The following is a 288358-nucleotide window of genomic DNA, read 5'->3' as shown; positions in this document are numbered from 1 at the left end:
AGAAATACTGTCATCCTGCACTAACCTGAGAACGGAGCACTCAGCAGCACTGCACTCCTGCTCCTCCCCCAGCCTGTCCTCCGAGCTGCTTCCTGTTCTAGCTCCCGGTCACTCCCCCTGTCACTGTCTTCAGCCTGCAGCTTCCACAATGCAGGCAGGGGTGAGGTGAAGACTCCGCAGCTGCTGCTGGTAAAGTCTCCCTGCCTGGAGGCTCTGTCTGCTGGGCGCCGTGGCAGCGCTGCCGCTGCTTACTGTGCACGCTAGTGCCAAGCTCCGCCCCCCATCGCGCCGGACTAGCGCATGCGCAGTCCGGATTTTGAAACTCGACTTTGAAATTCCGGGGGATCGGGAGGGCTTTGCGGGGGACCGGGGGACTGGGGCCTAAAGCGGGAGGCTCCCGCAAAATGCGGGAGCATCGGCAAGTATGTGTAACGGATTCTGCTGCGCTATATAAGACGCTGTAACGGGATCTGCTGCGCTATATAAGACGCTGTAACGGAATTTGCTGCGCTATATAAGACACTGTAACGGAATCTGCTGCGCTATATAAGACACTGTAACAGAATCTGCTGCACTATATAAGACACTGTAACGGAATCTGCTGCGCTATCTAAGACACTGTAACGAAATCTGCTGCGCTATATAAGACACTGTAACGGAATCTGCTGCGCTATATAAGACACTGTAACGGTATCTGCTGCGCTATATAAGTCACTGTAACGGAATCTGCTGCGCTATATAAGAAACTGTTAATAGATAAATAAATAAGCACCTGGCAGCGCTCAAAGACAGGCCCACAGCTTCTCATCCCAGAATTGCGCACTCCCCCTTCCCCCCTTCCCCCCCCCCCCCCCCCCCATAGCCATAGCACAGCCTTGACCCATCCACCCCGCTCCTGTTCCCTGTCTCAGCTAAGCACACATTGCACCAGGCTCTGACTGCCGGCACTGATAAGGGGCTGGGGGCCTGGACACTGGACAGATAACAGGCTCTGTAGTGTCAGTGTGGAAGGCAGGAAGTTACTGTACATCGCCAACACACATTATTATTCTGCAGCATGAGGATGATGAGGAAAGACACACTTGTGCAGTTCTCCTGAGTCCAGTGCTGATTATACTACACTACAATCCATTCTAAATGCTGCTTCTAGGCTGATCTTCCTTGCAAGATGCTCATCGTCTGCTGATCCGCTCTGCCAGTCCCTCCATTGGTTGCCTGTATATTACCGTATTCAATATAAAACACTTCTACTCGCACAAGCTATTACCCATACTGCACCAGTATATATCTCTGCACTTATCACAAAATATCTCCCACTCCGCTCTGCACAAGATCTGCGTCTCTCGGCGGCTGTCGGCACTGCGCATTTGTCTGTCGCCATCACTAATGATGTCATAGGGGTGACCCATGATCCACACTTCAGCCATATTGGGGAATATATCACAGATCAGGTAATCAGGATACGTGGTCAGACCGTGTCTAGAAGGCAGACTAAATATAGTTACCGTGGGCAACCACAGATGTGCGATCACCCAGAGGGTTTATAGGGACAGGAAACCACCAAGCTGGCGCACTCTTGCCCTCGCTGTCAATGCAAATTCCTCCATGCTGTTTGCATAGGAATCCATAATGGCAGCCATGTTTAATACACTATAAATATACATATAATATACGTGGTAAGGTCCGCATGGAATGGGCGTCAGACTGTATCCCACACAATACAAGCTGGATGTGGGCAGAATCCTACCGTAGCTTTAATCATTCAGAAAAACACAATAACAAAATGCTAAAAAATAAATAAAATCAAGTCATTTTTTGCAATCCAAAGTCTGAACCGCGGGAAGTTTGTAACAGGCTTGGCCATCAGCCATCGATGATTGATTCACCATCACCAATGTTTTATGACCGATTAGTTTTGCTATCGATAGGGGAGAATCGATAGTTTAGAGCAGAGAAGGGAAAGGGGGGACATGATAGAAACTTTTACATATAAGTAACAATCTTTATAACCAGAGGAGTAACTAAAGCACCGCAGCCCTGGCAGCAGCATGTGTGGGCACCGGGGGGCTGTGGTGCTATAGTTAGCCCCATCCCGTCCGCCCATCTGCCGCCCGCAGCCTTACCTGTCTTGCTGGTCCCGTCCCGGCTCCCTTGCTGGCTTCATTCTTCTGCTAGTGAGACGGACCACAATATAATGTCCGCCCCATATAGCAGACAGTTCTCTGAAACTGTCTGCTGTATGGGGGCGGACATTTTGGCGGCGGGGGGCGCCCCCCATTCACGGCGGGGGGGGCGCCCAATTCATAGTTACGCCACTGGTTATAACTAGAGATGTGCGGCGGGCACTTTTTCGGGTTTTGGTTTTGGTTTTGGATCTGGATCTCCCTTCGTGTTTTGGATCTGGATTGGTTTTGGCAAAACCACCCTTGCGGGTTTTGGTTTTGGTTTTGGATCTGGATCTTTTGGGAAAATTGCTAAAATTTGCTAAAATAATAGATTTCGGGCCTGTTTTTGCCCCTAAAGTGTTATTAAGCTCAATAACATTAGTTTCCACTCATTTCTAGTCAATTTTGATCACCTCACAGCTCACAAAATCATTTTCATTTAGTGTAGTAGGGCCAAAAGGTTATCCCGAGGTAGCTGGATGTCTAGGCTAGGCGACAGCAGTGGGCATCACATACAGGTGGACCTTACACTTCCAACCTGGCACATGTTGGAAGCAGAGCAGCACTGCAGGGGCAGACAGGGTGGCAGTTTAAATTGTCCTTGTAGCTGCGCTCCTCTGTTAGAACCTCCACACAAGTACCAAGAGCCCAATGTGGATTGATTTTGCAGTTTGGCATGTGCAGCCAAGGAACAGTGGGCGTTTGGTGCAGCATTGACCGTGTCTGCAAGTTCGTATCTGTTTGTATCAGTTTAATATTTAATAAGACCCCTATCTGGCGTGAGGTCAAGTGGTTTCTGGATGCTGGGAGCATTACCAGTTGCCTCCTTATCAAGCTAGATCAGAGTGGATAGGCATGCATTCCACCACTTCACCACTTGACGTGTGTTCCTCCCGAAGCCACGCGCTTGGTCTAGTACGCTGATCATCAGCAGCTGTTGGGCCTTCTTCTACCCAACCATCCATCAATCCATCCATCATATCCCAATGATATGACCAATTCATGTGTGTTCCTCCCAAAGCCAGGAACTCGGTCTAGGTATGGATAAGACCATGGATGTGCCTGAGGACATTTTTCATCCATTATGGATGAGGTGGAGAGCGAATCACCCATCTCCCTACCATTCATCCATCAGATGCCCAAAAAGTCTTTCTTGCTCCGAAGAGCCAAAAAAAGACGCAAAAAGACGAGGAAGAAAAAGATTGGCTGTGGCCCCCCCACCCAATAAATATATATATAATAATTAGAGGAATGGCGAAGACCACGGATGTCTCTGAGGACATATTGTCATCCATAATGGATGATGAACGAGAGCGAATCACCCATCTCCCCACCATTCATCCATCAGATGGCCAAATATTTACTCTTGCTCCGAAGAGCCAAAAGACACCAAAAGATGAGGTAGAAAAAGATTGGCTGGGGCCCTCCCACCCAGCCCGACATCCGGGACATTCCATCCAATAAATATATATGATAATTAGAGGAATGGCGAAGACCACGGATGTCTCTGCTCCAAAGAGCCAAAAGGCACCAAAAGACGAGGTAGGGCCCTACCACCCAGCCTGACATTTACATGTCCGATTGTACAAAACAGAAAGAAAAATGACCAAGCCATAGTAGAGAAATGCAACAGAAAAATCTACCAAATGATCAGTCTCCCAGGAAAAGGATCTGCAATGGAACCTCTGCAGAGAGTACAACTTACTCCACGCCCAAAAAGCAAAAGGTGATGAAGTCTTCAGAAAAGTCTTCCGAAAAGAAAAGTGAGGAAACCAGGGTGAAACGTCGATTAAGTGCAAAATCACCAACTGCTTTCCAACGTATCGACCAAAGTCCTGTAAAAAAGAGTCCTGCAAAAAATTCTGTACAAGAGTCCAACGAAAGACTCACCACAAAAGGAAAGCAAAGCACTTGTCAATTCAAGTCAAAAAAATAAAAGGCGAGAATATGTAAAAGATATATTTAGTATCTGTTTGTATCACTTTAAAATCTAATAAGACCCCTATCTGGCCTGATTTTCTGATTAATTATTAATTGATAATATAATAAACTGATTGGTGAACTCTGGGAACATTTCCAGTCGCCTCTTCATTTATCACCTAATTGGTGGAGGGAAGGGGGGTTGTTGCTTATTAATAAAGTTGTTGCTTATTAATACTCAGACTATTGGGAGGGAGCTCCCATTACAGAAAAATCACTTAAGTTATTGAGAACTGTTTGTAAGGTATGAATCGCTTGTCATCGCTTACTGTAGTGCAAGATGTGTTTTTTTTTTGCATTGGTCACAATGATCCTACTATTAGATAGTGATGTTTAGTGCTCCGCCTTTGCTTGCAGTAAATAAGTGAGCCCCTGGACAGTGGTCACTGCAGCCCCTGCGTGGGAGCACTGCAGCACCTAGTTAGTTAAATGACTCGAGTCTACAACACAGGGCAGTGAGGGCACAGGACAGGTCACGGAGCACAGCACAGGGCAGTGAGGGCACAGGGCAGGTCACGGAGCACAGCACAGGGCAGTGAGGGCACATGGCAGGTCACGGAGCACAGCACAGCAGGGAGCACATGGCACGGAGCACAGCACAGGGCACACGGAGCTTCCCAACCACCCTCTTCCCTCTCCAAGAGTGAAGATGGCGGGGCGCGAGTGCGTCTTTTATAAGATACCGCGAGAATCCGACAGCGCGATTATGACGTGTGGGCTCGTTATCGGATCCCCGTTATTCTGATCTGTCGGATCTCGGGTATCAGGACCCGCTCATCTCGAGTTAGTATCTGTTTGTATCAGTTTAAAATCTAATAAGACCCCTATCTGACCTGATTTTCTGATTAGTGATTAATTAATTATCAATTGCTATAATAAACTGATCGGTGAACTCTGGGAACATTTCCAGTCGCCTCTTCATTTATCACCTAATTGGTGGAGGGGAGGGGGGTAGTTGGTGGCAGATGAACAAATTCCTCCACCTCTCTAGGACCCCAGGTTTGGAGATCTAGTCCACCCTAGACTGTGGTGTTTGTGAGGTCAATGAGTCTGCGACATCTGTCACCCAATTTACCGCTAAGGTTAATTTGTTTGGTATGGCTGGCTAGAGCCAAAAAAAGATGAAAAAAGAAGAAGAAAAACATTTGCTGGGTCCCTCCGACCCAGCCATCCATCCGGGACATCCCATCCAAAAAGAAGTACGATAATAATAGTTAGGGTGAGTTCATGGATGTCCCCGATGACATCATTGAATCTATAATAGATGAGGTGGCGAGATAAATCACCCATCTCCCCACCATTCATCCATCAAAGATTTTAAAATTAATGACGCTCCAAAGAGCCCACAAAACGACGCAGAAAGAGGTGCAAGATGACATTGTCCTTGGGCCCTCCCACCCACCCTTATGTTGAATACAGGACATGCACAGTTTAACAAACCAATCATTTCAGCGACAGGGACTGCAGCGGGAGGGACTGTCAACTGTGGCTGAAATTATTGGTTTGTTTGGGCCCCCACGAAAAATAAAAGGCAATGGGCATTGCACAAACTGGCTTTACAAGAGGTCATCCTCAGCGTCAGATTCCTCAGCCTCATCCTCTTCTTGACACACAATTAATTCGTCGTCGCTGGAATCAACCAATACAGGAGGACTGTGTGCAGTAGGAGGACGTAAGTGTTGGCGAAGGAGGTCCAGTTCGTGGAATTTGAAATTCATTTTTATGAAGAGCATCTTCTCCACGTTTTGTGGAAGTAACCTCCTACGCCGATCGCTAACAAGGTTCCCAGCTGCGCTGAAGACTCTCTCAGAATAGACACTGGAGGGTGGACAACTTAAATAAAGCAAAGCCAGTTTGTGCAAAGGATGCCACATTGCCTTTTTTTCCTGCCAGTAATGGAATGGACAGTCTGACATACCTATATTGATGCTATCAGCAAAGTAGTCATCCACCATTCTTTCAATGGTGATAGCATCATAGTCTGTGGCAGTCGACGTGTCCATGATGCTAGGAAGCTCCTTCAGTCCGGACCAGATGTCAAATAGATTTCCGGACTGAATAGCAGTCGTTCTTTTAGGAAAATTGAGCTTTTTCCTCGCAACCCCTGTGGTAGAAATTGAAGGAGAAGTTGTGCGCCTGCCACGTTCCGCTTCAGCTGACAATTTTTGGACCAAGAGGTCTTTGCACCTCTGCAGATTTGTTCCCATTGGTAACAAAGACACGATGTAAGACTTAAACCTAGGATCCAGCATTGTCCCCAAAATGTAAAGATCTGATTGTAAGACATCCGCGACCCTTGGATCGTTGCAAAGGGAACTAATGGCGTGATCCACTAGCCCAACATATCTAGCAGAATCAGTGTGCTTCAACTCCTCCTTCAATTTCCCCAACTGCTTCTGCAAAAGACCTATCAAGGGAATGACCTGGCTCAAGCTGGCAGTGTCAGAACTAACTTCGCGTGTAGCAGCCTCAAAGGGCTGCAGGATCTTGCACACCACGGAAATTATTCTCCACTGAGCTTGACTCAGGTGCATTCCCGTTCCTCTCCCTATGTCATAGGTCGAGGTGTAGCTTTGGATGGCCTTTTGCTGCTCCTCCATCCGCTGAAGCATATAGAGGGTGGAATTCCACCTCGTGACTACCTCTTGCTTCAGCTGATGGCAGGGCAAATTTAGCTTTTCTTGCAAAGTCTTGCAATCTCCTGCACGCACTTGCAGAATGGCGAAAATGTCCACAAATTTTCCGAACAACGGACAACATCTCTTGAACACCCCTGTCCTTTCTCAAGAAATGGTGCACCACCAAATTTACTGTGTGAGCAAAACATGGGACATGTTGGAATTCGCCCACATGTAATGCACTCACAATATTGGTGGCATCGTCGGATACCACAAATCCCGAGGAGAGTCCAAGTGGGGTAAGCCATTGCGCAATGACTTCCCGTAGTTTTTCTAGGAGGTTTTCCGCTGTGTGCCTTTTACTGAAACCGGTGATACACAGAGTAGCCTGCCTCTGAATAACAATGGGAGATGATGTTGCTGCTGCTGCTGTTGGTGCTGCTGCTGAAGGCAATACATCCACCCAGTGAGCAGTCACAGACATGTAGTCTTTTGTTTGCCCTGTTCCGCTTGTCCACATATCTGTGGTTAAGTGGACAGTGGGTACAGAGGCATTTTTAAGGACAGTAACAACGCTTTGTTTAATGTCCGTGTACAGTCTGGGTATTGCCTTCCTGGAGAAGTGGAACCTAGATGGTATTTGGTAACGGGGACACAGGATCTCTAGCAACTGGGTAAAACCCACAGAATTAATTGCGGATACTGGACGCACGTCTAATACCAACATAGTTGTTATGACGTCAGTAATACGCTGTGCAACGGGGTGACTGCTGGCATACTTCATCCCCCTTGCAAGGGATTGACTTACAGTCAGTTGCTTGGCTAAGTGATCAGGACTAGCATTCCTGGTCCCCTTCCTGGAAGCAGCAGCACCGGCAGAAGCAGCAGAAGCAACAGGTGTACCTGATAAGGATGCTTCTGAGGAATCCAGGATAGAAGAGGATTCAGTCAAGATCATGACATTGGGTGCAGGACTACTTCCCAATCCCATAATCTCTGAGGATGTGGATGATGCAGTTGTTTGAGGAGATTGCAGGACCTTGGATTTAACAGAGAAAGGGGAGCAGGACGGTGACGGGCTGCTACATGTTTGTTCACAGTTTCTTTTGAAAAAAACTTCTGATGGATGCGCTGCAAATGACGTAACAGTGAGGAGGTCCCAAGGTGCTGCACGTCCTTACCTCTACTTACAATAGCTTTGCAAATGCTACACACGGCTTGACAGTTGTTGTCCGGATTTGGGTAGAAATAATTCCATACAAACGAGGTGGATTTTTTGGTCTTTTGCCCTGGCATGACAATGGGCTTTTCCACACCCCGGACAACAACTGTCTCCGTCGGTGCCTTAAAACAAACAACATCATCCCCAACATCGTCATCATCCGCATCCCTCTGTGTGCCAGCTTCACCAACAGAATCCACATCCTCATCCAATTCCTCAAAAGCATCCTCAATAACCGGGTCAAATTCTTGACTGGGGATGCTCTTGCACACACTTGCAGAGGGCATGCAAATGGTGGAATGAACCTCCTCTTCACAAACAGTATTTGAAAGGTCCGGCTCACATATGGCATCGGCGGACACACTTTGGGGGAAATTTACTAATATGGAAAACCTAAAAATTCGTATTCGTATTTTACCTACGACCGATTACGAATGTGTACGAATGGTATTGTTGTAGAAAAAGTCGTGTTCCGGGCTTTAATTTACTATGTAGTCGTAATTGAAAAATTCTTATTTTTCGATGTCGTAGCCATTCGTATTTTGTTTTACAAATGTTTCGTATTTTTGTAGAATCGTAAATTGAAATACAAATGTCCTAGGGAAGTTTGTTTAAAAACCAGGATATTTTACGAATTTTCGTGAAATGAAATACAAAAAATTGTATTTAATTCCACATGCATCACTATGAAAATGAAACCAGAATCGTGATTGGTGTATTTGTTTTACACTTGGGAGGTCTCTCACAGCCATATATAAGTCGTGGAGGCACCAAAACTTCAGTTTAATGTATAGCACACACTGTTTGCATTACAACACAATAGCACAGGTTAGGTCTGCAGAAACACTGCAAACCACAATACTCATCACTCTTTACAAGCGTTTGCCACCATTTCTGCCCTTGTAATTCCCAACCTTACTTTTCCAGATTTTTGTTCCCAACACTTACATCAGACATAACATCTGTAAGTGTGTACAGAACTATATATATATATATATATGCAGACAATAACATAATATCTGCTCATAACCTTCAATACGAATTAATGATTCTCCTCACCTAATTTGACACACCCTTGTTTGCACAGCTCATCAGTGCAGCAGCTGACATCATTTCTTCATTACTCTGAAAGTCCAGAAGGTTACTGCTTTTCATCCTGGTTTTAGCCATTTGCAATATTACAGTGTTGTAAACATTATACCCACTAACTGCAGTTTTTATTGATCATGTGACCTGCTAATTGAATGTGTATTAATGCTGTGCGTCACTGATCTTGTTTAGGAAATCACAGGTTCAATCACATACATGTATGTTTTACTGTGTGAGTGCTTCAGGTGGGCTTTAGCTGCTCAAGGGTTATTAGTGGACATACATTTATTCTGCTCTCAGCACACCAAAATTTCACAATCCACATTTTCAAACTCTTGTGCAGTGCAGGTGGGGCAGATGTAACATGGATATAAACAGTTTTATATATTTCTATGATTTTTAATTCCTGTGCAGCCTAAATAATGTACTTATTTGTAAAAACACAGCACTTTACATTTCTGCTTCCACACACCCAAGCCCAGGGCTGGCGCCACCACTAGGCAATGGTTGGAAGCAGGGCAGGAGGGAGGGCTCACTGCGCTGTGCGCAGTTCAGTCCCGATGCATGTTAACGACATTTTCCTCCACGCGTACAGCCGTTCAGCGTCTGAGGGTGAGCCAAGTGCTCAGCGCTGCCCGGCTGAGTGGCTGTACGCGGTGCGGGTGAAGGAAAATGTCAATTAACATGCATCGGGACTGAGCTCTCCCTCCCGCCCGCCCGCTGGACCGTCACCCGAGGTCCTCCTTAAGGGTGAGTGGTGTCCCCCCCCCCCAGGAGCAGCATGGCGGCCGTATTCCTCCCCCACCCCACCCCCCCGGAGAGCGGGTGAGCGCCGGGGCGCCCCCCCCCCCCCCCCGCCTGGGGCGCTCCGGCGCCTTGCACCGGCACTGCCCAAGCCAATTGTATCTGACTCTGCACATGTTACATCTGGCCCACCTGCACTGCACATGCTCTGACCCACGTTGTTGAAAACATTGAACTACCATCATAACAGAATAATAGGCATAGTGCAACGCTAACACAAAGTCAATTTGTACACTACAAATGTTACATGAACTCAGGCCACAGCACAGCATGTTTTCCTGCATGAGTGTGTGTTCTTCTCACACATGTGTATGGGGCTTGTTCTCCTGGGCTGGCTGGTACCAGGATGTCAGTTGCTGGCCATGTCTTTGATCAACTTAGCTGATGTATGAGTCACCATAACTGCTGGTTACAGCTGACTTTACAACAGTAACAGGTGTATTTGATCAGCTGTGTGTAGTGGTGCCTCGCTGACATCTGTCTTAGGGCCAGATGTACTAAGCTTGAAAAGTGATAAAATGGAGAGTGATAAACAACCAGCCAATCAGCTCTTGTCTGACAATTTTCAAACACAGCCTGTGACATGGAAGGTAGGAGCTGATTGGCAGGTTGTTTATCACTCTCCATTCTATCACTTTTGAAGCTTAGTGCATCACCTGCAGAGAGATATGGGGCAGATTTATTAAGCTTGGAGAAGAGATAAACTGGTGAAAAAGCGGAGAAAAGGTAAAAAGAGATAAAGCACCAGCCAATCAGCTGTGTTTGAAAAAAGACAGTTGGGAGCTGATTGGTCGGTGCTTTATCTCCTTTTACCTTTTCTCCGCTTTATCTCCAGTTTATCTCTTCTCCAAGCTTAATACATCTGCTTCTATAGAGGGAGACAGAGACAGATTATAATGTATTCATAATCACACAAAAAGCCAGAGAGATAAACACACATGTGTAATCAATTCCCTATGTATCGCATACAGCAGTTTATACAGTATTAGGGACTTACCCAGTAGCCAGCCCTCTGCCATTGATCCGGCTTCAAACTCATCAAAGAGGACTGACTGGCCGAGGATATAGGAGTCATGACATGAGCCTGGGTAGCCTGCAAACACACTCATGATCTTAAGATTGGCATCACAGACCACCTGCACGTCTGTACTTGTGCTTCCATGTCGGTTATAATAGGAACGGGCAGTATCCCGAGGTGGTCTCAGCGGAATGTGTGTGCAGTCAATAGCACCAAGCACATTTGGCATGCATGCAATGCGATCAGAGCCGGCCCTAGTCTAAATGACGCCCTAGGCAAGACTTTGGCTGGTGCCCCCTAGCACCGCCACTAGTTCCGCCTCTGACCCTGCTCCCCTTTCCCAGCACCATCAACCCTCATCATAGCAGTCATCATTTTGGTGCTCCTACCCGCAATCTTTAAATAAAAACAGTGCACACATTCGGTGCGCAGCCAAAACAGGGGTGTGTTCTTGCTGGGAAGGGGCATGGCCACACAATAGTACCCCCGATTCAAATTATGCCACACAGTAGTGCCACTTTATTCACATTATATCATGCGATGGTGTCCCTTATTCACGTTACATCACACAGTAGTACCACTTCACCTTATGTACATTACTCCTCACATTATTCACATTATACCCTTAGAAAAAATCCTGAGAAAATATTGTATTTTAAGCACCTCCATGGCTACACTGCAACCCAGCACAAAGCAGTGTGTGCTGGGCAGAGGAGAAGAGCTGCAGCTGCTGCTGTCACTTCAGGGGAGGGGGCCCGGGGCCTCCACTGGGCCCTTCCATCAGACTTTGGCCTGGGTAATTTGTACCCCCTACCCCTTTCTCTCGGCACCCTGATGCCCCTTACACATGATACACATTATTAATGTCCTTATAACCATAATGCCCCTTACACATTATGCCAACCTTTATTAATGGCCTTCATAAACATAATGACACACATAATGCCCATTACACATATGTTGCACATTATTAATGCTCTTATACACATGACACACATAATGCCTGTTGCACATACAGTATGTCGCACATTATTAATGCATTTATACATGACACACATAATGCCCCTTACACATATGCCGAACACTATTGCACAACCAACCCACGCCCAGACAGCACTCGCACAGCCGCTAACACTGTGACCTCTGCCTCTGCTTGGATACAGATGTTTCCTCATACATCTTGACTCAATAGGCCATGCAGCTCTTGGCCAGTTCTGCTAACGTTGGGGGCATTTTTTGCTGAAAATTCATCTTATTTGCATTGTTATGACCAGCACACACAAGGAGCTTCCAATGATTAAAATGATATGTGGCATGCCTATATTCGGTACTTGTGAGTTATCTGGGCTGCCGATTTTTTGATTGTATGCCTTAAGTTAAGGCATACAATCAGATGCGATGCGATGCGATATCGCATCGCATCGCATGCGATCATCGGATGCGATGACCCGATTTTTCCATAGGAATCAATGTTAAAATGGACTGAGTCCATTTTAACATGGAATTCAATGGGAAAAAGGGGTCCTTTTCATACCCCTACTATCCAAGTGGGCATGGAGTTGGATATAAACCGAAGCGAGCCCCGCGAGGGGACGGTATTCTGTGTCACCTCGCGGGGCTCGCTACGCTCGCCACGCTTCGGGCTCGGGCTACGCTCGCCACGCTTCGGGCTCGGTGGCTCGCTACGCTCGCCACAGGTTTATATCCAACTCCATGCCCACTTGGATAGTAGGGGTATGAAAAGGACCCCTTTTTCCCATTGAATTCCATGTTAAAATGGACTCAGTCCATTTTAACATTGATTCCTATGGAAAAATCGGGTCATCGCATCGCATCGCATCGCATCCGATGGTCGCATGCGATGCGATGCGATGTGCCCGATCCGACCCGATTTAGAAATCGGCAGCCCGGATAACTCACAAGTACCCTATATTCTGTGTGCGACTATGGCTGTACCTGCATACGGAATGCTATGTTACAGTGATTTCCATGAATACACTATTTCATATGCAGATACAGCCTCACTCACACACAGAATATAGGCATGCTGCATATCATTTTAATCAGTAGAAGCTGCTGATGCCCCTAGGCATTCCAAATGCCCTAGGCAATTGCCTAGTTTGCCTATGCCTAAGGCCGGCTCTGAATGCGATGGAATGCTACCCTAACATCATGCCACTCTGTCTCCTGGCTTGGGAAGCAGATTGAGGCATCTATATGTGGCTGAAGGGCTTCAAGCACCTGGGTCAGGTACCTGGACAGTGTGGGCTGAGATATGCCAATGCCTTGGCCAGTGACATGTTGAAAACTGCCAGACGCCAGAAAGTACAACACAGCCAGCAGTTTGTGTAGGCCTGAGACAGCGCATGAGTCGTCTTCTTCCTTGGCACTGCCAAGACATCAGGTCTCTCAAAGCCCACACTGAAGCACCCTGATATAGCATATAGTCTGCCATGCTAGAAGTCAGGAAGTGTTTGTAGGTAGTGATTTGGCTTTTATAAGGCACACATTTGGGATTACAATGGTCTGTGATGTATTGTTAAAATGATAACACATGTGTCCCATTGAAGCAGGCGAAAGACACTTCAAAATACACCTTGCAAAGGAAGGTGTATTTTTTTTCACGAGTTTGTTTACGAATCGTAGGTGTTTACGAATCCGATTTTAAGAATTCACGAATACGAATTTTTAGTAAATGGTGAAAATACGCCTAGCCAATGCAAAAATCAGGCGTATTCTATCGATGGTGTAGACTTTTCGTAAACATGCGTAATCGTATTTAAAAATACGAATACGATCTCAATTTGACATGTTTACGACAATACAAATTTCACGAATCTACGAATTTTGCACTTGATAAATGAACATTTCACGAATACGACAGAAATTCACGATTATTTCCCTACGAATACGACTTTTTTCTACTTTAAAATACGAATCCATATTAGTAAATTTCCCCCTTAGACTCTCCTCTGGGATTTGTGACATTTGTGAACTCGCCTTTGTCTTAAAAACTTTCCTTCTTTTTTTGTAGTAGCGGAAGGGCTACCATCATTCTTCTGAGACGCTGTACCATCAGTCAGAAACAAAGGCCAAGGCCGTAGCCTTTACTTCCCACTGCGTGTGGTGAATGGAATATTGGCAATTATATTTTTCTCCGCACGTGACTTAATTGTTTTTTTTATGGACCATTGTAAAATGAGATTTCTGCTTTGATTTTACATGGACTCTAGGCCTTTGACCATCGGCCTTGCCATCATGAATCTGACTGGTGGTAGCAGCTTCAGAAGTTCTATCAGGTTGCAGATCTCCCACTATTTCCTCCAAAAAAAATTTTTTATTAATATACTTTTATTTATTTTTCTTATTTTTTACACTGGACACAGCCTGTGACACTGGCCCTGGTCACTGGACACTGCCCCTTGTATTACTGCAGCCCCTGTACACAGTGTACTACTCAGCAGCACTGCAGCCCCTGCATGGGAGCACTGCAGCACCTTGTTAGTTAAATGAATCAAGTAGTCTACAACACAGGGCAGTGAGGGCACAGGACAGGTCACGGAGTACAGCACAGCACGGGACAGGTCACGGAGTACAGCACAGCACAGGGCAGGTCACGGAGTACAGCACAGCACAGGTCACGGAGTACAACACAGCACAGGGCAGGTCACTGAGTACAGCACAGCACAGGGCAGGTCACTGATTACAGCACAGCACAGGGCAGGTCACTGATTACAGCACAGCACAGGGCAGGTCACTGAGTACAGCACAGGGCAGGTCACTGAGTACAGCACAGGGCAGGTCACTGAGTAAAGCACAGCACAGGGCAGGTCACTGAGTACAGCACAGCACAGGGCAGGTCACTGAGTACAGCACAGCACAGGGCAGGTCACTGAGTACAGCACAGCACAGGACAGGTCACGGAGTACAACACAGCACAGGACAGGTCACGGAGTACAGCACAGGGCAGGTCACTGAGTACAGCACAGGGCAGGTCACTGAGTACAGCACAGCACAGGGCAGGTCACTGAGTACAGCACAGCACAGGGCAGGTCACTGAGTACAGAACAGCACAGGACAGGTCACGGAGTGCAGCACAGCACAGGGCAGGTCACTGAGTACAGCACAGCACAGGGCAGGTCACTAAGTACAGCACAGCACAGAACAGGTCACGGAGTACAGAACAGCACAGGGCAGGTCACTGAGTACAGCACAGCACAGGGCAGGTCACTGAGTACAGCACAGGACAGGTCACGGAGTACAGCACAGCACAGGACAGGTCACTGAGTACAGCACAGCACAGGTCACGGAGTACAACACAGCACAGGGCAGGTCACTGAGTACAGCACAGCACAGGGCAGGTCACTGAGTACAGCACAGCACAGGGCAGGTCACTGAGTACAGCACAGGGCAGGTCACTGAGTACAGCACAGCACAGGTCACGGAGTACGGCACAGGGCAGGGCAGGTCACGGAGTACAGCACAGGGCAGGTCACTGATTACAGCACAGCACAGGGCAGGTCACTGATTACAGCACAGCACAGGGCAGGTCACTGAGTACAGCACAGCACAGGTCACGGAGTACAGCACAGGGCAGGTCACGGAGTACAGCACGGCACAGGGCAGGTCACGGAGTACAGCACAGCACAGGGCAGGTCACTGAGTACAGCACAGGGCAGGTCACTGAGTACAGCACAGCACAGGGCAGGTCACTGAGTACAGCACAGCACAGGGAAGGTCACGGAGTACAGCACAGCACAGGGTAGGTCACGGAGTATAGCACAGCACAGGGCAGGTCACTGAGTACAGTACAGCACAAGGCAGTGAGGGGACAGGGCAGGTCACGGGCCACAAGAGAGCCCCTGGACAGTGGACACTGCAGCCCCTGCTTGGGAGCACTGCAGCCCTTAGTTAAATGGCTCAAGTCTACAACACAGGGCAGTGAGGGCACAGGACAGGTCACGGTCGGAGTACAGCACAGGTCACGGAGCAGGTCACAGGGTACAGCACAGCACAGGGCAGGTCACGGAGCACAGCACAGGGCAGTCAGAGCACAGGGCAGGTCACGGAGCACAGCACAGGGCAGTGAGGGCACAAGGCAGGTCACAGAGCACATGGTACGGAGCACATGGCACAGAGCACAGCACAGGGCACACAGAGCTTCGCAACCACCCTCTTCCCTCTCCAAGATTGGAGTGAAGATGGCGGGGCGCGCGTGCGTCTTTTATATGATCCCGCTTCCGCGAGAATCCGACAGCGCGATGATGACGTTCGGGCTCGTTAATGGTCCGGAAATTTGCGGGAACTCCCGAGCCGACTCGGATCTGACCCGGATCCCCGGTATTCGGATCTGTCGGATCTCGGGGATCCGGACCCGCTCATCTCTAGTTATAACAAGGTACAGGTGGGAGACATTCTTCACAGGAAGAGGAGCAACAGAACACGAGGACATGCACTGACACTGGAGGGAGGAAGGTACAAGTGGGAGACATTCTTCACAGGAAGAGGAGCAGCAGAACACGAGGACATGCACTGACACTAGGGGAAGGAAGGTACAGGTGGGAGACATTAGTCACAGGAAGAGGAGCAGCAGAACACGAGGACATGCACTGACACTAGAGGGAGGAAGGTACAGGTGGGAGACATTCTTCACAGGAAGAGGAGCAACAGAACACTAGGACATGCACTGACACTGGAGGGAGGAAGGTACAGGTGGGAGACATTCTTCACAGGAAGAGGAGCAGCAGAACACGAGGACATGCACTGACACTAGGGGGAGGAAGGTACAGGTGGGAGACATTCTTCACAGGAAGAGGAGCAGCAGAACACGAGGACATGCACTGACACTAGGGGGAGGAAGGTACAGGTGGGAGACATTAGTCACAGGAAGAGGAGCAGCAGAACACGAGGACATGCACTGACACTAGAGGGAGGAAGGTACAGGTGGGAGACATTCTTCAAAGGAAGATGAGCAGCAGAACACGAGGACATGCACTGACACTAGGGGGAGGAAGGTACAGGTGGGAGACATTAGTCACAGGAAGAGGAGCAGCAGAACACGAGGACATGCACTAACACTAGGGGGAGGAAGGTACAGGTGGGAGACATTAGTTACAGGAAGAGGAGCAGCAGAACACGAGGACATGCACTGACACTAGGGGGGGAAGGTACAGGTGGGAGACATTCTTCACAGGAAAAGGAGCAGCAGAAAATGAGGACATGCACTAACACTAGGGGGAGGAATGTACAGGTGGGAGACATTCTTCACAGGAAGAGGAGCAGCAGAACACAAGGACATGCACTGACACTAGAGGGAGGAAGGTACAGGTGGGAGACATTAGTCACAGGAAGAGGAGCAGCAGAACACGAGGACACGCACTGACACTAGGGGGAGGAAGGTACAGGTGGGAGACATTCTTCACAGGAAGAGGAGCAGCAGAACACGGGGACACGCACTGACACTAGGGGGAGGAAGGTACAGGTGGGAGACATTCTTCACAGGAAGAGGAGCAGCAGAACACGAGGACATGCACTGACACTAGATGGAGGAAGGTACAGGTGGGAGACATTCTTCAAAGGAAGAGGAGCAGCAGAACACGAGGACATCCACTGACACTAGGGGGAGGAAGGTACAGGTGGGAGACATTCTTCACAGGAAGAGGAGAAACAGAACACGAGGACATGCACTGAAACTAGAGGGAGGAAGGTACAGGTGGGAGACATTCTTCACAGGAAGAGGAGCAGCAGAACACGAGGACATGCACTGACACTAGAGGGAGGAAGATTCAGGTGGGAGACATTAGTCACAGGAAGAGGAGCAACAGAACACGAGGACACGCACTGACACTAGGGGGAGGAAGGCACAGGTGGGAGACATTCTTCACAGGAAGAGGAGCAGCAGAACACGAGGACACGCACTGACAGTAGGGGGAGGAAGGTACAGGTGGGAGACATTATTCACAGGAAGAGGAGCAGCAGAACACGAGGAAACGCACTGACACTAGGGGGGAGGAAGGTACAGGTGGGAGACATTCTTCACAGGAAGAGGAGCAGCAGAACACGAGGACGCGCACTGACACTAGGGGGAGGAAGGTACAGGTGGGAGACATTAGTCACAGGAAGAGGAGCAGCAGAACACGAGGACATGCACTGACACTAGAGGGAGGAAGGTACAGGTGGGAGACATTCTTCACAGGAAGAGGAGCAGCAGAACACGGGGACACGCACTGACACTAGAGGGAGGAAGGTACAGGTGGGAGACATTAGTCACAGGAAGAGGAGCAGCAGAACACGAGGACATGCACTGACACTAGAGGGAGGAAGGTACAGGTGGGAGAAATTCTTCACAGGAAGAGGAGCAGCAGAACACGAGGACATGCACTGACACTAGGGGGAGGAAGGTACAGGTGGGAGACAATAGTCACAGGAAGAGGAGCAACAGAACACGAGGACATGCACTGACACTAGAGGGAGGAAGGTACAGGTGGGAGACATTCTTCACAGGAAGAGGAGCAGCAGAACACGAGGACATGCACTGACACTAGGGGGAGGAAGGTACAGGTGGGAGACATTAGTCACAGGAAGAGGAGCAGCAGAACACGAGGACATGCACTGACACTAGAGGGAGGAAGGTACAGGTGGGAGACATTAGTCACAGGAAGAGGAGCAACAGAACACGAGGACACGCACTGACACTAGGGGGAGGAAGGTACAGGTGGGAGACATTCTTCACAGGAAGAGGAGCAGCAGAACACGAGGACATGCACTGACACTAGGGGGAGGAAGGTACAGGTGGATGACATTAGTCACAGGAAGAGGAGCAGCAGAACACGAGGAAACGCACTTACACTAGGGGGGAGGAAGGTACAGGTGGATGACATTAGTCACAGGAAGAGGAGCAGCAGAACACGAGGAAACGCACTTACACTAGGGGGGAGGAAGGTACAGGTGGGAGACATTCTTCACAGGAAGAGGAGCAACAGAACACGAGGACACGCACTGACACTAGGGGGAGGAAGGTACAGGTGGGAGACATTAGTCACAAAAAGAGGAGCAGCAGAACACGAGGACATGCACTGACACTAGAGGGAGGAAGGTACAGGTGGGAGACATTCTTCACAGGAAGAGGAGCAGCAGAACACGGGGACACGCACTGACACTAGAGGGAGGAAGGTACAGGTGGGAGACATTAGTCACAGGAAGAGGAGCAACAGAACACGAGGACATGCACTGAAACTAGAGGGAGGAAGGTACAGGTGGGAGACATTCTTCACAGGAAGAGGAGCAGCAGAACACGAGGACATGCACTGACACTAGAGGGAGGAAGATTCAGGTGGGAGACATTAGTCACAGGAAGAGGAGCAACAGAACACGAGGACACGCACTTACACTAGGGTGAGGAAGGTACAGTTGGGAGACATTCTTCACAGGAAGAGGAGCAGCAGAACACGAGGACACGCACTGACACTAGTGGGAGGAAGGTACAGGTGGGAGACATTAGTCACAGGAAGAGGAGCAGCAGAACACGAGGAAACGCACTGACACTAGGGGGGAGAAAGGTTCAGGTGGGAGACATTGTTCACAGGAAGAGGAGCAACAGAACACGAGGACACGCACTGACACTAGGGGGAGGAAGGTACAGGTGGGAGACATTAGTCACAGGAAGAGGAGCAGCAGAACACGAGGACATGCACTGACACTAGAGGGAGGAAGGTACAGGTGGGAGACATTCTTCACAGGAAAAGGAGCAGCAGAACACGAGGACACGCACTGACACTAGGGGGAGGAAGGTACAGGTGGGAGACATTAGTCACAGGAAGAGGAGCAGCAGAACACGAGGACATGCACTGACACTAGAGGGAGGAAGGTACAGGTGGGAGACATTAGTCACATTAAGATGAGCAGCAGAACACGAGGCCATGCACTGACATTGGGGGGAGGAAGGTACAGGTGGGAGACATTCTTCACAGGAAGAGGAGCAGCAGAACACGAGGACATGCACTGACACTAGGGGGAGGAAGGTACAGGTGGGAGACATTAGTCACAGGAAGAGGAGCAGCAGAACACGGGGACAGGCACTGACACTAGAGGGAGGAAGGTACAGGTGGGAGACATTAATCACAGGAAGAGGAGCAGCAGAACACGAGGACATGCACTGACACTAGAGGGAGGAAGGTACAGGTGGGAGACATTAGTCACAGGAAGAGGAGCAGCAGAACACGAGGACATGCACTGACACTAGAGGGAGGAAGGTACAGGTGGGAGACATTAGTCACAGGAAGAGGAGCAGCAGAACACGAGGACATGCACTGACACTGGGGGGAGGAAGGTACAGGTGGGAGACATTAGTCACAGGAAGAGGAGCAGCAGAACACGAGGACATGCACTGACACTGGGGGGAGGAAGGTACAGGTGGGAGACATTAGTCACAGGAAGAGGAGCAGCAGAACACGAGGACATGCACTGACACTGGGGGGAGGAAGGTACAGGTGGGAGACATTCTTCACAGGAAGAGGAGCAGCAGAACACGAGGACATGCACTGACACTAGAGGGAGGAAGGTACAGGTGGGAGACATTAGTCACAGGAAGAGGAGCAGCAGAACACGAGGACATGCACTGACACTAGAGGGAGGAAGGTACAGGTGGGAGACATTAGTCACAGGAAGAGGAGCAGCAGAAAACGAGGACATGCACTGACACTAGAGGGAGGAAGGTACAGGTGGGAGACATTAATTACAGGAAGAGGAGCAGCAGAACACGAGGAAACGCACTTACACTAGGGGGGAGGAAGGTACAGGTGGGAGACATTCTTCACAGGAAGAGGAGCAACAGAACATGAGGACACGCACTGACACTAGGGGGAGGAAGGTACAGGTGGGAGACATTAGTCACAGGAAGAGGAGCAGCAGAACACGAGGACATGCACTGACACTAGAGGGAGGAAGGTACAGGTGGGAGACATTCTTCACAGGAAGAGGAGCAGCAGAACACGGGGACACGCACTGACACTAGAGGGAGGAAGGTACAGGTGGGAGACATTAGTCACAGGAAGAGGAGCAACAGAACACGAGGACATGCACTGAAACTAGAGGGAGGAAGGTACAGGTGGGAGACATTCTTCACAGGAAGAGGAGCAGCAGAACACGAGGACATGCACTGACACTAGAGGGAGGAAGATTCAGGTGGGAGACATTAGTCACAGGAAGAGGAGCAACAGAACACAAGGACACGCACTGACACTAGGGGGAGGAAGGTACAGTTGGGAGACATTCTTCACAGGAAGAGGAGCAGCAGAACACGAGGACACGCACTGACACTAGTGGGAGGAAGGTACAGGTGGGAGACATTAGTCACAGGAAGAGGAGCAGCAGAACACGAGGAAACGCACTGACACTAGGGGGGAGAAAGGTTCAGGTGGGAGACATTCTTCACAGGAAGAGGAGCAACAGAACACGAGGACACGCACTGACACTAGGGGGAGGAAGCAGGGGCGGATCCAGGATAAAATGACAGGGGGGGCACCATGATAAAAAAGGGTTTGGGTGGGGAAGGGGCGGTGTTAGTGGTGCCAGTGTACATGCTAAGAGAGCGGCAGGAGATGGTGGGAATGGAATTAAAAATAGGCCCTGGCATTTAAAGTATGCAGGCCCACCAAGGCGACAAAAGTGAAGGATGTAGTTGTGCGAGCGCCAAAGGCGCGCTCCGGAAAAGGGTGTGTGGCCACTCAACAGGGGGCGTGTCAACACCATATACAACTTCTACACATTATGCAACAAAATACTAGACCCCATTATACTTGCCCCTTACACATGATGCCAAATGGAATGAGCCAAAATTGACATAATGGGGGACATTTACCAAAATGGATTCGTAGAAAAAAGGTGTATTCGTAGGGAGAAATACACCTTTTTTTTACGAATTTGTATTTTCGGGATTTACAATCCCAAAAATACAACAATTCGTAGTCCTAAAGATGGAACATTCGTATTTGTAGTTACAAATACGAATGTCTACACCATCGATAGAATACGACAGAAATCACCATTCAAAAGAATGGTGGTTTCTGATTTACTAAGCAGCCGTATGGATAATACGGCTGCTTAGTGGTGTAAAACACCCACGCAAATACGACAGGAAAATAGAACACCATTTTCATGTCGTATTTGCGTTTTTGCCTGCACGGATCAGTCAGATCCGTGCAGGCTTCGGTGTAAAAAAATAGAAAAAAAAAATAAATTAAAAAAAAAAAACGGCGTGGGGTCCCCCCCACAGCCGAAACCAGCACCAGGCTGACAGAGCCTGGAGCCGGTAATTAAAAATCAGGGAACCCGACAAATAGGGGTTCCCCGATTTTTAACAACCAGCCCCAGGCTCCTGCTCTGGGGCTGGTTCCCAAAATACGGGGGACAAAATGACTAGGGGTCTCCCGTATTTCAAGAACCAGCCCCAGGCAAAACCAGCCAGCGGGTAATGCCACAGCCGGGGGGAGACTTTTTATGCAAGTCCCCCCGGCCAAAGCATTAACCCTACCGACCAGTCAGCCTGGCCAGGGGCCCTGGGGGAGTGGGGACCCCCCCAATAAAGGGGTCCCCCCCCTCCAGGACTTACCTGACCAGGCTGAAGCCTGGTGCTGTCCTCGATGCCCCTGGGCGGTGGGCATCGAGCTGATGGTTTTGTGTAAAAAATAGAATAAAAACCATTGTTTTTTACTGTGGCACTACAAGTGCCAGCAAGCCTCCCCAGCAAGCTGGGACTTGGATAACCACAAGTCCCAGCCTGCTGGGCATTAAAGGGCCCGCTGGGTCTTGTAGTGCCACCGTAAAAAAAATAGTTAAATAAAACACACTGACACCCGTTTTAAATAAAAGTTTAATACACACATTACATACATACTGATACTTACCTTTCTTGATCCCGTAGGTAGCCCTGGTCCTGATGTCCTGTGTCGTCCTCCAGGTCCATGGCGGTGTCCGGGTCCGAAGAAATCCATGTTGGAGCTGTGGAAGGAAATCCTACTCACCTGCTCCTGCGCTGAAGAAGTCTTCTCTTGATCCGACGTAGTCCAGGTAATCTTCCTGCTGTCGCCGGTCCCCGCTGTCTCCGCTGTCCGTGCATCGCGCTGAGGAGAGATGCTGAAGTTTCATATTCGGCGCCTCTCCTCAGACTGAATTCTATTGGCCGCCTAGCAGGCCAATCAGGAGCCGACTTTCTCGGCTCCTGATTGGCCTGCTAGGCGGCCAATAGAATTCAGTCTGAGGAGAGGCGCCGAATATGAAACTTCAGCATCTCTCCTCAGCGCGATGCACGGACAGCGGAGACAGCGGGGACCGGCGACAGCAGGAAGATTACCTGGACTACGTCGGATCAAGAGAAGACTTCTTCAGCGCAGGAACAGGTGAGTAGGATTTCCTTCCACAGCTCCAACATGGATTTCTTCGGACCCGGACACCGCCATGGACCTGGAGGACGACACGGACCGTCGACATGGACCTGGAGGACGACGCAGACAGCCGACATGGACCTGGAGGACGACACAGGACATCAGGACCAGGGCTACCTACGGGATCAAGAAAGGTAAGTATCAGTATGTATGTAATGTGTGTATTAAACTTTTATTTAAAACGGGTGTCAGTGTGTTTTATTTAACTATTTTTTTTACGGTGGCACTACAAGACCCAGCGGGCCCTTTAATGCCCAGCAGGCTGGGACTTGTGGTTATCCAAGTCCCAGCTTGCTGGGGAGGCTTGCTGGCACTTGTAGTGCCACAGTAAAAAACAATGGTTTTTATTCTATTTTTTACACAAAACCATCAGCTCGATGCCCACCGCCCAGGGGCATCGAGGACAGCACCAGGCTTCAGCCTGGTCAGGTAAGTCCTGGAGGGGGGGACCCCTTTATTGGGGGGGTCCCCACTCCCCCAGGGCCCCTGGCCAGGCTGACTGGTCGGTAGGGTTAATGCTTTGGCCGGGGGGACTTGCATAAAAAGTCTCCCCCCGGCTGTGGCATTACCCGCTGGCTGGTTTTGCCTGGGGCTGGTTCTTGAAATACGGGGGACCCCTAGTCATTTTGTCCCCCGTATTTTGGGAACCAGCCCCAGAGCAGGAGCCTGGGGCTGGTTGTTAAAAATCGGGGAACCCCTATTTGTCGGGTTCCCTGATTTTTAATTACCGGCTCCAGGCTCTGTCAGCCTGGTGCTGGTTTCGGCTGTGGGGGGGACCCCACGCCGTTTTTTTTTTTAATTTATTTTTTTTTCTATTTTTTTTACACCATGCAGCCTGCACGGATCTGACTGATCCGTGCAGACTGCTAGAAATAATTCGTATTAGCAGCCGTATATACGGCCGCTAATACGAATCATTACACCATCGGAGGGTTACAAAGCAGTCGTATATGACTGCTTTGTAACTGATCCTCCGGAACACGACTTTGCATACGACTTAAACAGTCGTATGCAGTCGTAGGGAAAATACCAATACGAAAAACTAGGTTTTTCATATTGGTAAATTTCCCCCAATGCCACATGGATTGAGACAAAATTCAAATAATGCCACATTGATTGTGTCAAAATTCACATAATGCCACATGGATTGAGCCAAAATTTACATAATAACACACACGGATTAAGCCAAAATTCACATAATGCCAAATGGATTGTGTCAAAATTCACATAATGCCACACGGATTGAGCCAAATGCATAAAATGCCATACGGATTGAGCCAAAATTCACATAATGCCACATGGATTGAGCCAAAATTCACATAATGCCACACAGATTGAGCCAAAATTCACATAATGCCACATGGATTGGGAAAAAATTCACATAATGCCAAATGGATTGAGCCAAAATTCACATAATGCCACACAGATTGAGCCAAAATTCACATAATGCCACATGGATTGAGCCAAAATTCACATAATGCCACACGGATTGAGACAAAATTCACATAATGCCACACGGATTGAGCCAGAATTTACATAATGCCACACAGATTAAGCCAAAATTCACAATACACTTCATAAACAGGGACATTGTCTATCAAAGGCTCGCTTTAAACATTTACACCATAATGTCCATTACACGTTAAATTACACGCCATTATGTCCATTATGTGTTATGCCAAACACCATAATGCCTATTAAAAATTATGCTACATAAGTGCTGCTTCTCTACATGCTCATTGCCAAGGGTTCCATGCTCATTGCCAGAGGTTCCATGCTCGTTGCCATGTGGGATTACATGCTCATTGCCAAGGGGGAATACATGCTCGTGGTAAATGGGGGACAGCCGCCGCCAGGCAGAAGTGATAGCCACTGACAGTGGCAGAGCCTGGCTGTATTCAGAGCACTGCAGGTCCCGGCTATTTGAAATAATACCCCTTTCACACCAGAAAATGCATTCCCAGGTTGGCCCCTTTTACACCAGCCTAGTCCCTGCATTTTCTGGTGTGAGGGGGAGAGAAAACCACCCCTCCCCCCTTTAACCAGTTATCTCATTTAACCGGCTATATCTTCGGAACCAACTGACCCATTTACATGAGACAAGTATTATATTGAAGAACTTTTGAGTGGGCTTTGAATGATTTTGGTCCAGTGAAACTGAAACATTTGGTTCCAGAGTAATCTGTCCTCAAAGAACATGAACAGCCATGAAATTACATTTCAAAAATAAAAAAATCGGTTTACTTGCAATATCTCTGGAACCGATTGACCGATTTGGACCAGACTGGTATCATATTGAAAGCCCAGCGATTTGGAATTGAATGAAATCAACCACAAGCTTCTGTGATGCCAGGGCGGAAACTGGCAGTCGTCGGAATCGGGTGGGGGTCGGAATTGACGGGTCCCATATTATCCTATGGGGAAAAAATGTTACAGGTTTGCCAGGCGATATCTCCGGTTCCCGGGGGGCTAGAGACACGGGGCTGGGCTCGTTGGAAAGCCCTGGTCCTCAGCTACAAAATAAATGACAGGGGGGGCACGTGCCCGGGTGCCCCCCCCCCTGAATCCGCCACTGGGAGGAAGGTACAGGTGGGAGACATTAGTCACAGGAAGAGGAGCAGCAGAACACGAGGACATGCACTGACACTAGAGGGAGGAAGGTACAGGTGGGAGACATTCTTCACAGGAAAAGGAGCAGCAGAACACGAGGACACGCACTGACACTAGGGGGAGGAAGGTACAGGTGGGAGACATTAGTCACAGGAAGAGGAGCAGCAGAACACGAGGACATGCACTGACACTAGAGGGAGGAAGGTACAGGTGGGAGACATTAGTCACATTAAGATGAGCAGCAGAACACGAGGCCATGCACTGACACTGGGGGGAGGAAGGTACAGGTGGGAGACATTCTTCACAGGAAGAGGAGCAGCAGAACACGAGGACATGCACTGACACTAGGGGGAGGAAGGTACAGGTGGGAGACATTAGTCACAGGAAGAGGAGCAGCAGAACACGGGGACAGGCACTGACACTAGAGGGAGGAAGGTACAGGTGGGAGACATTAATCACAGGAAGAGGAGCAGCAGAACACGAGGACATGCACTGACACTGGGGGGAGGAAGGTACAGGTGGGAGACATTAGTCACAGGAAGAGGAGCAGCAGAACACGAGGACATGCACTGACACTGGGGGGAGGAAGGTACAGGTGGGAGACATTAGTCACAGGAAGAGGAGCAGCAGAACACGAGGACATGCACTGACACTGGGGGGATTAAGGTACAGGTGGGAGACATTCTTCACAGGAAGAGGAGCAGCAGAACACGAGGACATGCACTGACACTAGAGGGAGGAAGGTACAGGTGGGAGACATTAGTCACAGGAAGAGGAGCAGCAGAATACGAGGACATGCACTGACACTAGAGGGAGGAAGGTACAGGTGGGAGACATTAGTCACAGGAAGAGGAGCAGCAGAACACGAGGACATGCACTGACACTAGAGGGAGGAAGGTACAGGTGGGAGACATTAGTCACAGGAAGAGGAGCAGCAGAACACGAGGACATGCACTGACACTGGGGGGAGGAAGGTACAGGTGGGAGACATTAGTCACAGGAAGAGGAGCAGCAGAACACGAGGACATGCACTGACACTAGAGGGAGGAAGGTACAGGTGGGAGACATTAGTCACAGGAAGAGGAGCAGCAGAACACGAGGACATGCACTGACACTGGGGGGAGGAAGGTACAGGTGGGAGACATTAGTCACAGGAAGAGGAGCAGCAGAACATGAGGACATGCACTGACACTGGGGGGAGGAAGGTACAGGTGGGAGACATTCTTCACAGGAAGAGGAGCAGCAGAACACGAGGACATGCACTGACACTAGAGGGAGGAAGGTACAGGTGGGAGACATTAGTCACAGGAAGAGGAGCAGCAGAACACGAGGACATGCACTGACACTAGAGGGAGGAAGGTACAGGTGGGAGACATTAGTCACAGGAAGAGGAGCAGCAGAACACGAGGACATGCACTGACACTAGAGGGAGGAAGGTACAGGTGGGAGACATTAGTCACAGGAAGAGGAGCAGCAGAACACGAGGACATGCACTGACACTGGGGGGAGGAAGGTACAGGTGGGAGACATTAGTCACAGGAAGAGGAGCAGCAGAACACGAGGACACGCACTGACACTAGGGGGAGGAAGGCACAGGTGGGAGACATTCTTCACAGGAAGAGGAGCAGCAGAACACGAGGACACGCACTGACAGTAGGGGGAGGAAGGTACAGGTGGGAGACATTATTCACAGGAAGAGGAGCAGCAGAACATGAGGAAACGCACTGACACTAGGGGGGAGGAAGGTACAGGTGGGAGACATTCTTCACAGGAAGAGGAGCAGCAGAACACGAGGACGCGCACTGACACTAGGGGGAGGAAGGTACAGGTGGGAGACATTAGTCACAGGAAGAGGAGCAGCAGAACACGAGGACATGCACTGACACTAGAGGGAGGAAGGTACAGGTGGGAGACATTCTTCACAGGAAGAGGAGCAGCAGAACACGGGGACACGCACTGACACTAGAGGGAGGAAGGTACAGGTGGGAGACATTAGTCACAGGAAGAGGAGCAGCAGAACACGAGGACATGCACTGACACTAGAGGGAGGAAGGTACAGGTGTTAGAAATTCTTCACAAGAAGAGGAGCAGCAGAACACGAGGACATGCACTGACACTAGGGGGAGGAAGGTACAGGTGGGAGACAATAGTCACAGGAAGAGGAGCAACAGAACACGAGGACATGCACTGACACTAGAGGGAGGAAGGTACAGGTGGGAGACATTCTTCACAGGAAGAGGAGCAGCAGAACACGAGGACATGCACTGACACTAGTGGGAGGAAGGTACAGGTGGGAGACATTAGTCACAGGAAGAGGAGCAGCAGAACACGAGGACATGCACTGACACTAGAGGGAGGAAGGTACAGGTGGGAGACATTAGTCACAGGAAGAGGAGCAACAGAACACGAGGACACGCACTGACACTAGGGGGAGGAAGGTACAGGTGGGAGAAATTCTTCACAGGAAGAGGAGCAGCAGAACACGAGGACATGCACTGACACTAGGGGGAGGAAGGTACAGGTGGATGACATTAGTCACAGGAAGAGGAGCAGCAGAACACGAGGAAACGCACTTACACTAGGGGGGAGGAAGGTACAGGTGGGAGACATTCTTCACAGGAAGAGGAGCAACAGAACACGAGGACACGAACTGACACTAGGGGGAGGAAGGTACAGGTGGGAGACATTAGTCACAGGAAGAGGAGCAGCAGAAAACGAGGACATGCACTGACACTAGAGGGAGGAAGGTACAGGTGGGAGACATTCTTCACAGGAAGAGGAGCAGCAGAACACGGGGACACGCACTGACACTAGAGGGAGGAAGGTACAGGTGGGAGACATTAGTCACAGGAAGAGAAGCAACAGAACACGAGGACATGCACTGAAACTAGAGGGAGGAAGGTACAGGTGGGAGACATTCTTCACAGGAAGAGGAGCAGCAGAACACGAGGACATGCACTGACACTAGAGGGAGGAAGATTCAGGTGGGAGACATTAGTCACAGGAAGAGGAGCAACAGAACACGAGGACACGCACTGACACTAGGGGGAGGAAGGTACAGTTGGGAGACATTCTTCACAGGAAGAGGAGCAGCAGAACACGAGGACACGCACTGACACTAGTGGGAGGAAGGTACAGGTGGGAGACATTAGTCACAGGAAGAGGAGCAGCAGAACACGAGGAAACGCACTGACACTAGGGGGGAGAAAGGTTCAGGTGGGAGACATTCTTCACAGGAAGAGGAGCAACAGAACACGAGGACACGCACTGACACTAGGGGGAGGAAGGTACAGGTGGGAGACATTAGTCACAGGAAGAGGAGCAGCAGAACACGAGGACATGCACTGACACTAGAGGGAGGAAGGTACAGGTGGGAGACATTCTTCACAGGAAAAGGAGCAGCAGAACACGAGGACACGCACTGACACTAGGGGGAGGAAGGTACAGGTGGGAGACATTAGTCACAGGAAGAGGAGCAGCAGAACACGAGGACATGCACTGACACTAGAGGGAGGAAGGTACAGGTGGGAGACATTAGTCACATTAAGATGAGCAGCAGAACACGAGGCCATGCACTGACACTGGGGGGAGGAAGGTACAGGTGGGAGACATTCTTCACAGGAAGAGGAGCAGCAGAACACGAGGACATGCACTGACACTAGGGGGGGGAGGAAGGTACAGGTGGGAGACATTAGTCACAGGAAGAGGAGCAGCAGAACACGGGGACAGGCACTGACACTAGAGGGAGGAAGGTACAGGTGGGAGACATTAATCACAGGAAGAGGAGCAGCAGAACACGAGGACATGCACTGACACTGGGGGGAGGAAGGTACAGGTGGGAGACATTAGTCACAGGAAGAGGAGCAGCAGAACACGAGGACATGCACTGACACTGGGGGGAGGAAGGTACAGGTGGGAGACATTAGTCACAGGAAGAGGAGCAGCAGAACACGAGGACATGCACTGACACTGGGGGAGGAAGGTACAGGTGGGAGACATTCTTCACAGGAAGAGGAGCAGCAGAACACGAGGACATGCACTGACACTAGAGGGAGGAAGGTACAGGTGGGAGACATTAGTCACAGGAAGAGGAGCAGCAGAACACGAGGACATGCACTGACACTAGAGGGAGGAAGGTACAGGTGGGAGACATTAGTCACAGGAAGAGGAGCAGCAGAACACGAGGACATGCACTGACACTAGAGGGAGGAAGGTACAGGTGGGAGACATTAGTCACAGGAAGAGGAGCAGCAGAACACGAGGACATGCACTGACACTGGGGGGAGGAAGGTACAGGTGGGAGACATTAGTCACAGGAAGAGGAGCAGCAGAACACGAGGACATGCACTGACACTAGAGGGAGGAAGGTACAGGTGGGAGACATTAGTCACAGGAAGAGGAGCAGCAGAACACGAGGACATGCACTGACACTAGAGGGAGGAAGGTACAGGTGGGAGACATTAGTCACAGGAAGAGGAGCAGCAGAACACGAGGACATGCACTGACACTGGGGGGAGGAAGGTACAGGTGGGAGACATTAGTCACAGGAAGAGGAGCAGCAGAACACGAGGACATGCACTGACACTGGGGGGAGGAAGGTACAGGTGGGAGACATTAGTCACAGGAAGAGGAGCAGCAGAACATGAGGACATGCACTGACACTGGGGGGAGGAAGGTACAGGTGGGAGACATTCTTCACAGGAAGAGGAGCAGCAGAACACGAGGACATGCACTGACACTAGAGGGAGGAAGGTACAGGTGGGAGACATTAGTCACAGGAAGAGGAGCAGCAGAACACGAGGACATGCACTGACACTAGAGGGAGGAAGGTACAGGTAGGAGACATTAGTCGCAGGAAGAGGAGCAGCAGAACACGAGGACATGCACTGACTCTAGAGGGAGGAAGGTACAGGTGGGAGACATTAGTCACAGGAAGAGGAGCAGCAGAACACGAGGACATGCACTGACACTGGGGGGAGGAAGGTACAGGTGGGAGACATTAGTCACAGGAAGAGGAGCAGCAGAACACGAGGACACGCACTGACACTAGGGGGAGGAAGGCACAGGTGGGAGACATTCTTTACAGGAAGAGGAGCAGCAGAACACGAGGACACGCACTGACAGTAGGGGGAGGAAGGTACAGGTGGGAGACATTATTCACAGGAAGAGGAGCAGCAGAACACGAGGAAACGCACTGACACTAGGGGGGAGGAAGGTACAGGTGGGAGACATTCTTCACAGGAAGAGGAGCAGCAGAACACGAGGACGCGCACTGACACTAGGGGGAGGAAGGTACAGGTGGGAGACATTAGTCACAGGAAGAGGAGCAGCAGAACACGAGGACATGCACTGACACTAGAGGGAGGAAGGTACAGGTGGGAGACATTCTTCACAGGAAGAGGAGCAGCAGAACACGGGGACACGCACTGACACTAGAGGGAGGAAGGTACAGGTGGGAGACATTAGTCACAGGAAGAGGAGCAGCAGAACACGAGGACATGCACTGACACTAGAGAGAGGAAGGTACAGGTGGGAGAAATTCTTCACAGGAAGAGGAGCAGCAGAACACGAGGACATGCACTGACACTAGGGGGAGGAAGGTACAGGTGGGAGACAATAGTCACAGGAAGAGGAGCAACAGAACACGAGGACATGCACTGACACTAGAGGGAGGAAGGTACAGGTGGGAGACATTCTTCACAGGAAGAGGAGCAGCAGAACACGAGGACATGCACTGACACTAGGGGGAGGAAGGTACAGGTGGGAGACATTAGTCACAGGAAGAGGAGCAGCAGAACACGAGGACATGCACTGACACTAGAGGGAGGAAGGTACAGGTGGGAGACATTAGTCACAGGAAGAGGAGCAACAGAACACGAGGACACGCACTGACACTAGGGGGAGGAAGGGACAGGTGGGAGACATTCTTCACAGGAAGAGGAGCAGCAGAACACGCGGACATGCACTGACACTAGGGGGAGGAAGGTACAGGTGGATGACATTAGTCACAGGAAGAGGAGCAGCAGAACACGAGGAAACGCACTTACACTAGGGGGGAGGAAGGTACAGGTGGGAGACATTCTTCACAGGAAGAGGAGCAACAGAACACGAGGACACGCACTGACACTAGGGGGAGGAAGGTACAGGTGGGAGACATTAGTCACAGGAAGAGGAGCAGCAGAACACGAGGACATGCACTGACACTAGAGGGAGGAAGGTACAGGTGGGAGACATTCTTCACAGGAAGAGGAGCAGCAGAACACGGGGACACGCACTGACACTAGAGGGAGGAAGGTACAGGTGGGAGACATTAGTCACAGGAAGAGGAGCAACAGAACACGAGGACATGCACTGAAACTAGAGGGAGGAAGGTACAGGTGGGAGACATTCTTCACAGGAAGAGGAGCAGCAGAACACGAGGACATGCACTGACACTAGAGGGAGGAAGATTCAGGTGGGAGACATTAGTCACAGGAAGAGGAGCAACAGAACACGAGGACACGCACTGACACTAGGGGGAGGAAGGTACAGTTGGGAGACATTCTTCACAGGAAGAGGAGCAGCAGAACACGAGGACACGCACTGACACTAGTGGGAAGAAGGTACAGGTGGGAGACATTAATCACAGGAAGAGGAGCAGCAGAACACGAGGAAACGCACTGACACTAGGGGGGAGAAAGGTTCAGGTGGGAGACATTCTTCACAGGAAGAGGAGCAACAGAACACGAGGACACGCACTGACACTAGGGGGAGGAAGGTACAGGTGGGAGACATTAGTCACAGGAAGAGGAGCAGCAGAACACGAGGACATGCACTGACACTAGAGGGAGGAAGGTACAGGTGGGAGACATTCTTCACAGGAAAAGGAGCAGCAGAACACAAGGACACGCACTGACACTAGGGGGAGGAAGGTACAGGTGGGAGACATTAGTCACAGGAAGAGGAGCAGCAGAACACGAGGACATGCACTGACACTAGAGGGAGGAAGGTACAGGTGGGAGACATTAGTCACATTAAGATGAGCAGCAGAACACGAGGCCATGCACTGACACTGGGGGGAGGAAGGTACAGGTGGGAGACATTCTTCACAGGAAGAGGAGCAGCAGAACACGAGGACATGCACTGACACTAGGGGGAGGAAGGTACAGGTGGGAGACATTAGTCACAGGAAGAGGAGCAGCAGAACACGGGGACAGGCACTGACACTAGAGGGAGGAAGGTACAGGTGGGAGACATTAATCACAGGAAGAGGAGCAGCAGAACACGAGGACATGCACTGGCACTAGAGGGAGGAAGGTACAGGTGGGAGACATTAGTCACAGGAAGAGGAGCAGCAGAACACGAGGACATGCACTGACACTAGAGGGAGGAAGGTACAGGTGGGAGACATTAGTCACAGGAAGAGGAGCAGCAGAACCCGAGGACATGCACTGACACTGGGGGGAGGAAGGTACAGGTGGGAGACATTAGTCACAGGAAGAGGAGCAGCAGAACACGAGGACATGCACTGACACTGGGGGGAGGAAGGTACAGGTGGGAGACATTAGTCACAGGAAGAGGAGCAGCAGAACACGAGGACATGCACTGACACTGGGGGGAGGAAGGTACAGGTGGGAGACATTCTTCACAGGAAGAGGAGCAGCAGAACACGAGGACATGCACTGACACTAGAGGGAGGAAGGTACAGGTGGGAGACATTAGTCACAGGAAGAGGAGCAGCAGAACACGAGGACATGCACTGACACTAGAGGGAGGAAGGTACAGGTGGGAGACATTAGTCACAGGAAGAGGAGCAGCAGAACACGAGGACATGCACTGACACTAGAGGGAGGAAGGTACAGGTGGGAGACATTAGTCACAGGAAGAGGAGCAGCAGAACACGAGGACATGCACTGACACTGGGGGGAGGAAGGTACAGGTGGGAGACATTAGTCACAGGAAGAGGAGCAGCAGAACACGAGGACATGCACTGACACTAGAGGGAGGAAGGTACAGGTGGGAGACATTAGTCACAGGAAGAGGAGCAACAGAACACGAGGACACGCACTGACACTAGGGGGAGGAAGGTACAGGTGGGAGACATTCTTCACAGGAAGAGGAGCAGCAGAACACGAGGACATGCACTGACACTAGGGGGAGGAAGGTACAGGTGGATGACATTAGTCACAGGAAGAGGAGCAGCAGAACACGAGGAAACGCACTTACACTAGGGGGGAGGAAGGTACAGGTGGGAGACATTCTTCACAGGAAGAGGAGCAACAGAACACGAGGACATGCACTGACACTAGGGGGAGGAAGGTACAGGTGGGAGACATTAGTCACAGGAAGAGGAGCAGCAGAACACGAGGACATGCACTGACACTAGAGGGAGGAAGGTACAGGTGGGAGACATTCTTCACAGGAAGAGGAGCAGCAGAACACGGGGACACGCACTGACACTAGAGGGAGGAAGGTACAGGTGGGAGACATTAGTCACAGGAAGAGGAGCAACAGAACACGAGGACATGCACTGAAACTAGAGGGAGGAAGGTACAGGTGGGAGACATTCTTCACAGGAAGAGGAGCAGCAGAACACGAGGACATGCACTGACACTAGAGGGAGGAAGATTCAGGTGGGAGACATTAGTCACAGGAAGAGGAGCAACAGAACACGAGGACACGCACTGACACTAGGGGGAGGAAGGTACAGTTGGGAGACATTCTTCACAGGAAGAGGAGCAGCAGAACACGAGGACACGCACTGACACTAGTGGGAGGAAGGTACAGGTGGGAGACATTAGTCACAGGAAGAGGAGCAGCAGAACACGAGGAAACGCACTGACACTAGGGGGGAGAAAGGTTCAGGTGGGAGACATTCTTCACAGGAAGAGGAGCAACAGAACACGAGGACACGCACTGACACTAGGGGGAGGAAGGTACAGGTGGGAGACATTAGTCACAGGAAGAGGAGCAGCAGAACACGAGGACATGCACTGACACTAGAGGGAGGAAGGTACAGGTGGGAGACATTCTTCACAGGAAAAGGAGCAGCAGAACACGAGGACACGCACTGACACTAGGGGGAGGAAGGTACAGGTGGGAGACATTAGTCACAGGAAGAGGAGCAGCAGAACACGAGGACATGCACTGACACTAGAGGGAGGAAGGTACAGGTGGGAGACATTAGTCACATTAAGATGAGCAGCAGAACACGAGGCCATGCACTGACACTGGGGGGAGGAAGGTACAGGTGTGAGACATTCTTCACAGGAAGAGGAGCAGCAGAACACGAGGACATGCACTGACACTAGAGGGAGGAAGGTACAGGTGGGAGACATTCTTCACAGGAAAAGGAGCAGCAGAACACGAGGACATGCACTGACACTAGGGGGAGGAAGGTACAGGTGGGAGACATTAGTCACAGGAAGAGGAGCAGCAGAACACGGGGACAGGCACTGACACTAGAGGGAGGAAGGTACAGGTGGGAGACATTAATCACAGGAAGAGGAGCAGCAGAACACGAGGACATGCACTGACACTGGGGGGAGGAAGGTACAGGTGGGAGACATTAGTCACAGGAAGAGGAGCAGCAGAACACGAGGACATGCACTGACACTGGGGGGAGGAAGGTACAGGTGGGAGACATTAGTCACAGGAAGAGGAGCAGCAGAACACGAGGACATGCACTGACACTAGAGGGAGGAAGGTACAGGTGGGAGACATTAGTCACAGGAAGAGGAGCAGCAGAACACGAGGACATGCACTGACACTAGAGGGAGGAAGGTACAGGTGGGAGACATTAGTCACAGGAAGAGGAGCAGCAGAACACGAGGACATGCACTGACACTGGGGGGAGGAAGGTACAGGTGGGAGACATTAGTCACAGGAAGAGGAGCAGCAGAACACGAGGACATGCACTGACACTGGGGGGAGGAAGGTACAGGTGGGAGACATTAGTCACAGGAAGAGGAGCAGCAGAACACGAGGACATGCACTGACACTGGGGGGAGGAAGGTACAGGTGGGAGACATTCTTCACAGGAAGAGGAGCAGCAGAACACAAGGACATGCACTGACACTAGAGGGAGGAAGGTACAGGTGGGAGACATTAGTCACAGGAAGAGGAGCAGCAGAACACGAGGACATGCACTGACACTAGAGGGAGGAAGGTACAGGTGGGAGACATTAGTCACAGGAAGAGGAGCAGCATAACACGAGGACATGCACTAACACTAGAGGGAGGAAGGTACAGGTGGGAGACATTAGTCACAGGAAGAGGAGCAGCAGAACACGAGGACATGCACTGACACTGGGGGGAGGAAGGTACAGTTGGGAGACATTAGTCACAGGAAGAGGAGCAGCAGAACACGAGGACATGCACTGACACTGGGGGGAGGAAGGTACAGGTGGGAGACATTAGTCACAGGAAGAGGAGCAGCAGAACACGAGGACATGCACTGACACTGGGGGGAGGAAGGTACAGGTGGGAGACATTAGTCACAGGAAGAGGAGCAGCAGAACACGAGGACATGCACTGACACTAGGGGGAGGAAGGTACAGGTGGGAGACATTAGTCACAGGAAGAGGAGCAGCAGAACACGAGGACATGCACTGACACTAGGGGGAGGAAGGTACAGGTGGGAGACATAAGTCACAGGAAGAGGAGCAGCAGAACACGAGGACATGCACTGACACTAGGGGGAGGAAGGTACAGGTGGGAGACATTAGTCACAGGAAGAGGAGCAGCAGAACACGAGGACATGCACTGACACTAGAGGGAGGAAGGTAAAGGTGGGAGACATTAGTCACAGGAAGAGAAGCAGCAGAACACGAGGACACGCACGGACACTAGAGGGAGGAAGGTACAGGTGGGAGACATTAGTCACAGGAAGAGGAGCAGCAGAACACGAGGACATGCACTGACACTAGAGGGAGGAAGGTACAGGTGGGAGACATTCTTCACAGGAAAAGGAGCAGCAGAACACGAGGACACGCACTGACACTAGGGGGAGGAAGGTACAGGTGGGAGACATTAGTCACAGGAAGAGGAGCAGCAGAACACGAGGACATGCACTGACACTAGAGGGAGGAAGGTACAGGTGGGAGACATTAGTCACATTAAGATGAGCAGCAGAACACGAGGCCATGCACTGACACTGGGGGGAGGAAGGTACAGGTGTGAGACATTCTTCACAGGAAGAGGAGCAGCAGAACACGAGGACATGCACTGACACTAGAGGGAGGAAGGTACAGGTGGGAGACATTCTTCACAGGAAAAGGAGCAGCAGAACACGAGGACATGCACTGACACTAGAGGGAGGAAGGTACAGGTGGGAGACATTAGTCACAGGAAGAGGAGCAGCAGAACACGAGGACATGCACTGACACTAGGGGGAGGAAGGTACAGGTGGGAGACATTAGTCACAGGAAGAGGAGCAGCAGAACACGGGGAAAGGCACTGACACTAGAGGGAGGAAGGTACAGGTGGGAGACATTAATCACAGGAAGAGGAGCAGCAGAACACGAGGACATGCACTGACACTGGGGGGAGGAAGGTACAGGTGGGAGACATTAGTCACAGGAAGAGGAGCAGCAGAACACGAGGACATGCACTGACACTGGGGGGGAGGAAGGTACAGGTGGGAGACATTAGTCACAGGAAGAGGAGCAGCAGAACACGAGGACATGCATTGACACTGGGGGGAGGAAGGTACAGGTGGGAGACATTCTTCACAGGAAGAGGAGCAGCAGAACACGAGGACATGCACTGACACTAGAGGGAGGAAGGTACAGGTGGGAGACATTAGTCACAGGAAGAGGAGCAGCAGAACACGAGGACATGCACTGACACTAGAGGGAGGAAGGTACAGGTGGGAGACATTAGTCACAGGAAGAGGAGCAGCAGAACACGAGGACATGCACTGACACTAGGGGGAGGAAGGTACAGGTGGGAGACATTAGTCACAGGAAGAGGAGCAGCAGAACACGAGGACATGCACTGACACTGGGGGGAGGAAGGTACAGGTGGGAGACATTAGTCACAGGAAGAGGAGCAGCAGAACACGAGGACATGCACTGACACTAGAGGGAGGAAGGTACAGGTGGGAGACATTAGTCACAGGAAGAGGAGCAGCAGAACACGAGGACATGCACTGACACTAGAGGGAGGAAGGTACAGGTGGGAGACATTAGTCACAGGAAGAGGAGCAGCAGAACACGAGGACATGCACTGACACTGGGGGGAGGAAGGTACAGGTGGGAGACATTAGTCACAGGAAGAGGAGCAGCAGAACACGAGGACATGCACTGACACTGGGGGGAGGAAGGTACAGGTGGGAGACATTAGTCACAGGAAGAGGAGCAGCAGAACACGAGGACATGCACTGACACTGGGGGGAGGAAGGTACAGGTGGGAGACATTCTTCACAGAAAGAGGAGCAGCAGAACACGAGGACATGCACTGACACTAGAGGGAGGAAGGTACAGGTGGGAGACATTAGTCACAGGAAGAGGAGCAGCAGAACACGAGGACATGCACTGACACTAGAGGGAGGAAGGTACAGGTGGGAGACATTAGTCACAGGAAGAGGAGCAGCAGAACACGAGGACATGCACTGACACTAGAGGGAGGAAGGTACAGGTGGGAGACATTAGTCACAGGAAGAGGAGCAGCAGAACACGAGGACATGCACTGACACTGGGGGGAGGAAGGTACAGTTGGGAGACATTAGTCACAGGAAGAGGAGCAGCAGAACACGAGGACATGCACTGACACTGGGGGGAGGAAGGTACAGGTGGGAGACATTAGTCACAGGAAGAGGAGCAGCAGAACACGAGGACATGCACTGACACTGGGGGGAGGAAGGTACAGGTGGGAGACATTAGTCACAGGAAGAGGAGCAGCAGAACACGAGGACATGCACTGACACTAGGGGGAGGAAGGTACAGGTGGGAGACATTAGTCACAGGAAGAGGAGCAGCAGAACACGAGGACATGCACTGACACTAGGGGGAGGAAGGTACAGGTGGGAGACATTAGTCACAGGAAGAGGAGCAGCAGAACACGAGGACATGCACTGACACTAGGGAGAGGAAGGTACAGGTGGGAGACATTAGTCACAGGAAGAGGAGCAGCAGAACACGAGGACATGCACTGACACTAGAGGGAGGAAGGTAAAGGTGGGAGACATTAGTCACAGGAAGAGAAGCAGCAGAACACGAGGACACGCACGGACACTAGAGGGAGGAAGGTACAGGTGGGAGACATTAGTCACAGGAAGAGGAGCAGCAGAACACGAGGACATGCACTGACACTAGAGGGAGGAAGGTACAGGTGGGAGACATTAGTCACAGGAGGAGGAGCAGCAGAATACGAGGACATGCACTGACACTAGGGGGAGGGAGGTACAGGTGGGAGGCATTAGTCACAGGAAGAGGAGCAGCAGAACACGAGGACATGCACTGACACTAGAGGGAGGAAGGTACAGGTGGGAGACATTAGTCACAGGAAGAGGAGCAGCAGAACACGAGGACATGCACTAACACTAGAGGGAGGAAGGTACAGGTGGGAGACATTAGTCACAGGAAGAGGAGCAGCAGAACACGAGGACATGCACTGACACTAGAGGGAGGAAGGTACAGGTGGGAGACATTAGTCACAGGAAGAGGAGCAGCAGAACACGAGGACATGCACTGACACTAGAGGGAGGAAGGTACAGGTGGGAGACATTAGTCACAGGAAGAGGAGCAGCAGAACACGAGGACATGCACTGACACTGGGGGGAGAAAGGTACAGTTGGGAGACATTAGTCACAGGAAGAGGAGCAGCAGAACACGAGGACATGCACTGACACTGGGGGGAGGAAGGTACAGGTGGGAGACATTAGTCACAGGAAGAGGAGCAGCAGAACACGAGGACATGCACTGACACTGGGGGGAGGAAGGTACAGGTGGGAGACATTAGTCACAGGAAGAGGAGCAGCAGAACACGAGGACATGCACTGACACTAGGGGGAGGAAGGTACAGGTGGGAGACATTAGTCACAGGAAGAGGAGCAGCAGAACACGAGGACATGCACTGACACTAGGGGGAGGAAGGTACAGGTGGGAGACATTAGTCACAGGAAGAGGAGCAGCAGAACACGAGGACATGCACTGACACTAGGGGGAGGAAGGTACAGGTGGGAGACATTAGTCACAGGAAGAGGAGCAGCAGAACACGAGGACATGCACTGACACTAGAGGGAGGAAGGTAAAGGTGGGAGACATTAGTCACAGGAAGAGAAGCAGCAGAACACGAGGACACGCACGGACACTAGAGGGAGGAAGGTACAGGTGGGAGACATTAGTCACAGGAAGAGGAGCAGCAGAACACGAGGACACGCACTGACACTAGAGGGAGGAAGGTACAGGTGGGAGACATTAGTCACAGGAAGAGGAGCAGCAGAATACGAGGACATGCACTGACACTAGGGGGAGGGAGGTACAGGTGGGAGGCATTAGTCACAGGAAGAGGAGCAGCAGAACACGAGGACATGCACTGACACTAGAGGGAGGAAGGTACAGGTGGGAGACATTCGTCACAGGAAGAGGAGCAGCAGAACACGAGGACACGCACTGACACTAGGGGGAGGAAGGTACAGGTGAGAGACATTAGTCACAGGAAGAGAAGCAGCAGAACACGAGGACACGCACTGACACTAGAGGGAGGAAGGTACAGGTGGGAGACAGTCACAGGAAGAGGAGCAGCAGAACACGAGGACACGCACTGACACTAGGGGGAGGAAGGTACAGGTGGGAGACATTAGTCATAGGAAGAGGAGCAGCAGAACACGAGGACACGCACTGACACTAGGGGGAGGAAGGTACAGGTGGGAGACATTCTTCACAGGAAGAGGAGCAGCAGAACACGAGGACATGCACTGACACTAGAGGGAGGAAGGTACAGGTGGGAGACATTAGTCACAGGAAGAGGAGCAGCAGAACACGAGGACATGCACTGACACTAGAGGGAGGAAGGTACAGGTGGGAGACATTAGTCACAGGAAGAGGAGCAGTAGAACACGAGGACATGCACTGACACTAGAGGGAGGAAGGTACAGGTGGGAGACATTAGTCACAGGAAGAGGAGCAGCAGAACACGAGGACATACACTGACACTAGAGGGAGGAAGGTACAGGTGGGAGACATTAGTCACAGGAAGAGGAGCAGCAGAACACGAGGACATGCACTGACACTAGATGGAGGAAGGTACAGGTGGGAGACATTCTTCACAGGAAGAGGAGCAGCAGAACACGAGGACATGCACTGAAACTAGATGGAGGAAGGTACAGGTGGGAGACATTAGTCACAGGAAGAGGAGCAGCAGAACACGAGGACATGCACTGACACTAGGGGGAGGAAGGTACAGGTGAGAGACATTAGTCACAGGAAGAGGAGCAGCAGAACACGAGGACACGCACTGACACTAGAGGGAGGAAGGTACAGGTGGGAGACAGTCACAGGAAGAGGAGCAGCAGAACACGAGGACACGCACTGACACTAGGGGGAGGAAGGTACAGGTGGGAGACATTAGTCACAGGAAGAGGAGCAGCAGAACACGAGGACACGCACTGACACTAGGGGGAGGAAGGTACAGGTGGGAGACATTCTTCACAGGAAGAGGAGCAGCAGAACACGAGGACATGCACTGACACTAGAGGGAGGAAGGTACAGGTGGGAGACATTAGTCACAGGAAGAGGAGCAGCAGAACACGAGGACATGCACTGACACTAGGGGGAGGAAGGTACAGGTGGGAGACATTCTTCACAGGAAGAGGAGCAGCAGAACACGAGGACATGCACTGACACTAGAGGGAGGAAGGTACAGGTGGGAGACATTAGTCACAGGAAGAGGAGCAGCAGAACACGAGGACATGCACTGACACTAGAGGGAGGAAGGTACAGGTGGGAGACATTCGTCACAGGAAGAGGAGCAGCAGAACACGAGGACACGCACTGACACTAGGGGGAGGAAGGTATAGGTGGGAGACATTAGTCACAGGAAGAGGAGCAGCAGAACACGAGGACACGCACTGACACTAGGGGAGGAAGGTACAGGTGGGAGACATTAGTCACAGGAAGAGGAGCAGCAGAACACGAGGACACGCACTGACACTAGAGGGAGGATGGTACAGGTGGGAGACATTAGTCACAGGAAGAGGAGCAGCAGAACACGAGGACACGCACTGACACTAGGGGGAGGAAGGTACAGGTGGGAGACATTAGTCACAGGAAGAGGAGCAGCAGAACACGAGGACACACACTGACACTAGAGGGAGGAAGGTACAGGTGGGAGACATTAGTCACAGGAAGAGGAGCAGCAGAACACAAGGACATGCACTGACACTAGGGGGAGGAAGGTACAGGTGGGAGACATTAGTCACAGGAAGAGGAGCAGCAGAACACGAGGACATGCACTGACACTAGGGGGAGGAAGGTACAGGTGGGAGACATTAGTCACAGGAAGAGGAGCAGTAGAACACGAGGACACGCACTGACACTAGAGGGAGGAAGGTACAGGTGGGAGACAGTCACAGGAAGAGGAGCAGCAGAACACGAGGACATGCACTGACACTAGAGGTAGGAAGGTACAGGTGGGAGACATTAGTCACAGGAAGAGGAGCAGCAGAACACGAGGACATGCACTGACACTAGAGGGAGGAAGATTCAGGGGAAATGTGAGGAAGAATTACTTCACAGAAAGGGTAGTAGATAAGTGGAATAGCCTCCCATCAGAGGTGGTAGAGGCAAATACAGTAGTACAATGTAAACATGCTTGGGATAAGCATATTGATATCCTTACACAGAAATAAGGATCAGATATGGTTTGAGGTAACATGTTTTAAAAAAGGGGCAGACTAGATGGGCCAAGTGGTTCCTATCTGCTGTCACATTCTATGTTTCTATGTTTCATAACCAAATGGTTTCCCTCTATCGATGGCTCAGCATAACCAAAGTTTTTTTTTTTTACCCAAGGGTCCGGGACATGTCTTCATAACACATCCCCTCGCTTGGTTGTGAGGGAATATGGTGGCGCTGTGGCGTGGAGGGGAGCGTCACAGGGATTCTGTAAGTCAGATAGAATGACCCCTGTATCACATCGGCGTACCTGCAGTCAGTACATGGGGTGAGAGGCACATAAAGGCGTTCTACATGGTTGTCCTGATAGATGTGGGCAGAGCCGGGGGCTTCCTCAGGGTGATGGAGACATGTCCTGGGACTCCGGGGGTCCTGGCAGTGGGGACATTGTTTATGCTATCTCCCTTTGTTCCAATCACTTTGGAAGTACAGAGGAAGCAGCTAATTAGTGAATTAGTGTAATAGTGTGCACAGTAGACATGTAAATTGGACCATCACAAATCGTTATCTGTGAACAAAAATAAGTGTGACTAAAAGTTTGCGCCTAGCAGCTATGGTGGGGGGGGGGGGGGGTGAAACTCGGTAGGACTAATACCAATAGTCTTCAATCGTTAGCAGTAATACTGTTGTGAGTATTATTTATTTATTTATTTATTTGCAGTTTCTTATATAGCGCAGCAGATTCCGTTGCGCTTTACAATAGTAAACAGTGATAAAACAAACTGGGTAACAACAGACAGACATGGAGGTAGGAGGGCCCTGCTGCAAGCTTACAATCTATAGGGATATAGGAGGGAAACACAAGGACAGGCACCAGTAATAGCATAGCAGTCCCAACAAGTTACAAGTCCAGAAGGGAAGCTATATAATACATAAGTGCCTCAGAGGGTTATGCGTGTAGAACTTAAATATGATAGGCTTGCCTGAAGAGGTGAGTTTTCAGGGAACGCTTGAAAGTTTGGAGGCTAGCGGAGCTTCTATTTTTTACACTTTACATCAGCCCGATGCCCACAGCCCAGGGGCATCGGGGACAGCCCCGGACTTTCAGCATGGGCTGGTAAGTCCTGGAGGGGGGGACCCCTTCTTTGGGGGGGTCCCCACTTCCCCAGGACCCCTGCTGACCAGCCAGGGGGATAATGCTTTGGCCGCGGGACCTTATATAATAAGTGTCCCCCGGCTGTGGCATTACCCTGCTGGCTGGTTGGGTCTGGTGCTGGTTCTTAAAATACGGAGGACCCCATGTCATTTTGTCCCCCGTATTTTGGGAACCAGCGCCGGACCTTGAGCCTGGTGCTGGTTTCATTAAATCAAGGGGACCCCTATTTGTCGGGGACCCTGATTTTATGTCACCAGCACCGGCTCAATGAGCCCGGGGCTGGATATGCTCTGGCGGGGGACCCCGCGCTCGTTTTTTTTTTTTTATTTTAACTGTTTAATTTTTTTTTTACACCAGAACCCTGCACAGAACATTGCGATCTGTGCAGGGTTCAGGCTAATTCACCCATCAGAACCTGGTCTGATTTTTGGGCGAATTATAGACAAACTTTATACAAATTGCATACCATTAAATATGCGATTTGTATACTTTTTCATGTGAAAACATCTGGATGCGATGTGCTGCGAAAAGCAGCCATCACATTTCCAGTGTGTCCAACTTGTTGGCCAAAATCGCACTTTTTTCACATTTTCGCAGCTCATTAAATATGCGAAAATGCAAAAAAATGCGATTTCGGCCGTTTTTGCGAAAAAACTCGCAAAAGTCTAAACTTCTCATCCCATAGAATGTCACCCAATGTTTTTGAATTACGTTTGTATTTTGTGTTTTTGTGATTGTGTAATGTCCATTGTAGTGGGAGGGGGGTGGGTTCGTGCTAGGGAAGCCAATCCCGGAGCATTTTTTCAATCCCGGAATTCGGGATTGAAAAATGCCCAATCCTGGGATTCCCAGGATCCCGGGATTGGCTTCCCTAATTAAGAAACCGGCCCTGGCCACCTCGCATATTTACTTACATGTGCGGTGCGGCCGGGTGGGTGGTCGGTGGAGCTGGGAGGGTGTGCGGGCGATTGCTGATGCCGGGAGGCGGCCACTTCACGCCGCGAGCCGGCAGCAGGAGCCGGGCAAGGAGGTGTGCGGGCGGCCGGGCAGGCAGGCGGCCTATGACATCATCGTGCTGTGCGCCCAGGACGGGGCTGTGCAGCTGCTAGGCCTGCGCAGCGTGACCGCTAGCCTCATCACATTGCGCAGAGCCACAATGCCGGGACGGGAGTAGCCGGGCAGGGTCTAATCCCAAAATTGAAATTGAAATCCCAGCATTTTAGGGGCCAAATACCGGGATCCCGCCTATCCCGATCCCGGGATTGGCCACCCTAGTCAGCGCGTAACGGCGCTGCACAGAGCCCCAGGCTCCGTGCATCGCAGGGACAGGCTCCTTTAGGAGCGCTGTCCCTGCGCCCAGCCAGTTATACATTGTGGGGAAAAAGGTACCTGTTATCCGTTGGTGGTATAGTGGGCAGTGTTCTGTTCTTTGGTGCTGGGCTGGTGTCGGTGGACAGGCAGGTCAGAGGGGAGTGGGTGTTTGTTATCCGTGGCGGCCGGTGTTGTCAGGCATCGGCCATAGTACTATTGCGGCAGGAGGGGGTGGCAGGCAGAGGGCGCAGGCTAAAGGCGCTTGTGCGTGGATGAGCGCTGCGGGATGGCGGCAGGAGGAAGTAGGAGTCAGCGGGCGCACGGGTCTGCACTGTCTGTGTGGAGCGTGTGCTGGGGTGGCACAGGGAGGTCGCGTGAGACTTGGATAGTGCTGACTTAACAGTGTGTGGGCGCAGCGCGAGATCCCGCAAGACTGCGAGATTGGCCTGAACGCAGGAGCCGGGGCAGAGTGAGCGGTGATTATAGCTGTGCGTTATTGCAGGGGTGTATTATAGGTGGGCGTTATTGCGGGGGGTGTAGTGCAGGGACAATCTCTTATATATTTAGGGGTACTTGTGTAGCTTCACGGCGCTGCCGCGCGCACACTCTATCTCAGAAACTTGGCAGCTTGCCAGAAGCTCTGTCTGACTGTGCGTGTGCCGCTCTAGCTCTGTCTGACTGTGTGCGTGCCGCTCTAGCTCTGTCTGACTGTGCGCGTGCCGCTCTAGCTCTGTCTGACTGCGCGTGCCGCTCTAGCTCTGTCTGACTGTGCGCGTGCCGCTCTAGCTCTGTCTGACTGTGCTCGTGCCGCTCTAGCTCTGTCTGACTGTGCGCATGCCGCTCTAGCTCTGTCTGACTGTGCGCGTGCCGCTCTAGCTCTGTCTGACTGTGCTCGTGCCGCTCTAGCTCTGCCTGGCTGTGCGCGTGCCGCTCTAGCTCTGTCTGACTGCGCGCGTGCCTCTCTAGCTCTGTCTGACTGTGCGCGTGCCGCTCTAGCTCTGCCTGGCTGTGCGCGTGCCGCTCTAGCTCTGTCTGACTGTGCGCCTGCCGCTCTAGCTCTGTCTGACTGTGCGCGTGACGCTCTAGCTCTGTCTGACTGTGCGCGTGCCGCTCTAGCTCTGCCTGGCTGTGCGCGTGCCGCTCTAGCTCTGTCTGACTGTGCGCCTGCCGCTCTAGCTCTGTCTGACTGTGCGCGTGACGCTCTAGCTCTGTCTGGCTGTGCGCCTGCCGCTCTAGCTCTGTCTGACTGTGCGCGTGCCGCTCTAGCTCTGTCTGACTGTGCGCGTGCCGCTCTAGCTCTGTCTGGCTGCGCTCGTGCCGCTCTAGCTCTGTCTGACTGTGCGCGTGCCGCTCTAGCTCTGTCTGACTGTGCGCGTGCCGCTCTAGCTCTGTCTGACTGTGCGCGTGCCGCTCTAGCTGTAAGCTATGTATTGCGCAAAACCGTCTGAATCCAGACTGCCTGCAAGCCGCTAAGGTGGTGGGGCATCTAAATTTAGACGCTAAAGCGTCTGGATTTAGTTGGGTCTAGGGTTACACTATTAAAACCTGTCCACAATGACAGTAGTCGACGCAACAGCTTTCGACCTTGTAAATTCCACTATCCACGCCAACCCGAAGCGTGGCGAGCGCAGCGATATACGTCCTACGACTTTTTCATACTCCCACTATCCACGTCGGCGTGGAGCCCGAAGCGTGGCGAGCCCCGCGAGGGGACGCACATACCTTCACAGGTATCCGCGTCCGCTTGCCACGCTTCGGGCTCGGTGGCTCGCTGTGCTCGCCACACTTTATAAAATCAACACCACGCCGACGTGGATAGTGGGGGTATGAAAAGGTCGGTCGGACGTGTACCGCCGCTCGCCACGCTTGCCACGCTTCGGGTTGGCGTGGATAGTGCTGCTGTTTCAGGAACACATTCACACCTGCACATTCACACACCTGAGATAGTAATGACGACATTTTTTGTAACTATTAACTGGTTTTTAGTTAAATGTAGCCGAGAAAACTGAGGTAAAAATCATTCAAGAACAATAGATAATCAAAGTTATGAACAGTCAACTTTAGGGAAAAAGTCATGATTCAGAACAGGAACAGGAAGCTGCTGCGTCATCACCGCCACCACTTGCAGAGGAATCAGCTGCTGATGTGGATGCTGTCGGCTCTGCGTCGTCACCATCCTTCTCGACCAGGGGGAGCAGGGTCAGTGCATGCAGGATGCGCTTGAAGGGGTCCTGGGCTCCTAAACTCTGCCTCCACATAAACTCCTGGAGGTACGAGTCCAGGTGATGGCGCGCGGTCCCCCTTTGGCGCTTATTGCGCCACTTGCAACTGCCCCACAAACGTTCAATGTTCTGGGTGTGGACCCCAGTGTCAGGATCCACAAAGTTATATTTGTGATTCACCTTTCCGTGCTGGTACCCGGCCTGCTCCAGCTGCTGCGTGTTATAAGCCCTCCAGCAGTCGGTGAATATAGTGGTGCCCGGTTCCACGTGGGCCTCAAAGGCAGCCATTAGGGTGCTCGCATCCCGTCATGAAGCACTGGCCTGTCTCCCTCGAGATGCCCCCGAACACCCACTGCTGGGGCAGGAGCCGTCCCACATTGCTCTTCCTCTTAACGTAGAGGCTTTCATCTACCTCCACAATAGTACCTGGCCCTCCAATGCGCTGCTGAGGCTGCGCCAGCAGGTCCACCGTGCAGGCCTCCCTCATCAGGTTGTTATAGAGGACTGCTGTCTTCTGGGAGATGTTGAGCTGGCAGTCGCAGAATTTGATGCTGGTCAGCTCTTCCACCCAGCAGTACACGAAGCGGATCAGGGTCACAAAGCTGAGGTGAGACCCCCTGAACCACTGCGCTGACCTGACGCTCACCTTCTTCCGGCAGCTGCGGATTTGGCAGCGCCACATGCGCTCCTTCACGCTCAGCCTCATGGGGTGCCCATTGGGGCAGGTCTGGGTCTGCGGCAGGAACTGGAGCACGCTCCTTCCTCCAGCGACCGTCACTGCAGGAGAAAGCCGCTGGTCGCGGGAACATGTTCCTTCCTCCAGCGATCAGCGATCGTCACTATAGGAGAAAGCCACTGATCACAGGAGCACGATCCTCCCTCCAGCGACGAGCAATCGTCATGGCAGAAGAAAGCCGCTGGTCACGGGAGCACGCTCCTCCCTCCAGCCACCAGCGATTGTCACTGCAGGAGAAAGCCGCTGGTCGCTGGAGCACGCTCCTCCCTCCAGCGACCGTCACTGCAGGAGAAAGCCGATGGTCGCGGGAGCGAGCTCCTCCCTCCAGCGACTGTCACTGCAGGAGAAAGCCGCTGGTCGCTGGAGCACGCTCCTCCCTCCAGCGACTGTCACTGCAGGAGAAAGCCACCGGTCACAGGAGCAAGCTCCTCCCTCCAGTGACCAGTAATTGTCACTGCAGGAGAAAGCCGCTGGTCGCGTGAGCGCGATCCTCCCTCCAGTGACCAGCAATCATCACTGCAGGAGAAAGCCGCTGGTTGCGTGAGCACGCTCCTCCCTCCAGTGACCAGCGATCGTCACTGCAGGAGAAAGCCACTGGTCACGGGAGCACGCTTGTCCCTCCAGCGACCAGAGATCGCCACTGCAGGAGAAAGCCGCTGGTCGCTGGAGCACACTCCTCCCTCCAGCAACCATCACTGCAGGAGAAAGCTGCTGATCATGGTAGCTAGCTACTCCCTGCAGCCACCAGTAATCACCACTGCGGGAGAAAGCCACTGGTCACGGGAACATGCTCCTCCCTCCAGCATCCAGCAATGGTCACTGCAGGAGAAAGCTGATGGTCGTGGGAGCACGCTCCTCCCTCCAGCGAGCAGCAATCATCACTGCAGAAGAAAGCCGCTGGTCGTGGGAGCACGCTTGTCCCTCCAGCAACCAGCAATCGTCACTGCAGTAAAAAGCCGCTGGTGGCGGGAGCGAGCTCCTCCCTCCAGCCACCAGTGATCACCACTGTGGGAGAAAGCCGCTGGTCGCGGGAGCGTGCTCCTCCCTCCAGCCACCAGCGATCGTGACTGCAGGAGAAAGCCACTGGTCTCTGAAGCACGCTCCTACCTCCAGCAAGCGTCACTGCAGGAGAAAGCCGATGGTCGCGAGAGCAAGCTCCTCCCTCCAGCGACCATCGCTGTGTACAGGGTCACACTGAGCACCTTATACGGCTTAGCTGCTGCCTGCTGCTGACCTCCAGCGGTGTGGCTGTGCACAGGGTCACGCTGAGCACCTTATACGGCTTAGCTGCTGCCTGCTGCTGACCTCCGGCGGTGCGGCTGTAAACAGGGTCATGCTGAGCACCTTATACGGCTTAGCTGCAGCCCGGCTGCTGACCTCCGGCGGTGCGGCTGTGCACAGGGTCACGCTGAGCACCTTATACGGCTTAGCTGCTGCCTGCTGCTGACCTCCGGCGGTGCGCTGTAAACAGGGTCATGCTGAGCACCTTATACGGCTTAGCTGCAGCCCGGCTGCCTGCTGCTGACCTGCGGCGGTGCGGCTGTGTACAGGGTCACACTGAGCACCTTATACGGCTTAGCTGCTGCCCGGCTGCCTGCTGCTGACCTCACAGTATGGTGACAGCCCAGGGATGTGAACCACTGCTGCCCCACGTTGATACTTCCCGCAGCTTTGCATCTCCCATAGAAAGATACCCGGCGGTGCAGGGTGGATCGCTGCGGTTCCCCTTTTGGCACATTACAGTGATACTTAATATTTGTGGCTAAACCCCGAATAGTGGCATAAACTGTGTGATAAATGAGGCCCTGTACAGATTACACAGTGACACTGCATGGAGATGTCCATAATGGTCAGATCGTACATTAGCGCTGGTGATATCTGTGTATGTGTAATACTTCATCTGGATCTCTCACAATGTTATCTGTGACTGTGACATCAGAAGACCTTGGTGAATAATCCCCCACCCCTCCCCCAATGTTATTACACTATCCCCAGATTCCAGGCCCTGTAGCTGGCTGTAGATTTATGCCCCTGTCTCTGTACATCATGTACCCATCAGTGTGATAGGAGGACACTCAGCCCTCTGACACTGTGATAAGGAGCAGCCCAGGGTGTCCAACACCCCCCTCCTGTAACACACTGGTCACAGCTCAGTGATCTAACAACCCCCTGAGGTGCCGGCTCCTGACCAGCACAAGTGTATTAGGGCTGTCTGGGGCAGCTACAACCATGTTATCTGCCCATCACCACAGTCACAGCTGGATGGTTCCCTCAGGAGAGAGGTTCCCAAATACCTCAAACCTCCATATAACTGTCCTGGCTCAGCACAGATCTCATTGTATTTATTTACAGCGTCTTATATAGCACAGCAGATTCCGTTACAGCGTCTTATATAGCGCAGCAGATTCCGTTACAGCGTCTTATATAGCGCAGCAGATTCCGTTACAGCGGCTTATATAGCGCAGCAGATTCCGTTACAGGTTCTTATATAGCGCAGCAGATTCCGTTACAGGTTCTTATATAGCGCAGCAGATTCCGTTACAGGTTCTTCTATAGCGCAGCAGATTCCGTTACAGGTTCTTCTATAGCGCAGCAGATTCCGTTACAGTGTCTTATATAGCGCAGCAGATTCCGTTACAGTGTCTTATATAGCGCAGCAGATTCCGTTACAGGTTCTTCTATAGCGCAGCAGATTCCGTTACAGTGTCTTATATAGCGCAGCAGATTCCGTTACAGTGTCATATATAGTGCAGCAGATTCCGTTACAGCGTCTTATATAGCGCAGCAGATTCCGTTGCAGGTTCTTATATAGCGCAGCAGATTCAGTTACAGTGTCTTATATAGCGTGGCAGATTCCGTTACAGTGTCTTATATAGCGCAGCAAATTCCGTTACAGCGTCTTATATAGCACAGCAGATTCCGTTACAGTGTCTTATATACCGCAGCAGATTCCGTTACAGTGTCTTATGTAGTGCAGCAGATTCCGTTACAGTGTCTTATATAGCGCAGCAGATTCCGTTACAGGTTCTTATATAGAGCAGCAGATTCTGTTACAGCGTCTTATATAGCGCAGCAGATTCCGTTACAGTGTCTTATATAGCGCAGCAGATTCTGTTACAGTGTATTATATAGTGCAGCAGATTCCGTTACAGTGTCTTATATAGCGCAGCAGATTCCGTTACAGCGTCTTATATAGCGCAGCAGATTCCGGTACAGTGTCTTATATAGCGCAACAGATTCCGTTACAGTGTCTTATATAGCGCAGCAGATTCCGTTACAGCGTCTTATATAGCGCAGCAGATTCCATTACTGTGACTTATATAGCGCAGCAGATTCCGTTACAGTGTCTTATATAGCGCAGCAGATTCCATTACTGTGACTTATATAGTGCAGCAGATTCTGTTACAGTGTCTTATATAGCGCAGCAGATTCCGTTACAGTGTCTTATATAGCGCAGCAGATTCCGTTAAGTGTCTTATATAGCGCAGCAGATTCCGTTACTGTGACTTATATAGCACAGCAGATTACATTACAGCGTCTTATATAGCGCAGCAGATCCCGTTACAGTGTCTTATATAGTGCAGCAGATTCCGTTAAGTGTCTTATATAGCGCAGCAGATTCCGTTACTGTGACTTATATAGCGCAGCAGATTCCATTACAGCGTCTTATATAGCGCAGCAGATTCCGTTACAGTGTCTTACATAGCGCAGCAGATTCCGTTACAGCGTCTTATATAGCGCAGCAGATGCCGTTACAGCGTCTTATATAGCGCAGCAGATTCCGTTACAGCGTCATATATAGCGCAGAAGATTCCGTTACAGCGTCTTATATAGCGCAGCAGATTCCGTTACAGTGTCTTATATAGCGCAGCAGATTCCGTTACTGTGACTTATATAGCGCAGCAGATTCCGTTACAGTGTCTTATATAGCGCAGCAGATTCCGTTACAGTGTTTTATATAGCGCAGCAGATTCCGTTACAGTGTCTTATATAGCGCAGCAGATGCCGTTACAGTGTCTTATATAGCACAGCAGATTCCATTACAGTGTCTTATATAGCGCAGCAGATTCCATTACAGTGTCTTATATAGCGCAGCAGATTCCGTTACAGTGTCTTATATAGCGCAGCAGATTCCGTTACAGTGTCTTATATAGCGCAGCAGATTCCGTTACAGGTTCGTATATAGCGCAGCGGATTCCGTTACAGCGTCTTATATAGCGCAGCAGATTCAGTTACAGCATCTTATATAGCGCAGCAGATTCCGTTACAGCGTCTTATATAGCGCAGCAGATTACGTTACAGTTTTGTATACAGCGCAGCAGATTCCGTTACAGTGTCTTATATAGTGCGTCAGATTCCGTTACAGTGTCTTATATAGCGCAGCAGATTCCGTTACAGTGTCTTATATAGCGCATCAGATTCAGGTACAGTGTCTTATATAGCGCTGAAGATTCCGTTACAGTGTCTTATATAGCGCTGCAGATTCCGTTACAGTGTCTTATATAGCGCATCAGATTCAGTTACAGTGTCTTATATAGCGCAGCAGGTCCCGTTACAGTGTTTTATATAGCGCAGCAAATTCCCTTACAGTGTCTTATATAGCGCAGCAGATTCCATTACAGTGTCTTATATAGCGCAGCAGATTCCGTTACAGCGTCTTATATAGCGCAGCAGATTTAGTCACAGTTTCTTATATACAGTAGCTCAGCAGATTCCGTTACAGCGTCTTATATAGCGCAGCAGATTCTGTTACAGCGTCTTATATAGCGCAGCAGATTCCGGTACAGTGTCTTATATAGCGCAGCAGATTCCGTTACAGCGTCTTATATAACGCAGCAGATTCCGTTACAGTGTCTTATATAGCGCAGCAGATTCCCTTACAGCGTCTTATATAGCGCAGCAGATTCCGTTACAGCGTCTTATATAGCGCAGCAGATTTAGTCACAGTTTCTTATATACAGTAGCTCAGCAGATTCCGTTACAGCGTCTTATATAGCGCAGCAGATTCTGTTACAGCGTCTTATATAGTGCAGCAGATTCCGGTACAGTGTCTTATATAGCGCAGCAGATTCCGTTACAGCGTCTTATATAACGCAGCAGATTCCGTTACAGTGTCTTATATAGCGCAGCAGATTCCCTTACAGCGTCTTATATAGCGCAGCAGATTCCGTTACAGCGTCTTATATAGCGCAGCAGATTCCGTTACTGTGACTTATATAGCACAGCAGATTACATTACAGCGTCTTATATAGCGCAGCAGATCCCGTTACAGTGTCTTATATAGTGCAGCAGATTCCGTTAAGTGTCTTATATAGCGCAGCAGATTCCGTTACTGTGACTTATATAGCGCAGCAGATTCTGTTACAGCGTCTTATATAGCGCAGCAGATTCCGTTACAGTGTCTTACATAGCGCAGCAGATTCCGTTACAGCGTCTTATATAGCGCAGCAGATGCCGTTACAGCGTCTTATATAGCGCAGCAGATTCCGTTACAGCGTCATATATAGCGCAGAAGATTCCGTTACAGCGTCTTATATAGCGCAGCAGATTCCGTTACAGTGTCTTATATAGCGCAGCAGATTCCGTTACTGTGACTTATATAGCGCAGCAGATTCCGTTACAGTGTCTTATATAGCGCAGCAGATTCCGTTACAGGTTCGTATATAGCGCAGCGGATTCCGTTACAGCGTCTTATATAGCGCAGCATATTCAGTTACAGCGTCTTATATAGCGCAGCAGATTCCGTTACAGCGTCTTATATAGCGCAGCAGATTACGTTACAGTTTTTTATACAGCGCAGCAGATTCCGTTACAGTGTCTTATATAGTGCGTCAGATTCCGTTACAGTGTCTTATATAGCGCAGCAGATTCCGTTACAGTGTCTTATATAGCGCATCAGATTCAGGTACAGTGTCTTATATAGCGCTGCAGATTCCGTTACAGTGTCTTATATAGCGCTGCAGATTCCGTTACAGTGTCTTATATAGCGCATCAGATTCAGTTACAGTGTCTTATATAGCGCAGCAGGTCCCGTTACAGTGTTTTATATAGCGAAGCAAATTCCCTTACAGTGTCTTATATAGCGCAGCAGATTCCATTACAGTGTCTTATATAGCGCAGCAGATTCCGTTACAGCGTCTTATATAGCGCAGCAGATTTAGTCACAGTTTCTTATATACAGTAGCTCAGCAGATTCCATTACAGCGTCTTATATAGCGCAGCAGATTCTGTTACAGCGTCTTATATAGCGCAGCAGATTCCGGTACAGTGTCTTATATAGCGCAGCAGATTCTGTTACAGCGTCTTATATAACGCAGCAGATTCCGTTACAGTGTCTTATATAGCGCAGCAGATTCCGTTACAGCGTCTTATATAGCGCAGCAGATTCCGTTACAGCGTCTTATATAGTGCAGCAGATTCAGTTACAGTGTCTTATATAGCGCAGCAGGTCCCGTTACAGTGTTTTATATAGCGAAGCAAATTCCCTTACAGTGTCTTATATAGCGCAGCAGATTCCATTACAGTGTCTTATATAGCGCAGCAGATTCCGTTACAGCGTCTTATATAGCGCAGCAGATTTAGTCACAGTTTCTTATATACAGTAGCTCAGCAGATTCCATTACAGCGTCTTATATAGCACAGCAGATTCCATTACAGTGTCTTATATAGCGCAGCAGATTCCATTACAGTGTCTTATATAGCGCAGCAGATTCTGTTACAGTGTCTTATATAGCGCAGCAGATTCCGTTACAGTGTCTTATATAGCGCAGCAGATTCCGTTACAGGTTCGTATATAGCGCAGCGGATTCCGTTACAGCGTCTTATATAGCGCAGCAGATTCAGTTACAGCGTCTTATATAGCGCAGCAGATTCCGTTACAGCGTCTTATATAGCGCAGCAGATTACGTTACAGTTTTTTATACAGCGCAGCAGATTCCGTTACAGTGTCTTATATAGTGCGTCAGATTCCGTTACAGTGTCTTATATAGCGCAGCAGATTCCGTTACAGTGTCTTATATAGCGCATCAGATTCAGGTACAGTGTCTTATATAGCGCAGCAGATTCCGTTACAGCGTCTTACATAGCGCAGCAGATTCCGTTACAGTGTCTTATATAGCGATGCAGATTCCGGTACAGTGTCTTATATAGCGCAGCAGATTCCGTTACAGCGTCTTATATAGAGCAGCAGATTCCGTTACAGCGTCTTTTATAGCGCAGCAGATTCCATTACTGTGACTTATATAGCGCAGCAGATTCCGTTACAGTGTCTTATATAGCGCAGCAGATTCCATTACTGTGACTTATATAGTGCAGCAGATTCTGTTACAGTGTCTTATATAGCGCAGCAGATTCCGTTACAGTGTCTTATATAGCGCAGCAGATTCCGTTAAGTGTCTTATATAGCGCAGCAGATTCCGTTACTGTGACTTATATAGCACAGCAGATTACATTACAGCGTCTTATATAGCGCAGCAGATCCCGTTACAGTGTCTTATATAGTGCAGCAGATTCCGTTAAGTGTCTTATATAGCGCAGCAGATTCCGTTACTGTGACTTATATAGCGCAGCAGATTCCGTTACAGCGTCTTATATAGCGCAGCAGATTCCGTTACAGTGTCTTACATAGCGCAGCAGATTCCGTTACAGCGTCTTATATAGCGCAGCAGATGCCGTTACAGCGTCTTATATAGCGCAGCAGATTCCGTTACAGCGTCATATATAGCGCAGAAGATTCCGTTACAGCGTCTTATATAGCGCAGCAGATTCCGTTACAGTGTCTTATATAGCGCAGCAGATTCCGTTACTGTGACTTATATAGCGCAGCAGATTCCGTTACAGTGTCTTATATAGCGCAGCAGATTCCGTTACAGTGTTTTATATAGCGCAGCAGATTCCGTTACAGTGTCTTATATAGCGCAGCAGATGCCGTTACAGTGTCTTATATAGCACAGCAGATTCCATTACAGTGTCTTATATAGCGCAGCAGATTCCATTACAGTGTCTTATATAGCGCAGCAGATTCCGTTACAGTGTCTTATATAGCGCAGCAGATTCCGTTACAGTGTCTTATATAGCGCAGCAGATTCCGTTACAGGTTCGTATATAGCGCAGCGGATTCCGTTACAGCGTCTTATATAGCGCAGCAGATTCAGTTACAGCATCTTATATAGCGCAGCAGATTCCGTTACAGCGTCTTATATAGCGCAGCAGATTACGTTACAGTTTTGTATACAGCGCAGCAGATTCCGTTACAGTGTCTTATATAGTGCGTCAGATTCCGTTACAGTGTCTTATATAGCGCAGCAGATTCCGTTACAGTGTCTTATATAGCGCATCAGATTCAGGTACAGTGTCTTATATAGCGCTGAAGATTCCGTTACAGTGTCTTATATAGCGCTGCAGATTCCGTTACAGTGTCTTATATAGCGCATCAGATTCAGTTACAGTGTCTTATATAGCGCAGCAGGTCCCGTTACAGTGTTTTATATAGCGCAGCAAATTCCCTTACAGTGTCTTATATAGCGCAGCAGATTCCATTACAGTGTCTTATATAGCGCAGCAGATTCCGTTACAGCGTCTTATATAGCGCAGCAGATTTAGTCACAGTTTCTTATATACAGTAGCTCAGCAGATTCCGTTACAGCGTCTTATATAGCGCAGCAGATTCTGTTACAGCGTCTTATATAGCGCAGCAGATTCCGGTACAGTGTCTTATATAGCGCAGCAGATTCCGTTACAGCGTCTTATATAACGCAGCAGATTCCGTTACAGTGTCTTATATAGCGCAGCAGATTCCCTTACAGCGTCTTATATAGCGCAGCAGATTCCGTTACAGCGTCTTATATAGCGCAGCAGATTTAGTCACAGTTTCTTATATACAGTAGCTCAGCAGATTCCGTTACAGCGTCTTATATAGCGCAGCAGATTCTGTTACAGCGTCTTATATAGTGCAGCAGATTCCGGTACAGTGTCTTATATAGCGCAGCAGATTCCGTTACAGCGTCTTATATAACGCAGCAGATTCCGTTACAGTGTCTTATATAGCGCAGCAGATTCCCTTACAGCGTCTTATATAGCGCAGCAGATTCCGTTACAGCGTCTTATATAGCGCAGCAGATTCCGTTACTGTGACTTATATAGCACAGCAGATTACATTACAGCGTCTTATATAGCGCAGCAGATCCCGTTACAGTGTCTTATATAGTGCAGCAGATTCCGTTAAGTGTCTTATATAGCGCAGCAGATTCCGTTACTGTGACTTATATAGTGCGTCAGATTCCGTTACAGTGTCTTATATAGCGCAGCAGATTCCGTTACAGTGTCTTATATAGCGCATCAGATTCAGGTACAGTGTCTTATATAGCGCTGCAGATTCCGTTACAGTGTCTTATATAGCGCTGCAGATTCCGTTACAGTGTCTTATATAGCGCATCAGATTCAGTTACAGTGTCTTATATAGCGCAGCAGGTCCCGTTACAGTGTTTTATATAGCGAAGCAAATTCCCTTACAGTGTCTTATATAGCGCAGCAGATTCCATTACAGTGTCTTATATAGCGCAGCAGATTCCGTTACAGCGTCTTATATAGCGCAGCAGATTTAGTCACAGTTTCTTATATACAGTAGCTCAGCAGATTCCATTACAGCGTCTTATATAGCGCAGCAGATTCTGTTACAGCGTCTTATATAGCGCAGCAGATTCCGGTACAGTGTCTTATATAGCGCAGCAGATTCTGTTACAGCGTCTTATATAACGCAGCAGATTCCGTTACAGTGTCTTATATAGCGCAGCAGATTCCGTTACAGCGTCTTATATAGCGCAGCAGATTCCGTTACAGCGTCTTATATAGTGCAGCAGATTCAGTTACAGTGTCTTATATAGCGCAGCAGGTCCCGTTACAGTGTTTTATATAGCGAAGCAAATTCCCTTACAGTGTCTTATATAGCGCAGCAGATTCCATTACAGTGTCTTATATAGCGCAGCAGATTCCGTTACAGCGTCTTATATAGCGCAGCAGATTTAGTCACAGTTTCTTATATACAGTAGCTCAGCAGATTCCATTACAGCGTCTTATATAGCACAGCAGATTCCATTACAGTGTCTTATATAGCGCAGCAGATTCCATTACAGTGTCTTATATAGCGCAGCAGATTCTGTTACAGTGTCTTATATAGCGCAGCAGATTCCGTTACAGTGTCTTATATAGCGCAGCAGATTCCGTTACAGGTTCGTATATAGCGCAGCGGATTCCGTTACAGCGTCTTATATAGCGCAGCAGATTCAGTTACAGCGTCTTATATAGCGCAGCAGATTCCGTTACAGCGTCTTATATAGCGCAGCAGATTACGTTACAGTTTTTTATACAGCGCAGCAGATTCCGTTACAGTGTCTTATATAGTGCGTCAGATTCCGTTACAGTGTCTTATATAGCGCAGCAGATTCCGTTACAGTGTCTTATATAGCGCATCAGATTCAGGTACAGTGTCTTATATAGCGCAGCAGATTCCGTTACAGCGTCTTACATAGCGCAGCAGATTCCGTTACAGTGTCTTATATAGCGATGCAGATTCCGGTACAGTGTCTTATATAGCGCAGCAGATTCCGTTACAGCGTCTTATATAGAGCAGCAGATTCCGTTACAGCGTCTTTTATAGCGCAGCAGATTCCATTACTGTGACTTATATAGCGCAGCAGATTCCGTTACAGTGTCTTATATAGCGCAGCAGATTCCATTACTGTGACTTATATAGTGCAGCAGATTCTGTTACAGTGTCTTATATAGCGCAGCAGATTCCGTTACAGTGTCTTATATAGCGCAGCAGATTCCGTTAAGTGTCTTATATAGCGCAGCAGATTCCGTTACTGTGACTTATATAGCACAGCAGATTACATTACAGCGTCTTATATAGCGCAGCAGATCCCGTTACAGTGTCTTATATAGTGCAGCAGATTCCGTTAAGTGTCTTATATAGCGCAGCAGATTCCGTTACTGTGACTTATATAGCGCAGCAGATTCCGTTACAGCGTCTTATATAGCGCAGCAGATTCCGTTACAGTGTCTTACATAGCGCAGCAGATTCCGTTACAGCGTCTTATATAGCGCAGCAGATGCCGTTACAGCGTCTTATATAGCGCAGCAGATTCCGTTACAGCGTCATATATAGCGCAGAAGATTCCGTTACAGCGTCTTATATAGCGCAGCAGATTCCGTTACAGTGTCTTATATAGCGCAGCAGATTCCGTTACTGTGACTTATATAGCGCAGCAGATTCCGTTACAGTGTCTTATATAGCGCAGCAGATTCCGTTACAGTGTTTTATATAGCGCAGCAGATTCCGTTACAGTGTCTTATATAGCGCAGCAGATGCCGTTACAGTGTCTTATATAGCACAGCAGATTCCATTACAGTGTCTTATATAGCGCAGCAGATTCCATTACAGTGTCTTATATAGCGCAGCAGATTCCGTTACAGTGTCTTATATAGCGCAGCAGATTCCGTTACAGTGTCTTATATAGCGCAGCAGATTCCGTTACAGGTTCGTATATAGCGCAGCGGATTCCGTTACAGCGTCTTATATAGCGCAGCAGATTCAGTTACAGCATCTTATATAGCGCAGCAGATTCCGTTACAGCGTCTTATATAGCGCAGCAGATTACGTTACAGTTTTGTATACAGCGCAGCAGATTCCGTTACAGTGTCTTATATAGTGCGTCAGATTCCGTTACAGTGTCTTATATAGCGCAGCAGATTCCGTTACAGTGTCTTATATAGCGCATCAGATTCAGGTACAGTGTCTTATATAGCGCTGAAGATTCCGTTACAGTGTCTTATATAGCGCTGCAGATTCCGTTACAGTGTCTTATTCAGCGCATCAGATTCAGTTACAGTGTCTTATATAGCGCAGCAGGTCCCGTTACAGTGTTTTATATAGCGCAGCAAATTCCCTTACAGTGTCTTATATAGCGCAGCAGATTCCATTACAGTGTCTTATATAGCGCAGCAGATTCCGTTACAGCGTCTTATATAGCGCAGCAGATTTAGTCACAGTTTCTTATATACAGTAGCTCAGCAGATTCCGTTACAGCGTCTTATATAGCGCAGCAGATTCTGTTACAGCGTCTTATATAGCGCAGCAGATTCCGGTACAGTGTCTTATATAGCGCAGCAGATTCCGTTACAGCGTCTTATATAACGCAGCAGATTCCGTTACAGTGTCTTATATAGCGCAGCAGATTCCCTTACAGCGTCTTATATAGCGCAGCAGATTCCGTTACAGCGTCTTATATAGCGCAGCAGATTTAGTCACAGTTTCTTATATACAGTAGCTCAGCAGATTCCGTTACAGCGTCTTATATAGCGCAGCAGATTCTGTTACAGCGTCTTATATAGTGCAGCAGATTCCGGTACAGTGTCTTATATAGCGCAGCAGATTCCGTTACAGCGTCTTATATAACGCAGCAGATTCCGTTACAGTGTCTTATATAGCGCAGCAGATTCCCTTACAGCGTCTTATATAGCGCAGCAGATTCCGTTACAGCGTCTTATATAGCGCAGCAGATTCCGTTACTGTGACTTATATAGCACAGCAGATTACATTACAGCGTCTTATATAGCGCAGCAGATCCCGTTACAGTGTCTTATATAGTGCAGCAGATTCCGTTAAGTGTCTTATATAGCGCAGCAGATTCCGTTACTGTGACTTATATAGCGCAGCAGATTCTGTTACAGCGTCTTATATAGCGCAGCAGATTCCGTTACAGTGTCTTACATAGCGCAGCAGATTCCGTTACAGCGTCTTATATAGCGCAGCAGATGCCGTTACAGCGTCTTATATAGCGCAGCAGATTCCGTTACAGCGTCATATATAGCGCAGAAGATTCCGTTACAGCGTCTTATATAGCGCAGCAGATTCCGTTACAGTGTCTTATATAGCGCAGCAGATTCCGTTACTGTGACTTATATAGCGCAGCAGATTCCGTTACAGTGTCTTATATAGCGCAGCAGATTCCGTTACAGGTTCGTATATAGCGCAGCGGATTCCGTTACAGCGTCTTATATAGCGCAGCATATTCAGTTACAGCGTCTTATATAGCGCAGCAGATTCCGTTACAGCGTCTTATATAGCGCAGCAGATTACGTTACAGTTTTTTATACAGCGCAGCAGATTCCGTTACAGTGTCTTATATAGTGCGTCAGATTCCGTTACAGTGTCTTATATAGCGCAGCAGATTCCGTTACAGTGTCTTATATAGCGCATCAGATTCAGGTACAGTGTCTTATATAGCGCTGCAGATTCCGTTACAGTGTCTTATATAGCGCTGCAGATTCCGTTACAGTGTCTTATATAGCGCATCAGATTCAGTTACAGTGTCTTATATAGCGCAGCAGGTCCCGTTACAGTGTTTTATATAGCGAAGCAAATTCCCTTACAGTGTCTTATATAGCGCAGCAGATTCCATTACAGTGTCTTATATAGCGCAGCAGATTCCGTTACAGCGTCTTATATAGCGCAGCAGATTTAGTCACAGTTTCTTATATACAGTAGCTCAGCAGATTCCATTACAGCGTCTTATATAGCGCAGCAGATTCTGTTACAGCGTCTTATATAGCGCAGCAGATTCCGGTACAGTGTCTTATATAGCGCAGCAGATTCTGTTACAGCGTCTTATATAACGCAGCAGATTCCGTTACAGTGTCTTATATAGCGCAGCAGATTCCGTTACAGCGTCTTATATAGCGCAGCAGATTCCGTTACAGCGTCTTATATAGTGCAGCAGATTCCATTACAGTGTCTTATATAGCGCAGCAGATTCCGTTACACGGTCTTATATAGCGCAGCGGATTCCATTACAGCGTCTTATATAGCGCAGCAGGTTCCGTTACAGTGTCTTATATAGCGCAGCAGATTCCGTTACAGTGTCTTATATAGCGCAGCAGATTCCGCTACAGTGTCTTATATAGCGCAGCGGATTCTGTTACAGTGACTTATATAGCGCAGCAGATTCCGTTACAGTGTCTTATATAGCGCAGCAGATTCCGTTGCACTTTACAATAGTAGACAGAGATAAAACAAACTGTGTAACAACAGACAGACTTGGAGGTAGGAGGGCCCTGCTGCAAGCTTACAATCTATAGGGATATAGGAGGGAAACACAAGGACAGGCACCAGTAATAGCATAGCAGTCCCACCAAGTTACAAGTCCAGAAGGGAAGCTATATAATACATAAGTGCCTCAGAGGGTTATGCGTGTGGTATATAAATATGATAGGCTTGCCTGAGGAGGTGAGTTTTCAGGGAACACATGACAGTTTGGAGGCTAGTGTACAGTCTTATTGTGCGTGGAAGGGCATTCCATAGGATGGGAGCAGCTCGATGAAAGTCCTGTAATAGTGAATGGAAGCTGGTGATCCGTGCAGAAGAGAGACGCAGATCTTGTGCAGAGCGTAGTGGCCGAGATGGGAGATATTTTGGGATAAGTGCAGAGATATATACTGGTGCAGTATGGTTAATAGCTTTATATGCAAGTAGAAGTGTTTTATATTGAATACGGTAATATACAGGCAACCAATGGAGGGACTGGCAGAGCGGATCAGCAGACGATGAGTGTCTTGCAAGGAAGATCAGCCTAGCAGCAGCATTTAGAATTGATTGCAGTGGTGAGAGTCTGTTCTTGGGAAGACCAGTTAGGAGACTATTGCAATAATCAATGCGGAATATAATGAGTGCATGGAAGATTGTTGAGTTGTCCCACAGTGATGGAGATATCAGGATGGTAACTGTTCTTAGTTGGCGGGAATATAATTAATTTAATTTTGGAAATATTGAGTTTGAGTTGGTGAGAAGACATCGCAGATGAGATGGCAGAGAGACATTCAGAGACTCGGCCCAAAACCACTGGTGACAACTCTGGGGTTGGTAGATAGATTTGAGTATCATCCGCATATAAGTGATACTGAAATCCGAAAGAGCTGATTTGTTTGCCAATAGAGGAAGTATAGATTGAGAAACGCAGAGGACCTAAAGGCCCCCATACACTAGGGCGACTTGTCCTTAGGACAAGTCGCCCCCGACTTCCCCCTGAGCTTCCCCGGCTGCTCCCCGGGGGAGCTTGATTAGATTGGCACTTGATGTGCCATTTTTTACATGTGATAAATCATCTCGATTTATCACATGTAAAAAACCCGGGGAGCAGGGGGGGGGCTACAGAGGTGGGAGCAGGGGGGCTGGGGACGCTGCGGGGACAGCGTCTGTGTCCCCCGCTGCTGGTAACGCTGCGGGGACAGCGTCTGTGTCCCCCCGCTGCTGGGGACGCTGCGGGGACAGCGTCTGTGTCCCCCGCTGCTGGTAACGCTGCGGGGACAGCGTCTGTGTCCCCCGCTGCTGGTAACGCTGCGGGGACAGCGTCTGTGTCCCCCGCTGCTGGTAACGCTGCCGGGACAGCGTCTGTGTCCCCCGCTGCTGGTAACGCTGCGGGGACAGCGTCTGTGTCCCCCGCTGCTGGTAACGCTGCGGGGACAGCGTCTGTTTCCCCCGCTGCTGGTAACGCTGCGGGGACAGCGTCTGTGTCCCCCACTGCTGGGGACGCTGCGGGGGACACAGGCGGCATAGAGCCGGGCAGGGGGAGCCGGCGGGAGCTGTCAGTGCTAGAAAAAAAAAGCCTATACAATGAATGGGCAGCCTGTGATTGGCTGAGCGCTCTCTCAGCCAATTGCTGACTGGCTGAGAGAGCGCTCAGCCAATCACAGGCCGCCCATGCATTGTATGGGCTTTTTTTTTTATTCAATACTGACAGCTCCCGCCGACTCCCCCTGCGCGGCTCTATGCCGCCTGTGTCCCCCGCAGCGTCCCCAGCCCCCCCCTGCTCCCTCTACCGCCTCGCCACCCCACTAGGTCCCAAGTCGGGTGGTCGGACGTGCAGCAGGTCCGACCACCCGACGCAGATCCGATGCGCACGGGACCGCGCATCGGATCTGAGGGGACATCAAAACTAGCCGATTTTGGTCCGATTTCGGCCAGATCCGACTGATCTGGCTGAAATCTGACCAAAATCGGCTAGTGTATGGGGGCCTTAAGACTGAGCCTTGCGGAACTCCGACTGACAGAGGTAGTGAAGAGGAAGTAGAGTCAGAGAAGCGAACACTGAAAGAGCGATCAGATAGGTAAGATGTGAACCAGGAAAGGGCTGTATCCCTGTATGTAGGGATTGTAGTGTTTGTAAGAGAAGAGTGTGATCCACAGTGTCAAATGCAGCAGAAAGATCTAAAAGAATAAGTAGTGAGTAATGGCCTTTAGACTTAGCAGTTACCAGATCATTCACCACTTTAGTCAGTGCTGTATCAGTGGAGTGTTGGGAATGAAAGCCTGACTGAAGCACGTCTAATAGGGTGTGAGAGTTAAGAAAGTGTGTGAGGCGAAAGTAGACAAGTCTCTTCAGTAGCATGGAGAGGTATGGGAGCTGAGAGATTGTCAGCCATTAGGACCAGTTTTGTCTATTACATTGACCAGAATTCATTTGAATTGAGCACCCGTGCAATGGTCCTGAGGGAACCACTGGTATAGAGGATAAATGATTGTTTCTGTGTGTGGGAACGGCATTATTATAATAACAGTTTGTGCTGTAATATTATAGGGTTTGTTGCTAATATGCTGTAAAGTGAGAAGATACAGATTACACAACAGGAAGGAGCAGGTGACTGGCTGAACAGGTGGCAGATTGCCCAGAATACTGTGTATATACTGTATGTGGACACCAGTTCCAGCAGTATTCCCCTCCAGTCAGCAAATACATACTTAGGGGGAAATTTACTATAAGGCTGATTAGGGCTGATCCCATGTACAACCGGGATCGGCCGTAATCGTACCGATAATATGACTGATTTGTCTGACCCGCGCAGGCTTCGGCCAAATACGCCTGGGAAATGAAGGCTGAAGTACCGGACGTATTGAGCCCTACAAATTATAGTAAATGAGCCGACCACCATAGAAATCATGGCTATTTACATCCATGTTCTGTCGATGGTGTACTCATTCCTAAACCTTAATTCGGCTGAGCTTGCTGTATATAAATATGAATTCGGCTGAAAGTAAATGAGCAAATGTAATTTACTGGCCGTATTTCACATCTAATGGGTACGTATACATGTATTCTTACCCATTCAATCTTAGTAAATTTCCCCCTTAGTGCTTAATTCTGCATGTCAGCAAATCAAGCGATTATCGAAGAGGGGAAATAGCGACTGAAAATGCATATGGATCGTAATGGCAGGGTAGCCGCAGTATGACTGACAGGAAGCCGCAGTATGACTGACAGGAAGCCGCAGTATGACTGACAGGTAGCCGCAGTATGACTGACAGGAAGCCGCAGTATGACTGACAGGAAGCCGCAGTATGACTGACAGGAAGCCGCAGTATGACTGACAGGAAGCCGCAGTATGACTGACAGGAAGCCGCAGTATGACTGACAGGAAGCCGCAGTATGACTGACAGGAAGCCGCAGTATGACTGACAGGAAGCCGCAATATGACTGACAGGTAGCCGCAGTATGACTGACAGGAAGCCGCAGTATGACTGACAGGAAGCCGCAGTATGACTGACAGGAAGCCGCACTATGACTGACAGGTAGCCGCAGTATGACTGACAGGAAGCCGCAGTATGACTGACAGGTAGCCGCAGTATGACTGACAGGTAGCCCCAGTATGACTGACAGGAAGCCGCAGTATGACTGACAGGTAGCCGCAGTATGACTGACAGGTAGCCGCAGTATGACTGACAGGAAGCCGCAGTATGACTGACAGGAAGTCGCAGTATGACTGACAGGAAGCCGCAGTATGACTGACAGGAAGCCGCAGTATGACTGACAGGTAGCCGCAGTATGACTGACAGGAAGCCGCAGTATGACTGACAGGTAGCCGCAGTATGACTGACAGGTAGCCGCAGTATGACTGACAGGAAGCCGCAGTATGACTGACAGGTAGCCGCAGTATGACTGACAGGTAGCCGCAGTATGACTGACAGGAAGCCGCAGTATGACTGACAGGTAGCCGCAGTATGACTGACAGGTAGCCGCAGTATGACTGACAGGAAGCCGCAGTATGACTGACAGGTAGCCGCAGTATGACTGACAGGTAGCCGCAGTATGACTGACAGGAAGCCGCAGTATGACTGACAGGTAGCCGCAGTATGACTGACAGGTAGCCGCAGTATGACTGACAGGTAGCTGGCATTTCTGGGTGTGTCTGATAGACGCAGGTGTACCCAGCTGTTTCAGGGGAGGGTCTGTGACATCAGCGCTGACCACTTCTCAGTGGCACGGTCTCAGTGGCACATTACGCAGATAGCCTCACACCTTCTCACATGTGTTAGGATGCAGAGGTCCCTTCCATATTCTGGGATTTGCATATAAAACTGCATAGTGAATAGTGTCACAGGAAGGGCGGGATTCCCAGCGCAATATGTGATGGAGCTCAGGATACAGACATCCGACCATCTAACTTCAGGCATCAGTGACCATGGCGTTCTACCCGGCACAATCCACATTTCATACCTTCTGCCGGCGAATGAGCCACTTTCCACGGTCTCCTTCTGTGCATAGTGGTTCACTCACATGGAAATTGCTGGGTCGGCGTGAATCGCTTAGTGAGTAATGTTCTGCCCAGCGATTTTCACATCATCGATCGGCATATAAACTGCGCAAACGCGGCCAGTGTGGATGCAACGTAAATCCACATAAGAATGAAATAATAGATCCATCTTATAAGGATAGCCATTGGCACATCCCCCATCAATGTTGCCATCGATGGCTTTTGAAGCAGGAACCATGCGCAGAGCAGCAGGACGGGGCGCGGCGGGCATGCACAGAAGAAACGTTAGCCATCCATCCAGCGGTGTCCGCACAGTGCGCATGCGCCCCCAACCTATACCATGATAAGCCATCCATCAATGGCATAAAACTATTCAACCCTCCACTGTTGATGCCCAAACATCGAGCACTAGGTCCAAACCATCGATATTTTGGGAACATCGATAGTCGATGGCCATCCCTACCCTCTTATCAATAGCGGTCTGTGATACATTCACCTGTGTTATAATTCCCACACCTGTGTTATAATTCCCACACCTGTGATATAATTCCCACACCTGGGATATAATTACCGCACCTGGGATATAATTCCCACACCTGTGACATAATTACCGTATCTGGGATATAATTCCCACACCTGGGATATAATTCCCACACCTGTGATTATAATTCCCGCACCTGTGTTATAATTCCCGCACCTGTGTTATAATTCCCGCACCTGTGTTATAATTCCCACACTGTGATATAATTCCCGCACCTGGGATATAATTCCCGCACCTGCGACATGATTCCCGCACCTATGACATAATTAGCGTATCTGTGATATAATTCCCGCACCTGGGATATAATTCCCGCACCTGTGATTATAATTCCCACACCTGTGTTATAATTCCCGCACCTGTGTTATAATTCCCGCACCTGTGTTATAATTCCCACACTGTGATATAATTCCCGCACCTGGGATATAATTCCCGCACCTGCGACATGATTCCCGCACCTATGACATAATTAGCGTATCTGTGATATAATTCCCGCACCTGGGATATAATTCCCGCACCTTTGTTATAATTCCTGCACCTGGGATATAATTCCCACACCTGTGACATAATTCCCACACCTGTGACAGAATTCCCACACCTGTGGTATAATTCCTGCACCTGTGATATAATTTTCACACCTGTGATATAATTTTCACACTGATATGATTCCCGCACCTGTGATATAATTTTCACACCTGTGACATGATTCCCACACCTGGGATATAATTCCAACACCTGGGATATCATTCCCGCAGCTGGGATATCATTCCCGCACCTGCGACATGATTCCCGCACCTATGACATAATTAGCGTATCTGTGATATAATTCCCGCACCTGGGATATAATTCCCGCACCTTTGTTATAATTCCTGCACCTGGGATATAATTCCCACACCTGTGACATAATTCCCACACCTGTGACAGAATTCCCACACCTGTGGTATAATTCCTGCACCTGTGATATAATTTTCACACCTGTGATATAATTTTCACACTGATATGATTCCCGCACCTGTGATATAATTTTCACACCTGTGACATGATTCCCACACCTGGGATATAATTCCCACACCTGGGATATCATTCCCGCAGCTGGGATATCATTCCCGCACCTGTGATTATAATTCCCACACCTGTGATTATAATCCCCACACCTGTGATATAATTCCCGCACCTGTGACATGATTCCCGCACCTGGGATATAATTCCCGCACCTGTGTTATAAGTTTTGCACCTGTGTTATAATTCCCACACCTGTGATATAATTCCCGCACCTGGGACATAATTCCCACATTGTGATCTAATACCCACACCTGTGACATGATTCCCGCACCTGGGATATAATTCCCGCACCTGGGAAATAATTCCCACACCTGGGATATAATTCCCACATCTGTGACATGATTCCCGCACCTGTGATATAATTCCGTCACCTGTAATATAATTCCTACACCTGTGTATAATTTTTGCACCTGTGTTATAATTCCCTCACCTGTGTTATAATTCTCGCACCTGTAATATAATCCCCGCACCTGGGATATAATTCCCGCACCTGGGATATAATTCCCGCACCTGGTCGCTGACGTCAGACGGAGGCAGATTGGCGGCGTGTAATTGGGGTGGGGGAGATCCTTAAGTGCTGCTTCTTCCATAGTCATACTTGCCTACTTTCAAAGGAGAAGAGGCGGTCACCAGCACTTTGGGGGCGGGATCTGATGTAGATGTCATCGAGCCCCGCCCCCAGTACTGCTGATAACCATTTACACTGCACCTCAACCAGGGTCCAACCCGAGATTATACCTTCCTTTAACCCTGGTGGGAATGCCGAGTTGATGGACCCGGGAAATTCTAGTGGCTGGAATAGGTGTGTGGTCAGGATAGGTAGGTAAGTAGTTGTGGTAAATAAATGATGGGAAGGTAAGTGGCTTTGGCAGATAAATGACTTGGGTAGGTAAATGACTGGGGTAGGGATGGCCTTCGTTGCCATCGATGGTTGCCATCATTGCCAATAGAGCAACTGGCCATCAATAGTGTTACCTATGCAATGGATGACCATCAATGTTTTCACCCATCCAACAAAACTCGGGAACGGGGGTTCACGGGTGTCAGGGGGAGGAGCTATGCTTTGTGTCCCGACACTTCATCAGTTTTGCTGTGACATCGATGTAGGGAAACCCTCTAGTTCTTCCCCATTGTTCTTAAAGTAATCACCATCGGGCCATAAGCGATCGATGATTTTGGCCATCCCTCAGCTGTGGTAGATAAATGACTTGGCTCGGTAAGTGGCTCGGGTAGGCAGGGGCTGTACAGTATTTACCCCTCGGGAAGCCTTGCACCTGGGAAGCAGATTGGATTTATTTGGGAATTTTCAGCATTGACCATCATTAAAAACATTCTGGTACTTCTGCCGGCTCCAACAGAGGAGACAATAGTGGCGGCAGACACAGATCCTAGCGCTGGATGGGAGCGTGGCTGGAGAACATGTCCAGGCATGCTGTCCCTGGTAAATCTCCAGCTTTCCTGTCCTCTATCTCCCCCTACAGGCAGGAAATGGTACAACATACAGTGCTATTGCTGGAAAGGACATCCCAGTCAGTGGGAAAAGTGGCCCTTTTAGACATACTACCCGGGAATTACCCGGCATTTTGACTGCTGTATCATTTTCCCAGCCTGCACCCTTTCACACTTACAGCAGGAAATTACCAGGTCTACCCAGTAATTTGCTGAAAAACCCAGGTTTTTCTTATGTCTGAAAGGGTCAACCCAGGTTGTAAATCCAGGGTCCTCAACCCACCTAAAAAGAAGGGTCGGAGATCTGGGTTTTAACACCGTGTTTACCCTTTCAGACATACCAAAACCCTGGGTTGATGTGTGTTCATGTGCAAAAACCTGGGATTTTGGAGTATGTCTGAAAGGAGAAGAATACCCCGTTCTCACTGCAGGCAACCCAGAAATGTGCCTTTTAACAAAGGTTTGTTTGCAGTGTGAACGGGTCGCATACCCGGATCTCATACACAGGTAAAACCCTTCTTTTTACCCGTGTTTGAGATCCGGGTATGCAGACACAGGTTGACCCGTTCTCACTGCAGAAAAACCCGTGTTAAATGGCAAATTATCGGGTAGAACTTCTTCACCCGGGAATTTGCCTTGCAGTGAGAAGGGAGGTCCGTCCCTGGCATTTTAATGCCGGGTAAAAGCCGTGTAGTTCTCACACGCAGAGAGAACACAGTATTAGGCTGCAATTTTTGCAGATGAAAAAACAATCTTGCACTGCCGGTGGGGCAGATGTAACATGTGCAGAAAGAGTTAGATTGGGGGAAGTTATTCTGTTTATTTTGTTTCTGTGCAGGGTAAATATTGGCTGAATTATTCTTACACTGCAGTTTAGTTTTCAGTTCAAGGCCACCACACCCAAATGTAACTCTCTCTGCACATGTTACATCTGCCCCACCTTTTGCAGTTTTGCTAACAGGTGTGAATTACGCCCAGTACTCGGATGGCAGAGACATGGTATCTAGGTTGATACCTGTACCATGGGCGAAATGTAGTAAAAATGCAAATTTCTAAATAGCTAAAATAAATTGCACCATACAGCCCAGGTCACATGTCAGATATTCGTCCGAATATCACAGATGTAACAGAGTGCGGTCAGAATTCGCATGCGATTGTTTTAGTAATGGAGTGTGCAGATTTGGGGTCCTCCTACCTCCAAGCATAACCAGCCTCGGGCTCATTGAGCCGGTCCTGGTTCCCCAAATACAGGGGGGGGTCCCCCATATTTAAGAAACCAGCACTGGGCTCTTGGACTGGTCCTGGTTCCAAAAATATGGGGGACAAAAAGACTGGGGGGTAACCTCAGGGATGCCGACCCTCCCGGAATTTGCGGGAGTCCTTCCTCCCGGCCTCGGGAAGGGTAGGCAACCCTCCCGGAATCCCCCCCCCCCCCGATCGTGGCATTTATATGCCGCAATCCGCGGGTCTCAGGGGAGGGGTGGAGCTAAAATGGCACAATTGTGTCATTTTAGCCCCGCCCCCTCCATGGATATCAGTTATTTTGCCGTAATGGGGGCAGGGCTTAATGACGGCACAGTTAAGCCCCGCCCCCAAACTCGTAGTGCAAGATTCCTCTCCGGGCTTCTCCCAGAGAGGATTTTTTGAAAGTCGGCAACCCTGGTTAACCTGTATTTTGGAACCAGCACCGGGTTACAACATGCTACAGCCAGGAGACACTTTTTACATAAGGTCCAGCGGCCGTACCTGGAGAACCACAAGTCCCAGCATGCAGGGCATGAATGGCCCCCCTTAGACTTGTAGTTCTACTGTGAAAACCATGTAAATATAAAAAGGACAGCCACAGAAAAGTAGAACACACAGACTCACACACACAAACTCACCCCACCCACGTTCCTCCAACGGGGCAGCTCCTCTCCCATTAGGGAGGAGTCATCACAGGGATCCCACTGACCCCTCACGGGGACTCTGCTAAGCTCTGATTGGCTCTAAGTGTTTCCATGGAGATGCATACAGCTAATCAAGGCTCAGCTTAGGCCTGATTGGCTGTAGGCAGGGAGAGGAGTGGCTGTAGGAACGTGGGTAGTATGAATGTATGAACGGATTCCTCTACAGGACATAATACATTCTTATCGCCAGAAACCTGCTATTCAATGAGAAATAAAAGCAGTAACTGTAAAAAATCATTTTATTAAAAGTAAATTTTCTGTACCACAGAATTAAATACAATATAAAATCCTCTGCACATCCTATGAAAAGTTGGCTCGCGGAGGGCAAGCCCTGTAAACATCCCATAATAATGGAAGGGGGGTACCTGTCAGTCTGTCCTGGAGGGGCAGGCTGGGGTCATGGAAGAGGGGAAGGGTCCTATGATCAGGGGCCAATATTATCTAGCTGTATTGGAGGAGCCCTTGGGCAGGCCATCATAACTAACCATACCTTTATTTAGGTCACATGGAGGCACTATTATGTTACCTCGGGTGCAGCAGAGGTAACGAGATGGGGCGTGTGTGATATTACACACCTGGGTCTTTATATCACATTAATTACTCCTAGGATTTACCACAGTGTGGGAGGAGCCTGAATGTATCATACAATAAGGTCTATAAAGTGGGCAACAGAGATAGTGATGACCAATTCATAGATGAGGGTTCTTCACGCCTACGCTGTGGCCTATTAGCATGTGTGCCGGAGGTGCATGGACTCAGATTTCCCTCATTATGATGTGTTACTGGATAATGGGACACACAGAAGAGACGAGAAGACAATCGTGGTCGGTCTCCTCATGACCTGATGTGTTACTGGATAATGGGGACACACAGAAGAGACGAGAAGACAATCGTGGTCGGTCTCCTCATGACCTGATGTGTTATTGGATAATGGGGACACACAGAAGAAACGAGAAGACAATCGTGGTCGGTCTCCTCATGACCTGATGTGTTACTGGATAATGGGGACACACAGAAGAGACGAGAAGACAATCGTGGTCGGTCTCCTCATGACCTGATGTGTTACTGGATAATGGGGACACAGAAGAGATGAGAAGACAATCGTGGTCGGTCACCTCATGACCTGATGTGTTACTGGATAATGGGGACACAGAAGAGACGAGAAGACAATCGTGGTCGGTCTCCTCATATCCTGATGCGTTACTGGATAATAGGACACACAGAAGAGATGAGAAGACAATCGTGGTCGGTCTCCTCATGACCTGATGTGTTACTGGATAATGGGGACACAGAAGAGACGAGAAGACAATCGTGGTCGGTCTCCTCATGACCTGATGTGTTACTGGATAATAGGACACACAGAAGAGACGAGAAGACAATCGTGGTCGGTCTCCTCATGACCTGATGTGTTACAGGATAATGGGGACACAGAAGAGACGAGAAGACAATCGTGGTCGGTCACCTCATGACCTGATGTGTTACTGGATAATGGGGACACACAGAAGAGATGAGAAGACAATCGTGGTCGGTCTCCTCATATCCTGATGTGTTACTGGATAATGTAGACACACAGAAGAAATGAGAAGACAATCGTGGTCGGTCTCCTCATGACCTGATGTGTTACTGGATAATGGGGACACACAGAAGAGATCAGAAGACAATCGTGGTCGGTCTCCTCATATCCTGATGTGTTACTGGATAATGCGGACACAGAAGAGAGGAGAAGACAATCGTGGTCGGTCTCCTCATATCCTGATGTGTTACTGGATAATGGGGACACACAGAAGAGACGAGAAGACAATCGTGGTCGGTCTCCTCATGACCTGATGTGTTACTGGATAATGGGGACACACAGAAGAGACGAGAAGACAATCGTGGTCGGTCTCCTCATATCCTGATGTGTTACTGGATAATGTGGACACAGAAGAGACGAGAAGACAATCGTGGTCGGTCTCCTCATATCCTGATGTGTTACTGGATAATGGGGACACACAGAAGAGACGAGAAGACAATCGTGGTCGGTCTCCTCATATCCTGATGTGTTACTGGATAATGGGGAGACACAGAAGAGACGAGAAGACAACTGTGGTCAGTCTCCTCATATCCTGATGTGTTACTGGATAATGGGGACACACAGAAGAAATGAGAAGACAATCGTGGTCGGTCACCTCATCACTTGGATGTACTCACGGGTGATGCTGATCTTGGTCATGGGAACATTACCAGCAAAGGGGACACTACACCTCCTGGTGTCCTGTAAGAACTGGCTGAGAGCACCATGATATGGAGGACTGCATGACAATGGTCAGGGGCCTGGACATTGTGAAAGTCAAGTTCATTTCTATAAACCATTTCCAGTACGAAGGTAACGAGGAAACGACCCAGCAGAATATACGGAGTTGGATGACTTGGGTCACTGGTGTTCAGGAGTGTGCGTACAAGGTCCAGCCGAGGCGGCCAGGGCTAGAGAGCAGCTATAAAGTATCTCAGTGCAATACCCAAACAAAATGCCAGCGTTCTCCAGCAGCTATGTGCCTCCAGCTTCGGAACGTGCCACCCAAGGGCCCTATGGGTACCGCCATACACACTGTGCAAATATCTGGATGGCTTTACTCCTGGTTCCCGGTGGAGATTTCCACCCTCCGTCCTCTGTAGGTCACTGCTTCTGGAGAAAGGCGGCGGCTGCTGCTTGGACTTTACCTCCCGGTCTCGGTCTAGAAGAAAATACATTTATCACAGAACTTTTCTATCGGTCTTATGCATGTTATAGGGACAGATTTATAATGCACTCATGATACGGCGATGCTGCACCGCCCGCACATACTGAGCCCCCAACATGGCATGCAGTTCCGGGCGAACATATGCAGCCCTGCGAACCGGTCTGAATTCGGCTCAGATATTGCGGAGATGAGACGCTACTATTGCGGGCAGAGACCATCTCTAGGTGCCAGGCATTGCTCGTCTGGTATAGATTAGTGGGACATGTCACCCGTCAGGTATGTATCACTCACCGCTGGGGTCCCTTCAGTTGGGTGGCCGAGCTGGGTTTGGTACCCAGTGTCATCACCAGGAGACCGTCCTTGTGAGCTGGGTTCCCGGGTAATGGCTTGCGGGGGGCGCTCAGCTGGAAGACAGTCATAGAGAGACGATGGGTTCACCAATATGGCAGCAAAGGGAAACACAGTAATACAATGACTTTGTATAATATATTTATTCTTCATTTTTCGGCCAGCCACGTGTATCTAATAAGACCCCAGTTTGATCACCGTAAACAAAACATCCGGTCATCTGATCACCAGCATCCTGTAACCCCGGTCATCTGGTGTCTGCCATAAACAGGGGTCTCGGGGTACAGCAAATCAGATGTAAAGGTCATAGAGCTGGAAGATGGGGTTCACATAACCAGAGCCGGGTTCACTAATACGCTAGTCTGTGATCACATGACCAGAGCGGGTGCACTAATACACTAGTCTGTGATCACATGACCAGAGCCTGGTGTACTAATACGCTAGTCTGTGATCACATGACCAGAGCGGGTGCACTAATACGCTAGTCTGTGATCACATGACCAGAGCCGGGTTCACTAATACGCTAGTCTGTGATCACATGACCAGAGCCGGGTGCACTAATACGCTAGTCTGTGATCACATGACCAGAGCGGGTGCACTAATACACTAGTCTGTGATCACATGACCAGAGCCGAGTGCACTAATACGCTAGTCTGTGATCACATAACCAGAGCCGGGTGCACTAATACGCTAGTCTGTGATCACATGACCAGAGCCGGGTGTACTAATACGCTAGTCTGTGATCACATGACCAGAGCCGGGAGCACTAATACGCTAGTCTGTGATCACATGACCAGTGCCAGGTGCACTAATACTCTAGTCTGTGATCACATAACCAGAGCCGGGTGTACTAATACTCTAGTCTGTGATCACATGACCAGTGCCGGGTGCACTAATACTCTAGTCTGTGATCACATGACCAGTGCCGGGTGCACTAATACTCTAGTCTGTGATCACATGACCAGTGCCGGGTGCACTAATACTCTAGTCTGTGCTGACAGGACCAGTGCCGGGTGCACTAATACTCTAGTCTATGATCACATGACCAGTGCCGGGTGCACTAATACTCTAGTCTGTGATCACATGACCAGTGCCGGGTGCACTAATACTCTAGTCTGTGATCACATGACCAGTGCCGGGTGCACTAATACTCTAGTCTGTGATCACATGACCAGTGCCGGGTGCACTAATACTCTAGTCTGTGATCACATGACCAGTGCCGGGTGCACTAATACTCTAGTCTGTGATCACATGACCAGTGCCGGGTGCACTAATACTCTAGTCTGTGATCACATGACCAGTGCCGGGTGCACTAATACTCTAGTCTGTGATCACATGACCAGTGCCGGATGCACTAATACTCTAGTCTGTGATCACATGACCAGTGCCGGGTGCACTAATACTCTAGTCTGTGATCACATGACCAGTGCCGGGTGCACTAATACTCTAGTCTGTGATCACATGACCAGTGCCGGGTGCACTAATACTCTAGTCTGTGATCACAGGACCAGTGCCGGGTGCACTAATACTCTAGTCTATGATCACATGACCAGTGGCTGGTGCACTAATACTCTAGTCTGTGATCACATGACCAGTGCCGGGTGCACTAATACTCTAGGTGGTTTTTATTGACTGACTGATTGAATCTACAAGTCCTGAGACACAGCAGAGTGTTCCTATTCCAATCCTCTGAGGATCTACACCATTGTGGACACCAACCTGGGCCGCACCATCACCCAGAGGCAACCCCCAACTCTTTTCTGGCAAATATACATAGGAGGAATTCGGATCCCCAACACAAAATCGCCAGCGGGGCTCTACTGCTTATGTCCCAAATATGCAAATAATATGGAGGATATTTGAGAACAAGGACACCATACCTGCATATACAGATCTCAAAAAATCCATCTGTTCCCCCCAAAATACGGTACTGTATGGACTTATAATAACTATCTCATCAATTCAGTCAAAAACTTAAAATTTTATTCCCCCTTCCCTTATTTTAAAGGTATTCAATGGCCAAATATTGACCTGTAAAGTTGTGAAGTTTATATTGTGTATCATTTTTTTTTTTAAATTACATTTTAGTGATACTTGATATGTTTAAGTATTAATTTTGCTAATTATTGGAAATTAGCGCAGTCTACCCCCCTTTTTTTCTTTTCCTTATCTAATTTGGGGATTGACACTCCCCACCATTGAACTGCAGCTTGACAAAGCCACTCACACCTCTGCGTCTCCTACAGGTAACCAAGTTACCTATCCTTTGCACTAATACTCTAGTGACTAGTCTGTGATCACATGACCAGTGCCGGGTGCACTAATACTCTAGTCTGTGATCACATGACCAGTGCCGGGTGCACTAATACTCTAGTCCAGTGGTAGCCAACCCTAGCCCTCGAGAGCTACCAACAGTACACATTTTCCAGACAACCTAGCTGCTGCACAGCTGCACTCATTACTCACTGACACATTTTAAAAGATCCACAGATGGAGCTAATTAGCTCACTTGTGATTCTGTGAGGAGACCTGGAAAACATGCACTGTTGGTAGCTCTCGAGGACTAGGGTTGGCTACCCCAGCTCTAGTCTGTTACTTTTGGTGATAGTGGGAATATAAATCTAAGATGTTCCCTGTAATGGATAAATGGGCTACCTGCGGGGTCCGGACCGGACAGGAGGGGAGTGGCTTCTTGGGTGGTAGAAGCTTCATCTGCTGACCGTCCTTTTTCGCTGGAATGATCGGGGATGACTTGACAGGCGGAGGCGGCCGCGATGGCTTCAGCTCCTTACTAATCTTGGTGACCTGGGTGGGAGGCGGACAGAGGGGCCGTACAATGTTCACCGGCTGAGAAGGGCTCTGTGACCGGCGGTTCTTCCCATGGGCAGTACTCCATATGCTCTGTGCAGACATAACAGCAGGGGAGTGAGAAGATTACACTGACGAATGGACAGTCCTTATAGGGACCCAAATCCCAAATACAACGGTTACAGGCATCACAGTTTAGAGACAAATGGTGAGGATGATACAAAACAAGTGGTGAAACGCGTCAGTGGGGAACTACGGCAATGTCTACCTCTTGTCACAAGTTACTCATTGTGTGTTGTATTCCATAGACTTATTATTATTACTATTAGAACTGTGTATCACCATGTTATTAATCCTCACTAAGGCCCTTATTCTGGTTCACTCTCAGAGGACAAAACCATGTGCACTGCAGGTGGGGCAGATGTTACATGTGCAGAGAGAGTTAGATTTGGGGGGGGGGGGTTTCTTCAAGCTGAGATCTATATTGCAGTGTAAAAATAAAGCAGCCAGTATTTACCCTGCACAGAAACAAAATAACTCCCCCTAATCTAATTCTCTCTGCACATGTTACATCTGCCCCCCTGCAGTGCAGCATGGTTTTGTCCATTTGCCTCTGAGAGTGAACCAGAACAAGGCCCTAAGCATGTGCATCTGATTGTGAATGCTACAGGTCCCTTCTATCTCTGGTACCATCTCCAAGCCTACACTCTGCGACCTTCGCACACAATTCCTCTGCACCCAGACCAATCTGCTACTGTGTCATGTGTCCCGGCTGCCACTACATGTATGTGCTCATGTCATAGAACACGGGACACCTCGTAGTGGCTCTACGTCTACTGCCATCTCGCTCCACCTTATCAGTCTTTTATATTGTATTACTAACCTATAAAGGATTCCTCCCCCCTTAGGCCAAGACCAAGTCCTCTCAGTGCTCCTCAGTAACACGTGGATGAGTAACTGCATTGCTGGATGATGTGCCCTGATAATATCACAGTATTCCAAATCCTAATACCCACTGGCATCTAACGAAACGCGTCAGCGGTATAATCTCAGCTAGAAGTCATCCTGGGATGCCGGACATCACTGGTCGCACTGTACCAAATATTCATGGTCTAGGTCCCATAACCGCCCGAATGACGCAGGAAGAGGGTCATTGATCATCCTCAGACTGGAGACATACAGTAATGCTTATTACAGACCAGGCACCTAGTGATTATATTACCTTCTGTGGAGCTTGGGCTGTGGGACGAGGTAGGAATCTGCGCTGGGTGAAGCTGGTGCTAGTATGACCCCTCTCCACCTGCTTAGGAGGAGTGTTACTCTTTCTGTAATGAGACAATGAACTATTCACTGGAACCTAGAATTCTAGATTTAAATATATTATTATTATTTTTAAATACATTTTTATATTATATGTATTAAATTTTAGCAGCAAAATAGCACAATGTCTCTTCCCTTGATTTTGATGTTGCTCTCGGTTACAGATGTATAAACAGGTGCTCCGAGTGCTGATCCTGTGAGCGCCTGAGTCTTGGGTCTTGGCCAGCTTGGTCACATAGAACTCACTAGGACATGCGCTGGAGCTGACCTATACATCTCACCTCAGCCAGGTTCTCTCTGACACTCCCCATCTCTCACCTCCACAGCGCTGATCCTGTGATCACCTGAGTCTTGACCAGCTTAGTCACATAGAACTCGCTGTGACATGCGCTGGAGCTGACCTATACATCTCACCTCAGCCAGGTTCTCTCTGACACTCCCCATCTCTCACCTCCACAGCGCTGATCCTGTGATCACCTGATTCTTGGCCAGCTTAGTCACATAGAACTCGCTGTGACATGCGCTGGAGCTGACCTATACATCTCACCTCAGCCAGGTTCTCTCTGACACTTCCCATCATCTCTCACCTCCACAGCGCTGATCCTGTGAGCACCTGAGTCTTGGCCAGCTTAGTCACATAGAACTCGCTGTGACATGCGCTGGAGCTGACCTATACATCTCACCTCAGCCAGGTTCTCTCTGACACTTCCCATCATCTCTCACCTCCACAGCGCTGATCCTGTGAGCACCTGAGTCTTGGCCAGCTTAGTCACATAGAACTCGCTAGGACATGCGCTGGAGCTGACCTATACATCTCACCTCAGCCAGGTTCTCTCTGACACTCCCCATCATCTCTCACCTACACAGCGCTGATCCTGTGAGCACCTGAGTCTTGGCCAGCTTAGTCACATAGAACTCGCTGTGACATGCGCTGGAGCTGACCTATACATCTCACCTCAGCCAGGTTCTCTCTGACACTCCCCATCTCTCACCTACACAGCGCTGATCCTGTGAGCACCTGAGTCTTGGCCAGCTTAGTCACATAGAACTCGCTAGGACATGTGCTGGAGCTGACCTATACATCTCACCTCAGCCAGGTTCTCTGACACTCCCCATCTCTCACCTCCACAGCGCTGATCCTGTGAGCACCTGAGTCTTGGCCAGCTTAGTCACATAGAACTCGCTGTGACATGCGCTGGAGCTGACCTATACATCTCACCTCAGCCAGGTTCTCTCTGACACTCCCCATCATCTCTCACCTCCACAGCGCTGATCCTGTGAGCACCTGAGTCTTGGCCAGCTTAGTCACATAGAACTCGCTAGGACATGCGCTGGAGCTGACCTATACATCTCACCTCAGCCAGGTTCTCTCTGACATTCCCCATCTCTCACCTCCACAGCGCTGATCCTGTGAGCACCTGAGTCTTGGCCAGCTTAGTCACATAGAACTCGCTGTGGCATGCGCGGGAGCTGACCTATACATCTCACCTCAGCCAGGTTCTCTCTGACACTCCCCATCTCTCACCTTCACAGCGCTGATCTTGTGAGCACCTGAGTCTTGGCCAGCTTGGTCACATAGAACTCGCTAGGACATGCGTGGGAGCTGACCTATACATCTCACCTCAGCCAGGTTCTCTCTGACACTCCCCATCTCTCACCTACACAGCGCTGATCCTGTGAGCACCTGAGTCTTGGCCAGCTTAGTCACATAGAACTCGCTAGGACATGCGCTGGAGCTGACCTATACATCTCACCTCAGCCAGGTTCTCTCTGACACTCCCCATCTCTCACCTCCACAGCGCTGATCCTGTGAGCACCTGAGTCTTGGCCAGCTTAGTCACATAGAACTCGCTAGGACATGCGCTGGAGCTGAGCTATTATCTCACCTCAGCCAGGTTCTCTCTGACACTCCCCATCATCTCTCACCTCCACAGCGCTGATCCTGTGAGCACCTGAGTCTTGGCCAGCTTAGTCACATAGAACTCGCTAGGACATGCGCTGGAGCTGACGTATACATCTCACCTCAGCCAGGTTCTCTCTGACACTCCCCATCTCTCACCTCCACAGCGCTGATCCTGTGATCACCTGAGTCTTGACCAGCTTAGTCACATAGAACTCGCTAGGACATGTGCTGGAGCTGACCTATACATCTCACCTCAGCCAGGTTCTCTCTGACACTCCCCATCTCTCACCTCCACAGCGCTGATCCTGTGAGCACCTGAGTCTTGGCCAGCTTAGTCACATAGAACTCGCTAGGACATGCGCTGGAGCTGACCTATACATCTCACCTCAGCCAGGTTCTCTCTGACACTCCCCATCTCTCACCTCCACAGCGCTGATCCTGTGTGCACCTGAGTCTTGGCCAGCTTAGTCACATAGAACTCGCTGTGACATGCGCGGGAGCTGACCTATACATCTCACCTCAGCCAGGTTCTCTCTGACACTCCCCATCTCTCACCTCCACAGCGCTGATCCTGTGAGCACCTGAGTCTTGGCCAGCTTAGTCACATAGAACTCGCTAGGACATGTGCTGGAGCTGACCTTTACATCTCACCTCAGCCAGGTTCTCTCTGACACTCCCCATCTCTCACCTCCACAGCACTGATTCTGTGATCACCTGAGTCTTGGCCAGCTTAGTCACATAGAACTCGCTAGGACATGCGTGGGAGCTGACCTATACATCTCACCTCAGCCAGGTTCTCTCTGACTCTCCCCATCATCTCTCACCTCCACAGCGCTGATCCTGTGATCACCTGAGTCTTGACCAGCTTAGTCACATAGAACTCGCTAGGACATGCGCTGGAGCTGACCTATACATCTCACCTCAGCCAGGTTCTCTCTGACACTCCCCATCTCTCACCTCCACAGCGCTGATCCTGTGAGCACCTGAGTCTTGGCCAGCTTAGTCACATAGAACTCGCTAGGACATGCGCGGGAGCTGACCTATACATCTCACCTCAGCCAGGTTCTCTCTGACACTCCCCATCTCTCACCTCCACAGTGCTGATCCTGTGATCACCTGAGTCTTGGCCAGCTTAGTCACATAGAACTCGCTAGGACATGCGCGGGAGCTGACCTATACATCTCACCTCAGCCAGGTTCTCTCTGACACTCCCCATCTCTCACCTCCACAGTGCTGATCCTGTGAGCACCTGAGTCTTGGCCAGCTTAGTCACATAGAACTCGCTAGGACATGCGTGGGAGCTGAGCTATTATCTCACCTCAGCCAGGTTCTCTCTGACACTCCCCATCTCTCACCTCCACAGCGCTGATCCTGTGAGCACCTGAGTCTTGGCCAGCTTAGTCACATAGAACTCGCTAGGACATGCGCTGGAGCTGACCTATACATCTCACCTCAGCCAGGTTCTCTCTGACACTCCCCATCTCTCACCTCCACAGCACTGATCCTGTGAGCACCTGAGTCTTGGCCAGCTTAGTCACATAGAACTCGCTGTGACATGCGCTGGAGCTGACCTATACATCTCACCTCAGCCAGGTTCTCTCTGACACTCCCCATCTCTCACCTACACAGCGCTGATCCTGTGATCACCTGAGTCTTGGCCAGCTTAGTCACATAGAACTCGCTAGGACATGCGTGGGAGCTGACCTATACATCTCACTTCAGCCAGATTCTCTCTGACACTCCCCATCTCTCACCTACACAGCGCTGATCCTGTGATCACCTGAGTCTTGGCCAGCTTAGTCACATAGAACTCGCTAGGACATGCGCTGTAGCTGACCTGTACATCTCACCTCAGCCAGGTTCTCTCTGACACTCCCCATCTCTCACCTCCACAGCGCTGATCCTGTGATCACCTGAGTCTTGACCAGCTTAGTCACATAGAACTCGCTAGGACATGCGCTGGAGCTGACCTGTACATCTCACCTCAGCCAGGTTCTCTCTGACACTCCCCATCTCTCACCTCCACAGCGCTGATCCTGTGAGCACCTGAGTCTTGGCCAGCTTAGTCACATAGAACTCGCTAGGACATGCGCTGGAGCTGACCTATATATCTCACCTCAGCCAGGTTCTCTCTGACACTCCCCATCTCTCACCTCCACAGCGCTGATCCTGTGAGCACCTGAGTCTTGACCAGCTTAGTCACATAGAACTCGCTAGGACATGCGCTGGAGCTGACCTGTACATCTCACCTCAGCCAGGTTCTCTCTGACACTCCCCATCTCTCACCTCCACAGCGCTGATCCTGTGATCACCTGAGTCTTGGCCAGCTTAGTCACATAGAACTCGCTAGGACATGCGCTGGAACTGACCTATACATCTCACCTCAGCCAGGTTCTCTCTGACACTCCCCATCATCTCTCACCTCCACAGCGCTGATCCTGTGAGCACCTGAGTCTTGGCCAGCTTAGTCACATAGAACTCGCTAGGACATGCGCTGGAGCTGACGTATACATCTCACCTCAGCCAGGTTCTCTCTGACACTCCCCATCTCTCACCTCCACAGCGCTGATCCTGTGATCACCTGAGTCTTGACCAGCTTAGTCACATAGAACTCGCTAGGACATGTGCTGGAGCTGACCTATACATCTCACCTCAGCCAGGTTCTCTCTGACACTCCCCATCTCTCACCTCCACAGCGCTGATCCTGTGTGCACCTGAGTCTTGGCCAGCTTAGTCACATAGAACTCGCTGTGACATGCGCTGGAGCTGACGTATACATCTCACCTCAGCCAGGTTCTCTCTGACACTCCCCATCTCTCACCTCCACAGCGCTGATCCTGTGTGCACCTGAGTCTTGGCCAGCTTAGTCACATAGAACTCGCTAGGACATGCGCTGGAGCTGACCTATACATCTCACCTCAGCCAGGTTCTCTCTGACACTCCCCATCTCTCACCTCCACAGCGCTGATCCTGTGATCACCTGAGTTTTGACCAGCTTAGTCACATAGAACTCGCTAGGACATGCGCTGGAACTGACCTATACATCTCACTTCAGCCAGATTCTCTCTGACACTCCCCATCTCTCACCTACACAGCGCTGATCCTGTGATCACCTGAGTCTTGGCCAGCTTAGTCACATAGAACTCGCTAGGACATGCGCTGTAGCTGACCTGTACATCTCACCTCAGCCAGGTTCTCTCTGACACTCCCCATCTCTCACCTCCACAGCGCTGATCCTGTGATCACCTGAGTCTTGACCAGCTTAGTCACATAGAACTCGCTAGGACATGCGCTGGAGCTGACCTGTACATCTCACCTCAGCCAGGTTCTCTCTGACACTCCCCATCTCTCACCTCCACAGCGCTGATCCTGTGAGCACCTGAGTCTTGGCCAGCTTAGTCACATAGAACTCGCTAGGACATGCGCTGGAGCTGACCTATATATCTCACCTCAGCCAGGTTCTCTCTGACACTCCCCATCTCTCACCTCCACAGCGCTGATCCTGTGAGCACCTGAGTCTTGACCAGCTTAGTCACATAGAACTCGCTAGGACATGCGCTGGAGCTGACCTATACATCTCACCTCAGCCAGGTTCTCTCTGACACTCCCCATCATCTCTCACCTCCACAGCGCTGATCCTGTGATCACCTGAGTCTTGGCCAGCTTAGTCACATAGAACTCGCTAGGACATGCGCTGGAACTGACCTATACATCTCACCTCAGCCAGGTTCTCTCTGACACTCCCCATCTCTCACCTACACAGCGCTGATCCTGTGAGCACCTGAGTCTTGGCCAGCTTAGTCACATAGAACTCGCTGTGACATACGCTGGAGCTGACCTATACATCTCACCTCAGCCAGGTTCTCTCTGACACTCCCCATCTCTCACCTACACAGCGCTGATCCTGTGAGCACCTGAGTCTTGGCCAGCTTAGTCACATAGAACTCGCTAGGACATGCGCTGGAGCTAACCTATACATCTCACCTCAGCCAGGTTCTCTCTGACACTCCCCATCTCTCACCTCCACAGCGCTGATCCTGTGATCACCTGAGTCTTGGCCAGCTTAGTCACATAGAACTCGCTGTGACATACGCTGGAGCTGACCTATACATCTCACCTCAGCCAGGTTCTCTCTGACACTCCCCATCTCTCACCTCCACAGCACTGATCCTGTGAGCACCTGAGTCTTGGCCAGCTTAGTCACATAGAACTCGCTAGGACATGTGCTGGAACTGACCTATACATCTCACCTCAGCCAGGTTCTCTCTGACACTCCCCATCATCTCTCACCTCCACAGCACTGATCCTGTGAGCACCTGAGTCTTGACCAGCTTAGTCACATAGAACTCGCTAGGACATGTGCTGGAGCTGACCTATACATCTCACCTCAGCCAGGTTCTCTCTGACACTCCCCATCATCTCTCACCTCCACAGCACTGATCCTGTGAGCACCTGAGTCTTGACCAGCTTAGTCACATAGAACTCGCTAGGACATGCGCTGGAGCTGACCTATACATCTCACCTCCCCATCTCTCACCTCCACAGCGCTGTATTCTTCACCCACTTGTTCAGCTGAGAATCTGGTTTGCGGTACCAGTAGTAGAACCCAAAGGCCACCAACGGGATGAAGACCAGGAAGAGGAGCAGCAGGAAGACAATGAGGCCATCTTGAACTGCCAAGAGATTATGTATTGTTAATGGGCAATGACAAATGAATGGGTAAATCTTGCTAAGTCCAGATGCTACTCTGTAGAATTCACGGTGTCAGCCAATTATAAGCACTTATGTTGACGCGTTTCATCCAGACTCGTCTGCGTGCACATTATGAGAACATGTATTTCTGCCTATCTCAGACTTTGTCAGATATATTGGCGTAGAACCCAGAGCATTATTCTCATATCCCATCTTACATAAGCCAATCACAACTCACAGTCATCTGGAACGGGGCCACTGTCCTTGCTGCCACCTGGGCCAGACACGTTGCAGTATGGGGGGGCCCAGCCTGCGTGACAGTGGCAGTTTCGGTTACTGTTGCAGACCTGGAAGTCGATGAAAGAGTATTTTAAGGTTAATGTTCCAAATTCTGTAAACCTTCACACACGTGATTATATGGTTCTTTGTCCACCCACATATAGGGGGACATTTACCAAAATGGATTCGTAGAAAAAAGGTGTATTCGTAGGGAGAAATACACCTTTTTTTTACGAATTTGTATTTTCGGGATTTACAATCCCAAAAATACAACAATTCGTAGTCCTAAAGATGGAACATTCGTATTTGTATTTACAAATACGAATGTCTACACCATCGATAGAATACGACAGAAATCACCATTCAAAAGAATGGTGGTTCCTGATGTACTAAGCAGCCGTACTGATAATACGGCTGCTAAGTGGTGTAAAACACCCACGCAAATACGACAGGAAAATAGAACACCATTTTCCTGTTCTATTTGCGTTTTAGCCTGCACGGATCAGTCAGATCCGTGCAGGCTGCGGTGTAAAAAAATAGAAAAATTAAATAAATAAAAAAAAAATCGGCGTGGGGTCCCCCCCACAGCCGAAACCAGCACCAGGCTGACGGAGCCGGGGCCGGTAATTAAAAATCAGGGAACCCGACAAATAGGGGTTCCCCGATTTTTAACAACCAGCCCCAGGCTCCAGGTCCGGGGCTGGTTCCCAAAATACGGGGGACAAAATGACTAGGGGTCCCCCGTATTTTAAGAACCAGCCCCAGGCACAACCAGCCAGCAGGGTAATGTCACAGCCGGGTGGGCATCGGGCTGATTCAAGTGTAAAAAATAGATTAAACTATTGTTTTTTACTGTGGCACTACAAGTGCCAGCAAGCTGGGACTTGGAGAACCACAAGTCCCAGCCTGCTGGGCATTAAAGGGCCCGCTGGCACTTGTAGTTCCACAGTTAAAAAAATAGTGCACAAAACACACTGACACACATTTAAAATAAAACTTTAATACATACAAAGCCCACACATACTAATACTTACCTATCTTCTTCCCGTAGGTAGCCCTGGTCCTGATGTCCTGTGTCGTCTTCGGGATCCATGTCAACGTCCTTCTTCATGTCGACGTCGCTGTCGGCGATGGCGTCCCCGTCCGGATCCGACGAAATCCATGGAGGAAGCTGTGGAAGGAAACCATACTCACCTGTCCCAGCGCGACGTAGTCCAGGTAAGGGTCTTGGCAAACAAACAAACCGGCACCCGAAACCAGCCGGACAGAGAGCCGCACGGTGTTTGTTTACATCGTGCGGCTCCGCCTCCCGAATGCCAATCAGGAGCCGCTAGGCCGGTTTCGGGTGCCGGTTTGTTTTTTTGCCAAGACCCTTACCTGGACTACGTCGCGCTGGGACAGGTGAGTATGGTTTCCTTCCACAGCTTCCTCCATGGATTTCGTCGGACCCGGACGCCATCGCCGACATGGACAGCGACGTCGACATGGACCAGAAGACGACACAGGAGGACCAGAAGATGACACAGGACCAGGGATACCTATGGAAAGAAGATAGGTAAGTATTAGTATGTGTGGGCTTTGTATGTATTAAAGTTTTATTTTAAAAGTGTGTCAGTGTGTTTTGTGTACTATTTTTTTAACTGTGGAACTACAAGTGCCAGCGGGCCCTTTAATGCCCAGCAGGCTGGGACTTGTGGTTCTCCAAGTCCCAGCTTGCTGGGGAGGCTTGCTGGCACTTGTAGTGCCACAGTAAAAAACAATAGTTTTATCTATTTTTTACACTTGAATCAGCCCGATGCCCACCGCCCAGGGGCATCGGGGACAGTACCAGGCTTCAGCCTGGTCAGGTAAGTCCTGGAGGGGGGGACCCCTTCATTGGGGGGGTCCCCACTCCCCCAGGGCCCCTGGCCAGGCTGACCGGTCAGGGGGTTAATGTTTTGGCCGCGGGACCTTATATCATAAGTGTCCCCCGGCTGTGACATTACCCTGCTGGCTGGTTGTGCCTGGGACTGGTTCTTGAAATACGGGGGACCCCTAGTCATTTTGTCCCCCGTATTTTGGGATTCAGCCCCGGACCTGGAGCCTGGGGCTGGTTGTTAAAAATCGGGGAACCCCTATTTGTCGGGTTCCCTGATTTTTAATTACCGGCCCCGGCTCTTTCAGCCTGGTGCTGGTTACAGCTGTGGGGGGGACCCCACGCCGATTTTTTTTTAATTTATTTATTTTTCTATTTTTTTTTACACACTGCAGCCTGCACGGATCTGACTGATCCGTGCAGACTGCCAGAAACATTCGTATTAGCGGCCGTATATATGGCCAGCTAATACGAATCATTACACCATCGGAGGGTTACAAAGCAGTCGTATCTGACTGCTTTGTAATTTCCCCTCCGGAACACAACTTTGCATACGACTCAAACAGTCGTATGCAGCCGTAGGGAAAATACCAATACGAAAAACTAGGTTTTTCATATTGGTAAATTTCCCCCATATGTTTTGGTGGTCACTGGTTTCTGAGATGGAATCTAAAATTGGAGGCATCAGGCGATAAACACTTATTTGGGGATGTGAGCGGGCACCCAAATGGGGGTCACAAAGACAAAAGAAGTATTTAGTCAATAGAAGGATTTATATTTTGTGCCCAATAAATTCATAAAACAGCTGAGTGAGGCTTGCACACAATTCTGCTGCATCTGCAATATGTCGCGCTGAGCCTGGGGAGAACATACATGTATCTGAGGATCCTGTATTCCCAGCAGCAGCAGAAGGCTGGAACCAGTGAGAAGCCGGGAAGGATCCCGTATTCCCAGCAGCAGAAGGCTGGATCCAGTGAGAAGCAGGGAAGGATCCCGTATTCCCAGCAGCAGCAGAAGTCTGAAACCAGTGAGAAGCCGGGAAGGCTCCCGTATTCCCAGCAGCAGCAGAAGTCTGGAACCAGTGAGAAGCTGGGAAGGATCCTGTATTCCCAGTAGCAGCAATAGACTGGATCCAGTGAGATTCCGGGAACGATCCCGTATTCCCAGCAGCAGCAGAAGGCTGGATCCAATGAGATTCCGGGAACGATCCCGTATTGCCAGCAGCAGCAGAAGGCTGGAACCAGTGAGAAGCTGGGAAGGATCCCGTATTCCCAGCAGCAGCAGAAGGCTGGAACCAGTGAGAAGCCGGGAAGGATCCTGTATCCCCATCAGCAGCAGAAGGCTGGATCCAGTGAGAAGCCGGGAAGGATCCTGTATTCCCAGTAGCAGCAGAAGGCTGGATCCAGTGAGAAGCAGGGAAGGATCCTGTATTCCCAGTAGCAGCAGAAGGCTGGATCCAGTGAGAAGCAGGGAAGGATCCCGTATTCCCAGCAGCAGCAGAAGGCTGGATCCAGTGAGAAGCCGGGAAGGATCCCGTATTCCCAGTAGCAGCAGAAGGCTGGATCCAGTGAGATACCGGGAATGATCCTGTATTCCCAGCAGCAGCAGAATGCTCAATCCAGTGAGAAGCCGGGAATGATCCCGTATTCCCAGCAGCAGCAGAAGGCTGGAACCAGTGAGAAGCAGGGAAGGATCCCGTATTCCCAGCAGCAGCACAAGGCTGGATCCAGTGAGAAGCAGGGAAGGATCCCGTATTCCCAGCAGCAGCAGAAGGCTGGATCCAGTGAGAAGCCGGGAATGATCCCGTATTCCCAGTAGCAGCAGAAGGCTGGAACCAGTGAGAAGCCGGGAAGGATCCCGTATTCCCAGCAGCAGCAGAAGGCTGGAACCAGTGAGAAGCAGGGAAGGATCCCGTATCCCCAGCAGCAGCAGAAGGCTGGATCCAGTGAGAAGCCGGGAACAGGGCCACGCTATGCGGCGGCGCAGGAAGCGCTTCTGTTTTGAAAACACTGGCGCACGCTGATTGGCTGAATCTCAGCCAATCAGCATGCGCCGTGCGGCCAGTTTTTTCAAAACAGAAGCACTTCCCGCGCCGCCGCATAGCGCTAGTTATTTCTTATTCACTGAAGGGACCCCCCACCGCCGCCAGCTTAAGCTTTATACTCAGCGCCGCAGGAGGTACCCGTGCGGCAAGAACACCACTGCAGGCTTCTGTCAGAAGGCGGCATGGACCCCCTTTGCACGGGGGGCGAGAGGCGAACTGCCGCCCTCCAGTGGTCGGCGCCCTAGGCAAATGCCTAGACCTGCCTAGTGGTGGTGCCGGCCCTGGCCGGGAAGGCTCCTGTATTCCCAGCAGCAGCAGAAGGCTGGATCCACTGAGAATCTGGGAATGATCCCGTATTCCCAGCAGCAGAAGGCTGGATCCACTGAGAAGCCGGGAAGGCTCCCGTATTCCCAGCAGCAGCAGAAGGCTGGAACCAGTGAGAAGCCGGGAAGGCTCCCGTATTCCCAGCAGCAGCAACAGCAGAAGGCTGGATTCAGTGAGAAGCCGGGAAGACTCTCTTATTCCCAGAAGCAGCAGAAGGCTGGATCCAGTGAGAAGCCGGGAAGGCTCCCGTATTCCCAGCAGCAGAAGGCTGGATCCAGTGAGAAGCCGGGAAGGCTCCCGTATTCCCAGCAGCAGCAGAAGGCTGGATCCAGTGAGATGCCGGGAAGGTTCTGTTCTGCCACTTGGCAGTATGAATGCACCTGGGAGTGCACAAACTAGATACCCTGGAGAGGACCACGGACAGAGACACAGGGGCAGTGCTAGGCCGACTCACAGAGACATAGGAACAGTGCAAACATCAGTAGTAAACAAGTACTAACACTAAAACAGACTGGGAGCATACACACAATACACAGAGAGGATACTGGGGGAACTCACAGGCACAGGTAGGGGCTGGGAGGATGAGAGCCCAACGGATAGAGCATCTCCCAGTATCAGAGAATAAGTATCTCTCCGGTAACAGGAGAGATACCTATAGTGGAGCTTGGTGTAATGCTTCGACACGTGAATGTACTTGTTGCTATAGGCAACCTCAGTCCCAACAGGGTACTACAGAGGGAGGCCTATAGATTCCTAGGTCAGAGATGAAGAAGACCATAGGAAAATATCCTAAACCCGTACCCCTCACTTGCAGTACACGGGTTCGGCTAGCTGCCACCAAGCAGACACCCGTGGGCTCTGCACTGAGGGAAAGGGTAAGATATCAGGACCTGAGCTCACCTGCAGCACACAGGTTCAGCTAGCTGCCACCAAGCTGACACCCGTGGGCTCTGCACTGAGGGAAAGGGTAAGATATCAGGACCTGAGCTCACCTGCAGCACACAGGTTCAGCTAGCTGCCACCAAGCTGACACCCGTGGGCTCTGCACTGAGGGAAAGGGTAAGATATCAGGACCTGAGCTCACCTGCAGCACACAGGTTCAGCTAGCTGCCACCAAGCTGACACCAGTGAGTGCTGCACAGTGAGAGAGGTAACACAGGAAATGAGGGAGTATAACAGCAACCTAGCTGGATCCACAAGGTGGTACAGGGACCCAGCAGTTACAGTCACAGCGCCTGATTACGGCTAGGTCTGGATCAAAGCAAACTCCAAGACCTATATTACTGTAATCAACATACAATACAATTGCTAGAAACTAACTAGGCACAGGACAAGGCTGACTGGCTATCTGACTAGGATTCTGCAGCACCTGCGTAGCCTGAGAGGAAGGTTTATATAGCAGGTGCTGCCACGCCCCACTCAGACATAACAGACTGTGAGCACAAAACCAGTGCCGGATTCCCTGCTGTGAACAGACTGCCTGTCACCAGTGCAACAGCAAAAACCCGAACCGGAGTGTCAGCTGCGCTCAGGTTACTTTGCTAACAGGCTCCTGTATTCCCAGCAGCAGAAGGCTGGATCCAGTGAGAAGCCAGGATGGCTCCTGTATTCCCAGCAGCAGCAGAAGGCTGGATCCAGTGAGAAGCCGGGAAGGATCCCGTATTCCCAGCAGCAGCAGAAGGCTGGAACCAATGGGAAGCCGGGAAGGCTCCTGAATTCCCAGCAGTTGCAGAAGGCTGAATCCAGTGAGATGCTGGGAAGGATCCCGTATTCCCAGCAGCAGCAGAAGGCTGGATGGGGAATTCTGTCCATCGTACATAGAAGATGATGCCTGTGAGATATTAGACCTGGAGGTCAGCTTTGGGTGGACAATGCAGGGCTGCTGGTGACCACTGTAGGTTAGATCACTTTGCATTACTGTTTATTGATTTATTCATTATAAAATGTCTCCCTGCCAATGTAACTTACCCCGTGCCCATGGCATTTGGCTATGCAGGGTTCCAGCTCAAAGAAGGAGGCATTCTGGCACTGGCGATCCTTACACACCTGCAATCAGACAGGGAGAACAGTGAGACTGGGCCTGCTGCAATCATACAGGGAGAACAGTGAGTCTGGGCCTGCTGCAATCAGACAGGGAGAACAGTGAGTCTGGGCCTGCTGCAATCAGACAGGGAGAACAGTGAGACTGGGCCTGCTGCAATCAGACAGGGAGAGCAGTGAGACTGGGCCTGCTGCAATCAGACAGGGAGAGCAGTGAGACTGGGCTTTCTTGGTCTATTCAACCAGTGACTCATCACGCGTTCTGCATTCTTGGTTCTCACCACCAGTGATACAACAAGGTGTTCACCAGCCATCCACCATACAACCAGTGACTCACCATGTATCCTCCATTCATAGAGAATAAACCAGATTCTCAATTTTCTCCATTTATGTTCTAAAACCAGTGACTCACCATTTGTTCTCCATTCATGGTCCATACAACCTGTGACTCGCCTTGTATGCTCCATTCTTCCCTCATAAAACCAGCAATTCTCCATGTAGTCTACTTTATTGGACCATACAACCACTGACTCCCCATGTATTCTCCATTCTTAATCTATATATACCAGTGACTAACCATGCATTCTGCATTCTTGGTCTAGTCAACCAGTGACTCACCATGCATTCTGAATTCTTGGTCTATTCAATCAGTGACTCACCATGCATTCTGCATCCTTGGTCTAGTCAACCAGTGACTCACCATGCATTCTGCATTCTTGGACCATACAACCACTGACTCACCTTGAATCAACCATTCTTCCATCATAAAGCCATCTGTGTAATCTACTTTATTGGACCATACAACCAATGACTCCCCATGTATTCTCCATTCTAGGTTCTCACAACCAGTGACTCAGCAGGTGTTCACCATACATCCCCCATATAACCAGTGACTCACCAGATGTTCACCATTCATCCCGGATATAACCAGGGAATCACCACATTTTCTCCACTCGTGGTCCATACAACCAGTGACTCACATTGTATCCTCCATTCTTCAATCATAAAAACAGCAATTATCCATGTACTCTACTTTATTGGACCATACAACCACTGACTCCCCATGTATTCTCCATTCTTGGTCTATATATACCAGTAACTCGCCATGCATTCTCCATTCATATAAACCAGATTTTCAAAATTTTTGTTCTAAAATCAGTTACTCACCATTCATTCTTCATTTTTGGACCATATAACCACTAACTCACCTTGTATCCTCCATTCTTCCATCATAAAACCAGCAGTTCTCGGTGTAATCTCCTTTCTTGGACCATACAACCAATGACTCCCAGGTATTCTCCATTATTGGTCTATACAATCAGTCATTCACCAGGTAATCTCCATTAATGGTCCATACAACAAGTGACCCACTATGCAATCTCCATTCATGGTCAATAGAATCAATGACTCACCATGTATTACATTCACCATGTATTACATTCTTGGTTCTCACAACCAGTGACTCACCAGGTGTTCACCATTCATCCCCCATATAATCGGACTCACCACATTTTCTCAATTCATGGTCCATACAACCAGTAACTCACCATGCATTCTGCATTCTTGGTCTATACATACCAGTAACTCACCATGCATTCTTGGTCTATACATACCAGTAACTCACCATGCATTCTGCATTCTTGGACCATACAACCACTGACTCCCCATGTATTCTCCATTCTTGGTCTATACATACCAGTAACTCACCATGCATTCTGCATTCTTGGTCTATACATACCACTGACTCCCCATGTATTCTCCATTCTTGGTCTATACATACCAGTAACTCACCATGCATTCTGCATTCTTGGTCTATACATACCAGTGACTCACCATGCATTCTGCATTCTTGGTCTATACATACCAGTAACTCACCATGCATTCTTGGTCTATACATACCAGTAACTCACCATGCATTCTGCATTCTTGGTCTATACATACCACTGACTCCCCATGTATTCTCCATTCTTGGTCTATACATACCAGTAACTCACCATGCATTCTGCATTCTTGGACAATACAACCACTGACTCCCCATGTATTTTCCATTCCAGGTCTATACATACCAGTAACTCACCATGCATTCTGCATTCTTGGACCATACAACCACTGACTCCCCATGTATTCTCCATTCTTGGTCTATACATACCAGTAACTCACCATGCATTCTGCATTCTTGGTCTATACATACCACTGACTCCCCATGTATTCTCCATTCTTGGTCTATACATACCAGTAACTCACCATGCATTCTGCATTCTTGGTCTATACATACCAGTGACTCACCATGCATTCTGCATTCTTGGTCTATACATACCAGTAACTCCCCATGCATTCTGCATTCTTGGGCCATACAACCACTGACTCCCCATGTGTTCTCCATTCCAGGTCTATACATACCAGTAACTCACCATGCATTCTTGGTCTATACATACCACTGACTCCCCATGTATTCTCCATTCTTGGTCTATACATACCAGTAACTCACCATGCATTCTGCATTCTTGGTCTATACATACCAGTAACTCACCATGCATTCTTGGTCTATACATACCAGTAACTCACCATGCATTCTGCATTCTTGGACCATACAACCACTGACTCCCCATTTATTCTCCATTCCAGGTCTATACATACCAGTAACTCCCCAGCTACCCTCCATTCTTGGTCTATGTAGCATTAGACGTACCATGCCATCGCCGCATTTGGTTCCCGTCATCACCAGGCCTGGGTCAGAGGAGTCTCCTTCTTCATCCTGCACAGAGTAGGAGTATGTTCCTCGGCACTTCACCTCATGCCCATTGAAGTTAACAGTAGTGTCCATGGAAACGGTGTTGTCGTGTTTGGGCTTCTCAGCACTGCTCTGACACTGGATTTTCCCACACAAAGCGTCTCTGTCAAAATGGAACAACGCCGACATAGGTAACAGGTTCATGTGTATTACACCGAGCAACCAGAGATATTGCCAATAATTACAGGTCTTCTCTTCCATGGTGTAACCTGTAACCCTAACGAGGAGACTGCCCAGTATAAGGGAGCGGTACTCACTTAGATCTGCACTTTACATGGTTTCCTTGTCCGTCCTTCCCACAGTTTCCATATTGGTTTCCGGCCTTGTTCACATCTATGAAGCAGATGTCAGGTGCGGGCCAGGCTCCTGCCGAAGCATCCGGGAGAGAGGAAGGTCAGAGGTCAAAGGTCTACGGTGTATTTTTCCCATGTGTCGTCCTAGGACCTATTGCTTGTGTCAACTTTTTGATCATGTCGAACTAAAGTATGTCAACATTTTTCCATGTGTCGTCCTATGACCTATTGACTGACAACCTTGATAGTATTAACCCTATGACCCTATATACGGAGATACCTTATCACCATGCAGGTGCACTACGCCTTGGGGAGTGATAAAGTACCAACCAATCAGACACAGCCGTTATATTAGATCCCTCTCACTGCGTTATCTACCCACAGACAGCCCACACAGAGCAGTATTATCACCACGTGTCCTGTGTTAGATCCCCCTACAGATCCCGTCAGGTGCATTACCTGGGCCCCACAGACAGCCCACACAGAGCAGTGTTATCACCACGTGTCCTGTGTTAGATCCCCCTACAGATCCCGTCAGGTGCATTACCTGGGCCCCACAGACAGCCCACACAGAGCAGTATTATCACCACGTGTCCTGTGTTAGATCCCCCCCACAGATCCCGTCAGGTGCATTACCTGGGCCCCACAGACAGCCCACACAGAGCAGTATTATCACCACGTGTCCTGTGTTAGATCCCCCTACAGATCCCGTCAGGTGCATTACCTGGGCCCCACAGACAGCCCACACAGAGCAGTGTTATCACCACGTGTCCTGTGTTAGATCCCCCTACAGATCCCGTCAGGTGCATTACCTGGGCCCCACAGACAGCCCACACAGAGCAGTGTTATCACCACGTGTCCGGTGTTAGATCCCCCTACAGATCCCGTCAGGTGCATTACCTGGGCCCCACAGACAGCCCACACAGAGCAGTGTTATCACCACGTGTCCTGTGTTAGATCCCCCTACAGATCCCGTCAGGTGCATTACCTGGGCCCCACAGACAGCCCACACAGAGCAGTGTTATCACCACGTGTCCTGTGTTAGATCCCCCTACAGATCCCGTCAGGTGCATTACCTGGGCCCCACAGACAGCCCACACAGAGCAGTATTATCACCACGTGTCCTGTGTTAGATCCCCCTACAGATCCCGTCAGGTGCATTACCTGGGCCCCACAGACAGCCCATACAGAGCAGTGTTATCACCACGTGTCCTGTGTTAGATCCCCCTACAGATCCCGTCAGGTGCATTACCTGGGCCCCACAGACAGCCCACACAGAGCAGTGTTATCACCACGTGTCCTGTGTTAGATCCCCCTACAGATCCCGTCAGGTGCATTACCTGGGCCCCACAGACAGCCCACACAGAGCAGTGTTATCACCACGTGTCCTGTGTTAGATCCCCCCTACAGATCCCGTCAGGTGCATTACCTGGGCCCCACAGACAGCCCACACAGAGCAGTGTTATCACCACGTGTCCTGTGTTAGATCCCCCCTACAGATCCCATCAGGTGCATTACCTGGGCCCCACAGACAGCCCATACAGAGCAGTGTTATCACCACGTGTCCTGTGTTAGATCCCCCTACAGATCCCGTCAGGTGCATTACCTGGGCCCCACAGACAGCCCACACAGAGCAGTGTTATCACCACGTGTCCTGTGTTAGATCCCCCCTACAGATCCCATCAGGTGCATTACCTGGGCCCCACAGACAGCCCACACAGAGCAGTATTATCACCACGTGTCCTGTGTTAGATCCCCCTACAGATCCCGTCAGGTGCATTACCTGGGGCCCCACAGACAGCCCACACAGAGCAGTATTATCACCACGTGTCCTGTGTTAGATCCCCCTACAGATCCCGTCAGGTGCATTACCTGGGCCCCACAGACAGCCCCTACAGAGCAGTATTATCACCACGTGTCCTGTGTTAGATCCCCCCCTACAGATCCCGTCAGGTGCATTACCTGGGCCCCACAGACAGCCCACACAGAGCAGTATTATCACCACGTGTCCTGTGTTAGATCCCCCCTACAGATCCCGTCAGGTGCATTACCTGGGCCCCACAGACAGCCCACACAGAGCAGTATTATCACCACGTGTCCTGTGTTAGATCCCCCTACAGATCCCGTCAGGTGCATTACCTGGGCCCACAGGTGCACACACAGAGCAGTGTTATCACCACGTGTCCTGTGTTAGATCCCCCCTACAGATCCCATCAGGTGCATTACCTGGGCCCCACAGACAGCCCACACAGAGCAGTATTATCACCACGTGTCCTGTGTTAGATCCCCCCTACAGATCCCGTCAGGTGCATTACCTGGGCCCCACAGACAGCCCACACAGAGCAGTGTTATCACCCCGTGTCCTGTGTTAGATCCCCCCTACAGATCCCGTCAGGTGCATTACCTGGGCCCCACAGAGCAGTGTTATCACCCCGTGTCCTGTGTTAGATCCCCCCTACAGATCCCGTCAGGTGCATTACCTGGGCCCCACAGAGCAGTATTATCACCACGTGTCCTGTGTTAGATCCCCCCTACAGATCCCGTCAGGTGCATTACCTGGGCCCCACAGGTGCCCACACAGAGCAGTGTTATCACCCCGTGTCCTGTGTTAGATCCCCCCTACAGATCCCGTCAGGTGCATTACCTGGGCCCCACAGACAGCCCACACAGAGCAGTATTATCACCACGTGTCCTGTGTTAGATCCCCCTACAGATCCCGTCAGGTGCATTACCTGGGCCCCACAGACAGCCCACACAGAGCAGTGTTATCACCACGTGTCCTGTGTTAGATCCCCCTACAGATCCCGTCAGGTGCATTACCTGGGCCCCACAGACAGCCCACACAGAGCAGTATTATCACCACGTGTCCTGTGTTAGATCCCCCTACAGATCCCGTCAGGTGCATTACCTGGGCCCCACAGACAGCCCACACAGAGCAGTATTATCACCACGTGTCCTGTGTTAGATCCCCCCTACAGATCCCGTCAGGTGCATTACCTGGGCCCCACAGACAGCCCACACAGAGCAGTATTATCACCCCGTGTCCTGTGTTAGATCCCCCCTACAGATCCCGTCAGGTGCATTACCTGGGCCCCACAGGTGCACACACAGAGCAGTATTATCACCACGTGTCCTGTGTTAGATCCCCCCTACAGATCCCGTCAGGTGCATTACCTGGGCCCCACAGACAGCCCACACAGAGCAGTGTTATCACCACGTGTCCTGTGTTAGATCCCCCCTACAGATCCCGTCAGGTGCATTACCTGGGCCCCACAGACAGCCCACACAGAGCAGTGTTATCACCACGTGTCCTGTGTTAGATCCCCCTACAGATCCCGTCAGGTGCATTACCTGGGCCCCACAGACAGCCCACACAGAGCAGTGTTATCACCACGTGTCCTGTGTTAGATCCCCCCTACAGATCCCGTCAGGTGCATTACCTGGGCCCCACAGACAGCCCACACAGAGCAGTATTATCACCACGTGTCCTGTGTTAGATCCCCCCTACAGATCCCGTCAGGTGCATTACCTGGGCCCCACAGACAGCCCACACAGAGCAGTGTTATCACCCCGTGTCCTGTGTTAGATCCCCCTACAGATCCCGTCAGGTGCATTACCTGGGCCCCACAGACAGCCCACACAGAGCAGTGTTATCACCACGTGTCCTGTGTTAGATCCCCCCTACAGATCCCGTCAGGTGCATTACCTGGGCCCCACAGACAGCCCACACAGAGCAGTATTATCACCACGTGTCCTGTGTTAGATCCCCCTACAGATCCCGTCAGGTGCATTACCTGGGCCCCACAGACAGCCCACACAGAGCAGTGTTATCACCACGTGTCCTGTGTTAGATCCCCCCTACAGATCCCGTCAGGTGCATTACCTGGGCCCCACAGACAGCCCACACAGAGCAGTATTATCACCACGTGTCCTGTGTTAGATCCCCCCTACAGATCCCGTCAGGTGCATTACCTGGGCCCCACAGACAGCCCACACAGAGCAGTGTTATTATCACCACGTGTCCTGTGTTAGATCCCCCCTACAGATCCCGTCAGGTGCATTACCTGGGCCCCACAGACAGCCCACACAGAGCAGTGTTATTATCACCACGTGTCCTGTGTTAGATCCCCCCTACAGATCCCGTCAGGTGCATTACCTGGGCCCCACAGACAGCCCACACAGAGCAGTGTTATTATCACCACGTGTCCTGTGTTAGATCCCCCCTACAGATCCCGTCAGGTGCATTACCTGGGCCCCACAGACAGCCCACACAGAGCAGTATTATCACCACGTGTCCTGTGTTAGATCCCCCCTACAGATCCCGTCAGGTGCATTACCTGGGCCCCACAGACAGCCCACACAGAGCAGTATTATCACCACGTGTCCTGTGTTAGATCCCCCTACAGATCCCGTCAGGTGCATTACCTGGGCCCCACAGACAGCCCACACAGAGCAGTGTTATCACCACGTGTCCTGTGTTAGATCCCCCCTACAGATCCCGTCAGGTGCATTACCTGGGCCCCACAGACAGCCCACACAGAGCAGTATTATCACCACGTGTCCTGTGTTAGATCCCCCCTACAGATCCCATCAGGTGCATTACCTGGGCCCCACAGGTGCACACACAGAGCAGTATTATCACCACGTGTCCTGTGTTAGATCCCCCCTATAGATCCCGTCAGGTGCATTACCTGGGCCCCACAGACAGCCCACACAGAGCAGTATTATCACCACGTGTCCTGTGTTAGATCCCCCTACAGATCCCATCAGGTGCATTACCTGGGCCCCACAGGTGCACACACAGAGCAGTGTTATCACCCCGTGTCCTGTGTTAGATCCCCCCTACAGATCCCGTCAGGTGCATTACCTGGGCCCCACAGACAGCCCACACAGAGCAGTGTTATCACCACGTGTCCTGTGTTAGATCCCCCCTACAGATCCCGTCAGGTGCATTACCTGGGCCCCACAGACAGCCCACACAGAGCAGTATTATCACCACGTGTCCTGTGTTAGATCCCCCTACAGATCCCATCAGGTGCATTACCTGGGCCCCACAGGTGCACACACAGAGCAGTATTATCACCACGTGTCCTGTGTTAGATCCCCCCTACAGATCCCGTCAGGTGCATTACCTGGGCCCACACAGAGCAGTGTTATCACCACATGTCCTGTGTTAGATCCCCCCTACAGATCCCGTCAGGTGCATTACCTGGGCCCCACAGACAGCCCACACAGAGCAGTGTTATCACCACGTGTCCTGTGTTAGATCCCCCCTACAGATCCCGTCAGGTGCATTACCTGGGCCCCACAGACAGCCCACACAGAGCAGTATTATCACCACGTGTCCTGTGTTAGATCCCCCTACAGATCCCATCAGGTGCATTACCTGGGCCCCACAGGTGCACACACAGAGCAGTATTATCACCACGTGTCCTGTGTTAGATCCCCCCTACAGATCCCGTCAGGTGCATTACCTGGGCCCCACAGACAGCCCACACAGAGCAGTGTTATCACCACGTGTCCTGTGTTAGATCCCCCCTACAGATCCCGTCAGGTGCATTACCTGGGCCCCACAGACAGCCCATACAGAGCAGTGTTATCACCACGTGTCCTGTGTTAGATCCCCCTACAGATCCCGTCAGGTGCATTACCTGGGCCCCACAGACAGCCCACACAGAGCAGTGTTATCACCACGTGTCCTGTGTTAGATCCCCCCTACAGATCCCGTCAGGTGCATTACCTGGGCCCCACAGACAGCCCACACAGAGCAGTGTTATCACCACGTGTCCTGTGTTAGATCCCCCTACAGATCCCGTCAGGTGCATTACCTGGGCCCCACAGACAGCCCACACAGAGCAGTGTTATCACCACGTGTCCTGTGTTAGATCCCCCTACAGATCCCGTCAGGTGCATTACCTGGGCCCCACAGACAGCACACACAGAGCAGTGTTATCACCACGTGTCCTGTGTTAGATCCCCCCTACAGATCCCGTCAGGTGCATTACCTGGGCCCCACAGACAGCCCACACAGAGCAGTGTTATCACCACGTGTCCTGTGTTAGATCCCCCCTACAGATCCCGTCAGGTGCATTACCTGGGCCCCACAGACAGCCCACACAGAGCAGTGTTATCACCACGTGTCCTGTGTTAGATCCCCCTACAGATCCCGTCAGGTGCATTACCTGGGCCCCACAGACAGCACACACAGAGCAGTGTTATCACCACGTGTCCTGTGTTAGATCCCCCCTACAGATCCCGTCAGGTGCATTACCTGGGCCCCACAGACAGCCCACACAGAGCAGTGTTATTATCACCCCGTGTCCTGTGTTAGATCCCCCTACAGATCCCGTCAGGTGCATTACCTGGGCCCCACAGACAGCCCATACAGAGCAGTATTATCACCACGTGTCCTGTGTTAGATCCCCCCTACAGATCCCGTCAGGTGCATTACCTGGGCCCCACAGACAGCCCATACAGAGCAGTGTTATCACCACGTGTCCTGTGTTAGATCCCCCTACAGATCCCGTCAGGTGCATTACCTGGGCCCCACAGGTGCACACACAGAGCAGTATTATCACCACGTGTCCTGTGTTAGATCCCCCCTACAGATCCCGTCAGGTGCATTACCTGGGCCCCACAGACAGCCCATACAGAGCAGTATTATCACCACGTGTCCTGTGTTAGATCCCCCCTACAGATCCCGTCAGGTGCATTACCTGGGCCCCACAGACAGCCCATACAGAGCAGTGTTATCACCACGTGTCCTGTGTTAGATCCCCCTACAGATCCCGTCAGGTGCATTACCTGGGCCCCACAGGTGCACACACAGAGCAGTATTATCACCACGTGTCCTGTGTTAGATCCCCCCTACAGATCCCGTCAGGTGCATTACCTGGGCCCCACAGGTGCACACACTGCTGCTGATGTGTCAGACACATGCCATTCACACAGTACGCATTGCCATAGGCGCACAGAGAGCCGTCCAACATATAGACATTGGGGGGACAGAAGGGGTTGTCCCCACGGCAGAATTCCGGCAGGTCACATGCTCCCGACTTTTCCCGGCACTGAGTCCCAGCAGATTTTAGCTAGAGAAAAAAATAAATAAACATAAAAGCAACGTTATATTGTAATTTATACAACTCGTGCTGGACACGTTATTTACACCTAGGGGGACATTTACCAAAATGGATTCGTATAATAAAAGTGAAAAAAGTCGTATTCGTAGGCGTATTGTCGTGAATTTCTGGCGTATTCGTGAATTCGTAATTTAAGAAGTAAAAAAATCGTACTATCGTGGAAATTATCTTGGCGTGAACTTGTGATATTGAGGTCGTATTCGTATATCAAAATACGATTACGCATGTGTACGAAAAGTCTACACCATCGATAGAATACGACTGATTTTTGCATGGGCTAGGCGTGTTTTCCACATGTACTAAAAATTCGTATTCGTGAAGTTGTAAAATCGGATTCGTAAACAACTCCCATTCGTACAAAAATTCGTGAAATAAAATACACCCTCCTTGACAAGGTCTATTTTAAAGTGTATTTCACCGGCTTCAATGGAACACATGTGTTATCATTTGAAAAGCACATCACACACACACACACACACACACACACACACACACACACACACACACACACACAAACACACACAAATATCGACTATAGGACAAAAAAAAAACCTGATGGGACAAACTTTGAAAAGGACAAGACAAACAATAGCATTTCAGAACAATACACACTCAGAAATCACTTTGAACAAACTCACCAAAAATCACCAAACAACTCACCACTGCACCTCTCTCCTACACACTCCAAACTACACCCACAACAAGTTTTGGCGCCTCCACGACTTATATATGGTTGTGAGAGCCCTCCCCAGTGTAAAAGAGATACACCAATCACGCTTGTAGTTTCATTTTCGTAGTGAGCCATGTGGTTGAATATACGAAAATTCGTATTTCATTTCACGACAAATTCGTGAAATAACGGGCTTTTCAGACAAAAATCTCTACGACATTCGTATTTCACCTACGAATCTACGACACTACGAAAACATGCGTAAACCAACATACGAATGCCTACACCATCGGAAAATACGAATTTTAAAAATACGACTTTGTAGTAACTTACACTCCGGAACACGACTTTTTCAAGATCACTATCATTCGTACACATTCGTATTTCCTACGAATACAAATACGAATACGAATTTTTAGGGAATCCATTTTGGTAAATTTCCCCCCTAGTCACTAACGCCAACCACGTTATTCATCGCACCTAGTCACTAATGCCAACCACGTTATTCATTGCACCTAGTCACCAACGCCAACCACGTTATTCATTGCACCTAGTCACCAACGCCAACCACGTTATCCATTGCACCTAGTCACTAACGCCAACCACGTTATCCATTGCACCTAGTCACCAACGCCAACCACGTTATCCATTGCACCTAGTCACTAACGCCAACCACGTTATTCATTGCACCTAGTCACTAATGCCAACCACGTTATTCATTGCACCTAGTCACCAACGCCAACCACGTTATTCATTGCACCTAGTCACCAACGCCAACCACGTTATCCATTGCACCTAGTCACTAACGCCAACCACGTTATCCATTGCACCTAGTCACCAACGCCAACCACGTTATCCATTGCGAAACAAAGGGGAGGGGGGAGAGGGAGGGCCGAGGTGCACTGGGCTACTTTGACAGCAGATAGGAAGGCGTACTCCAATCAACACAATCAAAAAATATATAGTAATTAGTAAAGTTGTGGAGGTGCTCCCAGGGAGAAAGGTAAATGTCGACAAAAAGGGTAAGATATCCAAGGGAGGATATCTAAGAAGTCTCCCGGGTGGGGCACAGCCTTCTATAGATTTATAACTGTTAAGACTAAATTTTATTAGTTAAAACATGACCCTATAGTTGGGTCAGGGTGGACAAAAAGACAAAGACAGACAAACGAATAACACTTAGGCAATATATAAGAGAAAGTAGTGAAATATAATGGGTTCCTTAAATCTGATGTTCTCTATGTCTGTGGATAGGGAGAGGAAATAACCTCTAAATACAAGTAACGGCAAATAAATTCTCTAAATGATCCTATCATTAGGATCATTTAGAGAATTTATTTGCCGTTACTTGTATTTAGAGGTTATTTCCTCTCCCTATCCACAGACATAGAGAACATCAGATTTAAGGAACCCATTATATTTCACTACTTTCTCTTATATATTGCCTAAGTGTTATTCGTTTGTCTGTCTTTGTCTTTTTGTCCACCCTGACCCAACTATAGGGTCATGTTTTAACTAATAAAATTTAGTCTTAACAGTTATAAATCTATAGAAGGCTGTGCCCCACCCGGGAGACTTCTTAGATATCCTCCCTTGGATATCTTACCCTTTTTGTCGACGTTATCCATTGCACCTAGTCACCAACGCCAACCACGTTATTCATTGCACCTAGTCACTAACGCCAACCACGTTATTCATTGCACCTAGTCACCAACGCCAACCACGTTATTCATTGCACCTAGTCACCAACGCCAACCACGTTATCCATTGCACCTAGTCACTAATGCCAACCACGTTATTCATTGCACCTAGTCACCAACGCCAACCACGTTATTCATTGCACCTAGTCACCAACGCCAACCACGTTATCCATTGCACCTAGTCACTAACGCCAACCACGTTATCCATTGCACCTAGTCACCAACGCCAACCACGTTATCCATTGCACCTAGTCACCAACGCCAACCACGTTATCCATTGCACCTAGTCACTAACGCCAACCACGTTATCCATTGCACCTAGTCACCAACGCCAACCACGTTATTCATTGCACCTAGTCACTAACGCCAACCACGTTATTCATTGCACCTAGTCACTAACGCCAACCACGTTATTCATCGCACCTAGTCACTAACGCCAACCACGTTATTCATTGCACCTAGTCACCAACGCCAACCACGTTATTCATTGCACCTAGTCACCAACGCCAACCACGTTATCCATTGCACCTAGTCACTAACGCCAACCACGTTATTCATTGCACCTAGTCACTAACGCCAACCACGTTATTCATTGCACCTAGTCACTAACGCCAACCACGTTATTCATTGCACCTAGTCACTAACGCCAACCACGTTATTCATTGCACCTAGTCACTAACGCCAACCACGTTATTCATTGCACCTAGTCACTAACGCCAACCACGTTATTTATTGCACCTAGTCACTAACGCCAACCACGTTATTCATCGCACCTAGTCACTAACGCCAACCACGTTATTCATCGCACCTAGTCACTAACGCCAACCACGTTATTCATCGCACCTAGTCACTAACGCCAACCACGTTATTCATCGCACCAAGTCACTAACGCCAACCACGTTATACATTGCACCTAGTCACCAACGCCAACCACGTTATTCATCGCACCTAGTCACCAACGCCAACCACGTTATTCATCGCACCTAGTCACCAACGCCAACCACGTTATTCATCGCACCTAGTCACCAACGCCAACCACGTTATTCATTGCCCCTAGTCACCAACGCCAACCACGTTATTCATCGCACCTAGTCACCAACGCCAACCACATTATTCATTGCACCTAGTCACCAACGCCAACCACGTTATTCATTGCACCTAGTCACTAACGCCAACCACGTTATCCATTGCACCTAGTCACTAACGCCAACCACGTTATCCATTGCACCTAGTCACCAACGCCAACCACGTTATCCATTGCACCTAGTCACTAACGCCAACCACGTTATTCATTGCACCTAGTCACTAACACCAACCACGTTATTTATTGCACCTAGTCACTAACGCCAACCACGTTATTCATCGCACCTAGTCACTAACGCCAACCACGTTATTCATCGCACCTAGTCACTAACGCCAACCACGTTATTCATCGCACCTAGTCACTAACGCCAACCACGTTATTCATCGCACCAAGTCACTAACGCCAACCACGTTATACATTGCACCTAGTCACCAACGCCAACCACGTTATTCATCGCACCTAGTCACCAACGCCAACCACGTTATTCATCGCACCTAGTCACCAACGCCAACCACGTTATTCATCGCACCTAGTCACCAACGCCAACCACGTTATTCATTGCCCCTAGTCACCAACGCCAACCACGTTATTCATCGCACCTAGTCACCAACGCCAACCACGTTATTCATTGCACCTAGTCACAAACGCCAACCACGTTATTCATTGCACCTAGTCACTAACGCCAACCACGTTATACATTGCACCTAGTCACCAACGCCAACCACGTTATTCATTGCACCTAGTCACCAACGTCAACCACGTTATTCATCGCACCTAGTCACCAACGCCAACCACGTTATACATTGCACCTAGTCACCAACGCCAACCACATTATTCATCGCACCTAGTCACTAATGCCAACCATGCTATTCATTGCACCTAGTCACTAACGCCAACCACGTTATACATTGCACCTAGTCACCAACGCCAACCACGTTATACATTGCACCTAGTCACCAACGCCAACCACGTTATTCATCGCACCAAGGGCCTTATTCTAGTTCCCTCTTAGAGACAAATTCCTTCTCAAATGGACAAAACCATGTGCACTGCAGGTGGGGCATATGTAACATGTGCAGATAGAATTAGATTTGGGTAGGGTTTTTCTTCAAAGTGAGATCTATATTGCAGTGTAGAAATAAAGCAGTCAGTTAGTATCCCTGCACCGAAACAAAATAACTCACCCAAATCTAATTCTATGTGCTCCTGTTACATCTGTCCCCCTGCAGTGCACACGGTTTTTTCCATCTGAGAAGGAATTTGCCTCTACGAGTAAACTAGAATAAGGCACCTAGTCACCAACGCCAACCACGTTATTCATCGCACCTAGTCACCAACGCCAACCACGTTATTCATCGCACCTAGTCACTAATGCAAACCACGGTATTCATCGCACCTAGTCACCAACGCCAACCACGTTATTCATCGCCCCTAGTCACTAATGCAAACCACGTTATTCATCGCACCTCGTCACTAACGCCAACCACGTTATTCATCGCACCTAGTCACTAACGCCAACCACGTTATTCATCGCACCAAGTCACTAACGCCAACCACGTTATACATTGCACCTAGTCACCAACGCCAACCACGTTATTCATCGCACCTAGTCACCAACGCCAACCACGTTATTCATCGCACCTAGTCACCAGCGCCAACCACGTTATTCATCGCACCTAGTCACCAACGCCAACCGCGTTATTCATTGCACCTAGTCACCAACGCCAACCACGTTATTCATCGCCCCTAGTCACTAATGCAAACCACGTTATTCATCGCACCTCGTCACTAACGCCAACCACGTTATTCATCGCACCTAGTCACTAACGCCAACCACGTTATTCATCGCACCAAGTCACTAACGCCAACCACGTTATACATTGCACCTAGTCACCAACGCCAACCACGTTATTCATCGCACCTAGTCACCAACGCCAACCACGTTATTCATCGCACCTAGTCACCAGCGCCAACCACGTTATTCATCGCACCTAGTCACCAACGCCAACCACGTTATTCATTGCCCCTAGTCACCAACGCCAACCACGTTATTCATCGCACCTAGTCACCAACGCCAACCACGTTATTCATTGCACCTAGTCACCAACGCCAACCACGTTATTCATTGCACCTAGTCACTAACGCCAACCACGTTATACATTGCACCTAGTCACCAACGCCAACCACGTTATTCATTGCACCTAGTCACCAACGTCAACCACGTTATTCATCGCACCTAGTCACCAACGCCAACCACGTTATACATTGCACCTAGTCACCAACGCCAACCACATTATTCATCGCACCTAGTCACTAATGCCAACCATGCTATTCATTGCACCTAGTCACTAACGCCAACCACGTTACTCATTGCACCTAGTCACCAACGCCAACCACGTTACTCATTGCACCTAGTCACCAACGCCAACCACGTTATTCATCGCACCTAGTCACCAATGCCAACCGCGTTATTCATCACACCTAGTCACCAACGCCAACCACGTTACTCATTGCACCTAGTCACCAACGCCAACCACGTTATTCATCGCACCTAGTCACCAACGCCAACCACGTTATTCATCGCACCTAGTCACCAACGCCAACCACGTTATTCATCGCCCCTAGTCACTAATGCCAATCACGGTATTCATCGCACCTAGTCACCAACGCCAACCACGTTATTCATCGCACCTAGTCACCAACGTCAACCACGATATTCATCGCACCTAGTCACTAACGCCAACCACGTTATTCATCGCACCTAGTCACCAACGCCAACCACGTTATTCATCGCACCTAGTCACCAACATCAACTACGTCATCCATCGCACTTAGTCACTAACACCAACCACGTTATTCATCGCACCTAGTCACCAACGCCAACCACGTTATTCATCGCACCTAGTCACCAACTCCAACCACGTTATTCATCGCACCTAGTCACCAACTCCAACCACGTTATTCATTGCACCTAGTCACTAACGCCAACCACGTTATTCATCGCACTAGTCACTAACGCCAACCACGTTATTCATCGCACCTAGTCACTAACGCCAACCACGTTATCCATCGCACCTAGTCACTAACGTCAACCACGTTATTCATTGCACCTAGTCACTAACGCCAACCACGATATTCATCGCACCTAGTCACCAACGCCAACCACGTTATTCATCGCACCTAGTCACCAACGCCAACCACGTTATCCATCGCACTTAGTCACCAACGTCAACCACGTTATTCATCGCACCTAGTCACTAACGCCAACCACGTTATTCATCGCACCTAGTCACCAACGCCAACCACGTTATTCATCGCACCTAGTCACCAACGCCAACCACGTTATCCATTGCACCTAGTCACCAACGCCAACCACGTTATTTATCGCACCTAGTCACCAACGCCAACCACGTTATCCATCGCACTTAGTCACCAACGTCAACCACGTTATTCATCGCACCTAGTCACTAACGCCAACCACGTTATTCATTGCACCTAGTCACTAACGCCAACCACGTTATTCATCGCACCTAGTCACTAACGCCAACCACATTATTCATTGCACCTAGTCACTAACGCCAACCACGTTATTCATTGCACCTAGTCACTAACGCCAACCACGTTATTCATTGCACCTAGTCACTAACGCCAACCACATTATTCATTGCACCTAGTCACTAACGCCAACCGCGTTATTCATCGCACCTAGTCACCAACGCCAACCACGTTATTCATTGCACCTAGTCACTAACGCCAACCACGTTATTCATTGCACCTAGTCACTAACGCCAACCACGTTATTCATTGCACCTAGTCACTAACACCAACCACGTTATTCATTATATAAGGAATTCATTCCTTATAAGGAATAACGTGGTTGGTATTAGTGACTAGCTATAAGGAATAACGTGGTTGTGTTAGTGACTAGCTATAACTATTCCCTAATGCCAACCACGTTATTCCTCATAGCTAGTCACTAACACCAACCACGTTATTCCTTATAGCTAGTCACTAATACCAACCACGTTATTCATTATAGCTAGTCACTAACACTAACCACGTTATTCCTTATAGCTAGTCACTAATACCAACCACGTTATTCCTTATAGCTAGTCACAAACACCAACCACGTTATTCCTTATAGCTAGTCACTAATACCAACCACGTTATTCCTTATAGCTAGTCACTAATACCAACCACGTTATTCCTCATAGCTAGTCACTAATACCAACCACGTTATTCCTTTTAACTAGTCATGAACGCCAACCATGTTACTCATTGCACCTAGTCACTAAAGCCAACCACGTTATTCCTTATAACTAGTCCCTAATGCCAACCACGTTATTCCTTATAGCTAGTCACTAATACCAACCACGTTATTCCTTATAACTAGTCACTAACACCAACCACGTTATTCGTTGAAACTAGTCACCAAATCCGACCACGTTATTAATTGTAGCAAGTCACTAACACCGCCCACGTTATTAATTGTAGCTAGTTTAGCGCTGATCCCCCTCCCTCCCCCGTACATGTGAGTATGGGGATGTGTGGTAGGTTTCCGAGATTGGTTCTTACCTTACAGCTCTGGCAACAGTCCCCATGTGCGCACTGGGCACCCTCCCTTAAGGTGCAGTCTTTGGCATTGCAGCAAGGGTTGGTGCACTCCTGCAGAAGATAAGATTGTGGCCATGTGAAGGTCACACCCATAGACACAATGGCCCTTATTCTGGTTCTCGCAAAGGCAAATTCCTTCTCAAATGGACAAAACTATGCGCACTGCAGGTGGGGCAGATGTAACATGTGCAGAGAGAATTAGATTTGGGGCGGGGTTTTACTTCAAACTGATATCTTTAGTGCAGTGTGAAAAAAAACAGTCAGTATTTACCCTGCACAGAAACAAAATAACACCGAAATCTAAATCTGTCTGCACATGTTACATCTGCACCCCCCCCTCCCCTGCTGTGCACATGGTATAAGCCATTTGAGAAGGAATTTGCCTTTGCGAGTGAACCAGAATAAGGGCCAATGAGTAGACCGGATCAGTGCTGGCTCCAGGGGAGGGGCTGCAGCAGAGTTCAAAATTCAACTAGGGGAGCCACATCAACCGCCAGTGTGTCAGTTTGAGATGGAAGTTGGTGGCAGTGGGTGTGGCTCCTCCATTTGCAGTTATCCATGGGATGTCTCGCTGACACTCACCTCTGGCTCTCCACAGTCACACTGCTCTCCCTCCTCCAGGAACCCATTGCCACACTTCTTCCCCATCACCAGGTCCTCTGTGTTGGGCATGTTGAAGAGACACATGCCTCCCCCCTTCTGGAAGTAGCCCCGCAGCTGCTGCTGGCTGCATGAGCTGAACTTGCGGGGGAACGGGTATCTGTAAGAGTGGAACATGGCGGCACATTATCATTTCCATAGACCCCGGGAGTCACTCACTTATATACCACACAACTCCAACATTCACTCACTTTGTGCTGACACACTTCACACTTAGTCACTCCATCCATGCTCACTCACTATAGCACCCTCACTCCAATGCAGAGTAACACACTGCTCACCACTACATGCTCTGTTATCTGTGCTCACTCACTCCAGTGCTGACTAACACCAAGCATACCACTCCATGCTCACTCACTCCAGTGCTGACTAACACCAAACATACCACTTCACGCTCACTCACTCCAGTGCTAACTAACACCATGCTCACTCATTCCAAGTGCTGAGTAACACCATGCACACCACTCCATGCTCGCTCACTCCAGTGCTGACTAACACCACGCACACCACTCCGTGCTAACTCACTCCAGTGCTGACTAACACCACTCCATGCTCGCTCACTCCAGTGCTGACTAACACCACGCACACCACTCCATGCTCACTCACTACAGTGCCAACACCAAGCACACCACTCCATGCTCACTCACTCCAGTGCTGAGTAACACCATGCACACTCACTCCAGTGCGGACTAACACCACTCAATGCTCTCTCACTCCAGTGCTGAGTAACACCACTCCATGCTCGCTCACTCCAGTGCTGAGTAACACCACTCCATGCTCGCTCACTCCAGTGCTGAGTAACACCAAACACACCACTCCATCCTCACTCACTCACAGTGCTGAGTAACACCAAGCACACCACTCCAGTGCTGACTAACCCCATGCACACTCACTCCAGTGCGGACTAACACCAAGCACACCACTCCATGCTCACTCACTACAGTGCCAACACCAAGCACACCACTCCATGCTCACTCACTCCCAGTGCTGAGTAACACCACACACACCACGCCATGCTCACTCACTACAGTGCCAACACCATGCACACCAATCCATGCTCACTCACTCCCAGTACTGAGTAACACCATGCACACCACTCCATGCTCACTCACTGCAGGGCTGAGTAAAACCAAGCACACCACTCCATGCTCACTCCAGTGCTGAATAACACCACTCCATGCTCACTCACTCCCAGTGCTGAGTAACACCACGCACATCACTCCATGCTAACTCACTCCCAGTGCTGACTAACACCATGCACACCACTCCATGCTCATTCACTCTAGTGCTGAGTAACACCATGCACACCACTCCATGCTCACTCACTCCAGTGCTGAGTAACACCACTCCATGCTCACTCACTCCAGTGCTGAGTAACACCACGCACACCACTCTATGCTCACTCACACCATGCACACCACTCCATGCTCACTCACTCCAGTGCTGAGTAACACCAAGCACACCACGCCATGCTCACTCACTACAGTGCCAACACCAAGCACACCACTCCATGCTCACTCACTCCCAGTGCTGAGTAACACCACACACACCACGCCATGCTCACTCACTACAGTGCCAACACCATGCACACCAATCTATGCTCACTCCCAGTACTGAGTAACACCATGCACACCACTCCATGCTCACTCGCTGCAGGGCTGAGTAAAACCAAGCACACCACTCCATGCTCACTCACTCCAGTGCTGAGTAACACCACGCACACCACTCTATGCTCACTCCCAGTACTGAGTAACACCACACACACCACGCCATGCTCACTCACTACAGTGCCAACACCATGCACACCAATCTATGCTCACTCCCAGTGCTGAGTAACACCACGCACACCACTCCATGCTCACTCCAGTGCTGAATAACACCACTCCATGCTCACTCACTCCCAGTGCTGAGTAAGACCACACACATCACTCCATGCTAACTCACTCCCAGTACTGACTAACACCATGCACACCACTCCATGCTCACTCACTCCAGTGCTGACTAACACCATGCACACCACTCCATGCTCACTCACTCCAGTGCTGAGTAACACCATGCACACCACTCCATGCTCACTCACTCCAGTGCTGAGTAACACCAAACACACCACTCCATGCTCACTCACTCCCAGTGCTGAGTAACACCATGCACAACACTCCATGCTCACTCACTCCAGTGCTGAGTAACACCATGCACACCACTCCATGCTCACTCACTCCAGTGCTGAGTAACACCATGCACACCACTCCCAGTGCCAACACCAAGCACACCACTCCATGCTCACTCACTAGAGTGCTGAGTAACACCATGCACACCACTCCACGCTCACTCACTCCAGTGCTGAGTAACACCATGCACGCCACCCCATGCTCACTCACTCCAGTGCTGAGTAACACCATGCACGCCACCCCATGCTCACTCACTCTCAGTGCCAACACCAAGCACACCACTCTATGCTCACTCACTCCAGTGCTGAGTAACACCATGCACACCACTCTATGCTCACTCACTCCCAGTGCCAATACCATGCACACCACTCCGTGCTCACTCACTCCCAGTGCTGAGTAACACCATGCACACCACTTCATGCTCACTCACTCCAGTGCGGAGTAACACCCTGATAACCACTCCATGCTCACTCACTCCAGTGCTGACTAACACCACTCCACGCTCACTCACTCCAGTGCTGACTAACACCACTACATACTCACTCACTACAGTGCTGAGTAACATCCTGCTCACCACTCCATACTTACTCACTGTAGCACACTCACTCCAGTGCTGAGTAACACCCTGCTCAACACTACATGCTCTCTTATCTGTGCTCATGCTCCAGTGTTGATGAACACTACACTCACTGCAGACTCATGCCGTGCTAACACCATGCTCACCACAGCGCTGAGTAACACCCTGCTTACCACTCCATGCTCACTCACTCCAGTACTGAATAACACTACACTCACTCCAGTGCTAACTAATTCCATGCTCATCCTGCCATGATCCTTCACTCTGAGACTAACTCACTTCGGGGCTCACACCTCACTCCAGTGCTAACATAATGCACTCACTTTATACCCACTCACTCCAGTGCTGACTAACGCAACACTCAAATCACTCCATGCTCACTGCAGTGCTAGCACCACAATCACTCAATGCATGCTCACTCACTCCAGTGCAAACACCATGCTCACCCTGTGGCTGCCGCCATGATGCAGCCTCCTTCATCCTGAGTGGCCTCCACACAGCAGTGCTCCTTGTCATGGCTCATACCAAAGTTATGCCCGATCTCATGGGCCATGGTGGCAGCCGCTCCGATTGCCAGCTCTGAATGGTCCTGGGGAGACAGAGATCCAGCTGGTGATAACCGCACAGGGTACATGCACTCACAGGACGGGTCTCAAGAGTGACGTCACCCCCCCCCCCCCCCCAAACTGGTCCCACTGGCACAAGAAGCAACTACGTCTAATGGCCCGTGAGTACACTAGCGCACCCTGAGTGTCGGATGATAGCTAAAAATGTGCAGGCGCGAATTCCCCAGATCCGAGCCTGCACGAATGTAATCAATTCCAGCGGCGCTCAGAGCTTCCCGCCTGACTCTGATCCAGGCGCGAGGGCAAAACGTCATTGCCCGGCTCCGGATTCTCGCGAGATCCGGACCGCTATATAAATAGCGAGCGTCCGGCGCCATTTCTCACTCCTGAGTTAGGAGGGTTAGGGATAGGACGTGTGGGGCGACTGCCAGTGCCTGCTAGTGCCACTGTCTACTCTGCTGGTGGTGTGTGCTCTGCACTGACAGTGGCTGGCGGCCAGCCCAGTCAGTAGTAATACCTCTACCTGGGCACTTCAATCAGACATGTTGTAAAATGTATTAAACACTTGTATACCAGTCTGCTTGTGCATCTGCTGTATAATACCGCCCTGCTGGTGTATTTATTATTTTACAGCCTTATATAACTACTAAACATATTCTCTGCTGCTGCATCTACTGTACTGAGTCTGCCAAATAAATATTAATAAATTAACAGTGTACTTACTGGTGCATCTACTAAATAAATCTCTCTGGTGGTGCATATTAATTATACTGCTGTATATAATAGCTCTCTGCTGGTGCCTAATTAATTTACTGCCGTATATATCATATCTCTCTGCTGGTGCCTAATTAATTTACTGCCGCATACCTCCCAACTTCCGTCCGGAGGAAATAGGGACACTTGCGCGGCGGGGCGTATGCAAATGAGGGTGCGGCTTATGCTAATATCTCTCTGGTGGTGCATATTAATTATACTGCTGTATATATAATATCTCTCTGCTGGTGCATATTAATTATACTGCTGTATATAATATCTCTCTGCTGGTGCCTAATTAATTTACTGCCGTATATATAATATCTCTCTGGTGGGGCCTAATTAATTTACTGCTGTATATATCATATCTCTCTGGTGGTGCATATTAATTATACTGCTGTATATATAATATCTCTCTGGTGGGGCCTAATTAATTTACTGCCGTATATATAATATCTCTCTGGTGGGGCCTAATTAATTTACTGCCGTATATATCATATCTCTCTGGTGGGCCTAATTAATTTACTGCCATATATATATAATATCTTTTTGGTGGGTTTGTTGAGAGGGTTTTTTGATTCCGCATGGAGTGTCCTTTTGTACTTGTTTGCAGTAATTATACCCTCTATTTCTTTATCATTTATAATTTTACTTTTAATATTTGAATTTTTATATATTTTGAAAGAAAATTGTGTGACCCTTCTCTGGTACGATATCTGGTTACATAAAGAAAAAAGATAGAGTATTTTCGGGTGAACTCAGAGGGTGTTTCTGCAATAGGTCCAACTGATAGTTTTCATTTGCTTAAAAATGTAACCTTTATTTTTGTTAATTAAAAACGGAGGTGTGTTGATTCCACCTTCTTAATAAGATAATAGAATGTGCAAAAAAAGTCAAGAAATAGTGATTAAAAAGAAAAAGCTTGAATGTGGGTGCTCTAATGATGGTTTGCAAGTATTCTGTATATTAATGTTCTGTCATTAGTAGAGTTATTGAATTATACTATTCTGTTACTGTGAGCTAGTTGTTGGATATAGTTACAGCCTGGTTATATTGGTCGGCGGTCTCAAATGTATCCCCTCACTGTGACAGAATAAACTTTCAATTTTTATATGTTGCTGTTATATACAAGACTTAATATAGTTTGTTCAAACACATTGTATCCAAGTTCTAATTCTAATAACCTGGTCGCCTCCTTCCTTGCAGGGAAGTGAGTCTGGTGAATAAATAGAAGGGTATATATAACCTTTTTACTATCACACTGCAGGAAATTGAGGTTCTGCTGTGGCCTATGTTGGATTTAGCAGATTTTATGCTCCATTGCCTGCATGGGGAATTCTATGTGGAATTTTAGTAATGACTCCTATATTTTCTGTGTAGTTACGTCCGAAGCCGGCTCCTACTACTGGCAATAGGGCAAGAACAGGCCGGCTGCTACTACTGGCAATAGGGCAAGAAGAGGCCGGCTCCTACTACTGGCAATAGGGCAAGAAGAAGCCGGCTGCTACTACTGGCAATAGGGCAAGAAGAAGGCGGCTTGTACTACTGGCAATAGGGCAAGAAGAGGCCAGCTCCTACTACTGGCAATAGGGCAAGAAGAAGGCGGCTGCTACTACTGGCAATAGGGCAAGAAGAAGCCGGCTACTACTACTGGCAATAGGGCAAGAACAGGCCGGCTGCTACTACTGGCAATAGGGCAAGAAGAGGCGGCTGCTACTACTGGCAATAGGGCAAGAAGAGGCGGCTGCTACTACTGGCAATAGGGCAAGAAGAAGGCGGCTGCTACTACTGGCAATAGGGCAAGAAGAAGCCGGCTGCTACTACTGGCAATAGGGCAAGAAGAAGCCGTCTCCTACTACTGGCAATAGGGCAAGAAGAGGCGGCTGCTACTACTGGCAATAGGGTAAGAAGAAGGCGGCTGCTACTACTGGCAATAGGGCAAGAAGAAGGCGGCTGCTACTACTGGCAATAGGGCAAGAAGAAGGCGGCTCCTACTACTGGCAATAGGGCAAGAAGAGGCCGGCTCCTGCTACTGGCAATAGGGCAAGAAGAGGCCGGCTCCTACTACTGGCAATAGGGCAAGAAGAGGCGGCTGCTACTACTGGCAATAGGGCAAGAAGAAGCCGTCTCCTACTACTGGCAATAGGGCAAGAAGAAGCCGGCTGCTACTACTGGCAATAGGGCAAGAAGAAGCCGGCTCCTACTACTGGCAATAAGGCAAGAAGAAGGCGGCTCCTACTACTACTGGCAATAGGGCAAGAAGAAGGCGGCTGCTACTACTGGCAATAGGGCAAGAAGAAGCCGGCTGCTACTACTGGCAATAGGACAAGAAGAAGGCGGCTGCTACTACTGGCAATAGGGCAAGAAGAGGCCGGCTCCTACTACTGGCAATAGGGCAAGAAGAAGGCAGCTCCTACTACTGGCAATAGGACAAGAAGAAGGCGGCTCCTACTACTGGCAATAGGGCAAGAAGAGGCCGGCTCCTACTACTGGCAATAGGGCAAGAAGAAGGCAGCTCCTACTACTGGCAATAGGACAAGAAGAAGGCGGCTCCTACTACTGGCAATAGGGCAAGAAGAGGCCGGCTCCTACTACTGGCAATAGGGCAAGAAGAGGCCGGCTCCTACTACTGGCAATAGGGCAAGAAGAGGCGGCTGCTACTACTGGCAATAGGGCAAGAAGAAGCCGGCTGCTACTACTGGCAATAGGGCAAGAAGAAGGCGGCTCCTACTACTGGCAATAGGACAAGAAGAGGCCGGCTCCTACTACTGGCAATAGGGCAAGAAGAAGGCAGCTCCTACTACTGGCAATAGGGCAAGAAGAAGGCGTCTCCTACTACTGGCAATAGGGCAAGAAGACGGCGGCTGCTACCACTGGCAATAGGGCAAGAAGAAGGCGGCTGCTACCACTGGCAATAGGGCAAGAAGAAGGCGGCTGCTACCACTGGCAATAGGGCAAGAAGAAGGCGGCTGCTACTACTGGCAATAGGGCAAGAAGAAGGCGGCTGCTACTACTGGCAATAGGGCAAGAAGAAGGCGGCTCCTACTACTGGCAATAGGGCAATAAGAAGGCGGCTCCTACTACTGGCAATAGGGCAAGAAGAAGGCGGCTGCTACTACTGGCAATAGGGCAAGAAGAAGGCGGCTCCTACTACTACTGGCAATAGGGCAAGAAGAAGGCGGCTCCTACTACTGGCAATAGGGCAAGAAGAAGCCGGCTCCTACTACTGGCAATAAGGCAAGAAGAAGGCGGCTCCTACTACTACTGGCAATAGGGCAAGAAGAAGCCGGCTGCTACTACTGGCAATAGGACAAGAAGAAGCCGGCTGCTACTACTGGCAATAGGACAAGAAGAAGCCGGCTCCTACTACTGGCAATAAGGCAAGAAGAAGGCGGCTCCTACTACTACTGGCAATAGGGCAAGAAGAAGCCGGCTGCTACTACTGGCAATAGGACAAGAAGAAGCCGGCTGCTACTACTGGCAATAGGACAAGAAGAAGGCGGCTGCTACTACTGGCAATAGGGCAAGAAGAGGCCGGCTCCTACTACTGGCAATAAGGCAAGAAGAAGGCGGCTCCTACTACTACTGGCAATAGGGCAAGAAGAAGCCGGCTGCTACTACTGGCAATAGGACAAGAAGAAGCCGGCTGCTACTACTGGCAATAGGACAAGAAGAAGGCGGCTGCTACTACTGGCAATAGGGCAAGAAGAGGCCGGCTCCTACTACTGGCAATAGGGCAAGAAGAAGGCAGCTCCTACTACTGGCAATAGGACAAGAAGAAGGCGGCTCCTACTACTGGCAATAGGGCAAGAAGAGGCCGGCTCCTACTACTGGCAATAGGGCAAGAAGAAGGCAGCTCCTACTACTGGCAATAGGACAAGAAGAAGGCGGCTCCTACTACTGGCAATAGGGCAAGAAGAGGCCGGCTCCTACTACTGGCAATAGGGCAAGAAGAGGCCGGCTCCTACTACTGGCAATAGGGCAAGAAGAGGCGGCTGCTACTACTGGCAATAGGGCAAGAAGAAGCCGGCTGCTACTACTGGCAATAGGGCAAGAAGAAGGCGGCTCCTACTACTGGCAATAGGACAAGAAGAGGCCGGCTCCTACTACTGGCAATAGGGCAAGAAGAAGGCAGCTCCTACTACTGGCAATAGGGCAAGAAGAAGGCGTCTCCTACTACTGGCAATAGGGCAAGAAGACGGCGGCTGCTACCACTGGCAATAGGGCAAGAAGAAGGCGGCTGCTACCACTGGCAATAGGGCAAGAAGAAGGCGGCTGCTACCACTGGCAATAGGGCAAGAAGAAGGCGGCTGCTACTACTGGCAATAGGGCAAGAAGAAGGCGGCTGCTACTACTGGCAATAGGGCAAGAAGAAGGCGGCTCCTACTACTGGCAATAGGGCAATAAGAAGGCGGCTCCTACTACTGGCAATAGGGCAAGAAGAAGGCGGCTGCTACTACTGGCAATAGGGCAAGAAGAAGGCGGCTCCTACTACTACTGGCAATAGGGCAAGAAGAAGGCGGCTCCTACTACTGGCAATAGGGCAAGAAGGCGGCAGCTCCTACTACTGGCAATAGGGCAAGAAGAGGCCGGCTGCTACTACTGGCAATAGGGCAAGAAGAAGCCGGCTGCTACTACTGGCAATAGGGCAAGAAGAAGCCGGCTGCTACTACTGTCAATAGGGGAAGAAGAAGCCGGCTGCTACTACTGGCAATAGGGCAAGAAGGCGGCAGCTCCTACTACTGGCAATAGGGCAAGAAAAGGCCGGCTGCTACTACTGGCAATAGGGCAAGAAGAGGCCGGCTGCTACTACTGGCAATAGGGCAAAGAAGAAGCCGGCTGCTACTACTGGCAATAGGGCAAGAAGAAGCCGGCTGCTACTACTGGCAATAGGGCAAGAAGAAGCCGGCTGCTACTACTGGCAATAGGGCAAGAAGGCGGCAGCTCCTACTACTGGCAATAGGGCAAGAAGAGGCCGGCTGCTACTACTGGCAATAGGGCAAGAAGAGGCCGGCTGCTACTACTGGCAATAGGGCAAAGAAGAAGGCGGCTGCTACTACTGGCAATAGGGCAAGAAGAAGGCGGCTCCTACTACTGGCAATAGGGCAAGGAGAGGCCGGCTGCTACTACTGGCAATAGGGCAAGAAGAAGGCGGCTGCTACTACTGGCAATAGGGCAAGAAGAAGGCAGCTGCTACTACTGGCAATAGGGCAAGAAGAAGGCGGCTCCTACTACTGGCAATAGGGCAAGAAGAAGCCGGCTGCTACTACTGGCAATAGGGCAAGAAGAAGCCGGCTGCTACTACTGGCAATAGGGCAAGAAGAAGCCGGCTCCTACTACTGGCAATAGGGCAAGAAGAAGCCGGCTCCTACTACTGGCAATAGGGCAAGAAGAGGCCGGCAGCTACTACTGGCAATAGGGCAAGAAGAAGGCGGCTGCTACTACTGGCAATAGGGCAAGAAGAAGGCGGCTGCTACTACTGGCAATAGGGCAAGAAGAAGGCGGCTGCTACTACTGGCAATAGGGCAAGAAGAAGGCGGCTTGTACTACTGGCAATAGGGCAAGAAGAAGCCGGCTGCTACTACTGGCAATAGGGCAAGAAGAAGGCGGCTTCTACTACTGGCAATAGGGCAAGAAGAAGCCGGCTGCTACTACTGGCAATAGGGCAAGAAGAAGCTGGCTGCTACTACTGGCAATAGGGCAAGAAGAAGGCGGCTCCTACTACTACTGGCAATAGAGCAAGAAGAAGGCGGCTCCTACTACTGGCAATAGGGCAAGAAGAAGGCAGCTGCTACTACTGGCAATAGGGCAAGAAGAAGGCGGCTGCTACTACTGGCAATAGGGCAAGAAGAAGGCGGCTGCTACTACTGGCAATAGGGCAAGAAGAAGCCGGCTGCTACTACTGGCAATAGGACAAGAAGAAGCCGGCTGCTACTACTGGCAATAGGACAAGAAGAAGCCGGCTGCTACTACTGGCAATAGGGCAAGAAGAAGGCGGCTCCTACTACTGGCAATAAGGCAAAAAGAAGGCGGCTGCTACTACTGGCAATAGGGCAAGAAGAAGCCGGCTGCTACTACTGGCAATAGGGCAAGAAGAAGGCGGCTGCTACTACTGGCAATAGGGCAAGAAGAAGGCGGCTGCTACTACTGGCAACAGGGCAAGAAGAAGGCGGCTCATACTACTACTGGCAATAGGGCAAGAAGAAGGCGGCTGCTACTACTGGCAATAGGGTAAGAAGAAGGCGGCTGCTATTACTGGCAATAGGGCAAGAAGAAGGCGGCTCCTACTACTACTGGCAATAGGGCAAGAAGAAGCCGGCTGCTACTACTGGCAATAGGGCAAGAAGAAGGCGGCTGCTACTACTGGCAATAGGGCAAGAAGAAGGCAGCTGCTACTACTGGCAAAATGGCAAGAAGAAGGTGGCTGCTACTACTGGCAAAAGGGCAAGAAGAAGGTGGCTGCTACTACTGGCAATAGGGCAAGAAGAAGGCGGCTCCTACTACTACTGGCAATAGGGCAAGAAGAAGGCGGCTGCTACTACTGGCAATAGGGCAAGAAGAAGGCGGCTGCTACTACTGGCAATAGGGCAAGAAGAAGGTGGCTGCTACTACTGGCAATAGGGCAAGAAGAAGGTGGCTGCTACTACTGGCAATAGGGCAAGAAGAGGCCGGCTGCTACTACTGGCAATAGGGCAAGAAGAAGCCGGCTGCTACTACTGGCAATAGGGCAAGAAGAAGCCGGCTGCTACTACTGGCAATAGGGCAAGAAGGCGGCGGCTCCTACTACTGGCAATAGGGCAAGAAGGCGGCGGCTCCTACTACTGGCAATAGGGCAAGAAGGCGGCGGCTCCTACTACTGGCAATAGGGCAAGAAGAGGCCGGCTGCTACTACTGGCAATAGGGCAAGAAGAAGCCGGCTGCTACTACTGGCAATAGGGCAAGAAGAAGCCGGCTGCTACTACTGGCAATAGGGCAAGAAGAAGCCGGCTGCTACTACTGGCAATAGGGCAAGAAGGCGGCAGCTCCTACTACTGGCAATAGGGCAAGAAGAGGCCGGCTGCTACTACTGGCAATAGGGCAAGAAGAGGCCGGCTGCTACTACTGGCAATAGGGCAAGAAGAAGGTGGCTGCTACTACTGGCAATAGGGCAAGAAGAAGGCAGCTCCTACTACTGGCAATAGGGCAAGAAGAAGGCGGCTCCTACTACTGGCAATAGGGCAAGAAGAGGCCGGCTGCTACTACTGGCAATAGGGCAAGAAGAAGGCGGCTGCTACTACTGGCAATAGGGCAAGAAGAAGGCGGCTGCTACTACTGGCAATAGGGCAAGAAGAAGGCGGCTGCTACTACTGGCAATAGGGCAAGAAGAAGGCGGCTCCTACTACTGGCAATAGGGCAAGAAGAAGCCGGCTGCTACTACTGGCAATAGGGCAAGAAGAAGCCGGCTGCTACTACTGGCAATAGGGCAAGAAGAAGCCGGCTCCTACTACTGGCAATAGGGCAAGAAGAGGCCGGCTGCTACTACTGGCAATAGGGCAAGAAGAAGGCAGCTGCTACTACTGGCAATAGGGCAAGAAGAAGGCAGCTGCTACTACTGGCAATAGGGCAAGAAGAAGGCGGCTGCTACTACTGGCAATAGGGCAAGAAGAAGGCGGCTGCTACTACTGGCAATAGGGCAAGAAGAAGCCGGCTGCTACTACTGGCAATAGGGCAAGAAGAAGCTGGCTGCTACTACTGGCAATAGGGCAAGAAGAAGGCGGCTCCTACTACTACTGGCAATAGGGCAAGAAGAAGGCGGCTCCTACTACTGGCAATAGGGCAAGAAGAAGGCAGCTGCTACTACTGGCAATAGGGCAAGAAGAAGGCGGCTGCTACTACTGGCAATAGGGCAAGAAGAAGGCGGCTGCTACTACTGGCAATAGGGCAAGAAGAGGCCGGCTGCTACTACTGGCAATAGGGCAAGAAGAATCCAGCTGCTACTACTGGCAATAGGGCAAGAAGAAGGCGGCTGCTACTACTGGCAATAGGGCAAGAAGAAGCCGGCTGCTACTACTGGCAATAGGACAAGAAGAAGCCGGCTGCTACTACTGGCAATAGGGCAAGAAGAAGGCGGCTCCTACTACTGGCAATAAGGCAAAAAGAAGGCGGCTGCTACTACTGGCAATAGGGCAAGAAGAAGCCGGCTGCTACTACTGGCAATAGGGCAAGAAGAAGGCGGCTGCTACTACTGGCAATAGGGCAAGAAGAAGGCGGCTGCTACTACTGGCAACAGGGCAAGAAGAAGGCGGCTCATACTACTACTGGCAACAGGGCAAGAAGAAGGCGGCTGCTACTACTGGCAATAGGGCAAGAAGAAGTCGGCTGCTACTACTGGCAATAGGGCAAGAAGAAGGCGGCTCCTACTACTACTGGCAATAGGGCAAGAAGAAGGCGGCTGCTACTACTGGCAATAGGGCAAGAAGAAGGCGGCTGCTACTACTGGCAATAGGGCAAGAAGAAGGCGGCTCCTACTACTGGCAATAGGGCAAGAAGAAGACAGCTGCTACTACTGGCAATAGGGCAAGAAGAAGGCGGCTGCTACTACTGGCAAAAGGGCAAGAAGAAGGCGGCTCCTACTACTACTGGCAATAGGGCAAGAAGAAGGCGGCTGCTACTACTGGCAATAGGGTAAGAAGAAGGCGGCTGCTACTACTGGCAATAGGGCAAGAAGAAGTCGGCTCCTACTACTACTGGCAATAGGGCAAGAAGAAGGCGGCTCCTACTACTGGCAATAGGGCAAGAAGAAGGCAGCTGCTACTACTGGCAATAGGGCAAGAAGAAGGCGGCTGCTACTACTGGCAATAGGGCAAGAAGAAGGCGGCTGCTACTACTGGCAATAGGGCAAGAAGAGGCCGGCTGCTACTACTGGCAATAGGGCAAGAAGAAGCCGGCTGCTACTACTGGCAATAGGGCAAGAAGAAGGCGGTTCCTACTACTGGCAATAAGGCAAAAAGAAGGCGGCTGCTACTACTGGCAATAGGGCAAGTAGAAGCCAGCTGCTACTACTGGCAATAGGGCAAGAAGAAGGCGGCTGCTACTACTGGCAATAGGGCAAGAAGAAGGCGGCTGCTACTACTGGCAATAGGGCAAGAAGAAGGCGGCTCATACTACTACTGGCAACAGGGCAAGAAGAAGGCGGCTGCTACTACTGGCAATAGGGCAAGAAGAAGTCGGCTGCTACTACTGGCAATAGGGCAAGAAGAAGGCGGCTCCTACTACTACTGGCAATAGGGCAAGAAGAAGGCGGCTGCTACTACTGGCAATAGGGCAAGAAGAAGGCGGCTGCTACTACTGGCAATAGGGCAAGAAGAAGGCGGCTGCTACTACTGGCAATAGGGCAAGAAGAAGGCGGCTCCTACTACTGGCAATAGGGCAAGAAGAAGGCAGCTGCTACTACTGGCAATAGGGCAAGAAGAAGGCGGCTCCTACTACTACTGGCAATAGGGCAAGAAGAAGGCGGCTGCTACTACTGGCAATTTAGTAAGAAGAAGGCGGCTGCTACTACTGGCAATAGGGCAAGAAGAAGGCGGCTCCTACTACTACTGGCAATAGGGCAAGAAGAAGGCGGCTCCTACTACTGGCAATAGGGCAAGAAGAAGGCAGCTGCTACTACTGGCAATAGGGCAAGAAGAAGGCGGCTGCTACTACTGGCAATAGGGCAAGAAGAAGGCGGCTGCTACTACTGGCAATAGGTCAAGAAGAAGCCGGCTCCTACTACTGTAAATAGGGCAAGAAGAGGCCGGCTCCTACTAATGGTAATAGGGCAAGAAGAAGCCGGCTCCTACTACTGTAAATAGGGCAAGAAGAGGCCGGCTTCCCGGTGAAATGCGCATAGGCACGTGATGTGGATTTGCTCAATAAAATATGAAATGTGATTAGTGAAATGTTAGAAATGTACGCATGTAATTATGTAATTTACATGGAAAGTAGCAATATACAGTCCAGCCAACCTACAATAGTGAGAGCTGCATGATATAAGTGCTGCATACAGACACAGGAGGCAACAGTACGTGTATACCAGCTGCATGCGGCAAGACCAAGACGCCGACAGCAACAGACACACTATCTAACAAAGTGCTGAATATCCACAAATTTGTGATAAGTATATTATATGTGGCAATGATATAGCACATGGAGACCAGAATAAAAGACAAAACATACTCCGGCCGCATCTGGAACAGAGACGGGAGAGGCAGTAGCCTCATATAGACACCACATGCCATGTTTTGCCCACACAATAAATTTGGTTGTGCAGCATTTCATCAGAAGTGACAGGAGAGTGCAGGAGATCCTTGCGGTGGCCGCAAAATTTGCTGACACTTTCGGCATTCTGCCACTGCCTGCCGAAGGCTGGATTGGCAGAAAAAACTCCTCAACCTGACCTGCCATCAACTTAAACCAGAGGTGGTGATGCGCTGGAACACCACCCTCTATGCTGCAGAGGATGGAGGAGCAGCAAAAGGCCATTCAAGCCTACACAGCCACCTACGACATAGGCAGAGGAGCGGGGCTGCACCTGACTCAAGCGCAGTGGAGGCTGATTTCCGTGTTGTGCAAGGTTCTCCAGCCGTTTGAACTTGCCCCACATAAAGTCAGTTCCGACACTGCCTGCATTAGTCAGGTGATTCCCCTGATCAGGCTGTGGCAAAAGCAGCTGGAGAAAGTGAAGGAGGAGCTAAAGCATAGCGATTCCACAAAGCATGTCGCGATTGTGGATGAAGCCCTCCATACGCTTTGCCAGGATACGAGGGTGGTCAGTCTGTTAAAGTCAGAGGAATACATTCTGGCCACCGTGCTCGATCCTCGGTTTACAGTGTATGTTGTGTCTGTTTCCGGCGGACACAAGTCTACAAAGGTGAAAAGACCTGCTGGTCAGGAGATTGTCATCTGAAGGGGACCGTGACACGGCCCCAGCTCCTCCTTCATTTTCTCCCACACCTGTGCCTGTGAGGAAACAGCTGCGATTTCCCACACAACCCGCTGGCGGGGATGCAGGGCAGGCAGGAGGGAGTTTGGACATCTGGTCTGGACTCAAGGACCTGCCAACGATTGCTGACATGTCTACTGTGCATTGGATGCTGTCAACATTGAAAAAATGGTGGAGGATTACTTTGGTGACAGCATCCAAGTAGACATGTCAGACAGTCCATACCTGTACTGGCAGGAAAAAAAGGCAGTCTGGAAACCCCTGTACAAACTGGCTCTATTTTGTACCCTCTCCAGTGTGTAATCCAAAATAATTTTAAGCGCAGCGGGGAACCTGGTCAGTGAGTTGGGAAGGAGGTTGCTTCCGCAAAATGATGATGATGTTTATAAAAATGTATTATCAATTATTCAATGAAGACCAGGAATTGCCTCCAGAGATTAGAATGGAACCTGTGATTGTGGAGTCCAGCGGGGACGAATTGATAATTATGAGGTTGAGGAAGTACACACTAAAGGGGGCGAGGAATCAGAGGAGGAGAATGGCGAGTGACGATGACATCTTGTCTCTGTAGAGCCAGTATATACAGGGAGATATGAATTGTTTTGTTTGTGTGGAGGCCCAAACAAACCAATCATTTCAGCCACAGCTTTGTAGGCCCTGTCGCTGAAATGTTTGGTTTGTTAAAGTGTTTCCGCAACATAAGGAGTGGGTGGGAGGGCCCAAGGACAATTCCATCTTGCATCACCATTCATTAATCCCACTGCTGAGAGTCATTGATATGTGAGATAAGTTGACTCGTCTTTAATCACATACAACTGTTTGCGCTCAAGTGGTAATAATCACAGAGCTGACCAATCCCACTGCTGAGAGTCATTGATTGCTGCACGAATCGCCCACTACCCCTCGACTGGTCGTCGCCTGGTTATGTCTGGTCAGTAGGTTCCATTCCATTCTACTGCCATACATATAATACCTCTCTGCTGGTGCATCTACTGCCTTAGATAGGGTGTAACAGGTGTCTCCGGGAAGCCATTCTGCAGTGTTGTTAATGTAAGCACTGTACAGTACCTTAAGCACAGATAACACGTACATGACTGTCACAGACACTGTAATGCAAATGAGGATATTCCCTATATTATTCCGGGAGTCCGCCACTGCCGCTCTCACCCTATATTATTCCAGGAGTCCGCCGCTGCCGCTCTCACCCTGCATCACACAACCAGACGCAGTCGGAAGACGGCCTAAGTGACAGGAGCGTTTCTGCCACTGCCTGCAGAATGCTGCCGAATCGCCCACTGCTCCTCGGCTGATGGTAAACACGATCAAGCCAGATAGCGGTCTTTTGGTGGCCTATTTTTTTTAAACTGCCATCCTGTCTGCTGCTGCAGTGCCACTCTTACATGAGCCACGTGTTTGTGCCGCACACTTGTGTGGCTTAGCATCGTTATCCAGCTACCTCGGAGCAACCTTTTGCCCTGAAAACAATATTGTGAGGTGTTCAGAATAGACTGGAAATGAGTGGAAATTAATGTTATTAAGGTTAATATAGTGTAGGAGCAAAAAAAAAACCACACAATAATTCTGCAATTTTAGCAGTTTTTATGCTTTTTAAAAAAAATCAGAACCCAAAACGTTTAGGGGGTGTTTTGGCAAAACCCATTAGAACTCAAAACCTGAAGATAATCAGAACCCAAAACGCGAAAAGTGGCCGTTGTACATCCCTAATGATAACTAGGACATTCTGTATATGGGACATGTGTAAAAAGCAAGAAGGGGCAAATAACTGGGCACTTTGGCAATGCCATGCTGCACTGCAGGGGGGCAGAGGTAATGTGGAAATCTGCAGCCCTGAGTCAGTAAAGTGCCGGTGGTGGCAGTAACTAGTGACCTACAATTGGGCGGAGGACCGTGTAATAATAAGGGGCGGAGTAATATCACCTGCCGCAGTATCTGACGTGACCTTATAGGGTGATTCTTACCATGCTGACACCCCCAGAATTCTCCGCCGTGCACATTCCCTCCAGGGGGGCCATCCCAATCGTGGTCGCCTTGAATGTCTCCCCCCTAAAGAGTCAGAGGTAAGTAACAAGGAATCGTAATGCAAACCGCCCACGTGTCCAAATACAGTACATCACCATGCTGTGTGGCCCCACGGGCCCCGGGGTCTATAGTGTTATTATTCTGTCACTTTCACATGTGACTTATTGATCGAAGAGAAGTCAATATCCCAATACAATCTATCATTGGCCCTACAGTGGTGATGATAGGGGCCCTAAACTGGTGAAGATAGGATCCCTAAACTGGTGAGTGACGATAGGGGTTATACATACACCGGCCCTACAGTGGTGATGATAGGGGCCCTAAACTGGTGATGATAGGGGCCATACAGTGGTAACGATAGGGGTTATACATACAGTACACCGGCCCTACAGTGGTGACGATAGGGGTTATAAATACATTGGTCCTGGACATTATACTAATATGATGAGTCATGGAGATATACTAACGTGACGAGCTGGACATTATAGTGATATGATGAGTCATGGAGATATACTAACGTGACAAGCTGGACATTATAGTGATATGATGAGTCATGGAGATATACTAACGTGACGAGCTGGACATTATAGTAATATGATGAGTCATGGAGATATACTAACGTGACGAGCTGGACATTATAGTGATATGATGAGTCATGGAGATATACTAACGTGACGAGCTGTACATTATAGTGATATGATGAGTCATGGAGGTATACTAACGTGACGAGCTGTACATTATAGTAATATGATGAGTCATGGAGATATACTAACGTGACAAGCTGGACATTATAGTGATATGATGAGTCATGGAGATATACTAACGTGACGAGCTGGACATTATAGTAATATGATGAGTCATGGAGATATACTAACGTGACGAGCTAGGCATTATAGTAATATGATGAGTCATGGAGATATACTAACGTGACGAGCTGGACATTATAGTAATATGATGAGTCATAGAGGTATACTAACGTGACAAGCTGGACATTACAGTGATATGATGAGTCATGGAGGTATACTAACGTGACGAGCTGGACATTACAGTAATATGATGAGTCATGGAGGTATACTAACGTGACGAGCTGGACATTATAGTGATATGATGAGTCATGGAGGTATACTAAGGTGACGAGCTGGACATTATAGTGATATGATGAGTCATGGAGATATACTAACGTGACGAGCTGGACATTATAGTAATATGATGAGTCATGGAGGTATACTAACGTGACGAGTTGTACATTATACTAATAGGATGAGTCAGGGAGATATACTAACGTGACGAGCTGGACATTATAGTAATATGAGGAGTCATGGAGGTATACTAACGTGACGAGCTGTACATTATAGTAATATGATGAGTCATGGAGGTATACTAACGTGACGAGCTGTACATTATAGTGATATGATGAGACATGGAGGTATACTAACGTGACGAGCTGGACATTATAGTAATATGAGGAGTCATGGAGGTATACTAACGTGACGAGCTGTACATTATAGTGATATGATGAGTCATGGAGATATACTAACGTGACGAGCTGGACATTATAGTAATATGATGAGTCATGGAGGTATACTAACGTGACGAGCTGGACATTATAGTAATATGATGAGTCATGGAGGTATACTAACGTGACGAGCTGGACATTATAGTGATATGATGAGTCATGGAGATATACTAACGTGACGAGCTGGACATTATAGTAATATGATGAGTCATGGAGATATACTAACGTGACGAGCTGGACATTATAGTAATATGATGAGTCATGGAGATATACTAACGTGACGAGCTGGACATTATAGTAATATGATGAGTCATAGAGGTATACTAACGTGACGAGCTGGACATTATAGTAATATGATGAGTCATGGAGGTATACTAACGTGACGAGCTGTACATTATACTAATATGATGAGTCATGGAGATATACTAACGTGACAAGCTGTACATTATAGTAATATGATGAGTCATGGAGGTATACTAACGTGACGAGCTGGACATTATAGTAATATGATGAGTCATGGAGATATACTAACGTGACGAGCTGGACATTATAGTGATATGATGAGCCATGGAGATATACTAACCTGATGAGCTGGACATTATAGTAATATGATGAGTCATGGAGGTATACTAACGTGACGAGCTGGAGATTATACTAATATGATGAGTCATGGAGGTATACTAACGTGACGAGCTGGACATTATCATGCCTTCTCCTGTTCTTTAGCTTCTGTTTCCATTGAAGGAAGGCCTTCAGGGTCTGGTTGGCATCTTCCTGAACGTCACATTGGTTGGAAGATGTCCACACCTCCAGGCCAATCAGAGCTAATTTGATGTTCATTGACATGTAGAACTATACGGAGGCAAGAGAGGAAGCCATTACCTGCATGAACATCCTTATATGTGGTGGATCCTACAACATAGCGTGCCTCTGCCGTGGTGGCCCACTAATTCCCCCAATCACCCGGCCAGGAAGGGTCAGGGTACAGGCGGTGTCACTGCCAGGTAATATATTACACCTCCCGGTATTACTGTATCAGTATCAGGGAACCTCTGGCCGCTGCATGATATAATATTTATCATGGAGGAGAGGAATGAAGCCTTCTAAGAAGGTCTAATAGCAACCTACTGTATCAGTATAATTGTATCATTTATCTATAAAACTCTAATTGTTATCTAGAACCTGGTTGGCTGCAATGGATTGGGCACAGGGCAATGAGACTCACCTTGTCCACGAAGTTGGCTATCTCCATGATTCGGTGCTTGGTCTGCCCCAGGTCCATGTTCTGCTTTGCGAACTGTCAACCAGAGAAATGAGATTTAGAACATCATCTGTACATTGGTTGATGGAGATAATGTCCATGTGTATAAGAACAGGGATGGCTCCAGGGTAAGGGAACCAAGGCATCTGCTTTAGGGGGGGGGGGGGGTATGAGGGTCCCTCAGCATTTCCATAGTAAGAGAGGTCACTACGTGGTCCTAACACCAGGAACTGACCACGCGTCTATGGCAGAACCATTTGTGGAGTGAATAGTAGGCACCATGCGTGGCGGATAAGGGGCAGGATTCTCCGTGGTAGTTACTGGGGAACCACATCTATACTGGCTTTGTGGCATCGTTAGCAGAATTACTGTATTTTACCAATATTCCCATGTCTGTATGCGGAATGAGGAGGAATAAAGTCTCATTAAAGATAACATTTACTATACACAGTATATAGATGCATCTACCAGACAAAATACTCACCAATTTATTGTCCGCAACAATATACAGCTCCATGTACTTCTGCGCCCCCCAAACGTTCCTCTTCATCTGCAGAGAGAGAGGGACGATGAGGACGGTCAGTGGCCGATATGACGGATTGTTTGCCCACATTTCCTCAGTAATTCTGTTTTATATGAATATACTGTATATAGTGAAGAGGATATAAACCGCCATCTTTATTTCCAGCAGGCAGACAGGTGATTCACATGACAGCTTAGCAGGTGTTACAGCAGCCAATACACAGGCTTCACAAGTGGGTCCAACAGTCCAGAGGTCCCTAGCATAGTCCCCACACCCCAAGCCTATTGCCCAGCCACTAACTGGCATTGGGGACATTGACCCTCTGCCCATAACAGATATTTAACAGGAAACCACAGGTGTCAATTATCCAAACAAAGATTCACATCAGATCTTAGGACAGCTGGACTAGATCTGATCCGTACTGCTGCTGCTGTTCCGCTAACCACATGTGGAACTACACTGCCTGCCACAATATATAGATATACCAGACAGTAATAATAGGGCCAATGGTGTAATCAACTTCAGAATAAGACCTGATTTCTTGCAGTAAACTAATTTTAAAAAGGGAATTTCCACATATAAAAGTATATAATTAAATTAAGAATCGGCAAATAAATGTAGAGAAAAGAGGAAAATATAAAAATACAAAATTGCACAGAAGGAAGGTTCCAAAAGTTATAACTTATTGTTATTTATCATGACATAATCAGATCTCATTATATACAGTATAGTAACGTTGGTCGCTGGGTTACTACTGTTCCTCTCTGAGGACTGACCTGGTGCCTACACACATTTATTTATATACAGTATAGTAACGTTGGTCGCTGGGTTACTACTGTTCCTCTCTGAGGACTGACCTGGCGCCCTACACACATTTATTTATATACAGTATAGTAACGTTGGTCGCTGGGTTACTGCTGTTCCTCTCTGAGGACTGACCTGGCGCCTACACACATTTATTTATATACAGTATAGTAACGTTGGTCGCTGGGTTACTACTGTTCCTCTCTGAGGACTGACCTGGCGCCCTACACACATTTAGTTATATACAGTATAGTAACGTTGGTCGCTGGGTTACTACTGTTCCTCTCTGAGGACTAGGGTGACCAACTCATCCCTTTAATCCGGGACACATGTTAATTACACAGGTTCTGTGGCTGGCTTTCACCTGGTTTTAAACTGCCACACCTCAAGACTCCATTTCACCTTGTTTTAAACTGCCACAGAACCTGTGTAATTAATATGTGTCCCGGATTAAAGGGATGAGTTGGTCACCCTACTGAGGACTGACCTGGCGCCCTACACACATTTAGTTATATACAGTATAGTAACGTTGGTCGCTGGGTTACTGCTGTTCCTCTCTGAGGACTGACCTGGCTCCTACACACATTTATTTATATACAGTATAGTAACGTTGGTCGCTGGGTTACTACTGTTCCTCTCTGAGGACTGACCTGGCGCCTACACACATTTATTTATATACAGTATAGTAACGTTGGTCGCTGGGTTACTGCTGTTCCTCTCTGAGGACTGACCTGGCGCCTACACACATTTATTTATATACAGTATAGTAACGTTGGTCGCTGGGTTACTGCTGTTCCTCTCTGAGGACTGACCTGGCGCCTACACACATTTATTTATATACAGTATAGTAACGTTGGTCGCTGGGTTACTGCTGTTCCTCTCTGAGGACTGACCTGGCGCCTACACACATTTATTTATATACAGCATAGTAACGTTGGTCGCTGGGTTACTACTGTTCCTCTCTGAGGACTGACCTGGCGCCTACACACATTTATTTATATACAGTATAGTAACGTTGGTCGCTCGGTTACTACTGTTCCTCGCTGAGGACTGACCTGGCGCCTACACACATTTATTTATATACAGTATAGTAACGTTGGTCGCTGGGTTACTACTGTTCCTCTCTGAGGACTGACCTGGCGCCTACACACATTTATTTATATACAGTATAGTAACGTTGGTCGCTGGGTTACTACTGTTCCTCTCTGAGGACTGACCTGGCGCCTACACACATTTATTTATATACAGTATAGTAACGTTGGTCGCTGGGTTACTACTGTTCCTCTCTGAGGACTGACCTGGTGCCTACACACATTTAGTTATATACAGTATAGTAACGTTGGTCGCTGGGTTACTACTGTTCCTCTCTGAGGACTGACCTGGCGCCTACACACATTTATTTATATACAGTCTAGTAACGTTGGTCGCTGGGTTACTACTGTTCCTCTCTGAGGACTGACCTGGCGCCCTACAAACATTTATTTATATACAGTATAGTAACGTTGGTCGCTCGGTTACTACTGTTCCTCTCTGAGGACTGACCTGGCGCCCTACACACATTTATTTATATACAGTATAGTAACGTTGGTCGCTGGGTTACTACTGTTCCTCTCTGAGGACTGACCTGGCGCCTACACACATTTAGTTATAAACAGTATAGTAACATTGGTCGCTGGGTTACTACTGTTCCTCTCTGAGGACTGACCTGGCGCCTACACACATTTATTTATATACAGTATAGTAACGTTGGTCGCTCGGTTACTACTGTTCCTCTCTGAGGACTGACCTGGCGCCCTACACACATTTATTTATATACAGTATAGTAACGTTGGTCGCTGGGTTACTACTGTTCCTCTCTGAGGACTGACCTGGCGCCTACACACATTTATTTGGTACTTGTTTCCTATCTGGGCGCCCACTAAGTAAATTGAGCACCATGCTATTCTCCGTAGTGAAATCTGATCGCATCGCATCGTACACATACACGATATTGAACGATGCGATGCGATGCGATGCGATCCGATTCGATTTCCCATAGGAAACAATGTTAAATGGCTCAATTTAGCCAAATTATCATAGGAACAATAGTAAATGGGCCAAAAACACCCCTGAACATTGAAATGTCCCCCCAAAAGTAGTTGACGCCACCCCACCATCAACGTGAACCCGAAGCGTGGCGAGCGCAGCGAGCCCGCGAGGGGCGGCGGTACGCGTCCTCCGACCTTTTCATGCCCTACTATCCACTAGGGCGTGGAGTGAGAATAGAATAGTGTGGCGAGCGCAGCGAGCCACCGAGCCCGAAGCGTGGCGAGCGCAGCGAGCCCCGCGAGGGGACGCGGATACCTTCACAGGTAAACGCGTCCCTTTGCGGGCTTCCCAGGTGTCCGCGTCGCCATGGACCCTGGGAAGCCCGCGAGGGGACGCGTATAACTGTGAAGGTATCCGCGTCCCCTCGCGGGGCTCGCTGCGCTCGCCACGCTTCGGGCTCGGTGGCTCGCTGCGCTCGCCACACTATTCTATTCTCACTCCACGCCCTAGTGGATAGTAGGGCATGAAAAGGTCGGAGGACGCGTACCGCCGCCCCTCGCGGGCTCGCTGCGCTCGCCACGCTTCGGGTTCACGTTGATGGCGGGGTGGCGTCAACTACTTTTGGGGGGACATTTCAATGTTCAGGGGTGTTTTTGGCCCATTTACTATTGTTCCTATGATAATTTGGCTAAATTGAGCCATTTAACATTGTTTCCTATGGGAAATCGGATCGCATCGCATCGCATCGCATCGTTCAATATCGTGTATGTGTACGATGCGATGCGATCCGATTTCAGTACGGTGCCGTACGTAGAAAACCTGGGCGCCCAGATAGGAAACAAGTACCATTTATTTATATACAGTATAGTAGCGTTGGTCGCTGGGTTACTACTGTTCCTCTCTGAGGACTGACCTGGCGCCTACACACATTTATTTATATACAGTATAGTAACGATGGTCGCTGGGTTACTACTGTTCCTCTCTGAGGACTGACCTGGCGCCCTACACACATTTATTTATATACAGTATAGTAACGTTGGTCGCTGGGTTACTGCTGTTCCTCTCTGAGGACTGACCTAGCGCCTACACACATTTATTTATATACAGTATAGTAACGTTGGTCGCTCGGTTACTGCTGTTCCTCTCTGAGGACTGACCTGGTGCCTACACACATTTATTTATATACAGTATAGTAACGTTGGTCGCTGGGTTACTACTGTCCCTCTCTGAGGACTGACCTGGCGCCCTACACACATTTATTTATATACAGTATAGTAACGTTGGTCGCTGGGTTACTACTGTCCCTCTCTGAGGACTGACCTGGCGCCCTACACACATTTATTTATATACAGTATAGTAACGTTGGTCGCTGGGTTACTACTGTTCCTCTCTGAGGACTGACCTGGCGCCTACACACATTTATTTATATACAGTATAGTAACGTTGGTCGCTGGGTTACTACTGTTCCTCTCTGAGGACTGACCTGGCGCCTACACACATTTATTTATATACAGTATAGTAACGTTGGTCGCTGAGTTACTACTGTTCCTCTCTGAGGACTGACCTGGCGCCCTACACACATTTAGTTATATACAGTATAGTAACGTTGGTCGCTGGGTTACTACTGTTCCTCTCTGAGGACTGACCTGGCGCCCTACACACATTTATTTATATACAGTATAGTAACGTTGGTCGCTCGGTTACTACTGTTCCTCTCTGAGGACTGACCTGGCGCCTACACACATTTATTTATATACAGTATAGTAACGTTGGTCGCTGGGTTACTACTGTTCCTCTCTGAGGACTGACCTGGCGCCCTACACACATTTATTTATATACAGTATAGTAACGTTGGTCGCTCGGTTACTACTGTTCCTCTCTGAGGACTGACCTGGCGCCTACACACATTTATTTATATACAGTATAGTAACGTTGGTCGCTGGGTTACTACTGTTCCTCTCTGAGGACTGACCTGGCGCCTACACACATTTATTTATATACAGTATAGTAACGTTGGTCGCTGGGTTACTACTGTTCCTCTCTGAGGACTGACCTGGCGCCCTACACACATTTATTTATATACAGTATAGTAACGTTGGTCGCTGGGTTACTGCTGTTCCTCTCTGAGGACTGACCTAGCGCCTACACACATTTATTTATATACAGTATAGTAACGTTGGTCGCTCGGTTACTACTGTTCCTCTCTGAGGACTGACCTGGCGCCTACACACATTTATTTATATACAGTATAGTAACGATGGTCGCTGGGTTACTACTGTTCCTCTCTGAGGACTGACCTGGCGCCCTACACACATTTATTTATATACAGTATAGTAACGTTGGTCGCTGGGTTACTACTGTTCCTCCCTGAGGACTGACCTGGCGCCCTACACACATTTATTTATATACAGTATAGTAACGTTGGTCGCTGGGTTACTGCTGTTCCTCTCTGAGGACTGACCTGGCGCCTACACACATTTATTTATATACAGTATAGTAACGTTGGTCGCTGGGTTACTACTGTTCCTCTCTGAGGACTGACCTGGCGCCCTACACACATTTATTTATATACAGTATAGTAACGTTGGTCGCTGGGTTACTGCTGTTCCTCTCTGAGGACTGACCTGGCGCCTACACACATTTATTTATATACAGTATAGTAACGTTGGTCGCTGGGTTACTGCTGTTCCTCTCTGAGGACTGACCTGGCGCCTACACACATTTATTTATATACAGTATAGTAACGTTGGTCGCTGGGTTACTGCTGTTCCTCTCTGAGGACTGACCTGGCGCCTACACACATTTATTTATATACAGTATACTAACGTTGGTCGCTCGGTTACTACTGTTCCTCGCTGAGGACGGACCTGGTGCCTACACACATTTAGTTATATACAGTATAGTAACGTTGGTCGCTGGGTTACTACTGTTCCTCTCTGAGGACTGACCTGGCGCCCTACACACATTTATTTATATACAGTATACTAACGTTGGTCGCTCGGTTACTACTGTTCCTCTCTGAGGACTGACCTGGTGCCTACACACATTTATTTATATACAGTATAGTAACGTTGGTCGCTCGGTTACTGCTGTTCCTCTCTGAGGACTGACCTGGCGCCTACACACATTTATTTATATACAGTATAGTAACGTTGGTCGCTGGGTTACTACTGTTCCTCTCTGAGGACTGACCTGGCGCCCTACACATTTAGTTATATACAGTATAGTAACGTTGGTCGCTGGGTTACTACTGTTCCTCTCTGAGGACTGACCTGGTGCCTACACACATTTAGTTATATACAGTATACTAACGTTGGTCGCTCGGTTACTACTGTTCCTCCCTGAGGACTGACCTGGCGCCTACACACATTTATTTATATACAGTATAGTAACGTTGGTCGCTGGGTTACTGCTGTTCCTCTCTGAGGACTGACCTAGCGCCTACACACATTTATTTATATACAGTATAGTAACGTTGGTCGCTCGGTTACTACTGTTCCTCTCTGAGGACTGACCTGGCGCCTACACACATTTATTTATATACAGTATAGTAACGATGGTCGCTGGGTTACTACTGTTCCTCTCTGAGGACTGACCTGGCGCCCTACACACATTTATTTATATACAGTATAGTAACGTTGGTCGCTGGGTTACTACTGTTCCTCTCTGAGGACTGACCTAGCGCCTACACACATTTATTTATATACAGTATAGTAACGTTGGTCGCTGGGTTACTGCTGTTCCTCTCTGAGGACTGACCTGGTGCCTACACACATTTATTTATATACAGTATAGTAACGTTGGTCGCTGGGTTACTACTGTCCCTCTCTGAGGACTGACCTGGCGCCCTACACACATTTATTTATATACAGTATAGTAACGTTGGTCGCTGGGTTACTACTGTCCCTCTCTGAGGACTGACCTGGCGCCTACACACATTTAGTTATATACAGTATAGTAACGTTGGTCGCTCGGTTACTACTGTTCCTCTCTGAGGACTGACCTGGCGCCTACACACATTTATTTATATACAGTATAGTAACGTTGGTCGCTGGGTTACTGCTGTTCCTCTCTGAGTACTGACCTGGCGCCTACACACATTTATTTATATACAGTATAGTAACGTTGGTCGCTGGGTTACTACTGTTCCTCTCTGAGGACTGACCTGGCGCCTACACACATTTATTTATATACAGTATAGTAACGTTGGTCGCTGGGTTACTACTGTTCCTCTCTGAGGACTGACCTGGCGCCCTACACACATTTATTTATATACAGTATAGTAACGTTGGTCGCTCGGTTACTACTGTTCCTCTCTGAGGACTGACCTGGCGCCCTACACACATTTATTTATATACAGTATAGTAACGTTGGTCGCTCGGTTACTACTGTCCCTCTCTGAGGACTGACCTGGCGCCCTACACACATTTATTTATATACAGTATAGTAACGTTGGTCGCTGGGTTACTACTGTCCCTCTCTGAGGACTGACCTGGCGCCTACACACATTTAGTTATATACAGTATAGTAACGTTGGTCGCTGGGTTACTACTGTTCCTCTCTGAGGACTGACCTGGCGCCTACACACATTTAGTTATATACAGTATAGTAACGTTGGTCGCTGGGTTACTACTGTCCCTCTCTGAGGACTGACCTGGCGCCCTACACACATTTATTTATATACAGTATAGTAACGTTGGTCGCTGGGTTACTACTGTCCCTCTCTGAGGACTGACCTGGCGCCTACACACATTTAGTTATATACAGTATAGTAACGTTGGTCGCTCGGTTACTACTGTTCCTCTCTGAGGACTGACCTGGCGCCTACACACATTTATTTATATACAGTATAGTAACGTTGGTCGCTGGGTTACTACTGTTCCTCTCTGAGGACTGACCTGGCGCCTACACACATTTATTTATATACAGTATAGTAACGTTGGTCGCTGGGTTACTGCTGTTCCTCTCTGAGTACTGACCTGGCGCCTACACACATTTATTTATATACAGTATAGTAACGTTGGTCGCTGGGTTACTACTGTTCCTCTCTGAGGACTGACCTGGCGCCCTACACACATTTAGTTATATACAGTATAGTAACGTTGGTCGCTGGGTTACTACTGTTCCTCTCTGAGGACTGACCTGGCGCCTACACACATTTATTTATATACAGTATAGTAACGTTGGTCGCTCGGTTACTACTGTCCCTCTCTGAGGACTGACCTGGCGCCCTACACACATTTATTTATATACAGTATAGTAACGTTGGTCGCTCGGTTACTACTGTCCCTCTCTGAGGACTGACCTGGCGCCTACACACATTTATTTATATACAGTATAGTAACGTTGGTCGCTGGGTTACTACTGTTCCTCCCTGAGGACTGACCTGGCGCCTACACACATTTATTTATATACAGTATAGTAACGTTGGTCGCTGGGTTACTGCTGTTCCTCTCTGAGGACTGACCTGGCGCCTACACACATTTATTTATATACAGTATAGTAACGTTGGTCGCTCGGTTACTGCTGTTCCTCTCTGAGGACTGACCTGGCGCCCTACACACATTTAGTTATATACAGTATAGTAACGTTGGTCGCTCGGTTACTGCTGTTCCTCTCTGAGGACTGACCTGGCGCCTACACACATTTATTTATATACAGTATAGTAACGTTGGTCGCTGGGTTACTACTGTTCCTCCCTGAGGACCGACCTGGCGCCTACACACATTTATTTATATACAGTATAGTAACGTTGGTCGCTGGGTTACTGCTGTTCCTCTCTGAGGACTGACCTGGCGCCTACACACATTTATTTATATACAGTATAGTAACGTTGGTCGCTCGGTTACTGCTGTTCCTCTCTGAGGACTGACCTGGCGCCCTACACACATTTAGTTATATACAGTATAGTAACGTTGGTCGCTCGGTTACTGCTGTTCCTCTCTGAGGACTGACCTGGCGCCTACACACATTTATTTATATACAGTATAGTAACGTTGGTCGCTCGGTTACTACTGTTCCTCTCTGAGGACTGACCTGGCGCCCTACACACATTTAGTTATATACAGTATACTAACGTTGGTCGCTGGGTTACTACTGTTCCTCTCTGAGGACTGACCTGGCGCCTACACACATTTATTTATATACAGTATAGTAACGTTGGTCGCTCGGTTACTACTGTTCCTCTCTGAGGACTGACCTGGCGCCTACACACATTTATTTATATACAGTATAGTAACGTTGGTCGCTCGGTTACTACTGTTCCTCTCTGAGGACTGACCTGGCGCCTACACACATTTATTTATATACAGTATAGTAACGTTGGTCGCTCGGTTACTACTGTTCCTCTCTGAGGACTGACCTGGTGCCTACACACATTTATTTATATACAGTATAGTAACGTTGGTCGCTCGGTTACTACTGTTCCTCTCTGAGGACTGACCTGGCGCCTACACACATTTATTTATATACAGTATAGTAACGTTGGTCGCTCGGTTACTACTGTTCCTCTCTGAGGACTGACCTGGCGCCTACACACATTTAGTTATATACAGTATAGTAACGTTGGTCGCTGGGTTACTGCTGTTCCTCTCTGAGGACTGACCTGGCGCCCTACACACATTTAGTTATATACAGTATAGTAACGTTGGTCGCTGGGTTACTGCTGTTCCTCTCTGAGGACTGACCTGGCGCCTACACACATTTAGTTATATACAGTATAGTAACGTTGGTCGCTCGGTTACTACTGTTCCTCTCTGAGGACTGACCTGGCGTCCTACACACATTTAGTTATATACAGTATAGTAACGTTGGTCGCTGGGTTACTACTGTTCCTCTCTGAGGACTGACCTGGCGCCTACACACATTTAGTTATATACAGTATAGTAACGTTGGTCACTGGGTTACTACTGTTCCTCTCTGAGGACTGACCTGGCGCCTACACACATTTATTTATATACAGTATAGTAACGTTGGTCGCTGGGTTACTACTGTTCCTCTCTGAGGACTGACCTGGCGCCTACACACATTTATTTTTATACAGTATAGTAACGTTGGTCTCTGGGTTACTGCTGTTCCTCTCTGAGGACCGACCTGGCGCCTACACACATTTAGTTATATACAGTATAGTAACGTTGGTCGCTGGGTTACTGCTGTTCCTCTCTGAGGACTGACCTGGTGCCTACACACATTTAGTTATATACAGTATAGTAACGTTGGTCGCTGGGTTACTACTGTTCCTCGCTGAGGACTGACCTGGTGCCTACACACATTTAGTTATATACAGTATAGTGACGTTGGTCGCTGGGTTACTACTGTTCCTCTCTGAGGACTGACCTGGCTCCTACACACATTTATTTATATACAGTATAGTAACGTTGGTCGCTGGGTTAATGCTGTTCCTCTCTGAGGACTGACCTGGCGCCTACACACATTTATTTATATACAGTATAGTAACGTTGGTCGCTGGGTTACTACTGTTCCTCTCTGAGGACTGACCTGGCGCCTACACACATTTATTTATATACAGTATAGTAACGTTGGTCGCTCGGTTACTACTGTTCCTCTTTGAGGACTGACCTGGCGCCTACACACATTTAGTTATATACAGTATAGTAACGTTGGTCGCTGGGTTACTGCTGTTCCTCTCTGAGGACTGACCTGGCGCCTACACACATTTAGTTATATACAGTATAGTAACGATGGTCGCTGGGTTACTACTGTTCCTCTCTGAGGACTGACCTGGCTCCTACACACATTTATTTATATACAGTATAGTAACGTTGGTCGCTCGGTTACTGCTGTTCCTCTCTGAGGACTGACCTGGCGCCTACACACATTTATTTATATACAGTATAGTAACGTTGGTCGCTGGGTTACTGCTGTTCCTCTCTGAGGACTGACCTGGCGCCTACACACATTTAGTTATATACAGTATAGTAACGTTGGTCGCTGGGTTACTGCTGTTCCTCTCTGAGGACTGACCTGGCGCCTACACACATTTAGTTATATACAGTATAGTAACGTTGGTCGCTGGGTTACTGCTGTTCCTCGCTGAGGACTGACCTGGCGCCTACACACATTTAGTTATATACAGTATAGTAACGTTGGTCGCTGGGTTACTACTGTTCCTCTCTGTGGACTGACCTGGCGCCCTACACACATTTAGTTATATACAGTATAGTAACGTTGGTCGCTGGGTTACTACTGTTCCTCTCTGAGGACTGACCTGGCGCCTACACACATTTAGTTATATACAGTATAGTAACGATGGTCGCTGGGTTACTACTGTTCCTCTCTGAGGACTGACCTGGCGCCTACACACATTTATTTATATACAGTATAGTAACGTTGGTCGCTGGGTTACTACTGTTCCTCTCTGAGGACTGACCTGGCGCCCTACACACATTTATTTATATACCTCATTTTTACAGTTTATAGGGTACTCTTTACTTAGCACGGCGCCCATCGCGGCCATCGAGGGCATTGAATGCACTAAAAAATCGGGTGCGACGCGACCGACGCGATGCCCGCGATTTCCCATAGGGAACAATGTTAAATGTCTCAATTGACCCGATTTTCCTGTTCAGTGCCTCAATTGACCTGATTTTTCCATAGGAAACAATGTTAAATGGGCCACAGAGGCCAAATAGGCACCCTGAAGTGTGAAATGGCCCCCACAATTGTTAACGCCACTCCACGATCAACGTGAACCCGAAGCGTGGCGAGCGCAGCGAACCCGCGAGGGGCGGCGGTACGCGTCCTACGACCTTTTCATACCCCCACTATCCACGTCGGCGTGGAGTTGAGAATAGAAAGTGTGGCGAGCGCAGCGAGCCACCGAGCCCGAAGCGTGGCGAGCGGACGCGGATACCTATGAAGCCCGCGAGGGGACGCGTATACCTGTGAAGCCCGCGAAGGGACGCGTTTACCTGTGAAGGTATCCGCGTCCACTCGCCACGCTTCGGGCTTGGTGGCTCGCTGCGTTCGCCACACTATTCTATTCTCAACTCCACGCCGACGTGGATAGTGGGGGTATGAAAAGGTCGTAGGATGCGTACCGCCGCCGCTCGCCACGCTTCGGGTTGACGTTGATCGTGGGGTGGCGTTAACAATTGTGGGGGCCATTTCACACTTCAGGGTGCCTATTTGGGCTCTGTGGGCCATTTAACATTGTTTCCTATGGAAAAATCGGGTCAATTGAGGCATTTAACATTGTTCCCTATGGGAAATTGCGGGCATCGCGCCGGTCGCGTCGCACCCGATTTTTAGTGCATTCAATGCCCGCGATGCCCACGATCAAAATCGTGGGCGCCGTGCTAGGAAAGAGTACAGTTTATAGACAGATTATTAATTCTCCTTTTAGATCAATAGATTTTGTCGCTTAAAAACAATCCCCATTTCTTACATATATCTACAGGGAATCGGGACATCTGTCAGACCAGACTTAGGTCTACAATCATTAGGTCGACCCCGGAAGGTCGACTGGCCCCAAGGTCGACGTGGGCCAAGGTCGACAGTCATTAGGTCGACATGAGTTTTTCACTGTTTTTTGACCCGAATGTCAACACAGTGGACATGGACACAGTTGGAGTTGAACCGCAGCCCCTCGCTGAGCTCGCTTCGTTTGCAATGCTTCGGGCACGGTGACTCGCTGCGCTCGGCACACTATTTTATTCTTCCACCACGCCCTAGTGGATACCTCCCAACTTCTGTGTTGGGGAAATAGGGGCGGGGCGTATGCAAATGAGGTTATGCAAATTAGCACAAGCCGCGACCTCATTTTCATACGAGAATAGACACTGTGCGCATGCGCACAGCGTCTATTCTATTAGATTGGGGGGTCTCCCAACTGCCGTACTGCCGCCATAGCGGATATACATGTATTTGCTGTACAATGGCGACAGGTTAATATTGGAGAAGCAAAGTAAAATGTTATTGTTCTTTAACGTCAGTGGTGACCCACGGGGACATCGCCCACGGGGACATCATCTGTGTAATATGTAACTGGCACTACTGGGGAATAATATGTAACTGGCACTACTGGGGAAATCATATGTAACTGGCACTACTGGCACTACTGGGGAATAATATGTAACTGGCACTACTGGGGAATAATATGTAACTGGCACTACTGGGGAAATCATATGTAACTGGCACTACTGGGGAAATCATATGTAACTGGCACTACTGGGGAATAATATGTAACTGGCACTACTGGGGAATAATATGTAACTGGCACTACTGGGGAATAATATGTAACTGGCACTACTGGGGAATAATAGGTAACTGGCACTACTGGGGAATAATAGGTAACTGGCACTACTGGGGAATAATAGGTAACTGGCACTACTGGGGAATAATAGGTAACTGGCACTACTGGGGAATAATAGGTAACTGGCACTACTGGGGAATAATATGTAACTGGCACTACTGGGGAATAATATGTAACTGGCACTACTGGGGAATAATATTTAACTGGCACTACTGGGGAATAATATGTAACTGGCACTACTGGGGAATAATATGTAACTGGCACTACTGGGGAATAATATGTAACTGGCACTACTGGCACTACTGGGGAAATCATATGTAACTGGCACTACTGGGGAAATCATATGTAACTGGCACTACTGGGGAAATCATATGTAACTGGCACTACTGGGGAATAATATGTAACTGGCACTACTGGGGAATAATATGTAACTGGCACTACTGGGGAATAATATGTAACTGGCACTACTGGGGAATAATATGTAACTGGCACTACTGGGGAAATCATATGTAACTGGCACTACTGGGGAATAATATGTAACTGGCACTACTGGGGAATAATATGTAACTGGCACTACTGGGGGAATCATATGTAACTGGCACTACTGGGGAAATCATATGTAACTGGCACTACTGGGGAAATCATATGTAACTGGCACTACTGGGGAAATCATATGTAACTGGCACTACTGGGGAAATCATATGTAACTGGCACTACTGGGGGAATCATATGTAACTGGCACTACTGGGGAAATCATATGTAACTGGCACTACTGGGGGAATCATATGTAACTGGCACTACTGGGGAAATCATATGTAACTGGCACTACATGGGAAATCATATGTAACTGGCACTACTGGGGAAATCATATGTAACTGGCACTACTGGGGAATAATATGTAACTGGCACTACTGGGAAAATAATATGTAACTGGCACTACTGGGGAATAATATGTAACTGGCACTACTGGGGAATAATATGTAACTGGCACTACTGGGGAATAATATGTAACTGGCACTACTGGGGAAATCATATGTAACTGGCACTACTGGGGAATAATATGTAACTGGCACTACTGGGGAATAATATGTAACTGGCACTACTGGGGAATAATATGTAACTGGCACTACTGGGGAATAATATGTAACTGGCACTACTGGGGAAATCATATGTAACTGGCACTACTGGGGAATAATATGTTACTGGCACTACTGGCACTACTGGGGAATAATATGTAACTGGCACTACTGGGGAATAATATGTAACTGGCACTACTGGGGAATAATATGTAACTGGCACTACTGGGGAATAATATGTAACTGGCACTACTGGGGAATAATATGTAACTGGCACTACTGGGGAATAATATGTAACTGGCACTACTGGGGAAATCATATGTAACTGGCACTACTTGGGAATAATATGTAACTGGCACTACTGGGGAATAATATGTAACTGGCACTACTGGGGAATAATATGTAACTGGCACTACTGGGGAATAATATGTAACTGGCACTACTGGGGAATAATATGTAACTGGCACTACTGGGGAATAATATGTAACTGGCACTACCGGCACTACTGGGGAAATCATATGTAACTGGCACTACTGGGGAATAATATGTAACTGGCACTACTGGGGAATAATATGTAACTAGCACTACTGGGGAATAATATGTAACTGGCACTACTGGGGAATAATATGTAACTGGCACTACTGGGGAATAATATGTAACTGGCACTACTGGCACTACTGGGGAAATCATATGTAACTGGCACTACTGGGGAATAATATGTAACTGACACTACTGGGGAATAATATGTAACTGGCACTACTGGGGAATAATATGTAACTGGCACTACTGGGGAATAATATGTAACTGGCACTACTGGGGAATAATATGTAACTGGCACTACTGGCACTACTGGGGAAGAATATGTAACTGGCACTACTGGGGAAGAATATGTAACTGGCACTACTGGGGAATAATATGTAATTGGCACTACTGGGGAATAATATGTAACTGGCACTACTGGGGAATAATATGTAACTGGCACTACTGGGGAATAATATGTAACTGGCACTACTAGGGAATAATATGTAACTGGCACTACTGGGGAATAATATATAACTGGCACTACTGGGGAATAATATGTAACTGGCACTACTGGGGAATAATATGTTACTGGCACTACTGGGGAAATCATATGTAACTGGCACTACTGGGGAAATCATATGTAACTGGCACTACTGGGGAAGAATATGTAACTGGCACTACTGGGGAAGAATATGTAACTGGCACTACTGGGGAAGAATATGTAACTGGCACTACTGGGGAAGAATATGTAACTGGCACTACTGGGGAAGAATATGTAACTGGCACTACTGGGGAAGAATATGTAACTGGCACTACTGGGGAAGAATATGTAACTGGCACTACTGGGGAAGAATATGTAACTGGCACTACTGGGGAATAATATGTAACTGGCACTACTGGGGAATAATATGTAACTGGCACTACTGGGGAATAATATGTTACTGGCACTACTGGGGAATAATATGTTACTGGCACTACTGGGGAAAAAATATGTAACTGGCACTACTGGGGAAATCATATGTAACTGGCACTACTGGGGAAATCATATGTAACTGGCACTACTGGGGAAATCATATGTAACTGGCACTACTGGGGAATAATATGTAACTGGCACTACTGGGGAATAATATGTAACTGGCACTACTGGGGAATAATATGTAACTGGCACTACTGGGGAATAATATGTAACTGGCACTACTGGGGAATAATATGTAACTGGCACTACTGGGGAAGAATATGTAACTGGCACTACTGGGGAAGAATATGTAACTGGCACTACTGGGGAAGAATATGTAACTGGCACTACTGGGGAAGAATATGTAACTGGCACTACTGGGGAAGAATATGTAACTGGCACTACTGGGGAAGAATATGTAACTGGCACTACTGGGGAATAATATGTAACTGGCACTACTGGGGAATAATATGTAACTGGCACTACTGGGGAATAATATGTAACTGGCACTACTGGGGAATAATATGTTACTGGCACTACTGGGGGAATAATATGTAACTGGCACTACTGGGGAATAATATGTAACTGGCACTACTGGGGAATAATATGTAACTGGCACTACTGGGGAAATCATATGTAACTGGCACTACTGGGGAATAATATGTAACTGGCACTACTGGGGAATAATATGTAACTGGCACTACTGGGGAAGAATATGTAACTGGCACTACTGGGGAAGAATATGTAACTGGCACTACTGGGGAAGAATATGTAACTGGCACTACTGGGGAAGAATATGTAACTGGCACTACTGGGGAAGAATATGTAACTGGCACTACTGGGGAAGAATATGTAACTGGCACTACTGGGGAAGAATATGTAACTGGCACTACTGGGGAAGAATATGTAACTGGCACTACTGGGGAAGAATATGTAACTGGCACTACTGGGGAAGAATATGTAACTGGCACTACTGGGGAAGAATATGTAACTGGCACTACTGGGGAATAATATGTAACTGGCACTACTGGGGAATAATATGTAACTGGCACTACTGGGGAATAATATGTAACTGGCACTACTGGGGAATAATATGTAACTGGCACTACTGGGGAATAATATGTAACTGGCACTACTGGGGAATAATATGTTACTGGCACTACTGGGGAATAATATGTTACTGGCACTACTGGGGAATAATATGTTACTGGCACTACTGGGGAAATAATATGTAACTGGCACTACTGGGGAATAATATGTAACTGGCACTACTGGGGAAATCATATGTAACTGGCACTACTGGGGAAATCATATGTAACTGGCACTACTGGGGAATAATATGTAACTGGCACTACTGGGGAATAATATGTAACTGGCACTACTGGGGAATAATATGTAACTGGCACTACTGGGGAATAATATGTAACTGGCACTACTGGGGAATAATATGTAACTGGCACTACTGGGGAATAATATGTAACTGGCACTACTGGGGAAGAATATGTAACTGGCACTACTGGGGAAGAATATGTAACTGGCACTACTGGGGAAGAATATGTAACTGGCACTACTGGGGAAGAATATGTAACTGGCACTACTGGGGAAGAATATGTAACTGGCACTACTGGGGAATAATATGTAACTGGCACTACTGGGGAATAATATGTAACTGGCACTACTGGGGAATAATATGTAACTGGCACTACTGGGGAATAATATGTAACTGGCACTACTGGGGAATAATATGTTACTGGCACTACTGGGGAAATAATATGTAACTGGCACTACTGGGGAATAATATGTAACTGGCACTACTGGGGAATAATATGTAACTGGCACTACTGGGGAAATCATATGTAACTGGCACTACTGGGGAATAATATGTAACTGGCACTACTGGGGAATAATATGTAACTGGCACTACTGGGGAATAATATGTAACTGGCACTACTGGGGAATAATATGTAACTGACACTACTGGGGAATAATATGTAACTGGCACTACTGGGGAATAATATGTAACTGGCACTACTGGGGAATAATATGTAACTGGCACAACTGGGGAATAATATGTAACTGGCACTACTGGGGAATAATATGTAACTGGCTAGTGTTCTCCCCAGAACGGTTTCTTCAGTCGCTCTGACCGACAAGTTGCACTCTGCCCCCGGCATTTCCTTGGTGGCCTGGCTGGGCAGGATGGTGCGCTTGACCGGGCAGAGTGGTCACAGCGGCCCTGCACATGCGCAGAATCGGGCCCAGTGTGCGACCTCCAATACACACAACACTAGGACACATCACGTGCCTGGAGATCTTCCCTAAGTGCCAGCCTTACCCTGTGGTGCCCGGGCTGGGAGATAAAGTCACTGAGGTGTGTGGTGCCAGGTTGTAGTTGTCCATCATGGCCGCAGCTTCCTCCTGTAATGGGCAGATGTTGTGTGGGGTACAGCATATGGGTTCCGCGGCCTGACGCAGCCCGAGGGTGGAGGTAGAAGCTGTTGCTGGTATTGAGGACAATGAGGCCACTGTAAGGAGAGAGGAGAAGTCACATCTCAGGTCAGAGGGATTCTGTATATACTGTACTCACACATATATTATCTCTGCCAGGCACGGACTAACCATTGCCCTCCAGCTGTTGTGAAATTACCTCCCAGCATGCCTTGCCACAGTTTTGCTATTTGGGAATGGTAAAGCTATGGCAAGGCATGCTGGGATGTGTAGTTTCACAACAGCTGGATGGACAGAGTTTGGCCATGCCAGGTGTAGAGCATCCATAACTGGGTGTCACTGATGTTATGGTAGGGACTGGGGGTAAGAACAGACTGGGGGCAACATGGGAGAGACTGGGGGTAACGAGTAAGAGACCGGGGCAACATGGGAGGGACTGGGGGCAGGGCCGGCGACAGGGGGGTCAATGGGGACAAGTGTGACGGGCCCCAGAGCTTCCATGCCCCGGCACGGCCGCTGTACTAGTTGGCCTGTCAGTGACCCTTACGGCCTGGCGGTCTGCTGTGCACCATCTGTGTGAGACTGACTCTGACTGACTCACTGTGTGTGTGTGTGTGTGTGTGCGTACGGCCTGGGGCTGCAGGCGCACAGCGTTACCTGCCACTGGCGCTGTGGCCGCAGTATCTGGCTCCTGTACTTTTACTGCATGCACAGGTCATCTGTCCTGCACTCTGCGGTAGGCCTGTTCTGCCTGTTGCCAGCAGCAAGCAGCAGCAGCCAGGAGCCAGCAGCAAGCCAGCAGCAGCCGGGAGCCAGCAGCAGCCGGGAGCCAGCAGCAAGCAGCAGCAGCCGGGAGCCAGCAGCAAGCAGCAGCAAGCCAGCAGCAGCCGGGAGCCAGCAGCAAGCAGCAGCAGCCGGGAGCCAGCAGCAAGCAGCAGCAGCCGGGAGCCAGCAGCAGCAAGCAGCAGCAGCCGGGAGCCAGCAGCAGCAGCAGGGAGCCAGCAGCAGCAAGCAGCAGCAGCCGGGAGCCAGCAGCAGCAAGCAGCAGCAGCCGGGAGCCAGCAGCAGCAAGCAGCAGCAGCCGGGAGCCAGCAGCAGCAAGCAGCAGCAGCCGGGAGCCATCAGCAGCAAGCAGCAGCAGCCGGGAGCCATCAGCAGCAAGCAGCAGCAGCCGGGAGCCAGCAGCAGCAAGCAGCAGCAGCCGGGAGCCAGCAGCAGCAAGCAGCAGCAGCTGGGAGCCAGCAGCAGCAGCCGGGAGCCAGCAGCAGCAAGCAGCAGCAGCCGGGACCCAGCAGCAGCAAGCAGCAGCAGCCGGGAGCCAGCAGCAGCAAGCAGCAGCAGCCGGGAGCCAGCAGCAGCAAGCAGCAGCAGCCGGGAGCCAGCAGCAGCAAGCAGCAGCAGCCGGGAGCCAGCAGCAGCAAGCATCAGCAGCCGGGAGCCAGCAGCAGCAAGCATCAGCAGCCGGGAGCCAGCAGCAGCAAGCATCAGCAGCCGGGAGCCAGCAGCAGCAAGCAGCAGCAGCCAGGAGCCAGCAGCAGCAAGCAGCAGCAGCCGGGAGCCAGCAGAAAGCAGCAGCAGCCGGGAGCCAGCAGCAAGCAGCAGCAGCCGGGAGCCACCAGCAAGCAGCAGCCTTGAGCCAGCAGCAAGCAGCAGCAGCCGGGAGCCAGGAGCCAGCAGCAGCAAGCAGCAGCAGCCGGGAGCCAGCAGCAGCAAGCAGCAGCAGCCGGGAGCCAGCAGCAGCAAGCAGCAGCAGCAGCCAGGAGCCAGCAGCAGCAAGCAGCAGCAGCCGGGAGCCAGCAGCAGCAAGCAGCAGCAGCCGGGAGCCAGCAGCAGCAAGCAGCAGCAGCCGGGAGCCAGCAGCAGCAAGCAGCAGCAGCCGGGAGCCAGCAGCAGCAAGCAGCAGCAGCCGGGAGCCAACAGAAAGCAGCAGCAGCCGGGAGCCAGCAGCAAGCAGCAGCAGCCGGGAGCCACCAGCAAGCAGCAGCCTTGAGCCAGCAGCAAGCAGCAGCAGCCGGGAGCCACCAGCAAGCAGCAGCAGCCGGGAGCCACCAGCAAGCAGCAGCCGGGAGCCAGCAGCAGCCGGCAGCCACCAGCAAACAGCAGCCGGGAGCCAGCAGCAAGCAGCAGCCGGGAGCCAGGCCAGCAAGCAGCAGCCGGGAGCCAGGCCAGCAAGCAGCAGCCGGGAACCAGCAGCAAGCAGCAGCCGGGAACCAGCAGCCTGGAGCCAGCAGCCGGGAGCCAGCAAGCAGCAGCCGGGAACCAGCAGCAAGCAGCAGCCGGGAACCAGCAGCCTGGAGCCAGCAGCCGGGAGCCAGCAAGCAGCAGCCGGGAGCCAGCAGCAAGCAGCAGCCGGGAACCAGCAGCCGGGAACCAGCAGCCTGGAGCCAGCAGCCGGGAGCCAGCAGGACTGGGAATGTGAGAAGTCTGCACCTGAAAGCAGGATCTGGAGCAGCGAAAGGTTAGATTAGGATGTGTGGATTTGGGATTAGCCTACCCTCCAACATTTGAGGAGTAAAAATCGGTACAACTGCAGAAAAGTGGCGTGGCCATGAGTAAAGGGGGCGTGGCCACAACCCCTAAATTAAAAAAACAAAACACTGAATGTATGAGGTGAGTAGGCTTCCTACCTGTGTCCAACCAGCGGCAGTTGGTGTGCAGGGGCTGAGAGCAGTCAGCGGCAGTTGGTGTGCAGGGGCTGAGAGCAGTCAGCGGCAGTTGGTGTGCAGGGGCTGAGAGCAGTCAGCGGCAGTTGGTGTGCAGGGGCTGAGAGCAGTCAGCGGCAGTTGGTGTGCAGGGGCTGAGAGCAGTCAGCGGCAGTTGGTGTGCAGGGGCTGAGAGCAGTCAGCGGCAGTTGGTGTGCAGGGGTTGAGAGCAGTCAGCGGCAGTTGGTGTGCAGGGGTTGAGAGCAGTCAGCGGCAGTTGGTGTGCAGGGGTTGAGAGCAGTCAGCGGCAGTTGGTGTGCAGGGGTTGAGAGCAGTCAGCGGCAGTTGGTGTGCAGGGGATGAGAGCAGTCAGCGGCAGTTGGTGTGCAGGGGATGAGAGCAGTCAGCGGCAGTTGGTGTGCAGGGGATGAGAGCAGTCAGCGGCAGTTGGTGTGCAGGGGATGAGAGCAGTCAGCGGCAGTTGGTGTGCAGGGGATGAGAGCAGTCAGCGGCAGTTGGTGTGCAGGGGATGAGAGCAGTCAGCGGCAGTTGGTGTGCAGGGGATGAGAGCAGTCAGCGGCAGTTGGTGTGCAGGGGCTGAGAGTGTATTCATGCAGGTGGCATCGCCTGGGACAAAGCCTGGTAGCACACGCACGTAGAGAGAGAGGTAGTAGAGGGAGAAAAATGCTGCGGCTTACTGGGCGCGATGGTGGGCACACAGCACACAGGAGGAGGGGGGTGGCTCTGTCATTAACAGTCAGAGAGGGTGAGCCACTTTTCAAACTGTCTCCTGCGCTGCGCTATCTTATATTGTGACATGCTCAGCGCAGCCAGTAGCAGCAGCGGCGGGGCACAGCAGCAGAGTCGGCAGGGCAGGCGCGAACTGGCTCGTCGTGATAGGGTGTGTGACATGGACGCATTGGGTTGACAAAGCGGAACTCAGCCACTGGCACCCTAAGCCCTCTGGGAGTTGTAGTTTGGTCGGCCACTCCCCCTTCCCGAAGAGCAGCCGGCTGTGAAAGAATGAAACTACACATATGCAATTTGCCGGAAGCCAGAGTCGGAGGAGCCGGTATAAAAAAAAAACGGTACTGTACCGGCTAAATCGGTACAGTTGGAGGTTATGGATTAGGTAGGGGGGCCCCAGAAATATCATTGTACAGGGCCCAAATTTTCTGTTGCCGACCCTGACTGACTAATGAGAAGGAGACTGGGGGCAACATGGGAGGGACTGGGGGTAATGAGTAAGAGACTGGGACAACATGGGAGGCACTGGGGGTAATGAGTAAGCGACTGGGGCAACATGGGAGGGACATGGGATAATGAGTAAGAGACTGGGGTAACATGGGAGGGACATGGGATAATGAGTAAGAGACTGGGGTAACATGGGAGGGACTGGGGGTAATGAGTAAGAGACTGGGGCAACATGGGAGGGACTGGGGGTAATGAGTAAGAGACTGGGGCAATATGGGAGGGACTGGGGGTAATGAGTAAGAGACTGGGGGTAACATGGGAGGGACTGGGTGTAATGAGTAAGAGACTGGGTGTAACATGGGAGAGACTGGGGGTAATGAGTAAGAGACTGGGGCAATATGGGAGGGACTGGGGGTAATATGGGAGGGACTGGGGTAATGAGTAAATGATAGGGAAACACATCGGACCAGGAGAGCAAATTTCCTCTCTACAGTATCTCTCTCTAATATTTGGTGCATCTCACCCATAGACTTGGAGGACACAAGCATAGATAACGGAGAAACATATGGTGATCATTAAGTTCAGGGCGTTAGTATTACCTGATTCCTAAGCAGGTGCTGAGTACAACCGAGGATTCCTCATTACCCCTCACACGTCCATGGTAGTAACAATGTTCCTGCACATGGTAGGAGGAGAAGGTGAGTGAAACCGGAAGGAAAAGGACACACTGTAGGAGGAGGAGGAGAAGGTGGTGAGTGAAACCGAAAGGAAAAGGACACACGGTAGGAGGAGGAGGAGGAGGAGAAGGTGAGTAATAGAGGAAGGAAAAGGACACACTGTAGGAGGAGGAGGAGAAGGTGGTGAGTGAAACCGAAAGGAAAAGGACACACGGTAGGAGGAGGAGGAGGAGGAGGAGGAGGAGAAGGTGAGTAATAGAGGAAGGAAAAGGACACACGGTAGGAGGAGGAGGAGAAGGTGAGTAATAGAGGAAGGAAAAGGACACACGGTAGGAGGAGGAGGAGAAGGTGAGTAATAGAGGAAGGAAAAGGACACACGGTAGGAGGAGGAGGAGAAGGTGAGTAATAGAGGAAGGAAAAGGACACACGGTAGGAGGAGGAGGAGAAGGTGAGTAATAGAGGAAGGAAAAGGACACACGGTAGGAGGAGGAGGAGAAGGTGAGTAATAGAGGAAGGAAAAGGACACACGGTAGGAGGAGGAGGAGAAGGTGAGTAATAGAGGAAGGAAAAGGACACACGGTAGGAGGAGGAGGAGAAGGTGAGTAATAGAGGAAGGAAAAGGACACACGGTAGGAGGAGGAGGAGAAGGTGAGTAATAGAGGAAGGAAAAGGACACAGGGTAGGAGGAGGAGAAGGTGAGTAATGGAAAAGGACACAGGGTAGGAGGAGAAGAAGGTGAGTAATGGAAAAGGACACAGGGTAGGAGGAGAAGAAGGGGTACTCTTTACCTAGAACGGCGCCCGCGATTAGAATCGCGGGCGTCGGGGGTAAAAAATCGCGGGCATCGCGGGCATCGCGGGTAAATCGCGGGTACATAAAAATCGTGTACCCGCGATCACCGCGATTTTCCCATAGGGAACAATGTTAAAAAGCCTGATTGACCGCGATTTTACTTTAAAATGCCTCAATGCCCGCGATTTTCACATAGGAATCAATGTTAAATGGGCTACAGAGCCCAAATAGTCACAATTAACCCTTAAATGTCACCCCAATTTTTTTACGCCACCCCACGATCCACGCCAACCCGAAGCGTGGCGAGCGCAGCGAGCCCGCGAGGGGCGGCGGTACGCGTCCTCCGACCTTTTCATGCCCTACTATCCACGTCGGCGTGGAGTTGAGAATAGAATAGTGTTGCGAGCGCAGCGAGCCACCGAGCCCGAAGCGTGGCGAGCGCAGCGAGCCCCGAGAGGGGACGCGGATACCTTCACAGTTATACGCGTCCCCTCGCGGGCTTCACAGGTATCCGTGGCGAAAAGCGGACACCTGTGAAGCCCGCGAGGGGACGCGTTTACCTGTGAAGGTATCCGCGTCCGCTCGCCACGCTTCGGGCTCGGTGGCTCGCTGCGCTCGCCACACTATTCTATTCTCAACTCCACGCCGACGTGGATAGTAGGGCATGAAAAGGTCGGAGGACGCGTACCGCCGCCCCTCGCGGGCTCGCTGCGCTCGCCACGCTTCGGGTTGGCGTGGATCGTGGGGTGGCGTACAAAAATTGGGGTGACATTTAAGGGTTAATTGTGACTATTTGGGCTCTGTAGCCCATTTAACATTGATTCCTATGTGAAAATCGCGGGCATTGAGGCATTGAATGCAAAATCGCGGTCAATCAGGCTTTTTAACATTGTTCCCTATGGGAAAATCGCGGTGATCGCGGGCATCGCGTCGCGGCCGTTTATGTGCTGCCCGCGATGTCGCGATCACCGCGATGGGCGCCGTTCTAGGTAAAGAGTACCGAAGAAGGTGAGTAATGGAAAAGGACACAGGGTAGGAGGAGAAGAAGGTGAGTAATGGAAAAGGACACAGGGTAGGAGGAGAAGAAGGTGAGTAATGGAAAAGGACACAGGGTAGGAGGAGAAGAAGGTGAGTAATAGAGGAAGGAAAAGGACACAGGGTAGGAGGAGAAGAAGGTGAGTAATGGAAAAGGACACAGGGTAGGAGGAGAAGAAGGTGAGTAATAGAGGAAGGAAAAGGACACAGGGTAGGAGGAGAAGAAGGTGAGTAATGGAAAAGGACACAAGGGAGGAGGAGGAGGAGGAGGAGGAGGAGGAGAAGAAGGTGAGTAATGGAAAAGGACACAAGGGACGAGGAGGAGGACGAGGAGGAGGACGAGGAGGAGGACGAGGAGGAGGAGGACGAGGAGGAGGACGAGGAGGACGAGGAGGAGGACGACGAGGAGGAGGAGGAGGACGAGGAGGAGGAGGACGAGGAGGAGGACGAGGAGGAGGACGAGGACGAGGACGAGGAGGAGGAGGAGGAGGAGGAGAAGAAGAAGGTGAGTAATACAGGAAGGAGAAGGACACATGGTAGGAGGAGAAGGTGAGTAATACAGGAAGGAGAAGGACACATGGTAGGAGGAGAAGGTAAGTAATACAGGTAGGTAAAGGACACACTTGCCGGGCCTTTCGCTTCAGGAGGGGCAGGAAGGGGGTGGGCAGGGACATCCCCATAAAAAATGCTGGGCAATCCCCTGCAGACACAGACGTGGTGATGCCTGCTTGGTGTGGGAGGCTGAGGTCACATGATGCCAACACCCACACCAAATTCAGAGTAGGAATGGCAAAAAAATAATTTGATGGTAAGCGATGTGCAGCCGCATATGAAAGGATATGTTAGCGTACACATTCCCTGGCATGCTGGCTGGTGGTCTGTGCTGACCAGCCAAGATGATACATGGTCGCATCCTGCTGCAGTGTGGGTGCCCCCTTTATTATCCAGCCGAGTATCGTATCATGCAGTAATATCAGGAATCACTGGCCATCACTACGGCCCCAGAGTAGAAGCAGAACATGGTGGCACTGACCGTGTGGTTCGGGGTAACAGTCACCGGCTCGCCATCCTCGGTGTAATGCGTCTCGGAGAAGCCAGGAGAAAGCAGGAGGCTGTGGGAACAGGACAGTCAGCGTTGGGTCATTTCTTTCTGTGCCGGGTAAATACACTACAATATAGATATCACCCACCACCCAAATCTAACTGTCTGCACATGTTACATCTGCCCCACCTGCAGTGCAGCATGGTTTTGCCCTATTTGAGAACACATTTGAGGGGGCGATTCTGGTTGACTCGTTAAGCAGCATAAAAAAAATTTATGCTTAGCAACCCTCTAACACCGCTCACTGGGCGAGGGAATGCCCACCCTCTGCCACGCTCCGAACATCCCCGCTGCTTATCAACCCTCTAACACCGCCCACCGGGCGAGGGAATGCCCACCCTCTGCCACGCTTCGAACATCCCCGCTGCTTAGCAACCCTCTAACACCGCCCACCGGGCGAGGGAATGCCCACCCTCTGCCACGCTCCGAACATCCACGCTGCTTAGCAACCCTCTAACACCGCCCACCGGACGAGGGAATGCCCACCCTCTGCCACGCTCCGAACATCCCCGCTGCATAGCAACCCTCTAACACCGCCCACCGGGTGAGGGAATGCCCACCCTCTGCCACGCTCCGAACATCCCCGCTGCTTAGCAACCCTCTAACACCGCCCACCGGGCGAGGGAATGCCCACCCTCTGCCACGCTCCGAACATCCCCGCTGCTTAGCAACCCTCTAACACCGCCCACCGGGCGAGGGAATGCCCACCCTCTGCCACGCTCCGAACATCCCCGCTGCTTAGCAACCCTCTAACACCGCCCTCCGGGCGAGGGAATGCCCACCCTCTGCCACGCTCCGAACATCCCCGCTGCTTAGCAACCCTCTAACACCGCCCTCCGGGCGAGGGAATGCCCACCCTCTGCCACGCTTCGAACATCCCCGCTGCTTAGCAACCCTCTAACACCGCCCACCGGGCGAGAGAATGCCCACCCTCTGCCACGCTCCGAACATCCCCGCTGCTTAGCAAACCTCTAACACCGCCCTCCGGGCGAGGGAATGCCCACCCTCTGCCACGCTTCGAACATCCCCGCTGCTTAGCAACCCTCTAACACCGCCCACCGGGCGAGGGAATGCCCACCCTCTGCCACGCTTCGAACATCCCCGCTGCTTAGCAACCCTCTAACACCGCCCACAGGACGAGGGAATGCCCACCCTCTGCCATGCTCCGAACATCCCCGCTGCTTTTCGAATTGATATTTTGCATTTACATCGTACGGGGGCAAAATCATTTGTTCACCGACCATCGATTGATTTTCCCTGCTCGCAAATATAATTCAGTCCGACATTTGTCCCATACGGGAAGGAGAACAGGGCAGGCGGCCGACGTCCTGTTACAGGGTTATTAGGTCGACACAATCATTAGGTTGACATGGGGAAGGTCAACAGTCAAAAGGTCGATATGGGTTTTCATTAGTCTTGAATGTCAACACTGTCGACATGGACACAGTATCGGTGCATCACGTCCCCTCGAATGGCTGGCTGCGCTCGGCACTATATATTATTCTCCCTCCTCGCCCTAGTGGCTGGTAGGCAGAGGCGTAACTAATATTGTGGCCCCCCCCCCCCGCCAAAAAATTACCTTACCCCTCCGCATGCCGCCGCCGCCGGCCCCGCATTCAGTCCGGCACCGCAGATAGCCTCCGGGCTCCGTCTCCTGCAGTAATGAAAAATGGCTGCCCCCGTACAGCAGACAGTTTTTTTAGGGATGTTAGAGGAGGCGGCGGCGGCATGCGAAGGGGTAAGGGGGGGTCTGACCAGAGTGCCCGGGCACCGGGGGCGCCCCGCTGGCACTTGCTCCCCCAAGCAGCCGCGGTGGCTGCCTTACGGTAGCTACGCCTCTGCTGGTTGGGCATGAAATACCACCTGTCGGCACATAAATAAATATGAAAACCCCATGTTGACCTTTTGACTGTTGGTTGACCTAATGCTTGTGTCGACCGAATGACCCTGTTAACCTTTTTAAGGTGTCGACATAAGGCCTGTCAACCGGTAAAACTGACTAACAGGGACCTGACTGGGAAAACACTAACGGCACCTGAGCCAGGGAAAGCGACCGCGTCATAAACATAAGAAAAGACGCAATATAACACCACACAACAAGACACAACGAGACACAACAAGACACGAAGAGACACAAAGAGACACGAACGAGACACAACGAGACACAAAGAGACACAACGAGACACAACAAGACACAACAAGACACAACAAGACACGAGACACAACGAGACACAACGAGACACAACGAGACACAACAAGACACGACGAGACACAACGAGACACAACAAGACACAACGAGACACAACAAAACACGAGACACAACGAGACACAACAAAACACGAGACACAACGAGACACAAAGAGACACAATGAGACACAACAAGACACGAGACACAAGGAGACAGGTACTCGCAATACCCAGGAAACCACCCTGCGTGGGTGAGAAATAAACCAATAGGTAGCACAGACCTGCGGCAATCCCAGAGGGAATGTACCAATATGGACCAGAGAGATAGAACCGTACTGTCCACAAGGTAACTGGAATAAACCAGGGCTCCAGGTGGAGCACATACAGTGGCCCAGGACTGGGACTGGAAGCAGGCAGGAATGTCCAGGAGCAAATGAGACCAGAAGCTGCTGCAGGAAATGGGAACAAACTGGAGGGCACGTGAATATTACCACCAAGGTGGAACTAGACTGCTGGAAGCAGTGAGCAAGAAGCGGGTCCTAGAAGATGGGAACAAGTCACAGGAGCTGAAGCTATAACCAGCATCAGGGTTTGCGTCTGCAGTGAATATAACAGGAGCAGACACCAATTAACACTGTGGGAGAGGCAAAGGCCTCCTGAAGCACACATTACTGCAGCTGAGACAAAGTTAACGAGCTAATTAAGCGACAGCCTTGTACAGAACAGACACAATAAAGCTGCAATAGCACAGACTCACCACAGGAGGCCACCTGCGAGTCCCATACCACAAACAGAATCTTGGAAAGCTCACAGAAACGGACACAGCAGTGGCTCATGGCACATAGGAGCAACAGGGCAATGTTGGCACTGCTGAGCAGACATAGGTGGAGTGGTACAGGGCAGTGTGGGCACTGCTGAGCAGACATAGGTGGAGTGGTACAGGGCAGTGTGGGCACTGCTGAGCAGAAATAGGTGGCGTGGTACAGGGCAGTGTGGGCACTGCTGAGCAGACATAGGTGGCATGGTACAAGGCAGTGTGGGCACTGCTGAGCAGACATAGGTGGAGTGGTACAGGGCAGTGTGGGCACTGCTGAGCAGACATAGGTGGCGTGGTACAGGGCAGTGTGGGCACTGCTGAGCAGACATAGGTGGGCAGTGTGGGCACTGCTGAGCAGACATCGGTGGCGTGGTACAGGGCAGTGTGGGCACTGCTGAGCAGACATAGGTGGAGTGGTACAGGGCAGTGTGGGCACTGCTGAGCAGACATAGTTGGGCAGTGTGGGCACTGCTGAGCAGACATAGGTGGCGTGGAACAGGGCAGTGTGGGTACTGCTGAGCAGACATAGGTGGAGTGGTACAGGGAAATGTTGGCACTGCTGAGCAGACATAGGTGGCGTGGTACAGGGCAGTGTGGAAACTGCTGAGCAGACATAGGTGGCGTGGTACAGGGCAGTGTGGGCACTGCTGAGCAGACATAGGTGGCGTGGTACAGGGCAGTGTGGGCACTGCTGAGCAGACATAGGTGGTGTGGTACAGGGCAGTGTGGGCACTGCTGAGCAGACATAGGCTTTCTTAGCATAATGGAGTTTTGGACTACTTTAATTTGTTACATTTTTCCCAAGTCTATAAAATTCAATAAAAGACAAATGTTTATTTTCCTTTCTTCTCCCAGAGAGGCTGATGATTCCGATCTCCCAGCGTGTGGACAGCGCAGAGTTCTCCTAAATCCAGCTTCTTGCTCCAGACACGTCCTGTCTAGGCCGCAGTCCAAGAAAGAGAGCTGATACGGGCTAGTGAGACCTATCCATTACAGTCAGCTCAGGACACAGCCAGGGAGACAAGCGTCCCGAAACACTGGGCAGACAGCACTGTATTGTATGCTGCATACAGAGCTGGGATTTCCAACGGTGCCAGGTCTTAGGGCACATCAGTTCCTGGGGCTATACAGTAGGTCACAGGTGACATCACTGCTGGAGGTGCCAGGCCTCAGGTGACATCACTGCCGGAGGTGCCAGGTCTCAGGTGACATCACTGCTGGAGGTGCCAGGCCTCAGGTGACATCACTGCCGGAGGTGCCAGGTCTCAGGGGACATCACTGCTGGAGGTGCCAGGTCTCAGGTGACATCACTGCTGGAGGTGCCAGGTCTCAGGTGACATCACTGCTGGAGGTGCCAGGTCTCAGGTGACATCACTACTGGAGGTGCCAGGTCTCAGGTGACATCACTGCTGGAGGTGCCAGGTCTCAGGTGACATCACTGCCGGAGGTGCCAGGTCTCAGGTGACATCACTGCCGGAGGTGCCAGGTCTCAGGTGACATCACTGCTGGAGGTGCCAGGTCTCAGGTGACATCACTGCTGGAGGTGCCAGGTCTCAGGTGACATCACTGCCTGAGGTGCCAGGTCTCAGGTGACATCACTGCTGGAGGTGCCAGGTCTCAGGTGACATCACTGCTGGAGGTGCCAGGTCTCAGGTGACATCACTGCTGGAGGTGCCAGGTCTCAGGTGACATCACTGCTGGAGGTGCCAGGTCTCAGGTGACATCACTGCTGGAGGTGCCAGGTCTCAGGTGACATCACTGCCTGAGGTGCCAGGTCTCAGGTGACATCACTGCCTGAGGTGCCATGTCTCAGGTGACATCACTGCTGGAGGTGCCAGGTCTCAGGTGACATCACTGCTGGAGGTGCCAGGTCTCAGGTGACATCACTGCTGGAGGTGCCAGGTCTCAGGTGACATCACTGCTGGAGGTGCCAGGTCTCAGGTGACATCACTGCCTGAGGTGCCAGGTCTCAGGTGACATCACTGCCTGAGGTGCCAGGCCTCAGGTGACATCACTGCTGGAGGTGCCAGGTCTCAGGTGAACGGAGAACGGGGCGAAGGGCTGACGTCCTGTGACGCACGGGGATGCTTAGCGTTTTCCTGAACGCACTCACCGTTTTTGTGGGCACGCCCAGGAAACACTGGACATCCTCATGCACCAGCCCCTTTCCCGCCTCCATCCCGCTCTCCCTCCGTGTGAACACCTCAGCGACTTCGCAGAACACTAAAGGCTTCCGCACAGCGGCCCTGCACATGCGCATATGCAAATCTTCTCAGCAGCCAATCCTGAACGTGTGACATCGCCGGCCCGACATGGTATAGGTATCGCCAGGTAGTCATTGGGCCTATTATGTCCTGAATGTCTACAGGCTCCGTCCTAGGCCCAATAGTCTGCCCTCAACTTCCTTCCAATAAGGTAAAACAGTTCATCTGGGTTCATCATGATTTAACATTACAATGTACAGACTAATTAGGGGGAGTCCTGGGGGGGGGGAGCCCTAAATAAACCAGATAATGAAGCAAACACTTACTGGTTTCTCTCCACTTCCAGGATGAGCCGTCGGCCTTCCGATGTCAACAATATGTTTCCCCGCGCTGGATCCCGCTGATGGAGACAATATAATTAGCTTGACGGGATATCGGATGTCCAGTAATAAGCACACAATGATCATTGTAATGGTCAATTACCAACAATTATAGAAATCAGCAGCTATTTAGGAAGAATATAAATGTATTGCAGCTGGAGGACGGATGTTCCTGTGACATCACAAAGAACATACGGAGAGCTATATAGTAACCAGCGGGATTCTCAAGGTGCGCCGCTAATAATGGTTTATCTGGGCTGACAGGGAGGAACTTACACAGTTCACAGACATATATATATATATATATATATATATATATATAGCTTCGGTTTGGAGGTGCGGCACTCGAGGCTTGGATAAAGAAGATGCGGTACACTGGATCAAGTTACGTTTCAATGCCTTTTATTTAGGCATTTTCGTCAGTTTCGTCAGTTTCGTCATTAAACGAAAATGCCTAAATAAAAGGCATTGAAGCGTTGTAACTTGATCCAGTGTACCGCATCTTCTTTATCCAAGCCTCGAGTGCCGCACCTCCAAACCGAAGCTATCCACTATCGTAGTGAGGGCATCGGGTGAAGTATCACATTGTGAAGCGCTACGGCGTTGTCGTGTGTGCCGGACTCCTGCTCCCTATATATATACCACGCCAGTGGAACCCAGAGTCTATATATATATATATATATATATATATATATATATATATATACAGCGTAGCAGCGGCACTCAAAGTAAAATGAAAACTCACAGACGTCTTGTCATAGTCAACGTTTCGAGGCTTTTAATTGCGCCTCTTCATCAGGACATCACAATAACAATAACCGTTACAACAAGGTGTATAAATACATACCAAACACGCCCCTCGGTGTGGCGGGAATCCCGTACGCTCAGCCATTCAAACCGTCCGTACTTCCGGCCAGGTACAGGCGTCAACGTCATGCGTCGCACTTCCGTATCCCGTAAGCCGGCTTGGACCGCACAGCTGACGGCTTGCGTTCCACGATCACCTTGCCAACCGGACGGCACCTAGGTGTCCATCTCCGTGCTTTGCTCCACCCCTCTGGAAACCCCCTTCTGAAAATCCTGCGTTTGCCACTGCGGGGGGATGCCGCGAATCGCGGGAGGAGGGGACGCGAATCGCGGGAGGGGGGAGGGTCGCGGGGGGGCCTCACTTGGTGGCTGTGGAGTAGCAGTGTCTTTGCTGGGCAGCATGGGGAGGCAGAGGCTGTCTGGCACCGTGGAGTTCTCTGAGTCAGAGGCTCCACCCAGCGTTATAGACACACTCACACAGTTTGAGTGACAGATGTAGCCAAATATATAACAGTGACAGAAAGAGTGAACCAAAATAACCCCCATAGTCACAGTGCATTAGTGGGAGAGAACTAATACCCCTTTCACACTGGAAAGTGCTTGCAAGTGGGTTAGAAATCTTGTCTGCGACCCAGCTTGCAACGATTTCACACTACCCGCCCGACCGGCATGAAGCCGGGCGGGTGATGTAATCGGGAGGCGGGGCCGGGCGGTGCAACTACTACATCCCCCAATGGCGCCTTTACAGTGCAGTGAACGGGACACACCCGCCACCATCCCGGGTCCAACCCCAGTCAAGACCCGGGAAGAAATCCCGGAACATATGACAATCTTCCAGGACCCTTTCAAACTGACCAGTTTCCTGGGTTGTTGCGCTTTCATGTGCAATAACCCGGGAAATATTTGTCAGTGTGAAAGGGGTATAATAGCGCTAGAAAGAAAGAAAGACTCTCCGCTAGTTATATACAAGACTCTCCACTAGTTATATACAAGACTCTCCGCTAGTTATGTGCAAGACTCTCCGCTAGTTATATACAAGACTCTCCGCTAGTTATATACAAGACTCTCCGCTAGTTATGTACAAGACTCTCCGCTAGTTATGTACAAGACTCTCCGCTACTTATGTACAAGACTCTCCGCTAGTTATGTACAAGACTCTCCGCTAGTTATATACAAGACTCTCCGCTAGTTATATACAAGACTCTCCGCTAATTATATACAAGACTCTCCGCTAGTTATATACAAGACTCTCCGCTAATTATATACAAGACTCTCCGCTAGTTATGTACAAGACTCTCCGCTACTTATGTACAAGACTCTCCGCTAGTTATATATAAGACTCTCCGCTAGTTATATACAAGACTCTCTGCTAGTTATGTACAAGACTCTCCGCTAGTTATATACAAGACTCTCCGCTATTTATGTACAAGACCCTCCACTAGTTATATACAAGACTCTCCGCTAGTTATATATAAGACTCTCCGCTAGTTATATACAAGACTCTCCGCTAGTTATATACAAGACTCTCCGCTAGTTATGTACAAGACTCTCCGCTAGTTATATATAAGACTCTCCGCTAGTTATATACAAGACTCTCCGCTACATATGTACAAGACTCTCCGCTAGTTATATATAAGACTCTCCGCTAGTTATATACAAGACTCTCCGCTACATGTGTACAAGACTCTCCGCTAGTTATATACAAGACTCTCCGCTAGTTATATACAAGACTCTCCGCTAGTTATGTACAAGACTCTCCGCTAGTTATGTACAAGACTCTCCGCTACATGTGTACAAGACTCTCCGCTAGTTATGTACAAGACTCTCCGCTACATGTGTACAAGACTCTCCGCTAGTTATATACAAGACTCTCCGCTAGTTATATACAAGACTCTCCGCTACATGTGTACAAGACTCTCCGCTAGTTATGTACAAGACCCTCCACTAGTTATATACAAGACTCTCCGCTAGTTATATATAAGACTCTCCGCTAGTTATATACAAGACTCTCCGCTAGTTATATACAAGACTCTCCGCTAGTTATGTACAAGACTCTCCGCTAGTTATATATAAGACTCTCCGCTAGTTATATACAAGACTCTCCGCTACATATGTACAAGACTCTCCGCTAGTTATATATAAGACTCTCCGCTAGTTATATACAAGACTCTCCGCTACATATGTACAAGACTCTCCGCTAGTTATATATAAGACTCTCCGCTAGTTATATACAAGACTCTCCGCTAGTTATTTACAAGACTCTCCGCTAGTTATGTACAAGACTCTCCGCTAGTTATGTACAAGACTCTCCGCTAGTTATATACAAGACTCTCCTCTACATATGTACAAGACTCTCCGCTAGTTATATACAAGACTCTCTGCTAGTTATATACAAGACTCTCCGGTAGTTATATACAAGACTCTCCGCTACATGTGTACAAGACTCTCCGCTAGTTATATACAAGACTCTCCGCTAGTTATATACAAGACTCTCCGCTACATGTGTACAAGACTCTCCGCTAGTTATGTACAAGACTCTCCGCTACATGTGTACAAGACTCTCCGCTAGTTATATACAAGACTCTCCGCTAGTTATATACAAGACTCTCTGCTACATGTGTACAAGACTCTCCGCTAGTTATATATAAGACTCTCCGCTAGTTATATATAAGACTCTCCGCTAGTTATATACAAGACTCTCCGCTACATGTGTACAAGACTCTCCGCTAGTTATATACAAGACTCTCCGCTAGTTATATACAAGACTCTCTGCTACATGTGTACAAGACTCTCCGCTAGTTATATATAAGACTCTCCGCTAGTTATATACAAGACTCTCCGCTAGTTATATACAAGACTCTCCGCTAGTTATGTACAACATTCTGCTAATTGTTTACTACTTTAGTGCTTCTCACAGTACCAGAGAATACATATAGGACCTTGTCCCTCTGACATTTCCTATTTTCAGGTGTACCCAGAATGCCTGTCCTACTTCTGGCCCTCAGACATGATTAATGACTTTTCTAGACAATGCCACTTGTAATGACATGTGAGATCCGGGAACCAGTTAGTAATGACATGTGAGATCCGGGAACCAGTTAGTAATGACATGTGAGATCCGGGAACCAGTTAGTAATGACATGTGAGACCCGGGGAACCAGTTAGTAATGACATGTGAGACCCGGGAACCAGTTAGTAATGACATGTGAGACCCGGGGAACCAGTTAGTAATGACATGTGAGACCCGGGAACCAGTTAGTAATGACATGTGTGACGCGGGGAACCAGTTAGTAATGACATGTGAGACCCGGGAACCAGTTAGTAATGACATGTGAGACCCGGGAACCAGTTTGTAATGACATGTGAGACGCGGGGAACCAGTTAGTAATGACATGTGAGACCCGGGAACCAGTTAGTAATGACATGTGAGACCCGGGAACCAGTTTGCAATGACATGTGAGACCCGGGAACCAGTTAGTAATGACATGTGAGACCCCGGGGAACCAGTTTGTAATGACATGTGAGACGTGGGGAACCAGTTAGTAATGACATGTGAGACGCGGGGAACCAGTTAGTAATGACATGTGAGACCCCGGGGAACCAGTTTGTAATGACATGTGAGACGTGGGGAACCAGTTAGTAATGACATGTGAGACGCGGGGAACCAGTTAGTAATGACATGTGAGACCCCGGGGAACCAGTTAGTAATGACATGTGAGACCCGGGAACCAGTCGGTAATGACATGTGAGACCCGGGGAACCAGTTAGTAATGACATGTGAGACCCGGGAACCAGTTAGTAATGACATGTGAGACGCGGGGAACCAGTTAGTAATGACATGTGAGACCCGGGAACCAGTTTGCAATGACATGTGAGACCCGGGAACCAGTTAGTAATGACATGTGAGACCCGGGAACCAGTTAGTAATGACATGTGAGACCCGGGAACCAGTTAGTAATGACATGTGAGACGCGGGGAACCAGTTAGTAATGACATGTGAGACCCGGGAACCAGTTAGTAATGACATGTGAGACCCGGGAACCAGTTAGTAATGACATGTGAGACCCGGGAACCAGTTTGTAATGACATGTGAGACGCGGGGAACCAGTTAGTAATGACATGTGAGACCCGGGAACCAGTTAGTAATGACATGTGAGACCCGGGAACCAGTTAGTAATGACATGTGAGACGCGGGGAACCAGTTAGTAATGACATGTGAGACCCGGGAACCAGTTAGTAATGACATGTGAGACGCGGGGAACCAGTTAGTAATGACATGTGAGACCCCGGGGAACCAGTTAGTAATGACATGTGAGACCCGGGAACCAGTTTGTAATGACATGTGAGACGCGGGGAACCAGTTAGTAATGACATGTGAGACCCGGGAACCAGTTAGTAATGACATGTGAGACGCGGGGAACCAGTTAGTAATGACATGTGAGACCCCGGGGAACCAGTTAGTAATGACATGTGAGACCCGGGAACCAGTTTGTAATGACATGTGAGACGTGGGGAACCAGTTAGTAATGACATGTGAGACCCGGGAACCAGTTAGTAATGACATGTGAGACGCGGGGAACCAGTTAGTAATGACATGTGAGACCCGGGAACCAGTTAGTAATGACATGTGAGACCCGGGAACCAGTTTGTAATGACATGTGAGACGTGGGGAACCAGTTAGTAATGACATGTGAGACCCGGGAACCAGTTTGTAATGACAAATCTATAACGCTCCACCCATGAATGGTTCTGTGGAACAGAACGGACCAGCAATCACACCCAACCCCTCTGACAGATACAATGACCGGGACATGGCCTTACATGGACCTGAGGATGCCACAGCACAAGGACAGATGTCACGGCCCCTGGCACCACTCCAGCCACGTCTGGGCATCTGGAATCTTGCACAAAGGGCCTTCTTCCATGTACAAGGCCACAGCTATTTATACCTGAGCTGTGATTGAGATGCAGGAACGACAACCTCTTCTTCCCACAAGGCCCGGGTATAAATAAACAGTTGGTCCTTATTCGCTTCTCTCCTTACTATTCTGGGCTGGAGATGCCAGAGATTATAGCCCACGTCTGGCACACAGTCCTGTGTGTGACGGATCCTGCGGTCAGACGTATGTCTGGAGCAGTTGTACTTCCATCCAATAACCTGAGATCCTCACAAGGAGGCCCAGGAACCCGCAGACCACTGGCCTGATGGAATTTCAGGTGTCAGCACATTGCCTCTAATGTTTGTGGAACTACAGGTCCCAGCATGCACTGCCAGAAAGTGCTGCTGGTATTTTCAACGTTAATAAAACTAAACAGTGACGGGCAGGAACCTCATCTGTATATCACACACTCACTGAGCTCTCAATATGTCCTAGGATGGGGTCAGCGGTAGCAGGAGACTCTCCTCCCACGTGTCATGTCCTAGGATGGGGTCAGCGGTAGCAGGACACTCCCCCCACATGTATCATGTCCTAGGATGGGGTCAGCGGTAGCAGGAGACTCTCCCCCCACGTGTTTCATGTCCTAGGATGGGGTCAGCGGTAGCAGGAGACTCTCCCCCCAAGTGTGTCATGTCCTAGGATGGGGTCAGCGGTAGCAGGAGACTCTCCCCCCACATGTATCATATCCTAGGATGGGGTCAGCGGTAGCAGGACACTCTCCCCCCACATGTGTCATGTCCTAGGATGGGGTCACCGGTAGCAGGACACTCTCCCCCCACATGTCATGTCCTATGATGGGGTCACCGGTAGCAGGACACTCTCCCCCCACATGTCATGTCCTAGGATGGGGTCAGCAGTAGCAGAAGACTCTCCCCCAACATGTGTCATGTCCTAGGATGGGGTCAGTAGTAGCGGGACACTCTCCCCCCACATGTATCATGTCCTAGGATGGGGTCAGCGGTAGCAGGACACTCTCCCCCCCACATGTGTCATGTCCTAGGATGGGGTCACCGGTAGCAGGACACTCTCCCCCCACATGTTTCATGTCCTAGGATAGGGTCAGCGGTAGCAGGACACTCTCCCCCCACGTGTCATGTCCTAGGATGGGGTCAGCGGTAGCAGGACACTCTCCCCCACATGTGTCATGTCCTAGGATGGTGTCAGCGGTAGCAGGAGACTCTCCCCCCACATGTCATGTCCTATGATGGGGTCACCGGTAGCAGGACACTCTCCCCCCACATGTCATGTCCTAGGATGGGGTCAGCAGTAGCAGAAGACTCTCCCCCAACATGTGTCATGTCCTAGGATGGGGTCAGTAGTAGCGGGACACTCTCCCCCCACATGTATCATGTCCTAGGATGGGGTCAGCGGTAGCAGGACACTCTCCCCCCACGTGTCATGTCCTAGGATGGGGTCACCGGTAGCAGGACACTCTCCCCCCACATGTTTCATGTCCTAGGATAGGGTCAGTGGTAGCAGGACACTCTCCCCCCACGTGTCATGTCCTAGGATGGGGTCACCGGTAGCAGGACACTCTCCCCCCACATGTTTCATGTCCTAGGATAGGGTCAGCGGTAGCAGGAGACTCTCCCCCCACGTGTCATGTCCTAGGATGGGGTCAGTGGGAGCAGAACACTCTCCCCCCCCACATGTATCATGTCCTAGGATGGGGTCAGTGGGAGCAGGACACTCTCCCCCCACATGTCATGTCCTAGGATGGGGTCAGTGGGAGCAGAACACTCTCCCCCCCACATGTATCATGTCCTAGGATGGGGTCAGCGGTAGCAGGACACTCTCCCCCCACATGTGTCATGTCCTAGGATGGGGTCAGTGGGAGCAGGACACTCTCCCCCCACGTGTCATGTCCTAGGATGGGGTCAGCGGTAGCAGGACACTCTCCCCCCACATGTATCATGTCCTAGGATGGGGTCACCGGTAGCAGGACACTCTCCCCCCACGTGACATGTCCTAGGATGGGGTCAGCTGTAGCAGGACACTCTCCCCCCACATGTGTCATGTCCTAGGATGAGGTCACCGGTAGCAGGACACTCTCCCCCCACATGTGTCATGTCCTAGGATGGGGTCAGCGGTAGCAGGACACTCTCCCCCCACATGTGTCATGTCCTAGGATGAGGTCACCGGTAGCAGGACACTCTCCCCCCACATGTATCATGTCCTAGGATGAGGTCACCGGTAGCAGGACACTCTCCCCCCACATGTGTCATGTCCTAGGATGGGGTCAGCGGTAGCAGGACACTCTCCCCCCACATGTGTCATGTCCTAGGATGGGGTCAGTGGGAGCAGGACACTCTCCCCCCACGTGTCATGTAATAGGATGGGGTCAGCGGTAGCAGGACACTCTCCCCCCACATGTATCATGTCCTAGGATGGGGTCACCGGTAGCAGGACACTCTCCCCCCACGTGACATGTCCTAGGATGGGGTCAGCGGTAGCAGGACACTCTCCCCCCACATGTGTCATGTCCTAGGATGGGGTCACCGGTAGCAGGACACTCTCCCCCCACATGTATCATGTCCTAGGATGGGGTCAGTGGGAGCAGGACACTCTCCCCCCACATGTATCATGTCCTAGGATGGGGTCACCGGTAGCAGGACACTCTCCCCCCACATGTATCATGTCCTAGGATGGGGTCACCGGTAGCAGGACACTCTCCCCCCACATGTATCATGTCCTAGGATGGGGTCACCGGTAGCAGGACACTCTCCCCCCACATGTATTATGTCCTAGGATGGGGTCACCGGTAGCAGGACACTCTCCCCCCACATGTGTCATGTCCTAGGATGGGGTCAGTGGGAGCAGAACACTCTCCCCCCACATGTGTCATGTCCTAGGATGGGGTCAGTGGGAGCAGAACACTCTCCCCCCACGTGTATCATATCCTAGGATGGGGTCACCGGTAGCAGGACACTCTCCCCCACATGTGTCATGTCCTAGGATGGGGTCAGTGGGAGCAGGACACTCTCGCCCCACATGTATCATGTCCTAGGATGGGGTCAGTGGGAGCAGGACACTCTCCCCCCACGTGACATGTCCTAGGATGGGGTCAGCGGTAGCAGGACACTCTCCCCCCACATGTATCATGTCCTAGGATGGGGTCACCGGTAGCAGGACACTCTCCCCCCCACATGTATCATGTCCTAGGATGGGGTCACCGGTAGCAGGACACTCTCCCCCACATGTGTCATGTCCTAGGATGGGGTCAGTGGGAGCAGGACACTCTCCCCCCACATGTATCATGTCCTAGGATGGGGTCAGTGGGAGCAGGACACTCTCCCCCCACGTGTCATGTCCTAGGATGGGGTCACCGGTAGCAGGACACTCTCCCCCCCACATGTGTCATGTCCTAGGATGGGGTCAGTGGGAGCAGGACACTCTCCCCCCACATGTATCATGTCCTAGGATGGGGTCACCGGTAGCAGGACACTCTCCCCCCACGTGACATGTCCTAGGATGGGGTCAGCGGTAGCAGGACACTCTCCCCCCCACATGTATCATGTCCTAGGATGGGGTCACCGGTAGCAGGACACTCTCCCCCCCACATGTATCATGTCCTAGGATGGGGTCACCGGTAGCAGGACACTCTCCCCCACATGTGTCATGTCCTAGGATGGGGTCAGTGGGAGCAGGACACTCTCCCCCCACATGTATCATGTCCTAGGATGGGGTCACCGGTAGCAGGACACTCTCCCCCCACATGTGTCATGTCCTAGGATGGGGTCAGCGGTAGCAGGACACTCTCCCCCCACATGTATCATATCCTAGGATAGGGTCAGCGGTATCAGGAGACTCTCCCCCCACGTGACATGTCCTAGGATGAGGTCACCGGTAGCAGGACACTCTCCCCCCACATGTGTCATGTCCTAGGATGGGGTCAGCGGTAGCAGGAGACTCTCCCCCCACGTGACATGTCCTAGGATGGGGTCAGTGGGAGCAGGACACTCTCCCCCCACATGTGTCATGTCCTAGGATGGGGTCACCGGTAGCAGGACACTCTCCCCCCACGTGTATCATGTCCTAGGATGGGGTCAGCGGTAGCAGGACACTCTCCCCCCACATGTCATGTTCTAGGATGGGGTCACCGGTAGCAGGACACTCTTCCCCCACATGTGTCATGTCCTAGGATGGGGTCAGCGGTAGTAGGACACTCTCCCCCCACGTGTCATGTCCTAGGATGGGGTCAGTGGTAGTAGGACACTCTCCCCCCACATGTATCATGTCCTAGGATGGGGTCGCCGGTAGCAGGACACTCTCCCCCCAACATGTCATGTCCTAGGATGGGGTCACCGGTAGCAGGAGACTCTCCCCCTTTGTGTCATGTCCTAGGATGGGGTCAGTGGTAGTAGGACACTCTCCCCCCACGTGTCATGTCCTAGGATGGGGACACCGGTAGCAGGACACTCTCCCCCCACTTGTCATGTCCTAGGATGAGGTCACCGGTAGCAGGACACTCTCCCCCCACGTGTCATGTCCTAGGATGGGGTCAGCAGTAGCAGGACACTCTCCCCCCACATGTATCATGTCCTAGGATGGGGTCGCCGGTAGCAGGACACTCTCCCCCCACGTGTCATGTCCTAGGATGAGGTCAGCACTAGCAGGAGACTCTCCCCCCACATGTATGATGTCCTAGGATGGGGTCAGTGGGAGCAGGACACTCTCCCCCCCACATGTATCATGTCCTAGGATGGGGTCAGTGGTAGTAGGACACTCTCCCCCCACGTGTATCATGTCCTAGGATGGGGTCAGCGGTAGCAGGAGACTCTCCCCCCACTTGTCATGTCCTAGGATGAGGTCACCGGTAGCAGGACACTCTCCCCCCACATGTATCATGTCCTAGGATGGGGTCAGTGGGAGCAGGATACTCTCCCCCCACGTGTCATGTCCTAGGATGGGGTCAGTGGGAGCAGGACACTCTCCCCCCACGTGACATGTCCTAGGATGGGGTCAGTGGGAGCAGAACACTCTCCCCCCACGTGTATCATGTCCTAGGATGGGGTCAGTGGGAGCAGGACACTCTCCCCCCACGTGTCATGTCCTAGGATGGGGTCAGTGGGAGCAGAACACTCTACCCCCACGTGTATCATGTCCTAGGATGGGGTCAGCGGTAGCAGGACACTCTCCCCCCACATGTGTCATGTCCTAGGATGGGGTCAGTGGTAGTAGGACACTCTCCCCCCCACATGTATCGTGTCCTAGGATGGGGTCAGCGGTAGCAGAACACTCTCCCCCCACATGTGTCATGTCCTAGGATGGGGTCAGTGGTAGTAGGACACTCTCCCCCCACGTGTCATGTCCTAGGATGGGGTCAGTGGGAGCAGTAGACTCTCCCCCCCACATGTATCATGTCCTAGGATGGGGTCACCGGTAGCAAGACACTCTCCCTCCACATGTATCATGTCCTAGGATGGGGACAGTGGTAGTAGGACACTCTCCCCCCACGTTTCATGTCCTAGGATGGGGTCAGTGGGAGCAGAACACTCTACCCCCACGTGTATCATTTCCTAGGATGGGGTCAGCGGTAGCAGGACACTCTCCCCCCTCGTGTATCATGTCCTAGGATGGGGTCAGTGGGAGCAGAACACTCTCCCCCCACATGTATCATGTCCTAGGATGGGGACAGTGGGAGCAGGACACTCTCCCCCCACATGTATCATGTCCTAGGATGGGGTCAGTGGTAGTAGGACACTCTCCCCCCACGTGTATCATGTCCTAGGATGGGGTCAGTGGGAGCAGAACACTCTCCCCCCTTATGTATCATGTCCTAGGATGGGGTCAGTGGGAGCAGGACACTCTCCCCCCACATGTATCATGTCCTAGGATGGGGTCAGTGGTAGTAGGACACTCTCCCCCCACGTGTCATGTCCTAGGATGGGGTCACCGGTAGCAGGACACTCTCCCCCCACGTGTATCATGTCCTAGGATGGGGTCAGTGGGAGCAGAACACTCTCCCCCCACATGTATCATGTCCTAGGATGGGGTCAGTGGGAGCAGGACACTCTCCCCCCACATGTATCATGTCCTAGGATGGGGTCAGTGGTAGTAGGACACTCTCCCCCCACTTGTCATGTCCTAGGATGGGGTCAGCAGTAGCAGGACACTCTCCCCCCACGTGTATCATGTCCTAGGATGGGGTCAGTGGGAGCAGGACACTCTCCCCCCACGTGTCATGTCCTAGGATGGGGTCAGTGGGAGCAGAACACTCTCCCCCCACATTTATCATGTCCTAGGATGGGGTCAGTGGGAGCAGGATACTCTCCCCCCACTTGTCATGTCCTAGGATGGGGTCAGCGGTAGCAGAACACTCTCCCCCCACATGCATCATGTCCTAGGATGGGGTCAGTGGGAGCAGGATACTCTCCCCCCACGTGTCATGTCCTAGGATGGGGTCAGTGGGAGCAGGACACTCTCCCCCCACGTGACATGTCCTAGGATGGGGTCAGTGGGAGCAGAACACTCTCCCCCCACGTGTATCATGTCCTAGGATGGGGTCAGTGGGAGCAGGACACTCTCCCCCCACGTGTCATGTCCTAGGATGGGGTCAGCGGTAGCAGGACACTCTCCCCCCACATGTCATGTCCTAGGATGGGGTCAGTGGGAGCAGAACACTCTCCCCCCACGTGTCTTGTCCTAGGATGGGGTCAGTGGGAGCAGAACACTCTCCCCCCACGTGTCATGTCCTAGGATGGGGTCAGTGGGAGCAGAACACTCTCCCCCCACGTGTCATGTCCTAGGATGGGGTCAGTGGGAGCAGAACACTCTCCCCCCACGTGTCATGTCCTAGGATGGGGTCAGTGGGAGCAGGACACTCTCCCCCCACGTGTATCATGTCCTAGGATGGGGTCAGTGGTAGTAGGACACTCTCTCCCCACGTATCATGTCCTAGGATGGGGTCAGTGGTAGTAGGACACTCTCCCCCCACGTGTCATGTCCTAGGATGGGGTGCCTTTGTAATATCGGGCCACCCGGATTCGGCCCTGGACGTTCCTCTGCAAATGCTTAATGAGACAGACAGTGGCTGCAGGGGATGCTGGGAGGGATCAGATTGGACGCTTCTCAGAGGTCGTTGTGCTAGAGAAGCCTATAGGCTGGAGACACGCGCTGCAGGTAAGTACACGCGCACATCGCAGGGGGAGCGTCACCGATAAGATCGGCCATATACCCTGTTCCCCAGTCCCTGGGTATCCAGCTTTATGATTGGGGATTCCCTCTGCGCATGCACTGAAGCACGTGGCTGCCGCAAGGGATGCTGGGAGGGATCCGATCGGATTAGTCTGATGTAGGGACACACCAGGACGACCCGCTCACGATGCGCATCGTGAGCGGGTCGTCAGTGTCTCGTCCGACCCGCTCACGGTGACGCAGGGGGGCATGACCCGCTCACGATGTGCACTGTGAGCGGGTCCCATCCGATGGCGACCCGCACCCAGCTGTATGGTCGTCATTGAGATCCTACCTGCAGCAGGTAGGATCTCAATAACGACCGACCGACCCGCGGGACCGCGCATCGGATCGGTATCGGTCCACACCAGGACAGAAAAGAGCCCAATCAGCACACAATCTACATCCAATTGGTCGGAATTGGATCTAGATTGAGGGAATCGGGCCCTAGTCGTCCTGGTGTGTACCCAGCATGAGACCATGGATGCCCAAAGGCTGTATTTATCCCCCTCACTAAAGCACCGGCACCAAGGGCTTAGCAATAAAAAACCAAAACTGGGGATCTACCGCATTTTCCTGTTCGTACATCCCAGCCTTTATCTCTCTCCACTTTATCACTCTATAAGGCTTAGCACATCTCTCCCAAAATGTGGAATTTTTTGCATGATTGCAGGAGTCCTGCTCATGTACCAGTAGCCCACAGTAATGATGGCAGGAGCCCTGCTCATGTACCAGTAATCCACAGTAATGATGGCAGGAGCCCTGCTCATGTACCAGTAGCCCACAGTAATGATGGCAGGAGCCCTGCTCATGTACCAGTAATCCACAGTAATGATGGCAGGAGCCCTGCTCATGTACCAGTAGCCCACAGTAATGATGGCAGGAGCCCTGCTCATGTACCAGTAATCCACAGTAATGATGGCAGGAGCCCTGCTCATGTACCAGTAGCCCACAGTAATGATGGCAGGAGCCCTGCTCATGTACCAGTAGCCCACAGTAATGATGGCAGGAGCCGTGCTCATGTACAAGTAGCTCACAGTAATGATGGCAGGAGCCCTGCTCATGTACCGGTAGCCCACAGTAATGATGTCAGGAGCCCTGCTTATGTATCAGTAGCCCACAGTAATGATGGCAGAAGCCCTGCTCATGTATCAGTAGCAAACAGTAATGATGGCAGGAGCCCTGCTCATGTACCAGTAATCCACAGTAATGATGGCAGGAGCCCTGCCCATGTACCAGTAGCCCAAAGTAATGATGGCAGAAGCCCTACTCATGTACAAGTAGCCCACAGTAATGATGGCAGGAGCCCTGCTCATGTACCAGTGGCCCACAGTAATGATGGCAGAAGCCCTACTCATGTTCAAGTGGCCCACAGTAATGATGGCAGGAGCCCTGCTCATGTACCAGTAGCCCACAGTAATGATGGCAGGAGCCCTGATCATGTACCAGTGGCCCACAGTAATGATGGCAGGAGCCGTGCTCATGTACAAGTAGCTCACAGTAATGATGGCAGGAGCCCTGCTCATGTACCGGTAGCCCACAGTAATGATGGCAGAAGCCCTGCTCATGTACCGGTTGCCCACAGTAATGATGGGCGGAGCCCTGCTCATGTACCAGTAGCCCACAGTAATGATGGCAGAAGCCCTGCTCATGTACCAGTAGCCCACAGTAATGATGGCAGGAGCCCTGCTCATGTACCAGTAGCCCACAGTAATGATGGTAGAAGCCCTGCTCATGTACCAGTAGCCCACAGTAATGATGGCAGGAGCCCTGCTCATGTACCAGTAGCCCACAGTAATGATGGCAGGAGCCCTGCTCATGTACCAGTAATCCACAGTAATGATGGCAGGAGCCCTGCTCATGTACCAGTAGCCCACAGTAATGATGGCAGGAGCCGTGCTCATGTACAAGTAGCTCACAGTAATGATGGCAGGAGCCCTGCTCATGTACCGGTAGCCCACAGTAATGATGGCAGGAGCCCTGCTTATGTATCAGTAGCCCACAGTAATGATGGCAGAAGCCCTGCTCATGTATCAGTAGCAAACAGTAATGATGGCAGGAGCCCTGCTCATGTACCAGTAATCCACAGTAATGATGGCAGGAGCCCTGCCCATGTACCAGTAGCCCAAAGTAATGATGGCAGAAGCCCTACTCATGTACAAGTAGCCCACAGTAATGATGGCAGGAGCCCTGCTCATGTACCAGTGGCCCACAGTAATGATGGCAGAAGCCCTACTCATGTACAAGTGGCCCACAGTAATGATGGCAGGAGCCCTGCTCATGTACCAGTAGCCCACAGTAATGATGGCAGGAGCCCTGATCATGTACCAGTGGCCCACAGTAATGATGGCAGGAGCCGTGCTCATGTACAAGTAGCTCACAGTAATGATGGCAGGAGCCCTGTTCATGTACCGGTAGCCCACAGTAATGATGGCAGGAGCCCTGCTTATGTACCAGTAGCCCACAGTAATGATGGCAGAAGCCCTGCTCATGTATCAGTAGCAAACAGTAATGATGGCAGGAGCCCTGCTCATGTACCAGTAATCCACAGTAATGATGGCAGGAGCCCTGCTCATGTACCAGTAGCCCACAGTAATGATGGGCGGAGCCCTGCTCATGTACCAGTAGCCCACAGTAATGATGGCAGGAGCACTGCTCATGTACCAGTAGCCCACAGTAATGATGGCAGAAGCCCTGCTCATGTATCAGTAGCCCACAGTAATGATGGCAGGAGCCCTGCTCATGTACCAGTAGCCCACAGTAATGATGGCAGAAGCCCTGATCATGTACCAGTGGCCCACAGTAATGATGGCAGGAGCCGTGCTCATGTACAAGTAGCTCACAGTAATGATGGCAGGAGCCCTGCTCATGTACCGGTAGCCCACAGTAATGATGGCAGGAGCCCTGCTTATGTATCAGTAGCCCACAGTAATGATGGCAGAAGCCCTGCTCATGTATCAGTAGCAAACAGTAATGATGGCAGGAGCCCTGCTCATGTACCAGTAATCCACAGTAATGATGGCAGGAGCCCTGCTCATGTACCAGTAGCCCAAAGTAATGATGGCAGAAGCCCTACTCATGTACAAGTAGCCCACAGTAATGATGGCAGAAGCCCTGCTCATGTACAAGTGGCCCACAGTAATGATGGCAGGAGCCCTGCTCATGTACCAGTAGCCCACAGTAATGATGGCAGGAGTACTGCTCATGTATCAGTAGCCCACAGTAATGATGGCAGGAGCCCTGCTCATGTATCAGTAGCCCACAGTAATGATGGCAGGAGCCCTGCTCATGTACCAGTAGCCCACAGTAATGATGGCAGAAGCCCTACTCATGTACAAGTAGCCCACAGTAATGATGGCAGGAGCCCTGCTCATGTACCAGTAGCCCACAGTAATGATGGCAGAAGCCCTGCTCATGTACAAGTAGCACACAGTAATGATGGCAGGAGCCCTGCTCATGTACGAGTAGCCCACAGTAATGATGGCAGGAGTACTGCTCATGTACCAGTAGCCCACAGTAATGATGGCAGAAGCCCTGCTCATGTACCAGTAGCCCACAGTAATGATGGCAGGAGCCCTGCTCATGTACCAGTAGCCCACAGTAATGATGGCAGGAGCCCTGCTCATGTACCAGTAGCCCACAGTAATGATGGCAGGAGCCCTGCTCATGTATCAGTAGCCCACAGTAATGATGGCAGGAGCCCTGCTCATGTACCGGTAGCCCACAGTAATGATGGCAGAAGCCCTGCTCATGTATCAGTAGCCCACAGTAATGATGGCAGGAGCCCTGCTCATGTACCAGTAGCCCACAGTAATGATGGCAGGAGCCCTGTTCATGTACCAGTGGCCCACAGTAATGATGGCAGGAGCCGTGCTCATGTACACGTAGCCCACAGTAATGATGGCAGGAGCCCTGCTCATGTACCGGTAGCCCACAGTAATGATGGCAGGAGCCCTGCTATTGTACCGGTAGCCCACAGTAATGATGGCAGGAGCCCTGCTCATGTACCGGTAGCCCACAGTAATGATTGCAGAAGCCCTGCTCATGTACCTGTAACCCACAGTAATGATGGGCGGAGCCCTGCTCATGTACCAGTAGCCCACAGTAATGATGGCAGGAGCCCTGCTCATGTACCAGTAGCCCACAGTAATGATGGCAGAAGCCCTGCTCATGTACCAGTAGCCCACAGTAATGATGGGCGGAGCCCTGCTCATGTACCAGTAGCCCACAGTAATGATGGCAGGAGCCCTGCTCATGTACCAGTAGCCCACAGTAATGATGGCAGGAGCCCTGCTCATGTACCGGTAGCCCACAGTAATGATGGCAGGAGCCCTGCTCATGTACCAGTAGCCCACAGTAATGATGGCAGAAGCCCTGCTTATGTACCGGTAGCTCACAGCAATGATGGCAGGAGCCCTGCTCATGTACCGGTAGCCCACAGCAATGATGGCAGGAGCCCTGCTCATGTACCAGTGGCCCACAGTAATGATGGCAGAAGCCCTGCTCATGTATCAGTAGCCCACAGTAATGATGGCAGAAGCCCTGCTCATGTACCGGTAGCCCACAGTAATGATGGCAGAAGCCCTGCTTATGTACCGGTAGCCCACAGCAATGATGGCAGGAGCCCTGTTCATGTACCAGTGGCCCACAGTAATGATGGCAGAAGCCCTGCTCATGTACCAGTAGCCCCCAGTAATGATGGCAGGAGCCTTGCTCATGTACCAGTAGCCCACAGTAATGATGGCAGGAGCCTTGCTCATGTACCAGTAGACCACAGTAATAATGGCAGAAGCCCTGCTCATGTACCGGTAGCCCACAGTAATGATGGCAGAAGCCCTGCTCATGTACCGGTTGCCCACAGTAATGATGGGCGGAGCCCTGCTCATGTACCAGTAGCCCACAGTAATGATGGCAGAAGCCCTGCTCATGTACCAGTAGCCCACAGTAATGATGGCAGGAGCCCTGCTCATGTACCAGTAGCCCACAGTAATGATGGTAGAAGCCCTGCTCATGTACCAGTAGCCCACAGTAATGATGGCAGAAGCCCTGCTCATGTACCAGTAGCCCACAGTAATGATGGCAGGAGCCCTGTTCATGTACCAGTGGCCCACAGTAATGATGGCAGGAGCCGTGCTCATGTACAAGTAGCTCACAGTAATGATGGCAGGAGCCCTGCTCATGTACCGGTAGCCCACAGTAATGATGGCAGGAGCCCTGCTCATGTATCAGTAGCCCACAGTAATGATGGCAGAAGCCCTGCTCATGTATCAGTAGCAAACAGTAATGATGGCAGGAGCCCTGCTCATGTACCAGTAGCCCACAGTAATGATGGCAGGAGCCCTGTTCATGTACCAGTGGCCCACAGTAATGATGGCAGGAGCCGTGCTCATGTACAAGTAGCCCACAGTAATGATGGCAGGAGCCCTGCTCATGTACCGGTAGCCCACAGTAATGATGGCAGGAGCCCTGTTCATGTACCAGTGGCCCACAGTAATGATGGCAGGAGCCGTGCTCATGTACAAGTAGCCCACAGTAATGATGGCAGGAGCCCTGCTCATGTACCGGTAGCCCACAGTAATGATGGCAGAAGCCCTGCTTATGTACCGGTAGCCCACAGTAATGATGGACGGAGCCCTGCTCATGTACCAGTAGCCCACAGTAATGATGGCAGGAGCCCTGCTCATGTATCAGTAGCCCTCAGTAATGATGGCAGGAGCCCTGCTCATGTACCAGTAGCCCACAGTAATGATGGCAGAAGCCCTGCTCATGTACCAGTAGCCCACAGTAATGATGGGCGGAGCCCTGCTCATGTACCAGTAGCCCACAGTAATGATGGCAGGAGCCCTGCTCATGTACCAGTAGCCCACAGTAATGATGGCAGGAGCCCCGCTCATGTACCAGTAGCCCACAGTAATGATGGTAGAAGCCCTGCTCATGTACCAGTAGCCCACAGTAATGATGGCAGAAGCCCTGCTCATGTACCAGTAGCCCACAGTAATGATGGACGGAGCCCTGCTCATGTACCAGTAGCCCACAGTAATGATGGCAGGAGCCCTGTTCATGTATCAGTAGCCCACAGTAATGATGGCAGGAGCCCTGCTCATGTACTGGTAGCCCACAGTAATGATGGCAGAAGCCCTGCTCATGTACCAGTAGCCCACAGTAATGATGGCAGGAGCCCTGCTCATGTACCAGTAGCCCACAGTAATGATGGCAGGAGCCCTGCTCATGTACCAGTCGCCCACAGTAATGATGGCAGGAGCCCTGCTCATGTACCGGTAGCCCACAGTAATGATGGCAGGAGCCCTGTTCATGTACCGGTAGCCCACAGTAATGATGGCAGAAGCCCTGCTTATGTACCGGTAGCCCACAGTAATGATGGACGGAGCCCTGCTCATGTACCAGTAGCCCACAGTAATGATGGCAGGAGCCCTGCTCATGTATCAGTAGCCCTCAGTAATGATGGCAGGAGCCCTGCTCATGTACCAGTAGCCCACAGTAATGATGGCAGAAGCCCTGCTCATGTACCAGTAGCCCACAGTAATGATGGGCGGAGCCCTGCTCATGTACCAGTAGCCCACAGTAATGATGGCAGGAGCCCTGCTCATGTACCAGTAGCCCACAGTAATGATGGCAGGAGCCCCGCTCATGTACCAGTAGCCCACAGTAATGATGGTAGAAGCCCTGCTCATGTACCAGTAGCCCACAGTAATGATGGCAGAAGCCCTGCTCATGTACCAGTAGCCCACAGTAATGATGGGCGGAGCCCTGCTCATGTACCAGTAGCCCACAGTAATGATGGCAGGAGCCCTGCTCATGTATCAGTAGCCCACAGTAATGATGGCAGGAGCCCTGCTCATGTACCGGTAGCCCACAGTAATGATGGCAGAAGCCCTGCTCATGTACCAGTAGCCCACAGTAATGATGGCAGGAGCCCTGCTCATGTACCAGTAGCCCACAGTAATGATGGCAGGAGCCCTGCTCATGTACCGGTAGCCGACAGTAATGATGGCAGGAGCCCTGCTCATGTACCAGTAGCCCACAGTAATGATGGCAGGAGCCCTGCTCATGTACCGGTAGCCCACAGTAATGATGGCAGAAGCCCTGCTCATGTACAAGTAGCCCACAGTAATGATGGCAGGAGCCCTGCTCATGTACCAGTAGCCCAAAGTAATGATGGGCGGAGCCCTGCTCATGTACCAGTAGCCCACAGTAATGATTGCAGAAGCCCTGCTCATGTACCAGTAGCCCACAGTAATGATGGCAGGAGCCCTGCTCATGTACCAGTAGCCCACAGTAATGATGATTGATGCCCTGCTCATGTACCAGTAGCCCACAGTAATGATGGCAGGAGCCCTGCTCATGTACCGGTAGCCCACAGTAATGATGGCAGGAGCCCTGCTCATGTACCAGTAGCCCACAGTAATGATGGCAGAAGCCCTGCTCATGTACCAGTAGCCCACAGTAATGATGGCAGAAGCCCTGCTCATGTACCAGTAGCCCACAGTAATGATGGCAGGAGCCCTGCTCATGTACCAGTAGCCCACAGTAATGATGGCAGAAGCCTTGCTCATGTACCAGTAGCCCACATTAATGATGGCAGAAGCCCTGCTCATGTACCAGTAGCCCACAGTAATGATGGCAGGAGCCCTGCTCATGTACCGGTAGCACACAGTAATGATGGCAGAAGCCGTGCTCATGTACCAGTAGCCCACAGTAATGATGGCAGGAGCCCTGCTCATGTACCAGTAGCCTACATTAATGATGGCAGGAGCCCTGCTCATGTACCGGTAGCCCACAGTAATGATGGAAGAAGCCCTGCTCATGTACCGGTAGCCCACAGTAATGATGGCAGGAGCCCTGCTCATGTAACGGTAGCCCACAGTAATGATGGGCAGAGCCCTGCTCATGTACCAGTAGCCCACAGTAATGATGGCAGGAGCCCTGCTCATGTACTAGTAGCCCACAGTAATGATGGCAGAAGCCCTGCTCATGTACCAGTAGCCAACAGTAATGATGGCAGGAGCCCTGCTCATGTACCGGTAGCCCACAGTAATTATGACTGATGCCCTGCTCATGTACCAGTAGCCCACAGTAATGATGGCAGAAGCCTTGCTCATGTACCAGTAGCCCACATTAATGATGGCAGAAGCCCTGCTCATGTACCAGTAGCCCACAGTAATGATGGCAGGAGCCCTGCTCATGTACCGGTAGCACACAGTAATGATGGCAGAAGCCGTGCTCATGTACCAGTAGCCCACAGTAATGATGGCAGGAGCCCTGCTCATGTACCAGTAGCCTACATTAATGATGGCAGGAGCCCTGCTCATGTACCGGTAGCCCACAGTAATGATGGAAGAAGCCCTGCTCATGTACCGGTAGCCCACAGTAATGATGGCAGGAGCCCTGCTCATGTAACGGTAGCCCACAGTAATGATGGGCGGAGCCCTGCTCATGTACCAGTAGCCCACAGTAATGATGGCAGGAGCCCTGCTCATGTACTAGTAGCCCACAGTAATGATGGCAGAAGCCCTGCTCATGTACCAGTAGCCAACAGTAATGATGGCAGGAGCCCTGCTCATGTACCGGTAGCCCACAGTAATTATGACTGATGCCCTGCTCATGTACCAGTAGCCCACAGTAATGATGGCAGGAGCCCTGCTCATGTACCGGTAGCCCACAGTAATGATGGCAGGAGCCCTGCTCATGTACCAGTAGCCCACAGTAATGATGGCAAAAGCCCTGCTCATGTACCAGTAGCCCACAGTAATGATGGCAGAAGCCCTACTCATGTACAAGTGGCCCACAGTAATGATGGCAGAAGCCCTACTCATGTACAAGTGGCCCACAGTAATGATGGCAGGAGCCCTGCTCATGTACCAGTAGCCCACAGTAATGATGGCAGGAGTACTGCTCATGTATCAGTAGCCCACAGTAATGATGGCAGGAGCCCTGCTCATGTATCCGTAGCCCACAGTAATGATGGCAGGAGCCCTGCTCATGTACCAGTAGCCCACAGTAATGATGGCAGAAGCCCTACTCATGTACAAGTAGCCCACAGTAATGATGGCAGGAGTACTGCTCATGTACCAGTAGCCCACATTAATGATGGCAGGAGTACTGCTCATGTACCAGTAGCCCACAGTAATGATGGCAGAAGCCCTGCTCATGTACCAGTAGCCCACAGTAATGATGGCAGGAGCCCTGCTCATGTACCAGTAGCCCACAGTAATGATGGCAGGAGCCCTGCTCATGTACCAGTAGCCCACAGTAATGATGGCAGGAGCCCTGCTCATGTATCAGTAGCCCACAGTAATGATGGCAGGAGCCCTGCTCATGTACCGGTAGCCCACAGTAATGATGGCAGAAGCCCTGCTCATGTATCAGTAGCCCACAGTAATGATGGCAGGAGCCCTGCTCATGTACCAGTAGCCCACAGTAATGATGGCAGGAGCCCTGTTCATGTACCAGTGGCCCACAGTAATGATGGCAGGAGCCGTGCTCATGTACAAGTAGCCCACAGTAATGATGGCAGGAGCCCTGCTCATGTACCGGTAGCCCACAGTAATGATGGCAGGAGCCCTGCTATTGTACCGGTAGCCCACAGTAATGATGGCAGGAGCCCTGCTCATGTACCAGTAGCCCACAGTAATGATGGCAGAAGCCCTGCTCATGTACCGGTAGCCCACAGTAATGATGGCAGGAGCCCTGCTCATGTACCAGTAGCCCACAGTAATGATGGCAGAAGCCCTGCTCATGTACCAGTAGCCCACAGTAATGATGGGCGGAGCCCTGCTCATATACCAGTAGCCCACAGTAATGATGGCAGGAGCCCTGCTCATGTACCAGTAGCCCACAGTAATGATGGCAGGAGCCCTGCTCATGTACCAGTAGCCCACAGTAATGATGGCAGGAGCCCTGCTCATGTACCAGTAGCCCACAGTAATGATGGCAGAAGCCCTGCTTATGTACCGGTAGCCCACAGCAATGATGGCAGGAGCCCTGCTCATGTACCGGTAGCCCACAGCAATGATGGCAGGAGCCCTGCTCATGTACCAGTGGCCCACAGTAATGATGGCAGAAGCCCTGCTCATGTATCAGTAGCCCACAGTAATGATGGCAGAAGCCCTGCTCATGTACCGGTAGCCCACAGTAATGATGGCAGAAGCCCTGCTTATGTACCGGTAGCCCACAGCAATGATGGCAGGAGCCCTGTTCATGTACCAGTGGCCCACAGTAATGATGGCAGAAGCCCTGCTCATGTACCAGTAGCCCCCAGTAATGATGGCAGGAGCCTTGCTCATGTACCAGTAGCCCACAGTAATGATGGCAGGAGCCTTGCTCATGTACCAGTAGACCACAGTAATAATGGCAGAAGCCCTGCTCATGTACCGGTAGCCCACAGTAATGATGGCAGAAGCCCTGCTCATGTACCAGTGCCCACAGTAATGATGGCAGGAGCCCTGTTCATGTACCAGTGGCCCACAGTAATGATGGCAGGAGCCGTGCTCATGTACAAGTAGCTCACAGTAATGATGGCAGGAGCCCTGCTCATGTACCGGTAGCCCACAGCAATGATGGCAGGAGCCCTGCTCATGTATCAGTAGCCCACAGTAATGATGGCAGAAGCCCTGCTCATGTATTAGTAGCAAACAGTAATGATGGCAGGAGCCTTGCTCATGTACCAGTAGCCCACAGTAATGATGGCAGGAGCCCTGTTCATGTACCAGTGGCCCACAGTAATGATGGCAGGAGCCGTGCTCATGTACAAGTAGCCCACAGTAATGATGGTAGGAGCCCTGCTCATGTACCGGTAGCCCACAGTAATGATGGCAGAAGCCCTGCTTATGTACCGGTAGCCCACAGTAATGATGGACGGAGCCCTGCTCATGTACCAGTTGCCCACAGTAATGATGGCAGGAGCCCTGCTCATGTATCAGTAGCCCTCAGTAATGATGGCAGGAGCCCTGCTCATGTACCAGTAGCCCACAGTAATGATGGCAGAAGCCCTGCTCATGTACCAGTAGCCCACAGTAATGATGGGCGGAGCCCTGCTCATGTACCAGTAGCCCACAGTAATGATGGCAGGAGCCCTGCTCATGTACCAGTAGCCCACAGTAATGATGGCAGGAGCCCTGCTCATGTACCGGTAGCCCACAGTAATGATGGCAGAAGCCCTGCTCATGTACCAGTAGCCCACAGTAATGATGGCAGGAGCCCTGCTCATGTACCAGTAGCCCACAGTAATGATGGCAGGAGCCCTGCTCATGTACCGGTAGCCCACAGTAATGATGGCAGAAGCCCTGTTCATGTACCAGTAGCCCACAGTAATGATGGCAGGAGCCCTGCTCATGTACCAGTAGCCCACAGTAATGATGGCAGGAGCCCTGTTCATGTATCAGTAGCCCACAGTAATGATGGCAGGAGCCCTGCTCATGTACCGGTAGCCCACAGTAATGATGGCAGAAGCCCTGCTCATGTACCAGTAGCCCACAGTAATGATGGCAGGAGCCCTGCTCATGTACCAGTAGCCCACAGTAATGATGGCAGGAGCCCTGCTCATGTACCGGTAGCCCACAGTAATGATGGCAGGAGCCCTGCTCATGTACCAGTAGCCCACAGTAATGATGGCAGGAGCCCTGCTCATGTACCGGTAGCCCACAGTAATGATGGCAGAAGCCCTGCTCATGTACCAGTAGCCCACAGTAATGATGGCAGGAGCCCTGCTCATGTACCAGTAGCCCACAGTAATGATGGGCGGAGCGCTGCTCATGTACCAGTAGCCCACAGTAATGATGGCAGAAGCCTTGCTCATGTAAAAGTAGCCCACATTAATGATGGCAGAAGCCCTGCTCATGTACCAGTAGCCCACAGTAATGATGGCAGGAGCCCTGCTCATGTACCGGTAGCCCACAGTAATGATGGCAGAAGCCGTGCTCATGTACCAGTAGCCCACAGTAATGATGGCAGGAGCCCTGCTCATGTACCGGTAGCCCACAGTAATGATGGAAGAAGCCCTGCTCATGTACCGGTAGCCCACAGTAATGATGGCAGGAGCCCTGCTCATGTAACGGTAGCCCACAGTAATGATGGGCGGAGCCCTGCTCATGTACCAGTAGCCCACAGTAATGATGGCAGGAGCCCTGCTCATGTACCAGTAGCCCACAGTAATGATGGCAGAAGCCCTGCTCATGTACCAGTAGCCCACAGTAATGATGGCAGGAGCCCTGCTCATGTACCGGTAGCCCACAGTAATGATGACTGATGCCCTGCTCATGTACCAGTAGCCCACAGTAATGATGGCAGGAGCCCTGCTCATGTACCGGTAGCCCACAGTAATGATGGCAGGAGCCCTGCTCATGTACCAGTAGCCCACAGTAATGATGGCAAAAGCCCTGCTCATGTACCAGTAGCCCACAGTAATGATGGCAGGAGCCCTGCTCATGTACCAGTAGCCCACAGTAATTATGGCAGAAGCCCTGCTCATGTACCAGTAGCCCACAGTAATGATGGCAGGAGCCCTGCTCATGTACCAGTAGCCCACAGTAATGATGGCAGAAGCCCTGCTCATGTACCAGTAGCCCACAGTAATGATGGCAGGAGCCCTGCTCATGTACCGGTAGCCCACAGTAATGATGGAAGAAGCCCTGCTCATGTACCGGTAGCCCACAGTAATGATGGCAGGAGCCCTGCTCATGTAACGGTAGCCCACAGTAATGATGGGCGGAGCCCTGCTCATGTACCAGTAGCCCACAGTAATGATGGCAGGAGCCCTGCTCATGTACCAGTAGCCCACAGTAATGATGGCAGAAGCCCTGCTCATGTACCAGTAGCCCACAGTAATGATGGCAGGAGCCCTGCTCATGTACCGGTAGCCCACAGTAATGATGACTGATGCCCTGCTCATGTACCAGTAGCCCACAGTAATGATGGCAGGAGCCCTGCTCATGTACCGGTAGCCCACAGTAATGATGGCAGGAGCCCTGCTCATGTACCAGTAGCCCACAGTAATGATGGCAAAAGCCCTGCTCATGTACCAGTAGCCCACAGTAATGATGGCAGGAGCCCTGCTCATGTACCAGTAGCCCACAGTAATGATGGCAGAAGCCCTGCTCATGTACCAGTAGCCCACAGTAATGATGGCAGGAGCCCTGCTCATGTACCAGTAGCCCACAGTAATGATGGCAGAAGCCCTGCTCATGTACCAGTAGCCCACAGTAATGATGGCAGGAGCCCTGCTCATGTACCGGTAGCCCACAGTAATGATGGCAGAAGCCCTGCTCATGTACCAGTAGCCCACAGTAATGATGGCAGGAGCCCTGCTCATGTACCAGTAGCCCACAGTAATGATGGCGGGAGCCCTGCTCATGTACCGGTAGCCCACAGTAATGATGGCAGAAGCCCTGCTCATGTACCAGTAGCCCACAGTAATGATGGCAGGAGCCCTGCTCATGTACCGGTAGCCCACAGTAATGATGGGCCGAGCCCTGCTCATGTACCAGTAGCCCACAGTAATGAAGGCAGGAGCCCTGCTCATGTACCGGTAGCCCACAGTAATGATGGCAGAAGCCCTGCTCATGTACCAGTAGCCCACAGTAATGATGGGCGGAGCCCTGCTCATGTACCGGTAGCCCACAGTAATGATGGGCGGAGCCCTGCTCATGTACCGGTAGCCCACAGTAATGATGGCAGGAGCCCTGCTCATGTACCGGTAGCCCACAGTAATGATGGCAGGAGCCCTGCTCATGTACCAGTAGCCCACAGTCATGATGGCAGAAGCCCTGCTCATGTACCAGTAGCCCACAGTAATGATGGCAGGAGCCCTGCTCATGTACCAGTAGCCCACAGTAATGATGGCAGAAGCCCTGCTCATGTACCAGTAGCCCACAGTAATGATGGCAGGTGTACTGCTCATGTACCAGTAGCCCACAGTAATGATGGTAGGAACCCTGTCATGTACCAGTAGCCCACAGTAATGATGGCAGGAGCCCTGCTCATGTACCAGTGGCCCACAGTTATGATGGGCGGAGCCCTGCTCATGTACAAGTAGCCCACAGTAATGATGGGCGGAGCCCTGCTCATGTACCGATAGCCCACAGTAATGATGGCAGAAGCCCTGCTAATGTACCAGAAGCCCACAGTAATGATGGCAGGAGCCCTGCTCATGTACCAGTAGCCCACAGTAATGATGGCAGGAGCCCTGTTCATGTACAAGTAGCCCACAGTCATGATGGCAGGAGCCCTGCTCATGTACCAGTAGCCCACAGTAATGATGGCAGGAGCCCTGCTCATGTACCAGTAGCCCACAGTAATGATGGCAGAAGCCCTGCTCATGTACCAGTAGCCCACAGTAATGATGGCAGGAGCCCTGCTCATGTACCAGTAGTCCACAGTAATGATGGCAGAAGCCCTGCTCATGTACCAGTAGCCCACAGTAATGATGGCAGTAGCCCTGCTCATGTACCGGTAGCCCACAGTAATGATGGCAGAAGCCCTGCTCATGTACCAGTAGCCCACAGTAATGATTGCAGGAGCCCTGCTCATGTACCAGTAGCCCACAGTAATGATGGCAGTAGCCCTGCTCATGTACCAGTAGCCCACAGTAATGATGGAAGAAGCCCTGCTCATGTACTAGAAGCCCACAGTAATGATGGCAGGAGCCCTGCTCATGTACCGGTAGCCCACAGTAATGATGGGCGGAGCCCTGCTCATGTACCAGTAGCCCACAGTAATGATGGCAGGAGCCCTGCTCATGTACCGGTAGCCCACAGTAATGATGGCAGAAGCCCTGCTCATGTACCAGTAGCCCACAGTAATGATGGGCGGAGCCCTGCTCATGTTCCGGTAGCCCACAGTAATGATGGCAGAAGCCCTGCTCATGTACAAGTAGCCCACAGTAATGATGGCAGGAGCCCTGCTCATGTACCAGTGGCCCACAGTAATGATGGCAGAAGCCCTGCTCATGTACCGGTAGCCCACAGTAATGATGGGCAGAGCCCTGCTCATGTACCAGTAGCCCACAGTAATGATGGCAGGAGCCCTGCTCATGTACCAGTAGCCCACAGTAATGATGGCAGGAGCCCTGCTCATGTACCAGTGGCCCACAGTAATGATGGCAGAAGCCCTGCTCATGTACCAGTAGCCCACAGTAATGATGGCAGAAGCCCTGCTCATGTACCAGTGGCCCACAGTAATGATGGCAGGAGCCCTGCTCATGTACCGGTAGCCCACGGTAATGATGGAAGAAGCCCTGCTCATGTACCAGTAGCCCACAGTAATGATGGCAGGAGCCCTGCTCATGTACCGGTAGCCCACAGTAATGATGGGCGGAGCCCTGCTCATGTACCAGTAGCCCACAGTAATGATGGCAGGAGCCCTGCTCATGTACCGGTAGCCCACAGTAATGATGGCAGAAGCCCTGCTCATGTACCAGTAGCCCACAGTAATGATGGGCGGAGCCCTGCTCATGTTCCGGTAGCCCACAGTAATGATGGCAGATGCCCTGCTCATGTACAAGTAGCCCACAGTAATGATGGCAGGAGCCCTGCTCATGTACCAGTGGCCCACAGTAATGATGGCAGAAGCCCTGCTCATGTACCGGTAGCCCACAGTAATGATGGGCAGAGCCCTGCTCATGTACCAGTAGCCCACAGTAATGATGGCAGGAGCCCTGCTCATGTACCAGTAGCCCACAGTAATGATGGCAGGAGCCCTGCTCATGTACCAATGGCCCACAGAAATGATGGCAGAAGCCCTGCTCATGTACCAGTAGCCCACATTAATGATGGCAGAAGCCCTGCTCATGTACCAGTGGCCCACAGTAATGATGGCAGGAGCCCTGCTCATGTACCAGTAGCCCACAGTAATGATGGCAGGAGCCCTGCTCATGTACCAGTGGCCCACAATAATGATGGCAGGAGCCCTGCTCAAGTACCAGTAGCCCACAGTAATGATGGCTGGAGCCCTGCTCATGTACCAGTAGCCCACAGAACTGGCGCAACCTGTACAGCAGAGCGTGCAGAGCAGGGAGGTGTCGGGCTGGAGAGACGTTCCGCCTGCTCTACTACCTGCTGCTGATGCACCTGTCACACTGTATGACAGGCAGCGGCATCGGCAGTGTAAGGCGACTGTGTCCATGTTGACTGTGTAGACATTCGGACCAAAAAAGCATAAAAAACTCATGTCGACCTTTTGACTGTCAACCTTCCCATTGCCGACCTAATGCTTGTGTTGACTGGACCTTTCCAGGGTTGTCCTAGTGACGTATCCCATATGAAGAGCCCGGTACCACCCACACACTGAGCGTTCCTCTCTCGCCAGACCATAATCACAGCGGTCCGGCGGTTGTCCTAGTGACGTATCCCGTATGTAGAGCACGGTACCACCCACACACTGAGCGTTCCTCTCTCGCCAGACCATAATCACAGCGGTCCGGTGGTTGTCCTAGTGACGTATCCCATATGTAGAGCACGGTACCACCCACACACTGAGCGTTCCTCTCTCGCCAGACCATAATCACAGCGGTCCGGCGGTTGTCCTAGTGACGTATCCCATATGAAGAGCACGGTACCACCCACACACTGAGCGTTCCTCTCTCGCCAGACCATAATCACAGCGGTGTGGCGGTTGTCCTAGTGACGTATGCCGTATGTAGAGCACGGTACCATCCACACACTGAGCGTTCCTCTCTCACCAGACCATAATCACAGCGGTCCGGCGGTTGTCCTAGTGATGTATGCCGTATGTAGAGCACGGTACCACCCACACACTGAGCGTTCCTCTCTCGCCAGACCATAATCACAGCGGTCCGGCGGTTGTCCTAGTGATGTATGCAGTATGTAGAGCACGGTACCACCCACACACTGAGCGTTCCTCTCTCGCCAGACCATAATCACAGCGGTCCGGCGGTTGTCCTAGTGACGTATGCCGTATGTAGAGCACGGTACCACCCACACACTGAGCGTTCCTCTCTCACCAGACCATAATCACAGCGGTCCGGCGGTTGTCCTAGTGATGTATGCCGTATGTAGAGCACGGTACCACCCACACACTGAGTGATCTTCTCTCACCAGACCATAATCACAGCGGTCCGGCGGTTGTCCTAGTGACGTATGTAGAGCACGGTACCACCCACACACTGAGTGATCCTCACTCACCAGACCATAATCACAGCGGTCCGGCGGTTGTCCTAGTGACGTATGTAGAGCACGGTACCACCCACACACTGAGCGTTCCTCTCTCACCAGACCATAATCACAGCGGTCCGGCGGTTGTCCTAGTGACGTATGCTGTATGTAGAGCACGGTACCACCCACACACTGAGCGTTCCTCTCTCACCAGACCATAATCACAGCGGTCCGGCGGTTGTCCTAGTGACGTATGCCGTATGTAGAGCACGGTACCACCCACACACTGAGCGTTCCTCTCTCACCAGACCATAATCACAGCGGTCCGGCGGTTGTCCTAGTGACGTATGCCGTATGTAGAGCACGGTACCACCCACACACTGAGCGTTCCTCTCTCGCCAGACCATAATCACAGCGGTCCGGCGGTTGTACTAGTGACGTATGCCGTATGTAGAGCACAGTACCACCCACACACTGAGCGATCCTCTCTCGCCAGACCATAATCACAGCGGTCCAGCGGTTGTCCTAGTGACGTATGCCGTATGTAAAGCACGGTACCACCCACACACTGAGCGTTCCTCTCTCGCCAGACCATAATCACAGCGGTCCGGCGGTTGTCCTAGTGACGTATGCCGTATGTAGAGCACGGTACCACCCACACACTGAGCGTTCCTCTCTCACCAGACCATAATCACAGCGGTCCAGCGGTTGTCCTAGTGACGTATCCCGTATGTAGAGCACAGTACCATCCACACACTGAGCTTTCCTCTCTCACCAGACCATAATCACAGCGGTCCGGCGGTTGTCCTAGTGACGTATGCCGTATGTAGAGCACGGTACCACCCACACACTGAGCGTTCCTCTCTCGCCAGACCATAATCACAGCGGTCCGGCGGTTGTCCTAGTGACGTATGCCGTATGTAGAGCACGGTACCACCCACACACTGAGCGTTCCTCTCTCGCCAGACCATAATCACAGCGGTCCGGCAGTTGTCCTAGTAACGTATGCCGTATGTAGAGCACGGTACCACCCACACACTGAGCGTTCCTCTCTCGCCAGACCATAATCACAGCGGTCCGGCGGTTGTCCTAGTGACGTATCCCATATGTAGAGCACGGTACCACCCACACACTGAGCGTTCCTCTCTCGCCAGACCATAATCACAGCGGCCCGGCGGTTGTCCTAGTGACATATGCCGTATGTAGAGCACGGTACCACCCACACACTGAGTGTTCCTCTCTCGCCAGACCATAATCACAGCGGTCCGGCGGTTGTCCTAGTGACGTAATTTACAGCGGTCCGGCGGTTGTCCTAGTGACGTATGCCGTATGTAGAGCACGGTACCACCCACACACTGAGCGTTCCTCTCTCACCAGACCATAATCACAGCGATCCGGCGGTTGTCCTAGTGCCGTATGCCGTATGTAGAGCACGGTACCACCCACACACTGAGCGTTCCTCTCTCGCCAGACCATAATCACAGCGGTCCAGCGGTTGTCCTAGTGACGTATGCCGTATGTAGAGCACGGTACCACCCACACACTGAGCGTTCCTCTCTCGCCAGACCATAATCACAGCGGTCCAGCGGTTGTCCTAGTGACGTATGCCGTATGTAGAGCACGGTACCACCCACACACTGAGCGTTCCTCTCTCACCAGACCATAATCACAGCGGTCCGGCGGTTGTCCTAGTGACGTATGCCGTATGTAGAGCACGGTACCACCCACACACTGAGCGTTCCTCTCTCGCCAGACCATAATCACAGCGGTCCGGCGGTTGTCCTAGTGACGTATGCCGTATGTAGAGCACGGTACCATCCACACACTGAGCGTTCCTCTCTCGCCAGACCATAATCACAGCGGTCCGGCGGTTGTCCTAGTGACGTATGCCGTATGTAGAGCACGGTACCACCCACACACTGAGCGTTCCTCTCTCACCAGACCATAATCACAGCGGTCCGGCGGTTGTCCTAGTGACGTATCCCGTATGAAGAGCACGGTACCACCCACACACTGAGCGTTCCTCTCTCGCCAGACCATAATCACAGCGGTCCGGCGGTTGTCCTAGTGACGTATCCCATATGAAGAGCATGGTACCACCCACACACTGAGCGTTCCTCTCTCGCCAGACCATAATCACAGCGGTCCGGCGGTTGTCCTAGTGACGTATCGCATATGAAGAGCACGGTACCACCCACACACTGAGCGTTCCTCTCTCGCCAGACCATAATCACAGCGGTCCGGCGGTTGTCCTAGTGACGTATGCCGTATGTAGAGCACGGTACCACCCACACACTGAGCGTTCCTCTCTCGCCAGACCATAATCACAGCGGCCCGGCGGTTGTCCTAGTGACGTATCCCATATGTAGAGCACGGTACCACCCACACACTGAGCGTTCCTCTCTCACCAGACCATAATCACAGCGGCCCGGCGGTTGTACTATTGACGTATGCCGTATGTAGAGCACGGTACCACCCACACACTGAGCGTTCCTCTCTCGCCAGACCATAATCACAGCGGTCCGGCGGTTGTCCTAGTGACGTATGCCGTATGTAGAGCACGGTACCACCCACACACTGAGCGTTCCTCTCTCACCAGACTATAATCACAGCGGTCCGGCGGTTGTCCTAGTGACGTATGCCGTATGTAGAGCACGGTACCACCCACACACTGAGCGTTCCTCTCTCACTAGACCATAATCACAGCGGTCCGGCAGTTGTCCTAGTGACGTATGCCGTATGTAGAGCACGGTACCATTCACACACTGAGCGTTCCTCTCTCGCCAGACCATAATCACAGCGGTCCGGCGGTTGTCCTAGTGACGTATGCCGTATGTAGAGCACGGTACCACCCACACACTGAGCGTTCCTCTCTCACCAGACCATAATCACAGCGGTCCGGCGGTTGTCCTAGTGACGTATGCCGTATGTAGAGCACGGTACCACCCACACACTGAGCGTTCCTCTCTCACCAGACCATAATCACAGCGGTCCGGCGGTTGTCCTAGTGACGTATGCCGTATGTAGAGCACGGTACCACCCACACACTGAGCGTTCCTCTCTCGCCAGACCACAACCATAGTAGAGATGGGCAAAACAGATCATTAAGTTGAGCCGGGATCCGACTGTTCTCTCAGTGAAAATATACGTATCTTTTAGGCGGCTGCACGGTTCACTTTAAAAAAAAAAGGGGAATATACATGATTGAGTAAAAACACTGATCGATGGCTGGGTGCAGAATTGCCATCGATGGCAACCATCAATGGCGTCTGCACCGATGGCCATCCCTGGCAGCAGCAGCTAATCTTTCTAGCACTTGTAGTCAAAACACTGTACTCAGTTTCCAGAGGTAGTACATCTCAGCTGCCACAGGTGGTAGTACATCTCAGCTGCCACAGGTGGCAGCACTGAGATCAGGGAAATGCATAACGTAACTGAAACGGATCGCCTTTTTGGGATCGGTGACTTACACGGTCGCGGGAGTGAACCGCTCAAAAGATCCAGGTCATTCGCGAACGACTCATCTCTAAACTGCTCATTGAGGGGTGAATTTATGAAGCTTGGAGAAGTGTTATCTATCCCCATAAAGAACGTTATGAGCAAGGTGATAATGGTTCAGCCAATCAGCTCTTACCTGACAATTTACATATTGTAGCTGATTGGCTGAACCATTATCACCTTGCTCATAACGTTCTTTATGGGGATAGATAACACTTCTCCAAGCTTCATAAATTCACCCCTAAGCCTCAGTACAGGATTTGGGCGATCGCTGCTCATTCTTCCAGTAATATCATTTGTGTTAACCCCGGAACAGGAGTTTCCCGTGCCCCACATACGCTCATCCCCAGAAATGACGCTGTAAAGAGTTAATATGTTGTATTAGTGTTGGCGCGGTCCGGTGACAATGCTGGTCCCCAGCCAGGACTTTTACTCATATCACTGTGATTTTATAGCATTTGTGAGCTATTAGTGTGCAGCCAGTCCCTGCATTTGTCCTAATAAGGAGCACAGACATTCCCAGATAATGTCCCGCACACTTCCATGTTCCCTGTGCGGCTGGGAAGATACCAAGGAACTGACATCACTGGAGGAACTCAGACACCACAATGTATATAAATATATAGGTGGCAGCGGCTCAGGGTGGGAGCAGGATTATAGTCTGTGCAAGGCTTGGGATCCGGAACACCAGTGCACAATTATACATTAGGTTATTTAGGAGCCAGGGGTCATTGCGTAGTCAGAATATAGGAATGGAAGTAATTAGTCGGTTATTTGGGGGTTTAGAGGGGATGATGTAACAAGTTCCCACAGTAGAAGGACTCAGGCCGAGCACAGCATTGATAAAGCTCCTCCAGGGCTCCAGCTGATGTAGGTGCTGCACTGGAGCTCTCACTTATGGCCCTGCCCATGCCGTCTGGGAACAGATCCTGGTACAGTCAGCAGTAGTATGCATTGGGCACACCTATGAGGATGGCACTCGGACAGTCAGGCAGAGGAATAGTCATGGACAAGCTGCTAGTAACAGAGATAGCAAGGTGAGCTCACAGGTAGAAACCCCAAGTCATCCTGACCAACCGGGAGCAGCTGGGTATATTGGTACATTGCATCCTCTGAGGCGCAGGTGAATCCAGGGTCCAGGCAGGTTTAGCAGCTGAGACTGCACACAGGCATGACTAATCGCACTCACTGTACTGTACACATGGAAGGGGCCTAGTCACCGTCTGTCACCGTTTCATACATCCAGACAGTAAGGAATTTCTTACTGCAGAGAATACATTATACAACCTGATAAATAATAACAGGGCTCCACTGAGAAACACTACAATGACCCCACTCATGACGCTCTTGAGAACATCCGCCAGTGCGCATCAGTAATTTATTGGTTACTTGTTTCCTAGAACGGCGCCCATTAAGCTATTTGCTTAGTCGGATATTCTGCGTAGTAAAATCGCATAGCTTCGCACTGCATGCGATTGTACTGATGTAAGATGCGATGCGATTTTTTCATGTAATATTAGCTATACAATAATATGATTGTATGTCCTAAAATGAGGAGGTTTTAGGCACACACCCCCCCCCCCCCCCCCCCCGAAACGTGGCGAGCGGTGTCGGTGCGCGTCCTACAACTATTTCATACCCACTATCCACGTCGGTGTGGAGTTGATGTTATATAGTGTGGCGAGCGCAGCGAACCACGGAGCCCGAAGTGTGGCGAGCGCAGCGAGCCCAGCGCGGGGACGCGGAATACATGTGAAGTTATCCGCGTTCGCTCGCCACGCTACGGGCTCGGAGGATCGCTTCGCACACTATATAACATCAACTCCACACCGACGTGGATAGTGGGGGTATGAAAACGTTGGAGGACGCTTACCTCTGCACTCGCCACGCTTCGGGGTGGCGTGGATAGTGGGGGGGGGGGTGCCTAAAACCTAATTTTAGGACTACAATCATATAATTGTATTGCTAGTGCCATTGCATGCCCGATAAAATCGCATGCGATTGTATGCAATTTTGCGGGAGGTGGTATGCGATGCGATCCCCTGGGGCACACAGAGCAGTGAATAAATTACATTTTAAAAATGATGCGATTTCCCTACGTTTGCGTACGTAGAAAATCTGGGCGCCGTTCTAGGAAACAAGTACCTCATTGTTTTGCCCCAGGTGATAATCAGTCCTAAGATCTTCACACGGGGAAACTCGTGCACACTACAAAGCATTTCCATTATCAGCTCAGAGCTCTGGAGAAGTGACTCGTGCGCACTACGAAGCATTCCTGGAATCAGCTGAGAGCTCTGCAGAAGTGACTCGTGCGCACTACAACGCATGCCGGGATCGGCTCAGAGCTCTGTAGAAGTGACTCGTACGCACTACAAAGCATGCTGGGATCGGCTCAGAGCTCTGTAGAAGTGACTCGTGCGCACTACAAAGCATTCCCGTTATCAGCTCAGAGCTCTGGAGAAGTGACTCGTGCGCACTACAAAGCATTCCCGTTATCAGCTCAGAGCTCTGGAGAAGTGACTCGTGCGCACTACGAAGCATTCCTGGAATCAGCTGAGAGCTCTGCAGAAGTGACTCGTGCGCACTACAACGCATGCCGGGATCGGCTCAGAGCTCTGTAGAAGTGACTCGTACGCACTACAAAGCATGCTGGGATCGGCTCAGAGCTCTGTAGAAGTGACTCGTGCGCACTACAAAGCATTCCCGTTATCAGCTCAGAGCTCTGGAGAAGTGACTCGTGCGCACTACAAAGCATTCCCGTTATCAGCTCAGAGCTCTGGAGAAGTGACTCGTGCGCACTACGAAGCATTACTGGAATCAGCTGAGAGCTCTGCAGAAGTGACTCGTGCGCACTACAACGCATGCCGGGATCGGCTCAGAGCTCTGTAGAAGTGACTCGTATGCACTACAACGCATGCCGGGATCGGCTCAGAGCTCTGTAGAAGTGACTCGTATGCACTACAAAGCATGCTGGGATCGGCTCAGAGCTCTGTAGAAGTGACTCATATGCACTACAACGCATGCCGGGATCGGCTCAGAGCTCTGTAGAAGTGACTCGTATGAACTACAATGCATGCCGGGATCGGCTCAGAGCTCTGGAGAAGTGACTCTTGCACAATACAAAGCATGCCGGGATCGGCTCAGAGCTCTGTAGAAGTGACTCGTATGAACTACAACGCATGCCGGGATCGGCTCAGAGATCTGGAGAAGTGACTCTTGCACAATACAAAGCATTCCCGTTATCAGCTCAGAGCTCTGGAGAAGTGACTCGAGCGCACTACGAAGCATTCCTGGAATCAGCTGAGAGCTCTGCAGAAGTGACTCATGCGCACTACAACGCATGCCGGGATCGGCTCAGAGCTCTGTAGAAGTGACTCGTACGCACTACAACGCATGCCGGGATCGGCTCAGAGCTCTGTAGAAGTGACTCGTGCGCACTACAAAGCATTCCCGTTATCAGCTCAGAGCTCTGGAGAAGTGACTCGTGCGCACTACAAAGCATTCCCGTTATCAGCTCAGAGCTCTGGAGAAGTGACTCGTGCGCACTACGAAGCATTACTGGAATCAGCTGAGAGCTCTGCAGAAGTGACTCGTGCGCACTACAACGCATGCCGGGATCGGCTCAGAGCTCTGTAGAAGTGACTCGTATGCACTACAACGCATGCCGGGATCGGCTCAGAGCTCTGTAGAAGTGACTCGTATGCACTACAAAGCATGCTGGGATCGGCTCAGAGCTCTGTAGAAGTGACTCGTACGCACTACAAAGCATGCTGGGATCGGCTCAGAGCTCTGTAGAAGTGACTCATATGCACTACAACGCATGCCGGGATCGGCTCAGAGCTCTGTAGAAGTGACTCGTATGAACTACAACGCATGCCGGGATCGGCTCAGAGCTCTGGAGAAGTGACTCTTGCACAATACAAAGCATGCCGGGATCGGCTCAGAGCTCTGTAGAAGTGACTCGTATGCACTACAACGCATGCCGGGATCGGCTCAGAGATCTGGAGAAGTGACTCTTGCACAATACAAAGCATTCCCGTTATCAGCTCAGAGCTCTGGAGAAGTGACTCGAGCGCACTACGAAGCATTCCTGGAATCAGCTGAGAGCTCTGCAGAAGTGACTCGTGCGCACTACAACGCATGCCGGGATCGGCTCAGAGCTCTGTAGAAGTGACTCGTACGCACTACAACGCATGCCGGGATCGGCTCAGAGCTCTGTAGAAGTGACTCGTACGCACTACAACGCATGCCGGGATCGGCTCAGAGCTCTGGAGAAGGGAATCATGTGCACCACAAAGCATGGCCATTATCAGTTCAGAGCTCTGAAAAAGGGACTTGTGCACACTACAAAGCATGTTTTACACTCACCAGGGAGTGTTGATGAACCCTAGCAGGGTTTTCCTGGGGTACGCCTGGAGTGTGAAGAAACAGATGAAAGGGAAGGACCACTAAGGATACCGGACAGCAGGTCTTCAGCCTAAAGGCCTCTGGACGTCTTCTGGGTAACCACCCAGGTCCACAGAGCACACAAGCCTTCTTGCCAATAACATAAGACTGTATACGCCTACCGGTACTTGTATGCTGCCTGGTCTTACGTCGGCAAGTGGCAGTGTGGACTTAACCCCAAGGGCCCCGACAGCTACCGGTAAGCATAGAACTACACTGCCTACAAAAAACTAAGCTAAAAGTAAATGACAGGACTTAGAGACAAGACGGGGAACTGCTGCTCCAGGTCTCCATTAAAAACATAGGCCCATCACCATGGCAACATGAAGATCACCAGGGAGACACCGGCTGCTGGTTTTCCACACACGTATAGTATATGGGTTGTACATGACATTGGGGCGTATAGTATATGGGTTGTACATGACATTGGGGCGTATAGTATATGGGTTGTACATGACATTGGGGCGTATAGTATATGGGTTGTACATGACATTGGGGCGTATAGTATATGTGTTGTACATGACATTGGGGTGTATAGTATATGGGTTGTACACGACATTGGGGTGTATAGTATATGGGTTGTACACGACATTGGGGTGTATAGTATATGGGTTGTACACGACATTGGGGTGTATAGTATATGGGTTGTACATGACATTGGGGTGTATAGTATATGGGTTGTACATGACATTGGGGTGTATAGTATATGGGTTGTACATGACATTGGGGTGTATAGTATATGGGTTGTACATGACATTGGGGCGTACAGTATATGGGTTGTACATGACATTGGGGTGTATAGTATATGGGTTGTACATGACATTGGGGTGTATAGTATATGGGTTGTACATGACATTGGGGCGTACAGTATATGGGTTGTACATGACATTGGGGTGTATAGTATATGGGTTGTACATGACATTGGGGTGTATAGTATATGGGTTGTACATGACATTGGGGCGTATAGTATATGGGTTGTACATGACATTGGGGCGTATAGTATATGGGTTGTACATGACATTGGGGCGTATAGTATATGGGTTGTACATGACATTGGGGTGTATAGTATATGGGTTGTATATGACATTGGGGTGTATAGTATATGGGTTGTACATGACATTGGGGTGTATAGTATATGGGTTGTACATGACATTGGGGTGTATAGTATATGGGTTGTACATGACATTGGGGCGTATAGTATATGGGTTGTACATGACATTGGGGTGTATAGTATATGGGTTGTACATGACATTGGGGTGTATAGTATATGGGTTGTACATGACATTGGGGTGTATAGTATATGGGTTGTACATGACATTGGGGTGTATAGTATATGGGTTGTACATGACATTGGGGCGTATAGTATATGGGTTGTACACGACATTGGGGTGTATAGTATATGGGTTGTACATGACATTGGGGCGTATAGTATATGGGTTGTACATGACATTGGGGTGTATAGTATATGGGTTGTACATGACATTGGGGCGTATAGTATATGGGTTGTACATGACATTGGGGTGTATAGTATATGGGTTGTACATGACATTGGGGTGTATAGTATATGGGTTGTACATGACATTGGGGCGTATAGTATATGGGTTGTACATGACATTGGGGCGTATAGTATATGGGTTGTACATGACATTGGGGCGTATAGTATATGTGTTGTACATGACATTGGGGTGTATAGTATATGGGTTGTACATGACATTGGGGTGTATAGTATATGGGTTGTACATGACATTGGGGCGTATAGTATATGGCTTGTACATGACATTGGCGTGTATAGTATATGGGTTGTACATGACATTGGCGTGTATAGTATATGGGTTGTACATGACATTGGGGCGTATAGTATATGGGTTGTACATGACATTGGGGTGTATAGTATATGGGTTGTACATGACATTGGGGTGTATAGTATATGGGTTGTACATGACATTGGGGCGTATAGTATATGGGTTGTACATGACATTGGGGCGTATAGTATATGTGTTGTACATGACATTGGGGTGTATAGTATATGGGTTGTACACGACATTGGGGTGTATAGTATATGGGTTGTACACGACATTGGGGTGTATAGTATATGGGTTGTACATGACATTGGGGCGTATAGTATATGGGTTGTACATGACATTGGGGCGTATAGTATATGTGTTGTACATGACATTGGGGCGTATAGTATATGGGTTGTACATGACATTGGGGCGTATAGTATATGGGTTGTACATGACATTGGGGTGTATAGTATATGGGTTGTACACGACATTGGGGTGTATAGTATATGGGTTGTACACGACATTGGGGTGTATAGTATATGGGTTGTACATGACATTGGGGCGTATAGTATATGGGTTGTACATGACATTGGGGTGTATAGTATATGGGTTGTACACGACATTGGGGTGTATAGTATATGGGTTGTACACGACATTGGGGTGTATAGTATATGGGTTGTACATGACATTGGGGCGTATAGTATATGGGTTGTACATGACATTGGCGTGTATAGTATATGGGTTGTACATGACATTGGGGCGTATAGTATATGGGTTGTACATGTCATTGGGGCGTATAGTATATGGGTTGTACACGACATTGGGGTGTATAGTATATGGGTTGTACATGACATTGGGGCGTATAGTATATGGGTTGTACATGACATTGGGGCGTATAGTATATGTGTTGTACATGACATTGGGGCGTATAGTATATGGGTTGTACATGACATTGGGGCGTATAGTATATGGGTTGTACATGACATTGGGGTGTATAGTATATGGGTTGTACACGACATTGGGGTGTATAGTATATGGGTTGTACATGACATTGGGGTGTATAGTATATGGGTTGTACATGACATTGGGGCGTATAGTATATGGGTTGTACATGACATTGGGGCGTATAGTATATGGGTTGTACATGACATTGGGGCGTACAGTATATGGGTTGTACATGACATTGGGGCGTACAGTATATGGGTTGTACATGACATTGGGGTGTATAGTATATGGGTTGTACATGACATTGGGGTGTATAGTATATGGGTTGTACATGACATTGGGGCGTACAGTATATGGGTTGTACATGACATTGGGGCGTATAGTATATGGGTTGTACACGACATTGGGGTGTATAGTATATGGGTTGTACACGACATTGGGGTGTATAGTATATGGGTTGTACATGACATTGGGGCGTACAGTATATGGGTTGTACATGACATTGGGGTGTATAGTATATGGGTTGTACATGACATTGGGGCGTATAGTATATGGGTTGTACATGACATTGGGGCGTATAGTATATGGGTTGTACATGACATTGGGGTGTATAGTATATGGGTTGTACATGACATTGGGGTGTATAGTATATGGGTTGTACATGACATTGGGGTGTATAGTATATGGGTTGTACATGACATTGGGGCGTATAGTATATGTGTTGTACATGACATTGGGGCGTATAGTATATGGGTTGTACATGACATTGGGGTGTATAGTATAAGGGTTTTACATGACATTGGGGCGTATAGTATATGGGTTGTACATGACATTGGGGTGTATAGTATATGGGTTGTACATGACATTGGGGTCACCCCCTCCACTTCTCATAATAGTCCCTTGAACATTATCAGACCCATTAGGCCCTTAACCCCTTGATAGCCAGGTGAATTCATCCTAATGACCGGTGATGTGACCTTATACAGGAAATATCATCGTTTTTTACCCAACGCTTTTTCTGTTTGAATTTATATAACAAATGTGAGCGACGCCGGCATTTATAGCGTATATTCGGCACTTAGAGGGTTAATCCAGCCGAGCCCTGTTATTGCAGCGTGTGCACCTGGCAGATAAATCAGCTCATTACCACACAGGAAGGGCAGAAGGTACCATGAGGTGTGTACAGGATGCAGCAATACGGGTGTTACTGGCAGAGCCCTGACATACGCATCAGAGCATTCCCCCAAATGATGGAAATGAGAGATAAAACTGTCATCACTATGCAGCGGTTATGCTGGAGCTGGGGTGTGGTAAGCAGGTGCAGAAGCACAGGCCGGGCCGGGCACGTGAGCCTGCACACACCAGCTGCGGCTGCTCTGCAGGAGAACATGGGGAGAATAGTGGATGAGATAGCAGCACAGAAGCACAGGCCGGGCCATACAGATGAGCCTGCACCCATCAGCTGCGGCTGCTCTGCAGGAGAACATGGGGAGAATAGTGGATGAGATAGCAGCACAGAAGCACAGGCCGGGCACGTGAGCCTGCACCCATCAGCTGCTGCTGCTCTGCAGGAGAACATGGGGAGAATAGTGGATGAGATAGCAGCACAGAAGCACAGGCCGGGCCCTACACATGAGCCTGCACACATCAGCTGCGGCTGCTCTGCAGGAGAACATGGGGAGAATAGTGGATGAGATAGCAGCACAGAGGCACAGGCCGGGCCGGACACGTGAGCCTGCACACATCAGCTGCGGCTGCTCTGCAGGAGAACATGGGGAGAATAGTGGATGAGATAGCAGCACAGAAGCACAGGCCGGGCCGGACACATGAGCCTGCACCCATCAGCTGCGGCTGCTCTGCAGGAGAACATGGGGAGAATAGTGGATGAGATAGCAGCACAGAGGCACAGGCCGGGCCGGGCACGTGAGCCTGCACACATCAGCTGCGGCTGCTCTGCAGGAGAACATGGGGAGAATAGTGGATGAGATAGCAGCACAGAAGCACAGGCCGGGCCGGACACATGAGCCTGCACACATCAGCTGCGGCTGCTCTGCAGGAGAACATGGGGAGAATAGTGGATGAGATAGCAGCACAGAAGCACAGGCCGGGCCGGGCACGTGAGCCTGCACCCATCAGCTGCGGCTGCTCTGCAGGAGAACATGGGGAGAATAGTGGATGAGATAGCAGCACAGAAGCAAAGGCCGGGCCGGGCACGTGAGCCTGCACACATCAGCTGCGGCTGCTCTGCAGGAGAACATGGGGAGAATAGTGGATGAGATAGCAGCACAGAAGCAGAGGCCGGGCCGGACACATGAGCCTGCACACATCAGCTGCGGCTGCTCTGCAGGAGAACATGGGGAGAATAGTGGATGAGATAGCAGCACAGAAGCACAGGCCGGGCCATACAGATGAGCCTGCACCCATCAGCTGCTGCTCTGCAGGAGAACATGGGGAGAATAGTGGATGAGATAGCAGCACAGAAGCACAGGCCGGGCCGGGCACGTGAGCCTGCACACATCAGCTGCAGCTGCTCTGCAGGAGAACATGGGGAGAATAGTGGATGAGATAGCAGCACAGAAGCACAGGCCGGGCCGGGCACGTGAGCCTGCACACATCAGCTGCAGCTGCTCTGCAGGAGAACATAGGGAGAATAGTGGATGAGATAGCAGCACAGAAGCACAGGCCGGGCCGGGCACGTGAGTCTGCACCCATCAGCTGCGGCTGCTCTGCAGGAGAACATGGGGAGAATAGTGGATGAGATAGCAGCACAGAAGTACAGGCCGGGCACGTGAGCCTGCACACATCAGCTGCGGCTGCTCTGCAGGAGAACATGGGGAGAATAGTGGATGAAATAGCAGCACAGAAGCACAGGCCGGGCCGGGCACGTGAGCCTGCACACATCAGCTGCGGCTGCTCTGCAGGAGAACATGGGGAGAATAGTGGATGAGATAGCAGCACAGAAGCACAGGCCGGGCACGTGAGCCTGCACCCATCAGCTGCTGCTGCTCTGCAGGAGAACATGGGGAGAATAGTGGATGAGATAGCAGCACAGAAGCACAGGCCGGGCCCTACACATGAGCCTGCACACATCAGCTGCGGCTGCTCTGCAGGAGAACATGGGGAGAATAGTGGATGAGATAGCAGCACAGAAGCACAGGCCGGGCCCTACACATGAGCCTGCACCCATCAGCTGCGGCTGCTCTGCAGGAGAACATGGGGAGAATAGTGGATGAGATAGCAGCACAGAAGCACAGGCCGGACACATGAGCCTGCACCCATCAGCTGCGGCTGCTCTGCAGGAGAACATGGGGAGAATAGTGGATGAGATAGCAGCACAGAAGCACAGGCCGGGCCCTACACATGAGCCTGCACACATCAGCTGCGGCTGCTCTGCAGGAGAACATGGGGAGAATAGTGGATGAGATAGCAGCACAGAAGCACAGGCCGGGCCCTACACATGAGCCTGCACCCATCAGCTGCGGCTGCTCTGCAGGAGAACATGGGGAGAATAGTGGATGAGATAGCAGCACAGAAGCACAGGCCGGGCCATACAGATGAGCCTGCACACATCAGCTGCTGCTCTGCAGGAGAACATGGGGAGAATAGTGGATGAGATAGCAGCACAGAAGCACAGGCCGGGCCGGGCACAAGAGCCTGCACACATCAGCTGCAGCTGCTCTGCAGGAGAACATGGGGAGAATAGTGGATGAGATAGCAGCACAGAAGCACAGGCCGGGCCGGGCACGTGAGCCTGCACCCATCAGCTGCGGCTGCTCTGCAGGAGAACATGGGGAGAATAGTGGATGAGATAGCAGCACAGAAGCACAGGCCGGACACATGAGCCTGCACCCATCAGCTGCGGCTGCTCTGCAGGAGAACATGGGGAGAATAGTGGATGAGATAGCAGCACAGAAGCACAGGCCGGGCCGGGCACGTGAGCCTGCACCCATCAGCTGCGGCTGCTCTGCAGGAGAACATGGGGAGAATAGAGGATGAGATAGCAGCACAGAAGCACAGGCCGGGCCGGGCACGTGAGCCTGCACCCATCAGCTGCGGCTGCTCTGCAGGAGAACATGGGGAGAATAGTGGATGAGATAGCAGCACAGAAGCACAGGCCGGACACATGAGCCTGCACCCATCAGCTGCGGCTGCTCTGCAGGAGAACATGGGGAGAATAGTGGATGAGATAGCAGCACAGAAGCACAGGCCGGGCCGGGCACGTGAGCCTGCACACATCAGCTGCGGCTGCTCTGCAGGAGAACATGGGGAGGATAGTGGATGAGATAGCAGCACAGAAGCATAGGCCGGGCACATGAGCCTGCACACATCAGCTGCGGCTGCTCTGCAGGAGAACATGGGGAGAATAGTGGATGAGATAGCAGCACAGAAGCACAGGCCGGGCCATACAGATGAGCCTGCACCCATCAGCTGCGGCTGCTCTGCAGGAGAACATGGGGAGAATAGTGGATGAGATAGCAGCACAGAAGCAGAGGCCGGACACATGAGCCTGCACACATCAGCTGCAGCTGCTCTGCAGGAGAACATGGGGAGAATAGTGGATGAGATAGCAGCACAGAAGCACAGGCCGGGCCCTACACATGAGCCTGCACCCATCAGCAGCGGCTGCTCTGCAGGAGAACATGGGGAGAATAGTGGATGAGATAGCAGCACAGAAGCACAGGCCGGACACATGAGCCTGCACACATCAGCTGCTGCTGCTCTGCAGGAGAACATGGGGAGAATAGTGGATGAGATAGCAGCACAGAAGTACGGGCCGGGCACGTGAGCCTGCACACATCAGCTGCGGCTGCTCTGCAGGAGAACATGGGGAGAATAGTGGATGAGATAGCAGCACAGAAGCACAGGCGGGGCCCTACAGATGAGCCTGCACCCATCAGCTGCTGCTGCTCTGCAGGAGAACATGGGGAGAATAGTGGATGAGATAGCAGCACAGAAGTACAGGCCGGGCCGGGCACGTGAGCCTGCACACATCAGCTGCGGCTGCTCTGCAGGAGAACATGGGGAGAATAGTGGATGAGATAGCAGCACAGAAGCACAGGCCGGGCCGGGCACGTGAGCCTGCACACATCAGCTGCGGCTGCTCTGCAGGAGAACATGGGGAGAATAGTGGATGAGATAGCAGCACAGAAGCACAGGCCGGGCCGGGCACGTGAGCCTGCACACATCAGCTGCGGCTGCTCTGCAGGAGAACATGGGGAGAATAGTGGATGAGATAGCAGCACAGAAGCACAGGCCGGGCCGGGCACGTGAGCCTGCACACATCAGCTGCGGCTGCTCTGCAGGAGAACATGGGGAGAATAGTGGATGAGATAGGAGCACAGAAGCACAGGCCGAGCCCTACAGATGAGCCTGCACACATCAGCTGCGGCTGCTCTGCAGGAGAACATGGGGAGAATAGTGGATGAGATGGCAGCACAGAAGCACAGGCCGGACACATGAGCCTGCACCCATCAGCTGCGGCTGCTCTGCAGGAGAACATGGGGAGAATATTGGATGAGATAGCAGCACAGAAGCACAGGCCGGGCCATACAGATGAGCCTGCACACATCAGCTGCGGCTGCTGCTCTGCAGGAGAACATGGGGAGAATAGTGGATGAGATAGCAGCACAGAAGCACAAGCGCAGGTCCTGCATACCCTGGTACACCTCTCATTGTGCAGCTGGCACAGGCAACAATAAGTAGGAGCTGGGTGCTATGGGCAACTCCTTCAGTTTCTCTCTCTCTAAGGCTTAATCTCCCACTATGCCACCCTCCCAGTATATCAGCTGATCTGGGGCTGCCAGGGAAGGGCTTGTGGCAGAGGGTAGGGGCATGGATCTTATTTAGCAAGCTGGTACAGGCTGTAATGGGCGGATAACTGGTAAATGAGCAGCTTGCCCCATGTAATAAAACGGACGCCGGCTACGGTACGCCTGGTGACGTCACTATATCAGATGACTCATACCCATACATCCATCCCCAGACTGCAGCTTCAGAAGGGTCCTCCAGAGATATGACATAAAGTACTTAGTGGTCACACAGCAATGCTGGCCGCAGGGTTGTTAGGTAGGGAAGAAGACATGTACATATTGTGTGAGTAGTTTAGAGGGCAGGTAAGTGTGGTGCATCTTAGGGAGGTCATGTGGGTGGACCTGGACTCTGATGAGCCATGAGGTACCGTACGTTGGGGTGTAACGAGGAGGCTGTGATGTGGGGTAAGAGCAGATCATGTCAGGTGTCTATAGAAGAGACCACAATTGTCATTGCCCCATCACAGGAGATTGCAGAGGAGCAGACAGACGAGAAGTCAACAATTGGGGTATTTTCATGGGTTCCAGGCTTATTAGGGCCCAACAGTTTATAATTGCTAATTATGCAGTAAGGGAACCGTGTTTCTGTCATCTGTCGGGTCCCAGAGAATGTAGCCCACAAGGGTCAACTCAATACGAGTCCAGCCAGCCAACAACACCCGGAAACCCCGATGACAGCACATACCGGGAGGGAACTGAGGTCGGTCATGAGTCAGTTGGATGGGCTTGGTGGCTATTCACATACACATATTATTATGGGATGGCCCGTAATCCACCAGTTCTGTATATATTCACATACACATATTATTATGGGATGGCCCATAATCCACCAGTTCTGTATATATTCACATACACATATTATTATGGGATGGCCCATAATCCACCAGTTCTGTATATATTCACATACACATATTATTATGGGATGGCCCATAATCCACCAGTTCTGTATATATTCACATACACATATTATTATGGGATGGCCCGTAATCCACCAGTTCTGTATATATTCACATACACATATTATTATGGGATGGCCCATAATCCACCAGTTCTGTATATATTCACATACACATATTATTATGGGATGGCCCATAATGCACCAGTTCTGTATATATTCACATACACATATTATTATGGGATGGCCCATAATCCACCAGTTCTGTATATATTCACATACACATATTATTATGGGATGGCCCATAATCCACCAGTTCTGTATATATACACATACACATATTATAATGGGATGGCCCATAATGCACCAGTTCTGTATATATTCACATACACATATTATTATGGGATGGCCCGTAATCCACCAGTTCTGTATATATTCACATACACATATTATTATGGGATGGCCCAAAATCCACCAGTTCTGTATATATTCACATACACATATTATTATGGGATGGCCCGTAATGCACCAGTTCTGTATATATTCATGGAATTAGTAGCCGGTACCATGCACATTATGGGTAAAACCGAGCTCATTTCTGTTCCTTTATGTATTACTACAGTGACATTTATGTATGATGAAGGATACGGTGACACGAGCTATAGGCTGTGGGAATCCTGCATCTTGTCCGCTCTGTAAACACTTATTCAATAGGAAATAATTATTTCCAGAACAACTGTGAGGAAGCAGCAGAGATCTTACATCAGACACGGGGTAGAATGATTGGTGTAACATTTATAGACGGGGATATAAGTCCTAGCAGATGTGAGGAGAGGACGAGTAGGACATACACATGCGGCATCTGCACACAGAACCCATTCTGCCAGGCCGCCCACGTGTAGCCTAATAACTAATGCAAGGAAGTGCCCAGACAGCGAGGCACAACATGAGGCTGGCGAAAGAGAAGGGCACAGGCACATGAGGCTGGTAAGAGTGAAGGACGCCTGCCCACAGTCACACAAGGATGGTGAGAGAGAAAAGGTGCCTGCCCGCAGTCACATGAGGCCAATGAGAGAGAAGGATGTCTACCTGCAGTCACATGAGGCAGGTGAGAGAGAAGGATGCCTGCCCGCAGTCACATGAGGCCACTGAGAGAGAATGATGCCTACCCACAGTCACATGAGGCCAATGAGAGAGAAGGATGCCTGCCTGCAATCACATGAGGCCACAGAGAGAAGGATGCCTGCCCGCAGTCACATGAGGCAGGTGAGAGAGAAGGATGCCTGCCCACAGTCACATGATACTGGTGAGAGAAGGATGCCTGCCCACAGTCACATGAGGCCAACGAGAGAGAAGGATGCCTGCCCGCAGTCACATGAGGCAGGTGAGAGAGAAGGATGCCTGCCCACAGTCACATGATACTGGTGAGAGAAGGATGCCTGCCCACAGTCACATGAGGCAGGTGAGAGAGAAGGATGCCTGCCCGCAGTCACATGATACTGGTGAGAGAGAAGGATGCCTGCCCACAGTCACATGAGGCAGGTGAGAGAGAAGGATGCCTGCCCGCAGTCATATGATACTGGTGAGAGAGAAGGATGCCTGCCCGCAGTCACATGAGACTTTTTGTGAGAGAAGGATGCCTGCCCGCAGTCACATGACACTGGTTAGAGAGAAGGATGCCTGCCCGCAGTCACATGAGGCCACTGAGAGAGAAGTACACCTGCCCGCAGTCACATGAGACTGGTGAGAGAGAAGGATGCCTGCCCACAGTCACATGATACTGGTGAGAGAAGGATGCCTGCCCACAGTCACATGAGGCCAACGAGAGAGAAGGATGCCTGCCCGCAGTCACATGAGGCAGGTGAGAGAGAAGGATGCCTGCCCACAGTCACATGATACTGGTGAGAGAAGGATGCCTGCCCACAGTCACATGAGGCAGGTGAGAGAGAAGGATGCCTGCCCGCAGTCACATGATACTGGTGAGAGAGAAGGATGCCTGCCCACAGTCACATGAGGCAGGTGAGAGAGAAGGATGCCTGCCCGCAGTCATATGATACTGGTGAGAGAGAAGGATGCCTGCCCGCAGTCACATGAGACTTTTTGTGAGAGAAGGATGCCTGCCCGCAGTCACATGACACTGGTTAGAGAGAAGGATGCCTGCCCGCAGTCACATGAGGCCACTGAGAGAGAAGTACACCTGCCCGCAGTCACATGAGACTGGTGAGAGAGAAGGATGCCTGCCCGCAATCACATGAGGCCACTGAGAGAGAATGATGCCTGCCCGCAGTCACATGAGGCCAATGAGAGAGGGATGCCTGCCCGCAGTCACATGAGACTGGTGAGAGAGAAGGACGCCTGCCCACAGTCACATGATACTGGTGAGAGAGAAGGACACCTACCCGCAGTCACATGATACTGGTGAGAGAGAAGGATGCCTGCCCGCAGTCACATGGTACTAGTGAGAGAGAAGGACACCTGCCCGCAGTCACATGATACTGGTGAGAGAGAAGGATGCCTGCCCACAGTCACATGATACTGGTGAGAGAGAAGGACGTCTGCCCACAGTCACATGATACTGGTGAGAGAGAAGGACGTCTGCCCACAGTCACATGATACTGGTGAGAGAGAAGGATGCCTGCCCGCAGTCACATGAGGCCGGAGTGAGAGAAGGATGCCTGCCCGCAGTCACATGATACTGGTGAGAGAGAAAACCGCAGTCACATAATACTGGTGAGAGAGAAGGGAGCCTGCCCGCAGTCACATGATACTGGTGTGAGAGAAGGATGCCTGCCCGCAGTCACATCATACTGGTGAGAGAAGGATGCCTGCCCACAGTCACATGAGGCAGGTGAGAGAGAAGGATGCCTGCCCGCAGTCACATGAGACTGGTAAAAGAGAAGGATGCCTACCCGCAGTCACATGAGGCCACTGAGAGAGAATGATGCCTGCCCGCAGTCACATGAGGCCAATGAGAGAAGGATGCCTGCCTGCAGTCACATGAGGCAGGTGAGAGAGAAGGATGCCTGCCTGCAGTCACATGATACTGGTGTGAGAGAAGGATGCCTCACCGCAGTCACTTGATACTGGTGAGAGAGAAGGATGTCTGCCCGCAGTCACATGAGGCCGGAGAGAGAAGGATGCCTGCCTGCATTCACATAATACTAGTGAGAGAGAAGGGCGCCTGCCCGCAGTCACGTGATACTGGTGTGAGAGAAGGATGCCTGCCCGCAGTCACATAATACTGGTGAGAGAGAAGGATGCCTGCCCGCAGTCACATGATACTGGTGAGAGAAGGACGCCTGCCCACAGTCACATGATACTGGTGAGAGAGAAGAATGCCTGCCCGCAGTCACACGAGGCAGGTGAGAGAGAAGCACGCCTGCCCGCAGTCACATAATACTGGTGTGAGAAGGACGCCTGCCCGCAGTTACCTGGCTATTTCCGCACTGTCACACAACCAAAGAATGGGAAATGATACTGGTGAGAGAGAAGCACGCCTGCCCGCAGTCACGATACTGGTGAGAGAAGGACACCTGTCCACAGTCACATGATACTGGTGAGAGAGAAGGACGCCTGCCCACAGTCACATGATACTTGTGAGAGAGAAGGATGCCTGCCCGCAGTCACATGAGGCCGGAGAGAGAGGATGCCTGCCCGCAATCACATGATACTGGTGAGAGAGAAGGGCGCCTGCCCGCAGTCACATAATACTGGAGAGAGAGAAGGGCGCCTGCCCGCAGTCACATGATACTGGTGTGAGAGAAGGATGCCTGCCCGCAGTCACATAATACTGGTGAGAGAGAAGGGCGCCTGCCCGCAGTCACATGATACTGGTGTGAGAGAAGGATGCCTGCCCGCGGTCACATAATACTGGTGAGAGAGAAGGATGCCTGCCCGCAGTCACATGATACTGGTGAGAGAAGGACGCCTGCCCACAGTCACATGATACTGGTGAGAGAGAAGGATGCCTGCCCGCAGTCACACGAGGCAGGTGAGAGAGAAGCACGCCTGCCCGCAGTCACATGATACTGGTGTGAGAAGGACGCCTGCCTGCAGTCACATAATACTGGTGAGAGAGAAGCACGCCTGCCCGCAGTCACATGATACTGGTGTGAGAAGCACGCCTGCCCGCAGTCACATGATACTGGTGTGAGAAGCACGCCTGCCCGCAGTCACATGATACTGGTGTGAGAAGGACGCCTGCCCGCAGTTACCTGGCTGTTTCCGCACTGTCACACAACCACAGAATGGGAAATGATGCTGCACAGTTACACATCTGCGGCCCCTGTATTCCACCACCAGCACAGTAGTAAAATCTGCTGCACCCTTCTGCCATTGCACAGATATAATACAGCTGGGATACCTTGGTGCGATAAAACAAAGGGGGTTATTCAGACCTGAGTCCTGCCAGAGGGAAAACCATGTTTGGGGGGTTTTACACATAAACATAAAATAATCTTTTCTTTTTTGCTGTTAAATAAAAGAATGGAGAAAAAAACAGCAGGAAAACCTCTGAGATGTCGTCTGTTGGTGGTGGATGGCGCTGGTACCAATTACCATGGCGGTGGTACTGCCACTCTCAAATGACTGATAGGCCGCCCCTTGCAATGCATGGCAGGAGCCCCGGGGATAGCCAGCAGTAACCCTCACCAGCGGCGGGGTGGTAATAAATATGGAGTCATGTGACGGTGGTTTGAGGCCTCCTTGGCAGCGATACATAAACTCTGGGGTGTTAGTGCCCTGAATCCCTGTGGTGGAAATCCATGCCTGTGTTTATGCAGAATACTGTGCCACCGCTCAATGGGAACCACATGTGCTGGGAGGACGTATTCGGGGCGTATCCCATCTGCTGCAGCGCTCCCCAGCGACCTCCTCATAGACAATAATCCCGGACATTCGCTGCAGCTGCCAGTAGATCTCTGCTCAATGTGTCATCTGCCTAATTCTAACCCAGAGAACAATGAACCGAGCGAGTTCTGCGCCATTGTCTGTCGCTTGGTGGGAGATCTGCATTCCTGGCAGTAGAACGCAGTATATGGTGCTGCTGAGCACAACATGAGCAGGGCAGGAGATACGGGACCTGTTTGTAAGAGTTCCCCCAGTGCCAGGACTGTGACTATAATACCAGTCCGCTCCCTTCCATCTCTCCGCCAGCACCACATGGGCTGTTTATCTCCAGGTGTGGCCCGGATACCCAATCCCTCCCTCCCTGACCTCATGTCACTGCTATCCCAGCCAGGGCCGAATTCAGGGGGTCAGTACCCCTGGGCCCTCCTCTATCTAGGGCCCCCCTGTGGTCAGCATGTATTAGAGTTCCCCCGGTGCCAGGACTGTGACTATAATACCAGTCCGCTCCCTTCCACCTCTCCGCCAGCACCACATGGGCTGTTTATCTCCAGGTGTGGCCCAGATACCCAATCCCTCCCTCCCTGACCTCATGTCACTGCTATCCCAGCCAGGGCCGAATTCAGGGGGTCAGTACCCCCGGGCCCTCCTCTATCTAGGGCCCCCCTGTGGTCAGCATGTATTAGAGTTCCCCCGGTGCCAGAACTGTGACTATAATACCAGTCCGCTCCCTTCCACCTCTCCGCCAGCACCACATGGGCTGTTTATCTCCAGGTGTGGCCCGGATACCCAATCCCTCCCTCCCTGACCTCATGTCACTGCTATCCCAGCCAGGGCCGAATTCCGGGGGTCAGTACCCCCGGGCCCTCCTCTATCTAGGGCCCCCCTGTGGTCAGCATGTATTAGAGTTCCCCCGGTGCCAGAACTGTGACTATAATACCAGTCCGCTCCCTTCCACCTCTCCGCCAGCACCACATGGGCTGTTTATCTCCAGGTGTGGCCCGGATACCCAATCCCTCCCTCCCTGACCTCATGTCACGGCTATCCCAGCCACGGCCGAATTCCGGGGGTCAGTACCCCTGGGCCCTCCTCTATCTAGGGCCCCCCTGTGGTCAGCATGTATTAGAGTTCCCCCGGTGCCAGAACTGTGACTATAATACCAGTCCGCTCCCTTCCATCTCTCCGCCAGCACCACATGGGCTGTTTATCTCCAGGTGTGGCCCGGATACCCAATCCCTCCCTCCCTGACCTCACTGCTATCCCAGCGCCCTGCCACGTACACCATGACGCCCACCGGGATGTACTGCGTTAGATGGTTAGCTCTTCAGGCGAGGTCATCTTTTCCCAGTGTTCTGTCTCATCTTATTCTCTAGGTTTGAATCAGCTTATTGTAGAGGAGAACTGCTGGGGTATGTAGTGCTCCCAGGTCGGCCGACACAGAGCCATAGGCGCATAGGACCTGATTCAGGACTGCACGCTAGGCTGTGTATATTTGCTGTCCTGCCGCCTGATTCCCCTGACTAGTATGGGGGCGGATACGTTTGGTCACACATCCCCTCGCAGGCGGCTGAGAGGAGGAGAAATCTAGGGATGGTCGCTCATCATCCAATGATATTCCCACTGTCAGGCTGGACTGACATCTCTAACATACGCCCGCAGTCACATGAGGCCACTGAGAGAGAGGAGCGCCTGCCCGCATTCACATAAGGCCACTGAGAGAGAAGGATGCCTGCCCTCAGTCACATGAGGCCACTGAGAGAGAGGGGCGCCTGCCCGCAGTCACATGAGGCCACTGAGAGAGAGGGGCGCCTGCCCGCAGTCACATGAGGCCACTGAGAGAGAGGGGCGCCTGCCCGCAGTCACATGAGGCCACTGAGAGAGAGGAGCGCCTGCCCGCATTCACATAAGGCCACTGAGAGAGAAGGATGCCTGCCCGCAGTCACATGAGGCCACTGAGAGAGAGGGGCGCCTGCCCGCAGTCACATGAGGCCACTGAGAGAGAGGGGCGCCTGCCCGCAGTCACATGAGGCCACTGAGAGAGAAGAGCGCCTGCCCGCAGTCACATGATACTGGTGTGAGAGAAGGACGCCTGCCCGCAGTCACATGAGGCCACTGAGAGAGAAGGGCGTCTGCCCGCAATCACATGAGGCCACTGAGAGAGAATGATGCCTGCCCGCAGTCACATGAGGCCACTGAGAGAGAGGGGCGCCTGCCCACAGTCACATGAGGCCATTGAGAGAGAAGGGCGCCTGCCCGCAGTCACATGAGGCCATTGAGAGAGAAGGGTGCCTGCCTGCAGTCACATGAGACCGGTGAGAGAGAAGGATGCCTGCCCGCAGTCACATGAGGCCATTGAGAGAGAAGGGCGCCTGCCTGCAGTCACATGAGACCGGTGAGAGAGAAGGATGCCTGCCCACAGTCACATGAGGCCACTGAGAGAGAGGGGCGCCTGCCCGCAGTCACATGAGGCCATTGAGAGAGAAGGATGCCTGCCCACAGTCCTATGAGGCCGGTGTGAGAGAAGGACGCCTGCCCGCAGTCACATGAGGCCGGTGTGAGAGAAGGACGCCTTCCTGCAGTCACGTGAGGCCGGTGAGAGAGAAGGACGCCTGCCCGCAGTCACATGAGGCCGGTGAGAGTAAAGGGTGCCTGCCCGCAGTCACATGATACTGGAGAGAGAGAAGGACGCATGCCTGCAGTCACATGAGGCCAGTGAGTGAGAAGGACGCCTGGCCGTAGTCACATGAGGCCGTTGTGAGAGAAGGATGTCTGCCCACAGTCACATGAGGCAGGTGAGAGAGAAGGACACCTGCCCGCAGTCACATGATACTGGTGAGAGAGAAGTATGCCTGCCCGCATTCACATGATACTGGTGAGAGAGAAGGGCGCCTGCCCACAGTCACATGATACTGGTGAGAGAAGGACGCCTGCCCGCAGTCACATGATACTGGTGAGAGAGAGAAGGGAGCCTGCCCGCAGTCACATGATACTGGTGAGAGAGAAGTATGCCTGCCCGCATTCACATGATACTGGTGAGAGAGAAGGGTGCCTGCCCACAGTCACATGATACTGGTGAGAGAAGGACGCCTGCCCGCAGTCACATGATACTGGTGAGAGAGAGAAGGGAGCCTGCCCGCAGTCACATGATACTGGTGAGAGAGAAGTATGCCTGCCCGCATTCACATGATACTGGTGTGAGAGAAGGATGCCTGCCCGCAGTCACATAATACGGGTGAGAGAAGGATGCCTGCCCGCATTCACATGATGCTGGTGAGAGAGAAGGACGCCTGCCCACAGTCACATGATACTGGTGAGAGAGAAGTATTCCTGCCCGCATTCACATGATACTGGTGAGAGAGAAGGGCGCCTGCCCACAGTCACATGATACTGGTGAGAGAGAAGTATGCCTGCCCGCATTCACATGATACTGGAGAGAGAGAAGGACGCCTGCCCGCAGTCACATGATACTGGTGTGAGAGAAGGGCGCCTCACCGCAGTCACATGATACTGGTGAGAGAGAAGGATGCCTGCCCGCAGTCACACGAGGCAGGTGAGAGAGAAGCACGCCTGCCCGCAGTCACATGATACTGGTGTGAGAAGGACGCCTGCCCGCAGTCACATAATACTGGTGAGAGAGAAGCACGCCTGCCCGCAGTCACATGATACTGGTGTGAGAAGGAAGCCTGCCCGCAGTCACATAATACTGGTGAGAGAGAAGGACGCCTGCCCGCAGTCACACGAGGCAGGTGAGAGAGAAGCACGCCTGCCCGCAGTCACATGATACTGGTGTGAGAAGGACGCCTGCCCGCAGTTACCTGGCTGTTTCTGCACTGTCACACAACCACAGAATGGGAAATGATGCTGCACAGTTACACATCTGCCCCTGTATTCCACCACCAGCACAGTAGTAAAATCTGCTGCACCCTTCTGGCATTGCACAGATATAATACAGCTGGAATACCTTGGTGCGATAAAACAAAGGGGGTTATTCAGACCTGAGTCCTGCCAGAGGGAAAACCATGTTTGGGGGGTTTTACACATAAACATAAAATAATCTTTTCTTTTTTGCTGTTAAATAAAAGAATGGAAAAAAAACAACAGGAAAACCTCTGAGATGTCGTCTGTTGGTGGTGGATGGCGCTGGTACCAATTACCATTGCGGTGGTACTGCCACTCTCAAATGACTGATAGGCCGCCCCTTGCAATGCATGGCAGGAGCCCCGGGGATAGCCAGCAGTAACCCTCATCTATCGATGGTCTTCCCATCATCCAATGATATTCCCACTGTCAGGCTGGACCGACTTCCCAATGAATCTGGGGCGGGCACTTACATCATATGACGACAGCAATCATGGGCACGCCTGCATTCGCAGGGGTACACCCAGCATTTCTATGTGCGCACCTATAACACACTGACTTCCCACTATAACACAAATGTAGCATGCTGGGCATTGTAGTGCTCCAGGGACAAATCCTGGTAATATACTGTAGTTTTGGGGAGATTCCCTAACAGAAAGGCTGCTCTGGGGGAGACCTGGAGATAGCGGAGGGGGACCCACAGGGGCAATGTTCAGGATCCCGATGTTACCCGATAATCGGCATTTCTTATCGCTGCTATTCACCCTCTAAATTGCGGGGTCAATAACTACAATGGGATAGCACCGTCTTCAGTGTGGCTGCTGTCGGAAATGGGGTGATGCTAAATATTTGTGGGGTATCCTGAGCTTTCTGGGAATATTATTTGATAAATATGCCCCTCAGTCACAATGTAGCAGTTACAAGATAGCGGAAGATGGAAATTATGGGTGAGATTTAATAGGATGAGAGATTCAGAAAGTGAGAGATTTGGGAAGAAATCTCCATTTTTTTTAAAGCGGCAATCATTTACACTGCACAGCCAGTTTGATATTGCAGTGTAAATGATTGCCGCTTTTAAAAAAACTGGAGATTTCTTCCCAAATCTCTCACTTTCTGAATCTCTCATCCTATTAAATCTCACCCAATGTCTCCAATCCCATGATGACGGAGATGCCATCTGCATAGGTTGTAATATAGTTACATTATTATCACTGACATCGCTGATCGTACCGCCGTTCTCTGTGGCGAGGATGTATAAGGCTACGTGGGCCAGAAGAGGACCTGCGTCTTATTACGTGTCCCAGTCATTGTTTACACACATTCCGCAGACTGTGGATAAATATTAGAAGCCGCTCTCCGGGATTGTATTACTTGGACGAGGTATAAGGACAGAGCGGAGATGGGGGGGGGGGTAAAAACAGCAGTGCAATGTGAGTAGAAGCATTTTACTAAACTCTGCCGCATTATAAACGCAGTACTGGTGCTGTAAATGTATCTCTATAGGTGAGACCCAGGGCTAGTGTACATACACATTACGCCACCTACATCCCCCTACCTGGACCCGTCTCAGGTGCATCACTATACAGTACTTGGTCAGAGAGACTGCAGTGACACACACCCTCCCGGATCTTCCGAGGCAGGTGGGGGCAGGATAATGCATACTGCATTGCCCCACACTTGTGTTGGTCCCAAGGGCGTAACTACCATAGGTGCAAAGGGTGCAGCTGCTTTGAGGCCCAGAGCTGAAGGGGGCCCATCTTTGCTGTCGAAGTAATGTTTTACATACATTTATCACCATTAGTTCCTAAAGAAGGGGCCCTTACAAACTTTTGCTATGGGGCCTAAAAATATCTAGTTATGCCCCTGGCTGGTCCCATGGCCCCCCACCCCTGGGATCCAACAATAAGTAACGGTCTGTCCCACAAACATTTGGGCTTATGTTAGTTGTAACGTTGGGACAATGCGATGTGGACCCAGAAGAGGGAGAGCTGAGTTTGGGAATAAGGAGGCTTCTGGCGATTCCACCCTGTGAATAAACCTAAAGGCTGAATTCCACCAGCAAAACGCGTAGAACCTCATAGCCCCGTGCGGCCTGTGTGGATACTGTATTTGGTGAGAGGTCTCATACTGATCACTATCCATCAGTGCTGGAACCTCAGAGCCCAGTGCGGCCTGTGTGGATACTGTATTTGGTGAGAGGTCTCATACTGATCACTATCCATCAGTGCTGGAACCTCAGAGCCCAGTGCGGCCTGTGTGGATACTGTATTTGGTGAGAGGTGAGAGGTCTCATACTGATCTCTGTCCATCAGTGCTGGAACCTCAGAGCCCCGTGCGGCCTGTGTGGATACTGTATTTGGTGAGAGGTCTCATACTGATCTCTGTCCATCAGTGCTGGAACCTCAGAGCCCAGTGCGGCCTGTGTGGATACTGTATTTGGTGAGAGGTCTCATACTGATCACTGTCCATCAGTGCTGGAACCTCAGAGCCCCGTGCGGCCTGTGTGGATACTGTATTTGGTGAGAGGTCTCATACTGATCACTATCCATCAGTGCTGGAACCTCAGAGCCCCGTGCGGCCTGTGTGGATACTGTATTTGGTAAGAGGTGAGAGGTCTCATACTGATCACTATCCATCAGTGCTGGAACCTCAGAGCCCCGTGCGGCCTGTGTGGATACTGTATTTGGTGAGAGGTCTCATACTGATCACTGTCCATCAGTGCTGGAACCTCAGAGCCCCGTGCGACCTGTGTGGATACTGTATTTGGTGAGAGGTCTCATACTGATCACTGTCCATCAGTGCTGGAACCTCAGAGCCCCGTGCGGCCTGTGTGGATACTGTATTTGGTGAGAGGTCTCATACTGATCACTGTCCATCAGTGCTGGAACCTCAGAGCCCCGTGCGGCCTGTGTGGATACTGTATTTGGTGAGAGGTCTCATACTGATCACTGTCCATCAGTGCTGGAACCTCAGAGCCCCGTGCGGCCTGTGTGGATACTGTATTTGGTGAGAGGTCTCATACTGATCACTATCCATCAGTGCTGGAACCTCACATCTGGAGTGTCTGGTCCCGGCGGTATCCTGCTCAGGGAGAGCGACACGTTGGGGCAGTCCAGCAAGTACGGATTGGTACGGTAGCAGCCAGTTCCCATGCAGTAAGTGGAGTTTGGGCCACGTGACCAGAGGAACAGACCATGTGACCAGTGCTGGCAAGGTTGTGGAACATCTAAGTCACTATCCAGGCCACCAGTGGTTGGAAGGAGAATCCACTTTGTGCGTCCAGTGGGCTACTTTCATGCTCCCCCTGCCCTTATGGTTCATATGGTATGTCCCGTCAGCCAGATCACTAAGGAGGGTGTCTATCTAACCGGGAGGATACAGGGTAATGAGAATGTGTACTCCGCTGATCTCATACTAGCCCCCATTACCGCCCTACTAGCCCCCCATTACCGCCCTACTAGCCCCCCATAATCGCCCTTGTCCAAATCCAAGGCAAAAAAAGTGGCCCCCTATGAAACATCGGGGTGAGTGATGTTGGTTTGCCAAAACAAATTCCTTCTTTAATGGACAAAACCGTGCTGCACTGCAGGGGGCAGATGTAACATGTGCAGAGAGAGTTACATCTGGGGGAGTTTCTGTGTTTCTGTGCAGAGTAAATACTGGCTGCTTTATTCTTACACCGCAGTTTAGGTATCAGTTTGGACACACCACACCCAAATGTAACTCTCTGTGCACCTGTTACATCTGCCCCACCTGCAGTGCAGCATGGTTTTGCTTGTGAGACCCATTGTACTCACACGTTACACTATAACTTCCATACCTTGTCCTTCATATTCAGCGACCTCCGGAGGCGTCCGCGCACCAGCCACCCTGCCGTCACCACCTCCCCACGCGTGGCCTCTGACATGTGAATAGAAGAAAAACACAGGATTAGTCCACGGATTCCACGGGTCCTAGTATGAACTATGAACACATTGTATTCTCAGACTATATATTCCTATTGGCTGACGGAACCTATACTGCATTGCGGGGCTTACATAATAACACAGCACGCAACACATTTACATAATCACACAGCACGCAACACATTTACATAATCACACAGCACGCAACACATTTACATAATCACACAGCACGCAACACATTTACATAATCACACAGCACGCAACACATTTACATAATAACACAGCACGCAACACATTTACATAATCACACAGCACGCAACACATTTACATAATCACACAGCACGCAACACATTTACATAATAACACAGCACGCAACACATTTACATAATAACACAGCACGCAACACATTTACATAATCACACAGCACGCAACACATTTACATAATCACACAACACATTTACATAATAACACAGCACGCAACACATTTACATAATAACACAGCACGCAACACATTTACATAATCACACAGCACGCAACACATTTACATAATCACACAGCATGCAACACATTTACATAATCACACAGCACGCAACACATTTACATAATCACACAGCACGCAACACATTTACATAATCACACAGCATGCAACACATTTACATAATCACACAGCACGCAACACATTTACATAATCACACAGCACGCAACACATTTACATAATAACACAGCACGCAACACATTTACATAATCACACAGCACGCAACACATTTACATAATAACACAGCACGCAACTCATTTACATAATCACACAGCACGCAACTCATTTACATAATCACACAGCACGCAACACATTTACATAATAACACAGCACGCAACACATTTACATAATAACACAGCACGCAACACATTTACATAATAACACAGCATGCAACACATTTACATAAGACAGCACGCAACACATTTACATAATAACACAGCACGCAACACATTTACATAATAACACAGCACGCAACACATTTACATAATAACACAGCACGCAACACATTTACATAATCACACAGCACGCAACACATTTACATAATCACACAGCACGCAACACATTTACATAATCACACAGCACGCAACACATTAACGTAATAACACAGCACGCAACACATTTACATAAGACAGCACGCAACACATTTACATAATAACACAGCACGCAACACATTTACATAATAACACAGCACGCAATACATTTACATAATAACACAGCACGCAACACATTTATATAATAACACAGCACGCAACACATTTACATAAGACAGCACGCAACACATTTACATAATAACACAGCACGCAACACATTTACATAATAACACAGCACGCAACACATTTACATAATAACACAGCACGCAACACATTTACAAACTAACACAGCACGCAACACATTTACATAATAACACAGCACGCAACACATTTACATAATAACACAGCACGCAACACATTTACATACTAACACAGCACGCAACACATTTACATAATAACACAGCACGCAACACATTTACATAATAACACAGCACGCAACACATTTACATAATAACACAGCACGCAACACATTTACATAATCACACAGCACGCAACACATTTACATAATAACACAGCACGCAATACATTTACATAATAACACAGCACGCAACACATTTACATAATAACACAGCATGCAACACATTTACATAAGACAGCACGCAACACATTTACATAATAACACAGCACGCAACACATTTACATAATAACACAGCACGCAACACATTTACATAATAACACAGCACGCAACACATTTACATAATAACACAGCACGCAACACATTTACATAATCACACAGCACGCAACACATTTACATAATCACACAGCACGCAACACATTTACATAATCACACAGCACGCAACATGCCGGGTCACAGAGATAACGCTAGTGGCATCATGTGATGTCATACATACTGTCCCTCACACAGCTCTGAGATGTGACCACCATGACATAGAGGCGCTATGCCGGGTCACAGAGATAATGCTAGTGGCATCATGTGACGTCATACATACTGTCCCTCACACAGCTCTGAGATGTGACCACCATGACATAGAGGCGCTATGCCGGGTCACAGAGACAGTGCTAGTGGCATCATGTGACGTCATACATACTGTCCCTCACACAGCCCTGAGATGTGACCACCATGACATAGAGGCAACATGCCGGGTCACAGAGATAACGCTAGTGGCATCATGTGACGTCATACATACTGTCCCTCACACAGCCCTGAGATGTGACCACCATGACATAGAGGCAACATGCCGGGTCACAGAGACAGCGCTAGTGGCATCATGTGACGTCATACATACTGTCCCTCACACAGCCCTGAGATGTGACCACCATGACATAGAGGCGCTATGCCGGGTCACAGAGAAAACGCTAGTGGCATCATGTGACGTCATACATACTGTCCCTCACACAGCCCTGAGATGTGACCACCATGACATAGAGGCAACATGCCGGGTCACAGAGACAGCGCTAGTGGCATCATGTGACGTCATACATACTGTCCCTCACACAGCCCTGAGATGTGACCACCATGACATAGAGGCGCTATGCCGGGTCACAGAGATAACGCTAGTGGCATCATGTGACGTCATACATACTGTCCCTCACACAGCCCAGAGATGTGACCACCATGACATAGAGGCGCTATGCCGGGTCACAGAGATAACGCTAGTGGCATCATGTGACGTCATACATACTGTCCCTCACACAGCCCTGAGATGTGACCACCATGACATAGAGGCGCTATGCCGGGTCACAGAGATAACGCTAGTGGCATCATGTGACGTCATACATACTGTCCCTCACACAGCCCTGAGATGTGACCACCATGACATAGAGGCGCTATGCCGGGTCACAGAGATAACGCTAGTGGCATCATGTGACGTCATACATACTGTCCCTCACACAGCCCTGAGATGTGACCACCATGACATAGAGGCGCTATGCCGGGTCACAGAGACAGCGCTAGTGGCATCATGTGACGTCATACATACTGTCCCTCACACAGCCCTGAGATGTGACCACCATGACATAGAGGCGCTATGCCGGGTCACAGAGATAACGCTAGTGGCATCATGTGACGTCATACATACTGTCCCTCACACAGCCCTGAGATGTGACCACCATGACATAGAGGCAACATGCCGGGTCACAGAGACAGCGCTAGTGGCATCATGTGACGTCATACATACTGTCCCTCACACAGCCCTGAGATGTGACCACCATGACATAGAGGCGCTATGCCGGGTCACAGAGATAACGCTAGTGGCATCATGTGACGTCATACATACTGTCCCTCACACAGCCCTGAGATGTGACCACCATGACATAGAGGCGCTATGCCGGGTCACAGAGATAACGCTAGTGGCATCATGTGACGTCATACATACTGTCCCTCACACAGCCCTGAGATGTGACCACCATGACATAGAGGCGCTATGCCGGGTCACAGAGACAGCGCTAGTGGCATCATGTGACGTCATACATACTGTCCCTCACACAGCCCTGAGATGTGACCACCATGATATAGAGGCGCTATGCCGGGTCACAGAGATAACGCTAGTGGCATCATGTGACGTCATACATACTGTCCCTCACACAGCCCTGAGATGTGACCACCATGACATAGAGGCGCTATGCCGGGTCACAGAGATAACGCTAGTGGCAGTTATTTCACCTCATAGTCAGATTACCATCACTGACCGTCAGCATGTGGGGGGGGTTTCAGCAGAGAGGCGGCTTCCTGCTTTCCGAGCACCGAGCACCCGCAGCCTAGACAGCAGGCCTGAATCGGTCCCTGTGGGTTTGGCGGGTAGGATAGCTGCCAGGGAGCTGGCCATACACCTGAGCGCTATAGAGTATGGAATGCATGCTTGTGACGGGTCGTGTGGTGAATTGCGTGCACATCTGTCGGCTGTGTGTGCGGCTGTGAGCAGGGGGCGTATGTGCTCGGTTCATCGCTCTTACGACTTGCAGACAACCAGGTTGTTCTAGTGTATGGCAGCTTTCTGCGCTGGCAGCAATCCTGACCCACGGCTCATTCTGACACGCCCATTTTGTGTAACGGTCCCTCCCCATCACCGCATCCTCCCCACAGCTCATTCTGACACGCCCGTTTGGTGTAACGGTCCCTCCCCATCGCCGCATCCTCCCCACAGCTCATTCTGACACGCCCATTTGGTGTAACGGTCCCTCCCCATCGCCGCATCCTCCCCACAGCTCATTCTGACACGCCTATTCTGTAACACGGTCCCTCCCCATCGCCGCATCCTCCCCACAGCTCATTCTGACACGCCCATTCTGTAACACGGTCCCTCCCCATCGCCGCATCCTCCCCACAGCTCATTCTGACACGCCCATTTGGTGTAACGGTCCCCATCACCGCATCCTCCTCACGGCTCATTCTAACACGCCCATTTTGTAACACAGTCCCTCCCCATCGCCGCATCCTCCCCACAGCTCATTCTGACACGCCCATTTGGTGAAACGGTCCCCATCACCGCATCCTCCTCACGGCTCATTCTGACACGCCCATTCTGTAACACGGTCCCACCCCATCGCCGCATCCTCCCCACGGCTCATTCTGACACGCCCATTCTGTAACACGGTCCCTCCCCATCGCCGCATCCTCCCCACAGCTCATTCTGACACGCCCATTCTGTAACACGGTCCTTCCCCATCGCCGCATCCTCCCCACGGCTCATTCTGACACGCCCATTTTGTGTAACGGTCCCTCCCCATCACCGCATCCTCCCCACGGCTCATTCTAACATGCCCATTCTGTAACACAGTCCCTCCCCATCGCCGCATCCTACCCACAGCTCATTCTGACACGCCCATTTTGTGTAACGGTCCCCATCACCGCAGCCTCCCCACGTCTCATTCTGACACGCCCATTTTGTGTAACGGTCCCCATCACCGCATCCTCCTCAAGGCTCATTCTGACACGCCCATTCTGTAACACGGTCCCTCCCCATCGCCGCATCCTCCCCACGGCTCATTCTGACACGCCCATTCTGTAACACGGTCCCTCCCCATCGCCGCATCCTCCCCACGGCTCATTCTGACACGCTCATTCTGTAACACGGTCCCTCCCCATCGCCGCATCCTCCCCACGGCTCATTCTGACACGCCCATTCTGTAACACGGTCCCTCCCCATCGCCGCATCCTCCCCACGGCTCATTCTGACACGCCCATTCTGTAACACGGTCCCTCCCCATCGCCGCATCCTCCCCACGGCTCATTCTGACACGCCCATTCTGTAACACGGTCACTCCCCATCGCCGCATCCTCCCCACGGCTCATTCTGACACGCCCATTCTGTAACACGGTCCCTCCCCATCGCCGCATCCTCCCCACGGCTCATTCTGACACGCCCATTCTGTAACACGGTCCCTCCCCATCGCCGCATCCTCCCCACGGCTCATTCTGACACGCCCATTCTGTAACACGGTCCCTCCCCATCGCCGCATCCTCCCCACGGCTCATTCTGACACGCCCATTCTGTAACACGGTCCCTCCCCATCGCCGCATCCTCCCCACGGCTCATTCTGACACGCCCATTTTGTGTAACGGTCCCTCCCCATCACCGCATCCTCCCCACGGCTCATTCTGACACGCCCATTCTGTAACACGGCCCCTCCCCATCGCCGCATCCTCCCCACGGCTCATTCTGACACGCCCATTCTTTAACACGGTCCCTCCCCCATCGCCGCATCCTCCCCACGGCTCATTCTGACACGCCCATTCTGTAACACGGTCCCTCCCCATCGCCGCATCCTCCCCACGGCTCATTCTGACACGCCCATTCTGTAACACGGTCCCTCCCCATCGCCGCATCCTCCCCACGGCTCATTCTGACACGCCCATTCTGTAACGGTCCCTCCCCATCACCGCATCCTCCCCACGGCTCATTCTGACACGCCCATTCTGTAACACGGCCCCTCCCCATCGCCGCATCCTCCCCACGGCTCATTCTGACACGCCCATACTTTAACACGGTCCCTCCCCATCGCCGCATACTCCCCACGGCTCATTCTGACACGCCCATTCTTTAACACGGTCCCTCCCCATCGCCGCATCCTCCCCACGGCTCATTCTGACACACCCATTCTGTAACACTGTCCCTCCCCATCACCGCATCCTCCCCACAGCTCATTCTGACACGCCCATTCTGTAACACGGCCCCTCCCCATCGCCGCATCCTCCCCACGGCTCATTCTGACACGCCCATTCTTTAACACGGTCCCTCCCCATCGCCGCATCCTCCCCACGGCTCATTCTGACACGCCCATTCTGTAACACGGTCCCTCCCCATCGCCGCATCCTCCCCACGGCTCATTCTGACACGCCCATTCTGTAACGGTCCCTCCCCATCACCGCATCCTCCCCACGGCTCATTCTGACACGCCCATTCTGTAACACGGTCCCTCCCCATCGCCGCATCCTCCCCACGGCTCATTCTGACACGCCCATTCTGTAACGGTCCCTCCCCATCACCGCATCCTCCCCACGGCTCATTCTGACACGCCCATTCTGTAACACGGCCCCTCCCCATCGCCGCATCCTCCCCACGGCTCATTCTGACACGCCCATTCTGTAACACGGCCCCTCCCCATCGCCGCATCCTCCCCACGGCTCATTCTGACACGCCCATTCTTTAACACGGTCCCTCCCCATCGCCGCATCCTCCCCACGGCTCATTCTGACACGCCCATTCTGTAACACGGTCCCTCCCCATCGCCGCATCCTCCCCACGGCTCATTCTGACACGCCCATTCTGTAACACGGTCCCTCCCCATCGCCGCATCCTCCCCACGGCTCATTCTGACACGCCCATTCTGTAACACGGTCCCTCCCCATCGCCGCATCCTCCCCACGGCTCATTCTGACACGCCCATTCTGTAACACGGTCCCTCCCCATCGCCGCATCCTCCCCACGGCTCATTCTGACACGCCCATACTTTAACACGGTCCCTCCCCATCGCCGCATACTCCCCACGGCTCATTCTGACACGCCCATTCTGTAACACGGTCCCTCCCCATCGCCGCATCCTCCCCACGGCTCATTCTGACACGCCCATTCTGTAACAAGGGATCAGTAGGGGAAGGAAGCTGCCTGTGCAGATGATCCGTCAGCAGATGGGTACAGCAGGTGTGTGGGGGGTTTGCTGTGTCGGGGAGGGGGGGGGGGGTATGTGTGTCGGGGGGTTGCTGTGACCAGCAGTGTCGGCAGGGATCAGTAGGGGAAGGAAGCCTGTGCAGATGATCCGTCAGCAGATGGGTACGGCAGGTGGGGGGGGGGGGAATATATGTGTGTCGGGGGGGGGTTGCTGTATCAGGGGGTTGCGGTGTCGGGGGGTTGCGGTGTCAGAGGGTTGCGGTGTCGGGGGGTTGCTGTGTCCTGGGGTGACCAGCAGTATCAGCAGGGATCAGTAGGGTGAGGAAGCTGCCTGTGCAGATGATCCGTCAGCAGATGGGTACAGCAGGTGTGGGGGGGGGGGGGGTTTGCTGTGTCGGGGAGGGGGGGGTATGTGTGTCGGGGGGTTGCTGTGACCAGCAGTGTCCGCAGGGATCAGTAGGGGAAGGAAGCTGCCTGTGCAGATGATCCGTCAGCAGATGGGTACAGCAGGTGTGGGGGGGGGGGGGGGGGTTGCTGTGTCGGGGAGGGGGGGGTATGTGTGTCGGGGGGTTGCTGTGACCAGCAGTGTCCGCAGGGATCAGTAGGGGAAGGAAGCTGCCTGTGCAGATGATCCGTCAGCAGATGGGTACAGCAGGTGGGGGGGGTTTGCTGTGGGGGGGGGGGGGGGGTATGTGTGTCGGGGGGGGGGGTATGTGTCGGGGGGTTGCGGTGTCGGGGGGTTGCGGTGTCGGGGGTTGCTGTGTCCTGGGGTGACCAGCAGTGTCGGCAGGGATCAGTAGGGTGAGGCGGCTGCCTGTGCAGATGATCTGTCAGCAGATGGGTACAGCAGGGGGGGGGGGGGGGGGTTGCTGTGTCGGGGGGTTGCTGTGTCGGGGGGTTGCTGTGTCCTGGGGTGACCAGCAGTGTCGGCAGGGATCAGTAGGGTGAGGAAGCTGCCTGTGCAGATGATCTGTCAGCAGATGGGTACAGCAGGGGGGGGGGGGGGGGTTGCTGTGTCGGGGGGGGGGGGGGTATGTGTGTCGGGGGGTTGCTGTGTCCTGGGGTGACCAGCAGTGTCGGCAGGGATCAGTAGGGTGAGGAAGCTGCCTGTGCAGATGATCTGTCAGCAGATGGGTACGGCAGGTGGGGGCTGCAGGCAGGATGCAGCTGTCTCTGAGTGTATGAGGACTGACCAGCACTGACAGATCTACTGTATGCAATGCGGAATTAACCCCTCATGTGCCTGCGACATGCTGGAAAGTGATCCATGTGCCAGCTCAGAGTTTCCCCAACTCCATCATTACAGTCCAGGTTTCCAGGATATCCAGATCTGTGCTCAGAGGACAAGCGGAACATGCTACAGCCCAGCTGGGGATAAACAGGCACTGGGGGCCTGATTCAGGCCTGTGTGCTAAGCTGCGTATGTCCGCTGCTCCCCCGCATCCGTCCCCCGCATCCGTCCCCCTGCCTGTCATACAGAGCGGGAGAGATGCCGGGATCTCGGCCGGCTGGCACCCCCTAGTGAATTACAGGATTACACTGCGTCGCGCCACAGACCGCTGCCTCTCCTGCCTGTCCATCCTCTCTGTGAGGTGCATGGCCAGCGGAGGCCATACCGGCACACATGGACGGATAACACGGGCAGATGGGGGGTTAGCTGGGAGACTGCTGATCTGCGGGTATCTTACGTGTACTAAGCCTTGAAGAGTAATATAGAGCCAACATGCTCCTAACTGTCATGTTACAGGCTTGGGTTGAGCAATTATAGTTAGGAGCTGATCAGCTGGCGGTTTATCTCTCTTGTCTTTATCACTTTTCAGGCCTAGTAGATCTAGCGCGGAGTGCGGGGGGAGGGGGGTGATGTGTGAGTGACAGCAGGAAGTGTGACACAGGGGGGAGGGGGGTGATGTGTGAGTGACAGCAGGAAGTGTGACACAGGGGGGAGGGGGGTGATGTGTGAGTGACAGCAGGAAGTGTGACACAGGGGGGGAGGGGGGGTGATGTGTGAGTGACAGCAGGAAGTGTGACACAGGGAATCGGTGCCATCACCGCATTATGGGCCTAATTCAGATCCGTTGGGCCCTTCGTGGGGAGTGGGGGGGGGGGTGCCGGGTAGCCCAATTAGCATATGGGAACACTCAGCGTTTCCTGGGCGTTCTCAGGCTAATGAGGCCCTGACGGACATGCGGGGGGCAGGGAGCGGACCTCCGGTGACATCAGCCGGTTACAGTCACCATATTGGTGTCATCTGCGATTGGATGATTATGTAAATCATCTATTTGCAGCCATGCGGGGGGTCGTGCGGGTGATGGGGGGGGGGGCAGCACTGTAGGCGGCGGGCGGAGTCGCAGCCTTGCGAGTAAATCAGAATAAGGTACTATTTACATACAGAGGTGACTCAGACTTCCCGGCCACAGTGCGTGTGACCTCTCGGTGCCTGGGGTACATGCGATCCAGCAGGACAGCTGCACGTGTCAGAATCTATGGCAGCAGTCACAGAACAGGGGATCGGACGCCGGAGATACGGGAGGGAGGGTCCCCTTTATCTAGCAGCAGTCACAGAACAGGGGATAGGATGCTGGAGATACGGGAGGGGGTGTCCCCTTTATCTAGCAGCAGTCACAGAACAGGTGCTGGGGATCGGACGCCGGAGAGACGGGAGGGGAGGGTCCCCGTTATCTGGCAGCAGTCACAGAACAGGTGCTGGGGATCGGACGCCGGAGAGACGGGAGGGGGGGTCCCCTTTATCTAGCAGCAGTCACAGAACAGGGGATAGGATGCTGGAGATACGGGAGGGGGTGTCCCCTTTATCTAGCAGCAGTCACAGAACAGGTGCTGGGGATCGGACGCCGGAGAGACGGGAGGGGGGGTCCCCTTTATCTAGCAGCAGTCACAGAACAGGTGCTGGGGATCGGACGCCGGAGAGACGGGAGGGGGGGTCCCCTTTATCTAGCAGCAGTCACAGAACAGGTGCTGGGGATCGGACGCCGGAGAGACGGGAGGGGGGTCCCCTTTATCTAGCAGCAGTCACAGAACAGGGGATAGGATGCTGGAGATACGGGAGGGGGTGTCCCCTTTATCTAGCAGCAGTCACAGAACAGGGGATAGGACACCAGAGAGACAGGAGGGGGGGTCCCCTTTATCTAGCAGCAGTCACAGAACAGGGGATAGGATGCTGGAGAGACGGGAGGGGGGTCCCCTTTATCTAGCAGCAGTCACAGATCAGGGAATAGGACGCCAGAGACAAGAGGGGGGTCCCCTTTATCTAGCAGTAGTCACAGAACAGGTGCTGGGGATCGGACGCCGGAGAGACGGGAGGGGGGGTCCCCTTTATCTAGCAGCAGTCACAGAACAGATGCTGGGGATCAGACGCCGGAGAGATGGGAGGGGGGGTCACCGTTATCTAGCAGCAGTCACAGAACAGATGCTGGGGATCAGACGCCGGAGAGATGGGAGGGGGGGTCCCCGTTATCTAGCAGCAGTCACAGAATAGATGCTGGGGATCAGACGCCGGAGAGATGGGAGGGGGGGTCCCCGTTATCTAGCAGCAGTCACAGAACAGGTGCTGGGGATCGGACGCCGGAGAAATGGGAGGGGGGGTCCCCTTTATCTAGCAGCAGTCACAGAACAGGGGATAGGACGCCGGAGAGATGGGAGGGGGGTCCCCTTTATCTAGCAGCAGTCACAAAACAGGGGATAGGACGCCGGAGAGACAGGAGGGGATCCCCTTTATCTAGCAGCAGTCACAGAACAGGGGATAGGATGCCGGAGAGACGGGAGGGGGGGTCAACTTTATCTAGCAGCAGTCACAGAACAGGGGATAGGACGCCGGAGAGACGGGAGGGAGGGTCCCTTTATCTAGCAGCAGTCACAGAACAGATGCTGGGGATCAGACGCCGGAGAGACGGGAGGGGGGGTCCCCTTTATCTAGCAGCAGTCACAGAACAGGGGATAGGATGCCGGAGAGACAGGAGGGGGGGTCCCCATTATCTAGCAGCAGTCACAGAACAGGGGATAGGATGCTGGAGATACGGGAGGGGGGTCCCCTTTATCTAGCAGCAGTCACAGAACAGGGGATAGGACGCCGGAGAGACAGGAGGGAGGGTCCCCTTTATCTAGCAGCAGTCACAGAACAGATTCTGGGGATCGGACGCCGCAGAGACGGGAGGGGGGTCCCCATTAACTAGCAGCAGTCACAGAACAGGGGATAGGACGCTGGAGAAACAGGAGGGAGGGTCCCCTTTATATCTAGCAGCAGTCACAGAACAGGGGATAGGATGCCGGAGAGACGGGAGGGGGGTCCCCTTTATCTAGCAGCCGTCACAGAACAGGGGATAGGATGCCGGAGAGACGGGAGGGGGGGTCCCCGTTATCTAGCAGCAGTCACAGAACAGGTGCTGGGGATCAGACGCCGGAGAGATGGGAGGGGGGGTCCCCGTTATCTAGCAGCAGTCACAGAACAGATGCTGGGGATCAGACGCCGGAGAGATGGGAGGGGGGGTCCCCGTTATCTAGCAGCAGTCACAGAACAGGTGCTGGGGATCGGACGCCGGAGAAATGGGAGGGGGGTCCCCTTTATCTAGCAGCAGTCACAGAACAGGGGATAGGACGCCGGAGAGACGGGAGGGGGGTCCCCTTTATCTAGCAGCAGTCACAGAACAGGGGATAGGATGCCGGAGAGACGGGAGGGGGGGTCAACTTTATCTAGCAGCAGTCACAGAACAGGGGATAGGACGCCGGAGAGCCGGGAGGGAGGGTCCCCTTTATCTAGCAGCAGTCACAGAACAGATGCTGGGGATAGGATGCCGGAGAGACGGGAGGGGCGGTCAACTTTATCTAGCAGCAGTCACAGAACAGGTGCTGGGGATCAGACGCCGGAGAGACGGGAGGGGGGGTCCCCTTTATCTAGCAGCAGTCACAGAACAGGGGATCAGACGCCGGAGAGACGGGAGGGGGGGTCCCCTTTATCTAGCAGCAGTCACAGAACAGGGGATAGGATGCCGGAGAGACGGGAGGGGGGGTCAACTTTATCTAGCAGCAGTCACAGAACAGGGGATAGGACGCCGGAGAGACGGGAGGGAGGGTCCCTTTATCTAGCAGCAGTCACAGAACAGATGCTGGGGATCAGACGCCGGAGAGACGGGAGGGGGGGTCCCCTTTATCTAGCAGCAGTCACAGAACAGGGGATAGGATGCCGGAGAGACGGGAGGGGGGGTCCCCATTATCTAGCAGCAGTCACAGAACAGGGGATAGGATGCTGGAGATACGGGAGGGGGGTCCCCTTTATCTAGCAGCAGTCACAGAACAGGGGATAGGACGCCGGAGAGACAGGAGGGAGGGTCCCCTTTATCTAGCAGCAGTCACAGAACAGATTCTGGGGATCGGACGCCGCAGAGACGGGAGGGGGGTCCCCATTAACTAGCAGCAGTCACAGAACAGGGGATAGGACGCTGGAGAAACAGGAGGGAGGGTCCCCTTTATCTAGCAGCAGTCACAGAACAGGGGATAGGATGCCGGAGAGACGGGAGGGGGGTCCCCTTTATCTAGCAGCAGTCACAGAATAGATGCTGGGGATCAGACGCCGGAGAGATGGGAGGGGGGGTCCCCGTTATCTAGCAGCAGTCACAGAACAGATGCTGGGGATCAGACGCCGGAGAGATGGGAGGGGGGGTCCCCGTTATCTAGCAGCAGTCACAGAACAGGTGCTGGGGATCGGACGCCGGAGAAATGGGAGGGGGGTCCCCTTTATCTAGCAGCAGTCACAGAACAGGTGCTGGGGATCGGACGCCGGAGAAATGGGAGGGGGGTCCCCTTTATCTAGCAGCAGTCACAGAACAGGGGATAGGACGCCGGAGAGATGGGAGGGGGGTCCCCTTTATCTAGCAGCAGTCACAGAACAGGGGATAGGATGCCGGAGAGACGGGAGGGGGGGTCCCCGTTATCTAGCAGCAGTCACAGAACAGGGGATAGGACGCCGGAGAGCCGGGAGGGAGGGTCCCTTTATCTAGCAGCAGTCACAGAACAGATGCTGGGGATAGGATGCCGGAGAGACGGGAGGGGGGTCCCCTTTATCTAGCAGCAGTCACAGAACAGGGGATAGGACGCCGGAGAGACGGGAGGGAGGGTCCCTTTATCTAGCAGCAGTCACAGAACAGATGCTGGGGATCGGATGCCGGAGAGACGGGAGGGGGGGTCCCCTTTATCTAGCAGCAGTCACAGAACAGGGGATCAGACGCCGGAGAGACGGGAGGGGGGGTCCCCTTTATCTAGCAGCAGTCACAGAACAGGGGATAGGATGCCGGAGAGACGGGAGGGGGGGTCCCCTTTATCTAGCAGCAGTCACAGAACAGGGGATAGGACGCCGGAGAGACAGGAGGGAGGGTCCCCATTAACTAGCAGCAGTCACAGAACAGGTGCTGGGGATCGGACGCTGGAGAGATGGGAGGGGGGTCCCCATTATCTAGCAGCAGTCACAGAACAGATGCTGGGGATCGGATGCCGGATAGACGGGAGGGAGGGTCCCCGTTATCTGGCAGCAGTAACAGAACAGATGCTGGGGATCGGATGCCGGATAGCCGGGAGGGGGGTCCCCTTTATCTAGCAGCAGTCACAGAACAGGGGATAGGATGCCGGAGAGACGGGAGGGGGGGTCCCCATTATCTAGCAGCAGTCACAGAACAGGGGATCAGACGCCGGAGAGACGGGAGGGGGGGTCCCATTATCTAGCAGCAGTCACAGAACAGGGGAAAGGACACCAGAGAGACGGGAGGGGGGGTCCCCTTTATCTAGCAGCAGTCACAGAACAGGGAATAGGACGCCGGAGAGACGGGAGGGGGGTCCCCATTATCTAGCAGCAGTCACAGAACAGATGCTGGGGATCGGATGCCGGATAGACGGGAGGGGGGTCCCTTTTATCTAGCAGCAGTCACAGAACAGGGAATAGGACGCCGGAGACACGGGAGGGGGGTCCCCTTTATCTAGCAGCAGTCACAGAACAGGGAATAGGACGCCGGAGACACGGGAGGGGGGTCCCCTTTATCTAGCAGCAGTCACAGAACAGGGAATAGGACGCCGGAGACACGGGAGGGGGGTCCCCTTTATCTAGCAGCAGTCACAGAACAGATGCTGGGGATCGGACGCCGAAGAGACGGGAGGGAGGGTCCCCGTTATCTGGCAGCAGTAACAGAACAGATGCTGGGGATCGGACGCGGAGATTCGGGAGGGGGGGTCCCCTTTATCTAGCAACAGTCACAGAACAGATGCTGGGGATCGGACGCGGAGATACAGGAGGGGGGTCCCCTTTATCTAGCAGCAGTCACAGAACAGATGCTGGGGATCGGACGCGGAGATACATGAGGGGGGTCCCCGTTATCTGGCAGCAGTCACAGAACAGATGCTGGGGATCGGACGTGGAGATACGGGAGGGGGGGTCCCCTTTATCTAGCAGCAGTCACAGAACAGATGCTGGGGATCGGACGCGGAGATACATGAGGGGGGTCCCCGTTATCTGGCAGCAGTCACAGAACAGATGCTGGGGATCAGACGCCGAAGAGACGGGAGGGAGGGTCCCTTTATCTGGCAGCAGTCACAGAACAGATGCTGGGGACCGGACGTGGAGGGGATGCGGTCATCTATTAGAATGAACTTAGGTCTACAGTCATTAGGTCGACCCCACTAGGTCGACTGGCAGGAAGGTCGACCTGACTTAAGGTCGACATGGGCCAAGGTTAACATGACTTAAGGTCGAATTTGCATAAAGGCCGACTTGAGGAAGGTCGACTGGTCATGAGGTCGACATGGGATTTTCACTGTTTTTTGAGCCGACATGTGCCGACAGGCGGTATTTCATGCCCTACCATCCACTAGGGCATGGAGGAGGTTATTAAAGCTGTGGCGAGCGAAGCGAGCCACCGTGCCCGAAGCATTGCGAGCGAAGCGAGCGTTGCGAGGGTCCGATTCTCATTGCCAACTGTGTCCATGTCGACTGTGTCGACACTCTGATAAAAAAACAGTGAAAAACCCATGTCGACCTTATGACCAGTCGACCTTCCTCGTGTCGACCTTTATGCAAATTTGACCTTAAGTCATGTCGACCTTGGCCCACGTCGACCTTAAGTCAGGTTGACCTTCCTGCCAGTCGACCTAGTGGGGTCGACCTAATGACTGTAGACCTAAGTTCATTCTGACAGATGTACCGATTCCACGTGGAGATACGGGAGGGGGGTCCCATTTATCTAGCAGCAGTCACAGAACAGATGCTGGGGATCGGACGCGGAGATTCGGGAGGGGGGGGTCACCGTTATCTGGCAGCAGTAGAGTTATAAGATAGGAAATGGTCGTGTGCAGCGTCCCCCGGCCGGGCCCCGCTCCTCTCTGACGCTGTGTGGTGCAGGGGCGGGCTGGGCCGGGGGGCAGGGTGCCATGTGTCCCCCAGGCCGCTCTGACAGGAGGGCTAGGGGCCGCAGCCGCATCCGCGGCTGCCTTACCTATTTCTGCACTGCCGGCGGCCATGTTCCCGTAGTCTTTTAAAACCTGGCTGCGGCTACAGGAACATGGCCGCCGGCCTCCACAGCTACGTGGAGGAGGGCCCGGCCGCCTGTTCACTCTGATCTCCAGCAGTGGCAGACGCTGGGTGTGGATGACGCCACCCACCCACGCGTCTGCAGGGCCGTCTTAACACATGCATGAAGCAGTTTCACAATACTGGGCAGTGGGCTGGCTACTTGAGCACTGAGCAGACGCCGGGGCTGGTACAGGCAGGCCGCAGGATGTCTCTCTTCTCCCCCGAGCTGCAAATCAACACATCAGGGAAGGCAGGAGAGTCTGCAGTGAATGCGGACACATCAGCCTCCAAGCGGCAGCGGCCAGAGCTAAGGTTCTGCAATCAGCCTGGGCAACACAAGCAATCATCAGGTTAGTGTTGCTTGCTATCCCTCGTCCCCAGCCTAGTAGTAGTGTCCCCCTTTTCCTTCAAAGAGCCCACCCCCCCATCAGAAAGGCCCCCCACATCTAACACACTCTTCTGTCTCCCCTTCCCAACCAACCCACTACCCCCCATATAGAACCCCCTTAGCCCAGTGTCCCCCTCATGTATATCTTATATATATCTACCCCCCCCACACACACACACACACACACACAATCGCATACACCATTTTCCCACTCTTCCATCTCACTGTCCCCTTCTCCACTCCCAAGTCAATATATATTCTTAATGTGAAAACTACATATATTTATAGATACATAGATAGCAAAGGCTGATGGCACTCAGGTATTGCTGGATTTAAATAATGCTGGATTAAATTAAGGTCTCCATCTGTGGATGAATCTATAGGATATTGTATGTAATGCCTAGGCATTATTATACAGGGGGAGCAGCCTGTGGTGTCAGGGCATTATTATTATACAGGGGGAGCAGCCTGTGGTGTCATGGCATTATTATTATACAGGGGGAGCATTATGTCATGACACCACAGGCTGCTCCCCCTGTATAATAATAATGCCATGACACCACAGGCTGCTCCCCCTGTATAATATAAAAGTAATGCCATGACACCACAGGCTGCTCCCCCTGTATAATATAAAAGTAAGGCCACGACACCACATGTTGCTCCCCCCGTATAATAATAATGCCATGACACCACAGGCTGCTCCCCCTGTATAATATAATAAAAGTAATGCCATGACACATAAGGTGTCATGGCATTATTCTTATACAGGGGGAGCAGACTGTGGTGTCATGGCATTATTTTTATTATACAGGGAGAGCGGCCTGTAATGTCATGGCATGATTATTATACAGGGGGAGCAGCCTGTGGTGTCCTGTCTTTTAAGCAATGGAGCAGCCTGGGGTGTCCTGTTTTTTTACGCAAGGGTGCAGCCTGTGGTGCCGTGTTCTTTATGCAGGAGAGAAGCCTGTGGTGTCATTATTAACTTTTTTATTAATACATATATTTTTTACGAAAAACCTCCATTTTAATGATGCGCTGTTACTTATGGGCCAGTGCTCTGGACTTGCCCCCCGGGCTAAAAGTTGCCAGCCAGCCCCTGGTGTGGTGGGTCGGAGCACTACAGCCCTCACACTGCACTGACAGATCGCCAGACTCCAGAGCGTATGTATTAGAGAAATGGGTGCAGTCTGCATGGTGTGGGCCCCCTGGGTTGCAGGGGGCCCTTATCTACATGGTGTGGGCCCCCTGGGACGCAGGGGCCCGTGTGCACACCACTGTTCTCGACCCAGCACATGCTGCTGTGTGTCCAGGGAGGTGCTTACAGTTTTCACTGTATTTTATTCTAAGGGGGCATGGCCACGCCTCCCTTGATTAGGCCACACCCCATGAAAAGTACCTGGTCCTGGCCATGCTCTCTACTGCCCTGCAGAGACCCAGCACCAGGATCATTCCAGGGCTACGTTACTGCGGGTATACACAGAGCACTACCCGTTATACCCCACACTGGCAGTAACGGGGGGATTACTGGTCCGTTCCTATAAAATAGGGACAATCCCTTACTATCAGAAACAATGCGGGCACCTAACGTAGGGGTCTGCGGGCCGGGCAGCCAGTGTGACTGGTGCCCGCAGGAATGCCGGAATCTGTATCTGATATTACGCTGCCTGTTCTGTAATCTCTCAGGCATTCCTGACACGCCTGACATGCATGTGGAATGTACCAGAACATGCCACAGACATGGCCCTGAGGTATCAGTCCATCCATCACCTGTCACAGAGAAACATCGGCGCCATCGCACTGCGCAGAGCCAGAAATCAGGGCGCCGTTGTGCGCACATCTGCATAAGTGACAGTTTGGGGGAGAAGCAGCAATTTTTAGAGAGAGATAAAGTGGAGAAGAATAAAGCACCAACCAATGAATGACAGCTCCTGGCACATGGCAGTTAGGGGCTGATTTGCTGGTTCTTTATCAACATCCACTATGCATCTCATCAAAATTAAAGGCTGTTTTTGAAAAATGGCAGTTTGGAGCAGTTTGGTTGGTACTTATATGTTCTAGATGTCAGGGGACATGTGACGTCCAGGCCGAGCCGCTCACAGTATCCTGCCTGTTAGCCGCGCACACAGTATCCTGCCTGTTAGCCGCGCACACAGTATCCTGCCTGTTAGCCGCACACACCGTATCCTGTCTGTTAGCCGCACACACAGTATCCTGCCTGTTAGCCGCACACCGTATCCTGCCTGTTAGCCGCGCACACCGTATCCTGCCTGTTAGCCGCGCACACCGTATCCTGCCTGTTAGCTGCACACACAGTATCCTGCCTGTTAGCCGCACACACAGTATCCTGCCTGTTAGCCGCGCACACAGTATCCTGCCTGTTAGCCGCGCACACAGTATCCTGCCTAATAGCCGCACACACAGTATCCTGCCTGTTAGCTGCACACAGTATCCTGCCTGTTAGCCGCGCACACAGTATCCTGTCTGTTAGCCGCACACACAGTATCCTGCCTAATAGCCGCACACACAGTATCCTGCCTGTTAGCTGCACACAGTATCCTGCCTGTTAGCCGCGCACACAGTATCCTGTCTGTTAGCCGCACACACAGTATCCTGCCTGTTAGCCGCGCACACAGTATCCTGCCTGTTAGCCGCGCACACAGTATCCTGCCTGTTAGCCGCGCACACAGTATCCTGCCTGTTAGCCGCACACACAGTATCCTGCCTGTTAGCCGCACACACAGTATCCTGCCTGTTAGCCGCGCACACAGTATCCTGCCTGTTAGCCGCGCACACAGTATCCTGCCTGTTAGCCGCACACAGTATCCTGCCTGTTAGCCGCGCACACAGTATCCTGCCTGTTAGCCGCGCACACAGTATCCTGCCTGTTAGCCGCGCACACAGTATCCTGCCTGTTAGCCGCGCACACAGTATCCTGCCTAATAGCCGCACACACAGTATCCTGCCTGTTAGCCGCGCACACAGTATCCTGCCTGTTAGCCGCACACACAGTATCCTGCCTGTTAGCCGCACACACAGTATCCTGCCTGTTAGCCGCACACACAGTATCCTGCCTGTTAGCCGCACACACAGTATCCTGCCTGTTAGCCGCACACACAGTATCCTGCCTGTTAGCCGCACACCGTATCCTTGCTAGACTAATGAGGGAGAGAGGGAGATTGCTGCTATGTCAGGGAGTCTCCTGCAGAATGCAGGAGGGGAGGTAACTATGATGTAACAGTGTAATGTGGGCTAGGTGACATGAGGGAGATTGCTAGACTAATGAGGGAGAGATGGAGATTGCTGCTATGTCAGGGAGTCTCCTGCAGAATGCAGGAGAGGAGGTTACTATAATGTAACAGTGTAATGTGGGCTAGGTGACATGAGGGAGATTGCTAGACTAATGAGGGAGAGAAGGAGATTGTTGCTATGTCAGGGAGTCTCCTGCAGAATGCAGGGGGGGGGGGGGTACTATGATGTAACAGTGTAATGTGGGCTAGGTGACATGAGGGAGATTGCTAGACTAATGATGGAGAGAGGGAGATTGCTGCTATGTCAGGGAGTCTCCTGCAGTATGCAGGAGGGGAGGTAACTATGGTGTAACAGTGTAATGTGGGCTAGGTGACATGAGGGAGATTGTTAGACTAATGAGGGAGAGAGGGAGATTACTGATATGTCAGGGAGTCTCCTGCAGAATGCAGGAGGGGAGGTAACTATGATGTAACAGTGTAATGTGGGCTAGGTGACATGAGGGAGATTGCTAGACTAATGAGGGAGAGAGGGAGATTGCTGCTATGTCAGGGAGTCTCCTGCAGAATGCAGGAGGGGAGGTAACTATGGTGTAAGTGTAATGTGGGCTAGATGACATGGGGGAGATTGCTAGACTAATGAGGGAGAGAAGGAGATTGCTGCTATGTCAGGGAGTCTCCTGCAGAATGCAGGAAAGGAGGTAACTATGGGTAACAGTGTAATGTGGGCTAGGTAACACGAGGGAGACTGCTGCTATGACAGGGAGTCTCCTGCAGAATGCAGGAGGAGGGGTAACTATGGTGTAACAGTGTAATGTGGGCTAGGTGACATGAGGGAGATTGCTAGACTAATAAGGGAGAGAGGGAGATTGCTGCTATGTCAGGGAGTCTCCTGCAGAATGCAGGAGGAGGGGTAACTATGGTGTAACAGTGTAATGTGGGCTAGGTGACATGATGGAGATTGCTAGACTAATGAGGGAGAGAGGGAGATTACTGATATGTCAGGGAGTCTCCTGCAGAATGCAGGAGGGGAGGTAACTATGATGTAACAGTGTAATGTGGGCTAGGTGACATTAGGGAGATTGCTAGACTAATGAGGGAGAAAGGGAGATTGCTGCTATGTCAGGGAGTCTCCTGCAGAATGCAGGAGGGGAGGTAACTATGGTGTAAGTGTAATGTGGGCTAGATGACATGGGGGAGATTGCTAGACTAATGAGGGGAGAGAAGGAGATTGCTGCTATGTCAGGGAGTCTCCTGCAGAATGCAGGAAAGGAGGTAACTATGGGTAACAGTGTAATGTGGGCTAGGTAACACGAGGGAGACTGCTGCTATGACAGGGAGTCTCCTGCAGAATGCAGGAGGAGGGGTAACTATGGTGTAACAGTGTAATGTGGGCTAGGTGACATGAGGGAGATTGCTAGACTAATAAGGGAGAGAGGGAGATTGCTGCTATGTCAGGGAGTCTCCTGCAGAATGCAGGAGGAGGGGTAACTATGGTGTAACAGTGTAATGTGGGCTAGGTGACATGATGGAGATTGCTAGACTAATGAGGGAGAGAGGGAGATTACTGATATGTCAGGGAGTCTCCTGCAGAATGCAGGAGGGGAGGTAACTATGATGTAACAGTGTAATGTGGGCTAGGTGACATTAGGGAGATTGCTAGACTAATGAGGGAGAGAGGGAGATTGCTGCTATGTCAGGGAGTCTCCTGCAGAATGCAGGAGGGGAGGTAACTATGGTGTAAGTGTAATGTGGGCTAGATGACATGGGGGAGATTGCTAGACTAATGAGGGAGAGAAGGAGATTGCTGCTATGTCAGGGAGTCTCCTGCAGAATGCAGGAAAGGAGGTAACTATGGGTAACAGTGTAATGTGGGCTAGGTAACACGAGGGAGACTGCTGCTATGACAGGGAGTCTCCTGCAGAATGCAGGAGGAGGGGTAACTATGGTGTAACAGTGTAATGTGGGCTAGGTGACATGAGGGAGATTGCTAGACTAATGAGGGAGAGAGGGAGATTGCTGCTATGTCAGGAAGTCTCCTGCAGAATGCAGGAGGGAAGGTAACTATGATGTAACAGTGTAATGTGGGCTAGGTGACATGAGGGAGATTGCTAGACTAATGAGGGAGAGGGGGAGATTGCTGCTATATCAGGGAGTCTCCTGCAGAATGCAGGTGGGGAGGTAACTATGATGTAACAGTGTAATGTGGGCTAGGTGACATGGGGGAGATTGCTAGACTAATGAGGGAGAGAGGGAGATTGCTGCTATATCAGGGAGTCTCCTGCAGAATGCAGGAGGGGAGGTAACTATGATGTAACAGTGTAATGTGTGCTAGGTGACATGAGGGAGATTGCTAGACTAATGAGGGAGAGAGGGAGATTGCTGCTATATCAGGGAGTCTCCTGCAGAATGCAGGAGGGGAGGTAACTATGATGTAACAGTGTAATGTGGGCTAGGTGACATGGAGGAGATTGCTAGACTAATGAGGGAGAGAGGGAGATTGCTGCTATGTCAGGGAGTCTCCTGCAGAATGCAGAAAAGGAGGTAACTATGATGTAACAGTGTAATGTGGGCTAGGTGACATGAGGGAGATTGCTAGACTAATGAGGGAGAGAGGGAGATTGCGGTTATGTCAGGGAGTCTCCTGCAGAATGCAGGAGAGGAGGTAACTATGATGTAACAGTGTAATGTGGGCTAGGTGACATGAGGGAGATTGCTAGACTAATGAGGGAGAGAGGGAGATTGCTGCTATGTCAGGGAGTCTCCTGCAGAATGCAGGAGGGAAGGTAACTATGATGTAACAGTGTAATGTGGGCTAGGTGACATGAGGGAGATTGCTAGACTAATGAGGGAGAGGGGGAGATTGCTGCTATATCAGGGAGTCTCCTGCAGAATGCAGGAGGGGAGGTAACTATGATGTAACAGTGTAATGTGGGCTAGGTGACATGGGGGAGATTGCTAGACTAATGAGGGAGAGAGGGAGATTGCTGCTATATCAGGGAGTCTCCTGCAGAATGCAGGAGGGGAGGTAACTATGATGTAACAGTGTAATGTGGGCTAGGTGACATGAGGGAGATTGCTAGACTAATGAGGGAGATAGGGAGATTGCTGCTACGTCAGGGAGTCTCCTGCAGGATGCAGGAGGGGAGGTAACTATGGTGTAACAGTGTAATGTGGGCTAGGTGATATGAGGGAGATTGCTAGACTAATGAGGCAGAGAGGGAGATTGCTGCTATGTCAGGGAGTCTCCTGCAGAATACAGGAGGGGAGGTAACTATGATGTAACAGTGTAATGTGGCTAGGTGACATGAGGGAGATTGCTAGACTAATGAGGGAGAGGGGGAGATTGCTGCTATATCAGGGAGTCTCCTGCAGAATGCAGGAGGGGAGGTAACTATGATGTAACAGTGTAATGTGGGCTAGGTGGCATGGGGGAGATTGCTAGACTAATGAGGGAGAGAGGGAGATTGCTGCTATGTCAGGGAGTCTCCTGCAGAATGCAGAAAAGGAGGTAACTATGATGTAACAGTGTAATGTGGGCTAGGTGACATGAGGTAGATTCCTAGACTAATGAGGGAGAGAGGGAGATTGCTGCTATATCAGGGAGTCTCCTGCAGAATGCAGGAGGGGAGGTAACTATGATGTAACAGTGTAATGTGGGCTAGGTGACATGGGGGAGATTGCTAGACTAATGAGGGAGAGAGGGAGATTGCTGCTATGTCAGGGAGTCTCCTGCAGAATGCAGGGGGGAGGTAACTATGATGTAACAGTGTAATGTGGGCTAGGTGACATGAGGGAGATTGCTAGACTAATGAGGGAGAGAGGGAGATTGCTGCTATGTCAGGGAGTCTCCTGCAGAATGCAGGAGGGGAGGTAACTATGATGTAACAGTGTAATGTGGGCTAAGTGACATGGGGGAGATTGCTAGACTAATGAGGGAGAGAGGGAGATTGCTGCTATGTCAGGGAGTCTCCTGCAGAATGCAGGAGGGGAGGTAACTATGGTGTAAGTGTAATGTGGGCTAGATGACATGGGGGAGATTGCTAGACTAATGAGGGAGAGAAGGAGATTGCTGCTATGTCAGGGAGTCTCCTGCAGAATGCAGGAAAGGAGGTAACTATGGGTAACAGTGTAATGTGGGCTAGGTAACACGAGGGAGACTGCTGCTATGACAGGGAGTCTCCTGCAGAATGCAGGAGGAGGGGTAACTATGGTGTAACAGTGTAATGTGGGCTAGGTGACATGAGGGAGATTGCTAGACTAATAAGGGAGAGAGGGAGATTGCTGCTATGTCAGGGAGTCTCCTGCAGAATGCAGGAGGAGGGGTAACTATGGTGTAACAGTGTAATGTGGGCTAGGTGACATGATGGAGATTGCTGGACTAATGAGGGAGAGAGGGAGATTGCTGCTATGTCAGGGAGTCTTCTGCATAATGTAGGAGGGGAGGTAACTATGATGTAACAGTGTAATGTGGGCTAGGGGACATGAGGGAGATTACTAGGCTAATGAGGGAGAGAGGGAGATTGCTGCTATGTCAGGGAGTCTCCTGTAGAATGCAGGAGGGGAGGTAACTATGGTGTAACAGTGTAACGTGGGCTAGGTGACATGAGGGAGATTGCTAGACTAATGAGGGAGAGAGGGAGATTGCTGCTATGTGAGGGAGTCTCCTGCAGAATGCAGGAGGGGAGGTAACTATGATGTAACAGTGTAATGTGGGCTAGGTGACATGAGGGAGATTGCTAGACTAATGAGGGAGAGAGGGAGATTGCGGTTATGTCAGGGAGTCTCCTGCAGAATGCAGGAGAGGAGGTAACTATGATGTAACAGTGTAATGTGGGCTAGGTGACATGAGGGAGATTGCTAGACTAATGAGGGAGAGAGGGAGATTGCTGCTATGTCAGGAAGTCTCCTGCAGAATGCAGGAGGGAAGGTAACTATGATGTAACAGTGTAATGTGGGCTAGGTGACATGAGGGAGATTGCTAGACTAATGAGGGAGAGGGGGAGATAGCTGCTATATCAGGGAGTCTCCTGCAGAATGCAGGAGGGGAGGTAACTATGATGTAACAGTGTAATGTGGGCTAGGTGACATGGGGGAGATTGCTAGACTAATGAGGGAGAGAGGGAGATTGCTGCTATATCAGGGAGTCTCCTGCAGAATGCAGGAGGGGAGGTAACTATGATGTAACAGTGTAATGTGGGCTAGGTGACATGAGGGAGATTGCTAGACTAATGAGGGAGATAGGGAGATTGCTGCTACGTCAGGGAGTCTCCTGCAGGATGCAGGAGGGGAGGTAACTATGGTGTAACAGTGTAATGTGGGCTAGGTGACATGAGGGAGATTGCTAGACTAATGAGGGAGAGAGGGAGATTGCTGCTATGTCAGGAAATCTCCTGCAGAATACAGGAGGGGAGGTAACTATGATGTAACAGTGTAATGTGGCTAGGTGACATGAGGGAGATTGCTAGACTAATGAGGCAGAGGGGGAGATTGCTGCTATATCAGGGAGTCTCCTGCAGAATGCAGGAGGGGAGGTAACTATGATGTAACAGTGTAATGTGGGCTAGGTGGCATGGGGGAGATTGCTAGACTAATGAGGGAGAGAGGGAGATTGCTGCTATGTCAGGGAGTCTCCTGCAGAATGCAGAAAAGGAGGTAACTATGATGTAACAGTGTAATGTGGGCTAGGTGACATGAGGTAGATTCCTAGACTAATGAGGGAGAGAGGGAGATTGCTGCTATATCAGGGAGTCTCCTGCAGAATGCAGGAGGGGAGGTAACTATGATGTAACAGTGTAATGTGGGCTAGGTGACATGGGGGAGATTGCTAGACTAATGAGGGAGAGAGGGAGATTGCTGCTATGTCAGGGAGTCTCCTGCAGAATGCAGGGGGGAGGTAACTATGATGTAACAGTGTAATGTGGGCTAGGTGACATGAGGGAGATTGCTAGACTAATGAGGGAGAGAGGGAGATTGCTGCTATGTCAGGGAGTCTCCTGCAGAATGCAGGGGGGAGGTAACTATGATGTAACAGTGTAATGTGGGCTAGGTGACATGGAGCAGATTGCTAGACTAATGAGGGAGAGAGGGAGATTGCTGCTATATCAGGGAGTCTCCTGCAGAATGCAGGATGGGAGGTTACTATGATGTAACAGTGTAATGTGGGCTAGGTGACATGAGGGAGATTGCTAGACTAATGAGGGAGAGGGGGAGATTGCTGCTATGTGAGGGAGTCTCCTGCAGAATGCAGAAAAGGAGGTAACTATGGGTAACAGTGTAATGTGGGCTAGGTGACAAGGCTAGGCTGGATATGAATTGCCGGGCGATAGCAACACGGGCCCACACATCGCTATCGCTTTTGCCCCATACACACTGAGCAATGTAGCGGCTTATTCTGACAATCTAGGTAAATGAAGTAACATCGCTCAGGAAATGGCCCCGTACGTTCTATGGCCGCACTGACACAGCGACGGGATATGTATCATGTGATAGTACTGTAATACACTGGTGACTGTGTGCATGTGAGGATCCCCAGAGAATGTCATGTATCTGCAGCGTAGTCACAGCGGCCAATAGCAGGAAGCGAGCCCTTGGTGTGTTTATTAACCCTCTCCCTGCTGGACCACCTCCATGTGTGCATAGCTTGCTACAGCAGGGGTAGTCTCCTACAACCTCGCTCAGCATGGCACTGATGCCCCAGGATAAATGGTACCTACATTAGGTGTTCTGCCTCACCTGCCATTGACTTTTTACTTCAGCATTTTGACTATAAAAATGATTAGAATAATAAAAATTTGAATTGACTAGAGACGCAGAGGAGGAAACATCTCTGCTCTAGATGCGCTGAGATGTTACTTCCTCGGCGTCTGTATTCAGAATGATTTCTGGCCAATCAGGAGCCGACTTTCTCGGCTCCTGATTGGCCAAGAAATCATTCTGTGCAGAGACGCCGAGGAGGAAACATCTCTGCGCCTGTCAAAGTCCTGCGAGCCGGGTAGCAGATGGGACCAGCGCTGTCACCGGAGAGGATTCTGAGGTCGTCGCCGGGGACCAGGTGAGTTGGATTTGCTTCCTTAGGTACCCCTGGGGACTACCTCGGATCCCGGACCCCGGATTCTGCAGCCCAGGAGCCCCGGAACCCCAGGACCAGCCCCGGAACCAGGACCAAGGCCCCGGAACCGGACTCTTCTGCCCTGGAGCCCCGGAGGACGGACCCAGGATCCAGGGACCGACCTACGGGCTCAAGGTAGGTAAGTATCAGTGTGTGTGTGTTTTGTGTGTATTAAAGTTTTATTTTACAGTGTGTCAGTGTGATTTTGTGAACTATTTTTTGTACTGTAGAACTACAAGTGCCAGCGGGCCCTTTAATGCCCTGCATGCTCGGACTTGTGGTTCCCAAAGTCCCAGCATGCGGGGTAGGCTTGCTGGGACTCATAGTTCGCCAGTATAAAACAATAGTTTTAATTCTTTTTTTTTACACAAGTCATCAGCCCGATGCCCACCGCCCAGGGGCATCGGGGACAGCCCCGGACTATCAGCATGGGCTGGTAAGTCCTGGAGGGGGGGGGACCCCTTCATTGGGGGGGTCCCCACTTCCCCAGGACCCCTGCCCATGCTGACCAGCCAGGGGGTTAATGCTTTGGCCGCGGGAGCTTAAATAATAAGTTTCCCCCGGCTGTGGCATTACCCTGCTGGCTGGTTGTGTCCGGTGCTGGTTCTTAAAATACGGGGGACCCCTAGTCACTTTGTCCCCTGTATTTTGGGAACCAGCGCCGGACCTTGAGCCTGGTGCTGGTTTCATGAATTCAAGGGGACCCCTATTTGTCAAGGGCCCTGATTTTATGTCACCAGCACCGGCTCAGTGAGCCCGGGGCTGGTTATACTCGGGCGGGGGACCCCGCGCTCGTTATTTTTTTTTTTAACCCTTTCTTTTATTTTTTACAGCAGAACCCTGCACAGAACATTGCGATCTGTGCAGGGTTCTGGCTAATTCGCCCATCAGAACCTGGTCTGAAATAAGTGCGATAATTAGTCACCTAAAAATGCGATGTGCAAATGCGCATAGCATTAAATAAGCGACTTGTATACTTTTCTGTGCGAAAACATCTGGATGCGATAAAAATGCGAATTAATCTCGCATTTTTAGTCAGCATACCTTAACGCACATAATATGCGATTTCAGTCCCTGAGCGCATCCCATTAAATTAACGATTTAATGGGAAAATGCGATATCGCCATTTTGTGGTCTAATTACCGCAAAAAAACGATAATCGCACAGCAAAGAATGTCACCCCATGTATCAATGAGTCTTATGCCCCCCATACATGCTCCGTTTTGATGGTCCGTTCTGTACTTAAGGTACACATCGCATCGGATCGCATCCCTTGAGCATCCCTTGTGCATGCACTGCGATCCGATACGATGTGTACCTAGTACATGTGCAGCACATACTTTTTGTACTGTACTATGTGATGCGCGGGAGCGCGCATCGCATAGTACAAAACGGAGCGTCTATGGGCTCCTTTAATATAATATATGGTGTTCCAGCCAATCAGCTCCTGTCATGGCAGTTGGCAGCTGATTGGCTGGAGAAGCATTTACTTGTATCATAAACTAATGCTGTGTATACACGGAGCAATATATCGCTTAGTGTCTCCTCAGCATCAGCGACCAGCTGATGAGAACGAGACCCTGCCTGGGGGAAACCGCTGACTGCCGGGGAAACCGCTGACTGCCGGGGAAACCGCTGACTGCCGGGGAAACCGCTGACTGCCGGGGAAACCGCTGACTGCCGGGGAAACCGCTGACTGCCAGGTAAAGCGCTGGTCACAGGAGCACGCTTCTGCGACCAGCAACCGACCATTGTAGGGCTGGCCACGGGAGAGAGCTATCTCCCATAGCACATGCAGTCACTGGCAATATGGTCGCTCAGCGCCCCGTGTGTACACAGCTTTAGACAAAGTCTGCACATGTACAGGGTGCGTGAGTTGTAGGGATAGCTGTAATAAAACCGCGCAATTCTGAAGATATCGGACAGTATGCAGCAGATGTGTCGGTCAGTATACAGCAGATGTGTCGGTCAGTATACAGCAGATGTGTCGGTCAGTATACAGCAGATGTGTCGGTCAGTATACAGCAGATGTGTCAGTCAGTATACAGCAGATGTGTCAGTCAGTATACAGCAGATGTGTCAGTCAGTATACAGCAGATGTGTCGGTCAGTATACAGCAGATGTGTCAGTCAGTATACAGCAGATGTGTCGGTCAGTATACAGCAGTATACAGCAGATGTGTCGGTCAGTATACATCAGATGTGTCGGACAGTATACAGCAGATGTGTCAGTCAGTATACAGCAGATGTGTCGGACAGTATACAGCAGATGTGTCAGTCAGTATACAGCAGATGTGTCAGTCAGTATACAGCAGATGTGTTGGACAGTATACAGCAGATGTGTCGGACAGTATACAGCAGATGTGTCGGACAGTATACAGCAGATGTGTCAGTCAGCACATGGTCAGTATACAGCAGATGTGTCGGACAGTATACAGCAGATGTGTCAGTCAGTATACAGCAGATGAGTAAGTCCGTATACAGCAGATGTGTCAGTCAGTATACAGCAGATGTGTCGGACAGTATACAGCAGATGTGTCAGTCAGCACATGGTCAGTATACAGCAGATGTGTCGGACAGTATACAGCAGATGTGTCAGTCAGTATACAGCAGATGAGTAAGTCAGTATACAGCAGATATGTGTGGGACAGTGTACATCAGAAGTGTCAGTCAGTACATGGTCAGTATACAGCAGATGAGTAGGTTAGTATACAGCAGATGTGTCGGACAGTATACAGCAGATGTGTCAGTCAGTATACAGCAGATGAGTAAGTCAGTATACAGCAGATATGTGTGGGACAGTGTACATCAGAAGTGTCAGTCAGTACATGGTCAGTATACAGCAGATGAGTAGGTCAGTATACAGCAGATGTGTCGGTCAGTATACAGCAGATGATATGTCGGTCAGTATACAGCAAATGAGTAGGTCAGTATACAGCAGATGTGTCGGACAGTATACAGCAGATGAGTAGGTCAGTATACAGCAGATGTGTCAGTCAGTATACGGCAGATGTTTCGGACAGTATACAGCAGATGTGTCAGTCAGTACATGGTCAGTATACAGCAGATGTGTCAGTCAGTATACCATCAGTATACAGCAGATATGTTGGACAGTATACAGCAGATGTGTCAGTCAGTATACAGCAGATGTGTCAGTCAGGACATGGTCAGTATACAGCAGTTGAGTAAGTCAGTATACAGCAGAAGTGTCAGTCAGTATACAGCAGATGAGTAGGTCAATATACAGCAGATGAGTAGGTCAGTATACAGCAGATGTATCAGACAGTATACAGCAGATGAGTAGGTCAGTATACAGCAGATGTGTCAGACAGTATACAGCAGATGTGTCAGTCAGTATAGAGCAGATGTGCCGGTCAGTATAGAGCAGATGTGCCGGTCAGTATACAGCAGCTGATGTGTGTCAGTCAGTACATGGTCAGTATAGAGCAGATGTGTCAGTCAGTATACAGCAGATGAGTAAGTCAGTATACGGCAGATGTGTCAGACAGTATACAGCAGATGAGTAAGTCTGTATACAGCAGATGTGTCAGTCAGTATACAGCAGATGTGTCGGACAGTATACAGCAGATGTGTCAGTCAGCACATGGTCAGTATACAGCAGATGTGTCGGACAGTATACAGCAGATGTGTCAGTCAGTATACAGCAGATGAGTAAGTCAGTATACAGCAGATATGTGTGGGACAGTGTACATCAGAAGTGTCAGTCAGTACATGGTCAGTATACAGCAGATGAGTAGGTCAGTATACAGCAGATGATATGTCGGTCAGTATACAGCAAATGAGTAGGTCAGTATACAGCAGATGAGTAGGTCAGTATAGAGCAGCTGATGTGTGTCAGTCAGTACATGGTCAGTATAGAGCAGATGTGTCAGTCAGTATACAGCAGATGAGTAAGTCAGTATACAGCAGATGTGTCAGACAGTATACAGCAGATGTGTCAGTCAGTATAGAGCAGATGTGCCGGTCAGTATAGAGCAGATGTGTCAGTCAGTATACAGCAGATGTGTCAGTCAGTATAGAGCAGATGTGCCGGTCAGTATACAGCAGATGTGTCGGTCAGTATACAGCAGCTGATGTGTGTCAGTCAGTACATGGTCAGTATAGAGCAGATGTGTCAGTCAGTATACAGCAGATGAGTAAGTCAGTATACAGCAGTTGTGTCAGACAGTATACAGCAGATTGGTCGGACAATATACAGCAAATGTGTCGGTCAGTATACAGCAGATGTGTCACTCAGTATACAGCAGATGATGTGTCGGCCAGTATACAGCAGATGTGTCGTCAGTATACAGCAGATGTGTCGGTCAGTATACAGCAGATGTGTCGGTCAGTATACAGCAGATGTGTCGGTCAGTATACAGCAGATGTGTCGGTCAGTATACAGCAGATGTGTCGGTCAGTATACAGCAGATGTGTCGGTCAGTACATGGTCAGTATAGAGCAGATGTGTCAGTCAGTATACAGCAGATTGGTCGGACAATATACAGCAAATGTGTCGGTCAGTATACAGCAGATGTGTCACTCAGTATACAGCAGGATGATGTGTCGGTCAGTATACAGCAGATGTGTCGGTCAGTATACAGCAGATGTGTCGGTCAGTATACAGCAGATGTGTCGGTCAGTATACAGCAGATGTGTCGGTCAGTATACAGCAGATGTGTCGGTCAGTATACAGCAGATGTGTCGGACAGTATACAGCAGATGTGTCGGACAGTATACAGCAGATGTGTCACTCAGTATACAGCAGATGTGTCGGTCAGTACATGTTTAGTATACAGCAGATGTGTCGGACAGTATACAGCAGATGTGTCGGTCAGTATACAGCAGATGTGTCACTCAGTATACAGCAGATGTGTCGGTCAGTACATGGTCAGTATACAGCAGATGTGTCGGTCAGTACATGGTCAGTATACAGCAGATGTGTCGGTCAGTACATGGTCAGTATACAGCAGATGTGTCGGTCAGTATACAGCAGATGTGTCGGTCAGTACATGGTCAGTATACAGCAGATGTGTCGGTCAGTACATGGTCAGTATACAGCAGATGTGTCGGTCAGTACATGGTCAGTATACAGCAGATGTGTCGGTCAGTACATGGTCAGTATACAGCAGATGTGTCGGTCAGTACATGGTCAGTATACAGCAGATGATGTGTCGGTCAGTATACAGCAGATGATGTGTCGGTCAGTATACAGCAGATGTGTCGGTCAGTATACAGCAGATGCGTCGGTCAGTACATGGTCAGTATACAACAGATGAGGTGTCGGTCAGTATACAGCAGATGAGGTGTCGGTCAGTACATGGTCAGTATACAGCAGATGAGGTGTCGGTCAGTACATGGTCAGTATACAGCAGAAGTGCCGGTCAGTACACTCTCAGTAACATCAGCAGTTGTGTGATGGTAACATTGTACCAGCCGTTGTGTGACGGTAACATTGTATCAGCAGTTGTGTGACGGTAACATTGTATCAGCCGTTGTGTGATGGTAACATTGTATCAGCAGTTGTGTGACGGTAACATTGTATCAGCAGTTGTGTGACGGTAACAGTGTATCAGCAGTTGTGTGATGGTAACATTGTATCAGCAGTTGTGTGATGGTAACATTGTATCAGCAGTTGTGTGACGGTAACATCGTATCAGCAGTTGTGTGACGGTAACATTGTATCAGCAGTTCTGTGACGGTAACATTGTATCAGCAGTTGTGTGACTGTAACATTGTATCAGCAGTTGTGTGACGGTAACATTGTATCAGCAGTTGTGTGCTGGTAACATTGTATCAGCAGTTGTGTGATGGTAACATTGTATCAGCAGTTGTGTGATGGTAACATTGTATCAGCAGTTGTGTGACGGTAACATTGTATCAGCAGTTGTGTGACGGTAACATTGTTTCAGCAGTTGTGTGACGGTAACATTGTATCAGCAGTTGTGTGACGGTAACATTGTTTCAGCATTTGTGTGACGGTAACATTGTATCAGCAGTTGTGTGATGGTAACATTGTATCAGTGCGGTCTCAGCAGTTGTGTGACGGTAACATTGTATCAGCAGTTGTGTGACGGTAACATTGTTTCAGCAGTTGTGTGACGGTAACATTGTTTCAGCATTTGTGTGACGGTAACATTGTATCAGCAGTTGTGTGATGGTAACATTGTATCAGTGCGGTATCAGCAGTTGTGTGACTGTAACATTGTATCAGTGTGGTCTCAGCAGTTGTGTAACATTGTATCAGCAGTTGTGTGACTGTAACATTGTATCAGCAGTTGTGTGACTGTAACATTGTATCAGTGTGGTCTCAGCAGTTGTGTAACATTGTATCAGCAGTTGTGTGACTGTAACATTGTATCAGCAGTTGTGTGACTGTAACATTGTATCAGTGTGGTCTCAGCAGTTGTGTAACATTGTATCAGCAGTTGTGTGACTGTAACAGTGTATCAGCAGTTGTGTGATGGTAACATTGTATCAGTGTGGTCTCAGCAGTTGTGTAACATTGTATCAGCAGTTGTGTGACTGTAACATTGTATCAGCAGTTGTGTGACGGTAACATTGTATCAGTGTGGTCTCAGCAGTTGTGTAACATTGTATCACACACACACAACAAGCGCCAGTCACATCTGGATTCTGCAACAAAGTATCTGAGTTTGGACGTGACATCAGCAGTTGTATGGGATCAGAAGCATCGGGGCAGTTATCCCCCCACCCCGATATACCCCATCACCCACCCCACAGGGTTACTCACCGAGGGTCTGCTCTGGGGTGACTAAGGGGGGCATAAGAAGACAGATGTACAGAACATATATCCAGGACCTCTGAGCTCCACTCTCCCAGCTCGTCCCCATCCCAGATCTGATCTCTCACTCATCATCCAGCATCGCCTCCTTCTCTATATATACAGTATATATGTGTGTGTGTGTGTGTGTGTGTGTGTGTGTGTGTGCGCGCAGCCCTGCTCCTGACCTGCCCCCTCCCACATCACTACGCTCTAATCACATGCAGCTGCCACCAGCCCCCTCCAACCACCCCTGGGGCTGGGAGATTCCAGATGTGCTGGCAGCGGAGGGGTTAATCGGAGGCGGGGCCCAGCCTGTGGTGATGTCTGACAGCCCCTCCTCACTGACTTCCTCCACACAGAGTCTGACAGCCCTGATCAGCCAACAGCCAGTCAGCTCCTAACCCAGCCTGTAATAATGACAGTTATTAGTACATCTCACCCGCACAGAAACATCTGGAATTTGTAGTGCTGCTGCTGGGGCCCCATTTGCCATAGTGCCAAATGCCCCACTGGTTTTGCAGGAAGTAATGGTGGCACCTGAGGGCGGGGGTGGCCTATGGTCATGCAGGGGGCATTGGCGAATCCTGGTCTCTGAGGTGGCGTCACAGTCTGTACTGTCAGCGGGACACATTCTGGGAATATTCATGAAAGCTTGGAGAGAGACAAAGTGGGGAGAGATAAAGGCTCAGATGTATCAAGTTTCAAGAAGTTATAAAGTAGAGAGTAATAAACGACTAGCCAATCAGCTGCCATTTTACAGGGTGGGTTTAAAAACTGACAGTAAGGAGACAACTGGTTGGTGGTTTATCACTCTCCAATTTATCCCTTTTGGAATATTGATACACCTGGCCCAAAGTGTCAAAAATTAGCTCATAAATGCCATGTTACAGTCTGTGCTTGAAAATGACAGTTAGGAGACAATTAGCAGGAACTTTGGGGCGTTTGTTCGGTCCAAATTCCCTGTGCTGGAATGAGGGGGGTTTCAACATCTGCACGCACAAACCCTGGGAGCTAATTGCCTCAGCGCATTTCACATTCGGAGGGCCGTTCACTACAGGAGCGGCGGGCAGGGGGCGGGAGCAGAAAGGGCGGGCAGGGGGCGGGAGCAGGAGGGGTGGGCAGGGGGCGGGAGCAGGAGGGGTGGGCAGGGGGCGGGAGCAGGAGGGGCAGGCAGGGGGTGGGAGCAGGAAGGAAGGCCAGGAGGGACAGGCAGGGGGCGGGAGCGGGAGGGGTGGGAGCAGAAAGGGCGGGCAGGGGGAGGGAGCAGGAGGGGTGGGCAGGGGGCGGGAGCAGGAGGGGTGGGCAGGGGGCGGGAGCAGGAGGGGCAGGCAGGGGGTGGCAGCAGGAAGGACGGCCAGGAGGAACAGGCAGGGGGTGGGAGCAGGAAGGGCGGGCAAGGGGCGGGAGCAGGAGGGGTGGGCAGAGAATGGGAGCAGGAGGGGTGGGCAGGGGGCGGCAGCAGGAGGTGCGTGCAGAGGGTGGGAGCAGGAGGTGCGTGCAGAGGGTGGGAGCAGGAGGGGTGGGCAGGGGGCGGCAGCAGGAGGTGCGCGCAGAGGGTGGGAGCAGGAGGGGTGGTCGGGAGCATGAAGGGCAGGCAGGGGGCGGGAGCAGGAGGGGTAGGTGGGAGCAGGAAGGGCGGGCAGGGGGCGGGAGCAGGAGGGGTGGGCAGGGGGAGGGAGCAGAAGGGGTGGGCAGGAGGTGCGCGCAGAGGGTGGGAGCAGGAGGGGTGGGCGGGAGCATGAAGGGCAGGCAGGGGGTGGGAGCAGGAGGGGTGGGCAGAGAATGGGAGCAGGAGGGGTGGGCAGAGAATGGGAGCAGGAGGGGTGGGCAGGGGGCGGCAGCAGGAGGTGCGCGCAGAGGGTGGGAGTAGGAGGGGTGGGCAGAGAATGGGAGCAGGAGGGGTGGGCAGGGGGCGGCAGCAGGAGGTGCGCGCAGAGGGTGGGAGCAGGAGGTGCGTGCAGAGGGTGGGAGCAGGAGGTGCGTGCAGAGGGTGGGAGCAGGAGGTGCGCGCAGAGGGTGGGAGCAGGAGGGGTGGGCGGGAGCATGAAGGGCAGGCAGGGGGCGGGAGCAGGAGGGGTAGGTGGGAGCAGGAAGGGCGGGCAGGGGGCGGGAGCAGGAGGGGTGGGCAGGGGGAGGGAGCAGAAGGGGTGGGCAGGGGGCGGCAGCAGGAGGTGCGCGCAGGGGGTGGGAGCAGGAGGGGTGGGCGGGAGCAGGAAGGGCGGGCAGGGGGTGGGAGCAGGAGGGACAGGCAGGGGGTGGGAGCAGGAAGGGCGGGCAGGGGGTGGGAGCAGGAAGGGTGGACAGGGGGCAAGAGCAGGCAGGGGGGGCAGGAGCAGGAAGGGCGGGCAGGGGGCAGGAGCAGGAGGGGCAGGCAGGGGATGGGAGCAGGTAGGGCAAGCAAGGGGCGGGCAGGGGCAGCAGCAGGAGTTTTATGGGGGGTCCCCCTGCAGATGCCAGCGTGGCGATGGTCATGTGTCAAATACTGTACAGCATACACACACATTACACAAAACAAACACATATACACATATAGCATACATACACACTGCATACATACACACATCATATACACATAGTATACACCCAGGTCCCCCTCAGACAAACATCAGGACAGGCACTGGGGCATATAACACCCTCACCTGCCCAGCTTCTCGCTGCCTCTACGCAGGGCTGCCAACAGGGGGGGTCTAGGGGTCCTTGAGTCCCGGGTCTAGACTGAAATGGGGCCCGGGAGGCAGCTATGCGGCTACTACGGGGACGCCAGTGTATTTGACTTTTCCAATCGCATGGTACGCGGCATTGCAAGGTCCTTGGAGGCACCTTTATACCCTGCCCTGCATCCCCCCTAGCAGAAGTCTGAGCAACCTCCCTGTTAATTGCAGTGGGCACGTGGGAGAACACAGCAGCCGGGCACGTGGGAGAACACAGCAGCCGGGCACGTGGGAGAACACAGCAGCCGGGCACGTGGGAGAACACAGCAGCCGGGCACGTGGGAGAACACAGCAGCCGGGCACGTGGGAGAACACAGCAGCCGGGCACGTGGGAGAACACAGCAGCCGTGCACGTGGGAGAACACAGCAGCCGGGCACGTGGGAGAACACAGCAGCCGGGCACGTGGGAGAACACAGCAGCCGGGCACGTGGGAGAACACAGCAGCCGGGCACGTGCTGTCAGTTGTCAGTGCCAGCAGGAAGCTCCCCGCCCATACCAGACTCTGCGGAACAAGCAGTGCATGTGAATATGCAGCCCATAACCCCCATCACACACACAGGAATTCTATGTGCTGCTAGCCCACATAACCCTGATACCACCCGCTGCTGACACTGCCCACAGCCCATAACCCCCATCACACACACAGAAATACTACGTGCTGCTAGCCCACATAACCCTGATACCACCCGCTGCAGATACTGAGATATCCTCACCACAGCCCATAACCCCCATCACACACACAGGAATTCTATGTGCTGCTAGCCCACATAACCCTGATACCACCCGCTGCTGACACTGCCCACAGCCCATAACACACAGGAATTCTATGTGCTGCTAGCCCACATATCCCTGATACCACCCACTGATGACACTGCCCACAGCCCATAACCCCCATCACACACAGGAATTCTATGTGCTGCTAGCCCACATAACCCTGATACCACCCGCTGCTGATACTTAGATATCCTCACCACAGCCCATAACCCCCATCACACACAGGAATTCTATGTGCTGCTAGCCCACATAACCCTGATACCACCCGCTGCTGACACTGCCCACAGCCCATAACCCCCATCACACACACACAGGAATTCTATGTGCTGCTAGCCCACATAACCCTGATACCACCCGCTGCTGACACTGCCCACAGCCCATAACCCCCATCACACACAGGAATACTACGTGCTGCTAGCCCACATATCCCTGATACCACCCACTGATGACACTGCCCACAGCCCATAACCCCCATCACACACAGGAATTCTATGTGCTGCTAGCCCACATAACCCTGATACCACCCGCTGCTGATACTTAGATATCCTCACCACAGCCCGTAACCCCCATCACACACAGGAATACTACGTGCTGCTAGCCCACATAACCCTGATACCACCCGCTGCTGACACTGCCCACAGCCCATAACCCCCCATCACACACAGGAATTCTATGTGCTGCTAGCCCACATATCCCTGATACCACCCACAGATGACACTGCCCACAGCCCGTAACCCCCATCACACACACAGGAATTCTATGTGCTGCTAGCCCACATAACCCTGATACCACCCGCTGCTGATACTTAGATATCCTCACCACAGCCCGTAACCCCCCATCACACACAGGAATACTATGTGCTGCTAGCCACATAACCCTGATACCACCCGCTGCTGATACTGGGATTTCCTCACCACAGCCCGTAACCCCCATCATACACAGGAATACTACGTGCTGCTAGCCCACATAACCCTGATACCACCCACTGCTGATACTGGGATTTCCTCACCACAGCCCGTAACCCCCATCACACACAGGAATTCTATGTGCTGCTAGCCCACATAACCCTGATACCACCCGCTGCTGATACTGGGATTTCCTCACAACAGCCCGTAACCATACCTCCCAACTGTCACGATTACAGCGGGACAGTCCCGATTTTCGGGTCCTGTCCCGCTGTCCCACCCATGGCAGGCATTGTCCCGCTGCGGGGGGGTGGCAGTTGGGAGACCCCCCAATCTAATAGAATAGACGCTGTGCGCATGCGCACAGCGTCTATTCTCGTATGAAAATGAGGTTGCGGCTAATTAGCATAAGCCGTGCCCTCATTTGCATATGCCCCGCCCCTTTTCGGGCGCTTCGCCGCGCGAGTGTCCCTATTTCACCAACACAGAAGTTGGGAGGTATGCGTAACCCCCCCCAGAACACACACTTGAATACTATGTGCTGCTAGCCCACATAACCATGATACCTCCGGCTGCTTATACTGGGATTTCCTCACCTCAGCCCATAACCCCCCCATCACACACAGGAATACTACGTGCTGCTAGCCCACATAACCCTGATACCACCCGCTGCTGATACTGGGATTTCCTCACCACAGCCCGTAACCCCCATCACACACAGGAATTCTATGTGCTGCTAGCCCACATTACCCTGATACCACCCGCTGCTGATACTGGGATTTCCTCACCACAGCCCATAACCCCCCCATCACACACAGGAATTCTATGTGCTGCTAGCCCACATAACCCTGATACCACCCGCTGCTGACACTGCCCACAGCCCATAACTAACCCCCATCACACACAGGAATTCTATGTGCTGCTAGCCCACATAACCCTGATACCACCCGCTGCTGACACTGCCCACAGCCCATAACCCCCATCACACACAGGAATTCTATGTGCTGCTAGCCCACATAACCCTGATACCACCCGCTGCTGACACTGCCCACAGCCCATAACCCCCATCACACACAGGAATACTACGTGCTGCTAGCCCACATAACCCTGATACCACCCGCCGCTGATACTGGGATTTCCTCACCACAGCCCGTAACCCCCATCACACACAGGAATTCTATGTGCTGCTAGCCCACATAACCCTGATACCACCCACTGCTGATACTGGGATTTACTCACCTCAGCCCATAACCCCCATCACACACAGGAATTCTATGTGCTGCTAGCCCACATAACCCTGATACCACCCGCTGCTGACACTGCCCACAGCCCATAACCCCCATCACACACAGGAATTCTATGTGCTGCTAGCCCACATAACCCTGATACCACCCGCTGCTGATACTGGGATTTCCTCACCACAGCCCGTAACCCCCATCACACACAGGAATTCTATGTGCTGCTAGCCCACATAACCCTGATACCACCCGCTGCTGACACTGCCCACAGCCCATAACCCCCATCACACACAGGAATTCTATGTGCTGCTAGCCCACATAACCCTGATACCACCCGCTGCTGATACTGGGATTTACTCACCTCAGCCCATAACCCCCATCACACACACAGGAATTCTATGTGCTGCTAGCCACATAACCCTATTACCACCAGCTGTGGATACTGGGATTTCCTAACCTCAGCCCGTAACCCCCATCACACACAGGAATACTACGTGCTGCTAGCCCACATAACCCTGATACCACCCGCTGCTGATACTGAGATATCCTCACCACAGCCCATAACCCCCATCACACAAAGGAATTATATGTGCTGCTAGCCACATAACCCTATTACCACCAGCTGTGGATACTGGGATTTCCTCACCACAGCCCGTAACCCCCATCACACACACAGGAATTCTATGTGCTGCTAGCCCACATAACCCTGATACCACCCTCTGGTGATACTGAGATTTCCTCACCACAGCCCGTAACCCCCATCACACACAGGAATTCTATGTGCTGCTAGCCCACATAACCCTGATACCACCCGCTGCTGATACTGGGTTTTCCTCACCACAGCCCGTAACCCCCATCACACACAGGAATTCTATGTGCTACTAGCCCACATAACCCTGTTACCACCCACTGCTGACACTGCCCACAGCCAATAACCCCCATCACACACAGGAATACTACGTGCTGCTAGCCCACATATCCCTGATACCACCCACTGATGACACTGCCCACAGCCCATAACCCCCATCACACACAGGAATTCTATGTGCTGCTAGCCCACATAACCCTGATACCACCCGCTGCTGATACTTAGATATCCTCACCACAGCCCGTAACCCCCATCACACACAGGAATACTACGTGCTGCTAGCCCACATAACCCTGATACCACCCGCTGCTGACACTGCCCACAGCCCATAACCCCCCATCACACACAGGAATTCTATGTGCTGCTAGCCCACATATCCCTGATACCACCCACAGATGACACTGCCCACAGCCCGTAACCCCCATCACACACACAGGAATTCTATGTGCTGCTAGCCCACATAACCCTGATACCACCCGCTGCTGATACTTAGATATCCTCACCACAGCCCGTAACCCCCCATCACACACAGGAATACTATGTGCTGCTAGCCACATAACCCTGATACCACCCGCTGCTGATGCTGGGATTTCCTCACCACAGCCCGTAACCCCCATCATACACAGGAATACTACGTGCTGCTAGCCCACATAACCCTGATACCACCCACTGCTGATACTGGGATTTCCTCACCACAGCCCGTAACCCCCATCACACACAGGAATTCTATGTGCTGCTAGCCCACATAACCCTGATACCACCCGCTGCTGATACTGGGATTTCCTCACAACAGCCCGTAACCATACCTCCCAACTGTCACGATTACAGCGGGACAGTCCCGATTTTCGGGTCCTGTCCCGCTGTCCCACCCATGGCAGGCATTGTCCCGCTGCGGGGGGGTGGCAGTTGGGAGACCCCCCAATCTAATAGAATAGACGCTGTGCGCATGAGCACAGCGTCTATTCTCGTATGAAAATGAGGTTGCGGCTAATTAGCATAAGCCGTGCCCTCATTTGCATATGCCCCGCCCCTTTTCGGGCGCTTCGCCGCGCGAGTGTCCCTATTTCACCAACACAGAAGTTGGGAGGTATGCGTAACCCCCCCAGAACACACACTTGAATACTATGTGCTGCTAGCCCACATAACCATGATACCTCCGGCTGCTTATACTGGGATTTCCTCACCTCAGCCCATAACCCCCCCATCACACACAGGAATACTACGTGCTGCTAGCCCACATAACCCTGATACCACCCGCTGCTGATACTGGGATTTCCTCACCACAGCCCGTAACCCCCATCACACACAGGAATTCTATGTGCTGCTAGCCCACATAACCCTGATACCACCCGCTGCTGATACTGGGATTTCCTCACCACAGCCCGTAACCCCCATCACACACAGGAATTCTATGTGCTGCTAGCCCACATTACCCTGATACCACCCGCTGCTGATACTGGGATTTCCTCACCACAGCCCATAACCCCCCCATCACACACAGGAATTCTATGTGCTGCTAGCCCACATAACCCTGATACCACCCGCTGCTGACACTGCCCACAGCCCATAACCCCCATCACACACAGGAATTCTATGTGCTGCTAGCCCACATAACCCTGATACCACCCGCTGCTGACACTGCCCACAGCCCATAACCCCCATCACACACAGGAATTCTATGTGCTGCTAGCCCACATAACCCTGATACCACCCGCTGCTGACACTGCCCACAGCCCATAACCCCCATCACACACAGGAATTCTATGTGCTGCTAGCCCACATAACCCTGATACCACCCGCTGCTGACACTGCCCACAGCCCATAACCCCCATCACACACAGGAATACTACGTGCTGCTAGCCCACATAACCCTGATACCACCCGCCGCTGATACTGGGATTTCCTCACCACAGCCCGTAACCCCCATCACACACAGGAATTCTATGTGCTGCTAGCCCACATAACCCTGATACCACCCACTGCTGATACTGGGATTTACTCACCTCAGCCCATAACCCCCATCACACACAGGAATTCTATGTGCTGCTAGCCCACATAACCCTGATACCACCCGCTGCTGACACTGCCCACAGCCCATAACCCCCATCACACACAGGAATTCTATGTGCTGCTAGCCCACATAACCCTGATACCACCCGCTGCTGATACTGGGATTTACTCACCTCAGCCCATAACCCCCATCACACACACAGGAATTCTATGTGCTGTTAGCCACATAACCCTATTACCACCAGCTGTGGATACTGGGATTTCCTAACCTCAGCCCGTAACCCCCATCACACACAGGAATACTACGTGCTGCTAGCCCACATAACCCTGATACCACCCGCTGCTGATACTGAGATATCCTCACCACAGCCCATAACCCCCATCACACACAGGAATACTACGTGCTGCTAGCCCACATAACCCTGATACCACCCGCTGCTGACACTGCCCACAGCCCGTAACCCCCATCACACACACAGGAATTCTATGTGCTGCTAGCCCACATAACCCTGATACCACCCTCTGGTGATACTGAGATTTCCTCACCACAGCCCGTAACCCCCATCACACACAGGAATTCTATGTGCTGCTAGCCCACATAACCCTGATACCACCCGCTGCTGATACTGGGATTTCCTCACCACAGCCCGTAACCCCCATCACACACAGGAATTCTATGTGCTACTAGCCCACATAACCCTGTTACCACCCGCTGCTGACACTGCCCACAGCCCATAACCCCCATCACACACACAGGAATTCTATGTGCTGCTAGCCCACATAACCCTGATACCACCCTCTGGTGATACTGAGATATCCTCACCACAGCCCGTAACCCCCATCACACACAGGAATTCTATGTGCTGCTAGCCCACATAACCCTGATACCACCCGCTGCTGATACTGAGATATCCTCACCACAGCCCGTAATCCCCATCACACACAGGAATACTATGTGCTGCTAGCCCACATAACCCTGATACCACCCGCTGCTGATACTGGGATTTCCTCACCACAGCCCGTAACCCCCATCACACACAGGAATTCTATGTGCTACTAGCCCACATAACCCTGTTACCACCCGCTGCTGACACTGCCCACAGCCCATAACCCCCATCACACACACAGGAATTCTATGTGCTACTAGCCCACATAACCCTGATACCACCCGCTGCTGATACTTAGATATCCTCACCACAGCCCGTAACCCCCATCACACACAGGAATTCTATGTGCTGCTAGCCCACATAACCCTGATACCACCCGCTGCTGATACTTAGATATCCTCACCACAGCCCGTAACCCCCATCACACACAGGAATTCTATGTGCTGCTAGCCCACATAACCCTGATACCACCCTCTGCTGATACTGGGATTTCCTCACCACAGCCCGTAACCCCCATCACACACACAGGAATTCTATGTGCTGCTAGCCCACATAACCCTGATACCACCCACTGATGACACTGCCCACAGCCCATAACCCCCATCACACACGCAGGAATTCTATGTGCTACTAGCCCACATAACCCTGTTACCACCCGCTGCTGACACTGCCCTCAGCCCATAACCCCCATCACACACACAGGAATTCTATGTGCTGCTAGCCCACATAACCCTGATACCACCCGCTGCTGACACTGCCCACAGCCCGTAACCCCCCATCACACACAGGAATTCTATGTGCTGCTAGCCCACATATCCCTGATACCACCCACTGATGACACTGCCCACAGCCCATAACCCCCATCACACACACAGGAATTCTATGTGCTGCTAGCCCACATAACCCTGATACCACCCGCTGCTGACACTGCCCACAGCCCATAACCCCCATCACACACACAGGAGATATTCTCATTGTCTAGAGATAAGGTGCCAATCAATCAGCTCCTGTCATTTATCAAGCACAGACTGTAAGGTGACAGAACCTGATTGGCTGGTACTTTATCTCTCTCCACTTTTTATCTCTCTGAGCTTTGATAAATCCCCTGGCAACAAGAATGTAACCCCTGGCAATGAGCATATGTAACCCAAGGCATCAAGTAAGTAACCCCTGGCAACGAGCATGTAACCCCTGGAAACTAGCAAGAAACCCTGGGTACCGGCACATAACTCCTGGAAACGAGCCCGTAGGTAAGAGAAATGATAATGAATGTAAGTGGGGAGGGGGCTTCTGGAGTAGCCTACGTCGGCTGGAACCCTTCATCTGGCCCTGCCTGCAGCCTGGTCCTGAGACTGGCATCTGGTATTTACCCGTCAGAGGAGGGGGTCTGGGGGTGTCTGGGAGCATGCAGGAGGCACTCCCACCTTTCCGGGCAGTCGGGAGGGCCAAGGGCTGGGGCAGAGGAGTAAATAACTGTTTCCCCAATGCTGGATGTTTCCGGCATGGCCTGGATAGGCCGGGATAAGGATGGCCATTGACCATCGATGATTAATGATCATCACTGATACATTGATTCCGTTATTATTTCCCCAATGTGATGGAACATGAAGCATAGCTCCGCCCCACACCCATGAAGTCCTGCCCCCAGGTTCTGATTGGCCTACGGGTCAGTTAGTCAAATAAAAGGGATGACCATCCACAGGTGAAACCAGGGATGGTCATTCATTATATATTATGCTGCCATCGATGACCACTTATACTATATCCATTTATGGCAACCATCGATGGTGACTGCACCATTAGCCATCCCTAGGCCTGGGGCTAAATATGATCAGGGCCTATTCTGGGAAGTGGAGGTGTGACCAGTGATGTGTGGGTGTGACCAGTGCAATGTGGGTGTGCCCAGGGCCATGGGGGTATGGCATGAGATGTGTGGGAGTGGCTAGTGCCACATGGCCATAACCACCTCCTACATCATAATAATAATAATACAATGTATGTAGCAATTTTCTCTTAGTTGTACTCAAATAGGTCTATGTACTAAGCCGCAGAGACATAGCATGGAGAAAGTACCAGCCAATCAGGTCCTACTGTAGCTGCCATGTTACTTACTGTGTTTGAGAGATGGCAGTTAGGAGCTGGCTGGCTGGTACCCACTGTACCAGTGGGATGCTCTAAACCAGAAATGAGGTAAAACCCTCATTATCCAGGTTTTTACCGCATTTCTGTATTCTCTAACCCCCTCCGTAGTGTCAGCGCTGCAGAAGTCTATGGGCATCTTACCGCTGCGCTGTGTGAGGGATCCGTCGCGGAGGATCCCTGTGGCCGACCCCGGCGCTCTGCACATACGCAGAGGGACTCCCAGGTCTCATTGCAAGGGACAGCTGTTATCTCAAGAGTTGTCCCTTGTGTTAATAATCGCATATGTTAGAGCGTGCGGTACCCGGGGAAGGGGAGCGATGTAGGGAGGCGGATGTTAAAATATCCCGCCCCTGTATCTGTTTCCAAGGCTTCGTATATAGACCCCAAGGTGCTTTACATTTCCCTATAGAGCACAGAATAAAATACAGGTGTAACAAGGAGATTTGTCGGTTTGTGAAGGATCCCGGAGCGGAGGCCTCTTGTGCTGAGCGGGGATCAGGGGTAAATGTACGGTACCGGGGCGGCATGGCTCCTCCCGCTTCCTCTCTGTGCCAAGGCAAAGTGGATAGCTCTAGTGCTGAGCGGGGATCAGGGGTAAATGTACGGTACCGGGGCGGCATGGCTCCTTCAGCTTCCTCTCCGTGCCAAGGCAAAGCGGATCGCTCTAGTGCTGAGCGGGGATCAGGGGTCAATGTACGGTTCCGGGGTGGCATGGCTCTATCCGCTTCCTCTCCGTGCCAAGGCAAAGCGGAGGCCTCTTGTGCTGAGCGGGGATCAGGGGTAAATGTACGGTACCGGGGCGGCATGGTTCCTCCCGCTTCCTCTCTGTGCCAAGGCAAAGTGGATAGCTCTAGTGCTGAGCGGGGATCAGGGGTAAATGTACGGTACCGGGGCGGCATGGCTCCTTCCGCTTCCTCTCCGTGCCAAGGCAAAGCGGATCGCTCTAGTGCTGAGCGGGGATCAGGGGTCAATGTACGGTTCCAGGGTGGCATAGCTCCTCCCGCTTCCTCTCTGTGCCAAGGCAAAGCGGATAGCTCTATTGCTGAGCGGGGATCAGGGGTAAATGTACGGTACCGGGGCGGCAAGGCTCTATCCGCTTCCTCTCCTTGCCAAGGCAAAGCGGAGGCCTCTTGTGCTGAGCGGGGATCAGGGGTAAATGTACGGTACCGGGGCGGCATGGCTCCTCCCGCTTCCTCTCCGTGCCAAGGCAAAGCGGATAGCTCTATTGGTGAGCGGGGATCAGGGGTAAATGTACGGTACAGGGGCGGCATGGCTCCTTCCGCTTCCTCTCCGTGCCAAGGCAAAGCGGATATCTCTTGTGCTGAGCGGGGATCAGGGGTAAATGTACGGTACCGGGGCAGCATGGCTCCTGCTTCCTCTCTGTGCCAAGGCAAAGCGGATAGCTCTATTGCTGAGCGGGGATCAGGGGTAAATGTACGGTACCGGGGCGGCATGGCTCCTTTCTCTCCGCACCAAGGCAAAGCGGATCGCTCTAGTGCTGAGTAGGGATCAGGGGTAAATGTACGGTACCGGGGCGGCATGGCTCCTTTCTCTCCGCGCCAAGGCAAAGCGGATCGCTCTAGTGCTGAGTAGGGATCAGGGGTAAATGTACGGTACCGAGCGGCATGGCTCCTTCCGCTTCCTCTCCGTGCCAAGGCAAAGCGGATCGCTCTAGTGCTGAGCGGGGATCAGGGGTAAATGTACGGTACCGGGGCGGCGTGGCTCTCTCCGCTTCCGCTCCATGCCAATGCAAAGCGGATAGCTCTAGTGCTGAGGTGTATTAACATTTCCGATGCCGGTTTGGTGATACATGGGTACTTCTTTACTTTCACGGCACCAGCATGGCGCCGCGCGTACTTCCGGGTTACACTCGCCACTAATTAAGTAAAATAAACTAAGTTAACGCCATGCCAACATGGATAGTTCATACCTCCACTATCCATGTTGGCATGGAGTTGATTTTAATTAGCGTGGCGAGCGTAGCGAGCCACCGAGCCCGCAGCGTGGGCGAGCGAAGCGAGCCCCGCAAGGGGACTCTGACGCGCGGCGCCATGTTGGCGCCGTGAAAGTACAGAAGTACCGATACATGTTAGTGCCCACAGTTCATCAGCCCCCCCCATGGGGGCACCATATTAATACAGGTGGGTCGCAGTGGCAAACGCAGGATTTTTAGAATGGGGTTTTCCAAACATAATCCAAAATCTCCCACTCTGAAGGACATTGGAGTAAGTACGGGAGTCTAGCGAGTGGTAACAGCCCTAAAAATATATAATAATATAAATAATAGAACTAGTACTGCACTTTCTAAGCTCAAATTCTCCCACCTCATGTTAAGGCTCCTGTCTCTTACTCCTGGCAGTTGCTCTCTGGTCCATTGTGAGGTTTGAGTGCAGCAAATATGGTAGAAGAAGCTGGTACACTGGGCATGTGCAGCACCTGCGCTCTGTCCCTTACACTGCATGGTGTGGTGGCAGCTCCGCTCTGTCCCTTACACTGCATGCTGTGGTGGCAGCTCTGCTCTGTCCCTTACACTGCATGATGTGGTGGCAGATCTGCTCTGTCCCTTACACTGCATGATGTGGTGGCAGCTCAGCACTGTCCCTTACACTGCATGATGTGGCAGCAGCTCCGCTCTGTCCCTTACACTGCATGATGTGGCGGCAGCTCCGCACTGTCCCTTACACTGCATGATGTGTTGGCAGCTCCGCTCTGTCCCTTACACTGCATGATGTGGTGGCAGCTCCGCTCTGTCCCTTACACTGCATGATGTGGTGGCAGCTCCGCTCTGTCCCTTACACTGTATGATGTGGCGGCAGCTCCGCACTGTCCCTTACACTGCATGATGTGTTGGCAGCTCCGCTCTGTCCCTTACACTGCATGATGTGGTGGCAGCTCCGCACTGTCCCTTACACTGCATGATGTGTTGGCAGCTCCGCTCTGTCCCTTACACTGCATGATGTGGTGGCAGCTCCGCTCTGTCCCTTACACGGCATGGTGTGGTGGCAGCTCAGCTCTGTCCCTTACACTGCATGATGTGGTGGCAGCTCCGCTCTGTCCCTTACACTGCATGATGTGGTGGCAGCTACGCTCTGTCCCTTACACTGTATGATGTGGTGGCAGCTCCGCTCTGTCCCTTACACTGCATGATGTGGTGGCAGCTCCGCTCTGTCCCTTACACTGCATGATGTGGTGGCAGCTCCGCTCTGTCCCTTACACTGCATGCTGTGGTGGCAGCTCCGCTCTGTCCCTTACACTGCATGATGTGGTGGCAGCTCCGCTCTGTCCCTTACAGTGCATGATGTGGTGGCAGCTCCGCTCTGTCCCTTACACTGCATGATGTGGTGGCAGCTCCGCTCTGTCCCTTACACTGCATTGGAGTAAGTACGGGAGTCTAGCGAGTGGTAACAGCCCTAAAAATATATAATAATATAAATAATAGAACTAGTACTGCACTTTCTAAGCTCAAATTCTCCCACCTCATGTTAAGGCTCCTGTCTCTTACTCCTGGCAGTTGCTCTCTGGTCCATTGTGAGGTTTGAGTGCAGCAAATATGGTAGAAGAAGCTGGTACACTGGGCATGTGCAGCACCTGCGCTCTGTCCCTTACACTGCATGGTGTGGTGGCAGCTCCGCTCTGTCCCTTACACTGCATGCTGTGGTGGCAGCTCTGCTCTGTCCCTTACACTGCATGATGTGGTGGCAGATCTGCTCTGTCCCTTACACTGCATGATGTGGTGGCAGCTCAGCACTGTCCCTTACACTGCATGATGTGGCAGCAGCTCCGCTCTGTCCCTTACACTGCATGATGTGGCGGCAGCTCCGCACTGTCCCTTACACTGCATGATGTGTTGGCAGCTCCGCTCTGTCCCTTACACTGCATGATGTGGTGGCAGCTCCGCTCTGTCCCTTACACGGCATGGTGTGGTGGCAGCTCAGCTCTGTCCCTTACACTGCATGATGTGGTGGCAGCTCCGCTCTGTCCCTTACACTGCATGATGTGGTGGCAGCTACGCTCTGTCCCTTACACTGTATGATGTGGTGGCAGCTCCGCTCTGTCCCTTACACTGCATGATGTGGTGGCAGCTCCGCTCTGTCCCTTACACTGCATGATGTGGTGGCAGCTCCGCTCTGTCCCTTACACTGCATGCTGTGGTGGCAGCTCCGCTCTGTCCCTTACACTGCATGATGTGGTGGCAGCTCCGCTCTGTCCCTTACAGTGCATGATGTGGTGGCAGCTCCGCTCTGTCCCTTACACTGCATGATGTGGTGGCAGCTCCGCTCTGTCCCTTACACTGCATGGTGTGGTGGCAGCTCCGCTCTGTCCCTTACACTGCATGGTGTGGTGGCAGCTCCGCTCTGTCCCTTACACTGCATGATGTGGCGGCAGCTCCGCTCTGTCCCTTACACTGCATGGTGTGGCGGCAGCTCCGCTCTGTCCCTTACACTGCATGATGTGGCGGCAGCTCCGCTCTGTCCCTTACACTGCATGATGTGGTGGCAGCCCCGCTCTGTCCCTTACACTGTATGATGTGGTGGCAGCTCCGCTCTGTCCCTTACACTGCATGATGTGGTGGCAGCTCCGCTCTGTCCCTTACACTGCATGATGTGGTGGCAGCTCCGCTCTGTCCCTTACACTGCATGATGTGGTGGCAGCTCCGCTCTGTCCCTTACACTGCATGATGTGGTGGCAGCTCCGCTCTGTCCCTTACACTGCATGATGTGGTGGCAGCTCCGCTCTGTCCCTTACACTGTATGATGTGGTGGCAGCTCCGCTCTGTCCCTTACACTGCATGATGTGGTGGCAGCTCCGCTCTGTCCCTTACACTGCATGATGTGGTGGCTGCTCCGCTCTGTCCCTTACACTGCATGATGTGGTGGCAGCTCCGCTCTGTCTCTTACACTGCATGATGTGGTGGCAGCTCCGCTCTGTCCCTTACACTGCATGATGTGGCGGCAGCTCCACTCTGTCCCTTACACTGCATGATGTGGTGGCAGCTCCGCTCTGTCCCGTACACTGCATGATGTGGTGGCAGCTCCGCTCTGTCCCTTACACTGCATGATGTGGTGGCAGCTCCGCTCTGTCCCGTACACTGCATGATGTGGTGGCAGCTCCGCTCTGTCCCTTACACTGCATGATGTGGTGGCAGCTCCGCTCTGTCCCGTACACTGCATGATGTGGTATTGTTGTCATAATTTAAGGCACTTGCCAAGAGGAGGGGGGTTTCCGGGCAACCAGAAACCCCCCTGCTTTTGCCTATGGGGCCGGGAGAGGCAGTGGAAGAGGGTGGAGGTGCAGAGGAGGGGTATCTACTTCCTACTGTACTTGATCAGGAAGCGAGTTCCTCCTCCCTGGCCAGAGCCATTTACCCAGTGATATTCGGGGAGATGACACTGAACACAAGGGTGCAAAGACCCCTCTGGCCATCACTATGTGACCAACTTACAGTGTTGTAGTTCAGATTTGGATTTCAGTTCAGTTTACTTTAAAATCGCTAAATCATCCAAAATTTAGATTTAATATCTGAAATTCTGACCACGGGAAGATTTGAGCCAGGATTCTGATCAGATATCCTTAGGGATCCGGACCAGGTTTTGGGATTCCGGGAGAACTGAACCATAAATCTCTACTGATCTCTGGATACCTACAGAATGTCACCTTCGTAGTTTAGCAGGTGCGTGGCCTGGTAACACGCAGTTGGGTAGGATTTAGTGTAAACACCGGTACTACAGTAGGCCTCAGACACAGTGTGCTCCCTCCCTCAGCGTAACACTGTAGTAATACATCTTGTAAAAGAAGATAGCAGCTGAGGCTCTGATACCACAACCACTGAGGGGTAAAAAAATCCCCTATACATTCAGTGGGGGAGATTCCAGTGTTTGGTTCTGCGATTATAGAACTACATGTCCCAGCATGCACTGGCAGCCACTGATCCCTTTGAACTGGGCTTGGGATGCAATTACCTGAGGAATTTCTAAGCCCCTGAGGTATTTGCAGTATTCCTGCTCCTGCCAGCGGGAGACATCCTGTGCTATCTAAGGCTCTGTGTCAGTCAGTGGTTCTCCTGGAGAACGCGGGATCCCCCCCCCCACCCTGATTCTTGGTATTTGACCCCAGCCAGTCTTTGCACCCTGTCATGTGACCCTCATCCGATTACTGGTTCTGCCATAAGATAAGCAGTCAGTGCCATGCTGCGGCACCAGTGGGCATCGGTGGGATGAGATAATACAGGCCGGAACAGCAGGATCTCTGGTGTTACTGAATACAGAGACTGCTAGGAAGAGATTATGTCATTAACATAACACAGATGTGAGCGATTAGCTGCGCCACACTCACAGCGAACATCTGGGGTTAGTTCCTCCCAATGGTGGTTTACAAGTGAAAGTGTCGCTTCCAAACATCTCCGTTCCAGAAGATCAGGATTCAGAACCTCTCAGATCTGTTACATGTAGTGTTCCGTCCTGTCGTTGTGGTTCCTCGCATGTTACATGTAGTGTTCCGGCATGTTGTTGTGGTTCCTCGCATGTTACATGTAGTGTTCCGTCATGTCGTTGTGGTTCCTCGCATGTTACATGTAGTGTTCCCGCATGTCGTTGTGGTTCCACGCATGTTACATGTAGTGTTCCGTCATGTCGTTGTGGTTCCTCGCATGTTACATGTAGCGTTCCGTCATGTCGTTGTGGTTCCTCACGTTACATGTAGCGTTCCGTCATGTCGTTGTGGTTCCTCGCATGTTACATGTAGCGTTCCCGCATGTCGTTGTGGTTCCTCGCATGTTACATGTAGTATACCGTCATGTCTATGTGGTTCCTCGCATGTTACATGTAGCGTTCCGTCATGTCATTGTGGTTCCTCACATGTTACATGTAGCGTTCCGTCATGTCGTTGTGGTTCCTCGCATGTTACATGTAGTGTTCCGTCATGTCGGTGTGGTTCCTCGCATGTTACATGTAGTGTTCCGTCATGTCATTGTGGTTCCTCGCATGTTACATGTAGCGTTCCGTCATGTCGTTGTGGTTCCTCGCATGTTACATGTAGTGTTCCGTCATGTCGTTGTGGTTCCTCGCATGTTACATGTAGTGTTCCGTCATGTCGTTGTAGTTCCTCGCATGTTACATGTAGCGTTCCGTCATGTCGTTGTGGTTCCTCGCATGTTACATGTAGCGTTCCGTCATGTCGTTGTGGTTCCTCACGTTACATGTAGTGTTCCCTCATGTCCTTGTGGTTCCTCGCATGTTACATGTAGTGTTCCGTCATGTCGTTGTGGTTCCTCACGTTACATGTAGTGTTCCCTCATGTCCTTGTGGTTCCTCGCATGTTACATGTAGTGTTCCGTCATGTCGGTGTGGTTCCTCGCATGTTACATGTAGTGTTCCGTCATATCGTTGTGGTTCCTCGCATGTTACATGTAGCGTTCCGTCATGTCGTTGTGGTTCCTCGCATGTTACATGAAGTGTAACGTCATGTCGTTGTGGTTCCTCGCATGTTACATGTAGTGTTCCGTCATGTCGTTGTGGTTCCTCACGTTACATGTAGTGTTCCCTCATGTCATTGTGGTTCCTCGCATGTTACATGTAGTGTTCCCGCATGTCCTTGTGGTTCTTCACATGTTACATGCTACCACGTGGACATGTGATCCTATGCTCTATGTCCTTATATAAGGAATGGATGAGGTTGTCTGACCTGACTATTGGTATACACAGTAACATGAGGATATAATGTAACGTGTGGGGCTGGTGGCTCTCTGGTGAAGCAGTACTGACCATGGCGGTTTGTGGGTCTTACCACACACATGAGGATGTAGTGTGACGTGTGGGGCTGGTGGCTCTCTGGTGAAGCAGTACTGACCATGGTGGCTTGTGGCTCTTACCACACACATATGAGGATGTAGTGCGACGTGTGAGGCTGGTGGCTCTCTGGTGAAGCAGTACTGACCATGGCGGCTTGTGGCTCTTACCACACACATATGAGGATGTAGTGTGATGCGTGGGGCTGGTGGCTCTCTGGTGAAGCAGTACTGGCCATGGCGGTTTGTGGCTCTTACCACACACATATGAGGATGTAGTGTGACGTGTGGGGCTGGTGGCTCTCTGGTGAAGCAGTACTGACCATGGTGGCTTGTGGCTCTTACCACATACATATGAGGATGTAGTGCGACGTGTGGGGCTGGTGGCTCTCTGGTGAAGCAGTACTGGCCATGGCGGTTTGTGGGTCTTACCACACACATATGAGGATGTAGTGTAACGTGTGGGGCTGGTATGAGGATGTAGTGCGACGTGTGGGGCTGGTGGCTCTCTGGTGAAGCAGTACTGGCCATGGCGGTTTGTGGCTCTTACCACACACATATGAGGATATAGTGTGACGTGTGGGGCTGGTGGCTCTCTGGTGAAGCAGTACTGGCCATGGCGGTTTGTGGCTCTTACCACACACATATGAGGATGTAGTGTGACGTGTGGGGCTGGTGGCTCTCTGGTGAAGCAGTACTGACCATGGCGGTTTGTGGGTCTTACCACACACATATGAGGATGTAGTGTAACGTGTGGGGCTGGTATGAGGATGTAGTGTGACGTGTGGGGCTGGTGGCTCTCTTGTGAAGCAGTACTGGCCATGGCGGTTTGTGGCTCTTACCACACACATATGAGGATGTAGTGTGACGTGTGGGGCTGGTGGCTCTCTGGTGAAGCAGTACTGACCATGGCGGTTTGTGGGTCTTACCACACACATATGAGGATGTAGTGTAACGTGTGGGGCTGGTATGAGGATGTAGTGTGACGTGTGGGGCTGGTGGCTCTCTTGTGAAGCAGTACTGGCCATGGCGGTTTGTGGCTCTTACCACACACATATGAGGATGTAGTGTGACGTGTGGGGCTGGTGGCTCTCTGGTGAAGCAGTACTGACCATGGCGGCTTGTGGCTCTTACCACACACATATGAGGATGTAGTGTGACGTGTGGGGCTGGTGGCTCTCTGGTGAAGCAGTACTGACCATGGCGGTTTGTGGGTCTTACCACACACATATGAGGATGTAGTGTAACGTGTGGGGCTGGTATGAGGATGTAGTGTGACGTGTGGGGCTGGTGGCTCTCTGGTGAAGCAGTACTGACCATGGCGGCTTGTGGCTCTTACCACACACATATGAGGATGTAGTGTGACGTGTGGGGCTGGTGGCTCTCTGGTGAAGCAGTACTGACCATGGCGGCTTGTGGCTCTTACCACACACATATGAGGATGTAGTGTGACGTGTGGGGCTGGTGGCTCTCTGGTGAAGCAGTACTGACCATGGCGGCTTGTGGCTCTTACCACACACATATGAGGATGTAGTGTAACGTGTGGGGCTGGTATGAGGATGTAGTGTGACGTGTGGGGCTGGTGGCTCTCTTGTGAAGCAGTACTGACCATGGTGGCTTGTGGCTCTTACCACACACATATGAGGATGTAGTGTGACGTGTGGGGCTGGTGGCTCTCTTGTAAAGCAGTACTGACCATGGTGGCTTGTGGCTCTTACCACACACATATGAGGATGTAGTGTGACGTGTGGGGCTGGTGGCTCTCTGGTGAAGCAGTACTGACCATGGCGGCTTGTGGCTCTTACCACACACATATGAGGATGTAGTGTGACGTGTGGGGCTGGTGGCTCTCTTGTAAAGCAGTACTGACCATGGTGGCTTGTGGCTCTTACCACACACATATGAGGATGTAGTGTGACGTGTGGGGCTGGTGGCTCTCTGGTGAAGCAGTACTGACCATGGCGGTTTGTGGGTCTTACCACACACATATGAGGATGTAGTGTAACGTGTGGGGCTGGTATGAGGATGTAGTGTGACGTGTGGGGCTGGTGGCTTTCTTGTGAAGCAGTACTGACCATGGCGGCTTGTGGCTCTTACCACACACATATGAGGATGTAGTGTGACGTGTGGGGCTGGTGGCTCTCTGGTGAAGCAGTACTGACCATGGCGGCTTGTGGCTCTTACCACACACATATGAGGATGTAGTGTAACGTGTGGGGCTGGTATGAGGATGTAGTGTGACGTGTGGGGCTGGTGGCTCTCTTGTGAAGCAGTACTGACCATGGTGGCTTGTGGCTCTTACCACACACATATGAGGATGTAGTGTGACGTGTGGGGCTGGTGGCTCTCTTGTAAAGCAGTACTGACCATGGTGGCTTGTGGCTCTTACCACACACATATGAGGATGTAGTGTGACGTGTGGGGCTGGTGGCTCTCTGGTGAAGCAGTACTGACCATGGCGGCTTGTGGCTCTTACCACACACATATGAGGATGTAGTGTGACGTGTGGGGCTGGTGGCTCTCTTGTAAAGCAGTACTGACCATGGTGGCTTGTGGCTCTTACCACACACATATGAGGATGTAGTGTGACGTGTGGGGCTGGTGGCTCTCTTGTGAAGCAGTACTGACCATGGTGGCTTGTGGCTCTTACCACACACATATGAGGATGTAGTGTGACGTGTGGGGCTGGTGGCTCTCTGGTGAAGCAGTACTGACCATGGCGGTTTGTGGCTCTTACCACACACATATGAGGATGTAGTGTAACGTGTGGGGCTGGTATGAGGATGTAGTGTGACGTGTGGGGCTGGTGGCTCTCTTGTGAAGCAGTACTGACCATGGTGGCTTGTGGCTCTTACCACACACATATGAGGATGTAGTGCGACGTGTGGGGCTGGTGGCTCTCTGGTGAAGCAGTACTGACCATAGCGGCTTGTGGCTCTTACCACACACATATGAGGATGTAGTTTGACAGTCACATGCAATCACAGCAAAGGAGAATACTTCATACCCTCATAATTTTACTGATTTTCGTAAAAAATAGGTGTATTCATATACAGAAATACACCTATTTTTTACAAATTCGTATTTTCGGGATTTACTATGCCTGAAATACGGCAATTCGTATTCGTATTGATGGCACATTCGTATTTGTATTTACAAATACGACTGGATACACCATCGATAGAATACGACAGGAATCACCATTCCTAATTTACTAAGCGGCCGTATTGTAAACGGGCGCTAATTGCCGAAAAAAAGGCAAATTTTCCTGACGTATTTGGCAGAAGCCTGCACGGATCAGTCAGATCCGTCACATCAGTCAGATCCATCATACATCCCCCCCCCCCCCCCCAATGGCCGCAACCAGCCCCAGGCTCACAGAGCCAGTCCTGGTTGTAAAAAAATTGAGCAGGGTTTCCCTTATTTTTTACAACCAGCACCAGGCCCAAGGGCCGGTCCTGGTTCCCAAAATACGGGGGACAAAATGACTAGGGGTCCCCCATATTTTAAGAACCAGCCCCAGGCCCAACCAGCCAGCAGGGTAATGCCACAACCGGGGGGAGACTTTTTATACAAGTCCCCCCGGCCAAAGCATTCATCCCCCTGACTGGTCAGCATGGGCACGGGTCCTGGGGGAGTGGGGACCCCCCCAATAAAGGGGTCCCCCCCTCCAGAACTTACCTGCCCATGCTGAAGCCCGGGGCTGTCCTTGATGCCACTGGGCTGTAGGCATTGATCTGTTTAATTGTGTAAAAATAGATTAAAACTATTGTATATTGCTGGTGAACTATGAGTCCCAGCAAGCCTCCCTGCATGCAGGGACTTGGAGAACCACAAGTCCCAGCATGCAGAGCATTAAAGGGCCCGCTGGAACTTGTAGTTCCACAGCAATACAAATAGTTAAATAAACACACTCTGACACACCAGAATAATAAAACTTTAATTCACTTGGAGCCCTTCCATACTGATACTTACCTATGTTGAGCCAGTAGGTAGCCCTCCGTCCGTCCATCCATCCATCTGGTGGTCCGGAAGAAATCCATAGGGGTACCTGTGGAAGGAAACCATACTTACCAGGGTCCTCCAGCGTACATCACTATGGCCAATAGCGGCATATGCGGGGAGAAGCCGCCAGAGGAAAACAAACATCCTCCGGTGTCTTCTCCATCATCCAACATTTTTCCCATATTTTTTACAACCAGGACCGGCTCTGTAAGCTTGGGGCTGGTTATGGCCGTGTGGGGGGGGACCCCACGCCGTTTTTAAATGTATTTATTTATCTCTTTTTCTTTACACTGCAGCCTGCACAGATCTGACGGATCCATGCAGGCTGCCTATATGAATTCGTATTAGTGGCTGTATATATGGTCGTATTTGACTGCTTTGTAAATTCCCCTCCGGAATACGAATTTGAATACGGTTATAACAGCCATATTCATTTGTATTAAGAATACGTTTTTTCGGAATCGTATTCTTAGTAAATTTCCCCTGCAGTATTCATTTTGTGCCCCATTGTAGTGCCCTGGTTCATATTATGCCCTATATTAGTGCCCTGGTTCATTTTATACCCCATAGTATTGCCCTAGTTCATATTATATCCCATAGTAGTGCCATAGTTCACATTATACCCCATAGTAGTGCCCTAGTTTGTATTTTGCCCCATAACAGTGCCCTAGTTCATGTTATGCCCCATAGTAGTGCCCTAGTTCATATTATGCCTTATAGTTGTGCCCTAGTTTATTTTATTAAACATTATAGTTCCCTACTTTACATAATGTTACACTGTAGAACTGTCCACACACATTATGCCACACAGTATCATCAAAGCATATTATGGCACAGTGTCCTAAGTATGTTAAATGTTACATTACAGTGGGCAAGACAGGCAGCAGACAACACAGTTCATCAAGCAATGCTGAGGTCAGGACAGGCAGCAGGCCACACAATTCCACCATCAAGACTGAGGTCAGGACAGGCAGCAGACCACACAATTCCACCATCAAGGCTGATGTCAGGACAAGCAGCAGACCACACAGTTCCACCATCAAGGCTGAGGTCAGGACAGGCAGCAGAACACACAGTTCCACCATCAAGGCTGAGGTCAGGACAGGCAGCAGGCCACACAGTTCCACCATCAAGGCTGAGGTCAGGACAGGCAGCAGGCCACACAGTTCCACCATCAAGGCTGAGGTCAGGACAGGCAGCAGACCACACAGTTCCACCATCAAGGCTGAGGTCAGGACAGGCAGCAGGCCACACACTGTTGTGACTTCCACCTGGGTTTGGCAGGAAGACAGTTGTATAGAACACACAGAGAATACGAGTATAGGCCCCTCCCACTACGCAGACATAACTGCAGCTACAAATCTCTTCAGATTTCACTTGAACTCTCCCAGGAATCTGATCTGACCCTGGGCTGTATTTTCCCTCTGGGACTGATTCAGGTTGGCTTGTTATGCAGTGGTCATTCGCTGCTTAGTGAGCAGGGGAATACTGCGTGCTAGGCAATGCACACGCACCTCCCTGCCACCCGCGAATATACGCAGCGGGATGCGAATGGATGTGTACCCGCCTTTCGGGTCCACAGATAGCGGTACATGGTACATGGCCAATAGGGGATTCCCTGTACCCGAAAGTAACCGACCATTACTGACTCCGCCCACTATGCAGTGGATACCGCCACCACCACGTGTCGTCTGGAACCACGGATACCTCATCAGGCCCACACACTGGCACCTGAGTACTACCTGGTGTCGGCTACTCCCCCACGGGCCACTGAACACAGACTAGGTCCTCTTCAGTGTTAGCTGGCAGAGGGCGGAGCTTGGAGATGCTGGATCCTTTTCCCAGTACAGGCGGAGAACGGGATTATTGTAGTATTCCTACTGGTCACAAGATGAAGCGGTCATCTTGAGGCAGGGATGTTTATTTGCTCAAATATAAACCCTTAAAGAAGAACCCTCTCCTATCTCTAGGAGGCCCAGCATACAGATGACGTTACAGCATTCAGATACAGGCAGAAGTACAGAGTTCCAGGGCTTACAGTCCCTCCAATACACACTACCACAGGGGGTAAGCCCACCCTCTGGTCCCCAACCAATCATAAGTGCCTGAGCTCATCATTGTCCTCTATGGACGGAGGTGAGTGGTTACTCCTCTGAGCCTCAGCCCACCTGGGGTCAAGGGCGTAGCTACCATAGGTGCAGGAGGGTGCAGCTGCTATGGGGTCCAGAGCGGAGAGGGGCCCACTCTGCCTGTCAAAGTATCATGTGCTGCATACATTTTCCGCATTAGGTGATAACTACTACCCAGTTGTTTTTTTCATTTGGCGCCAAGAGCCTCTTGTCCTAAATGGAGCTGGGACTTGAAGGGTTAACCTGTTCAGCGCTGCGGCCGCCATTACCCATGTGTGCCGGGGTCTCTGGCCACAGTTGACAACCATTGAATGTTTTTTTTTTAGGTGTCCACAAATAAAATTCAGTTCAGACTGATACAGAAAGGAGAACCAGTAGGCGCCTTATGTACACAAAAACACTATTTCATTAATAAATAACATAAAACAGTAAATTGCATGCAACAGATATAAACGTGAATAATGCAATTACAATAACCACATCAATGCAATTATAGTTACCAAGTCCTGATTGGACGATCGCAGGGCCGGTGCAAGGCTTCTCAGCACCCTAGGCAAAACTTCAACCTACTCCCCCCCCCCCCCCCCCCCCCCCAATGGTCATCCAATCCCCATGACCCCCTCTCCCACGCCCTGGGAAGGTGGCCAAGTCCCTTGGTTTTTCCTGGAGGTCCTCTGCACCCTCCCCTTTGCCACCACAACAGGGTACGAGGAGGGGGCAGCAATGTAGGAAGTAAGGGAAAGTGTGGAGGTGAGGTCTTAGAAGTTCCACAGCCACCACCTGCTTTAAGTACAGCAAGGATCCTCATAGAAAGCCTTGTTTTTTTGATTTGCAGACTTGGTGGCACCCCCCAGATCCCGGCGCCCTAGGCAGCTGCCTAAAGCTGCCTAGTGGTAGAGCCGGCCCTGGACGATCGGATTGTGCAGAGTTGGACAGATATTTTCAGTCCCACAGTTAGGGGTAGAATTCACAGCGCTTTTTGGGGATAAGTGGTATGTCCTCCCAAATAGGACAAGCGGGTGAGCGGGTGGATTACTACTCACTCCCAGGTCTCAGATGTTAATCCTCTTGCTGGACTGTAAAGGATGCCAAGTTGGTAGGTAGATGCACGCTCCGCCGTACACCTTGTGGCATCAGATGGTCAGCCAGCTGCTGCACCGGCCAGCGATCCAAGTGCAGGCTGGGGTACAACTGTCGCGAATACCCTCAATCCATCCTCACTGAGGCTCTGGAATATGCTGGCCCCCTCAACAGAAGTGAAATAATTACAGCAACAGTGGGCAGGGGCATAACAAAAATAGTGGTAAAGATTTCAAATATAATTAAAAAGAACTATAGGCAGTGCTATTTTTCAGCAGGAACCAACAGGAACTCAGTTCCTGAACCTCTAATTAAATATGACATAATCAGGAACTTTAAATGTACTTTTCATAAGATAAGTTTTATTTTAAAGTCACCTGTGAGTGCCTTTGTTTCTAAATACAATATATACATCTATCTCTCCCTACCTCTCTATATTATATAGGTTTCTTTTTATTCAATTGATCCACCCCCAGACCTGGAGTTCCTGAACCTATTTTTCCAGAAAAATAGTACTGACTATAGGTACTTGTGTATTATAACGGCGCCCGATTTCATCTAAATCGCATCCGATATCGCATCAGATTTATTGGCCGATTTGCGGCCGATTTGATCTGCGATGCGATTTTGTGTCCGATTTTTTGCCGATTTTTAGCCATTTCCTGCTGATTTGCATGTTATTCCATAATTGCACACCCCCTGGTACTATGCGATGGTATGCGATCTGATTTTCAGGAAAATGCCCCTGATTGTACAATTAAATATCGCATAGCAACAAGCAGCAAGTGGCATGCGATGCGATGTGATTCGCAATGTTAAATGCACCCCCATTGTTAACGCCACCCCCACTATCAACGCCAAACCGAAGCGTGGCAAGCGCAGCGAGCCCGCGAGGGGCGGCGGTACGCGTCCTCCGACCTTTTCATACCCCCACTATCCACGTCGGCGTGGAGCTGATTTTAGATAGTGTGGCGAGTGCAGCGAGCCACCGAGCCCGAAGCGTGGCGAGCGGACGCGGATAATACACAAGTACCGAACAATAAAATTACTCAGCACCGACCCTATACTTATGGCCAGTCTAGAAAAGGAGCAATACATTATATTCAAGTGAGCACGTAACCTAAAAAACATATTAGCACCCAGTTTCTTTAAGGGAACATCAGAAGCTAAAACTGAGTACACAAAGTACAATCTCAGGCCCCAGAATATCAGGATTCTACAGCTGCAATCATGTAATAAATAAAACACAAAAAGTCACATCAACAAAGTCAGAAAAAACCTTTACCATAGAAACGGTCATAAATTGCACTACTGATTATGTGGTATACCTGATAATATGCCCATGTAATATTTATTATGTGGGCCGCACTATTCGTCCCCTTAAAGTCAGGGTGCTTGAGCATAGGAGAAACATTGTGAAGAAATGCACCAATCACAGTGTCCCCCGCCATTTTGCAGAGTTCCATGAGAGTGGTCTGTAGGCTTAAGGGTGGTAGGTCTGGAACATCTGGTCACCACCAGCCGTGGAGGAGATCGCTTCAGGAACCTATGCCGACAAGAGGCGCCATGGATACTGAAGCTACAGACACAAACCACATGGTCTCAATGGCCCTTATTCTGATCGGTGCGGATATATCCGTGTGCGTTCGTCCCGCCGATGTTTTGTGTCTGCGCATGTGCGAGAGGGGCGTACGGCCAAATCCCGCATGATATGTGTACACTACGAACAGGGGGTGGAGAGGGGCGTGAAGGGCTATTTGGGCTCATTACCATATGCATACGCCCCGCGTTTCATGGGAGTTCCCATGAAAACGCTGGGCGTACGTATGGTAATGCGGCCGTGACGCACGTGTAGGGGGCGGACATATGACATCGCCGGATGTCAGCTGCCCGCCTAGATCCCTGCTTTTGCACGGAAAAATGTCCGTGTGGTCTGAGGTTGCGGGAGCTGGTGGAGCACTCGGTCCTGCATTCGATGGTCTGCGACCATCGAATGATGGGGGAGGTTCCCTGAGATGGAGGAGGTGTATTCATGAGAAATACACGTGCGGTCCGTTCGGCCAGCTTCTTACCGCGTACGGACGGAGTTGGCGATCCGTATGGAAGGCAGGGTTTCGCACGCACGGTCCTGGCCGCATAATCGGCTCTGGCCGCACCGATCAGAATAAGGGCCAATGAGACAATAGACCTGGAGTTTATATAATCACATGCTCGTTTGTGTTTCCATCTGGCATAGATAGGGATCTGATGCTACTTTCACAAAGGTCTATCTTCATAAAGGTCTATTGATATATCCATGCTACGTCTTTGTTCCTTTCTCTTTTATCATGAAAAATCATCTTCTGAATATATTATTCAAGATAAATAAATAAATGGAAACTTCTTAATCAGACAAGTGAAAACTCTTTCGTCTTCTCTCTGCTTTTCACTTATATTTATGAATCTCCGTATGTGACAATAAGGCGACACTTGCCTGATCCCATCATAGATCATGATAATAAACATTGCCTGTTGCTAATGGTCTGGTTTCTCCACAGTCATATACCACTGTATACCTTGTAGAAACTAGAGCGGATTGCAATCAGGCCTTGGGAATATTATTGTTTGTTCTCCCCCCCCCCCTTTGATCTATGGTTGATATGCATAGTATGGTCTTAAATATAAAAGTTGGGAATTATTAGTGGTATAGAAAATCTGCTCCCTCTGGTTGAGGAATAAAGAATTGATCCTCAAGACATACCAATGCCCCTTTTTCACACGAATTTGATGAGTATATGTCCCTTTAAGGTTACCATATGTGTCTCTTTAAGACTATGGGCAGTATTCAATGAGAATTTTGACGATGTGCAGCGAATCCTGTTTAGGATTAGCTGCACATTCGCCACTGCCCGCCGCGTTCCAGAGCCTCACCGGCTCCAGTATTCAACGAGTCAGGGGCTCACTGTCCCTGACCGGCAAATTTTAACTCCTGCGGCAATGCCGCAGGGAGCCTGAGGACGGCGGCAGGCAGGGAGATGGAAGTCTCCCTGCCTGCCCCAGAACGTTTGTGGGGGGGAGGTGGGCTCCCCGGGTGCCAGGCAGCACAGGCTGCCAGCAAAGGACCGGGTATTCACTACACCCGATCGTGCATATGTAATGATCGGGTGAAGTGAATATATGAATATCTAATGAGCGGCTCGGCTCCGGCCCCCTGCTGGCTGCTCTGTGTAAAAAAATTAAAAAAAATTTTTAATTAAATATATATTCATGTGCTTACAGCACATGAATAAAAATAGCATGCCCCTCCTCAGAATAAAATTCCTGATTTTTTGACACCAAATATAAAAAACAAAAACATTTTATTTTAAAAGTTCACATTCCACTTCACCATAAAAAGATAGCGATTGCTACTCAGTCAATCATGGCGATAAAAACCTTGAAATGGGACTTCCGGTTTCCGGGTTCATGCAGGCAGCAGCTTGAACACGCTGCTCCGCTCCACGCCCGACTCACCCGCAAACAGGAGCCCTCCCCGGGCTACCAAACACCCGCAGCCTCTGCACAACATAGCGGAGGACCCATGGACAGGCACTCGGCGACGGGGACCACCAGCAAACCGTAGCAGCAGAGAAATGAGAAACAGCGCGCCGAATCCAACATGGCGCCCGAGGACGATCCCTCACCCTTATCTCCTGCTTCAAAGAAAGCTGCAGCGCCTCAAGATCACGTTGATCTCCCCCAGGTACGCCGCAACCCTGATTCCCCAGCATCCTATGGGGATATAGTAGAAGCTATTAAAGCCACAATGCCCTCCCTGCTCTCTAAGGCTGTTTCTGAAATATCTGCACAAATACAGCAGCTACAGGTCAGAGTGGCAGACACTGAAAACAGTGTAGGTGCACTGCATCATAATATGGCTAATGTCCAGAGAGATGTCATAAAGCTCCAGAGGGAAAACTACCAAGTTTGGAACAAACTAGATGCAATGGAAAATCACACTAGAAGGAACAATATAAGAATAGTGGGACTCCCTGAAAGCATAAAGGGAACAACTCTATCCTCCTTTGTGACTGTATCTCTCCCGCAATTGCTGGGCATAGTGGAAGAATGCAAAGACCTAGTGGTGGAAAGAGACCACAGAGTGGGCCTACCACCCAGGCCTAATGACACAAGACCCAGAGTAGTCCTTTTCCGCTGTCTTAACTTCCTACACAAGATTGCTATATGGAAAGCCTCCAGAAAAATCCAGAATTTGGATGTGGGAAGGACACAGAATCAGGTTGTTTCAGGACTTCTCTGTTGAATTATCGAAATCACGTAAGGCCTTTACACCGATTTACTCAAAACTTGTAGCTGAGAACACAAAGTTTGCCCACATGTACCCGGCCCGGTTGAGGATATTCACAGAAGACTCCCACTATGACTTTTCCACTCCTGAAGATGCTCAAGCGTTCCTGCGTGACAGGCAAAATGCAGCTGCTGCTGACATCACAGATCGCCATGCCTGACACTCCTCACATGATGACAGATGAACATCATATATCATCACACTGAACCCAGAATATCAGCTTGGACAACAGCCAAATCCCATCAAGCATGAACATGACATGCAAACTGCGATCCAGAGGACATAGACGCTGCACTACAACATGCACGCAAGATTAAAGCGCACCTACCTCAGCTCTACCCCACAGAATCTCCAATTTGCGGCCCTGGACTATTTTTGACGCCTCACAAAATTAGATAACCTCAGCCAATTTGTTCCAGAGGACATAGAAGAAGCACCACACTCGGTTCTTCAAATCTTTTTTTTTTCTTAGTATTTTACTTCTATTTTTTTTCTCCCTCTCTGTTAAATCATTGGTGAAATAACCCTCCCCTATCTCAGGGCACCCCCTTTTTGCATCACTCTCATATCTGCAAAATCGCACGCCCTCCCCCCCCCCTCGCCATTTGAAATATATGATAATGTTCTACTATAAGGGCCCTTCCCCCCCCCCCCCCCAGATCCGGGCTACTGGAGCACCTGTTATGCCCCGAACTTACATAGTTAAAAGCAGTGTGCTCTTAATAGCACACATAGTCACTGTTGTTTATTTTAAAACGCTCACTTAAGCGGAAGACTCTTGGTCAATTTACTACCGTAGTATGTTGATCATACTACATATGTACATGTTTTTTCTCCCCATGTCTTGTCTTGTTTTTTCCCCCCTCCCTCTCTTTCCCTTATGTGTCTTGAATAGGTTGTTGAATTACTATGTTCCTGATCGAAGCTGCTGCAGATTCCAGGTCCTCAGTCGTATCATCTCAGACACCAATGACTGATCTCAAGATAGGTTCCTTCAACGTGGGTGGGTTCCACTCTCCAGCCAAGCGACGAAAGGTATTGTTGTACGCCCAGAAGCAGGCAATAGACATCTTGTGCATCCAGGAATCCCACCTATTGCCCCCCGAAATCCTCAAGCTCCAAATGCTGAAATGGAGACTAAAGCTACCAAAGCTAGAGGAATAGTAATTCTAGTCTCAAGATCCCTAAATATTGAGGTATTATCCTCCCAGGTGGATCCGGAGGGTAGGTATCTAATAGTGCATTTAAAAATAGCTAACAACACTTATGTCCTGTGTTCTATCTACGCCCCAAACACATACTCTAAAGCCTTCTACAAAAACATACACAACCTCCTTCTTCCACACTCCTCCATTCCCATGATATTGTGCGGTGATTTTAACCTTACTGCCCACCCGACCCTAGATAGATCCAACAATAGCCAGACCCACAGACACCCACCCAAGAAAGGTATACCATTCCTATTGCAATCCCTACAACTAGTAGACATATGGCGCAATCTTCACCCCACACAAAGAGACTACACTTGTCTTTCAGCCGCCCACCACACCCTTTACTGTATTGACTACATCTGTATCTCCCAGGCCCTTATTCCACAAGTTCAGAATGCAGAAATTAACCCT

At 51.0% G+C, this 288358-nt stretch overlaps 1 protein-coding gene across 5 annotated transcripts; it reads right to left on the bottom strand.

Annotated features, from left to right (window-relative positions):
* Positions 1–72001: 72001 nt before the first annotated feature.
* LOC146054628 (disintegrin and metalloproteinase domain-containing protein 33-like) lies at positions 72002–256013 on the bottom strand. Of its 5 annotated transcripts, none has more exons than XR_014469059.1 (24): positions 255844–256013; positions 222506–222585; positions 162502–162575; positions 156899–156977; positions 153961–154088; positions 149413–149602; positions 131381–131446; positions 130861–130932; positions 130321–130487; positions 128059–128143; positions 114244–114386; positions 110975–111152; positions 110354–110443; positions 102078–102273; positions 95150–95258; positions 94791–94995; positions 92030–92107; positions 85798–85906; positions 85405–85540; positions 78867–78969; positions 77492–77737; positions 74780–74892; positions 73239–74482; positions 72002–72822 (listed from the first exon to the last, which is right to left on the bottom strand). XR_014469059.1 is itself a non-coding variant. In XM_083168198.1 (23 exons), the coding sequence occupies exons 1-23, from the start codon at positions 255941–255943 to the stop codon at positions 74425–74427; spliced, it is 2805 nt and encodes a 934-aa protein (XP_083024324.1). In that variant the 5' UTR covers positions 255944–256013; the 3' UTR covers positions 72002–74424. The 5 variants fall into 5 exon arrangements, 3 of the variants coding, with proteins under 3 accessions (XP_083024324.1, XP_083024601.1, XP_083024611.1); XR_014469324.1 differs by having other exon boundaries at positions 72002–72601; positions 73937–74482; XM_083168198.1 differs by having other exon boundaries at positions 72002–74482.
* Positions 256014–288358: the final 32345 nt, after the last annotated feature.

Source organism: Crinia signifera, chromosome 1 (genome assembly GCF_055691185.1).
Source record: "Crinia signifera chromosome 1, ASM5569118v1, whole genome shotgun sequence".
Classification (NCBI taxonomy): domain Eukaryota; kingdom Metazoa; phylum Chordata; class Amphibia; order Anura; family Myobatrachidae; genus Crinia; species Crinia signifera.
Note: the sequence above shows the minus strand (reverse complement) of the source record. Positions and strands in the feature narration are given on the sequence as shown.

Bases quoted from the DNA above. Each gene is read 5' to 3' on its own strand.
- LOC146054628 (XM_083168198.1), bottom strand. From the start codon at position 255,943: ATGGGGACGAGCTGGGAGAGTGGAGCTCAGAGGTCCTGGATATATGTT. The intron at 162,576-222,505 runs GTATGGAAGTTA...TGTCTCCATCAG, and splicing joins CGCTGAATATGAAGGACAAG to CGGGATCCAGCGCGGGGAAA. The intron at 130,488-130,860 runs GTGAGTCTCATT...GCCTCCGTATAG, and splicing joins TAGCCAACTTCGTGGACAAG to TTCTACATGTCAATGAACAT.